Source organism: Myodes glareolus, chromosome 11 (genome assembly GCF_982192425.1).
Source record: "Myodes glareolus chromosome 11, mMyoGla1.1, whole genome shotgun sequence".
Classification (NCBI taxonomy): Eukaryota; Metazoa; Chordata; class Mammalia; order Rodentia; family Cricetidae; genus Myodes; species Myodes glareolus.
Genome location: NC_142036.1, coordinates 19,500,308 through 19,788,665, shown reverse-complemented (window position 1 = coordinate 19,788,665; position 288,358 = coordinate 19,500,308).

The following is a 288,358-nucleotide window of genomic DNA, read 5'->3' as shown; positions in this document are numbered from 1 at the left end:
GCTGGAAACTTGCCGCTGTTTCCAGAAGACACACAGCTCTTTCATTTGGGAAAGGGTTTGTCACAGACTCATAAGCCCCATGTCTAGGACCAGCTTATTCAAACCACATACTAATATGTGTATGAGATTTGTGATCATTATGTCTCAAGTGAGGTTGGGTCCTTTGTTGGGAGGTACATGTGTGTGTGTGTGTGTGTGTGTGTGTGTGTGTGTGAGTGTGTGTGTGTGTGTGCATGCATACATATACTCGCGCAAGCATGTTGCATATGTATATGTGCAGGGGGTATTCATGTGTGGACATGTGTATGTGGACACGCTTGCCTATGTGCATGTGTGCACAGACCAGGAAAGGACAACAGGACCTGCTCTATTACTTTACACTTTATTCCCTTGAGACAGAGTCTCTCACGGAACCTGGAGCTGGATGGACTGTTTGATTGATTAGTTGGTTGGTTGTTTTGTTGGCTGTTTGGATTTTTTCCCAGATAGACCTAACTGGCTAGCACACCCGCAATGACCCTCCTGTATCTGTGCCCATCTCCCAGGATTGAAGTTACAGGAACCCAGTTCTTTTTTTCATGAGTATTGAAAGTTTGCGCTCAGGTTCTCATGAGCCAGTGAGTCATCTCTGAAGCCCTATGTATTTTTAAACTTAGATTTCATTTTGCTGTCGTGCCAAGCCCATTATTCCCATAGATGGGGACAGTGTCTACCGAGCACGACACCCACCTGACCTGTCACTCATCCACCAGAGTTGTCAGAATGTCACACCATGAGTGTTTTTTCTGCCCGCCCCACGAACTACCCCATGCTAAATCCAAGCTCTGCTGTTACAAATTAATACATTAATCTGGGTGACTTTAACTGAATTCTACTCTGACTAGAAAAAAATTAATGTACCTTCACCCCAGCCTGGCAGCTGTGACTCAGTTTCCTGTGGGATGGCTGAGGATGATGCTGGAGAGGTCTTAGCCTGTCCGTGTGTGCGCACGCGTGGTTCGTTGACCATCCACTTGACTTTGTAGGTAGGTGGTACAGCTCTAATGAGTTTGCTCGGGAGTGAGCCGTCCCCCGTGCCACACCAGGAAGATGGACACTGGGGACAGACGGAAGTGCTCATCATCACTGACAATGGCTCTGCCATTACTGGGCAACCACATAATTAGCAAGCAACTCAGAGAAAACTCGCCACCTCCTGGTGACGCCTTCTCTGTCCCTTTCCAGAGGAACAATGCATTTGAGTAACCTCTTAATGCATCTCTCATTCTCTCCGATACACTGGATAATTATTTATTTTGTTGTCTAATTAGTTAATTAGGCTGGTGTTGCGTTTTAAGTTGAAAGTCCTGTTGTTTGGGTACTAGAAAATGGCTTTTTGTTTGTTTTGGGTTTTTGTGTGCTTTTTTTTTTTATTTTATCAGGGTAATGGGGTCTTATTAATTGAATGGCTGGCTCTGGGTGAATCTGCCCCAGGGACGCAGTATGGATTTTCCAGGAATAAATTGAAGCATTAGCAGAGGAAGGTGGCATTCAAAGTGAAAGCGCCCGGGCTCAGGCAGTCGTAGTGGGCAGTTTTCATTTTCGTTTCATTTCTGTGTTTAGGTGGCAATTTACAGTTCGCACGGCTGCATGCCTAGCAAAGCTCATTCAGCCCCAACTGAAGAGGATTTCCAGGGAGTTCCTCTCTTGCTCATTTACAGATGGGGCTGCTGAGGGTCTGGGGAGTCCTAGGCTGCTCTTGTTCCTCTGTCCTGTGTATAGCAGAAGCCAGCAGTTAGGAAGGGACGGAGGGATGAAGCAGGGAGGATGTAATGGGTGCTCTAGAGAAGTTTCAGGTGTGAACTCCAGTTCCTTCATTTTTTATTCAGTTCAACAATTAACAGATACCAGTCCAGCATCTGCCTGGTCCCAGGAACCAAGCAAGGTTCTGTGCAGACCCAAATTGAGTACATGGGCTCTGTGCCCTGGGGTTATTTGGGGCTCTGTGCCCTGGGGTTATTTGGGGCTCTGTGCCCTGGGGTTATTTGGGTGCCTGGAATACCTCTAGATGCCAACAAACTCCTCTGTCACAGCCTGTTCATCTGGAAAGACCATGGTCATGGTGAGAGGCACCATATGTGAAGCCTCAAACTGAGTGTGCGACCTAGTGGGGCCCGAAGAAGGGAGCTCTTGTGTGTGAACCCTGACACTCTCCACACAGGGCCACATTGTGAGAAAATAGAGTCTAAAGGGATAGGGCAGGGGGTCAAGAAATGAGGCTGCAGAGTAAGGAAGACCAGACATGTGTCTTCTCTTATGAATGCATAGGTATGTGCGTGTGTGCACATGTGTGTGGGTATATGTGTGTGTGTGTGTGTGTGTGTGTGTGTGTGAGAGAGAGAGAGAGAGAGAGAGAGAGAGAGAGAGAGAGAGAGAGAGAGAGATGAAAGCAAAACCAAAACTATTTGGGGATAGAAAATTGACCAACAGGAAAAGAAAAAGGAAAAGGAGGTTATTGAGGGGCAAAATGTGTAAAGTATAATGATAATTATGTATGAAAATGTCAGAATGAAGCCAATCATTTTGTGTTTTAACTTAAAACAAGTGTGTGTGTATGTGTGTGTGTGTGTGTGTGTGTGTATGTGTGTACCTGTTTGCCTCGTTGATGCCCTATGCCCACAGATCTATACCAACTTTTCTATCTCCCTTCCAGAACCCTCTGCCACCCTGTGTTGGTGACTTGGCCCCATGTGGCAGGTCCTGTGGTACAGGCCGAACCCTGGGTGTCCATTTTCCCTCACCTTATTTTTACACGCTCCATAAAGTCGAACACACTCACTGTTCAGGGGCATAGCGTAGCGTGTGAAGACAGTACAAGCCTGTTCTCCACAGTGCTGAAGCTGAAGCCGGCCATCAAGATGCTAGTGAGCAACGCTGCCTCTGAGGGATGTGAGGTGAGCCTGCCCCGGGGCTCTCTCCCAGGGAGACTATAGTCTTCAGTGTCCCCTGGCACTTGTCAGACATCACCTTTGCTCCTCTTGCGTTGTATTCTTCGCCAGCCTGCTCTGAGGCTATACCCGAGGCTGCTACCGCCCTCTCCACTGCCCACTACCAGCCTCATGCCTCTGCCCCCCAACAGGACGTAGGAGTGACGCCTCCTGAGCCTCCCACTCGGTCTGTTCTGCTCCTGTTTCTTTTATTGCCTTGTCTTGTACCCACCTTTCTCCTACTTACACATCACATCATGTTGAGTCTTGAGTCTTCATTTCACTTGTTTTCACTTCTATCACTAGACAGAATAAATGTCACTAGAGGAATATGCGCATTACTGGACACCGGTTCCCCCAAAGAGATCTGATTTGAACAGGCGTTATCAAAAGCATGTGAGAACGAATTTAAATTCATCTCACAGCAAAGACAGTGGGAAAATACCGGAAGTTTGGTTTGAAGGAGAGACGATTCCAAGGTCTGACTACAAGTGTCAAATAGAAAGGGCTGTGCTGGGGCAGCATTGCTGCCTCGAGCTGAGGCAAGATTCCTGCAAGGAACCAGCTACTGAACCATGAAATATAAAAAGCAAACAAAAACCTGGACTATAGAGTCTAGGGTGGCTCAGTCAGTAAGTTGCTGCCTTGCATGTGTGAGGACTTGATTTCCACCCTCAGAACACACAGGAAAGGAACTGGGCATGCTGGAGTGGCCTTGGTACCCCAGCTCAGAAAAGGCAGAAATGTCCCTGGTGCTGACCAGCCAGCCAACCTACTTGCTGAGTTCCAGGCCACTAAGAGACCCTGTCTCAAAATAGTAATTAATAATAAAAATAATAATGATTGCTGCGTTACAATAACGGTGAACGAGGCCCAAGGTTGACCTCTTGACCTCTTGCCATTCCCCACAAACAGGGGTATGCTTTTTAAAAGGCGATGATAAAATAAAATAATGAGAAATAAATCAAAACAAGAAGACAAAATGAACTCCAAATTTGGAGACGAGGTCCTGCAGTGGCCTTGCCCCCACTGGGAACTTTCGTCTGTCTCTGGAGACCTTCCTTGGCTGTCACACTGAGGGGTGGTACCAGCATATACTACTAAGTAAGCCACAGGATGAAGTTCCCTGGCAGGCACGGTCTACCCCAGGAACCACAATAAGACTGAGGCTGAGAACCCAGCCCCAGGAGTGTTCAGCCTGAGCTGGTGCTGACTAGGAGTCTGACGTGAGAGATGGAGTTCACTTGACCCTCTCGCCAGAATCTGGTGGAAGTGGATGCTCTCGACTCTCAAGACCCCAGTTATTTCTGTGGTCCTGGGGCGTGTGTAGGAGCAAGGTTCATCTTAACAAGCATTGGTGGAAACCCTAGCTAACAACTGAGGTCCACCCTAGGAACATGCTGAGTGACCTCTGAGTTCCCTCCACCGTGTAAATCCTCTGATAGAGGGAGAAGCCACCAGCAGGTGAAAGGCTGGCCCCTTGCTACACACCTTCAGAAAACGCTGGGAAAAGGGCCTGATTAATTAATGTTTTTAAAGAAGTTAGAGATCTAGTGTTTTTTTAATAAGAAAATGAACATAAGTGCAAAGCATCATGACTACTCATTATTTAATTTAATGATTTGTGAAGATTCTGTTGCCATAGCGACCAAGCACTATTTATAAAAATTAAGAACATAAATTATAAATAATAATATTATTACAAGCAGAAGGGACTCGAACCTCTCAATCAGGAAGGAATAATTTCCAGATGGGGACAAAAATTAAAATACTGTTTGCATCGCACATGGGGAAGGGTGATGACACACTTGCATTTGCTCTGCATGCTGGGGGGAAAATCAGGTCACTATGACACTCTGGGATCATCTGCGTGACAGTCTGCAGCTTTGTGTTCCATGGGGTGCATGAGATCTGTGCGGATTCAAGAGAGGGTGGGCAGCACTGCCAACGGTGTCAGAGAAACCCTGAGCACGTGACATGATGTACAAAAGACTAGAACCATCGCATCCAGCTGGACCATCACCCACCAGATGACTGTCCAGTTACCATCTGCACGGTCCCTAGAATCCAGGAAAGTTGGCCAGAAAGCCCTCACTGATCTGACGGCTGGGCCTGATAAAAGTCTCACCTAAAGAACTTCAAGAAATAAATTTCTGCTCTTTTCAGTCTCAGGTGTTCTGTGACCGCTCCATCAACAGACTCCACAATACCCAAGGCTGAAGGAGGCAGGGAAGTCAAGGAAAAAGAGAGACAGAGTTAGTGAAGCAGAATCACTGTGCTCAGGGCCCTCAGGCAGCCCCAGTACCATGTGACTAAGCGTCTCACTGGCTAGGCTATCAAGGACAGAATCCCCACGTCTGGAGCAGTCAGCTCTACCATGGGGTTCCAGAAAGGAGACTGAAGCTGAAAGCTCCACCATGGCCACACATGCAAGAAACAGTGCCTGAGCCAGGAGAAGCCAGGTACATATCCCTTAGTAGATAAGACCCTGCTACCAGGCCAGGTCCCTTCCTAGGATGCTGTGAAACAGTTACTACCAGCAACTGCTAAATGATACTCCATCTTCATCCTGGTTCTACCTACCAATCACCTGCATGTTCCGGCTGCAACCAGCTGAATGCCCTAAAAGATCGTCCCAGTGGAGACCCACAATGCCAAAGGTAGTTCAGCCATGTTCAGGACCTAGGTTAATCAAAGCATTCCCTAAGCACTGAGAGCAAACGTAAAGGTTTCCAGAATCTACTTACCTTGCTTGCCATGACAATGGGAACTACCAGCCTAGGAAAAGGCATTCCCTGAGTAGGGCCTGTGTAAGCAACTAGACTTGAGCTCCTCAACTTCACTTCTAAAATATTTCGTAGTCTTAAAGATAAGGTTGTTAAGTGATAAAATCCTGATGTAGACCATTAAATTAAAGAGGCAACCTTTAATTTAACTTCTTGCTAGAGTTCCCATCAGGCAGAAACCCAATGGAAAGAAGAGGGAGGAGGTTTTAGGCAGGGAGGATGGGGTGTTTATACTGAGGGTCATCTGGTCATCAGATGGGATGTATGTGCTGACTTTCCTGGTGTGGGTACCAGAGATGGAAGTCTGCTGAGAAGAGCATCCAAGAGCACACATCTGCCCAGCTTTTCCCTTAGCTTGCTTAGATCATTAATCAAACGGGGATCCAGAGAACTGCCTTATGACTTTTATGACTGTTCTCTCTCATGTCTCATTCTGAGACTGTACTTTGAAGAGGAGAGAGGCAAGGTTTACTTGGTTCATGCTGTTCTTGGTGTCCATTCTCAGCTATGACTGCACAGGACACTGTGGTCTTGAGGTGTCTGGTATAAGTGTGAACCTCAGACTAAAAATTCTTTCCTCACCATCAGACCTCCCTCCGCTCCTAAAGTGGGAAATCCATCATCAAAGCCACATGGGGAACCTTTCACCCCCTTCTGGTTTCCATCTGCTTCTCAATCTGCTGTTCCCCTACCTCCTAGCCTAACCGTTCCCAGACAATGTCGGCTCTCCTTGCTGGAGAGAGTGGGGAACACTATACCCCTTGCCTCCACAGACCTTGAGCTCCCAGAAGCCGCCATGGCTTTACCTCTGAAGAATACTTTCCTGTGTTCTCTCTTACTGAACTGCAGCCATACCCTGCCCCAGTGATGCTCTCTGTATCCTACCCAGATCTGAACTTTAGGTCAAAACATCCAAACTGCCTGCTCTAGGTCTGCCCAGAGTTGAGTGAGGGATAGGGTTTTTTGGACATCACCACATCACTGTGTGCCCTGGACACTCAATGTCTAACAGCAAAACTCAAGCACAACCATTATGCACCCATTTCTCCCGAACCTTCCCTGCTCTTAGTCAGATGAGGGTCTGTGCTTCGTGGCCAGACACATTTCATCATAACAAAATAAAACTGGAGAAAGAACTGGAAATCAAGACATTCTAAATTTTGACAGTCGCTGGGATAAATTTTATGGCAGGCAGTGTCATCTTCCTTTGAGGTCAAACCACAGCCCCCAGTATCCAGGGGACCCTCACATTACAGACTCCAAGGAGAAGAGGCATGCCCCCTGTTGTGGCCTGGGTGCATTTCATCCACAGGGTTTTGCTGGTATCCCCCAGATGCCTCAGTCTGCACACCAGCTTGTCAGGATCCACCTTGGGTGGAGAGTAGGAAATTCATCTTTATTTTTGCTCAAGGAAGAAGGAGGGGCAGAGAAAGGGAGGTATAGGGTGGGCTTGTTGGCTTGTCTGCATCCTATAAATAAAAATTCATCAAAGGTTAAAAAATGATTCGTTTTCCATGGAGAAACTGAAGGCTCCTTGCCTTGTGTTCAGATAAACATTTATTTAGGCAGATAGTTTATGAATTATACAGTGCTTTTAAAAGTGGGAAGGCAGGGAAAATGGAATATACCGTAGAACTTCTCTTGGTTCCAGCAGAAACAAACGAAGGCTTCTGACTAGAGAAGACAGCACCCCTATACTTGTGACACCCCCCACCTCAAAGGCCACTCCTGGCCACCTCTTTTGGGCAACTCCATGTTTAATACCCTGCTTGCTGCTATTTCATCTGTGCATTAGGGGTTGACCTAACCCAAGCAATCAGCTAATTTATACTCTAAGCTAGTGATGGGGATAAAATGATGTGCAAGGCATGGACTGCAGAAGGAGTCAGGAGAAAGAAAAAGAGAGAAGGAAGGAGATGGGGCGGGGCAATCTAGTTAGGGTACTGGAAACTCTGCAGGGCTATAACAGGATGCCGAGTCCACCATCCCAAATAACCAAGGTGGTGGTGGTGTTAGAGCCAAGGCAACTCAGTGGGACACGGACACCCAGTAATGCTTCCAGATGGAGGTCAGAGTCACACAGGGACACGGTATAAGTGCGGCTGAAAACGACGCTGAAGAGATGGTGGAAGCATGCTGGTCTCATCGTGGCCCCACGGTCTTCTGGCTGTGAACCCCACACTTGGATTTAGAAGCTGGGAGACAACTAGGCGAAGGAAACCTGGGGTCTGGATGGATATGTTCCTTTCAAGGACTCAGAGGGGCAGTTTGTGGTCCTTTCCCACTCTATAGGTCAAGATTCTCTTGGAGCCCTGAGCCCGTTGTCAAGCGGGAAGCAGTCAGTGAGGCATGGGGTCAGCCACACACAGGCCACAGAGACTTGTTTCTTTGTGTGTACAGAGTCTCATCTCACACATCCCAGGCTGGTCCTAAGTTCACTCTACAGCTAAAACTGACCATGGACCTCTGATCCTCCTGCCTCCACCCCCCAAGCGCTGGGATTATCTATATGTGTCATTGTGCCGTGTTGATGTGGGCCATGGATTGAACACAGAGTAGAGCCAGCACTCTTCCAACTAAACAACTTCCTCCCCTAAGCCGTAGCTGCAGACAACGTGGCAAAGATGCCACATTTGACCTTCACTGACATCTCTGCGCATCTCATTTCCAAACTTCTTTCCTATGCTTGCTGTTTCTCACAATGGATTTGTTTCTTAAACAAAACTTACCCAATCTGTTTTCTTCTAATCCCTGATCCTATCAAAAGTATGACAAAAAATATAATCTTTTATGAAAAATTCAAAAACAGCGATTATTTGTGATACCTTTGTCAGATAATTGAGTGAGGATGGTTTTATTGTAACTGTTCTTTTTTAATCTTATTGAAAGAATTCTATCCCTGACACTAAAAGCAAAGATCTTATTAAGTCTTGAAATTCGTAATCTTTGGGAAGTGTTTCAGGAGAGTGAGCCTAGCCTGTAAACGTGGAGCCTCGTGGTAATCTATGGAAGTTTCTATTGACAAGAGTTTAGCCACTGCCAACACCCCAAATCCAGATTGTTCCAGGCCCCTTTGGCTAAATAGGCGCCTGTGTTACAGACAATTTGTGCTCCGAGGTTTTATCTTGGTCATTACTGCTGCTGCAGCTGATTTGAATATTTTAATGAATGATGTTATTGTCTCAGTGCCTGGGGGTCTTTTCAGCAGAGATTGCATTTAAAGGAGGAAAAGAAACACAGAAAAGCAGCTCTAAATACATCAGTGGCGATGGATGAGTCACGGTGACTGTGTCATAAAGCCAAAGCCGCCAGGTCCCTGCCACCAGCCGAATGTGCTAATGAAGGAACCGGGCCAGGAAGAAGAGGAGCACAGAGTTGCTGGATTGCTGGAGGAACCAGGAAAATCTTCTCAAAGCCATTAAGTTAGGTCAAAACCAAGGGAAGATGCGAAGATAGAGTGTTAGGAGCATGAACTGTGATACTGGAGCGGGCAGAAAATCTCTACTAGCATGGGGGGTGGGTCAGGAGAACAGTTGTATAAGCAGTATAAGGGTTCTGATATTTCACTCAAGGGGAGTGTGTTCTGGTGTGACCCTGGTTTACCATTTCAGTGGGTGTGAGCATCTCCATGGAGGGTGTGAATCCAGCGTTTAAAGATGGGCGTGTGTCAGACAACAAGGATTTGAAACCTAGGCCCTTTTGTGCCCTGGTGCTTGTCAAAGAACCAGAGTCTTGGTTGACCACCGGAGAAGAATTTAGAGGTGGCTGCTATTGAGAGATGACCCAGTAGGTAGCCTCAGCATGGTGGCTTCTACAGGTATTTCAAGACTGTGGCCTCTTACCACCTCCACCTTCCCTCCTGGGACTCCTGTGAGTGGCCCATACTACACCAATGCTTACAAGAGATCCCATACTCACTACACTCGTTCGTTTATTTAACTATGCATTAAAGGCAGTTTGTTAAAGCTTAAGATTCGGGGAAACAGTGGTGGGCAGTCAGTAGCACCGCTTAGTTTCTTTAATGTGTTAAAATACGCTCACAAAAGCAGGCAAGAAAGGTTTATTTGGCTTGCAATTCAAAGCTGCATTCCAATAAACAGTACCTGGAATTAGCGGGTCACATCACAGCCACAATCAGGAGGCAGAGAGGGGTGACCGCTAGTGCTCAGCTGGCTTTCTCCCACCTGTTCAGTCCAGGACCCAAGGCCAGGGGATGACACTACCTCCTTCTAGGATGGATCGCTTCCCCTCCATTAACTATATCAACACAATCCCTCAGAGGTATGCCCAGAGGCCAATAATTCCTCTCGGGTGGGCCTGGAGGCTTGTCTCCTTGGTGATCCCAGATCATGTCAGGAACTGTCACAGACTCTGCCAGTTTAATGCTTGCATTTTTAAGGGGGAGGAGGGCAAGTAACAGCACAAGTCGGAATGGGTTGCAGGTTTTCAAAGTGCTCTGATTATGGCGAATAATGAAGCATATTATGGAGCCTGGGTCATGGTTAAAATTCTGATGTGTGGCCATAATCAATAAGGATGAGCAAGCGCCTGAGTGGCAGGAAGGGAGACATCATTTACAGACCCCAGGAAGACGAGTCTGGTGGGATGGGCTTGGCAACCCGTACTCTAGCAAGGCGACAGAGTTGTGGGGAGACGTGAAACACCCCGTTTTCCAGAACCTGGCAAGTGTAGTCCCTGCCATGGGGTGTGGTCAAGCCCAGTAGAAGAGACACTTGGGAAAGGCATATCTGGAAAGGTCCCAGGGATAGAGCTCGGAAAATAGAAGGGGATGGGAGCAAGGCAGAGACCTGGAACCTGCGGATGGATCATAGGCGCAGGTACAGCCAGACAAGCCTCGATTCAGTGAGTTCCAGGGCATCGCTGTGGCGGCAGAGATCTTGGAAGCAACAAACATTGAAGGCACCGGGAGCAGAATCATCTGGGAGCTGACTTCTGAGATTTTACAGTGCCTACTTCTAAACCCACATTAGCTGCTTATAGTATTCACTGTACATGGACTGGCTCTGCTCGTAAACGCTGCACAGAGAGCCATCAGGGGTCAACAGGAAAAGGAGAGTTACAGGCATTAGGGACCTTGGAGAAATGGTTGTTTTTGTTGAATCTTGGGACAGGATTCACAGACAGTGGTCATATTGAGGACTCGCTGGATGACAGAGTATATAAGAACCTTCCTTGCGGAGAACCTTCCAGTTCAGAGTTAACTGGATCCTCACGTAAGGGTTCTCGCACTAAAGTGGATAAGCACTCAGTGCCCAGGAATGAGGACATGAGATCAGATCTCCAGAAACCACCAAAATTCTGGACACAGTATTGTGTTGGCCTGTAAGTCCTGAACTCCTATTTGAAGATGGAAGAAGCTTTAGAAAGGAGAATCCAGAAGGTCATGGGCCAGGGAACCTGGCATATACAACAATAAATAATGAGGGACCCCTGCAGCTAGTGATGAGGGCAGACAGCGAACTTGTCCTCTAACCTGCACAAGTAGTGTGTATGCATACGCGCGTGAGTGCGCACGCGCGCGCACACACACACACACACACACACACACACGGGTGTGTACACACACTGCTTTTAAGAGATGACTTTCTTGATAGCATGTTCATGGCTCTATCCTGTATCTGGTTATCATCTGCCTGTCTAGATGGCCGGAGGGTGTGGGAAGGATGCTGGTCAGTACAAAAACCCCACCTACATAGTCTTTGGTCTTCAGTTGTCCCCAGAACGGATCCAGATTCAGACAGGGCGGCATCCTTCTGCTGTTGTGGAGTCCTTGGGCTTGCTGCGGCCAGTGCAGACTTGGAGAAGACAAAAGAGGCACCTTCGGTGGCCTCCACCCACCCTCAGAATTGCCACGGAGATTCCCTGCCTTCAGGATTTGTTCATGAACAAAGGAAACAGTACAAGCCCATCGTAATTAAGGTTTTTAAAATTTCTGCTTCAGTTCTTTTACTCAAAAAGCATAATCTCTAGGAAGCTGCAATGATGAAACTTGTTTTTACAGAGACTAAGTGGCCTCAGCCTTCCAGGTTAGCTTGGGAGCCTGGAAGGACAGGGACGAGGGATAGACAAGGCATGCTTTCTGCTCTGAGACACTCCTGGCAGACAGCCTTGCCTGGCTCCGGTGAGTTTGGGGAGATTGATCCCACCACCCTCCACCCCAGCCACCGTGCCGCCATGCCGCCATGCTCCCCTCAGAGCTAATCCGGATCGTGCTCTGGTGAATAGGCGCGGGAGGCTAGAGGCCTCTCAAGGAACCCTCCTCTTGCCAGGCCTCTCGCCAGGAACGCGTGTGTTTACATTCAGATCCCCACCTCATGTCTAGGGACAGCCTGTACCATTGGCCCCCCCAAGAGAAGTATGTTCTCACCAGAACAGGACAAGCAGAGACTGTGCTCGGGGCAATGGATGCCTAAGGTCCTGTGAAGCTGATGGAGTTGAGGCCCAGATCCTCCCATTTAACTTAATAAACATGGATTGGAGTGGCGTTTTTATGCCATTAACTCTTGACTGGGGAAGTAAGGTCCAATAATGCAATCTATAACTTCTGGAAGGTCACACTTTAATAATTTAATGAGCTTTTTCCACCACGTTTTCAGTGTGTGTAAGTGTGTGTGTGTGTGTGTGTGTGTGTGTGTGTGTGTGTGTGCGTGCGTGCATTGGAGGTTTGTGGGGTGTGGGGTGGAGAAGACACCAGGTGTCCTGTTCTTCACTCTCCCCTTACAGCCTTAAGGCAGCGCCTCTCGCTGAACCTAGAACCCACTCTTAACTAACCTGGTGCCCATCAGGCCCCAGTGATTCTTCACCCTCCATCCCCACAGCTCTGTGGTTACGAGCACACGTGGCTACGCCAGGCTTCCATCATGTAGGTTAGGTTGGTTGGCCAGCACACCCCAGGGAATCCTCCTGTCTCTGTCTCCCCAGTGCTGGCATTTCAAGTCTGTGCCACCACAGCCAGCTTTTCCGCTTGAGTGCTGAGTGATTAAACCAAGATCCTCGCCTTTGCTCGGCACTTTGCTGATTGAGCCATTACTCCAACCAGCGACCAATTTAGAACATAAATCTTTCAGGTTCTCGTTACCATACAGAAACAAATGAGGTCCAGAGACACCTAGAAACTTTCTCTATGTGGAAGACACTGGGCTGGAATTCCTCCTCTATACTAGGTTGCTGGTATAGATATGGATATACGTCAGAGCGCTGAGAGATGAATGTCTTATTTAAGCAGGACAGGAGTCAATTTTATTGAGACTAGCCTATCTTGACCTCCTATGGTGAATCTGCCATAAGTACTTAACATGCAACCAAAATACGATTGTGTGCCCACGTGATCCCGTGGCATATGTGCATACTTGATGATCTACCGGGCCTGGACACCATGCAGCATCCTCTCAATTTTCACCCAATCATATGGCATAGCATCTTAATTCTTTCCTCACAGGAAATCAAATCAGGCCAGTGAGATGGCTCAGTAAAGGCAACTGACCGAGACTGACAGCATGGGTTCAGTCCTTAGGGCAGACATGATAGAAAGAAGGAACTGACTGCCACATGCTATGCTCTGCCTTCACAAGCAGGCTGTGGTACACACAGCCACTGATGCGCACGCATGCACACACGCACATGCACACACATACACCCACACCCACCCACACACACACACACACACACAGTAAATTTAAAAGAAACTATGTCATAACTCAGTAGAGCCAAAGAACTTGAACCCTGATCCTCTACCTCCAGAGGTCAACTGCCAGGCTGCTCACATTCCTGTTAGTTTCTAAGGCTTCTGCCGCCAAGTGCCCAATGCTGCAGAGATTCATGTTCAGAGTTCGGGAGACAGAGAGCAAGGTGACTGTGGGCTGTGTGCCTGTAGCATCGCGGAGGGCACTGGAAGCTCCTCCTGGTATCTCAAGTCTCCAGTGGTCCTGGATTCTGGCCCTCCTTGGCTGTGTTCACCATCTCCATCTCTGCAGACCTGCCTTCTCTCTGTGTGTCTGTCACTCCCTCTTACTCTCTAAGGATTCCTGTCCTATTAGACTTAGGACCTGCCCTAATCCAGTGTGACCCCCAGCTTCAAACACTCTAATTCCAAATTAGGTCACATTCTCCTGTGTTAGGGCTCGACTTTGCATATCTGGAGACACAGCTCAGCCCGCACTGAACAACACACATGACTTTCCCTCTGTTCCACACCTGAGTCAGACTCTTTATCATCCATGTCAAAGAGAAGCCATTATCCAGCTGGGAACATACGGGAAACTGATCCTGGAAGGTCCCATGACGTCAGGACTGAAGTCCAGGGCAAAGTGCTCGCCCCTCCGGCACAGCTGTCTTCACATCCCCCTTCTATTATCACCGTCATCATGGCTGTTATTGTTAGCCCAGCAGTTGCTGAGCTTCTCCTTCCATATTTAAAAGGATTAGCTAGAAACGGAATTGTTCATGAGGACACTTTTGCAAAACCTGACTGCGGAAAACTTCCATCTTCACAACAAAACAGAGGCGTTAATTATTTATGAGCTAGTAGCAATACATAATGTATGTTTCTGTGTCTACAACTTCCATGTTCCTAAAAACAAGGAAGCCTCAACCCACTGTCTTCTGTGGAGTGTCTTCCATTTGGTATTGTTTTGTTTCCTTTGCCTGGATTGTTTCCTTTGGACCGTATTTGTTGAAGGCATAATATGGAAAGTCAATACCCAGGTGTAAGAGTGAAGGGAAGCCTTCACGTTGCCTCCTTCATGGCTGCTTGTATATCTAGCCCTGATCGGATTATAAAATATCTCTAAGTGTCCACAGTCCAAATAACATTAATATTCAGAAATAATTGTGAGCATCAAGTTACTCAAAATCTACACGACTCAGGTGGAAGTCTGCGTTTCCAAAATAAATGACTTGTAAAATGCAATGTCTCCATAAAATAGTCAAGACAAGCCCATTTTGTATCTCCAATTTTAAATATGGACACAAACTCACCTCGCAGCTTTTCCCGCCATATCTGAAAGTGAGCAGGCGCATTGAATCAATCAGCTCACATTGGCAGAGAGAAAAATAATCCCTCCGTCAAGGAAAATTTCAGAAATCCATAAATAAAACCCAGAGTCATGGGAAATCTCAGCCATATGGGGATGTTTACAGATGGGCATTTCAAGACTCAACCTTGCACCCAGCTTAGAGATGAAAGGGTCTTGTTTTAATAGGCAAGTATGTGTGAACTTGACTTGTACCAAACCCGATCCACATTTGTACCGAAGCATCTGTAGTTTTTAAATAGAGTTACACTTGGGATCATCAAACTGAGCGCAGAGCTCTGAGAGAGGAATGGATTTGTTGTCGTAACCAGGAATCACTAAGTGTTCGAAGGAGAGGAAAATAATGAGAATGAGGTGGAATGGGAAGAGAGGAGGAAGAAGAGGAGAAAGCATTATCTTTATGGCTTTGCCTCCTCTGCCAGGCACTTCCTGTCTCCCTGGGCCTTGGGCTATGTACAAACCCAGCAGAAATCTAAGAAGACCCCTTACAAGAGAAGTGACTTGGAGTTTGGGGTCCAAAGTCATTGGTCCTATTTTGCAATCAGGGAAATGAGAGGCAAGAGAAACTTGTCCAAGATGTTAGGTGCCAGTCATGTTAGGTACAAGTCATGTTGGGTACCACCAAATTATGCTTAGACATTTTCCTTCTGGAATGTTCCATGCCTTTGAATCCCAGTGCTCATTCCTTGAGAAGCTGTGTTTTCTAACATGTATGACATACTGCAGCTACGGGCAGCTGCAGCCTGCATCCCGGGATGACTCAGTCAGTTCTGGCCAAACGAACCCTTCTCAGCATGCTCAGCTGTCTGAGCCACAATCTCCTCATCTTAACATGGGCTGTGCAAACCACTCCCTCTGCCACAGCCACCAAGGCAGTCATGTGTAAATATAAACAGATTTTGACAAACTTGTGTAATAGGATGGCATTCATGCAAGTCACCGTCATGGCTGAGCTGTGCCCAGGATGCCAGTCTGGCTGACATTTACCTGTTGATCCCAAACGTCAGCCTAGTGCTGCATCATTCTTGCCTCAATCATGTCTCGAGCTCAGTTTCTGAGACGCTTTTCACTAAAGCTCCAGCTGACCCATTTGGTGAAGCCCACCGGCCAACGAGCGACGAGGCCCTTCCTGTCTCTGCCTCCCCAGCAATGAGATTACAGTAGTTTGTCGCTGTGCTCAGTCTTTTACACCAGTGTTTGAGATCAAACTTCAGGCTTGCAAGACAAATGTTCTACTGACTGTGCCTTGTCCCCAATTCTTCAGCAAATGATTCCATCATGAAGCCTGATGAAATATGGTGATAAACACCCATGTGATATGATACTAACTGCCCATGAGGAGAGGCTCAGCATCTCTTCTCCCCGCAGATCCTGGCCGGCCTGGCTGCTGGGAAGGCAGAGAAACAGGTAGAAACTTCTCAAGCAAAACACATTTTTAAAGCTAAGTGTTTTTTTTTAAAAAAAAATCATGATACTTCTGGAAGATGCTAGAATTTTCTCAAAATAGCCACCAGCAGCTGCTTAATTGTCTTCAGGTACATTAAAAAGAAAAAAAGAGAAGATTAAAAACAGAAGGGACAGGGTGGGGAGTCTCCGGGTCCTAAGAATTTCCCGCTTTCACGTCTCTCTGGGTTGTCACTGCCCTACTTTGCCTACCTCTTTAGGAGAGAGTTTTCTAAGTTTTTATTCATCTTTTCTCTTGGAATCCCCTCAAATATATTTTAGGTCAAGAATATCAGATAGCAGATCATAACGATCTTCTAAAGCACGGCTCGTCCCTCACGGGGGAATGGGACGAATCTAATTCTGGAAGGCCAGAGAAGCAAATGCACGTTCACCATGCTAGCAGGTGGTGTCATTTAGTTAACCACAAGGCAGCTTCCTCCTCAAATGCTTTCTAACCAACGGGAACTTAAGTGTCTTTGGACAAGTCTCATCCTAAACAGACCCGCCTCTCTGAGTCTCCCAGCGGCTACACCCACTAATGAGAGGAAAAGCAGAATCCAGTGTTTCAAGACAGTTCAAAATTAAATCATTGGCCACCGTGGCAGTCTCTGCCCCTGTCAGGGTTCCTTTGAGAAGGGCACTTTCCCATTTTTCTAAAATAGCAATTGATACCATAAGTATCTCAGATATAGGGTGCACAGAGCGTTCTCCGCCCCAATTTATTGGGGCGGTCAGCTTTGAGGCTGACATAACTCTCAGACTGTGTGAGGAACATCCCAAGCCTCCACCTCCCTCCTTTGAGAAAACACAGCATGAAGCTTACCCCAGGAGATACACCCCTTCTCTGTCAATCAGAACACTAGAATTGCAGCGGCCACTGTCACTTTGGCTTCAGCTATGTCTACCAAAGCATCTCGAAGACATGTCATATGCTACAGCACAGTGACGGGTCCTTTTCACTTTTAAGATGTATTTATTTAGACTACTTGTTCTCAAACTACCCAGTTGCTGCCACCCTTTCGTACAGTTCCTCGTGTTGTTTGAGGAACATATGGTGACCCCAACCATAAAACTGTTTTCACTATCCTTCATAACTGTAATATTGCTACTGCTATGAATTGTGATACAAATATTTTTGGAGACAGAGGTTTGCCAAAGGGGTCCCAGCCCACTGGTTGAAAGCCACTGATTCAGACACAAGGTCTCCCTATGTTACTCTGGCGGGCCTGAAACTCATGGAGATCGACCCTAGTTCTACATCTAAGTACTAGAACTAAAGATATGAACCACTACAGCCATCCACATTTTTTTACTTATGTGCGTGCTGTGTGTGTGTGTGTGTGTGTGTGTGTGCGCATACACACTCCATGTGTGCAGGTGTCCTCAGAGCCCTACATGTTTATTTCTCTCTGCTCTTTGTTATGAATACAATATTACTAGATGTGCAAGCTGCTTCAGATACCTTAGGTCTGGGACTGCAGGTGCTTATGGGACTCCCGACCTGGGTGTTTGAAATTGAAATCTAGTTCTCTCAGAAGTAACGAGCACCCTTAGCCCTCTCTCCGGCCCCCAAACATGTTATTTAAGAGGAAAAGTCCATTCTTGTAGTTCCAGCACTTGGGAGACTAAATTGAGACGATCATAAGCTAAAAACTTGCCTTGACTGCCTTCTAGGCAAGCCAGCTACCAACTGAGGTGCATCCTCAGCCTTGCCTTGTTTTCCAACAGAGTCTCACTAAAGAGGGCTAGCCTGAAACTCATGGAAATCCTCCTCCCTTTGCCTCCTGAGGGCTGAGTTGAGAAGCCCACACCACTGTTCAGGTTTATGCTGTTGATCTTCAACATCAGATTCCCTATAAGATGGACCAAAGCCTTGTACTGGCTCCTTCTTGCCGTGTGATCAGGCGTCTGTGTCTGTGGCATGAGCCCCGCTTCATCTCTTTGGCTAGCGTCCGTGTTCTCGCTCCATGCCCTGTATACTTTCTGTGCCCTCGTGTGGAGGGCCGGACCACATTCTCCATTGCTTCTAGGAACAAAGGTAGAGATTGACCTCAGTGACCCCTTAGGACCCTTAGTCCTGTTGCCTGGGCGGCAGAGGCAGATTGACCTCTGTGACCTCAAGGCGTGGTAGTATACGCCTTTGGTCCCAATGCCTGGGAGGCAGAGACATGCAGATCTCTGTGAGTTCAAGGTGATATAGCACACGCCTTTTATCCCAGTGCACGTGCTTGGTAACTCTCTACCGCTGCGTCCCTGCCTACTCCCGAGGCATCATCTGGGATAATGGGCAGTGAACCAATCAAAGAGTGACACGTCCAAAGCAGGGTCTGTTTCCTATATAAGGGATGGGTTCCATCTTATCTGGGTCTCCGCCATGTTGGCTGATGCCCGCTCTCCCAAGGGGCATTAAAGCTTTACTGCAGAAGTATCCTATGTGTACCGCGTGGTTCTTGCTGGCGAGACGGTAGCGCGGGACATCTGGTGCCGAAACCCGGGAAGAGGAAGAAAAAGAAGAACTTTGCACCGCCGGAGACCCCTTGGACACAAGGAGGATTCAGAACTGCAGGAATGCGTGCTCAGCGAGGTACGTTCTAAAGTCCAGAGAACATATCAGAAACTGAGCAGCAATGGGAGGTTGTGCGCGCACCCAGATAAGTTAAAAAGGACCCCCCGGTAAAGAATGGGGGAGATAGAAAAAAAGATAAGTTAAAAAGGACCCTCCGGTAAAGAATGGGGGAGACAGAAAAAAAAAATAAGTTAAAAAGGACCTCCCGGTGATTTTGAGAGAATGGAGATGGGGGAGAAGGCTGATTTGCAGGGTCAAAAGCTTTATGTTATGTTATATGTGTTATCTTTTGTGTACTGGATAGGAGAAAGATATTTAAACTTAGAAACTGCTAAGGATATGATGTTTTGGGAAAGAGGTTCTGTTTTTGTCTCCACAGAAAAACAGAGCCTAAGGATGTACTTGGGATTTACATGGTTTGAATCACCGAGACCTCCTGAAATGTTGTAGTGTATACCCCTAAGAATGCAACGGCCCAATAACAGCAGGAAGCAGCCAAAGAGACTAAACGACGCCCAAATTCCCTAAAAGATTAAATGAGGTCCTTTCAATGATCGCAGATCTGCAAGCCTGCTTCTCTGAGTTCAGCTTTGCTCCGTACACCGGTTTGGGCACGGAATGGGTGCAGCTGGGGCTGGAGGGCGGCTGGAGCGGAGCTTTGCTCTATGGCTATGGTGGGAGGCATATTGCGCAGGCTCAGTTGGTGCCTGGCCTGGAGGGTATCACAGCAGTACCGAGAATGAGAACGGTGCCACAAGCTGCCAGGTCAGAAGGCTTGCAATGTGCCTGAAACTGTGAGGGGCTCTGAGGCTGGAGTGGCTTCTGTTCCGCTTGGCTGAGCTGAGCTGTGCTGATCCTAGGTAACAAAGGCATAGCCTGGGGCAACGGGCGGGGCGAACAATGCTGGCTACTAGCCCGAGAGATTTTCCATCTGAATAAGAAACTGAAGAGATAGCATAGGGGTTAAGAATGCTGCCTGCTCTTCCAAGGGTCATGAGTTCAATTCCCCAGTGACCACATGGCAGCTTACAACTATTTGGTCTTAAATCTAATGTTTCAGGATCCACAGGGAGGTAGATGCAAAAAGCCCTTAGATTTTTAAAATGATTGGGTCGTTGGCTGGGTCTGTGAGAGTTTGTTTACAGCTGCTTTTGCTGTGACACAGGTGTTGAGAGTTTGCTAATAGGGAAGCGGCCCTGTTCGCCGCCTCTCCCATTGGCCCCTTGAGCCACAGGCTCTGGCGCGGACCTTGAGTTATTGCCGGCCTGTGCAGCCTTGGTCTGGGTGTCGGCTCCCGCCACACTCCGCCACCAGCACAGCCTCAGACCTCAGAGAACGAGGCTAGCCCCGCGGGGAAGGCAGGGGCGCCTGGGGATGGAGCTGCCACTTCTTGGCTTGGGACACAGGGAGCTGCGCAGCGAGCAGGCCCAGGGCCGCACACAGCCCTTGGATGACGGGCGGGCTCTGGAGCCCGAGGCCACCGTACCAGCAAGGAATACAGGAGCCAATAAATCTTAAATCTAATATCAACAAACAGGTCCTGGGTTTTTCCTAGGCGCCACTGGGGCAACACGGCCCATACCGTAAAAAACAGAGATCCCCATATGGGTTCCCCAATGGCCACGTCATCTTAGAACTCCAGGCTAAAAACAGAAAAACGGTTTTCTCATATTTTTGAAACAATAATCTCATCTGTGCCAGATTTAAAATGGTTTAATTCTAAGGCCTACTATAATGACACAGACAAACAAGATTGCTCTTTAGAACAGAGACCTATAGGTCTCTAAGTTCAAGACCAGCCTACTTCCAGTACTGACTGTGCTAAATTTTTACACTGAGTTTTTTAATACTCTTAAATGTTATTTTGGGAAAAGAGTTTGTTTATGTTTTTTTCTAAAAATGCTACTATTCATGCTATGGATTCATCTGTCCAGAGGCCTGAGGACAAAGCCTCTGCTATGGAGCTGTCTGGCCTAATTGCTGCGGAGCTGACAGGTTCCTAAGGGATAATCCAGCTCCTGCCCTTGGTCTGTCAGTTATTGCTATGTTGTTGTTGTACATTACAATGTTGTTGTTGCTGTGCCATTGCTATGCTGCTGGATTTCCCCTTGTTTTGTCAGTTATTGCTTGCTATCAGTTTCCCTTATCCTGTCAGTTATTTCTGCTAAACACTATGGGTATCTTCAAGATAGGTTACAAAATGCCATGGTTATTTAAATTAAAAATTGGATAAATATCTATTTAAACAAAAAGGGGGGGAATAATAAAGGAACTGCCCCCGATGCCAAGAATGGCCATCGCCATGGCTCTGTTCACCATAAATTTTTTAAATCTGGATGATAATGGCCAAAATGCTACAACACGACATTGTTCGGATCCGCAGCGGCCCAAAGATTTGGTTAAATGGAAAGATGTGCTTTCTAATGAATGGAAAGGCCCGGATCCCATCTTATTGAGATCCAGGGGAGCTGTTTGTGTCTTCCCACAGGATCAAGAAAGCCCATTCTGGCTGCCAGAGCGATTGACCCGAACAGTGAAGAGTGATCCACAACACACGGATTCGCCTGAGGACCTGGCTGCTGTTCCTCCTGCCATTTTGCGGATGGATGACAGAGCACCGATGGAGGACACTCTCAGCCTTCCTAAAGCTGTTACCAGTCAACCATAGGATGGCGGTGTCTCCCCGATTTTTTACAACCAATAAGACTCTGGGCCCCCTCCCTACCGTCCTAGAGATGATTTATAAGCTTGGCCGTAGGACTCCAGTCCTGGGCCGTATCCCTCATTCCCCTACTTCAAAGAATGGGTGGGGGTGGAAATGTTTTGGAACAGTCCTATGCTATGGATTAATGTTTCTCCTCTGGATGGTCTGCTGACTCAAATCCCAAAATCGTAGGGACAAAATGGTTATTGCACAAGCGCTGGCTGCCCTGGAACAGGGGGCCTCTACTGATGTGTGGTTATTTATGTTAAAGCAGTAAGGTTTAAGCCAACCAGCTCCTGCACCCCTAGGACTGTGGTCCATTGCACAGGGTGGAGTGCTTGGCTTAGCTAGCCCTGAAGGTTGTCGAGCTTAAGAGCATCGCACAGAGAATGGCCCTCTCTGAGAGATAAGTCGCTTTGCTTAAGGGTTTCCTGCCGTATATTCCCTTTCCCAGAAAATTGGCAGAGGGCAGGCTGGATAGGTTCCAGGTGTCATGAGCCTAGGGACAGATTCCGTGCAAGCCCATCGTAATGTTTTCATTTTGGGAAGTGCGACCTCTATCTTTACCTTCCTAGGGAGTTGCCTTTCTGCTAAGAAGTAAAAAAAGGGGGATATGTGGAGGGCCGGACCACATTCTCCATTGCTTCTAGGAACAAAGGTAGAGATTGACCTCAGTGACCCCTTAGGACCCTTAGTCCTGTTGCCTGGGCGGCAGAGGCAGATTGACCTCTGTGACCTCAAGGCGTGGTAGTATACGCCTTTGGTCCCAATGCCTGGGAGGCAGAGACATGCAGATCTCTGTGAGTTCAAGGTGATATAGCACACGCCTTTTATCCCAGCGCACGTGCTTGGTAACTCTCTACCGCTGCGTCCCTGCCTACTCCCGAGGCATCATCTGGGATAATGGGCAGTGAACCAATCAAAGAGTGACACGTCCAAAGCAGGGTCTGTTTCCTATATAAGGGATGGGTTCCATCTTATCTGGGTCTCCGCCATGTTGGCTGATGCCCGCTCTCCCAAGGGGCATTAAAGCTTTACTGCAGAAGTATCCTATGTGTACCGCGTGGTTCTTGCTGGCGAGACGGTAGCGCGGGACACCCTCGGGCTCCTCTCCTTGCCCCAGGACTCTTCTCCTCCTGTTCTATGAAGAGTATTGGCCTCCACTACGTTGAGAGGGCCTTTGGCGCTCTGTCTTTAGCCTTTCATCTTTCCAAAAGAGTCCCTGCCCATTATGGTCTCCAAGTCTACAAAAGGGGCTCCATTTGCCTCAGCAATATCTTGGTCTAATTGGACTTCCGTTGCTGTGAGGAAACACTCTGACCAAAAGCAACATGGAAGAGAAAAGGAACTAATTGGCTCACGTGTCTAGTCACGCCATACCCATAGTCAGGAACATAGAGAAATGAACGCACAGATACGGAGGGCTGGCTGACTCAGACTTAACTAGCTTTCTTACACAGTCTGGAGCCAGCCACCTGCCTAAGGAATGATGTCGCCCACAGTGGACTAGGCCATCATCCATCAATGAACAATCAAGATAATCCCCCACAGACATGTCCACAGGACAACCTGAGGTGGATAATCCCTCAACTGAGACTCCCATCTTAGATGACGCTGGGCTGTGCCAACCTGACAGTTAAAGCTGCCTAGAACATGGTCTCTCTGCCCCTAGCTTCTCACCTCGGCTCTCTGCTTGAAGGAGAGAAATGCCTTCATTGTTTCCTGTGAGTAAATATGGCTGTTCCATCCTGAGAATTCTGGGAGGGCATTCTCTCTCATATACCTATTCATAATCTATGCAGAGCATGATGGAAGTTGGCCCTCGCTGATGGCAAACATGTTTTCAACTTGATGACTCAATCCAGGTCTGTTTAACCTCATGGTCCATAGAAGAGGCAGGATATGAAGGGGTGGGGTTCTGGTTTGCCCAGAATTAGCACAGTAATAGAGAATGCCAAAGATGCACAAGAACCAGAGATCTGGAGAAGCCGAATCCATTCACGCTCTTGCTCCCCCATCCCCTCCCCGCAGTTAGGGGGAAGTGAATCCTCTGACTTGTCATCTTTCTCTATATTTCCTTCACTCTTCTCCTTCCCCTTTATATGAAAGCAGCCTCCCTACGCTCCTATGCCATAGCAGGCCTATGGGAGGTTTGGGGTGGAGTCATGAGGAGGAAACACTTGCTTTCATAGAGCCAGTGCTTTAGCAGAGAAAGGAAGAAGGGTATGGTGAAAGGCATTTGAGACAGAGACTAGAAATTAGTAACTAAGTGTGAGCCATTTCTCAGTTCACAAGGACCAGTTGTGAAACATGCTTCATTCCTGAAAAGCTAAAACTGTCACATCAACTCTAGAGGGTAGACACAAGAAGCAAACTGATAGATGCAAATGTTTTTATTATTGAGTCCATTTTCTTAAACCACAGTCTAAATATTTTGTTTGGAAACAGTAAGAATGTTCTTCCGATTCTATGTATGCCTTCAGAGTTATAAAATACACAGACACATACATATAAATGCCTATATATATATATATTGCATATTTCACATATGCAAATGTTCATATTAAGGTATTAAGCTTTAATGGGCTTCATTTGTGTTTTAAAATAAATACAAATATGCTCGAAGCTCTCCTGTGTTTTCCCACACCACATATACCAACTTGGGTACTCTCGTCAGCACATTCCTCATTGAAGATTGCACATACAAGACATAGATTTTAAGGTAATCCATTAGAGCAATTTCATGGGCAAAAATACCTCCTGTCTCTGTTTACCAAAAGCAACTTGGTGGAGAAAAGAATTTGTGTGTTTTACAGGTCACAGTCCACCATGAAGGGGAGTTGAGGCAGGGACCTGGAGGCAGGAACTGAAGCAGAGCGCTGCCTTGTTTCCCCTGACTTCTTCAGCTACCTTTCTTATACAGTCCAGGCTTAATTACTGGGAGAAGTATTGCTCACAGTGAACTGGATTCTCCCATATCCATCAGCAATTAAGAAAATACTCCACAGACTCTAGCCCACAACTCAACATGATGGAGGAAAATCTTCAACTTCCTCCAAGGAGTGTAGCTGACAAGAAAATGAACCATGATCCCCTCCCTCCACTGCCCCCCATCCATCCTACATATCTATGCTGCTCTTAGGAAAATCCCGCATTGTGAACACGCTGCCCAAGTCACAGAAGAGAAACTGAAGCGTGGAAGAGCAAGCTCAGTCTCATTAGGAACTAAACAAACAGGACTTCAGTAACGGGTTAGTGTCCTCAACGATCGGGGCATGGGGGGGGGGTCAGTTTGCAGATGCCTCTGGGGGTCGGTCTGTCGCCACCTTCTCACCGTTCACAGAACAACTGTCTGTCTCTGCTGAAGCTGGCAGTGGGAACTCCACAGGCATCGGCAGTGCACCTGAGAGAAGGATTGAGCCCCATTTTTTGTTATGACAGTCTGTGATGTTGATAAATATGTGTATGTGCTATATGTATGGATGTGTCTATATGAACACAAACACAAATAATAAAACATACAGTATTTGCAAAGGGAGTCAATTACACTGGAAACAGCTATAAATGTTTAGGAAACAATCTTTGATATTGCAATATATGTGTTCTCTCCTAACCCATTAAAATAGAATCTGGTAACATTCTCATAATTACTGTAATTTGGAAGTGCTGATGCTTGTAAGCGATATTTTGAGATACCTTCAACAACTGTAATGTGATTTGAAACTGTATTCCCATAGCTTTTGGAGGCACAGCACTGCGCACGCTCCCAGACGCCATGGCTGCCTTCGTAGGCAGAGCAGATGCTAAGTTTCAGGCCAAGGTTAATAAAAATAAACTTTAAGGTTTTTCTCTTTCAAGTTCTGATTCACTGATGTTCTGTAAGTCTTTCCTGAAGAGATGCCCCATGTTCACAAGAAGACACACCCAAGGATGCCCATGCAATACTGTTGTGGTAACTAGTGAATAGAAACATCAAATGATACTGAAGGTGAGATTTATTGGCAACATGGGAAATTACAAAGCAGATAAGATGGATGAATCTGGGCATGTCAAGCTCCCACAGGCATGTGAAGCAGTTCCTGAGACACGTGTACCACACTCCTCTTCTACCTGTGTGCATTTTAAAATGTCGCACACAAAATGGCCATTTGCTTTTTATTGCGAAAGTTTTCTCTGTCTTTGGATTTACACGTACTAAGACACTAGAGCATTGGGCTAGAGGGATTCACAGGAAATTCCCTATGATTGCTATTTTGGGGAAAGAAAGGAAGATAATCATAACCACAAGGAAGAAAATAATGAGCTCAGCTTAGATATTTCTATGTATCCAAGACACACAATAGATTTATGACAAAAAATAGATAGGTGGATGGTAGATGTATGGATAGATGACTCAACATATAGAGAGCAATAGAGAGACAGATGATAGAGAGATAGATGATAGAGAGATAGATGTAGATAAATGATAAATGATAGGCAGATAGATGAAAAATAGAAATATAATGATAGATGGAAAGAATGAATGCAGATATACATCAGATGATAAAAGGATAGATACATAGATACATAAAGAGATATATAGATTATAAATATAGATAACAGAAGAATAAAAAGGCAGGCAGCAAGATATAAATAGATAGATGTCAAACAGACAGACAGATGACAAATTGAAGGGTAGATAGAGACATTACAGATAATGGATATAGAGGTGATAAATGAATAGAAAATGTATATCTGGACATATATATGGAAAGGTGATGAATGATGTAGATAAATGGATAGATTATAGATGGATAAATATATGGTAAATGGGTGAATAGATAGTCACATGGAGATGGATAGACAATGGGTGATGATAGCAAATTGATAAATGGATAGTTATAGGATGGATGGATGGATGCGTGGGTGGGTGGGTGGATGGATGGATGGATGGATGGATGGATGGATGGATGGATGGGTGGATGGATGGGTGGATGGAAGGAAGCAAGCAAGGATGGTTGGGTGGGTTGAATACTAGTTATAAGTACATTTTGGCATTTCATAAACTCAATATCTAGGTATATTTTTCAGCTGAACAAGGTTTCAGTTTTCAGGATAGTTTTTAACAACTACCTAAAGACTTTTAAACAGCAAAAATAGGCAGGGAGAAAAGAAACTAAACTAAATGAGGAGCAGACATTACTGTGTTGTCCGGTCTCTCAACAACCTGACAGTGTTAGAAAAAGCATCAAAAGCCCAAAGGGTTGGCCAGAGCACTTGACAGGACCATCTTCATAACTCCACAGTTAGTTTATCATGCCTTTAGCAACCACAGCTGCTTCCTGCTCCGGTGTAAAATACAAGTAGAGAAGAGAACAGAACAGAAGATCTCAGCGTGCAACAGCGCACCCAAAAAGGGGCCAGTTGAGGTTTGCTTCAGGATGTACTTGTAATTCTGTAGGCAGCATGGATAATGGGAAATGGTCCCAGTCTCCAAAGCAGAATTTGGCACCTTCTGTTGCAAAAATAAATGGCAAATAACCAGGGAGCCCATGACCAGCAAGACGGCTCATAGGGTAAAGGTGCTTGCAGCCAAGACTGATGAGCTGAGTTCTATCCCCATGAAAGAAAACCAGTTTCCCCTTGAGTTGTCTTCTGACTTTCATACATGTCCAATGCACGTCTGTGCCTACACACACACACACACACACACACACACAGAGAGAGAGAGAGAGAGAGAGAGAGAGAGAGAGAGAGAGAATAAAGGCTTTTGCCATCATGTTCGACATTCTAAACTCCATTCCTGTACCTTGGACTCAAATGCTGAAAAGACCAACTCCCACAGATAGTCCTCTGACATCCACATGTGCACCATAGGTTGTGGAAAACACACACACACACACACACACACATACACACACACGGGGGGGACACAAAATAAATAAAATTTAACTTAAAAAGCCAACTATCTTAGAAAACATGTGTAGCATTCAACAAAACTGAGGAGAGCTGGAGATCTGAAGCATGTTTTGACATTGGACATGAAGTTGCAGAGTTTGGTGTTTGCCCAGTTGGTTTTCAGTCTTGCTTGGAACCCCTATCTCCTCACTCTTCTCCGTTCTCTACATTTTGGAATTTAATGTATATCCTTCATGATTGTATGTTGAAGTATGTGATTTGTTTGTTTGGGGGGTTTATTTTACAGGGAATTACAGTTAAGAGATTGCATGAATCTCAGAAGAGACTTTGAAAATTGGACTTTTAAACATTGTTGAAACTGTTATAGACTATGGGAACTTTTGAAGTTGGATAAAATACATTGTGTATTATGATATTGTTACAAACTAATGGGGGACAGGGAGTGGAATGTGGTAATTTAAATGTGACTGGCCTACGTAATGTCACAGGGAGTAACAGTATTAGAAAATATCTCTTTGTTGGCATAGGTATGGTCTTGGAGAAAGTACACCACTATGAGGTCAGGCTTTGAGGACTCTGATGCTCAAGATACTACCAAGTGTGTCAGCTGACTTCTTGTTGCCTGCAAGATGCAGGACTGTTTGCTATTCCTCTAGCACCATGTCTGCCTGCACACTATCATGCTCCCCACCATGGTGATAATGGACGGAACCTCTGAACTGTAAGCAAGTCAACCGCAGTGAAACGTTTTCCTTATAAGAGTTGCTGCCATGGTCATGTTGTCTCCTCACAGTACTAGAAATCCTAACTAAGATGCCATGTAAGAGGATGGAGGTGAGGAAGAAATCTCCAGAGAAAAGCAACATGGGAGATGAGACAGAAAATAGTCAACCCAGTAAAATACTGCAGCCTTTAGAGACCCACACACTGCATGGAAGACATTCAAAGGTCCGAGCAAGTACTCTATCAACTGCTGAGCTACAGGTCAACCCCTTTCAATGGGCCTTAAGTTATGACTGTATCAGCTCCCAAACGTCCAGTGTCAGAAAGGTGTCTTCAATGACACATGGTCACAGGTCGTTTTCTCTAACCCTTGAATTATGTCCACAACAAGAACATTGATGGGTAAATTCTCCTATGTTTAAGCACCTTCCATTCCTTCAGTGGTCTGGGTCAAAGGTCATGCATCCCATCTTGCACAGCCCCTGGTGATAGGGGCCTCATTAACTTCTGCTGATGTCCCTTTCACTTTGGTTAGCTCTACCCAGACAGTGTACGCTTACACTTAAAACAGTGTGCATATGAAGCAAAAATGGACTTCTGAAGAGAAAGGATGTGTCTGGTTAACTGGTCTGGAGGCTCTAGTTTGGTGGTCTCAACCTGTTGATGTGGAATTTCCCTCTGTGTGCTGTGATTACCATTAATGAAAAAAGAAACTGCTTTGGACCTATAGCAGAGCAGAACTTAGCTAGGCAGGAAAAACTAAGTTGAATGCTGGGAGGAAGAAGGGCGGAGTCAGGAGATGCCATTTAACCCTGCTGGAGACAAAGACCGAAACTTTAGCCAGTAAGCCACAGCCACGTGGCCATACACAGATTAATATAAATGGGTTAAATTAATTAATATTTAGGAGTTAGACAATAAGAAGCTAGAGCTAATGGGCCAAGCAGTGATTTAATTGGTACAGTTTCTGTGTGATTATTTCTGGACTAAGTGGCTGGGAACCAACAAATGGCTCTCTCCTCCTACAACCTGTGGCTCATAACCCCCTTGGGGATCAAACATGATACCCTGCATATTGGATATTATTCATAATAGTACCAACGTTACAGTTATGAAGTAGCACCAGAAATAATTTTATGGTTGGGCCTCACAGCATGAGGAACTGTATTACAGGTTTGTAGCATCATGGAGACTGAGAAGCACTGGGCTAGTCAGATACTGGGTGGTTGCCCTATACTTGAGCTTCTGATGGGAAAAAGATCATCCTTGGGTAGAGCACATGACAGTGGCCTGCTCTCCTCATAAGCCAGAAAGCAGACAAACAAGACCAGTGGAGGTTCTATGTCCCCTTAAGGGCCACGTTATAAGTCACCTAGGGACATCCCAGTAGGTTCCATCTCTTAAATAATTCATATTACTTTCCAATACTGCCTCTGTAAAGACCAAATGTTTACCACAGACCTTTGAGGGAACACATTCAAACCTTAACACAGTGGCCCTTGGTTGTCTCCCTAAGCATGGAAGTCATCTTGCCTTTGCACTTTATGGGTGTGAAGGGAACTCTCTTGTCTTCTTGTCTTCTCCACACTCTGCAGAAATGGCACAGCCTTCCCACGAGGTCTGTCTCTGTCTCCGCAGTTCTCCGAGGAACCACAAGCCCTTGGTCACCTCTCAGTTAGAATGTCCCTGCTGAAAAAGTCCTCAGAATAACATGATCCCTGTTCTGGACATGCTGCCCACATCCACGTGAGCTGACCTATAACCTCACCCTTTGAAATAACATGTGCCATTTGCATGCAAAGAGGGTACTGCACATCGGGTGCAAGTGACCCCTGACGCTACTGCCTATACCCCAGAGCTGGGGAGCTCTCACGTCCCTCTCTCAAGCCTGCTCCCATACCTACCTCATCTGGCCGTGTCACGTGTCTTTTTAGTGAGAGGCTGCACTGCATCCAGAATCCTCAGCTTGGTTCCAGTCTCTACAGACTCTTAGATGAGTCACCTCACTCAGCATCCCAACTTTACATCCTCCTGTAATGCTCCTCTCAGTGACAGGCCCCCGGGACGCACAGGTGAGAGCATCAAAGTGAAGCATCTTGCATGACCAAGAAGGAGTTTGTCGATGAAGGCAGGACACCTGAGCCCTGGAGAAAGGAAGAAGTGCTTGCCAATAGGGACTGAGCATCCCCATCGGAAAGGTTGGACACCAGTTTTTTTATTTTTTTTTTGTTTTGTTTTGTTTTTTGAGATTTTGGAACCTTTGCATACTCATAATGAAATATTTTGGAGAGGAAACCAGTATCTTAATACAAGATTCATCAGCATTACATGCTCACCTTACAGACAGCAGAAACCAATGTGACCTATTATTTTATTCTACCTACAATCCGTCTCATGAGGGCCCTGTGAAACTTTCTACTTGTGGCTTTGTGGTTGGCACTGGGAAAGCGGAGGGATTCAGAGAATTTCAAATTTCACATTTTCCGATTGTGGATGCTTAACCTGTCCAAAGACCACAGGGACGCAGGAGAAGTGGCTGGACCGGAGGAAAAGAGAATTGCTTTTCTTTTGCATGCTGTGCTTGCGTGGTTGGTGGGACTTCTAGGTAGAAATATCCAGCAGAGGCCAATCAGCCTGCACCCCACTTGGCGAGATCAATCTGGGGGTGAATTTCTTCAAAATCTGTATACTCCAGACTATTTTTCCTATTGTTTAAATAAAAAGAAACTAATGTCTTTGAACTACTTAAATCCAAATTCTGTTTGGATGGAGAGAAATTTTTAAGTAAAAGAAAATTCTGTTCAAGTAAAAAGGGCTAATCTAAACTCAGTTTTGATTTTCAACTTTGAAATTATTTCCTATTTAAAAAAAATACATTGCCTTCAAGAGCACATGTGCTTATACACAACAGGCAGCTGGTGATAGTGGGTATTGACTGATCACTGTGTTTCCCACAGGTGCTGGGAAGTAAGTGCAAGCCACGGAAAAAGTAATGAAGCAACTTGGATACGCAGTGGGACGTTCACCTCCCATTGTAATAACAACACTCTCACTCCCTGTCGGGGCAGGCTGTGCGCGTGGCAGAGGTATTTGCACCCAACTTCGTTCCGGTGAAAAACCTTGAGGTGCTCATGATAAGTACTGCCGGCGGGATCCTGATAATCTTCAAAAATATCTGTTCTCTGGGAGTGTTTGTTATGCCAGAGTCAGCTCTTCCACAGACAGCTCCCCAAGCACTGGACAAGAGCTGTTTGCAGGAAAATCCTGGAGCATTCTAGAGGGATGTGGCCTCACAGAGAGCCCTTGATGCAGGTGAGGGGACCTCTGTGCCTGTGAACCACAGGGGCCAGTGCTGATTTTTGTGACTCAGACCCCAGAATGTTTCGGGCTTCTCCTCATTTTGCTTTGGTGAACGGGGAAAGCCGCTTGGTGGCACAGATGGTAGTGTGTCATCTACTGTGGAAGCCATCACAAAGGTTTCATCCCTTTTCTGAGGTCATAACCTCAATGCCTCCATCAGTGTGAATCAGCCATGAAGCTTGGCACATTTGAAAGTCATCCCCTTGTGGCTGGAGAGAAGGTATAGCAACTAAGAGCACTGGCTGCTCTTGCAAAGGACCTGGGTTCATTTACCAGCACTCATATGGTGGCTCACAGCTGACTGTAACTCTAGTTCCAGGGGATCCAGTGCCCTCTTCTGGCCTCTGTGGGCACTGCACACACATGGTGCACATACATATATGCAGGCAAAGAGCTATAACATAGAACAAAAATAAGTAATCTTTAAAGATTCAGCCTGTATTATTTCAACTTTAAAGAGGTATTTAGCTATTTAGAGACTGGCTGCCATTCAAGCTCTCGCTATTGGCAGTCTGAACCCAAAGGTTCTGGACATTTCTAAGCCAGTCAATAGGATAAGGGCTCAGCACATTTTTTTGTCATAAGCTCACAGCGATTCGACAAGAATTGTACTGTTATAATTGTTAGCATATTGGTGCCAGAAAGATAGCATGGTTGGTAAAGTGTATGCCTTGCAGGCACAAGCACTTGAGTTCAGTCTCCAGAACCCATACAAAAGAAGTCAGGCATGGAAGCACATACTTGCAATCCTAGCACTAGATAAGCAAAGATGGCAGACCCCTGGAGCTCACTGACTAGCCAGCCTGTTAGTGCCTCAGGTTTTCTTATGGACTCCACACACATACTCAATCTCATACATAAGTATGTATACCTCCACATGCACACATGCACACACACACACACACAAATGCACACATGCACAATTAGTTCACAATGAGAGAGAAATCAGAAGCTAAGAAATTCTTACCACATCACAGTCTCCAGAGAGGGTTAATATTCAACCTCATGACCAAAGAAGGAAACCTGGGTGTGTGACCCAAGGAACAGCACTGAAGATGGTCATATATGGATCACCCCATTTGACCATGGTTAATAGATGGAATCCATTAACCCACAGTTGGGGGAAATCAAGAGCCCATCTTCCATGGTCATGTGGTACAGAAATAATGAAAAATATGGTCAGACAGCAATGAAGCAGCTGCCACGCTTTTCTTCCATGAGAGGTTTACCGGCACTAATGTGTACCATGTGCCATTAGGAATGATATTAGGAGATAGAAAGCACTCAGTGTTTTGGGCTGTTAAATGGGAACATCTCAGGGATTGTGGGAGAATTCCTATAGAGCATGGCACACTCAGTATGTCAGCTCTTCTTTGCTGTTCTATGCTTTGTAAAAAAATAGAACTCTTAAAAAGTTGGAAGACAAGGCACTCAATGGTCAGTCACATGACAAGTCAGAGAAACCACAACCACCTTGGTTTAGGCATGCCAAGTGTATTAAACAGGGACAGAGGCTGGCTCACTCTGGGCCCCACTACTAGTTGGAAGTGTGAGTTGCTCAGATAAGTGGGAACCAGTTCAAGACTGTGCAGAAAGACACCAGAGTGTACAGTGCCTTCTTCGATAGCCCTTCTGGACCATCCAATGTTACATGGTAGCTTCCAAGGTGAGATTTTGAGGTCTTAGCTAACTGGTCAGGCTTGGTCACTCTGTGCACTTAGCTGATTCTTGATCATCAAAACTTAGGAATATCCCATCCTGGCCTGGCAGGAGGTCTGGAGAATAAAACAAGCTCAGATACGTAAAATACTTAGCTTGATTGACTACCAGGTGTCAATCCTGGATCAGCGGCTGATACATTTCTATGGGGTTTGCTCACTCATATCAGCACAGTGAAGGCATTTGGGTTGAGAAGCCAGATCACACATGTTCCTTAAATTTACAAGCGTAGAGAAAAATGCATCTAGGAATAGTACACACATCTTGTCTTTTGTTCACATGGGGTCTGAAAGATGAGTCAACAGGAAGGGAGATGATGGAAAAATCCAGCAGTGATGCTGAGGAGGGCAGAGAAGAGTAGCCCAATAGCCAGTAGAAACACAACATTCTGAGACTGGTCTGATGCTATAATTTTTTACCTAAGTGAAAATAGGCATATTTGGGTATCTTCTGCAAGAGGAAGTCAAAAATGAAGAGTACTAATAAACTCAAATCAAACAACAAAAAGGGGAGGAGTGTAATCATGGATCACAGGAGCCTTGAGATGCCCAGTCACAGAGAAGCCATCTAGGAACAGAATGGAAGATGCAAAAATAGCTTTGGTTACAATTAGGCAATCTTGCCTGGGTTTTTCAGAATTCAGCCAAAAATAATCTGAGATAAGAGAAAAGAGGATCATAAAATGGATCATTACTCATCTAGAGCTGAAGACAAATGTGTATATGAAGTTAGGACGCTTGAGGTAGAAGGGACTGCTGGGCTTGGAAGAAGCCAGTATATTCCACTCAGAAAATCTGATCCCACTGGAAAAGAAAACATTCAAAAAAAAAAAAGAACAGCAAGTACTAGGAAAGTAGATGAGTTAAAAGGACAGTGAGAAAAATGAAAAGAAGTCATGCATGTATGTAAGCACACACCCTAGACTGTCCGGGAAAGGGTGAAGTCCAAGGTAGCTGGTACCAATTTTGAGATGAAATGGCAAAGGACCAGGAGACCCACAGAGGACTAGGAAATAGAAGATGTGGCCCAGGAGCACTATTATACCCAGCAAAACTGTCCTTCATATGTGACTAAACTAGGAAGCTTTCTTAGTTTCTCATCTAGACAAGAGGTTAGAGCACAGACTGATATAATGCCAACAGACACTGTAGTTGAATATATATGAAAGCCATGGAATCCATCAAAGTGAGGAATTGCACAATGGCAGTTAAAAATTGTTAATGTGAATTTTAGCTGGGGAAACCTAATATCAGGTCCAAACTGCTTCTGAATTTTTCATCCTAGACCTACCAAGCCTGATTGAGGCAAGCACTCTTGTCAAAAAATTACAGTAATAGAGACATCCTTCCATAAATCAATTGGTGACTTTGAGCTTAAAGTTTAAAATGTCTTTACACATTGGTGGAATTAGTCCACCCTAAAACTTTACACTAAAGAAAGAGATAGCCAAAATGATTCAGGTGACAGTTATGTATGTTTGTGCATATATACACATATCCTCTCTGGAAAAAAATATTTTAAAAGGGTAAATATACTTTAGAGTGTCAAATTACATAATCATTTGATAAAGTGTGTAGCTTTGCCTTAAGCTTCTTCTTTAATAACTGCTTATGCTCACACACTTTCTTAGTAGAACTGCAGGTAGAGGGAGCCCTGGGGAGATGGCTTAGCAGGTAGAGCACTTCCTGGAAACCATGAGGGGTAATGAACTTGAGCTCCCAGCCTGGCAACCTTGCTGTAATCCCATTGCTCAGGAGACACAGATAGGGTAGTCTGAGAGCAAGCAGGCTAGCCAGACTAGACGAAGCAGCAAGTTCTGGTAAGAGTGGGAGAACATCCCCAGTATGTAAGATGGAGAGTGACTAAAAGGGGTGCTCAGCATCACCTCTGACTTCCACACTCTGTGCATGTGTATTCACACACACACATACACACAGACACATTCGAAGGTGCATACATACATACATACATACATGGTACATATGAACATGTGCAAGAACACTTAGTTTGCATGTATTTTTGTTTTCTGGGGATTTTTGGTTTTTTTTTTTTTTTTTGATTTTTCAATACAGGATTTCTCTGTTGCTTTGGATTCTGTCCTGGAACTAGCTCTTGTAGTTCAGGCTGGCCTCGAACTCACAGAGATCCTCCTGGCTCTGCCTCCCGAGTGCTGGGATTAAAAGTGTACACCACCACCACCCAGCAAGCACCCATCTTGTGTATTCTTAACTGGGAAATAAACTGGTTCGCCTTGATTGTCATCTTGATTGGATTAGGAAATACTTATTAGGTTAGTGAAGCACACCTCAGGATGGCCTGTAAGGTCTCCGAACTAACCAAGGAATTGATCCCTTGATGGGTCCATAATATGATGATATAATTAGTGTTGGCCAAATGTCAGGGGTCAGGCCTGATGGCAGGAAGTAGGTCCCAGGGGCTGTGTCCGTGCACCTGTACTTCACCCTGTTCCCACTTATATTCTTCCCCTGTTTTCTGCCTCTGTCTCTCTATCTTTGTCTCTCCTTCTCTCTCCTCTTCCCTCTCTGCTAGCCTGGACTGATTCCTCTGAACCTGTGAGTCTAAATAAATCTTTTCCTGAAAGTTGTCGCTGTCCAGCGTTTGGTCTCTGATTAGAAAAGTACATAACACAGTAGATAACTATTTGGTTAGGTGCGAAGAAAAATAGTTTCAATTATTAAAGCATTAACTGTTTTACTTTGCTAGCTCATGTTAATTGGATAAGGATTCCTGTGGTGCTGGACAGCGGTAGCACACATTTTTAATCCCAGCACTCAGGAGACAGAGACAGGCAGATTTCTGAGTTCGAGGCCAGCCTGGTTTATAGAGTGAGTTCCAAGATCACCAGGGTTACACAGAGAAAAGCTATCTTGAAAATCACAAACAAGCAAAAAGAATCTCTACTGTGAATTAAGATGGGAAGACAGTTTTTTTTTTTTACAATGAGCAAAGAAATTAAATTGTATACAATTGACATTCGGAAGCACAGAAAGTAACAGGAAAAAAAGGAGAAAAAAGAAATTAAGTCAAAAGAACACAGACATCTTATCTTCAAAATTGGTTGAGGAAAAAAGAATTGTGGTCTATGGTGATTTGACTGAGATGTGACCAACAGGACTCACACAGGTCACACTCACCCAGAGCAGATGGCTGGAGAGACAGTGGATCTCAGTAGCCCTGCTTAGCACACTGGGACCCATCAGGAATCGGTTCTTGACCTCTTACCTGCCTGGGTGCTGTCTGCTCACAGCAGTACATAGTGGTCCTTAGTGCATGCCCCTTGTCAGCAGCCTTCCATTCTTCTCTGCTACTTGAACACTCACCATAGGCCTCTAAGGCGACTCAGCTATGCCTGCAATATGGCAGGAGGGCCACAAGAATGTCCCATGTCCTCTGGTCTCTTTGTGGTATCTGTCCATCCATCTCCAAAATTCTGTCTCTGGGGCCTGTCACTGCTCCAAAGGCTCTGTTCACTATGGATGAGGGAGAGGATGGTGAGGAGAAAGGGAGAGAAGAGGAGAGGAGAGGCAAGGTTGGGGGGAAGAACTTTCAGACCACACTGCTCCCTCCTTCCCTAGGGCCTGTCACCGACCACAGACAGGGAGCAGCATAGGAGAGGTTTGATCCCTCTTTGTGCAAGAGACAAACCACACAGTGCTCCTTGCTTTTTCATTTCTTCTGAATTCCTCATGCTTAGGCCTCCCCAAGAGTGTGGTGGACAGGAATGCTAAGCCAGGCAAGGCCTAGAGCCACCAGAACCACCTGGGGGGTTTCCCTCCTTCCACACACCTGTAACTCTGCAGCTACATCAAGCGCAGACTTGGAAACACGAGTCAACAAACCCAAGCATTCCTTCTCCTTCTTGACATCATCTGAGAAGGCCCTTCGTCCTTCTGTTGCAAAAGCCTAGCAAGCTCCCTCGGGCAAGGCTGCTCCATGCTTCAGACTGACAAGAGACCTCCTTCTGCACGTTTTCTAGGGCTGAGGCTTCCAGTCACTGAGTGGAGTTTATTCCCCTAAGAGAAAACAGAAGATGCATCAGGGGAAACCCCCACTGTCTGGCTTCCAAAGACTGGCCCCAGTGTTTCTCCTGGGCTCCAGATACACACCTCACACCAGAATCCCGTGGGAACTTCATTTTTGTTTAATTTAGTGTGTGCATGTGTGTGAGAGCCACAGTATACATATGAACAGCAGAGGACAATCTGTGGAGGTCAGTCCTCTCCTTGTACTATGTTGGCCTAAGAATGAGGACCCAACTCATGTTCTCAGACTTGGCAGCAGACACCTTTACCTTCTGAGCCATCCCATGGGTCCACCTGTAGGCACCTTGAACTCAAATTCTCTAAGCCAAACTCATAGTTGGCATGCGGAGTCCTCTTCCCTTAAAAGCCCCATAAAATAAATCATCTATTTTGAAATAAAGGGGTTCTAGTAGAGGTTCCTCCTGCCTCATCCTTCATGTACAAATTCACACAGATAATGTCTATATCAGAACCTACATGTGGGTACCACTCTGCTCTGTCTACGTGTCTGCCATTTGTTCCCAAGAATTTTTTTTTTATGGGACTGGATTGAAATGGAACCGTTTATTTATTTATGCATTTATTCTACTTTTTCACTTAATTACATTTTTATTGATGTATGAAAACAAAAGTTACAAAGTACATGTATACTTTGTTCTATTCACGTTAAACATATATGCATCCCTTCAAAACGTTCATTATAGTAAGAAAAATCCCAAAGCCCCTCTTCTGTCCTTTTGAAATACGTGGCACGTACTTGACATCTTAGTCCCCTTACAATGCGGTGGCACACCAGAACTCTTGGTTCCCCCACCCACACATCTGTCTTCCTCCTCCTGCCCTTCTACTCTTCCAGAACTCTGGCAACTGCCATTCTATTTTCACCTTCAGTGAGGACAACTTTCCATTCTCCATATGAATGAGATCATGCAGTATTGTCTTTCTGTGATTGGCTTATTTCATTTAACATAATGATTTCCTATATTGCCACAAATGACAGAATTTCATTCTTTTCTGTATTTGAATAGGGTTCTGTTTGCATACTTCCTTTTTTTCTCATGCATCCCACTAACACTTGCTTCCCATTCCTCCTGGGTCCATCCTCCCACCCCCCCCCCCGCCAGAACCCACCAACTGTGAAGAGCTACACTTCAACATCCTTATCACAGTTTTTAAGGACTCTTTTCAGTGAGTGTGTCTGGACTGTTTCTTTTGGAAGGGACGGGAGGTTGTCGCAGAATCCTTCCATGTCTCACATTCCCTGTTAGAGTCTGTAGTCATCGACATCCCTTCAAAAGAGGCTTCCTTGATTCTAGTAGTGCCTCCCCACTTTCCTCTGCCTTGGCCTCGTCTCCTGCCAATCAATCCATCTCTGCCCAGGAATCTGAGTAACCTTCTCAAAACATAATCCAAATGACATGACCAGCCAGCTTAAAACCCACAACCATCTTCCCCTTGCCCGAGGACAGTATCTAAATTCTTGAACAGAGCCTGTGAGGCCACTCTGGTCCCAGCCCTGCCTTCCTCTCCTCTCTGCTCATCCTGCGGTTAATGAAGCTTGTCTTGCTCTCCGTGGCCTCCAGTCTGTTATAGAAATGGCTTTCTCCTGGAGATCCTTCCCTCTCCGCATTGCCTGGCTGACTGTACAGCCCACCTCATTATCACACACCAGGCGAACTCGTCCAAGGGTGCAGTGATGGGGACACCTCAACGTATCCAGGGCCATCAAAAGCCTTGAATGCAGTGCAATGCCCCCCCACCCGGGGCCACCACAACCCAGATGTTCCCAGGATGCTCAGCGGGCTCTGCCTGTGCTTTGGTATCACCACCACAGCAAATCACAGTAGCTGTGATACCCACCTGCAAAGCCAAAACACTTACCTTTCATCTGTAGAAACAGGGCATATGATACAATGCCACCTTTCTAAACCCCCAAATAGCTCGGGAATTCAAATGAGAGTCTGCATAACCCTTGGACTATAGACTAATGAGGTTATCATAAATATTTGGTTAAACCCGAGTCAAATTCTCAAACTTTCAAAAGTTGCCTCACAACCTTTCAAAACCAACTGTTGAAAGATACCCTGAGCATCCTCTCGGTAACGTGGGGGAAAGGGTGATTTCATTGTCAGCGCTCTTCCAGGTACTGCTGCTGCCGCCTGGGGAGCAGTTGCTGTGTCTCTTGGCCATTGAGGGACTTCGGGATCATGTTTATTTAAAATCACCTCCCGCTTTGGGCTCTTGATTAAGAAACTGGTGTTCACTCTGAAGGGACAGTGAGAAAGAGGATATTGGGTTACCACCCATTGGAAAACCTGGATCCCTGCTGGGCTTGTCCGCTCTATGTCTCTGTTGACTTTAGGAAGATATGTTGAGCAGCCTTCAGCTTCTGTGTTTTCCTTGATGGATATGGAGAAAGCAAATGGTCAGTGTCCTAGTTTCCTTTCCGTTGCCATGGTAAAATAAAGCCCTGACAAGAGCAACTTTGGGGAGATAGGGTTCATTTCAGATCACTACTCCAGGTTACAGTCCATTATTGCTAGGGAGTCAGAGGCTTGAGACAGCTGCTCACACCCACAACTGAGAGCAGAGAAAGAATGAACACATGCATGCTGGTTTGCTGGCTTGTGGTCAGCTTCATTTCTCCACTCTTACACACTTTGAGATCCCCTTGCCTAGGGAGTGTTGCCACCCATAGTGGGCTAGGTCTTCCAACACCAGTTAACTTATCAAAGACAATCCCTACAGACAGATCAACCCAATGCAGACAATTCTTCATTGAGACTCTCTTCCCAAGTGATTCTAGGTTGTACCAAGATGGCAATCAAAGCCAACCATCACTAGTACCCAAATGGGGACATCTTGGGCATTGTGAAAGGCAATATAAGTGATTGAGGTGACCAGGGAGCAATCCAGCCAGCTTCATGGTGACCTCAGGGGGTTCTCCTGCTTGAGTTTCCTGTAAGAGCAGCCCTGATCAGATGACAAAGCAATAAAACTCACTGAGAAAGTCATATGTATTTAAAGATTCAATTCATTTGATAACTTGAACCCTATATATCATATACACTAATAAGAATGCAATTTATTCCATTATCCAAAGAATATAGACAGATAAATCAGAAACAAGAGACAAGAACATATATATTTAAAATCAACAAGCCCAAAAGTGAATAAATAAAGTAAAAATATTTGATACCAGTGAAAAGATCAGGAGTTATGATTGGAATTTTAAAGCTTGTGGAGAAGAGATCATTATTATACTAATATAATTTTTTGAAAAAAAATGTAAAGGTATCCACTTAAATAAATTTAAATAAATAAATATTTTTTGCATATTTAACTTTTTTATATTTTATATTTTTATATTATATACATGCATATAATGTATTTTAATCAAACCCATCTCTCCCCTCCAAAGCCGCCTATACTCTCCAACTTCATATATTATTTTGAACCCACTGAATGTTCTGCCAGTATGTGCATGTCACCCACTGGAGCATGGGTCTATTGGGGGCCCCAGCTCTGAAGATCTCACAAGGGGCTCTTCCAAAACTCCAGAAGGAAGTGGAAGAAACAGGTTGAATTTTAAGTAGACAATGAGCAAACCTCTACAGAGTATCAAGGATCCATAACACAACCACAGACTTCCACATTGTCTCATTTTACAGACAGCTTCTCTATAATCAAATATCAAAGCAGACATGTGAAGACTCACATATAGAGGAATGAAGAAAACAAAGTAAAATTGTAAGAACTGGCAAAACTCAAAACAAATCAGAAGAAGAAAATAAAATTTTAAGACATGTAAAGTCCATACTCTCAACATAAGGATGAAGAGCATGAAAGATAAATGGGGGAAACCAGGGGATGTGGGATGGGAAACAGAAGGAAGGGTTTCAGAGCACAGAAAAAAATAATATCCACAAAGAAAAGTAAGGGTGGAAGCCCACAATATGTAAAACTGATGACAGAAGTGAATTTAATAAGTCTATCATCAAAATTATTCAGAGATAAAAGATGAAAACACTTTCAAGGTAAGAACTTGAATACACAGGCTGAAAGGACCAACTCTTCCAAGATAAAATGGGGTGAATTCCTGAGAAAAGAGTAGAGTAGCTAAGCCATAGAAGTAAAGAAAAAAAGAATATTGTAGGGGAGAAAAGCAAACTCAAGTACCAGGAAATAACCGACCTGTCCTTAACTTTCCCCTGGAACATCCAGAGCTAGAAAGCAGAACTCTTTCCCAGACTCCTCCAGTAGAGTGTGAGGGACCAATTTTATTTATACCCAGTCACAATGTCCTGCTAAAGAACACCAACAAACAATCCATAAACACCAACAATTCAGGAAATCAATTTTCTTCCTCTTTTAAAACCTTTGAACTTTTTTATTTTATTTGTTTATTTTGGTGTTGAGGGTAGACTCTCGGAATTCGCCCATGCCAGGTCAATGGTACCACCGAGCCATATGGCAGTCCATCACCATCTATCCTATAAAAAACAAAATATTTCTGACAATTTCATATGGGTGTCGTCCTAATGCAGTCTCTATTGCCGCGATGCACAGCATAACCAAAAGCAGCTTACAGAGAAAGGGGCTTATTCGGCTTGCATATCCTAATCACAGTTGGTTGAAGGAACACAGCTCAGGAGCTCAAACCAGAGCAGAGGCAGAAAGCACGGAGGCATGCCGCTTAAATGTCTTGCTCCTCAGGGCTTTTCAGCCTGCTCTCTTACATAGCCTAGGACCACCTGTCCAAGGAAGAAACTATTGGGTGTGGGTTGGGCCCTCCCGCATCAGTCCTTAATCAAGAAAATGCCCTACAGACATACCCACAGGACAATCTAATTGTAGTACTTGCTCGATTGAGTTCCTCTTCACAGACAAGTTTAGTTTTTGTCAAGTTGCACAGTGCTTTCTGTTTCCTCTCATCTCTCACCAGGTCAGACACCCACCAGCCCCTCCCACCTCCCCTCCAATCCCCATCCCCTTTCATGTCTTGTTAGTTATTGATTTTGCCTTGTGAACCTCTGGGTTTAGCCAGGGCCACTTGAGTGGGCATGAATGTGACTGATGGGACCCACTCTACCCAATGGATTCCATGTTCCTACCACAGAGATACTTCCACAGCCACGTCCATGGCTTCTCTGTTCCCAGTGGAATCAACCTAAATGACCATCAGCTGATAAACAGGCAATGAGAATGTGGCACATAGGCACAGAGAAATTTTATATTAAACTGCAAAGAAAACTGACCTGATAAGGTTTCCAGGGAAACTGATGCACAGGAAAACACTATACCAAGTAGCATTTCTCAGGCCCAGATGAGGTCCTTGTGAAAGCCACACTGCACAATTCAGGAATCAGAGAAGATGCCATAAAGAAACTGATAACTATTATGCAAATTAAGATGAATTTAATAAATACTATACAAATATGGAGAAATGAAATGTGTGTTTTCTTTACTGGGACACTGCCAAAGATTGAGAGAGAAAGATGTGAAAAACTGCAACTCATCATCTCGACTTGTAAAGCTGGAAGTGTGTGTGTGTGCATGCACACACGTGTGTCTGCGTGTGTCTGTGTGTGTGTGCATGGGGGTATGTGCATGTGTATGCACGTGTGAGTGTGCATGTGTGCATGCATATGTGTGCGTGCGCATGTATGTGTGTGCATGTGTGTATGTGCAGCTATGTGCCTGTATGTACATGCATGTGTGTGCATGCGTGCATGTGTGTATGTGTGCAGTTATGTGTCTGTATGTATGTTTTCTGCTAACTGTTTGCAAAGGATACTGGTGTATTCATTGTGAGGAGCTACTGTGTAAGTGCGCACAGCATATGTGGCCTTTATGAGAATGACAAATTCAAGGCACAGAGTTCTAAAGGAGGTAATGTAAGGTCATTAATAAATCAAGAAGCAAAGAAAGATGAGTCATTCTTGAACATATACACATCAATTAAAATAGCAGCAGAATTCATAAGCAAATGTTGGAAGGAACAAAAGTTCAAAGAAAATCAAGAGTTACGGATTCAAAGGCATCTTTAAGCCTCCATGAGTGAAAAACTACATGATATGAAACCAAATAAGATCAAAATATGTATCTAAAATCAGCCCCAAATTAGAAGAACTCAAAATTAAAACTAAAACAAAACAAATACTGCAGAAGATGATAATTTGAATATGTCTCGTGCACTTTACATAAAGTGACATGTAAAATCTATTTTCATGCCAACAGAACAGTCAGCATTCGGGGTCACAGCCACAGAGCCATCTTTAGTTGGCTGAGGGAGAACAGGGGGAGTTTGTCGTTGTCAGTCACAGAAGTGACAGCAAGTGTGGGGTCCAGGAAAACTCTTCAAAGCCCAGACTGTAACGTGGCCTTGTGAGGGAGCTCTTTCCTGTTTCCTCAGTTAAACAGTGGAGAAGCCCACTCAAGGTCTCCTCCAATGGAGGTTGTGTGGGCTTCTGCGGCTAACCCTCTTCCAGTATCTTGGACTAAGAAAGCACTCGGTTTGGAATGGGGTGCAACCCTGGGGAGAGTCTGATTAGTGGAGTCTGAACGAGAAGCTGGAGCTCCCTCTGCAAAGAGTGACCTGTCTTTATAATGTCAGATTTCAATGTGACAGCCACTACGTGACACCCAGAATAGAAGGTGCCAAAGCAGTTTAACTGTCCCCATCGCCAGATAAACGAATAAAAACAGGAGGTGGGGGAAAGCAATACAAGAAACAGGAGAGTAAAGGAACCGTAGATCTTGAAAATGATTGGAATTGGAAAACAGAAAATGGTAAAAACTAAATATGCCGAATAAGAACAAAGACTAAAAACTAAAAGAGAAAGCACTTAAACTACCTAACCAACTGCACAGGTCTTTGAAAGACTAGGGACCTAAGTAGAAATGTCAGCATCAAAACGAACCAAAGAAAGGAAAAGTAGAAGAACAACAAGGAAATGGTATGGGAAGTCCTTCTGTATATGTGCTGCTTTTATTGGTTAATGGATAAAGAAGGTGCTTTCGGCCAATGGCTTAACAAAAGATAGCCAGACTGGAAAAGATATACAGGGAGAGTAGGCAGAGTCACAGAGAAGCCACATAGCCTCTGCCAGAGTGCCGTAGTGCCAGAACCTTGCCGGTAAGCCACAGACACGTGGTAATACACAGATGAATAGAAATGGATTAATTTAAGATAAAGAGCTAGCCAGAAATACGCTTAAGCTATTGGACAAGCAGTGTTTTAAATAATACAGTTTCTGTGTGATTATTTGGGTTCTGGGCAGTTGGGAATGAACAAGCAGCCCCCACCAACAGGGAAAATTTTAAATAATAAATAAATGACAAACAAGCAAAGAAATATAAAGGACTATGGTTTGCCTATTGCTGCGCAATAAACCTGAGATCTCGGGTGAAGTGGGTGATCTTCTGAGAGGTCGTAAATGTGCAAACTGGCCTCACGTGACCACACTGTGAGTGGAATTAGACACAGACGACATTTTCAAAGGAGATCTTCCACGAGGCCTTGCGGAGGTGGCTTTGAGGGAATGGCCCTCCCAGTCTCCAGGGAACCCGTTCTCACTCAATGTTCTTTGCCTCTTTGGGACTGTGGAGAAGGAAGAGGGTCTCCTAAGTTTCTTTTGCAACGCCAGGCCAGCATAGTTGTGAGACCTGCCAGACAGGATATAATAAAACTACAACCCAATCTCACATATGAATATTGATGCAAAACCCTAAATAAAATATTAGCAAATAGAACTGTGCTTCACGTTAAACCGGTTTGAAGATGACTGGCCCAGCGCAAATGCAGCCCCCTGGGCGTCCCTGACTCCCAATTCCTGGAAACAATAGTAAAGCTATTTTAAAAACAAGCAAATACAGTCATGTGCTCAAAACGGGAACTAACAGAATGTCAGAGCTGTGTGTGTGTGTGTGTGTGTGTGTGTGTGTGTGTGTGTGTGTGTGTGAGAGAGAGAGAGAGAGAGAGAGAGAGAGAGAGAGAGAGAGAGAAAGAGAGAGAGCAAACAAGAAAAATGCTACTTAAACTGAATGGCTTGGACATGTTCCTTCCTGAAGCAGCCGCCACACCGGTGACAGTGAGGTCATAATTTTGAGGGCGAAGCCCACAAGGACAAAGAGAAAGGTCTTTAGCTCTACTGCTGTGCAGCTAAGCCTCCAAGTCACGGTGACTCAACACACAAGAAGGTGTTTGCTCAGTTATATAGCAGGTATAACACTGTTCACACTCTGCTGATAAATTTTCCCACATGGGGGGACGTAGTCCCCGTTGGGTGTGGGGACAGAAAATGTCAGAGCACCCAGCAGTTCTCAGCATACTCCATCTTTCTGGTTAGCAAACCCTTTTCACCCACATCCTTGGGAAACAGCCCGGGATCTAAAACACTTCTTTTAGCCAGGCCATCCATCAAACTGTTCAGAAACTATGGCTCAGCCTCAGTTGTCTCCCTCAGTAGCTTCGGGTTGCAAGAGGCTTTGAAAATTGGAGATGCGTGCTCGTTCAGGTCAGGGAGGCCCCCAAAAGATAAGGCAGACAGGGAGAAACAGTGAGTCAGAGGATTTAAATGGGAGAGTGGAGATTAAACTTTGGAGGCAGACTATGGGAACAACATCCTAAAAGTTGAGTATGACTAAGGAAGAGGGCTTGTCTCTAAGTGAATGGAAATGATTGTGCAGTCGGGGAAAACTGTAGCTTCAAGAATTAACTCTCGAAAAGACTGACAACTGAACCTGAAACTGGAAGGGGCTACTTTTTAAAGCTGAGGCAGATGCCAATTACAAATATGTGAATATCGAACAATTAGAAATTCTGTTACGGCAAAATACAGCATTTAATTTTTAAAAAAATCTGGTGTATAAAACATACATGCAATATAATCAAAGATTGCATTTTTAATATAAGAGAGAAAGTTTCCAGAGTACAGAAGGTAGAGATGAAAGGTTGGGAGTGTAAGATACTCAAGAGGCACTCCAGAAGATGGGGGATTTGGAGCAGAGGGGTGGAGGGAGGGCTGTGTCAAGAGATGCCCGGTGATAGGTGGATCCTGGAGAAGCTGAACTTGAGTCTACTGCTGTGTGAGCAGAAGTTCACATGAGCCCATTGCAGAGAGACAGCAAATGTCATAGAGGAACAGAAAATCTAGCAGGCAGGCAGAAAAATGCTCACGGTAAGTCTTGGCCTGATGAAGTCACAAGGGAAAAAACTTGGATGAAGTATTGGATAGAATAGGGGTGGGGGCTGGGAGAGTTGAGGGTTCAAAAGGAACAAAGAGGGGTTATTTAAGAGGAGAACACACCCACTTTCAACGTTGTTTAGTAAAAAAAGTCAACCCTCTGTGCAATCAAGATAAACGGTACTATGGGACTGGAGATACAGTTCACCGTACTGGGAAGTTGCTTGTTCACTTCCTAGCCGCCCAGACCTGAAACAATCACACAGAAACTATATTCTTACAACACTGTTTAGCCTATTAGCTCACACTTATTATTGGCTAGTTCTTATACTTTAAATTAACCCATTTCTATTCATCTGTGTATCACCACGTGGTTGTGGGCTACCGGTCAGGTTCCATCTGGCATCCGGCATCCGTCTCTTGTGATGGCTAGATGATATGACTTCTATTCGATTTCACCTACTTTCTTTTTACACCTCTGTTCAGATTTTCTGCCTGGCTTTACTCTGTTACACCATTGGCTAAAAACAACTTCTTTATTAACCAATGCATACAGAGGGGAATCCCACATCAGCTCAGGGCCCAGAGTACTTGCTGTTCTTGCAGAGGACATGAATTCAGTTCCCAGCATCTATGTTGGGTGGCTCACAACCACCTGTAACTGTAGCTTCAGGGGATGGGGTCCTTCTTCTGGCCTCCATGGCCATCAGCATTCATGTGCATGTGTGTATGTGTGCACACACACAGAACCACACATACACACCCAGAAAAGTAAAACAAATGAAAAGATATCCTCCATGTTGGAAAGTAGAGGTCATTGGTTTATGTAGGCATTTCTTGAAAGAGGGCTGAGCACACAGGAGTATCTCTGTACTGTAAAATAGGTCATGAATATCCTGGGAAAGGAGAAATGGTATAATTGAGCTACCTTCTCAAAAATAAATCAAAGAGAAAGAAAAAGAATGATCTGAAGTTTTAAAGGGGAAGAAATCAAGATAGGAAATAAGCACCATGTTAACGTACAAATGTTTGGTCGGGCAGTGGTGGCACATGCCCTTTAATCCCAGCACTTGGGGGGCAGAGGCAGGCAGATCTCAGAGAGTACAATGCCAACCTGGTTTACAAAGAGTGTCCCAAGAGAGCCAATACTGGTACACAGAAAAACCCAGTGTCAAAAAAACAACAAAAAAAGTATGTAAATAAACAAAATGGTGTTCATGAACAAGGCAGGCTGTGGACTTCTGTGCACTCCTGGAAGCCCGGGAGGGTTTGACTGGGAGAGAAGTTGCTTTTGGTGCTTGGCCATCTAAAAGCAAATAGACCCGTTTTCTGCCACAACTCCCATGGACATAAAAAACACATTTGTATAGTAACTTTTCAAAACTGATATTTTTTTTCAAACAAGACACAAATTGCACGACGGACCAGAAATAAACAAACAAAAAAATGAAAGAAAGGAAACCGTCGGTGAACTTAATGACATAAATGGGGGGATTACGGGTGGTATTTGCTTCTCTTTATGCTTCCCTTTCTAAATTTCCTATGAAGATTAGATAATGATTCCATAATCAGTGAGAATAAACTGAAATAGAAACAACTTTATGGTAGTGGAAGTATAATTTTCGGATAAGTATGCTTTTGTGTAAATATAGAAAAGAGAGAGCCTCAGCCTGGGGAACCTCGCAGCCTTGAGGGACCTGGATCAGACGGGACCACAAAGAAGATGCTTGGGATAGAAGGTTGAGTGGGAGGGAGGCACATGTTAAATGAAGAACACATTCTTCCTTTTTAGCATGGTTTGGTCACAGCCATTCCTTGGGCAAGAAGTGGATGTGGACAAAACAGAAGTAACAGGTCAGTTACAGGTACAGAGAATCCATGTTTGACGTTAGGAGAGGAAAGACGCTGTTGATTTCCTATCCCGTGTCATTCTGACAACGAGAGATGCACAGGGGCCCTGGGAGGAAAGCTCACGTCTTGTCTGCTTTGTTTCGGTTTTGTTTTTCTCTTTTATACAATGAGTAGCTGAGGAAATCACTTTGTCCTGGAAACCAGAGCAGCCTGTGCGTGGAAAGTTCCCTGGTATTCGCACAGTGGAAGCTTAGTCTGATCCGTGGCATTGTTGAGAAGTGCTGGAATCCTTCAGAAGTGGGTTGCAGTGGGAGATGGCCATGTCGTCCAGGGTGCGGGCCTCAGAAGAGGTTTGTATCTTTCTGTGTGCCTCTGGTTAGTTGCAGGGAATTGTTACATTAAGAGCAAGAATTATCCCCCCTCCCCACCATCCCCCTGCCATGATTCCCCACCATGCTGTAATACAGACCGGGAGTCCCTCTAGAGCTGGGTACATGCCAGCATCGTGCTCTTGGATCTTCAATACTAGGAACTAAATAAACCTCTTTTAAAAACACTTTATTGGTTTAAAAAAAATGGTCTTCGTAATTTCATACATGCCCACTATCTACGTTTTAGTTACTTCTCTATTGCTATGAGAAAATACCATGACCAACGAAGTTGATAGAAGGAAGAGGTTTATGGTTCCAGAGGGACCAGCCAGTCATGGTGAGGAGGGATGGTAGCAGGCGTGGCTGAGAGTTCCCATCTTCCACCAGAAACACAAAACAGAGAGAGCAAACTAGAAAGAAAACTAAGTCTTTAAAATCTCAGTGCCCACCCCCCCCCCAGTGACATGCTTCCTTCAGCAAAGTCTCCACATTCTAACCTTCCCTGCCAACCAATACCACCATATGCAGACCAAGGACTCAAATGTCTGAGCCTATGGGAGACATTTTCATTTAAATCAGCACAATGCATTTTGGCCCCTCTTCTCCCCCATACTCTCTCCCCTTTCCCTCTTATCCTATGCACACTTCCCCTTGTAAATCCCTTTCCTTGATTTACTAGCTTGGGTTTAGTGTAGTGTCCCACAAAGGCTGTGTGGTCCTGAGTTTGGATCAAACCATCAGAACCTTGTAGAGCTACCAGTAAGTACACGAGAGGATGCCATGCTTCTGTCCCATAATCTGCTGCTTGCTACCAGATCTAAAACATCACTGCTCTGTCTCCGTGTAGACTGAGTTCACGCAGAGTCTAAGTAGAGAGCCCTTGCTATTCCATATATTACTCTTTTTCTGATACACCCATTGTCGACAGACAGCACCTTCCTCCACACCCCAGTCATGGGTCCCATCAGAACTATGTGTCCCTTGGACTTAATACTTCCAGATGACCAAGAAGTGGCTTCTCTTGACCCCAAATGTATCTGGAAATGGTTTGCTCAATCAAAACCTCCATGAAAACCATCCCAGCCCACACTGCCTGTTCAGCTGCCTTCATTCTGGTCTATCTGGACCAGGGTTTGAACATCCTGGGTCTGGACCTCTGCCTTGCTCTTCTTCATCACTGTACTGGTTTATCATAGCCTCGTGTTCTGAAATAGTTTCTCCCCGGCCACACAGTTTCCATGGCACCCCTCCCACTCTTTAGTAAATGCTCAGCTCTTCTTGATTCCCAGTCTCCCAATGACATTAGATTGACTGATTAATTGATTGATTGATTGATTGATGTTAGAATTTAAGTTCAATAAAGGTGAGATCCTTGGCTTGTCTTATTCACAGATAAATTTTCAAAGGCAAAACCAGGCTGGTTTGTGGTTTGTTTTCAGTAAACTCTTGGTGAATTAATAAGCAAAATATAGTGTTCTGTTCATAGTCTGTCATCCTTGCTGGTCTGGGAGCACTGTCCAGACACAAGCATCACTGTGTGTGTGATATGCTTGTCACATAGAACACCCCTAGGGCATCAACAGAGTACACTGAATTAATGAGAGCTAGGATATTTACTTCCAGATTCCATAAGCAAGATGATCCTGGTAATACCGTCCTATAATCTCAGCTACTTGGGAGACTGAGGGAGGAGGATTGAACATTCCAGGCCAATCTGGGCAACTTAGTGAGACCCTGTCACAAAATCAAAAGTAAAAAGAGACCTGGGGAAGTAACTCAGTAGTAGAGCACTGGCTGAACCTTCATAAACTCATGAGTCCCTCAGATCAATACTAGGGTTTGCCAAGAAATCAGAAAGATTTACTGCGTGGACAGGTAGAGCAGATAACAAAGAGCCCATCTTTCCCACCCCACCCCTACTGCCTCAGCCCTGTAATCGCTTGCAAAGGACTCACTTGGCCCCAGACTCAGACCACATGCCTTACACATATATCTCTCCTTCTTGTCCAGTTGCCTAGGACAGGAGCTATGATTCCCTTCCTTTCGGGATGTGAACACCAAACGTAGAGAAATAGCTCCTTTTGTAGAGGAGGGAGACTGAGGTGCTTACTCCTTTCGCCATTGTCTTATTTTGTCTTTCCAGAGTTTCAATGCTTTGTTTTATTTTTAGATAATGTCATCCAGTGCCACCAGTCACATGTGGTGTTTAAGTATAAATCAATGACAATTAACTGCACATTACATCCCCTTCCTTGTGTTTCTAGCCACATGTCTTCTCACTAACGTCATGAAGCCCACAGCTGTCATGCCAAAGACCAGAGGCCGAACATCTCTTTTGCACATGGCCCTCATGGAATCACTGACCAAATATACAGATTTTTCATAAGGGCAGAGATGCTGTCTTCTTCTCCTTCTCCTTCTTCATTTCTTTTTTGAATGAGCTGAAAAGATGAACTCAAACAATAAGCATACAGAAAACTTTAATAAATATTAACCACCTACTCCTCAAACATGTCTTTTTGCTTTCTGATGGCAAGCAGGGCTATCATGCTGCAAATAGTCAACTTTCATATAAATCAAAATCTCCCCAGTGGTGAAGGACAGCTCCAGGGCCGGCATCCCCAGCGCGGCTGGAGCACACACAGGAGCCCTTTATCTGCCTGGTTTACTCCTAATTAGAGATGTTTATTGTGTTCTTTGTCCATATGGATTTTTTTCTTCACAAATATATTCGACTACTTAGCAGCTCTGAACTTGGATACCCTAGAGAGAAAGCTTGAAGTCAGAATCTATTAAGGATGTGTGTAGCACTCAAAGTTTTCTGAGGCTGATTTGATTTTCTTTAGTTTCATTTTCTTCCAGTAGCTGTGTTCTAGGAGCTGACTAATCAAGACCTTTTGGTTCATTGCCAACAGCCAGCCGTGTGCTCAATCGTTTGCCGTGGCGGCGGATGCTCAGGTCCTTCCAGGTGTCTGCCGTGAGATGGCCACAGGGACTTGGAAAGGATCTGGTGTCTTCCGTCCTGATGGAAATGGGGGCTTGGAAGTTGGACCCTGGAGTCCCAAGGCCTCTCCATCTCCTGAAAGGAGGGAACACAGGCATGGTCTCATCCTTCAAATCATCTGGACTGGGATTCGTGAAGCACTCTGCTGGGCATTAGGAACAGAAGTGGACCAAAGAGTAGCTTGAATTCCCACCTCTGAGAAAGTGCACAGGAAAACATTCTGTAAACTAGTAAGACAGGAACACAGAACATGCCAGATGCCAGCAAGTAATGCCAAGAACTAAAGGTGAAGTAGATGGACAGAGTGGCAGGAATAGGACTCTGTCAAGCTATGTGTTGTGACGGTAGGATTTGAGGACACAGGGGGCATAGGAAATGCGAAAGCCATGTAACATAGGATAGGCCTGGTGTCTAGACAAGGAGCCAAGGAAGAAGGGAAATGCAGTGGGATGGTATTGGAGGTGTGAGGCACAAGGAGAGAGGGGAGATTTGTTGGTATTAGAAAGATTTTGATTCAATATGGAGCACTCTTCATTGAGTGGTGATTTCACATGACTTTCATTTTAGAAAAAAAAAGAATTCTATAAGAAAAATGGATAGAAGAGGGGTATGAAGGGAAGAACAGCCATGAAAAGATAGCAGCTGCAGTCTAAGGAAAGAGAGCACCTTGTGTGGAGCCTGGTCTGAGAAAAGACCAGCACGCTACACATGCGCAGTGTAGGTATATGGTGTGCTGGTAATGGTGTATGTGAAAGCTTGGAAAGTATGCAGGAAAGATAGCTGGCTGGGGTCCAGATTCCACAAGCATGAGGGGTGGGTTGATAAGATGGCTCAATTGGTAAAGTGTTTACCTCACAAGCCAAGCAAACCTGAGTCCCCAGAGCCTAAATCCAATGTGGTGGCATCCATCTGTAACCCAGTGCTGGGGAGGCAAGTTTGAAGGTTCCTTTAGACTGTATCTGCAATCCAACTAACTATACATGTGACACCTACTGGTCAGGCCTAAGTGGCGTGTTGATGAGCAAGCAGGACATAGCCATACAAGGAAGTAATAGGTTCCAAAGAGTGGTGCGGGAAAATTGTCTGTATTCTGTCAATCATGTTTTAAATAAGTGCTGATTGGCCAGGCAGAAAGTACAGGTGGGTCAACCAGACAGGAAGTAGAGGCAGGGTGATGAGAACAGGAGTATTCTGGGAAGCAGGAAGCTCCCTCTGCAGTTCTACCCAGATCACCAAAGAAGCAAGATGTGAGCTGCCCCGCTGAGAAAAGTACCAAGCCATGTGGCTAACATAGATAAGAATAATGGGTTAATGTAAGCTACAAGAGCTAATAAGTAGCCTGAGCTAATGGACCAATCAGTTTTATAACTTATGGAGATCTCTGTGTGATTTTCTTTGGGGCTTGACAGCTATGGGGAACTGTGCAGGACATAAACCCCAACAAGCAGGCCCCTTCATTTTACAAAGAGAATGGATTTCTGAAGGACTTCAGGCAGGCAGAGCACCGGTCCCTTGGTAAAGGGACAGTGACATGCAGCACACCTGTTTCAACATCCCCAGAGTGCAGAAGTCAGACCAGTGGCCAACATTCTAGCCTAGTGCTGGGAAGAGATTTCTCTAAAATCCCGCAGTGTGTAAGGTCCACACGCATCTCCTGAGGATGACAGGTGAAATTGATCGACATCACTTCTCTCTGTCCACCTCCCAGAAGTCAACTGGATCCTCAAGCTGGGCAGGAATCAGAGGTCCATTGATGTCACCACTGTTCCTGCTCAGACTCTTAGGGAGGACCTGTCAGTGTCATGGATAGCACCGAACTTCTTGCTTAAGACCATGTGGGAGAGAAGAGTTCACAACCAGGCCTATTAAACCCAGACCACTGCCTTTTCTCCATTGCTTGACCTTCCCCAAGTGCCCCCCCAAAATGGTGTGAACAAAGTGAGAAGAAGGAGGGGCCCTTGAACAGTGGTGTAGACACAAAAAAAGTGTCCTCTAGTCTGGGGTTAACAGAGAAAGTTGAAAGTCTGAAGAGTGTAGATGCAAATTGGGGCCCCGTGTCATGCAGAGTTGGGCTCACACACATTCACCAGGATGCAAAGTTTAGAGTTCTTAGCTCCTCTACTCATCTCTGTGATGGAAGAAGCTACTTAAGGTAGCAAGCGTGTACTCTGGCTCATAGTTTGGGAAGGAAAACTCCACCACTGGGAAAGCACTGTGGCAGATGGGGGCAGAGGCCACCTCTCATCAGGACAGGACAGGGAGCAGAGAAGAGAGTCAGCCAGCAAGACCAGGCTCTAAGTAATCAAGGCACACCCTTAATGATCCACTTCCTCCATCTAATGGTCCCACCAACTCCCCAAACAGCATCACCTGCTGGGGTGTACATGTTCCAACACAGGAGCCTATGGGGGGACATTTTACAACCAAACTGTACCAACCAAGGTGGAAAGAGATGGGGGCCAGCAGGAAGGAGAGGCGGAGAAGGAGACTGCCTTCCAGAACTTCTTCACAGGAGGAGCCGAGGGTGCGAATGAGAAAACACCTGCCTTCCTGGAATTGTTATTAAGAAGCAGAATAAGACATTAAATAACGGCTTATTGGAGTGTACATGCTCGGCAGGGAAACAACCAATGATTTCAGAGAACTCTATTATTACTGTGCGTTTGCTTATCTTTTTCTCCCCTTACCTGATAATCATCGGTAGCTCCATCTGTCTTTTTAAGGACACGTGAGAAAATGGAAAAGGTTACAGAGGACAAAGAACTGCAGACGATACTTGCGTTCCCCGAGCGGACGGCGCAATTGTTTGTTTTTGATGAGATGACAGAGAAGATAGACTTGTTCAAAGGAAATGCTGCTCGCAGCTCATCAAGTTGCCCCCCCCACTCCATCTTGCTCATGCACACACACCCCCACCCACCACGGAGGCGTCTCAGGAACACACAAGTCAACGCCAGACTAGGAGGAGTGCATACCTCCCTGTCGATGGGGACCCACGGAATGTCTGTGTGGTTTTGTCTACTGGCAAAACCAGGTGCACGCAGTGTTTTCCAGATAAACCCAATTGTTGTCTGCCTTCATACACCCATTAGCCCTTCCCTCTAGGACATCCCCTGCCTTTTCCAAGTGCTGCCTTCAAGACCCTTTGTGTTTGCTGTTCTCCACCATCACCCACAACCCTCCGTTCCAGAGTCTAGCGTGGAGAAAGCCTTCTTCCTTCCCCTTAGGTCGCCCTTCCCCACTGTCCCCCATGCTCCTCGGGTTGGACCAGAGTCTGTATTTTTATAGCTTCATGCTTACCACATAGTCGCTGCTCCTTCAGTTTTGTCCAGCACATTGATGCATTTCCGAAAAGTGAGTTACTTTGCCAACTCTCCGCATGCTCTTTAAGACTCTTCGTCCCTAGCCAGTAGCTGAAGGTTGAGTTTGTGTTTCAACGCCCATCCTGTTGGTTCTTTAGGAGAACGTAGAAGGGAGGCCTTTACTACACACAGCACTGAGACCATGAGGCGGGGGGCCCTGCCAAAAACCCTCTTCTGCCTTGTTTCTTGATCTCGTCAAGAAAATAGAGTCCATAGAGTGCCCCAGACTTTGCCATGGAGCCCCAGGGCCATGGGTTCTGACAGCTGTGTACAGACTCCACCATGGAGCCCCAGGGCCGTGGGTTCTGACAGCTGTGTACAGACTCCACCATGGAGCCCCAGGGCCGTGGGTTCTGACAGCCGTGTCCAGGAAATACTCTGCATTCTTGAGCGAATGACTTCCCAGCTCCTGAACAGCTCAGTTTCTAGCTCTGTCCCTAAGGAAAGAGGACAGTGTCGACCTCACAAAGATGCTGGGAAAGTCGGATGTTGAATGTGGGCGGGTCCTAGAACAGTGCCTGTCACACAATGCAAAACAGAAGGCTTTCCTTCCGTCTTCTCTTTGTATCTGTCCATTTATTTGCTTGTCTATTAGTGCATCTCACCAGTAAACCAGCACTGTTCTACCCATGCTCTTCACAAACCTAGAGAAATTTCCTGAGCTCATCCAGACCTCACCCTTCCTTCCCACTTCCCCCAGGTCGTTGCCCACCTCAGAATATCCCTTTCATGATCAGCGCTACTTGCCCGTTTCCATCTTGGTCACAGGGTTGGCTCCGCCGCGTTCTCTTGCTGCCTTAGCACTGCAATCTGGAGCAGTCTATCTCCTCAGACTTCACACCAAGGGCTGAGCTGTCTCGCAGGCACCCATGGCTGAACTCTCACAGCCAGAGAGGAGACACCTCTTTCCAATAAATGAAGAGGCTCGAAGATGAAGAATCTCATCGCTTCTGAGTTCCAAGTAAGTTCTAGATAGGTTGCTGGGTGTGACTTCTCAGCTGATTGACAGTTGAGGGAGTTGGGGGAGGTGACAAGGCACCAACTCCAATGGGCACACCGTCCCAGTTACTTACTGTTAGATAGCAAGCAATTTCAAAACTTAGCAACTTTAAGCAACTTGTTGTTACTGGCACTTAATGCTTCTATAGTTCACAAATGTATTTATCAAAGGTCTACAGAAAACATATGATACTATCACACAAAACTTACAATATTGTAATATCGAAAACCCACCCACGTTTTACCTTCAAAGGTGGTAATTAAAATCGGGGGAGAATCTCAAGTTGGATTGTATTCATCAACACATAGAAATGGCTTCCTCGACTTAGTAAAGTCAGATCACCAGTTGGTGTGTCTGTTGGTGACCAGATCTATACCTTAGAGTATGGAATTGCTCCACAAAGTAGCCTCCGTTATTCAAAGGATCCAGAAAGAATAGGCAGTGGAATTATGCTGATTTTTAAATATAATTTTCCAGTAGTTTAAAAAGAATAAGTTTTTCATTTAAAAAGCCAGCAGGATCAGCATGTGACTAAGTCCTGTTTTAGTCAGAAATCAGTGGGTGGGAATATAAAGTCACATTCTTTTTCTCCTAAATGGAACGGGAGAAGCAGAAGATCTAACGCGTTGTAATCAGCCAGATTTCCTTTTAAAAAAATAAATAAATATAAGAAAGAAGAGTTTGAGTTTTCATCTTAACATTACATTTTTTAATCCAACATAGCAGTGGGCAAATCACCTAGACTGAGGGCCTTTTTCGGTATAAAACCTTTTTGAGGGAGGAAAAAGAGACCCCTCTGGGACCCCCCACAGTCTATGGAAAATCAGAGATTTAAGAGGCCAAGCTTCCACAGGGCCATTTTGCATGTGAAATCTGGGGAATATGGATGGCTGGTGGTGCCTCTGCAAGCCCCACACCAAGTGACTGCTCAGTGTCCCCAGCCCTGTGTGGAAGCCAGGAAAACTGCTGTCACATGACCAATTAGAAGACATTGGTCCAGGGGTCAAGTGCAAGCAGAGATCTGTGATAGCAAGCTGGAGGTCAGGGCCAGAGGAGCTATCCCCGAAGGCTGGTAGACCAGGCTGCTTGGGCCAATGCCCTTCAGGTTCTTCCTCTCCACAGCACAGCATACGGTTCTGTTCACTGACTGCTCAGAGGTCATGTGATGAGAAGGAATAGAAAGGACACCTCGGGGTTCTTGGCATAGCTGAGTCTCCAAGGCAATGGAGAGTACAGAACTGTGGAAGGTGAGTTGGGGCCATCTCAGTGTGGCCCCTCAATACGCGCTGGTGAGCGGTGTCGCTTCCTCCCTCTAGGGACACAGATTCGAGAAGAACTGACTCGGTCGCTCCTGATGACCCAGTGGGATGGATCACTTATGGATATTCACGTTTGCCTCAGATCGCTTCCACAGTGGCTCGTGTGTGAGCACTTTTTGCGTGTCCATGTATGAGTATGCGGAGACGTCGAGGGGATCTCAGGCATGGTGCCATCATCGAGATGACCTGCCACAGAAAACGGGACTAGGGCCCTCCTGTGTGGAGAGAAGAAGCTTACAGAGTGTCTGTAAAGCTGGCATGTTTTCATTCATGCGTCTTATGGCCAGGCAGGGTGAAGTGTGTGGATGCCTGCTTCAGGGCAGCAGGGTGTTCACCTGCACCGCTGCAGCTACGATGCCCTTGCGTTCTGATAGAGGTTATGCCATCCCCTGCCCGGCCCCACCATCATTTTCCCTTGGTATTAAATGAGCTTCTGCACATGGTGCATCCACCACGACCCTTGGCACATAACCTAGGTACACAGTGAAAGCACGCCATTGTGTTCTACCCTTATGACTCTCATGGTCACAGTCTAAACCCTTGTGACCTGCACTGCCCTGGAACTCTTGGGGTCGGCCCTTGACCACCTTTCTTGATTAACCTTTTCTGAAATCTGTTACCCAGACCTTTGGGTTTTACAGCCATGCTATGAGATAGTGCCCCTCCTCACTCCTCTCGTGTAGGCAGTCAGTCACTAATTCAAGTTCTGTCTTCATGGGCAGCCCTGTGTGGTCTTTGATACCCCAGCGTTCATCCCCAGCTGTAGGGAGCCTTCAAAGTCACTCAACTAATGTGTAGTCCCTTTGATACTCCTCAGGATCAACCTAACCAAGCCATGCATTGCCTGCTGCTTCATCTCAGACATCACCCCCTCCCAGAGCCCCAAAAGTCATCCATGCAAGTCTCCCTGCTGCCCACAGGGCCAACATCCTTCCTGGTCTAGGCTTCAACTCCCCCTGCATTTTAGGATGCGTCTCTACAGCCATTTCACCACTCAGCACTGTGAAGGTTCAGAGGCCTGGTCTCTTCTGGCTCTGCGTTCTCATGTCTCTAGCTGAGTTTTGTGTCTAGTGGGTATTTAAGCAATGCACACATTGCATGAAAAAGCAGGGGATCCAGATTCCTGTAAAGGAAAGTGGTATGAATTCCTTCATGTCCCGAGCCAAAAGTTCCAACGACTATCCTGGGAGACGCCAGCTAGCATCAGTCCTGCCCTGTTGTGTCCTGGAGGATGGGACCCAGGCAGAGCAGGTCACCAAGAGACATCTCCTCCAGAACCAACTTCCCTGTCCCTGAGGAGCTTTCCACGTGACTCTATTCTTATATTCTCAAGTCACAGATCCACGTCTGACAATCCTAGGTAACTCCTCGTTCCCTGGGATATGAGTGGACACCAGAGATTTGAGCAATCAGGACAGCCCTCGGCGAGATACGGGAGATAGTTGTGTTATATTCAGGACAATCCATACTGAGGCCCTGATATTATAAGGCACAATGTTACAGATGAAGAAGGGTGAAGAGATACTGAGGTGTCTATGTGCTATTTGTCCAGGCAGTCAGGAGCTCAATGGGTATGTAAATTAAGGCAGATGATACCAGACTGACCTGCAGGGTTACAACTGGGAGGAGCTTGGGATCAGTTTTAGCTCTAGAACCACATGACTTCCATGGTCACCTAGTTAGTGTAGTGTCAAGCCCCGGGTGTGTTTGAAAGATAACCTCTCTGTGTAGCCTCTATCCCCTTCGCCTTGCAGAATGAACCAGATCAAGGAAGGGCTGTTACCAAGGGATGCGGAGTTTTGAATGACGTCACAGGACTCGTATCTGGGGAAATACTTCACAATCTATAGAGGCCTAAGGATGATGAGCCGCCGTTCATGATGATCATAGATGCCGTTGCTATTTACAGGAGTTGGGTCTCACTCTCAACATTTCCCTTATACGTTCACATATTTGCCTGCAGGCCATACACTGTACGGGGATGAAGGGTAGTTTGCAGAAAATGCCGTGGTGGAATGTTAGGAGAGTAACATGGAACTGAAAATAGGAGCGCAGAGGGAGAGAGTATTGTTTTATTTGGCATGGTGCAGCAGAGAGCTTCTGGGCCTCACACTGCTAGCACCAGCAGGAAAGAGGCAGCTTCAGCAGTCCGTTGCTTAGCTAACAAAACAGGGAACTAACAGGTGGGCCTAAGGGTTACACCACCGTAGCTGAGAGTTTCAGGGACCCAGAGAAGCAGCTGACCCCAGCTAGGCAAAGGCCCAGAAAGAGAAAAAGCATGGGACATTTGCTAATATATCCGCAGGATCCAGCTGAAGCCTTCTTTGTCTCCCCCTGCCACGCAAGCTTTGTCAAAGCTGTGCCAGGCAATATGGCTTTTTCTAGAACACACTAACACCTCCATGCTTCCCCAGCAGTCAAGGATATCAGTCAACTTGGTGAAGCAAGGACTCCCTCCCAGGTGATAATTACAGACTGGATTTTTGAATAAAAGAAAATTGAAAAGCCCCCCCAAACACTTTGGGGATTAGCTGACCCTGATTCTCAGGGATGGAATTTAGTCAGAGAACTTTCTTCTGCTCAGTGATGTGACAGATCCACCCTGGGATAGCAAAGTTAACTAGTAACAACATCTAACAATGAAGAGTTGCATTACTATTTATTTGGCAAAAGAGAACCCTTTTGTCTGCATAGGGATAGGCAGTGGAGACAAAAGGGTCTGGAGACCAATAAGCATTGATCCCTTCCTACTAGCAAGGCTGGTAGCGCCTCCCATTCCCTGTCCCCTCTCCTCACTCCTTCGGTTCTCCATGTGCCTTCTTCACTGTCTCTCCTCAAGCCTCCTTCCTCTTCTTCCCATTCATCTCTCTTTCTCTCTCTTCTCTTTCTGCTTGATTCTGAGTCCCTGTCTCTATCTAGGATGTATGCTTTTCCTCTTAGTGTTTTGAATGTTGCATTAGCACTTCTAGGATACGGCCAATCTGTGTGTGCACCTGTATGTGGCATACTTGCATGTGTGTGTGTGTTGAGTGGACACTCCCATGTACATGCATAAAGGCCGGAAGACAACATTGGGGCCTGCTCTATCACCCTTTGTCTTATTCCTTGAAACAAAATCTCTCAGTCAACCTAGATCCAGGCTTGTGTCCAGCAAGTATCAGGCATCTTCTTGCTTCCTCACCCACCATTGTGGTTGCAAGCACGCACGTAGCCATGAACAACTCTTTACAAGGGTGCTGGAGATTTGAATTCATGTCCCCGTCCTTACGCAGCAAACACTTTACCCACAGAGCTGTCTCCACAGGTGCTGGGATTAAGATTTCTGATCAGCTGTCCTAAAGATAAGAAGAATGTCTTGACAAATCAGGCATAATTATAAGTATCCTTAAGAATGGCGGGGAAGGGGCACTGAAGAACGTGGAAGGATTTGGCACACTGCTGGCTCTGGGCATGGAAAGGGGCACCACGGGCCAAGGCACATGGGTGGCTTCTTCAAAATAAAAAAGCAGAGGAATGATTCTACCCATGGGTTCCAGAAGACAATGGTTGCCACCAGTACCACATTTTAGCAAAAGGACACACATGCCCATGACAGGCCACTCACCTACAAACCTGTAAGACATTATACCATAGCTGTCTTCAGCCATTAAATTGTCCCAAGAGGAAAAGGGCAGATATGTGCTGGCCACCCCAGCTCTTTCCTTCCCTCTTACTCTGCAGAGTTTCCCTTTGACGTTATTGTTGTACATAGTCAGCTATTTCTCTTGGTCAATTTAACATTTGCTTTCCAAAAAAAAAAAAAATGTGGTTTCCTTTTTCCTCACAGTGGCATTCTTTTCTTGTTTTTCAGTACCATACCATTGCTAAGAATGCTGAGACTGGGGCTGACCATCCTGAGTTTTCTCTCTGTTTCCATGTTCTCTGTGCCACTCTTGGTCTCTCTTGTGTTGGATGACATCAGATGTTTAGGGAGCTCAGTCATGTCTCTATGTTAATGCACAGGGAACACGGTTTATTCTCCCACTATGCAGCCTGGATATCTAGGCTATCATCCAGTCTCCTATGGTCTTCTGCTAGGGCCTAAGGATTGGTCCTTCCCTTTCCTGGAACTCTACATATTCAAATGATGGAGCCTAATCTCTAGTACAATAGCATTGAGAAGTGGGGCCTTTGCCAGGTAATTAGCTCACATGTGGTGTGGGAGAATTGTCTGTATTCTGTCAATCATGTTTTAAATAAACGCTGATTGGCCAGTCAGGAGGTGTAGACGGGAAAACCATATAGGAAGTGGAAATGATGCAAGGAGAGCAGGAGAATTCTGGGGAGGAGGAAGTTGATTTCTCCCACTCCTGTCCAAATCACCGAAGCAGCAGGATGTGAGCTGCCCCACTGAAAAAGGTACTGAGCCACATGACTAAAATAGATCAGAAAAATGGGTTAACCAAGATGTGAGAGTTAGCCAGTAAGAGGCTAGACCTAATGGGCCAATCAGCATTATAACTTATAGAGATCTCCTGTGTGATTGATTTTTCTCTGGGACTAAACAGCTGGGGGGGACTGGCAGGACAGAAACACACAAACAAGCCAGCCCACCTCATGTTACACACATGATCCTCACTCTCATGGAGGAGGTTAGAGCCTTCTACAGTTTGCCTAAGGGAATTCCTTCCCCTCAACCCTTTCACCACATGAGAATTCAGCCCAAAAGTGCTATCAGTGAAGCAGAGAGCCATCAAGCCATGCTTCCTTGATCTTGGACTGCCCAGCCTCAAGAACCATTGCCAGGAGGCCCACTTCAGTTCTTTATACCACCCAGTTAGAGGTGTTCCGTTACAACATCTCAAAGGGTCCATGATATCTACCCCATTGGAGACTGTAGACGCCTTCTGAGAGAGACCAAATCGATGGTGGTGAAACCTTAAGACCAAGAGAAGCTGAGGCCTCTGTACAGGCCTCACTTCCTCCAGGGAAAGCCAGGAACTGGCATTTTAGAGAGCTTCTTAGAGGAAATGGAATCGTGGAATTGATCGATCTTAGAAGCTTACCTATAAACGAGAATACCGACAAAACCTCAAAACAGATTCCTCCATTATAGCTAAGGCAGTTAGGGTGATAAGAGCCCTCCTCATCGCAGAAGACACTCGAGTGGGACCCAGAAGTTGGCACTTATGAGGAAAAAGAAGACCTGAGAGGGGAACACTCATATATTAGACGTCACAACCACAATCGTGCCAGCTCTTGTGCGTGACTCCGTGGTCCTCTTGTTCCTACACAATTCCTACAGCAAGTGTGGCTGTTCTTTTCTGTACCTTAAATAGACATGCAATCCATTCCTCACTCTAGCTGAGTCCTCCTTAGGAAATTACTTACTTTCTCTGAGATTTACGGTTACCTGGGCAGCAATACCTTTCTTGCAGAGACTATTGAATGAAAATCATCGAGATGAGTATTTGGCAAAGACAGGCACTCAGCAACAGTGGGCTGGTGCTCAGAACCACAAACTGGTTCCAAGAACATGAATCCCAGACACAGGAGACGGACTGGTCCGGGATCCAGAGAGTGAGGTCATTGATCTGTTACACTAGACAGGCTTCTGTCGTCTCCATCCAAACGTACTTAAACGTTTGGTGCATAAAACAGCAACCTAAGAACCCGCCTCTCCCATGGCCATTTGAGTGGGCTCATGCCGAAGAGCTCCTCGGCATCTTATCCTGACAAATACTGACAAATACTTTGGGCCCACAGCCAGCAGAGCAAAAGGGAGTGCAGACAGCACCCCTGAGTTCTTCAGGAAACTTCTCTGAAAAGGGGAACTGTAAGGAAACCAGGTTTTCTGAGCCGTTACTAGCCGCTTGGCAGACCTCTCAGGCTGTATTCTGTGGCTCTGCCCCCCACTCCTCCCACCCCCACCGCCACGGAGACAGATCGTTGACGCCGTAGGAGCCTGGGCTCTGAATTTCATTTAGCATTTAATTAACTAGAGTCGACCAGGCACTCCATGGCACCGCCGTGATTGCAATCTGTGAATGGATGGGCATTTTTATCTGAAAATGATGACCAGCTTATCTTCTGTCGCACAGCTATCACACATGATGGGTATCTCTCGTTATCCCAGCCAATCAAACACAGAAAGTTTATTAAGATTCTATCATGCGAAGTTATCCCCAACGACAAGATTTCTCATCTGAATGTGCGAGGATGCAATACCGTATTTTGTCGAAGAGACCCTCTGGGAGAATGCAGGCAGGAAGGTTGTCATTTGGGACAGTCTGCCCGTGAGTCCACGGCAGAGCAGTTGGTGGAGATGACCCACCCACGTCACCCATAAAAGAAGCTCATGGCTCCCTTTCTCTTGGAAAAAAAAATATGAATCAACAAAGTTGCAGAAAGACACAAGCAACAAAAACGGCAGTGAGATCTTACAGGAAAAAGGAAAATGGCTTGCAACTGGAACGCAGGCCAGATGGCTCGGCCTAGCAGAGTGAGCTCTGAGCATCCTAGAGACCACAGCGAAAGATAAACGAGATCGATTCTCTGATTTGTGGGGCTCTTGAAGTAACTTGTCTATTATTTCAGAGATATCAATTTTCAGCAAGACTGATTTTTAGATGGGGAATGTGAAGAAAATCCACTCGCTCAACTACTCAGATGTTCACTGATACAGTCAGCTAATGCTTTCGATTCACTTTATATTGGCTGCCATATTATTGCTGGGTCTCCATTGGTAATCAAGCTTGTCTTTCCTTTGGAGTGGATGGGTCATGAAATGTGACGAGCGGGCAGTGTGACCACCACAGTGAGGTGATGTGGGGGGGGGGCTTCCAGCTTCAGGTGACCAAGGGTATAGCTAACGTTCCCCTCTCCATTCAACATAGGACGTTCCCAAAGACAAGCTAGGACTCTGAAAGACATGCTTGTAGAGGAGTGGGCGACATGTTTTATAGGCTCTGAGATGAGAAACGATTATGGACCGTGACTGACAAGTTCCTTGAGGGGTGACTGGCAAGTGTCAGCTTCCCTCCCATACGGAAAGCCCTCTGAATCATTTCTGGCTTCTCTTGAATGTCACCCTTCTGCTTTCTAAACAAGGGAGTGGTGCAAGCAACAGAGGCACTGAGAGGAGCCACAATCAGAGATGCAGCAGACATGGCTGGTTTACGGATCATCATAATCACCTGGATGCCTTCGGCACTCACCCAAGTACGATGGGGAACTCTGTTGTTCCAAGGCCTCAGAGAACTCTGTGGAGGGATTCTGTAAGTTTTCCCGAGACTTCCGGAGTTCGCAGAAACTCTTCCGCGTTCTTAGTCTCCCTTGATGCCCACAACTCTGGTGCCAAAGTAGCAGCCAGGCTGAAGAGAAGGCTGGAAAGCCCAGTTGCTGCCCCAACACATTGTATTGTGTTTGGATTCAGGTACTGGCCTCCCCTGCCCCATGCTGTGAGCTCTCTGAGCCAAGACGGCGTCCGCATTTCCACAGAAAATTTCAGAGCCCTTGAGTAAAATCGGAGTCGCACCACCTGGGAGTTGCACAAACCTAGTTTTTACTCCTTCTGTGGTCAAAGATAGGAATAATGATAGATTAATTCAAAATATAGTTACAAGTCACCAATCTCCCTGCCCCGAAGCCAACAGGTGAGGCTCCGCTTCCCTCCGTTGTCCTACTATGTCTCTGTCTCAGATACAGCGCCTACCAACTCAAGATGGGACTGGCACCACCACCCGCCCATTTCTGCAACTCCGCTCTGTTTCTCCAGAAGCTTCTCTAGTGCTATGTGCTTAGGAGCTTCCAGGGAGGTGGGGGGACGAGGGGGGAGGTGGGGAGACGAGGGGGGAGGTGGGGAGATGGGGCTCCAGCTTCATCTTTGCATCAGTCCAGGCTCCCACTTTCCTTTGATTTCTGTCTCCCTGAGTCTTCATCAAATTTGGGAATGTATCACCCTGGGTTTTTTTTTTTTGTACCTTTCTTTCCTACAGTTATGGGAGCCACATGGAATGCCCAGACTCTGTCTTCCCTGCTCCATAACTCCATGCTATTACCTCAAAACCTCTGACAAGAATGCCTCTTTCGACTCATTAGCTTGGCTTCCTCATTAATTCATTAGCACTTGGGAGCCCCAGAGATGATCTTTCTCTTCCAACCAGAGTCTCTGCCCCTTACAAATTTCATTTCTGAGTGCTCTCTCACATTGCGTTTATTGTGACATCATTTATAAAATTCTCCCTCGACAGGAGAGGAGTCAAAAAAATAACTATATATCATTTTAAATTGCTCTGGTTGGTACCTCTACATTTTAAGAATATCAAGAGGGAGACAAGCCTAATGACAGGGCTACAAGTGGATAAAGGGCTGGCAGAGTGAACGCCGTACCAGATGCTTCCATCTACCAGTTAGCTGCTTCCTTCCCGGGCCTGTTTGAAGCAATGGGTGTCAGGTCAGTAATTAGACTCCTGCACACAAACTGGAAGTGCCAGCTGATCTCCTCTAACACGGCCGTCACTCCTGTGGATGCCAAGTTCAATCTGAAGTACACCATCACCAGTCACTATCCTTCTCCTGCAAGGCTGCCAGAAGTTCCCAGGGACAGCTCCCCCCTCGTGCCCACACAAGTTAATGAAGTTGGTGCTTCCCCCGGATGTCAAAGAACTCACTCCCAGGGCGGCAGTACCTTGGTACCCGTGGTGGGTAACACCTAAGAGCAGCCTCCACTTGGCTTTTGATTCTTCCCTTCTGATTGTAGGCTGGCTGGCATATTCGTGTTCAAGGTTTCTTTGTGTTAATGTCTTTGCTTGATTTTTTTTTTAACGCACTCAGTTTCTTGGAATAAAACAAAGGGCACAAGAACCTAGAGACAACCCCAAGCTCTAGACAGGCACTGGTTTGCCTGGAGCACTGACTGAGGTCTGTTGTAGCTGGGTTCCTCTGGTTCCTTGATACAGACTAAGGGCAGGAAAGAAAGATGGGTTCAAGATAGGATAAAGCTCATCAGTGCACACACAGAGGAGGATTTCCACTTGTTTGTCATCTGGAGCTGCGGTCCCAGATACAGCAATGACAGGTGCTAGCCCAGGTGAGCCACCTATGAGGGAGGACAGAGCCACCCATGAGGGAGGACAGAGCCACCTATGAGGGAGGACAGAAAAGCCAAGACGGAAGAAACAGCACTGAGCAGCCGGTCTTTGCAAAAACTGCAGGATGGTCCTCTTTGGAAAGGGCCACCAGCAAGTTTCACAGCTGGCCTTCGCCACCTATGGCTCGCAGTAGTAGGATTCCAAACTAGGATGGGCCAGGGTAGAGAGGGTTGCCTGGGTACCTGTTGCTGAGTTCGCTTAGACTCCATCTCCCTCTGTGCTGGTGGCAAGCATCCTCTCCCAGGGTCAGTCTCTGTGACTCCGGCGTATTTGACTCTCCCCACAGCAGCAAACCAAGGGACACATGTGGTCCTCACTTTGAACTGACATGGGAAATACTAGAATCAGAGAGAAGAAAGGGCTCTTGCCTTTCTGGCTATGCTATCGAACTAGTTTTGGTGTCTACTGAGATTAGTGGGTAGCTGAGGGCTGGCTCACCATGATGAGAAAGGTCCCATCAAGATAAAACCAACAAATGTTTGGAGAAGGATGAAGCCAGGTTGGGTTCACGCAGCCTCATGCAGTGTAACACAGTTGGATAGAACTGTGTCCTAGCCAGGAAAAATTATAAGGCTTCCGGGGACCTCTGTCATCAAAGTTAAAGGAGAGAGAGTGGGTCCCACAGCAAAGATGAAACACCGTCATGCAAATTCTGGCGCAAAACAATCTTAGGAACTCAGGGTCTCAAGAGAACAGGCTCCATACTCACACTAAGGCAGCCTGGTCAGGAATGTGGAGTTACCGCTTCCCTCCTCTGTGCCAAGCTCCAGACACAACAAACCAAGAGGTTAGATCATTTATTCCCTGGATTCCCTTCTAACGCTGAGGATCACAACTACTTCTTCCCACCCACACATCTAGAGCCTCCGTGTGAAGGTCAAATGACCAAAACAGAGACTCTGTCCAAGAAGGAAGGTGCATGGGGGTGCCATGAGGGGTCATGGAAAGCAAGGGATCTGACTTTATCCTCATCTTAGGGTTCTTCTGGCTTCTGTAACCACTCAGCTTACCATCCACACACCATCAGAGAACCCAAGAGAGCTGATTTATTTGTCCATAATGCTCAGTGCTAGAGTACAGATGAAGGCTTGTGGAAGACTATGGCTAACCCAAGATAAACATAACAAAACAAAACCAAACCTGTAGTGGGGTCAGATTAAAACACCCCTGTCAGTGGAATTTTATGGAACACCCATTATAATTGTGTATGTGTGTGTGTGTGTGTGTGTGTGTGTGTGTGTGTGTGTGTGTGTTGGTGAATTTTTTATTTGACACAAAATCCACCCTATCTGGGAAGAGGGAATCTTAACTGAGAAAATGCCTTCCTAAGAGTGAGCTGTAGGCAAGTCTTTAAGGCATTTTCTTCATTTATGATTGATGTGGGAGGGCCCAGCTCACTATGGGCTCAGGCATCTCTGGGATGGTGTCCTCAGATTCAATAACCAAGCAGGCTGAGTGAGTCATAGGGAGCAAGCTAGTAAGCAGTATTCCTCCATGGCCTCTACCTCAATTCCTGCCTTCGAGTTTCTGCCCAGACTTCCCTCAGTGGTGGCGTGTGGCTTGAGAGTTACAAGCAGAAATAAACCCTTTACTCCCCAACTTACTTTTGGTCATGGTGTTTCATCCCAGCAATAGAACCTCCTCCATGCTACACACATGTGTATTCATACTGGGTATTGAACCTAGGACTCACCAGTTTTTATTCGGAGGCAAGGTCTTGAATTCACTTTATTTCTTTTAAATTTTATTTATTTATGTATTTATTTGGTTTTTGAGACAGGGTTTCTCTGTAGCTTTGGAGCCTGTCCTGGAACTAACTCTGTAGACCTGGTTGGTCTCAAACTCACAGAGATCTGCCTGCCTCAGCCTCCCGAGTGCTGGGATTAAAGGCATGCGCCACCGCCACCCAGCTTGAATTTATTTTGTAACTTTATCAACAAATATGTGATCCTCATACCTCAGCCTCCAAGACTCATGTAGATGGGAGGCCTGGGCCACTGGGCCCAAATTTTTAGTCTTCAAAATGAAGACCGAAGTAGCATGTATAAGTCACAGGCAATAGGATTTTATAAGACATCACTTTGTTGTTCTACTTTAATCTAGCATTTCTACAAAAGCAGTAGAGAAGTAACAAACATGGAAATGCAGGCTGCGTGTGTCTGGATGTGACTGTCGGTGTGTGGTAACCCCCACACCATAAAATGCTAACCTTTTCTGTACCAAATTCCATGTTAACTTCGCTATGTTAGGTGAAGGTTTTACCCGTCATGGGAGAGAGAAACTCTTGGCTTCGTGATCATCGCAAAGCTGAGGTTTAGATGTGAAAAACAGCCCCCTGATGTCTGCAACTGCTGGCCATGAACTTGGCCTCCCAAAGAATCGCTTCCTGGGTAGAACCCAGCAAGCTCCAGTGAAGCCCTGTGTGGGGCTGTGTCCGCCCAGGCTCAGGGGTCACCCAGAATACAGGTTCCCTCGCTTACCACTCTTTAATCACAAGGATGTCTTTCAAAGGGTTTTCTATAAACATCAGTGCCTTCGTGATTTGGTGGTCTGTAAACACCAGCTTTCTCGTGTTTACTGCCAGAAACAATTTCTAGGCAATTCGGTTTTCACCATTCTCTGAACTGCAGACCGAGAGGAGAAGTCTTTCAGAGAAGATGAAAACCTAAGAAAAACCTTAGAGAGGCAGAACCGCATGGATGATTTCAGTGGAATGTGGCAAATACAGGGACCAGGGCATCCACAAAGTAGTGGCGGGGAGGGGAACCAAGTTGAAAACACAATTTCAGAATGAGGAGATGAAGCTTTTGGAAATGGTCTCAGGCCACTTCCTCTGTGGTTGAAGCCACTTTTATCAATGGTGTGTCCTCATGGAAACTGTGAACCACCCAGGACAATGATGGTGATGGTCACGGAGAGCCATTCTACTTCCATTTGAAAAATAGAAAGGCATCCGAGAATCCATGCCACAAACAGACAATTCGAGGGCTATGGGACAACCGTCCTCCTCACAGCACCAGGCCTGAGACAAGCAGAGATAGCCATTGAGGATCAGGGAAGCCGACAGCCTTGCCTCTGGTGGCCAAATTGACACGCTGACAGATTGTCCCCTCGTCTGAGACAAGCACAGCTGGAAGAGCAGCTGGGTCAGAAGGCACACTGTGAGGAAGGAGGAGGACTGGAAGAACAAGGGAAGGTCTGGGTTCTCAGCATGCCACCTCATTCTGCAGTGTTCGTTGCTGTCATATGAGCTGAAAGGCTTTGGAAAAAAATTCGCAGAACAGAACAGTGGAATTTGGTTCTCTCCAGCCTGTTCTAGGACGTGTTTTATAGGGACCATCATGGCTAATGCGGACTGCCAACTTTACCTAATCCAGAGTCACCTAGGAGGCTGGTCTCAAGCCACACCTGTGAAGGACTATCTAGATTAGGCTGAAATGTAAAGACCCAACCTAAACATGGCAGTGCCATTTATGGAGTTTGGTCCTGGACTGGATAAAAAGGAGAAAGCAGCCTGAGTACCAGTGTTCATCATCACTGGAGAACTGGGCTTCACGGAGAACAGCTGGCTATTGCTCCTGTCACCCTGCTCCCTGCCGTGATGGACTGTTCTCACCAGCTTTGAGTTAAAATAAATCTTTAAGTGCTTGAGCCTGGCATTTTGCATTTTATCATAGCAATGGGAAAAGTAACCACTAAAGGGAAAGACTAAATTCTAAGATGTCTTAGTCAGGGCTTCTATTGCTGTGAAGAGACACCACAACCACAGCAATTCTTATAAAGGAAAATATTAAATTGGGGCTAGCTTACAGTTTCGGAGGGTAAGTCCATTATCATCACGGTAGCATGCAGGCAGACATGGTGCCAGCTACATTTCGATCAGAAGGCAACAGGAAATGGACTGAAAATCACACCTAGGAAACTTGAGCAAAAGAGACTTCAAAGCCCACTCCCACAGTGACACCTTTCCTCTAACAAGACCATATCCACTCCGACAAAGCTACACCTCCTAAAAGTACTGTTTTCTATGAGATTGTGGGGGCCAATTACATTTAAACTATCACATTCACTTCCTGGCCCCATAAACTTGCAACAATATCATAATGCAAAATACATTTAGCCCAACTTCAAAAGTCCCCATAGTCTATCACAGTCTCAACAATGTTTAAAAGTCCAAAGTTCGAAGGCTCTTTTGAGAGTCATGCAATCTCTTCATTGTAATCGCCTATAAAATCAAAATCAAAAAGCAGATCACATACTTTCAACATAAAATTACACAGAATATACATCACCATTCCATAATGTAGGGAAGTGAACATAGTGAGGAAATACTGGACCAAAACAGAACTGAAATCAGCTGGGCAAACTCTAAACTCTGCATCTCCATGTCTGATGTCAAGACACTCTCCAGATCTCCCACTCCACTCAGCTTTGTTGACTGCAACATGCTTCTTTCTCTTGGGCTGATTCCACTCCTGGTTAGCAGCTCTCCTCAGGAGGTATCCCATGAATCTGGCATCTCTAACATTCTGTGTTCTCCAAAGCAACTCAGGCTTCAACTTCACAGCTTTACCAAAGGTCTCTCGGTGCTTCCTTTCAAGGACACCCCGATATGTGACTGGCCTCGGCAGCTTTCCTTAGGTATGGAGGCAAATTCCAAAACTGTTTCTTCTATACCTAACTGGTACGGGATAATTGTCTGTATTCTGTCAATCATGTTTTAAATAAATGCTGATTGGCCAGGCAGGAAGTATAGACGGGTCAACCAGACAGGAAGTAAAGGTGGAGCAAAGAGAACAGGAGTATTCTGGGAAGCAGGAAGCTCCCCCCACATTCCTGCCCAGACCACCAAGAAGCAACAAGTGACCTGCCCTGCTGAGAAAGGTACCAAGCCATGTGGCTAACATAGATAAGAATAATGGGTTAATATAAGTTACTAGAAATAATAAGTAGTCTGAGCTAATGGGCCAATTAGTTTTATAACTTATGGAGATCTCTGTGTGATTTTCTTTGGGGCTTGCCAGCTGTGGGGAACTGGGCAAGACAGATACCCCAACAAGCTGGCACACATGTTACACCTAACTATAGATCCAGAACCACATGGCCAAAGCTGTCAAGTTCTACTGCTTATTAGGGATGGAACATGGCCCCATTGATAATTACATCTTCCCAAACTTTCTGTCCTACAATACCTGAGCTTGCCTTGATCCTGGAACTGGATTTCTAGACTAGACAGGCCTCAAACTCAGAGATTTGCCAGACTCTGCCTTCCAAGTACTAGAATTAAAGGTGTGCACCACCACACCCTACTCTAAACTTTCCTAACAAGTTGGAAGCTTCACTGGGTGGAGTCTTGTCCTGAGGTCACCACTCCTTGTGTTCCAATTCTTGATCTGTTTATCTCTTTGAACACAAAATTTGGCTCCTTTGACTTCTGGTGCTCTTTTTCTTCTCAGATATTTTTTGTTGCTCAGCTTGCTCCTTTTTTGCTATATATCTTCAGTAGTATTACCACTAACAACCACATGGCAGAGTCTGTATAAGGCGGTTTTGAGATTTCCTCTGCCAAAGAAATTAATCCAAAAGTCTTCACTTTAGTCTCAGGTAGATTCTTCAGACAAGGGTAAAAGGCAGCAACTTTTGTCACCAAAATATAACAAGAAAGATCTCTAGGTCATATATTAATATTCTGCTCCTCTGTAACCAGCTCCCACAGTTTGTCAGATCAAACTCAGCACCGCTGTCTTCCATGCTCCTACTACTATGACCCACTAAGCAACACTTAAAGCATTCTACTACCTTCCTAACCCCAAGTACCAAAGTCCAAATTCCTTCAAACAAAAGCACAGGCCTATTACAGCATTCTCCAGTCCTGGTACCAACTTCTGTCTTAGTTAGAGTTTCTATCACTGTGAAGAGACACCATGATCAAGGCAACTCCTATAAGGAAAGCATTTGATTGAGGTAGCTCACTTACAATTTCAGAGGTTCAGCCCATTATCATCATGGTGACATTCAGGTAGACATAGTGCTGGCACATCTTGATCAGAAGGTATCTTAGTTGGGGTTTTTATTGCTATGAAGAGACGTAATGACTATAGCAACTCTTCTAAGGAAAGTATTTCATTATGGTGGCTCATTTACAATTCAGTAAATGATTCAGTCCATTATCATCATGGTGGGACATGGTACTGGAGCTGAGAGTGCTACAACTTGCAGGTAATAGGAAGTTAACTGAGACACTGTTATATCTTGAGCATAGTATCTTGAGCATAGGAGAACTTAAAGCCTGCCCCTATAGTGACACACTTCCTCTGACAAGGCCATACCCATTTCATCAAAGTCACACCTCCTAATAATACCACTCTTTATGAGCTTATAGGAGCCAATTACATTCAAACTCTCTCTCTCTCTCTCTCTCTCTCTCTCTCTCTCACACACACACACACACACACACACACAGAGAGAGAGAGAGAGAGAGAGAGAGAGAGAGAGATACATTCAAAATATTCCTTTCTAATCTAAGCATCTATTAACTTTTTAATTAATTTAGAAATTAACTAAAGGACAGATGTTGATTTATAAGCAACCCAAGGACACAGAAGCCAGCAGAAAGGAGCTGACATTTTTTTAAGTCACCTGTTGGCATGGAAACAGAAACTGAGAGCTGGCTATGGTGGTGTGCACCTGAGAACTCAGTACTCAGACGAGGCAAGACAACCTCTAGACCAATGGCAGTCTGGGCTATGAAGGAAGACCCCTGTCTCAGGACCCAATCTGAGAGAAGGAAGCAATGCAAAGCAGAGGGTGTGGGTCAGGGAGAGTTACAGGTTCGCTGCAATGTTTATTAATTTGCTGATTTTCAGACCCAACACACAGAATACAGAGATGAGGGAATGGAGCCAGACTCACCCACCTGAGTGTCCAGGTTCCAGATTTCTCTTTCTTCTTCGTTAGCATGGGAGGTGCTGCTGGATTGAAGCTGGGATGCACAGAACACTAGCCCAGGCCCTGGACCACGGTGAGCAATCATTCAGCCACCCAGCATTGTTCTCCATGGCATGCAGAAGTGCCTCTTGGCAAATTTATATGGACCACAAATCAATATTGACCCTGTAATCCCTTGGATTTTAGTTCCAGGCCCAATTGTCAACACGTTATCAATTAAAATGGAAGCATGGGGGACTCTTTATCCCTCGGTGTGACAGCCTCAGGAGCTGAGAACTCAGACAGGAGAAAACCTGCTTTTTGTTTTTACTGTCAATTCTTCTACCCCATCACAGTAAAAAGGAGAGACAGAAAAAGGGAGATGTCTCATACCTCCTCTTCAAATATAAACTGTGGCCCATACTTACCAAGCACCACCTGGTTTAAACTTAGGTGCTGCCCAAGTGTATGATACCCAAGAAAATGCTGCCAAGACAACCACATCAGATCTCAAGAAGTGGGTGTTGTTCATGAAATGTCAAATGTCTACTTGGTTCCCTGATGAAGATTCCAGGGTGGTAGGGGATACCCAGGCCTAGTTAATAATTATGTAATACTACCCCTCCATCTAAGGCTCAGGGAAAATTACAGAAGAAGGGGGTAGAAAGACTGTAAGAGCCAGGGCATCAGGATGTCTACTGCGGAGACAATGTCTTCTAGATATGACAGGGGAAAAAATGAAACCATCCCGTGACATCTCAGTCACACAGCTGCTTAAACAGAGTGGACAATGACAACACCAGTTGACATGCCAACATGGATGGGAGGAATCTTGGAAATCTCACAGGAACTCACCCATAGGTGAGGAACTACAAGTAATTCTTCTGACTTCTGAGAGAATTTGGATTCAGTCTTCTCTGGGGAAGAGCCCCTTAATTGGTAATCTGATACCAAGTGGTCAGCTCTAACACACAAACACACAAAATAGTAACACTAAATAAACTTGGCAGGCTGACACGTTGTATTCGTGTATATGTATAAGTGTATATAAAAATAATAATTAGAGAAAAAGAAGCCATACATTTGATAGGGAGTTGGGGAGGCATGTGGAGGGTGGAGGGAGGAGAGGGGATGGGAATAACGTAAATACAGTTTATAATTTTAAAAATAATGTTTAAAAAATCTTTAAAAATATATCCCAGGGTGTTATATAACACAGGAATGGTGAGTTAATGTCCCTTTAGAAATGCATGAAAGCATTGTGGAGGTGGCTCAGTGGATAAGAGCACTGACTGCTCTTCCAGAGGACCTGGGTTCAACACCCAGCACCCACATGGCAACTCACATCTATCTGTAACTCTAGTTCCGGGGCATCTGCTACCCTCACACAGACATGCATGCAGACAAAAAAACCCCAATGCACAAAAGAGAAAAATAAATACTTTTTCAAAAGAAAGAAGAAATTTGTGAGAGAAAGAGTGTGGTCCTAAAGAAATTCCGACTGTGGGACTGACCACATCATTGTCTCCGATGTAACAAATGCTGGAGAGGTTGGGTGAATTTCCAAACGGAGAGAAGGCAAGACCCCTCATTTGCCAGTAGCACAGTGACCCCCTACTAGGTCTTTTAGAGCAGGGTAAAGGGTTAATTTGGCTTCTGTCTGTCTCAGCTCATTCTCCTCTGTCCACACCATTTGTTTGTGGGCAGACGGAAACGATTATAGCAACGAAACACAGTAATACCGAGAGCGGAGAATAGAAAAGAGATATAAGCAAGGGACACGTAAGGACACATACACTGCGGGGGAAATTACTCATGCTGATGCAAAGAGCTACTGGAAACATTTGTAGACGGCTTTGAGGAGACTGTTTCCCTGCGTTAGTAGATTCAAGTCAAAGCCATCAAAGAAAAAAAAATCATCAGCCATGAAAACGTGCTGGTGAACTTGAGAAGAAACGAAAGAGAAAGTGTCAGCAGAGGTGAAAGCCACTTTCGGGGCCAGGAAACAATTAAGAACAAAACCGCTTGAAGAGTAAACAGGAACAAATCAAATAAAACTAAATGGAAAGGAAAGGGGATGAAAACGTTCAGACCGAAGATAGCAAATATTTTCAGAAACTAAACTGGAACTGACGCGTGCGTCGCCGGAGCTCCTCAGGGGATGGATGCTCAACGGCGGCTTCAGAGGAGAATTTCCAAGATGAAGAGGAAAAAAAAAATCTGCAGAGCCGATAGGCACGTTTTATCTCGGAGGGAAAAGATAAAATTTCAGCATAGAGATGACTGGTCATGAAAGAGGGAGGGAGAAAGAATTGCATCAGGATGGTTAAAGAAAAGGAGCAATGGCCACCACGTGGGCTCAGTAAAGACACTTGCCCATGAGCCTGAGGTGTGAGCTCCAGTCCCTGAGGGTAGAAGAAAACGGACTTCCGCTTGTTGTCCCCTGACACCCATGTGTACACTGTGGCGTGCAGACCTTGGCATACACATCCTCACACTAACTAACTAAATAAAAGGTGTAAAAATAATGTTTCAAAGAGAAACAACCAGAATGAATCAAAGATATTCCCTTTTCCCTTGGTGATTTGTTTCTTTTATCATTTCTGTCCTTCCCACACAGTGCCAGAAGAGAGCTGACGACCGTGGACTCATGTCTGAAGGCACAGTATGTCCCTTCAGATGTGCAGAGCCAAGTTTAGACTTCAGCCTTTGATGCAGCCGACACTCTAAATGAGGCGATTACGGATGATAGGAACAGTCATAGGTAAGTCCTGACGACCTTCCGTACCACAAACCCTGTCAACAGCACTAAGCATCTCGGAAACAGAAAGGCTGTGTCCAGAAGACTAGTGAAAACCAGGAGTCTGTTCCAATAGAGAAACGAGGCTACAGGACTGTAAAAAGTACAGCTTAAGAAAACATGGAGAGGGCAAGAGAGGACACTCAAAGACCTGAGTTCAATTCCCAGAACCCACATAAAATCCTGGGTGTGACGGCATGTACTTGCAGCATTAGCGCTGAGGATATGGCACAGGTGGGTCCCTCGGGCTCACTGGCTAGATTCCCCTACTCAGTGAGTTCTCAGTCAGTAAGAGAAATCCTGTCTCAAAAAGAACAGAAGGTGGCCAGAACCCGAGGATGACACCTGAGATGGCTCTCTGGCTTCCATGTACACATGCATACACGCACAGACACACACACACACACACACACACACACACACACACATGCTTATTGGAGAATGGAAGCGGCTTATTGGTTCCCAGCCACCCGGGTATCTTAGACCCAAAAGAATCACACAGAGACCACATTAATTAAATCACTGCTTGACCCATTAGCTCTAACTTCTTATTGGCTAACTCTTACATATTATTTTAACCCATTTCTATTAATCTGTGTATCACCACGTGGCTGTGACTTACTGACTAAAGTTCTGGCATCTGTCTTTGGCCGGGCTACAAGGCTTCTCTCTGACTCTGCCTCCTTCACCCAGCATTCAGTCCAGTTTTCCCCGTCTACCTAAGTTCTGCCAATCAACAGGCCATGGCAGTGCCTTTATTCATTAACCAATAAAAGCAACACGTAGACAGAAGGACCTCCCACAATACACACTGACACATACATGCATACACCAAGAATATAACTCATAAATGCGCAAAGGATAAACTGTAAAATTTACATAAGATAAAATTCAAAACCACATAATTATCAAAACCCAGGTACTGGAGAAAGGGAATAAGAGAAACAGAAACATATTGATTGTTTTCCCTTTCCTTGTAAAAATCTAACAGAGGCTGGAGAGATGGCTCAGAGATTAAGAGCACTCACTGCTATCCCAGAGGATCCAGGTTCAATTCCCAGCATCCACACAGTGGCTCACAGCCATCTGTAACTGAAATTTCAGGGAATCAAATGCCCGCTTCTGGCACTAGGCACACATGTGGTACACAAACACCCATGAGGCAAAACACTCACATATATAAAAAATAAAAATAAGTGAATCCATTTTAAATTCAAATAGATAACCCTTAGGCTTGAAGAGATTTTTTTTCTTCCTAAAATGTTTCAGTTTCTTGTAACTTTGTTTCACCTGTTAAAGAAACACTTACCTAAAGTTTACATCGCTCTTTGGTTTCTTTGTGCTCTCAGTTTGGTGAGGGCAAAATACAAACAAAACAACAAAAAGCACTTGGTGCTCATGGAAATCCCTGTGCTTTTACTCTTCTGGCTGTTGTTGTGAACACCAAGAGTCGGTAGCAGAAGTGGATCTAGAGTGGAGAGCAGCAATTTGTAATAAACTCTTCTGTAGCCTATAAAGCTTCGACTCGCACAAATCTGCATCCGACATAGGGCTGGCCTTTCCCCCTACGTTCCAAGTTCCTTCTTCACCCATCTAAAGCTGGCCTCGGGTGCTCTAGTGGGTGACAGGCTGAGGGAATCTCCAAGCAACCCAGGCTCTTGCCAGCCACCCCCTCCGACAGTTATTACTACAGCAATAAATTCTTCCAGAAAACAAACAGGCATGCTATAAATTTATTAGCCTGGGCACTGTGTTACTTAACATAACGGCAAGTCTTAAACAGGTAACAAGGGCAGTAAATAAACTGGTTTATTTAGGCCCTGTCAGCCCTAAGTGTTTTCGGGGGCCTGGAGAAATGGTGTTGGCCTTTATAAGCATGAAGTATGCCTACATAAATCACATTTGCCTCCCCTGCTCTTTGATGGCAGCGTGTCTCCTGAGAAGGGCACGGTACCTTGCACATCTCTGTGAGCTTCGGGAGTCTATTCACAGGAGAGGTGGCGCTACATAAAGAACGCAAGGATTGCTGTAAGTGGGACCAGTGTGTGCTGTGTAAAATAAACAAGTGCCTGGCTTTACAGGTTGCAGGAATGCGTGCAAGGGAGGTGCAGATATGTTTGCCTACCTGTTTGTCTAGCAGTAAAGAGACAGGAGGAGAAAGAAAGTTCTTCTCACCTGCCTGGGCCTCTTGAGGTCGAGTGTCCCCTTTCACCATCATTCTGCCCTGATGGTTACTACTGACTGTCAGACTGACAGCGGCTGGACCTTCCTGCCGTGTGACTCTGCGTTCCCTTCCTGTGATTAAATACCATTATCAAAAAGCAACCTGGGAAGAACAGGGGGGTTTATTTTCCATCCACATCCCAGATCAGCATCTAGGGAAGCCAAGACGGAAACCCGAAGGCAGGAGCTGATGCATCTGGAGGAATGCTTCTTAATGGTTTGCTCTCCATGGCTTGCTCAGCCTGCTTTCATTTACACAGGCAAGGGCCACCTGCCCAGGGGTGGCACCGTCCACACTGGGCTGGGCCTTTTCATACCATTCATTAATCAAACAAATACCCTTCAGACCGAAGGAAGCATTTGCTCAGTTGACGTTTCTGCTTCCCAGATGACTCTGTGTCAAGTTGACAAAACAACATCGCTGTGCTTTCTGTACGCAGAAGCAATCTGACCAGCTGCCTCGAGGTCCTAGAGTCATCCTCTCCCTGACACGGCAGACCATACCCTGGAACAGGGAGACATGCAAAACCTTCTTCCCTTATGCTGCTCTTGTCAGGACATTCCACCACCCCTAGGTGTGCTCGGAAGCCACTTGGTAAACAGGACCCTTTGTCAAAGTTCGTGCTGTGGCTATGACAGTCACTGCACACTGAGTTCTGGGCTTGGCATATCATATCTGAAATCGAGGTACTGGCAGGGCTGGGCTCCCTCCAAGACAGGGAGAATCTCCGTTTCATCTTCCAAGTTTCTGGTTTGGATTCCGCTGTGTGCTGCCATGCAGTAGGCTTGTGTCTTCCATCTCTGCTGCCTTCCCAAGGCTGTCATCTGTCTGCACCATTTCAGCAGACTCCTCTTTCAAGGATCCAAATCACGTGGGGTGAAAGGTTTACTCCCATCCAGTGGAACTGATAACTTAGTGTGCCTGCTACCTAGTTACTCCTATAAAGATCCCATTTCCAAATAGGTCCTGAAGTCCTACAAAAGGCATAAACCTGAGGATCACCACCCAACCTAGTCCAGATGTTTATAAGCATTGAGGTACTAGCAAGCATAGATTCAGCCTCCCTAGGGGGAATCAATCCTTACATTCATCGTGTAGATGATTATACTGAGTCATGGCGAGACAGAGAAAGCTCTTGAACAATATCCCAAACTTAGAAACTGATGAAACCATCCCAACTCAGCTTTGACTCCAGAGTCCCCAGGATACTCACAGATGATGCTCTGTCGAGTATTCCGTCCATTCCAGTGTTCCTTTGGAACACCAAAGAAAGCAATAGGCACACAAGCACGCACGTGCATCCACATGTCTGGTGCAGCTCACCCATTGGAACGCGGCTCCACTTATTTAAAGGCCAATCAATTGCAACAGCTATAAGAATCGGGGCCAGAAGAAGACAGTATATAATGGAACCAAAGTTCTCTCCAGACCATATTTGGACTCAGTTGCCTGTTACCCAGAGTCCTGAAAATAAATGTACCAATAAATAATTATTTCCTGCCCCATACATGACCAAATATGACTGTGCCCAGTCTGGTGGCCAAGGAGACAATCCATTGTTCAAATGCCTTTCCCCAACCCCCCTTGGCTGAAAAAAAAATGTGGCTTTGCTTTCCTGGGAATCTCAACTCAAAAAATAGAATGGAATACAGTCAGCAAATGTCTTGCTTTGGCTCAGCACTGCCCAGCCCTGGGATCAATTAGATAAATAGAGCAAGGAGGTTTCCACCAAATATGGTCAGGAAAATAACCTCCTTGGAGCAGGGTGATTCTGGCACCTTCTGTTTCAGACCAGATGCAGTGGCCTATGACCGAACAGCCTCCCACTCACTCGCCTTTATCCGTGGAGTGGTGATCTGTAGCCATTCTATCAGTACTTACTATTCTTCTTAGGTGAGAGTTGGACCTTGGCTATTTATATATCCCCCGTGGTGTGGTACCGCAAAATGCAGCAATGACAGTAACCACAACAGAATCTATAGGAATTTGGAGGCAAACGGGTCTCGGTTTGGAACCTACTCCCTGAGATATTGACTGTGCAATCTAGAACGATTCTCTAGATCTTTCTATGAAACGCGTCTTGTCTACCTACCGAGATTCCATGAGCTCATGCAGCTGGGGTACACCTCACAGCGACTCATACTGAACAGAGGAGCAATTGTTAGCAGTGATGCTATTGGGGCTTTGCAATTAGAACCGGAGTGACAGTCAGAGCCAATGCCATGGTGTCCAGGGTGGAGGCATGGGGGTTCCCTTTAGGGCACTGACTGACGAAAGTTCCATTTCTGCCTCAATGTCTATACTGTACTGGGACTACCTATTCATGTGTCCATGAACCCCTTGAACACACAATGCACACCTCAGTCACATCAATACACCAAGTACTGGGAGAGACACTCTGGCACACTGGAGGCTTCTTATGAATATTCACTGAACAATTAAGAGTAATTGAACCCTTTTCATGCCCTCTGTACATACTTTCCCTGCCGTGGCCTGGGCCATCTGGGGGCATCCGTTTGTCTGTTTGGATTCTGTCTCAGGAGACTGCCAAAGGGACAGATCTCTGCACATTCAGTCACGTTCCTATGACTCCATGTGGCATTCAACACACAGTAGGTGCTCTATGGTCACCTTCAGAAAAGTATTTGAGAGGCAACTTTTTTAGGAACACCTACTATGAACCAGGGTGAATCCTTCCTCACTGCCACATGCACAAGTGTGGGCACACATGCACATTCACACACAGAGCTCATGCCACTCCACGGCTGCAAAGGAGAAACTAAGGTTGGAGGGGCGAGTCAGCATCCTCTACGGTCAGAGTCCCCGTGAAGCAGCTCTTCCTCATGCTGTGCCTGAAGCCAGTGGGAGAGCCCTGCTGGCACACCGCCAGCCCTGATTTGAGGCGGGTGGTTCTTGAGAGTCTCCTGACTGGATGGTAGATCATGCTGTCTGTGGGCAGAAGCCAACAGCTGGGCGATCTGAACAACACTCACCAGGGTTCCATTTTGCCCACGCCTGGGATCTTTGTAGTTAGGGAACAAGCAGTTTAAGACAAGGGATGTCTCTCTTCCAGAACCCAGCAGGGAGTTCAAGCCACATGCCAACACATGTCTAGTCCGGCTCATGTCCCTGTGGCCAGCTGCCATAGGCCAGGGAATGGAATGCTGTTTGTGGTGACCGTGCCTTTCCAGGCATGTGGGAGGGTACCTAACAACAGGAAATTGTTCCTTCCACGTCTGCCGTTTTTCCCCTTGTGCTCTGTGGCAGGGGCAAGGGGCAGACCACAGGAAGGATCCTTAGAAAGACAGATGTGACTGCAGGAGGGCACAGGTCCACAGGTCACATCCAAGCCTCAGGCAATGCCTTGCTGGCCATTCTGAGTGTTAAGAGCTGAAGGTTCTAGGCTTCAGGGGAGCTGGATAGGGCTGAAGGGAAAGGTTTCTTTCCCAGTAAGCATCAAATGTGGCAGCTGACTGTCATTCATGCCTGGAGATTTCTTGACCAAATCAGAACACTTTGAGTGTAACGGACGACAATCAGTACTACCCCTCAGTCTCTGGGACGAGAACGTTCACACAGAAGCATACTGGTGGGGTTGTTTTCCTTGTCCACTCTGCAGGGAAATGGGCTTCATCCTGTGTGCCTATGTTTGTCCGGGTGATGAAGAGGATGTTCTGAAACAAACACTCAGGGGGTATCTCACTTGCCTATTTGTACCCTAGGCCCTCGGGGTGACAGCTACAAAGCCACTGACCATTACAAGCTCATATGCTGGTGAAGCAGAGCTGTGCCCCTCTGAACGAAAGATGCTCTGCAGGCTGGGGAAGCTGCCCTGCCAGCAGAAGTCAGAGAGCAGACCACACCCTCCTCCGGCCTCTTCACGTGGAGTGTTGTGGGCTGTGTGCTTCACAGAAGCCCCTGAAGAGTCACCTGGCAGCTCCCTACTCTGGAGCATCCCCGATCAGGCTGGACTTCCTCCCTCCTCCTCTTCTTTGTCCTTACCCCCTCCCTTCTCCCACTCCTTCCCTTTCACTTCCTCCTCTTTATCCGCCCCCTCTCCTCCCCTCCTCCTCCTTTTCTTCTCCAGCATGCTGGACACATCAGTCTGGCATGTCTTTCCAATTAGGCCAGTCCTGAGATACAGGGAAACAGGAAACCACTTGCAACCTCAGACCCATCCAGACGCAGGAAACTGGGCAGAGACAGTGGCGGCCCAGCCATGGCGTCAGCCCCAAGACACAGTGCAGCACAGGCAGCCTCCGCAAGCTTCCTTCCACCAGACATTGCCCACCCTCCCGGAATGGGCTGGGACCTGTGCCGGGAGAGAGATGGGCTGGACATGCCTTAGATCTCTCAGAAGCGACCTCCCAGCAGCAGGGGTCTGGCAGCTGGTCCATGAGAATCCAAGAAAGCAAACACTTCAGAGTGAGAGCCCGGCGGACATGGAAATTTCACCATGAAACTTTGTGCAGCTCTCTGAGACTCCTGATGGCTCCTAGAAGGTAATGTGGTCCCCCTATAGCACACCATGGCTGGAGACAGACACTTGGCTAACGTTCTCACAGCCCTAGCCTGTGCATGGCATCTAGCCAAGGTGCATTCATGCCAAACACCAGGCAAACACCGCAAAAGCCATCCTGCTGGTCCTCGTGGCCGCCCTGGGAGGAGGGTGTTTGAAGTTCCACATGAAACAACTGCGTCCAGGTCTTCAAAACTGCATCAGAAGATGGAGTCCTCCTCAGTCCCGGAGTGCAGATCCAAGCCTCGGTCTCATCATTGGCTAGTTAGCTTTAGATCCACCTCAGAACATGAGCACAGCATCTTCGTGCCCTAACTGCCGGATCCTTCTGCTTGAAGCCCAAATGGCTTGTCTTTCATATCCATGGCTCATCTTGAAAGAACAGAAGCTGATATGGGACTGGGACACCTGAGGAATATCTGCTGCTTTGCAGCCCTTGTCTTCTCTCCATAGCTTGCCGAGCGATCTCTGTGAGAACTGTCTCAGGAGACTCTCCTGGAATCTTATGTCCCAGAAAACTTGAATGAAACAAAAATGAGTCGTGCTGGAGCTGTGTATGCACAAGTGTGGATCTGGATAAGAATTCCCGGGACAGAGAGCAAAGTCCGAAAAACCTCTGGAGGCCCCGATAGTCGCTAAAGAGGCAGCTACCACTGTGCAAAGATGCCCTCAAAATGATCCTTGTCTCTGATTCCAAGACTCAAAAGTCAACTTTTGTTGTTACAGGTCTGCATAAAGCTTAACAATAAATAAATAGATAAATAAGCAAATAAATAAATAAATAAATAAATAAATAAATAAATAAATAAATAAAGCTTAGCCTCTGAGCTGGCAATGCCCCTCTGGCTATGAGGCCGGAAGCACCAGTAGCATCAGGTGAAATCCATGTTCATGTACTCACACCCGTAACAGCATTGCGTGCAACACCCAAAAGTCATGTTCAGACCTGATAAATACACGTGGTATGGCCATGTAATGGAATAGTATCCACTCTTAAAAAGAAAGGATGTGTGTCATAGCATGGTCTATCTTGAGGACATTAGGTTAAGTGTAAGAACAAAACCCAGCCGCATAAAGACCAGTGATGTAGAATCCCACTGTCCACTGTGTTAGCTACCTAGAGTTGCCTCACTCATAGACCCAATAATTTGAAGGCAGCGACAGGGAAAGGGAGAATGGCTTCTAATGGTAACAGGGCGCCTGTTTCAGATGGATGGCAATGATGACTGTACAATATTTTGAACTGTACATTTTAAAAAGTTAAAATGATAAGTGTAAATATATTAAAATGATATATGTATATTTTACTGGGTTTTTTTTGTTGCTGTTGTTGTTTTTTGTTGGTTTTTTTTTTTGGTTTTTTTTTTTTTTTTTTTTTTTGAAAAGAAAAGCCGAAAGTTAGAGAAATGCATTTACCAATGCTCCTTATCCTAAAAGTTCAGTTCAGGGCCCACATGGTGGGGCTCCATCTGGGACAAGACACGTCTGGGTACAGCTAGAGGTCTGGAGACTGCCACAAGACAGTGAACTTTCTAGAGACAGGAGGCTTTGCAGTGGAGGACCCTTCAGATACCTTCCCCCAGTCTGCTACTCCGAGTCTGCCTGGATAAGTGCCGGGATACCCTTCAGAGTTAGAGTCCAGAGGCCTAGAACCCTATTTGGTGGGAGAAGTGAACGTCAGTACAGGGCAGGACCGCATGGGGGTGGTTCAGTCTCCACACATGGGGGAAGGGTTAACACGTGAAGAGAAGATCAATGTTTCTCTCTGAAATTTTACAGTCACAGATTTTAATGCAAAGAAGCTGTTGTGTGAGAGCGGTGGATCTTTGATGAAAACTAATACAGCAAGTTAAATGCCTTCCACATTTCGCTCCCACCGGCACCCAGCGCCCAACAGCGGCAGGCTCTAGCTATCCTTGATTTTAAAGAACATGTTTTTCTGTTATTTAAGAGGATTTTAAAAAAAAAAAAACCTCTTCTAAAATAAAATACTGTGAAAAGCCAGCCAAAGCTGAAGGCCCCAAGCTGATGTGTTTAACTCCAGAGGAAGAACAAACTCCTCCAAGCCTAGGAGCCGTGCTCAGAGCAGGTGCCTGACACAAACCTGTCTGTGTGCAGCCTGCTCACAGGCAGGATCTGAGATCTGTGTCTGTGTGTGCACTTAACAGCCATGAACTCACCCTTCCTTCCAGCAGCCAGCTGGACTCTGACTTCACATCAAGAAATTGCAAAATGTGTTCAGTGGAATTTAGGTCCTCAGCATTTAGTTTAGTAGGTGTGTGTGTGTGTGTGTGTGTGTCTGTGTGTGTGTGTGTGTGTGTCTGTGTGTCCCTGCTTATCTATTTGTCTCTGTGTATCTGTGTCTGTCTGTGGATCTATGGGTAACTGTGTATCTATTTATGTCTTTGTGTGTCTGTGTCTGTCTCTCTGTATGTTTGTGTATCTCTCTGTCTCTGTATATGTTTCTGTGTGTCTGTATTGTGTCTGTTTCTGTATATGTGTCTGCCTCTAACTGTGTGTACATGTCTGTGTCGTCTCACCATGTGTGTATCTGTGTCTGTGTTCTATCTGTGTATATGTGTGCCCCTGTGTTTCTGTCTTTGTGTGTGTGTGTGTCTGCATGTATATGTATCTGTGTATGTGCACACGCATGCGTGTGTTCTTCGCATGGGCAAATACTTTGTATTTATAGATATGAGTGTTCTTCAGAGCTGACAGAACTCTCAGGGCTTCCTAGTTCAGGTTTATATTTCTGGAGAGAAATAGGGTCCCAGAGAACTCCGCTCTTTTTCAAGGTCATTGCCAGGGCTTTCTTTTCTCCTTCCCTATTAGCCAACAGCACACATCGGCCCTGGTTCAGAAAGTGATTTGAGGATTAGATAACCCCCCCATGCCCGTGAACTACCCCCAAACTCATGCAGGTCTTTCTGTACTGCTTTGTTTAACATTTGGCTAAGACACCACACTGCTTTAGCGAATATAATTTCCGACTCACTGTGCACCTCAGACCCAGACTTCTAGAAGCAAGGTAGCGCCCTGTGTGGCAAGGATGACAGTGCAGACCACTGTTCTGTGCGATATCCCACTCGTACGTGTGTACAGACAGCATTAACGTTTTTAATCAGGCGGAGTCCTGCTCTAGGACTGCCAGGCTCTGTCAATGTTGGGCCTTGTGTGCTGTTCTTTTCTTTAAGGAAGAAACAATCAATACACTGTTTGGGGCCCTCTTCTCATTGAGTCCACGTGCCCATACTGGAGGATGCAATACACTCACCTTGACCAGTGACCTCCTCCAGACACGTGAACCTGGATCATTAGGAAAAGAGTACAATTTAATCCAGGCATGAGCACGCACACACACACACACACACACACACACACACACACACACACACATGCACACACACACACAAGCAGCATCAGAACTAAAGTTCTCTGAGCTCTTTCTGTCATCCCATAAGACACCACGTACCCAACACTGCACTTACCCTGTGGGTACCCGCTGACACCTCTTCTATACATCTGATCCCAGGCCAGGATGTGGCAGATATCTCTGACCATTTCTACACTTCTGTACCCCGCTTTTCCCTCCCCACCCTCGCTGTCCTTCTTTGTCTCGAGCTTCTGTTTAATCCAATATATGGTGGCTTGCGTCTCTTCCATAGCAACTCCCAGCAGTCCTTGACCCCTCTGGCTTCCCTCCCCTCAGTCCCAATTCTCAGTACCTGCAGGCTGTTACATCATTCTGATGTTAGTCTTTCTCCTTCAGTCAAAGCCTCACCTCAAGTATGACCATCCAAGAATCCTCCTCTAGTTTTTGGAATGAGTCAGAAAACCATCAAGTCAGATCCTTCAGGGAGCAGACAACACAATCTTGGCTTCCAATGGCTGATCTTTAGCCTGCCAAAGGGCTCTTTTTGCTGTTCCCTCCCCATCCCTATGGCTCTGTTGTCTCTGCCCTTTGGAAATCTAGACTGCTCGTGCACAGAGTCAAGTGCAACCCCAGCAGGCACGTGATGTACACCAGGCACACTCATCCATTTCTTCCCTCATTCACAGAGTCACGCCACACTTTAGTTTAAGGAAGCATGCTCACGTGATCCTTCCTGATGTCTGCACTGCCTATCTGGGGTTTTATAAAGCCAATGAGCTATAGATCTGAAACTTTCATGATCCCAAGGAAACTTGAGCTCTGTAGTTTCTCACCCTTGCTCAAATGTGAACAGTGTTCCTTTCCTAGAATGCAGGCCCATCTTCCAGGAAAAAAAAAAGACAGTCTCCCCCTGAAATGTGTGCAGACTAGGGGTCACAGACCCAGGCTCATGTTATGGTCTCAATCCTCCCCACCATATCCAGAGGTGAGATCACCTGCTTGTTCACACCACCCTACCCCGCCCTGAATCCTCATCTGGAGAATAAAGAGAAGTCATGAGGCTTTCCTCTCCAGGTACATGTTTAGTTCCCAGGATCCAGCCTAGGGTCCTCTGAACAAGATGGGAGTCATTGTTATTGGTAACTAGCAGTAGTCCTGCAATTAAAAACAATCCAACTGTAGTGTACTGCATAGCAGCGCTGATCGAAAGGGAACCTTTGCCTCCTCCTCATGATGTCATCAGTACATCTGAAGCATGCAAGTCTTTTGTCTCCACAAACTTGGAACTGTGCAGTCAACACATCAACTGACTTATTAGGAGAAACATGGAACCGGACAGGGACAACAGTAAGCGGTAGGGACTCTACTGCACCCACGAGCTAGCATCTGTCCAGGGCAGTTTCTGAACTGGGTTTCTCCACGTCTCTTATTTCACCAGCACAGTTGCCCATATTTCTCAGAGCACAACTAAAACTCAAAGTAGAGCACGCAGCTCTGCCATCCCTTCAAGGCTGTCATCTTGTTTTCTTTTCCCCTCCCCGGAGCCTCAGTCACCTTCCTACTCAGCTCCCCCACGAGCAGCTTCAGAGGAACACAGTCTTCCCGGCTCCCCACCTCTCTGCATCGCCATCCGACTCCCCCACTGCTCAGCCTGCCCTCATGGTTGGACTCTGTTCAATTTCTATTGTCTAGAAGATAGGGAATTTTTAAAAGTTGCTCTGTTAATCAAATGGCTTCTTTTAAAAAGTTTGCTCAGCATCGTGTGTCTCTTAATATGTGTCAACTCCTGTTTGGATCAATGAGTGTGGGATGCGGTATTAATTATTCATTTTTTAACAGAATAGAAATTAATTATTGTGCATGGGATTCTAAACACATATGGCAACAGTGCCGGCTGGACCGGCCCCCCTGCCAGGATTTCGGAGACTCAGATTCCGAGGTAATATGTTGTTTTGCAAAGCCAAGACCTCCTAAGGGTTCCAAGATAGAAGAATTGAAAAACTGACATGTTTCTGTACGTGGTCCAACCCCTGAGCCTACTCCAGTGAGCCCTGACTTCTTGCTCTCTCCCCTCCAATCCATGCTGGAGACAGGAAGCTTCCCTGTCCATCACAGGCCTTCCAAAGTCTTCCCATTGTCATTCCTGCTTCCTAGCCTGCCCTCCTGCAGCAAAGGATGCCAGTGGTCCCTTCTCCCTCAATCTATTCAAGTGCGTCTACTGGGAAGGTGACTGGGTCCCAGGCATTGCTCTTGCAGTAAGTTCTGCCTCTGACACTTTGTTTCGTATAAAATTTCCTGAGATGTCATGATTACAGCCACCTTCAGGGAACCTCATTGCTTCTCACCTGTCCTTGTGTTCACTAAAGACAAAGAGCTTAAGATGCTGAGATGACACTATTCATATCAGGGAGGAGGAATTCACCGAGGTACCTGTCCTCTTTAAGGATGCTGAAGGACAGTAATTCCTGGGATGGAGAGGTCCAAGAAGGATGATTTGGAATTCATTTGGGACAAGCGCATGGAGATCTTGGGCACAAAGGAGAAGAAATGTTTCCACAGCAATCAAGACGGCCATTGTGTGTGCTACTTTGTTATTACTATTGCTGTAGTTGAGGCAACATACCTGACAGGAGCAACTAAGGAAACACTTTTACTCACAGTTTGGGGTATAGTTTATGGTGGTGGGAAGGCACAATGGCAGGGTGGCAGGAGGCCACATCACACCTGCATTTAGAAAACAGAGAAGGAAACAGAGTTGGACTCACTTCTTTCTACTCAGTCTGGACCCAGAACATGGGGTGATGATGCCCACCTTCAGGGCAGGTCTCCTCTTCTTGGTAAACCCCTCTCTAGAAACACTCTCACAGCCAAGTCAAAAGGTGTGTCTCCTAGGCAATTCTAAATCCAGTCAGCTAACAACGGAGACCAATTATCCCACGGCTTGGTTTCCCAGCTCCTTGACCTCCATCCTGCTGTTTCTCTCCTTGTTTCCTAGCACAGTCCTCGGCAGAGAAGGAAACTCAGTAAGTATATTCTGAATAAGACAAGACCTTGAAAGATATACCCAAGAGGGTACGGAGTCTTCTGGCTTGCCGCTAGCCAGAAAATGCTGAACAGCCTAGGTTTGAGTATCTTTACCCTTGTGAAGCATTCAGATGAGTTTGGTGTAGAGTGTCCCAGGGTGTCACCAGGGCCTCAGTTCCATTTTGCTAGCATGGGGTTATTCTCAGGCACTCTTGCATTTTAGTAGGAGAGTGGCCTCCGCAGCACCAAATGTTCCATCAGCTCAGGTTCAAGTTTGTGTAGGAGTGGAGAGCGTCCATCCTCAGAGGCTGAAGTAAGTCACTGAGTTGAGGCTCCATAGCCCACACAGTTGGACAACTGAGCCTTCCTGAAAGAGCTCCAGTGATCCTGACTGGAGATGAAGGGTTTAGATCAGAACCAAGTAAGATGCACAGCCCTGGGGTCAGCTGTGGGTGAGCACCCTGCTCAAGGGCATGCACCAAATAAGCAATGTGACAATGTAGACCCACAGGAGGCCCGAGGCTGTTGCCCAGCCCCGAATGCCCTGTGTTTCCCATTCCTGGTGGCTGCCTTTCTCCCACACCAGCTCACGTTTGAGTCCCAGTCACATGCCCTCCCTATGCCAGTCCCCAGCCTTGCACGTTTGTAAATGGCTTGATCTCAGCCCAGGAAGGAACTTTGTTTTTTCGAAGGTCATTTTTTTCTCTTTTTAAAATTCTTACTTGTGTATATATGTGTGTGTGTGTGTGTGTGTGTTGTATGCATGTGTACTGTATGTGTGTGTATACACATGCACACACCTATGCTGACACAAGCAAAAGTCAGAGATCAACACTTTGTATCTTCCACTATTGCTTTCCACCTTGTCTTTTTGGCAAGGCTCTTGATGAACTAACTGAGAGCTTGCCATTTCAGCTAGATTAGCTGGCCAACAAGTTCCAGAAAGGTTTCTGTCTCCACCTTCCAGCATGGGGTGTTAGGTGCACGGTACCATGGCTAGCTTTGAAGTAGGTTCTGGAGGTATGGACTTAGGTCCCCCAGCTTCCACAGAAAATTATGTCCTGAGAACCAAGTGGCCAACACAAGTCCTGAGAGCTGGGTGGCGCTGGTGCATGTCTTGAGGGGGCAGGAAGAATGAGATGAGTTTGGAATCTGAGTGCAGGCCTGGGGCAGGTGCTAAAGGGTCCTAGACTCTACCACCCGAGGACAAAGGCAGAGGGATACCCTCCACATTCCTGCAAGCAGCAGTGGCAGGGTGCATGCTGAGCCTGTTACAAGCCGTAGACAGATACTCTGCTTTGTCCTCCATATGCTACTTCCCCTACGACCTCCACTCTCAACTGTTGACTCTAACTCTGTGATTGAACAAACAGACCCTATTGCTCTATTGTCACCACAGTGTCATCATGAAATGATATTATCCATGCTATGCCCTTGAAGATGGGCATCTCCATGGTAACCCAGATGTGGCCTTCATCACAAACGTGTGTTTCTCTGTGTGCCATTCATTCATTCCATGTCTTTCCTCTCCCTTCTACCATCCCCCAACACCCCACTTCTATCTGTCTTTCTTACTTTGTCTCTTCCTCAAGAATATGCGATTGAGAAGCTATGCAAGAAGAAAGAAAACAGAAAGATAGACACCAGAAAGAGAGAAGACGCCAGAAGGAGAGCCTATCTGGTTGGTTGGTTGGTTGATTTAAGGTTAAAGCCAGACCCATAGGTTCCAGGTATTTGGCAAAAGGGGAAGTGTTATTTTTAATATCTCAAGTTAGCAGGTTCCTAGGAGTCCAGCAACTTTAAGGCTGAAGCAGGCAATGAAGCTCCAGTAATGAACCACGGAAGGTGCTGTGACTGTAGGGCATCGAGTTGGGAGTCTAATGGTGTACATTGGATACAGTTCTTTCTCACTTTCGTCACTACTATTTATTATTATTATTATTATTATTATTATTATTATTATTATTATTATTATTTGTGTGTGATGTGTGGAAATGGGAGGACTCACAGGTCGCAGAGTGTGCAGGATAGTGGTCAGATCTGTGACATGGATTCTCTCTCATCTTTATGTGGGTCCCAGGGTTGGAACTCGGGTCATCAGGCTTGCACAGTAAGTGGGCCTGCTGAGTCATCTCCACAGTCTTGATATAGTTTTTAAATGAATTTCCTATTTGGGGCTAGTCTTGATTCCCTTTTGTAATCTTTTTTTCAAAAAGCATTGTGAAGAGAATACCACAGATCTCTACCTAGATTCCCTTACAGTGAACACAGTGTGCTGCCAAGGACTAGGCTACGCTGAGTTGCTTGTCTCTCCAGGGTCCTCTGGTCCATCTTGCCCTACTTTCGATGGCCTTGGCATTCTTGAGACCTCCTACCCAGGCACCTTGTAGCAGGTCCACCATCTGGGTTCATCTGATCATGTTTTCTTTGCTGGACCACAGACCTAGCAGTTGAAAAAGTTACACTAAGGGGAGAAACTGCCTCTCTCCTTCCATCAGATCACAGGTTTGTGATACTCACAGAACTTTATTGCAAAAACAGCAAGTTACTCAATTTCTTCCTCATTAAATGCACATTTCCTCCTAAAACAACCAAAATTCACATCTTATTTCATTTCTGTTTTATCAGGCACATCCCAATATTGAATAGGTCCAATCCCACAGTCAACTAATAATCTCTAAGACTTTTTCATATTAAACCCATTAAGCTGCAGCACCCCATCCAATTTTCCTGTCCTTGTTTGGGGGTTTGATCTGTTTATTTTTAATAAGTATAGAAATGTATCTTTCCCCTGTTTAATGAGTTCTGTCTTGGTTAGACCCACCACCCTTATACCCCAGCCTACTGTATCCTCATAGACATGGCCAACCTTTTAACCATGTCCCAGAAATCCTTGCTATTCATGTCGGCAATAACATTACTGAACAAGGCGGAGTTGAGGAGCAAGCCCCAGTTATAGATCTTAAGAGATGACCCTTGCTCTGGACCAGGTCTAGGCCAGAGGGCAACCCACTCCCATCCCTCGGGAGTATTTTTTGCTTTGTTTGACTGCCAAAAGAATGGCCTAATCTAGTCCCAGCCACTAGTGAGGAGGGCCAAAGACAGGACTCACTGATTACCAACACCTGCTAGATCAGCATTTCTCAGATCAGTGTTAGAGTCGATCTCATCTGGGTCTCCAGTCTGAAAGAATTCCATTCATCCCACAGACATTTTATGAATAACCACTTTGGGCCAAATGTGCTTTCTTTGTTGGTTTTTTTTTTTTATCTTTTTCTTTCTTTCTCTCCCCCTCCCCTTGAATTTATTGTTCCATTCGGAATCAGAAACATTTTAAACTGGAAAAAAATAAAAAGGAAGGACCCTTCAGCCCTCATGTAGGCGGGTGAAGATGGGCCAGTGAGAGTGCTGGAATGCGGCTCCCATGCCGCCTGCCCCTCACCGGGGAGTCTCCTCAAGCACCTCTGACTGACTTGGCCTGAGGGTCTCCATCTATAAATCTGACAGGTGGCATCCAGAGTTTTCTTTATGTCTGCTAATCTAACAGGAAGGGGTTTTACAGGAGAGCAAATGAGAGCAAGCTGTACCAGCAAAACCTGAGTCCTTCGGATGCCATCTGCTTCCGCTGGCCCAGGGAGCTCAAAAATGCCCACCACCGCCCACTAGGGAGGAAACTGAGGCCTAAGGGTTATGAGCTGTGCTCTCCCACTTTGGACAGGATGGCACCTGTGCTTAAATATCCAGGTACAGCTTCAGGGTTGCCCAGCTCCATTCTCCTACTGAAGCATCTCTGTCGCTAATCTCAGTGAGTTCCTGATGCTAGATTTCCTTGAAGAAAGAAAAAGTAGGCAGGCGGTGCTGAGCTCAGAGCTTGTTTGGAAAGCCAGTTCCGCGAAGAGCTTCCTGGTGGGATGTCATAGAGACTGCGCTCTGCCTTGTCATAAAACACCCAGCAAAGGCAACTTCAGAAGGGAGGCCTCATTCTGGCTCACAGTCCAAGGCTTCAGTCCTTCACTGCAGAGAAACCACAACAGCAGGGGCTTAGGAGCTAGCTGGTCACACTGCATCAGCACTAATGGTTGGTGGTGCAGGTTGGGGGAGTTCAGCTTGCTTTCTCCTTTCTATGTAGTCCAGGACAGTCATGAAACAATGCCATCATCCTCAGTTACGTGGAGTCTTCCTGTCTTCTTTACCCCAGTCTAGAAACTTCCTCACAGACAGGCCCATCGGGGGTTTGTCTCCTAGGTGACCTAGGTCCCGTCAGGTTGCTACCATCTGAATACACAAGGCCACCTGAGCACATTCCTCCTCTAGGGAAAATGAAAGGAATCTGGGAAACAGATGTGCTTTGCTGAGTCTACGACCCCAGGGGTCATCAGGGCATAAAGACATGGCCATACAGCTGACCTTAGAGGTCCTACCTGTGGGCACCAAGCAAACAACAGGACAGTGGTTACTGAAGAAAGAAGGGGTGGGGCGCTGAGTCTAGCTCTGATTTCAGGGATCCTGGGCTGGCAGTGCCGCTGCTCTGGATGCTAAAGGATGCCCCAGACATATTCCCAAACATGAGCGATTTGGAGTGAAAGAGCTGGGAAAGCTAGGGGAGAGGTAGGAAAGAGCCAGTGGAGGAAGAAGCCAGTGGAGGAAGAAGCTGGGGATGGGACCCAGAAGGCATTGATAGTACTGTCTTGGTGATTTTTTTTCCTAACATGTTCCTGGAGAAGACACTATTCCAAAGGCTGATACCGGTGCACATAGATTAGAAATAGCTGTGATTGTTTTGTCAAGGGCTGTAACACCCAGGAATGGGGTCCGTGTGTGCAGGCGTCCTCTCTGCTCCGTGAGACCATGTTTCCCCAGTTTGACCATGCAGAGAGAGGAGCTTGGATGGGTCCCACAGTTTTCCCAGGACTGGAAACCTGATAAATGGTGTCAGAATGACACTCTTCTGATATCAAGCTTGTGGAGTCTGCACTGGCCACTGCGAGAGCTCAGTTACCCTGATGACTTAGGGAAAATGTTCTGGTCCGTAGTGCATAGACATATCCAAACAGATGGCATGCACTTGTTCATAACACATCCATGTACAGAGACACATATTCACAAACATACATATGTACGTGGCCATACAATACACACTCATTGCGTAAACTTCCAAAAATTATGATAAAAATTTGTTGATGCTGTCAGGTTATTTCTCATAATGAAGCGTGAAAACGCAAGGAAGGCAGTGCAAGCTTGCAATCCCAGGGCTGGAAAGGTGGAGAGACAGGTGAACCCCGGGACTCTCTGGCCAAGCCTAGTCCAAGAGTTCCAGGCCAGTGAGAGATCCTGCCTCAAGATCAAATGTGAACTGCTCCTGCGGAGTGACACCCCCGGCCTCCACATACAAGTGCTAGCGTGTGTGTGTGTGTGTGTGTGTGTGTGCGCACATGTGTGCGCGTGTTGCACACATGCACACACACGTAGTTGTTGTTTTTACTCTTTGACTCTTTACTCTTTTGGAGGGCCTGCTACCCAGCTCCCAAATAAACACATGGAGACTTAACTCCTACTAATAAGTGCCTGCCCTTAACTTGGCTTGTTTCTTGCCAGCTTTTCTTAAATTATTTCACCTATCTTTTGCCTCTGGGTTTTTACCTTTCTCTATTTCTGTTTATCTTTTCTTCCCTTCATATTCTGCATCTGGCTGTGTGCTGAGTGGCTGGCCCCTTCTTTTCTCATTTACTCACTCCTTGATCCTCTCTTGTTTCCCGATCCCTCTTTTTCTCCTTCTATTTATTCTTTCTGCCTGCCAGCCCAGCCTACCCTTTCTGCTGCCTTGCTATTGGCCATTCAGCTCTTTATTAGACCAACCAGGGGTTTTAGACAAGCAAAGTAACACAGTTTCAGAGAGTTATAAAAAAAATGCAACCTAAAAGAATGCAACACATCTTTGCATCATTAAGCAAATAAATATTCCACAACATAAACAAATGTAACATACCTTAAAATAATATTCCACAGCACGCACACACACATAAGAATGAGTGAGATATATATAAGGTATAGTTAGCAGAAAGGGAAGAGACTTCACTCTGAGGTCCCAGAAGGAATGTTGGTAAGACTGGATAACACATAAGGACCCAAAGCCCAGACTGCATTCAGCAGTAATACCAAAACTAACCAATATTGTTATAAAACCAACTTTATAAAAACAGACCAACATAATAGCTCCTCCCCCTCCGAGGATGCATTCTTTCTGAACATCTTTCCAGTAGAGAACTCAAAACTACCAGATGCCAGATAATATATAGAGAAAGCAGCAGTGGGCATGCTCAGAAGGGCCAGGGTAACTGCTGGGAAGCCCCTATGCAGGTTTTTGTTTGCTGAAGCAAAATGCATCAGCAATTTTGAATGTGACGATAATCAAATACAGAAAATGGTGACATTTTTTGATTCCTTCAACTGTTCATAATTGGTACTTTGACAGTCATTTTTGGTAAAATGGAGGTGCTTGAGGACAGCAGGAACCTGGCATGCTCACATGTCCAAGGACCTGGGAGGAAACTGTCAGTGTCAATGCGAAGACAGTGAATTGATACACGGATAATTACTCGTTCCCTTCAAGTTGTCCTCCCAGGAAGATGTGTATGTTTTGTAGAGCCCCCTCGGTTGTCCTTCACACCAGTCCAAAGTGTCAGCCCCACCACTGGTGTACTGACAAATAAATTAGTGCCTGCATTTCAACCCATTCATCCTGCACAGAAAAGCACTCAGGCACCTGCCCGCCAGCTGACTCATGCAGCAACCCCACAGCCCAGAGGGGAAATGCTGGTGCCTTCTAGCCAGCATGCACGGATGGGTCATCATGCCTCCGCGTTAATGTCTGCTGGCAGTTAGGATGGAACCTGTACAAAGGAAGAGAGGCAGAATGCTGGCAACATTGAGATTTAAATACCAGAAATGGCCAGCACAGTCTACCCGATGCCTTCACCAAAGCACCACAGACTCCATGTTTGACACTGAATGAATTGGGGTGGTCCCATGGGGTTTCCACTCATGTTCAGACAGCACTCCATGGTTGGGAGGTTCTGGGACTTGATTCAATGTGAACATCCTCTCTCTCTCTTTCTCTCTCTCTCTCTCTCTCTCTCTCTCTCTCTCTCTCTCTCTCTCTCAAAAAGTTATTTTTGTAATTCCTAATCATGTGTATTAATGTACATTTATGGTGGGCATATGCATGTGGGTGCCTATGTCCTTGAGGTCAGGGGTGTCAGATCCCCCTGACACTTGAACTACAGGCAGCTATGAACCCCCTGCTGTGGATGCCGAGAAATGAACTCTGGTCCTTTGCAAGAGTGGATTGTGCTTAGATGCTGAGTCATCTCTGGCCCTGATATCACTATCACTTTTTATTTCTTCTTCTTCTTCTTCTTCTTCTTCTTCTTCTTCTTCTTCTTCTTCTTCTTCTTCTTCTTCTTCTTCTTCTTCTTCTTCTTCTCCGTCTCCTTCTCCTTTTCCTTCTTGTCCTCCTCCTCCTCCTCTTTCTTCTTCTTCTTCTTCTTCTCCTTCCTATCCCTCTTCTCCTTTTTCTTGAGACAGGATCGCTATGTAGTCCTCGCTGTCCTGGAACTCACTCTGTAGACCAGGCTGACCTCAAACTCAGAGATCTGCATGCCTCTACTTCCCAAGTGCTAGGATTAAAGGCATGAGCAGCCACTGCCCAAATTTAGTTCTTAATTTTGAAGGACCCAGGTATGCCACATGGCATTGTGTCTCACAGATCCCATGTCTGTGACACTATCCTTAGTGTCCATTCCCAAGGACTGTACAAGCCCAGAGGCTTACTCCAGCATCTCATTACAACCCACCCATGTGAAAGAAGTTCAGGCCCTGCAGTAAAGCACCCCTCGCCATCCATCTTGACTGCAGCATCCTTGGTGTCCCCAGTTGCCCCCTGCTTTGTGACCACTAGCTGAGGTCAGATGGTCTTTATGCCTTGCTCACCTCTCTAAGCTGGTGACTTTATCTGTCCCATATCATGTACACACATTTGACATTGGTTTTCAGTTACCCCAAACAAGTGTGATTTCCTACCCTGTCCCCATTGCTAGAATCTGTGCCCCCCACACAAACTCTGTGTGTATGTGTCCGTGTGTCTCTTGCTGTCTCACTCTGTCTTTCTCTCTGTGTGTCTCTCTGTTTCTCTCCATGTGTATCTGCCCCTCATCTTCCCTCCATCTCATCTTCTCCTGTCTCTCTTCACCTACAATCCTTGTGGACCCTCCCCCCAGGCCCTCTATGTCCCGCAGCACCCACTAACCGCTGCTTCCAGTTCTAACCCTTCTGCACTGACCTTTCTTCCCCACCAGACTTGACTTTGGGCCAAAGGGGCTGTATCTTTTATGATTCAACCCCTGATGCATGGCAGAGGGACTGGCCCGTGGATGGCGTCAAGGTAGGTGAGACAGAAGTCTTGGGTGTGCAAGCCCAGACTGGAGAAAGAGCTACCACGTGGTACCTGTTCCTGGGCCATGTTTTGCTTCTGGGTCCAGGTTGAACTCAGGACATGAGTTGATCTGTTAGGCCTTCCTGTCCAAATGGATGACATCTTGGCTGACATCTTGCATGTATTGGTAAGGGTGCGTGTCTCGCTGGCAATCCCTCTTTGGGAACCACCTCTTCATACATACCCCCTGATGAACCCAGTGCTATGCTCCCCGTGCCCTCCTGGACACATACAGTCTCCTTTGCCGTTTCCTTAACAGTTAGCCAGCTCCTAAGCAGGGATCTTGCCTGCTTCTGTCTAACCCAAGCCCCAGACATGCCATTAATTACAGTAATAGTGACGCTTTGTACTTTTATAGCCTCTTTCACCAGAAGATCTCCAAGTGCTTAAAAAATATTATCTCATTAATCCTCACAACACCCTCATGAGACAGCTGCCAGGCAAACCTGTCCCCCTCTCGTCAGAAAAGGGAAACAATGACACAGGAAGATGCTGTGTGGAGAAGCGGGCCAGAACCAACAAAGAGGCTCAAGTTCCCTGGCCGGCATCAAACTGGCTTGTCTCCCTACTGGCGGATGGAACTGTCCAGGGCGCATTTCCTATGAATGTGTCTGGATTGCATGGATGTTGATGGACGAGCCTGACACTCAGCTGGCATTCAGCGAAGGACAACAAATCACTGACATGTTTGAACAGACACCTGTTAATCTCCAAAGACCTGTTTCCACTGGGGACCTAGTGGTCATATATGTATGTGGGTGGGTAGCATGAGGACATGGGTTCAATTCCCAGAACCCATGTAAAAAGCAGTATATGGTAATATGTGCTTATAATCCCGGTTCTGGGGAGGTGGAGATAGGAGGGCCCTGGAGCTCATTAGCTAAACAGCCTACTCCAGTTAACAAGTCCTAAGCCAGAGAAAGACTGTAGCAAAAGAACAAGATGGAATGACAGTAGAAGATGTCTTCTGGCCTTCACATACATACGCACACATGTGTACCTGCACACACATGAACATGTATATACTACATACAAACATAATAAGAATGATGGTTGGGAATCTCTATTCTCAAGTAGCTCTGAGAGCTAGGGAAGCTTCCAGCAAAGAGGAAAAAGTGGATCATCAAATCCAAGGATCATCCTGAGGCAGCTGGAGGGATGGCTCGGTGGTTAAAAGCACTGGTTGCTCTTCTGGGGGACTCAAGTTTTATTCCCAGCACCTACATGGTGATCCCCAACCGTGTGTAACTCCAGTTCCTTCTTCTGGCTTTCTCCGGAACCAGGCACACAGGGGTGCAAAGACACACACCTAAAGAAAGAAAGGGGGAGGGGAAGGATGGAGGGAGGAAGAAAAGAAGGGAGGGAGGGAGGGAGGGAGGGAGGGAGGGAGGGAGGGAGGGAGGGAGGGAGGGAGGGAGGGAACAAAGGAGGGAGGAGAAAAAGCCTGAGAGGAAAATACAAAGAAGGACTTTCAGCAAGAGCCTGGGACTCCTTTTCCTCGGAGCCTTTGTTTACATTCCTAACAGCAGAGCAGAGTAGGATGCTGAAAGACCAACCTCAGTACTCTGGGTTTGTGGCTGTGCAAAGGGAACCTTACCAGGGTTACAGGTGAGCTGAGGACAGAGACAGTGGGAATGGCCTTTGTCTGCAGCGTCCAGACACTGCCCTTGTGCAACTCAGACACCTCAATGATGTTCAAGGGCATCAGAGAAAGTTCTGGCAGGTACCATTCCTTTCACTTTTGCTTCCAAACAGAAGTGGGGGGGGGGAGGAAGCCTGCTGCAGGGACAAGCCTGGCCCTGGGACCCAGCAGGTGGGGACAAGGGGCCTCTCAGAGTGAACCAGCCCAGAGCCTCTGATACATGCATGGTTTATAATAGATACCTGTCTGGTATAATTAATTGTATTTTTCCTAAATTTAACATTGCCCGAAGGGAAAAATCGTTTCGCTTGGTAAAACCCCTCCTGCCACACAGCTTCTACGAGCCAGCCAGATTTAATTGCTCCGATAAAAACCACAAGAAAGACCAGGTTCCCACTCAATCTATACCACATCTACTGAAGAATAGCTTTAATCACCTTTGAAAGGGCGACCACAAGATAATTAAAGGGGGAGGGCGCTCAGTGGGAATTATCCAGAAATATCAAATCTCCGTTTATCCCGGAGTCCGACTTAGAATGTTCCGGCATGGCTCTGCTCCTCCTGCCCCCACCCTGTCCTAAGCTTAAGCACTTTGAATCTTTCTGTTATTGAGAGGTGAAGAGAAGCAGCCTGCTGCACGAGTCTGTGCGCATTAAGGGCGTGAGCGGCCAAACGAGTCTACCATCTACCGTGGCTGAGAGCTGAAGCCTCTTCCTTCTGCTCTCCTCCTGCATGAACTTGGCTGGCAGCTTAACTTGTCTCTGCCTCCTCCCCAAAGTGAAGACCTTCACAGCTATACCACAGGATACCGCAACAGGACCCTGACCATTGCGTGATTCCCGTTCCCTCCGCAGAACGCTCCATCCTTCTAGAAAAGCAGAGATGAGCAGAGGCCTGATGCTGCCGAGCACACATCTGAGTGGCCATAAGGAGAGTTCTTTGCTCTCTGACTTGGTTGGTTTTGCTCCTTCCATTGATGCTGCTCCACATTGCCTGGGGCAGGGATCTGAGAGGCAGGCTGAGAACCAGTGGAGTGACATTCTTGGCTGCCTGTTGGTGCTCAGTGCTGGGTGGCCTGGTTCCAAGGCCAGATTCCCAGGCCTGGCTGTCTGGGGAGTTTGCCCAGGAAGTAGGAGTAGTCTAGCCTCACCAACCTGCTCTTCCAGCAAGCTTGCCTCAATCCTGGTGAACAGTGGGAGCCCACCTGGTCCCCCAGCTCGCCTCTTCTCACCCTGAGGTGAGATGGGGACCGGATACAACTTGCTGTCCTTCACTAAGAAGGAGGGGCCGACTTGTATCCATCCTTGGTAAACAGGTGTCAGCAGGGTCTCTCCCCGATCAGCACCTGAAGCTCAACTCAGCTTAGTCCACCTTGACCCAAGCTGGCACCCCAGGCTTTTGACGGTCATAGCCTTGTACTGTGGCCTCCTGTTTCTGTAGTTCACGGCACACTTCCCTCTGCCTTCAGCACCAGAGCATTGTACCTCAGCTTCCCCACCTGTAATGAGTCTTTCTCTGTCCTGCCAAATAACCATATAGAGACTTAGTATTAATTATGAAAGCTCAGCTTAGCTTAGGCTTGTTTCTACCTAGCTCTTATAACTTACATTGACTCGTTTCTGTTAATTTACATACTGCCACGTGACTCACAGCTTGCCTCTCATCTTCTATGGGTCATGCTTCCTCCATGTCCCCTCATGACTCCACCCTTCTTCTTCCCAGCATCCTCCATGCCTGGAAAGCCTGCCTAGCTGTTGGCCCTTCAGCTCTTTATTAAACCCACCAGGGTGACACATATTCACAGTACACAAAAAGATTATTCCACAACACCCAACCGTAGGCCCAGTACACACTGGTGAGGTTCCACGGCATCCTATTCTTAAAATGGCCGCTCACGTCTCCTGTGTTAGACGGAGGTATTTTGTGTGGCTGCTTCCTAGATAAGTCCATTAGCAGTCACAGTCCACTAAATCTCAAGACTAGCCCCAACTGCATGGATTTAGGCCATTTCTACATCACCGCTCCAGCTGCCATTCTTCGGGCCTCCCCTGATCCCCAAAACCAGTCACTCTCTCGTCTGTACTCCCAGAAAATTGATAATACCTCTTCTCATCTGAGTTTCAAAGGAGACGTTTGTGGATTTTTGTTTTGTTGTTGCTGTTTAGTTTTTTGTTAATTAATTACACACAGTAATGGCTTTCATTATGACACTGTCATGCATATATAAAATGTATCTTCATTCTATGTATCCCCTATTATCCTCTAAACCCCCAACCCACTGAACCCCTTCCTCTTCCCAAGTAGTAATTTTTCAGCTTTAATGTCTTTTGGGGAGGTGACCAGATGGATTTAATTGGGGTTGATCCCAGAAGGAAGGGGGAGGGGTTATTTATAGGAATGTGGGCATCTTACCAGTGGAGACACCACTGAAGAAAATGTCTCTCCTTTCCACAGCAGCCATTAGCTACCTATAGATCTTTGGAGGCAGTGGCAGGGAGAGGGACACACTACCTGTGAGTTTCTCCCACGTCCATAATGAAATGTTGAGGGTCTCAGTCTTGTATATGTAATCGTAAGTAGATGCATTAAAAACTGCACCCAAGAAGCAGCCCTGCTCTGGGCAATGAAGACATTGTCGAATGCTTTCATTATACAACAGTCGGCCAAGAGTCCGCAGTGTGGTTACTCCAGCACACACTGCTCCTCTGTTTCTCAGTAAGGAGGTAAGTTTCAAAGTGACAAAGTGTCACACCGAGCTGATGTGCCACATCCAAGAGCGGGGCAGAAGCCCCATCCACCACCGCACATCAAAGGCTGCAGCCCCTGCCAAGTGACTGCCGTGTGTAGACGTGCTGCCATCTTGGTTAGTCTACCTGAGATTGACACCTGTGGTGGCTTTATCTGTGACTTAACTCATGAGGGCTGGCCCAAGCCTCCCGTCTGTCTCCACATAAGGCCACATCTTCACCCTTTCAAAATACACAGCAGTGGAGGAAGCAAGAGCTTTACTTCAAAGGCTGGACCCCATGAACCTACTGATTTGATGGTGGATGCAAAGACAACAGCGTAGATGAAGGGCCAACAAATACTGACCCAGAAGCCAAAGCCACCCTGTTCTGCCGCCATGTTTCTACATAGATAGCACTTGAGCTCTGTATGACCTTCTCACATAATTTACACTTAGGAACTCAATTAATTAACAGCAAAGGCATGTAGCCTGCAAGATCTTAAATATTTATCACCTGGCCCATTGTAAGAAAATATCCCCGGTCCTGGAGCTTGTCATGGTATTTGTTCTTTCAATACTAGCAGGATTTGTAGGACTCACGTTGCATTTTAGGACCTTCCTCTCATGTGTTGTTCACATTGCTGCAAGGACCATGTCAACACCAGCCTCTCCAAGGATTCTCCATCTTGGATTCACCACTGGCTTCCAGGAAAGCATTCAACACACTGTGAGGCCTGGGAGTAAGCTGTGCAATAGGCACTCCATGTTTGTTTGCTTGTCCATGTCAGACTTAGGGAGGAACCCGGGTTCAAGGCTTGTTCTACTTACTTGCGAGCCCTGGGGTAAATGTGGCCACCACCTTGGGCAATGCGGAACTTTATCTGTAGCCTCCTGTCTTCGGACTTGGGCAGCTGTATGAGTGCTCTCACCACCACTGTCCTTGCCTCATTTGAGTCTCTAGATTTTAACTTGGGGCACCATTTCTTTTCCAACTCTCCCAGGGCTTGAATAACTAACCCACTGCCTATTTCAGAGTATCTGTGTGTTGCCCTGAAATACAGCCTGCCTGGGTTCAATTCAACCATTCATCCCTCTGGCCACATAGAGCCCCCACAATCCTGCTTCCTAGTTTGGGAAGTCCACAATTTGATTCTTCTTCCTGCTGGGATGTATGAAGAAATCTATTGAATTTCAGGGTTCAATACAGTAAAAGAACATGTCTCAGGACTCAATGTCCTTGATCAACTTTTGGAAGACCATATGATCTGATAGGAATGACTTTCTTCTATCTTTCCAGGGGAAGCTTTCTTTAGTGGTGTTTGAGCATTCATGTGGGCACAGATCCACCACACAGAGGATCATAGTGTATGAGTTGGTCCATCCCTGGTGACTATTACCTTCCTCCTGTCTCTCCGTTTCTGTGCCTCTTCCAGCTACACAGATGTAGACTGTTTTAAGAACGTCCTCAATGTCACTAACTCAGTATTTTAACCATGTTATCTGCTGTTGTTAGCATTTTATTGATCGTGGCATGTGCTGATTCATTCCTCAGGCTACTTTCTTAGCCCTGCCTTGGTCTTTTCTTCTCTTTTTGTGATGTCATTGGCCCGCGCTTAGGCTGCTGCTATCCTACACCTCTGAGCATGTGAGAGTCTCCTAAGCACAAACAGAAACTGGGAGATTGCCCCAGTCCCTGGGGGCATGGCTTCTTCAGGGCAGCATCTCTCGCCGACAAGTCATATATAATATATGTCATACGTAATGTCCTGGCTTTTTAGTGCCCAGGTTTTGACACAGTGTTGTACAGTGCTCATGCCATTTTTTGTTGTCCACCACATCTCCATGCAGACCTTCTGTCCCCTCTGATAAAGAACTTGGCACGGAAACAAAGATGGAATTCTTCCTCTGAGATGCTGGTGGATGCCCACATGTGGTCCCTCTACCTGTAGGGTTCGTAGAGTGCTCTGATAGCAAAGCCGGATGCTATTAGTTGAAGAAAATCTGCTTCCAGAGCCTCGATTCAACAATCTGAGGATGCATCTCCTTATTTTGAGGGGTGCTGAAGAGTGGAGACTACTTCATTCATTCATTCATTCATTCACTGCACAAACACTTCCATTGTCTCTTAGTTTTCAGTCCTGCACTGAGTACCATGACCTCAGGCCCAGACATAATCCCAGGTGCATGGAGCTTGCATTCTGGTGAGATAGGCAGACCCGTAATAAGAATCTCTGTATAAAGTGTGGCGCATCAGCTGTTGCAGATGGAGAAGGGTGGGGTATTCAGCCGAGATGTAGGACCAGCCTGGTAGGTCTAAGGAGCCCACCACCGCATGAGTATGGGTCCCTGGTCTTTCGCTGGTATTTTGTCTCAGTATCAGCAACTCAAAGTCTACCACAGGAAAGGAATAAAGATGGCTCGTGTCGAGCAACAGGCTGATCCTTCCGGTGGCAGCAGCTTCAACACACGTGACAAGTGTCAGGCTCGTGTCAGGGTCTCCTTACAGTATTGCATGGAACGGGCTCATCCATAACAGATGGCGACCCTCAACAGGCCACATGAACAGAAGTCCTATGAAGCCACAGGACACTTGCTGTGAACCTGACAAGGGCTGCAGACAGAAACCCAAGGTCATGAGACAGGACCAGGCACTATCATGATACACCTCTGGCCTGTCACCGTGAGAGCCTCCTTAGTGACTGTGACATTGGAAGCAGCTGAGGGCAGGAAGTCATGAAGAATGAGGTCATGGACAGTGATGGGCAATGTGATTTAACCCTTGCTTTGAACAGGTGAGCAGGTATGTAAGCTATATCTCAGACCAGTTTTCTCTGAGCTGTTTTGGTTGTTGTGCTACTAATAAGTGGATATAGAGAGGGACCAGGAGCATGGCGGAGGCAGTCAGAAGCCCTCTGGAAAGTTCAAGCATTCAGCCTGATTCAGCCATCACCTGCATGTGACCAGGAACAGCACTTGCCTCTGTGACGGTGACTGTTAAATGACTAAAGGAGCCCATAGCTGGTGTAGCTCCAGGTCTGGTGGGGACTGTCACCGGTTACCAACTGAGATATCATGACATGGGCACTATAGAGACTTTTAGCAAGCCTACGCAGGCAACTTTAGAGACCAACGAGAGGGTAGCACCAGCTGCTCGGGGATGGGCACTTTGACAAGTACAGAGTTTTCCACGCAGATAGAGAGAACAAAGACACACAAAAGTGGCCCTAACAAATGCTACTGAAGTCATGAAGTTTCTCTCCCGCTGAAACACATGCCAGGATCCACATGTGGCACAAATTAGTGACATCCATGGAGGTCAGTTGGATATGAGGCTGAGAGGACAATCCAGGACACAGGAGCCTTCTCCTAGATGTGCTGGAAGCCTTAAGGTGGAAATGATTATGGATGCTGTATTCTCTTAAACAAACCGTGAGGTAGAAGTGGATATGGATGCTGTATTCTCTTAAACAAACTTCCAATGGACAAAAGCATGATATTTTTTGCTTCTGTCTCCAAAGCACAGAGCTAGAACCTGAGACCATGCTAAGGTCATCTGTGATGGTGGCATCTTTGTGTCCTTTCCAGCTGCTCCCCACGCCCAAGCTATGCCCTCATCCACCTTCCCCTCCACTTAGTCTAACATGCAGAGGCAAAGCTCTTGACCAGCCACCCAGGCACCCTCCTCCCTGCAGCATCCTGTTTGCCTTCCCTTCCCTCACTTCCAGTTAGGCCGGGGATGGCAGGTCAGGCTACTGAGAGCAGAAGCCACACTTTTCTCTCCATACAAATGACTGGAGAGGCCACTAGCTTCAGAAAGCATAATTCTGAGGTTGTTTTGCCTCGGTCCCTGCACTGCGTGGGAACCATGAGCAAAACATAAACCGTTGCTTTATTGCTATGGCCTTGAGAAGAGAGGGCTTGCATGTTATTGAAGTGCAAACTGTCTCATACTGCAAATACAACCTGTCCCTCCAATCTCATTTATGGGTACTACTAAGTCACTCAAGCCAACACACGTGAGTGATTCTCCTTGTCGCTCACCCTGACATGCAGCCAGCCCATGATTAAGGTCTGTCAGATGTTGTCTTAGTTAGGGTTTCTATTGCTGTGAAGAAATACACGACCATGGCAACCCCTATAGAAGAAAATATTTAGTTGGGGCTGGCATACAGTTTCAGAAGTTTAGTTCATTATGGTCATGCCTGGAGACACGGTGGCATGCAGGCAGACACGGTGGTATGCAAGCAGACATGGTGTAGGAGGAGCTGATCTCTATATCTTGATCCACAGGCGGCAGGGATCTGCTTGAACTGGCTTGAGCACATGAACCCTCAAAGCCCGCCTCCACAGTGACATCCTTTCTCCAACATGGTCACACATACTCAAGCAAAGTCATGCCTCCTAATAGTGCCACTTCCTATGGGCCACATCTTCAAACCCATGAGTCTATGGGGTCATGCCTATTTAAAATACCACAGATAGGTATCCCTGGTGTTTCTGGACCTAACTGATCTTCTTTGTTACCATTCAATCCACCCTGATCCCAATAAGAGCAGCCCTCCCACAGAGAATGTCCCAGTTCCCTAACTAATCCGTCTGCATCTCTCTGGCCTTCTCCACATGGAAACAGGAGAGATACTTTAAAGATACTATTTCTGGTACCTCCTTGTCCATCATGGGTGACCCACGGACCAATCCAAATTACACTTTGCAACCTCCAGGGTCCTGTGTGCCTGGCTTCACACCACTTCTCTAGCCCTTTCCTGTTGGTGCCTGTCACTCCCAACTCTATGCCGTCTCCTACACCCCAGGGCCTTGCTGACCACAGCATTCTGTTCTGTTATCTCCATAAAGCCTGTCTCCCCATAGCTACCCATTTGTCTAACTCCTTTGCATGGTATGAGTGCACATGTTTGTGTCTATGGGGGTGCACGGTGGGGTGCACCCATATAGCATGAGTGTGACATGAGCTTGCCTGTGCAAGCCAGATGTCAATGGTCCACCTTGATCATTGAAACAGAGCCCCTAACTGGCCTGGAACTAGTAGGCTAGACAGGCCAGTCAGTGAGCCCCAGGGGTCCTCCTGTCCCTGCTTCCCCAGCACTGGGACAACAAGCATGCATCACCACCCCTGCCTCTTTGTTGTTTGTTTGTTTTAATTAATGTAGGTGGTGGTGACTGAACTCAGACCATGATTGTAGTGCAAGCTCGTCACTGACTGACCAAGCCATTTCCCCAGCACACCCTTGGGATTTGACTCTCCTTCTCCACCCAAATTCTGTGCCCAGAACTTGGCTACCTGACACCTGGGCCAGGCCTAGGCACACAGGAACTTTCCAACACACAGCGAGGAGTGAACGAAAGAATGAACGAGCCTGCTGGCTTAAGTTCAGCCATGTTCAGACTGCAGGGAGTCCTAGACATGTCGGCAGCTTCTTGACCCGGGCTCCAGCTCCACTCTCTCCTCCAAAGGGAAAGAGAGTGAAAGGGGAGAGGAACAGAGGAGAATGAAAGGCATTGTTCAAGATCCTTCTCTGGGTGCCCCTCATGCCTGACAAATAATGAATTAGAGGAGATCAGGACAACCAAAGACCAAAACAGTCATTAGCCACTACCTCCCCCACCCCAGCAGCCTGCTGCCAGCAGCCAGCCCAGACAGTCCAGGGAGGAGCCTGGGAGATGGAGAGAGATAGAAAGGCCCTTTGAGCAGCCCGCTCATTAAGAGCTCTAGATGGGGAGAGGGAGAGCGCGCGCAGCTTAACTCAAACATTGGTGCTGAAATGTAAAAACAATTATGACATTCAATTATTCCATTAAGTGAAATTAACCATTCTTCCAGTTCTTTGAAAAAGACCCGAAGAAAAGCCCAGATCTGAACAATTAGGTCAGCGAGGAATGGTGAAGAAGGGAAGCCTAGACTCCAGACACTTACTTTCACGTGGAAGGAAGAGGAGGGCTTTGCTCTGGGCTGTGTGTGTGTGTGTGTGTGTGTGTGTGTGTGTGTGTCCATCCTGTTCCAAGCGTCTTTGAATCGCAGGGTGGTCACATCCACGGCTCTGCCCAGGCAGGTATGGCCACGTCCGGATCAAGGAGTGGCATTCCCTCTTTGATGCTGACTGTCATGCTCCGCTGCTCGATGATCTTGTTGGCTGCCTGAGCGTCTGTTGTCCTTAGAGATCAGGTGAGCCACCCAGGATGGCAGACTCAGACTCCCCGACAAACCCTGCCCGCCAAGGACAGGTCTGTTAGTAGAAGCTCTGCCTTGTATTTCAAATCCAGCCCTTCCCAGTTATCAGCTGAGGTCAAGCAGAAACTGTATCTGTGCGTGCATGCACGCACACACACACACATACACCTGACTGAGTGGTCACACATGTATGTAGACACACACTCACGCAGGGTCCACCAGGAAGAGAGGAAGGTCAAATGGAAATGCAAGCGACACCTCCAAGCCCTAGTGAGTCAGCTTGCCATGAGCCTGGGGTTAGTAGCCACAAAGACAGCTAGTCTCCAAACTCCCCAGCCAGTGCTTGTGGATAGTAAAACTCCCAAACCACCTGACTGTCCATGCGAGACAGCTCTGAAGAGCTTGAATTTCTCTTCTCGAGGTGACTCCAAGGGCTGTTGTTACTAGGGCTCAACACCTCCCTGAAGTGAGTGAGTGAATGAGTGAGTGTGTGTGTGTGTGTGTGTGTGTGTGTGTGTGTGTACTCATAACCAGAGTTCCACATTGGATGTCTTCCTCCGAAAAGCTTGGATTTCCCTTCTCGAGGTAACTTCAAAGGCTGTGGTTACTAGAGATCAATACCTCCCTGGAACTTGTGTAGGTGTGTGTGTGTGTGTGCGTGTGTGTGTGTGTGTGTGCGCGCGCGCACGTGCATGCACATGCATGGGAACACTCATATCCAGAGCTCCACATCAGATACCTTCCTCTATGGCTTCTTACTTTTTTTAGACAGGGTCTTTCGCTGAGCCTGGAGCCCACTGCCTGACTACAGAGGGTACCCAGTGAGGCCCTGAGGTCCTCCTGCTCCTGCTCCACACTTAGGGCTATAACTAGAACCGCTGTGTTCTGGTTTTGCTCTTACACAGGTGCTGGGGATTAGAACCCAGGCCCTCATTCTTGCATAGCAAGTGCTTTGCCCATGGTGTCATCTTCCAGCCCCACCTGGGTGTCTTTGCTTGTCTGTTTGGAGTCTTTCCACTACCTAGTGAAGAGGTCTGTTCCTCCAAAGATGGCTGGGATGTTCATAACCAGAAACTTGGCAGCTGACCCTACAACACTGCCCTGGTACATAACCATAGCCCCAGGAACATACCATTTTAGCCTTTCCTGAATGGAGAACTCAGAGGAAGAAAGTGAATTGGCTTTGCTGTGCAGCCATCGGCATCATCATCTCCAGAACTTTCTTTATCTTCTCAATCTGTTCTCCAGACCCTGTAAACATTGACTCTGTTGTTCCTTCCTCCAGCCCCTGGGAGCCACCATCCTGCTCTCTGTCTCCAGGACACTAAGGGCGTGTACAATAGAATCATAGAGAAGTCAGTGAGCTTTCACTTAACATGTTCTCAAGGCGCATCTATGACTAAGCACACATGAGGATTTCCTTCCTTTTTAGAGCTGATAGTGTTCCATGTTCTGGATATGCCACTTACCCCTTCATGGACGGGCACTTGCATTGCTCCTATTTCCGACCACTGTCAACAGTGCTGCCACAAACACAGGTGTGCAGAGACCCCGGCCGTTGCCAGGCTGCTGAGTGTTAGCTCCGTCCTCTTGGAAACATCACTTGCTGTCTGGAACATCTTGCTCCAGCCAACTGCTGCCATGCCTCCCCTGCCATGATGAACTCTTCCCGCTTTGGTGACGGTGTTCACGGCAACAGCAAAAGGCAGCTAAGATGGGGGCTCTGTCGAGATCAGAGGGCTGGGAGAAATCCCCACTCCGACAAACTACCTCACTGCTCCGAGAGTTCTCGTGCAAACAGAAATGGAAAACATGCCTCTTGCAAGCTGGGAAGTGAGTCAAGAGACCAAGTGAATGGAGATCTATTCCCAGAGGCAGGGAAGGTGCCTTCCTCAAATCCTCCCTGGCGAGGAAGTCCTTAATAAAAGCCCCCACACAACAAGGAGTCACCACAGTCAACTGAGTGTGGCCGCTTGACTGTCATTTGCCTAAGACTGAGAGCAAGTGGCACTGGGGAAAGAGGTTAGCGCCCCATACTCCTGGTGCAGAGAAGCTATTGATAGTGTGAGATGAATGAATGAGTGAGTATATGAATGAATGAGTGAATGGATGAATGAATGAATGAACTGTAGCAGCAATGTTTGTCGTTGAATGGGTCTTCTGGGTGGGTCAAGCCATGTATGCTTCACATGTCTGCCCACCTCATGTTCATGGTAACTCAATGAAAACCCTGCTACCATCCTCAGTTTACAGGTAGAGAGATGACCCTCAGGTCAGAAAGATCATTTAACTCATCCCCGTCATCAGCCAGATCTAGAAGCAATGATTGGGTTAGAGGGCTCCCCAAGAGAGGCTTCTGTTTTTCTTTACTAGCCTGTCTGGACGTTGTTGTTGGCAAGCCGTTGCCACGTCACCCACCAGGTCCTGGGTACCAGCGCTAGGCCTGCACCGAAACATCCTTAATTCAAAGTATCATGACCAAGAGCATCAGCGTGGTGGTACTTTGTACTTTAGCAAATAAAGCTTGCCGGAAGATTAGAGTGTGGAGCTAGCTACACTAGCCATAGAGACCAGGCAGTGGTGGCACACACCTTTAATCCAAGCACTCAGGAGACAGAGGCAGATGGATCCCTGTGATTCAATGCCACCCTGGGCTACACAATATTGAATCAGTCTAAACAGAATCGAGTAGTGGTGGCTCACACTTTTAATCCCAGCACTAGGGAGGTAGAGATGGGAAATGATATTGTTGGACAGAGAGAGGAATATAAGGCGGGAGCAGACAGGAGCTCAGGATTCAGTCTGAGGACTTGGATAAACAGGACACCTCATTCAGTCTGATGATTTCGTAGAGGTATGAACTAGTGGCTGGCGGCTCTGCTTCTCTGATCTCTCAGCTCCCACCCTCTAATATCTGACTCCGGTATTTTATTATTAAGACCAATTAGAATTTGAGCTCAGATTCGGGGTCACAGGAGTCTGAATGAGCTCTGTTTTTCCACTTTCTGGGGGAAAACGAGCCTCCCAGAATCTCAGCTTCCCCACCTATATGATGAGGATCAGGAAGCCCTAGGCCAATAGACAGCTCACAGTGGATGACCAGGCTCACAGAGGTAGGGCTGGCTCCAGGTCCTGGGGAACTGGGACAAGCAGATGAAAATCAGATTCCCAGGTTTGGAGCCAGGGAGAGAGGAGAGAAAGCAGAAGAGAGCGTCTCGGCAGAGCCCTGCAGATCCCAACCACAGGAGACACAGTCCAGGATGGAGCGTCAACCCACAACTGCATGGGTGCCCTGGTCTAGCCTAGAGGCCTGTGTCATAGGACAATTTTCCCAGTTGGAGACTCGTGGCATGCTGGAATTCCGTGCTAGGGAAGTGCTCTCCTGCCCCTCTGCTGAAGGTCTTGAGGCTGTGATAGCCTTTTCAGCTAGCTCTGCCATCCAGTCACTCCAGAACTTTCCTCCCCTGGGTAAATTAGCAGGACAGAGAAAGAACTAGAGATAAGATCACAGCGCACACTGCACTAATTATCTCCCTGGAAATTAAGATTAATATTGAAATTGTTAGCTACAGTGAGGAGAGTAAACACACACGCAAGCACAAGCCTCTCAGAGAAAATGCAGAGTTCTGACCTTGCCATTGCTTCAGACAGACAAACCTTGCAGGAAGCAGCTTTCCACCCTGGCTGTGAGGGATAGGCTAAAAAATCAGAAGGGTTCAAAGCTACTCCTGGGATAGAGACACAGCAAAAGGATCGGGTAATCCTAGGGCTCTGTGCTGTCCTGGGGGACAAAGAATGTTGAGGTACTCCTGCAGCTGTGACCTCGGCAGCAGCCTTAGATGGGAAGTGGGGGCAGATGGATAGATGAATGAGTGAGTGAGCACATGCGGGCCAAGGAACTGAATCAGGAGCTCTCCCCAGGACCATGGAAACAGGAGAAGCAGCACCGATCACCTCATGCCCAGCCCAAGCCTCTGGCCACACCTCCATGACTCCTTCCATGAGCAGCAGGCAAACCAGGCAGGTGCCACTAAAGAGGCAGCCGTGGAAAGCAGCTATCATGGAAGGAGAGAAGAGCAGTCTTGCAGAAAAGAAGGAAGAGTCTAGGCCTGGAGATTGGAAATTCAGGCAAGTGTGTGAGGGAGGATGTATGGGAGTGAGCATGTGTGGGAATTTACGTACAAGCGTGCATGTGTCTGTTTCTGAGGGTACATTGCATGTGTTCATATGTGAATGGGTGAGTATATATGTGTGTGTGTGTTTTCTCCCTCTGGGAAAAGAATGGGATATGGATAATACTATGTTGTCACCATAAGTTGTGAGAGGTTTTGGCCCTTCTGCACAGCAATAAAGTTGGTTTGTGGGTACCTTTTGCAAGCAGGCATATAATCTCCAGCCTCTTGAAGCCATAACTGGTCCTCTTTCCACCCAGACACAGAAATGAGAGGAAGGGGAGGATGCTTCCAGCCCTGTTCATTGAGTAAGTGTGGGCGGCAACATCTCCATCACCTCAATCAAATGGTTCTCCTGAAACATCAGTGCTAGCCTCGGGCCCTAGTCCTTAACTTCTAGGACCCCTCAGTTGTTGACCGCAGCATCAGCCATGCAGCAGCCAACACTGAGAAGATGGGGCCGGCCGGGCTTAGCCTCTTACGCTACCAACTGTGCCCACTGCATCAGGCCCACATCCTCCAAACCTGGGCATTTATGCCCCAGAGCTCTTCTCAAAGCTGTCAGATCATGAATTTGCTGGGGAGAGCTGTGATCCAGAGCCAAGAACAGTGTAAAGAAGCCATTACCGCTCTCTCTCCCTGACCAGCAAAGCAACTCTAGACCAGCATACACTTCCCAGCATGCACGTCCTGTCCTGTCACTTCCTGTTGACTCAGGAAGATGCTGCTCTAGGAGGGTGACTGATCTACCCCTAGGGGCAAGATGAAAGTCTTGTCCTTTATCCTGCATCCTACCATGAGCTCAGTGACTGAAGGTGGGGGTTTTGTGGCCTTAGAGATTGGAGCAAATAATCCCAGCACAGCTCCCACTCACCTAGAGATGCTGTGGTAGAGTTGAAGGAGACCGGACTCTGAAGCTACATGGTTGAACTGCCAAACCTCAGCCCCTCCAGGGTCCACCCTCCAACTCTGACCTCATCCCTTGACCACTCAAGCTCGGACATTTCACATCTTCACCTCCTTCGCCTCACAAAGGTGCCAAGGGTTCAAACAAAGAGGGCCAAAACTGTCTGAGATATTCCATACATATACTTAAAGACAGCAGTCCTCCCAGCCTGGGGGAGGGGAGATGGTTTGATCCATCTCAGCTGCCCCATGTGTCAAGCAGGACTTCACTTTAGGAGGAATGAAAAGTTGAATGTTTGGAGGCCGGAACTCAGCACGCAGCACTCTGAAGAGGCCCTGTGATGTTAACACTTGACTGTCCGTACCTGCAGGAGGCCATCAGTCCTCTAGTCGCCTTTGGTAAATGAAGGTGGAGCCTTACTTATGATAGGAAACACTCAGGGCACCATGAGGGTACCCATTGTAGAACGCTGTCCTCCAAACATGACGCAGCCCTTAACCTCCTTGGACTGTCAACAGCTGAGATTGATTACCCGAAGGAGATCTACGTAAGACTGGACCCAGTGATGTTCCCTGGGGGGGGGGGGAGGTGCTCAGAAGACCCTATCCATACAGGAGGATACATAGGCAGTTACTGCTTCCTGGGATCCTGGAAGGATGTTTTCTTTAGTTGTGTAGCAGTCTGCACACTGTTCATCCTCTGTAAGTAGCATCAGTTAAAGACATTGCTTCTCCAGGCTCTGCTTAGTCCATCACTTGTGGCTTTTCTGAGGTGAACAAGAGGTCTTTTGTGTCCCCGGGAAAGGTCTACACAACAATGATGTGGTTTTCTAAAAGAGAGGATGGTGGATACCAGGAGGCGTCACCGTCATCAGGGTGGGTACCAATCTTGTCACACCCTCCTCTTGCTGCTCAATGCCCCTCCACGTCCTCACCCGAATGGCTGTGCCCTCTACACACTGAGCAGATGGGGCCTCACCATCTCTCGGGGAGCCCACCCTGTCCTCGGTGGGCATTAGAATCCCGCTGTTTCCTTATGATGGATTGGAGCAGATGACTGAGTCAGAACAGCAAGCGGTCAAAAGTGGCACCCTATGACCGCTCTTCATTGATGGGAGCTTGGAGCGGACTCCCACACATGGCTTGTTAACCAGCGTCTGCAGGATGAAGGGGTACATGTGAGCTTTTTCACCTTGACCATACCTTCTAGAGTGTCTGCTGTAATTGTCTGTTTGTCTTAGGACTGAGGAAAGCACAGTTCCTTACAGGAAGTGGATAGATGTCTCCCAAAGACCCAGGTGTCTTGACCACTGGCACCCACTATATTATTAATAAAGAAAATAAAGCATATAAGGGCAGCTGGGCTCCCTGTTCCATGAGGCTGGTGCACATGATAATGTCCATGTGAAGTCCAGTAGACTTAATTGAAGGGGGGATCATTTGTGATAGAGGGAGTCCTTCATTTGCATTTGTGACAGAGCAGCATCAACAGAATAATCACATGAGTCCTAGGTCTAATGAAGGACTCATGGAGCATTAAGATACGTGGCTTTGGGTGCCCTTCATTTTCCCTTTGGTACCTCAGTTTACCTATCTAAAAAAGGAAGAACTTAGACTGGATGATTCCTAAAGGATCCTGCAGTCAAGAACCACAGAAGGAAGTTCTTAAATTTGAAACTTCCCACCCTATCAGCCTCTAGTACCGAGATCCCCAAAGAACCCAGAGACCGAGCAGATATGGAAACTCAAAACTTAAACCCAAGCAGCATGTGCAATCAGTGAGACCTACAACATGGATCCTGAAAGATCAGGAACAAGGATGAAACAACTCTAAAATGTTCAGAAGAGCAACCGGGAAGCCTTCTGGATGTGAAAGACTCTAACTTCTCCCTCCTCCCTCCCTCCCTTCCTTTCTCCCTCCCTCCTTCACTCCCTCTCTCTCTTCTCCTCTCCACCCCTCAGTATTGTACAAGGGGTAAGCATCAGTTTGGCTGACACCACAAAGGCAGAAGCTTCCATTCCACATCTGCTGTTACCAGTTTTACAATCCATGAAAGGCCTCTCTTGGAGGAAATCTTACTTGGTCAATAGCTGAGCTGTACTGGTTATGGAAGGACGCAGAGACAGGTGGCTGTCTTGTCCTGTGGCACCTGCACAGATTCTTACCAAGGTCACCACAGCATCTCTGGGTCTTTGATGACTCAGCTAAGGTCCTGCAGGAAGCTGATGGGAGGGAAAAAATAGGTCCAGCTCTGAAACTGATGGGAGAGACAGAACAGGTCCAGCTCTCCATGGGCTGTGGAGCACAGCAGGGGACAGGAACTCAGGACTCAGGAACTTGCTCCGCCCTTCTGCCCCAGCCCCCTGAGCTGGCCATCTGTTCCTTTTCAGTCACCCTCCTTTAGCAATATTACCTGCAGGGTGAAGTTCAGTCTGAAGTTCCATGCTCAGAATGGTGCCTCTTCCTTATGTTACCTCCAACCAACAATGACCCAAGACTTCATTGGGTACCACAAACTTATGTGGCCTTGGGGACCCTTAGCTTCGGTGACCACTCAGGTCCAGATGAGCACAGAACCTGCTCTGTCCCCCTAAGAAGGGCTTAGAATAGTCACAAGTGCCTTGGGAAGAATGCCACTTTTTTTTTAATCCTTTTTAAAAAATTTGTCATGGTGTTTTGTTTTTTCATTACAGGATGAAGGATAGCTCCTGGTAAAACCAGTGACCCCTGGATTTGTCTCCATATCTTAGCAATCTGCTCCGTAGTCCATCAAAGAAATGGCAAGGCACTAATGACACTTTTATTATCAACCTTTACACTTTGTCAAAATTAAAATGAAAACCCAACATTCATATGTAAATCCAGCCACCTTCTGGGTTCCCCTTATCCTTTATCCCTTCCACAAAATTACAGATTATTAAGAAATCTTTGAAGAGAGGGAGACAGGCTTCAGGGGAGTGTGAAGGAGGCAGGGCGAGACAAGGGGGTAGAGGAGGCAGGGTTCTTTGACCTTGGCCTTGTCTTCCACACTCAGAGGCATCTCCGTATGTGATTCCTCGGCTCTTCCATTGTCTAAGATGTCCTGGTGCTGGCAGATTCTGACTTAAGCTGACTCACGCAGGCAGGCTCACAGAGGAACCAGGGCCTTGGAAAGGAAATGGGAATGATGGGGTGGGGGATGGTGGTCTTGGTTGCACACGCTTCTCTTTGATGATGAAGTGTGCATAGCAGAATATGACTGTGGACACCTACGGGCCTACGTCCTGGCTTTAAATTTTGTTGCCAAGTCTCAGATGTGAGAATTGGGGGAAGAAAAAGCAACTGTCTAGAAGGTGGAAGTCTCTGGGCAGAGTCCTTTTGAATGTGAGCTCAGAAGAGTGGCCCGCTGACACAGGGACTGCATTGCCGTGGAAGTTCGGGAGGGCAAGGAGCCAAGGCTCCTTGAAATGGTCTGGGAAATGAGAGGCTGTGGGTGGTCTTTATGGGACAGCAGATAGACTCTCTGAGTGACTGTGAGGATTCCACATCTGTCATCCACACCTTTGTGTGACAGCCTCTCTCCCACTCTCACCAAGACCCACTCGACCCACTACTTCCATGAAGCACGGCTGCACTGTGTGAGGCCCCTTTGGTGTGTCTTGACGGTTTGGTTACACAGGATGAGAGTACCCACCTCATAAGACTCCTCAGCCTCACCAGAAGGAAGGAGACGCAAGTCACACTGGGGAGACCCATGTGCAAAGAACTATGGGAACCATCTAGAAGGAAAAGACAGCAAACCAAACCAGCAGCCAACTTAGTTCCCTGCCTTCAAGGACTACGCATTCAGAAACCACACATGAAGGGAAGCAGATCCTCCCTAACCAACCTTAAACCCCTTGACTGAAGCCCAGAGGGGCCCTCAACAGAGGGTCCAGTCAGGTAATGCAGTCTCTTGACTCATAGCAGATGTGAGATACCAGCAACTTGGGTGGTGGTTTTACTACAGTTGTAGAAAATGATGACAGAGGCAAGGTGGGAGAGTGTGTGTAAGCCAGAGAAGTAATGGAAATCCTACCCATGTCAACGTATCTCACTGGCTAGTCCTAGGCTGGGGAATTCTTTGAAGTCAGGCATGCCGGGGCAAGAAGGAAGATGGTGAGTGGGGGATGAGAACGGTTCAAAGAGAATGGTTCTAAGATGCGAAGGCCAGCACTGTCTTAAGACTGGCTCACAGCCAACCCGCCTGGGAAATATGGGGTCACTGGGCACCACTAAAACCTCTCTCGGCCATGCTATCTCAGGGAATACAGGATGCAAAAGTGGACACTGATGCCTGCAGGCATGTCTGCTGCAGCCCATCCATAGCCTGAAAGTTGAGGACCATTTAGACACCAGTCAGCACCCACCAGAGGGCTTGCAGTAGAAAAGGGACACAAAACCTTGCTTCTTCACCATTAACTCAGAAACCATCTAGCACATAGCCTTGGATAGGAAGAAGAGCTGGAGACGAAGTACTGAGCTAGCATCCCCGGGGAGATGGCTGCCATCAGGACAAGCTGAGGTAGGAGATGACTGTGGGGTGGAGAGAGATGCGCGTGGTAGCCATGGGCAGGGTCTGGTTAGCAGTGGATGTGAGCAGGGAAGAGACGAGAGAAGGGAGGGGGAACTGTGGGGATTCAGGGTTAGGGAGGGCAGAGTTCTGTTTCCAGGGCTAAGCTTGGCAAGATCTGACTTCCCTGACATGACATTCAGTTCACAGGGCCGTCTGGGACTGTCACGTGGACCTAAGCTGATTTCAGTTGAGTTCTGGTCTAGGCCAGCTAAATCCAGACTCTCAACTTGGATCTCTCTCTCTCTCTCTCTCTCTCTCTCTCTCTCTCTCTCTCTCTCTCTCTCTCTTTCTCTCTCTCTCTCTCTCCCTCTCTCTCCCCTCTCTTCCTCCCTCCCTCTCTCTCTCTTCCTCTCTCCCACTCTTTCCCTCTCTGTCTCCCTCCCTCCCTCCTTCCTTCCCCCATCCTCTCTCTCTCACACACATACACATTGCTTCCAAAAACTCTAATAATTGAATTAATTCTTCCAGAATTTCATACATGCATACACTGTATTTTGGTTATAGTCACCACCTTACTCTTCCTGTTCATAGACCCACCACCTCCCTATCACATCCCTACCAATTCCCTACCACCTCCCAAATGTGGTTTTGTTTTGCTTTTTATAACTCACCAAGTCTTGGATGTAGAGTCGTCCACAGCATGGCTAACCCATCAAAGGCCACACCCTCAAGGAAAACTGTCTCTCCCTACCCCAGAATCTATCAACTGTCAATAATTTTCCACCTAGAGCTAGAGACTTCTCTCTGTCTCTCTGTCTCTGTCTCTGTCTCTCTCTCTCTCACACACACACACACATACATACATACACACGTGCACAGGCACAGACATGCACACACACACACACACACACACACACACACACACTGGAATGCTGATGGGCTTGGTCTTGTCTAGGTCTTGTGCAGGTCCCACAGCTGCCGTGAGTTCATGAGTATAAGGGCCCTGTCATGTTCAGAAGACACTGTTTCAGCCCAGTCCTCCCAACATCTGGCTCTTACAGTCTTTCTGCCACCTCTTCTGCAATGGTCCCTGAGCCCAGGAGAAACAGAGGTCATACTTGAGGCCCCATTTGTGGCTAAGCTCTTCGTAGACATTTATTCTCTACATATTGACCCGTCATGAGTTCCCGTGTTCTCCACCATCTCCTGCATGAAGAAACTTCTCTAAGCAGCCTGAGAGCTGTACGTGTGCTCGCCTCCACATGTCACGGAGAAATGGCTGGCCCAGGCAGGCCTGGAACCACCATGACGCTTAACTCTGAGGTAGTGGAGTCAGTAACCCTTGTTTTCCTTTGGGAGGTGTCTGTTCAGATGTTTTTTGTATTTTCGTATTTTTATTAGGTTGTCTGCCTTTTAACCCTTGCTTTGTAGGAGATTTTTATGACTCCTGGAAGCCAGCTCTTTGCTGAGACCATATGTGTTGTGAATATTTCCTCGCAGTGTGTGACTTCCCCTCTTCTTTCCTCAGTGAGAAATATTTTAATAAATTCCAGTTGCTTCTGTTAAAATATATGCATATACCACTGTTCCAAGTTCACAAAAATGTCTGCTGATATGTGTATGTGTGTGCGTGCACATATCACTGTCCCAAGTCCATAAAAATAGCCTCCTGACACGTGTGAGGTCTTTTATGCCTAGAGCTATGCTTCATCTTGACTTATTTTTTATAAACCAAATGAAGTGTTATCTTCCATATGGCCAGCCAGTGGTTCCAACACTCATTTTAGTGGATCTTCTCTCCTGAACTGCTCCGTGACTTCTGTGGAAGATCAAGCGACCATGTACTGGTGCATCTATTTCTGGATTCAGCTTCATCGGGATCTAGCTCTCAGCCAACACCACACTGTTTTGATTACTGTGGCTTTTATTGTCCATCAAAGAAAATAAAATTAAAACTCTAGAGAGAAATAAGAGCAAGTGGCTGAAAGACCTGTAACTCCAAATACAGCAAGGACCTCGTGGTGAGACTCTAAAAACAGCAAGACTACCATGGAGAAGGCTCAGCTTCATGTAAAGCAAAAGCTACACCCTTCCCATGACCCGGTAATTCTACACCGAGGTTAAAGACACAAACACATGTTCACATATTAACACTTGCACCGTAATTACAGTAGCTGCTTCCCTGGCAGTATTCCTGCCTGGAAACCATTGGCTGTTCCTCACCAGGTGACAGAAGATGCACCAGGTGGAAAATTTGTTCTGGAGAATTCTATCCAACAATAAAAAGAAACAAGCTGTGGCTAAGCACAACAGCATGGGTGAGTCTCCAAAACATGACACCGAGTAAAAGGAAACAGATGCAAAGGGCACCTGCGGCATAGCCCCGTGTGTAGAATGTTCTAGAAAGAGCAGTGTTAATCCACGATCAAAGGACTCTCATTAACAGCGGTTGTTTCCTGGGTGGACTGTTTAAGAGAAGGTGAGAGAACTCTCTAAGATGGGGAAATTTTCATACTGTGAGTTACAGGTGTATGCTTCTGTTCAACATGGGCCAAACGCTGCACTGTGTCCCAGTTAAATGATTCCCTAGAAGTGGATGTCAAAGCCAGCTGCAAGAGGAGGAGGAGGGAGGGATGCAGTGGGTGGTGGACACGGGAAACAACTGGGGAAAAGTATATGTGTAGAACGACTAGAACGAGGAGTGGGGAGAAGGTTCAATCGGTAAGTGATTGCTTCACAGGCACAGAGGACCAGAATTCAGTCCTCAGCACTCATGGAAAAATCCAGAGGTTGTTGTGTGCACCTGTGAGTCCAGTGCTGTCCTGCTGGCTAGACAGAGGGAGGAGGACCCTGGGGCTTGCTGGCTGGGCACCTACTCTAACTGAATTCCTGTTTCTGTAAGAGAAACTCTCTAGAAAGACAAAATGAAGAGCAATTGAAGATTCCACTTGACATTGACCTTCGACCTCCCATGCACACACACACACACACACACACACACACACATACATGCATGCACATACACATACATTCATAAGTTCATACTCACACCAAGAGAAGAAAACTAAGACCATAGTCAGAAGGTCACAATTTTATATGTCAACCTAAAAAAGATGAAAATTTAAAATATAGTTTTCAAAAATAAGCCAAAGGCATTTTAATGTTTTATTGTATTTATTTATTCATGTGGGATGGTGCAGGTGTGGAGGTCAGAGGACAACTTGCAGAAACCTGTTCTTTCCTCCCACCCTGTGGGGATCGAACTCAGGCCTGCAGGCTCAACAGCAGGTGCCTTTAACTGCTGAGCCATCTCTCTGGCCCAAAAATATCTTCTCTACTTTGGGCTATTGTATGGTCCTTGGATAAGTTAAGATTCTATGACTCTCTGAGAAGAGGCCGAAGCCTGCTGATCTCTTTAAGGCTACTTTGGTCATTGCTATGGTTAATGATATCCCTCCTTCCAAGTCACTGGTAAAGACCCAAACTAGCATGTGGCCTCATATGGAAACAGGTCTATGGAGCTGTCACTATTAAAGAGATGGTTACATTGCAGCCAAGCAGGTCCCAGAGTCCGATGCAATGAGTGTCTTTAAGAAGGAGGGGACATCTGAATACAGTGACCCACCAGGAAAAGGCCACATGGATACTGAAGCTCTGTTGTCCCAAGGACAACCCTGGCTTGACCCTTCTCTTGCCACCAGTGAGCCAGAAGCTCAGTTGTGTGCCGTCCGCCACTCAATGTTGGGTTTTTTTTTTTTTTTTTTTTGGCTAGCCTGGCAAACCAAACATGCTGATATGGTAGCGATGGGGGTCCTGGAGGGTCACCATCAACGGCCTCCAGGTTCAGTGAGAGACTCTGTCAGAAAAAATAAAGTGGCAAGTACACCCTCGTATGAACATTTATCACACCCTGACATATGCATGCAAAAATCATAGGGTTGATTGAGTGCCCTGACTTGAGTGACGTGCAGTGTCCCACAGAACTTTGCCACCCGAAGTCCATAAGGCAAATATGATTCCCATTCTGTAGAAGTAAGCAAAACTGCCATCAGACAGTGTGACTCTGGGCAAGCCCAGCTCTTGATTAAACCGACCATATGAGCTCTACTCCAGGGCTCCTGGGGGCCGCTCCCTGCTGCAGATATGGGTGTGTTCCAAGTGGGAGGGAGGACAATTGGACAGTTGGAGTTCTGGGCACCTGACTCATCTGGCTCACAACGGACGCCAAGCACTAAGAATTCAGCGGTCACAGACCAATTGTCACTGCCACCCTGGGGACTGACCACCACAGGGCCTCCCACAAGGACCCTGGTTCCCTGAAGGTCATGGAACCCCGAGGCACAGGGATCCTGAGAGGACCTGGTGTGAAAGCTTCCTGATGCCCAGCCCAGACCCTGCTTGAAGTCGCCTGAGCATCCTGCTCACCCTGTCCCAAGCCCCTGGAGATGCGAAGCCACCTGTCTGCCCTGAGGTGGCCCAGAGCAGGACTTGCAAAATAAAAAGACCATTTCATAATCTTCTCCAAAACAGGCTGAGCACTGTGACCCTTTATTACCTATCGGCGGAAATGGGAAACTCGGAATCACTGCAATAACTAGTGAGAGCCCATTCTGATTAGAGATATACACCCTTTTTAACCGAGGTAATAACAGGGGAGCCGCCCGCGCCAGGGTTGGTAAAGAATGTGCAGATTAACGCTGCAGCTAGATGACTTTTGAAGCCAAGCTTGTATTAAAGTCGCTGCCAAAAAGTCACTTTATCTTCCCTCCGACGCATTTCAGATTTTATCTACCCTTTTATTCTTTTTGTCCTTAATTTTAAATCCTTTTTACTATTATTTTTTCCCTTGTAAGCACCAAGGGGGTTGTTGGGTACTCATTCTTTTAGAAGTGATTAGCCACAAGAGAGGTGTTCGCTTCGTTTGGGTTGCATTTTATATCCAAACCACAATAAAAAAAATGTATTCACAAAACTGACTTTGCCTGTGTCGTTCAGACACGGCAGTGGCCTTCCCCGTGTGTTTCAGCTCAGTTGTCCAGTGGGTGAGCCCTCACTGGGACACGGACTGCAGGGTGGTCATTTAGGTCACATCTCCTCATGTAACCCTAAGATCATCTTTTATCTGTCTGCGAAGGAAAACACACAAATTACATTTAATTGTGCATTAATCCAGCCTTTCCAGACCTCAAACTGACTGCAAATAGGAAAGGAAAGGGATGCTTGCTTGGTCCAAGGAAGAACTCAAGACTGCAAAGTTTTCTGACCTCGGTGTCTCTCTGTGTCTTCCTAGATGAGCCCCTGGCCCCTTCCCCAGGGCTAGAGGGACGTGATATATGACCCAGAGGGAGCAGCAAAAGAAGACTGTCGTGGGTACATGTGAAGCTGCAGCTCTTCTCCTGTGTTAGAGAGTGATTACCTCCGCTGGTATGACATGTCTGTCTCATTTTAATGTACATGCGATGTTTTAAATTAATTTCCATCAGTAACAAGGCACAAAAGAGCATCCTACATGCCTTGTTGTTATTCAGTGAGAGACAGTGCATTGATTTCAATCTCTTTTGCAAAGTGTGGCTGGGCGAAGGAGAATTCGCATCAGATAGCGTGACAGGATCTGCAGCCAGGCAACCCACGCTTCTCTGCCCGTTCCTGCCGTGCCGAAAAGCTCCAATCCAGAGACAAATACGGGCAGAAACTTACCGCCACCATTCCAGCGGCAAGGCATCTGACCCTTGATTTAAGTCTTGACATCTTTCCCTGAACAGTGGGAAGGAAAACAAGAGGCACACGGTGAAGACCCTTTTTGCCATTGGTGGTCCTCCCCCATCAGCTTGGTACTGAGTAAGGTGACATCTAGCAAGTGCAGGCTAGGGGTTTGTGACCGTTCACGATGTGCACCCCCTTACCACTTCACCACGTTGACTCATCCCCTTTTGTGAAGGAACAAATGGAGGTTGGAAGAAACACTATCTGCTGCCCACACAATGCCAGACAACAGGATCCACCCCATGATACCCAGGGTGGGCCCTGGAGGACCAGAGGTATGGCCAGCCGCAGAAGCACAGCTGATGGAGCCCAGGCACTTATGTCTGCTCTCCCTACACACGGCCAAACTGTTATCCCGCTCCTCCTCGACCCTTCTCAAAGGGCTGCAAACTGCTGAGTCCGAGAGAGTTAGAGAAAATCCCCAAGGGGCAATAACACTTGTGCTTGATATTCAGAAGCCCAACTCATTGAGCCCTCAGACAACCTACCCCTCACTCACAAGGGCCTTCAGAGACTGTTCATGGCCATGTGGGCAGCTGAGTCTACGCACTTCCTAAAAAAATCAAGCAGATGTACAGGCAACTTCGGCCTGCCTGCCAGGCACTGGGTTGCCTCAGGGATGAGATTTGAGCTTTCAGTCCTGGAAAATGAAAGCCATGGGAAGAAGAGATGAGGGTTTGCTGGGGCAGGGGAAGAAAAAAAAATTCAATATCGTATCTCACTCCTTATTCAGGCCAAATGAAAAGTCCTCATTATTAAATCACAAAGCAATTAAAAAATTAAAAATTTCATAAGACCCCACATAAAAGGAATACAAGTGTTTAATGATGGATTAGGATGTGGAAGCAGGAGGAGACGAAGAAGTGAAGGCAAGCCTGTCTCAGGGGGTTCCCTCTCCAGCGGCGATGGCAGTTTCTGCCTTCACCTCATGCCAGCCACGAGAACTAATAAATTCCGGGCTCCCCTGCCTAGAAGCCAAGGCCGATTAATATCTGCCCACCTTGTTACCTAATTCATTATGGAATAGCAGTTAATTTGATTTGATATTATTTTAATAAAATTCTGTAATATATTAGATTGTTTCAGGCTATCAAAATAATTTTCCAATTATTACAGTTACTCAAGCAGGTCCCTTTTTTCCCCCTTCATGAGCGGCAGTTGGTCTCATTCAGAATACATTAGTTCCTACAGCTTCATCGTGGCCAGAGGAGTGGGGATCCACGCATGGCTACCCAAGAGCTACTGCCAAGAATGTGGGCCCACAGTTCACAGCCAAAGGTGCAAGCTTGTTTGAACCCATGGTTCTCTGACCCTGTAGCGATGCCCCTTCAACCCCTGGGTTACATTTTAAGAGAATGTCATAATCCATGTTTGTTTTTAAATAGCTGACTATTGCTCAGTAGCAATTGAATTCAGTACATTCAACATTGGTAATGATTTGGGGGCCCAGCGATCTAGTTTGTGTTTTTAAAATCTGAGTTTAAGCTCACTGCAATGGTATCTGACCAACCCACAGCTCACAGAGTCTGAAAGTAGGGCCTTCCATCTTTCCAGACTTGTGTGCAAAGCCAGATCCAACACTCTCTGTAACAGTGGAAAGTGCCGGTGTGGAGTTGGTACTAAAACATGTGTTCTCTTTTCCCTATCAATCCCCCGTGGAGGTGAGGGCAGAGCAAGTGAACACCTTGGAGCAGGAAGCCAGAGTTTGGGTTCTTGGTAAAGTGCTGGTTTTGGTGTGGTCGCAGTGGAGAAAAAGGAACTTCATTTTGGCACTAGGCTGGAGACTTGTGCCCCCATTATCTTTACCGTTTTATTATTGGTTCTCTGATCAGATCTCTTTAGCAGGCTCACATACTTGGTGTGCCCCTTTATTCACCCAGCAAACAGTCCCCAGACTCTTTAGATTTGCAAAGACATCAGGCTGTAGGGGGTGAGCAGGGAATAGACCTCATCCCTCTTACACAATTTGCTTAACACTGCGCACTATCTCTAGCCAGCTGCACTGTTACACGTACTAGATGCTTAGTGCATGCATGTGGTTGATTTGACTAGCTGATTGATCACGGGGTAGCATGTATTAACCAGATGATGACATAGACAAAACTGAAATAGCCAAATGGCTGTATTAGGATCTATAAAGAAAAAAAAAAACACATGAGAGCTGATAGCAAGGGGACCTGCTCCGGGCAGTCTACAGAGAACCAGAGAATGAACCTGGAGCTACCCTGCAAGGAACCAGAGGGCCTCTGCAGAGCCCAGCACTAACTGAAGCTCTGTGGTAGGACTGGCAGGGCATGACAAGAGATAGCTGAAAGGGAGTTACAAAAGAGCAGACGGGGAGAGGTGGGTAGAGGCCAGGTCCCTGTGGGCCTTCTAGGTCCATGACCTTTTCCCTGGGAACCACATGTAGCCAAGAGGGGTAGGAAGTCAGTGTTTTGCCTACACTATCTTTCTCACAGTGTGGTCACAGTCGAGCAGTGGTTGGGTGACTATGAAGAAGTCATGTTGAGTGCTTAGTAAGGGACTCCTGCCGGGAATTTAATGATGCTGGGAGACTCTGAAGCCTGGGGGATCACCCGTTTCCACGAAGCAGGCGGTATCAAGGACTATGTCCTGCCAGGCAAGGCACGGAAAGACCCCACCCTCTCCCGAGGATGAGGTGCGGAACCTGCTGAGCAGGCCCTTGGCCCTCCCTAACTTCCCTGTTAGTGCCTCTCTGACCTTGGAAGAGAGGGTGAATGTGGCTCCCAGTGGCAGTTAAATGACTGTTGCCCACTCCCAGTTGCCTGCCACAAGAGGCTTTTGGATCAGAGGGGGGGGGGGGCTCGGGAGTGACTAGCCCATGATCGAAAAGCAACAGGGGTCTCGGAGATCCAGGCTCAAAGGAATCGGCTTGGAATTCTCTGACACTCGCTGGCATTCGTCCCTCAATCTCTGGGTCCATCCCTGAAGGGAAGAGAGCTGAGGATAACGGCATCTGAGAGTTCTGTATATAGGTCACAGGAGACAGAACCATATAGACCTGCAGGTGTCAGGACGAGAGCCTGAAGGTGTCAGGGATCAGAGCCTGAAGGTGTCAGGGATCAGAGCCTGCAGGTGTCAGGGACGAGAGCCTGCAGGTGTCAGGGATGAGAGCCTGCAGGTGTCAGGGATGAGAGCCTGCAGGTGTCAGGAATGAGAGCCTGCAGGTGTCAGGGATGAGAGCCTGCAGGTGTCAGGGACTAGAGCCTTCATGTGTCAGGGACTAGAGCCTGCAGGTGTCAGAGATTAGAGCCTGCAGGTGTCAGGGATCAGAGCCTGAAGGTGTCAGGGATCAGAGCCTGAAGGTGTCAGGGATCAGAGCCTGCAGGTGTCAGGGACTAGAGCCTGCAGGTGTCAGGGACTAGAGCCTTCATGTGTCAGGGACTAGAGCCTGCAGTTGTCAGGGACGAGAGCCTGCAGGTGTCAGGGATGAGAGCCTGCAGGTGTCAGGGACTAGAGCCTGCGTGTGTCAGGGACTAGAGCCTGCAGGTGTCAGGGACTAGAACCTGCAGGTGTCAGGGACTAGAACCTGCAGGTGTCAGGGATGAGAGCCTGCAGGTGTCAGGGATGAGCGCCTGCAGGTGTCAGGGACTAGAACCTGCAGGTGTCAGGGACTGCTGGGTCCCTGAGACTAGCTGAATTGGTATCAGATGGGAGTCACTGTTCTATGCCCAGCCTGGGTGAAGACAAGACTGTCAGGAGTGAGTACTGAAACTCAGTCTCCAGTAGCCAAACTGGGTTGGAGACATTCGGGTCAGGAAAAGTGCATCTTTTCCTCTCTGAGAAACATCTTTAGCTAAGTATCTGCTACATGCCAGCTCCCGTCTATTGCCAGAGACTTAACAATGTGGATGTACAGTGAATTTGGGACTATGGGATCTTTGCAAGACTGTCTGGGAGAGGCAAGGTGTCAAGGAAATAGAGCGGTGCTTGTCCAGGAACACCTCCAAGGTGACGGCGAAGACACTCACAGGTGACAAACTCACAGGACAGCACATCAGAGAACCAGCAGCAGAGACGACAAGCAGTTATATAGTATCTTCTGAAAGAAAGACTTGCCTGGGTATAACCGGGCAGTTAGAGCAGAAGGCAGACTAGTGGCTGAGGCGAAGGTCTGAGGCAGCACCCTTACATACAGTCCCTCAGAAGTTTTTCAGAGGGTGACTAGCTAGCAGAAGAGGCTTGCCTTGGGAGACGGCTGGACATGACCTGAGTAAGGGATGGGGTCTAAGGTATGAGTCACAACACTGCCGTCCCATAAAACTACAGGGGCACAAAGTGGGGGCGGGTTGAGAAACCTAGAAGCAACTGTAGCAGGGTGAGTGAGTTGCCATGGAAATAAGGGTGTGCCTCAGAGAGACAGTACTGGGTTGGGTCTGCTTTAATGGTGTGTTTGGACAGCTTCCCATGACCTGTGCTGTATCTAACAAGTCGAGGCCCCTGAAGACACTTCCAGAAAGTTGGGCAATGGTAAAGTCCTAAGGGCTCTTCTAGACTCTCTTTTCCACTCCCAACCTGTATCCCAGAAGCTTCCCTACCACTAACTTCAGATCTTGTTACTCATCTTCTTTAAGAGACCCTAGGAGGCCAGACAGTGGTGGCTCAGCCTTTAATCCCAGCACGCAGGAGGCAGAGGCAAGTGAATCTCTGTGAGTTCGAGGCCAGCCTGGTCTACAAGAGCTAGTTCCAGGACAGGCTTCAAAGCTACAGCAAAACCCTGTCTCAATAAATCAAAGGGAAAAAATTAGAGAGAGAGAGAGAGAGAGAGAGAGAGAGAGAGAGAGAGAGAGAGAGAGAAGGAGAGAGGGAGCCTAAGAATGGTAGGAATGAGCCTCACAGCTAGTTGTCTGTTTGTAAGGACAAACGGACCGTGGGTTCCCATGTGGATGGCGGCTTCATCTAGCCTCTATTTGTCCGCCTCGAGGTGGAAGATAGAACATCCATGGGAATATGCACCTGTTCCCATGGTTAGCTTGAGAGGCCATGTGAAACACAGGAGGGGTTTGTTTACCACGTGATACTGCATTTGTTAAACCCCCTCTGGGGTACATTCATGGTGGGGAGAGGGCTCAGTGTGAAAAGAAAGAACCCTGAGTGCTTGGTGCTCATTCTCCCATGCCCATAGACCACAGCCTGTGATCACCCAGAGTAGGCCCTCAGAGTGAAGCTATAGATCACAACCTGTGGTCACTGAGGACAACCTTCAGAGCAAAGCTGCCTTTACCCAAAGCAAGTTCCCATTTTCCATGGGGACTCAATGTGACTGAGTGTCCCTTCCAAAGATACATGTCCATCCTGGATTTGTGACTGTATAGGAAAGGGGTTCACAAGTAAAACTGACCTAACTAACCTCAAGAAGAAGTCGTCTTGAATTATCTGGGTAGGCCCTCAGGCAACGACAAGTGTAGCTTTAAAAGCAGGGAAGAGGATTCTTTGAGATGTGTGAGCCGGCAGAAGCAGCCACTAAGAGATACTGCCACAAGCCACAGGGCACTTGCAGCCACCAACACTGGATGGGGTGCACAGCTCCTCCGTGCCACATTCCCATGGAGCACACCCTTCACCTTGGTCTCGGGCTCCTGGCAGCCAAGACTGTGGAAGAATAGGTTTGAGTTGTTCTCCGCCATCTGTCTGTGATACTTTGTTCCAGTGGCCCTAGGAATAAACCCACCTACATGTGTGAATAGACAATTTTTAGATCAGATAGCAAAAAAAACCATAAAAAATAAAAGTAATGTTTTTAAATAAACATTGACTCATTTAAATATACACCTGTCTGGGAGAAAGTCTTAGGGGATGTATACAGACATAACTCAAGAATTTTATTTAAACAATATTAGCACAAGTTAATGTTAACAGAAATCTGAGTTGGTCCATAACACGACAAAGTGGTGTAATGTGCTTGAGGCCTGACCTCCTACTCAGAAGGATCCTGTGAAGGTTGCCAGCTGTCATATGAGAAAACTGAGACTCAGACAAATGCGGTTTTCAGAAACTTTGGATGAGGAGCAACCCGCTCAGTATGGTGGCCACACTCCACTTGCCCACTCTCAGGCTTAGTGGCCACAAATGTCTCATTTCTGGCTGACAGAAGGTCTGAGTGGGGCAGGCAGTAACACCGAGGAGACGGGCAGCCAGCCAAAGTGAGAAAGCCCAGGCCGCACACGGAAGCTGGGTGGTAGCCTTTCCATCTTGTCCTTATGAGACTGAAGGTCGCTGCTCCAAAGATCCTTTACTACTGAATCTGCTAACCTCATACAGAGCCCTGAAATTGCTGCAAGATGGTTATAAAGTCTTTGTGTGGATGGCTTTTCCACTCAGTGGTAAAACTGGAAGGCCTTATCGCTCTTTTATAACTTTCCATATAAGTTTTATGAATCCAAACAGCCAGCATCAAAGAATCCAGGCTGCTATTGCCCCTGTGATCCAAACCAAGTGACAGAACCAAGCGGCTGAACACATGTGATCTACTCAGACAACTTGGCCAGAACAGAGTCGGCAGTAGACGGACACAGGAGGAGGCTCAAATGTAATCATCACTCTTGGTTTCTAAAGACAGCCATAAAGAAAGAGGCAATAAAAGATGGGTTCACCACCCCCACACACACCCCGTGTTCCTGCCGGTTGCATACAGAAAGGTTGACCAGGAGAGCTAGAATCAGAGTTCAGAGGCACAGTGGGCTCGACTGAGGCCATCCCTGGTAGGCACCACCCTGCTGAGGCTATGGTTCTAATGTTCCAGTCAGCTCCAGCACTCTTGAGACACGCTGCAGGAGGTAGAAAGAGAGCATTCTGTTTGACAAATGTGTCAGTATTGCTCCAGAGAAACCTGTGGGTCCACAAGCTGTATGACAATGACAGGCTCACCGTCTGCCATCTCAGTTCCAGGAGACAGCCGGAGCACTGTGCCAAGGAGCCAGAGGATTAGAAAATCTGTGGGAAGGAAGCAGCATTCCAAACCTTGTCTGTTGGGATCTGGGAAGGAGGAGACCATCGACTCCATAGCTAAAAGCAGTTATGATGTCAGTCAGATCTGCCCAGGTGAGTAAGCAACAAGTATGCCCAGAAGAATTTCTTTCACCTTTTTCAGCCTCGGGTGAGATGACATTCACCCAGAGTGTCAGTGGCCTTAAAGTCACTTGATGCACAAACCTTTGCATCTCACCCCAGATCCTCACAGGGGATGGGAGAGGAACACCTCAGATCCAGGGAACATGGCATGCTGAAGAAGGTCAGGGCCGGTGAAGAACCCACAAATCAGGTCACACGGCTGCCAGTAGCCACTAGAAGCTGGGAAGAGCCATGGTCTAGAGTTTCCTTCAGAACTTCCAGAGAAAAGCAATCTGATGGACCCCCTGACTTCAAATTTCTCACGATGTGTGTCAGTTTGTTGCTTCTGTCCTAGAACATTGGCTGACCACCTGAGCACAGCTTGTAGAGCTCAAGTGTCCCTCTGAATAACAGTCACAGGGGAAGATGTGACGGCAGGGTGCCGATCTTTATGAGAGGATGGGGGAGGTGACCACATTGTCACCTCAATCCCACAGCCCCTCCCAAACACATGTGAGTCCATTCACACTAGACATATCTTCCTGTAGCCTCTGATGTCAGATGAGTTCTCTATAAGAAGCCAAGGCAGTATGACAAAGGCATTAGGGCAAGAATCAAGACATAATGAAGGTTACACAGTGAGGGTAGAGTTGTGATACAACCTGATTGCTTCTAATCAGAAACTAGGTGTTTCTGTCTTCTTTTTCTTTGTTATTTTGTCTTGAGTTGAAGGGAGGTTGTGTCAACTCTGTCTTTCTTGGTACTGTGATCAAGTACTTGGGAGAACAACTTATGGGAGAAAAAATTAATTTGGCAAGAGGCCAGAACTTGGTCCTGTGGTCTCCATAGAAACTTCTGGAGCCAACCAGTTAAATACAGAGATCATTGCTTACTGGATGGAGAGGGAGAGATTGGGAGAACCCAGTGGTGGTCCCAGAAGGGCTTCTTTGTTGGGTGGCACTTGGTGAGCACCTGTGTGTCCTAGGTGTTCTGATCACATCTGACTCCAAGGCAGCAGAGCCACCGTTCAATGTATTCTGGTAAGCTAAATATTTCTCTGCTTCCCAATGCCCCCAGGTCTTCCTCAATGATCTGAAACCTACTTGTCCTCCAGAGCAGCAAGGGTGTCCATTGCCAAGGGAAAGGGACAGCTTTATTCAGAAGCCTAGAGTTACTGAATGGTGAGCCAGCATCCCTGAGGCACATTCTGCCTGGTCTTCCAGAAGAAGTTCTAAGAAATGTGCACCAGTTGCCCGTAGTAGTAGTGAGTATCTCAATCACACACCATCATAGGCCCCTCCCATCCCATGTCCACTCTGCGTCTACTGTGTAGCAATCACTACAGTTTGTTTCAGAGAAGACTCTGAGAAGGAGATGAGGTCATGAAAGAGATTATTGACATTTCCTTGAGGACATCTCCAGATGTGCTGAGGACAGTCCCATTTTTCCAACCTAACATTGGTGTAGGAGGTCCTTCTGTATTTGTGTTGCTTTCATTGGTTGAATAAAGAAACTGCCCTGGCCTTTTGATAGGGCAGAATTTAGATAGTTGAAACAAACCAAACAGGATGCTGGGAGAAAGAAGGCAGTGTGGCAGATGCCATGAATCTCTGGTCTGAGATGGACATAGGTTAGAATCTTGCCAGTAAGTCATAGTCAAGTGGTGATACACAAATTTAATAGAAATGGGTTAATCAAGATGTGAGAGTTAGCCAATAAGAGGCTAGAGCTAATGGGCCGGGAAGTAATTTAATTAATACAATTTCTGTGTGGTCATTTCAGGGGTTAAGCTAGCCAGGCGGCCAGGACAAACAAAAGGCCCCACGCCTCACTACAACAGATTGGTGTCCAATGTGATGGGCTAAATTCACTTAAAAACCTGAGAGGGTTTAAAAAGGAGAGAGAGTTCAATACAGCTTTTTGCTGTTTGCTGGTGACATGCTGCAGAGAAATTTTCCCGACTCAGCAATAGCAGCAGGATAAAAGCTGCACAGTTTTAAAATGCGGCTTCCTAGGCTGTGCTGCCAGTGCAAACTCCGGCTATAAAGTATTTCAATAACATTTGTGGGCCTGGGTGTTTGTGCACCTGCTTGGGATCAGGAGGAAAGTAGCTGAGACCATGCCCGTCACTCAGCTCTTCCTGTCTAGGCAGACGGCAAAATCAGGCTTTGGCAGGGTAGAGAGCATGGCTAATTCCTGCCACCATACAGAGAGATGTTTCCAGGCTGCACAGCGCTCTGCGTGGCAGATTTGGCTGTAACTCAGATAAAAAACATTTATGCGTTGCACGCTCATGCTCTGAATTGGAGTGCTGAGCACGGCTCCTGCCTGGTGGCCCCAGAGCTAGCAAAAATGATACATCCACCATTTTGAAATTGGAAAGAGGTGGAGCCAACATCCAGGGCAGCTGCAACCTAGCTGCTTAGTATTTCAAACGCTCTTCAAGACAGTAGAGAATTAAGGACAATGCAATAAGACAGACTCACAGATTCAGACATAAAAGACCTCTAAATAGGTCACAGTGTTAGATAAAGAACACAGGCCTAGGAGCGAGAAGAAAAGGAGTATAGAAAATCATAAAATAAAGTTAATGCTTTAAAAAAAGGGGGGAGGGTAAAGTCTTTAAAGAGACAGAGTACAGATAGTCATAGATTAAAAAAATAAAGAAAAATAAGCCATGTAAAAATGGAAAATTCACAGAGAGTCTGGATTATGTGTATTATTGTGTTTTCTTTGAATTTTTTTGACTGTGAAAGAACTAAGTACAGAGGCACATCTCATTGTGTGGGCTGCTAAGATAAACCAGAGTGTATATTATAAAGGTATCTTGACTTCAGAATTTGGGTCTAAGGATATGATGCTTTGGAAAAGAGGTTCTTCTTTTGCTTTCACAGAAGATGAGACCATGTAGATTGCTTCTAGATCAATATGGTATGATAGACTACGCCCTCCTGAAAGGTTGCCATAAATAACATCAGAAAATTACTTTGCTCAACTGTTGACTGAGAGGAACCTAGCAAACGGGATACACTATGAAAGACCTGATTAACAGTGCTCTTACACAGCACAAAGCAGTTTGGAGAGAGAAAACTATGCCCATATTCCCAAATAATGTTTATAAATATTCTTTTACAGTTAAAGGGGGATATGATATAGATATGAATAATTTGCGTTGGTATGGATTTTGCTTTATTGTTATAAATTTAAGGTCAATCATGTTATATTACATTTCTGCTCTTGATTAAGGTATTTTGATTGTGTGATTCATTTAAAAATGTAATGTATAATTAGGAAATATAGGTTGTTAATGAATAATCATCAATATAGTCAAGATTGTTGTCATGTTAGTTAGATTTTCTAGATATATTGAGATATTTCAGTTAGATAGGCATTCTTCATATCTTTCAAAGACTACAGAATGCGGCATTTAAAATGATTTAATAACTTAGGACTTTTAACGACAATGAGACACATCTGCTCCTGGAAGCACCAATCTATTTCAAGAGGAAAATGGGCATCAAAGAGGCTCCTTATGGAGTCCGTTAGCCATTTGGGCAAGAAACTGCTCTTGCCTGGATTGTTGCATAAACTGGACATGAAGAACCTGCAGAGAGAAGACTGTTGAACTTGCCTAAAGGTGAGATGGTCCTTCGGGGTTCTTTAGGATACAAAAGAAAGTGACTGAACTGTCTTTAAAATTTCCTGCTTCATGGAAATATCGTCTGGATACTATGGGCCTGTATGCTGAAGATGGATGCCCCAACAGTACAGAAGAACTTTGGGTGACTGTCCTGGCAGCGAGATGTCTCTGTCATTTCTAGAGTTTTTGAAGTTGCTTACTTCATGTTTACTTAGGTAATATTATATCCTTCTGGAGTCTTTGATAGAGTTGAAGAATAGATAGATAGTATACTTATAGTTTTCCTTTGTTATGATAAAATATAAAATAGATATACATATTGTAACTGTAACTCTTGCTTGATAACTGTTTTGTTATATGTAATTTTACTATGTTAAAGTTAAAGCCATCCTTTTTTTTTAAAACAGAAAAAGGGAAATGGTGTGGGAGGTCCTTCTGTATTTGGATTGCTTTCATTGGTTGAATAAAGAAACTGCCTTGGCCTTTTGATAGGGCAGAATTTAGATAGTTGGAATAAACCGAACAGGATGCTGGGAGGAAGAAGGCAGTGTGGCAGATTCCATGAATCTCCAGCCTAAGACGGATGCAGGTTAGAAACTTGCCAGTAGGCCACAGTCATATGGTGATACACAGATTTAATAGAAATGGGTTAATCAAGATGTGAGAGTTAGCCAATTAGAGGCTAGAGCTAATGGGCCGGGAAGCAATTTAATTAATACAATTTCTGTATAGTTATTTCAGGGGTTAAGCTAGCCTGGTGGCCGGGACAAACAAGGAGTCCTGTTCCTCACTACTACACAACATAGAAGATGAGCACATGAATCTGAAAGACTTGGTATTTAACTTTCAAAGCTCGATCAACATTTCCTACCTGTGGACAGCTCCAAGTCAGTTAACATTTGACTCTGGCTTGGATTCCTTATCTGTAAACTAGAGGTTGAAAGAGCCATCTTGCAAACTTGCTGTGGGATCCAGTCAAGACATTATTTTTCTTGTTGAGCCATGATCTCGGGCTCAACAAGATGGTCTACTATAGGTTGGCCTGGCACTTGCTATGTAACCCAAGCTGGCCTTGAAATCATAGTGATCCACTTGCCTCAGCCTCCAAAGTTCTGGGAGTACAGGAATGTACCAACCATACCCAGTTAAGAAAGTACTTTTGAAAGACGTATGATAAGGCCTTAATGCTAACACAAAGCTGGAGAAATAGAAGAAACGGGAGAAAGCCACTATGACCTTGGTGAGAGTCTCTTAGCTAAGACATAAAACTTCACAAACCATAAAAGAAAAGGTTTTGGTAAATTAGATGCAACAACAAGAAATTTGTCCGTTTCTAAAGATATTGTGTAGTGAATGAAAAGATAAGCTACCACTGCTCTGTGTGTGTGTGTGTGTGTGTGTGTGTGTGTGTGTGTGTGTGTGTGTGTTGTGTGATTTACATGGCAAAGGGCTCCTGGTCAGAGTTCTAACAGCAATTGTAACCAGAGAAGATGTCTCGATGGAAGACATTGCATGAACATGTGTCCAGCACCACCAGTCATTACAGAAATATAGGTTTAACAATAAAGCGAGAGACTACTCCACACCTGCTAAAATAGCTCTTCCAGAACATGCAGGTGAAGAGCTGTCAGAGACTGTGGACTAACCAGAATCCTGCACATTGCTAACGACTGTTCTTATACAGCTTGACAGTTTCTTACAAAGTTGACATATGTTTACACTTGAAAAAGCATTTCTTTCCTAGAAATGTACCTAAACAATGACAAAAAACATGATCTCAAAAAAAATAAATAAATAAAACCAAAAAGAAGAAAAAAAGGAAGGAAGGACTGTGTATAAAAGCTTAGAGCAGATCTTGTCATAATCACTGACAGATGGAAAACTTGTGGTATGTCCATACAATAGAATACTACTTGGCCACCAAAGGGAATGAAGCATTGATCTGTACTGGATGGATCGCAACAGCATTCTAGTAGGAGAAAAAAATGTGGCAGTCAAAGCTACCTATTGTGTGACTCCAGTACAAAGGGCATGTACACAGAGAGCATTTAACAACTGAGATCCACAAGTTCTAAATTTGAAGCCCTTCTGGACCTCACTTACCTGTGTGACCTGAGGCAGTTCACTCAACTTTCCCGTGACTCAGTTTCCTTGTCTGTAAAGCAGGAGCAGTAGTACCTGCCTCTACTGCCTCTGTTGATGACCCACGCGGCATTCTCCTGTCAGCCTCCCAGACAAAGAATGACTCAGTGTTAGCTGTAACTGTGATCACTGTTATCATTGTGACTGCATTCACTTCCGAGAGCCCTGGACATTGGAAACACCGGCTCGTCTTTCACCATTTCATGCATAGATTTAACATATTTTACTATATTCACCAGCTTCCTTCTCTCTTCTCCCTCCAGTCCAGCCAGACCCTTCTTCCTCCAAACAAGTCCCTACTTCCATGTCTTTCATGTACATGGACGTGTGACCACTCAGCTTAACTAGTGTCACCTGCATGAGCATGGGTGAGGGGATATTACCTCAACAAGGTCAACGTACCTGTATCTACACCACTGGGAAGTATGTCTCCCTCTTCCCCAGCCATCGCAATAACTCCTGGGGAAGGGGGAGCTTTGCAGGCCCCTCCCCTACCTGTGTTGAAATGTTGATGGATCCGATCTCTGCAGATCTGATGTGCAGGTGGACCATAGCTCCAGGGACATCTTGAGTGTAACAGCCATGTCCTGTCCATAAGACAACACTTCAAGCACTCATCCACAACTCCTGGCTTTCACATTCTTCCCCCCCTCTCTTCTCTGATGTTCCTGAGCCTTGAGGGGAGGAAGTTGCTAAAAATGTGCTATGTAGGGCTGAGCACTCAACACTTTGACCCATTAAGAGACTGAACTCACTGCTACTGCCCAATGCAAGAAGATGCTTCTCTTCCCAAAGCTCAGGTTAGCTCTGATCTATGGTATAAACAGAAATCTTCCATGTCTAGCTAGCTAAGCATCAGTGATGGGTGTCCCGCCTGGGCCTGTAACCTACCAGTCCATGAGATCCAGATGGCATGCGGTGTGTTCACAGTGACCAGGACATGATTTGGGGTCAGGGTTAGGCCCACTCTTGTCCCTGAGTATTTGACAACCTTAGATCCCTGATCAATTAGCCCCTCCTTTACCTTATCTTAAGCTTAAGATCCCTTAGATCGAGTAAAGTCCACTAGCACATGCATGAACCACTTATAAGGGGTGGGACTATGGGCACTGAAGGGTTATGACCCTAGCAACTGCTGCCACTGCCGTTGTCTTCACTTCACAATGACCAAGAACTGGTCAGAGTTGGAGCCTCACATGTACGGTCCTGTGTGTGACTCCTGACCTCTCTGTCTAGCTAGGCCTCAGATGCCATACTCCTTCGGTCCAGCTGTGGGCCAACAAGGCAAGTAGTTACAAAGTCCTGGCAGTGTGAGGCTCCAGACCCAGGCAGCTTCACAGTAACAGCCTACCTGCTCCCTCAACCTATACCCAGATCCTAAATCCTCTTCCTCCCAGGAAATCCAGGGCATCTGTACTGCTGACCACATCCAAAAGCATCAAGAAGAAGCATCTGGAGAGCTATCCATGGTTTGATAAGTAAGGTCATAATACATGTGCCAAGAACACACAAAGTCATATCCCTCACTGAAAGGTAGAAATGCCATGTCATCTGTCACCTTACCCAGTGACAGCCACCAGAGTTCAGAGCCAAGAACATGAATCTGTTAGCATACTGATGGATGCTCAGGCATGAGGACCTGAGTTCAAATCCCAGGACCGACCTAGGCAGAGGCCAGGGGCTATGTTGCCTATCTGTAGAGCCAAGGATGGGGAGGTAGAGACAGAAGGATCCCTGAGGCTCTATGACCGACCCATCCATGATACTCTGGGACTGGCTGACCAGCCCACCTGGGCTATTCGGAGAGTTTCAGGCCAGGGAGAGATCATATAACAAGGGACACAGTAGACAGCACCTGAGGAGCAACACCAGAGCTTGACTTCTGACTTCCACATACAGGTGCATGCACACCTACACACGGGTGTACTTATACACACAAATTCTTACAAAGGTAAGGTCTGGCAGCCTGGGACCTATGTGACCCCAGTCAGCCAGAACTAAATAAATCACTGCACTTCAGACAGGACAGGACACTTTCATGTGTCAAGGCCCCCTTCGTTCCACTTGCCTGGTGCCCGTAGACACGCGAGTTTGCACCCTTGAAGACCATAGTGAGCAAGCTGTCTGCCGCACTTTCCTGATCTCAGGAAGGTTGTTTCCCTAAACATGTCGTCACCTGAATATCCAGCTGGAAAACAGCCCAGAAGTTCCCGAGTCCCATTTCCCACTCTCCAGAAGGCAACAGAGGGACTCACCCTCTTCACACGTATGTTGTAGTCGATGATTGGTACAGCCTCTCCACTGAGAAGGTGTTGGGCTCTGCTTCTCACAGCAGCCAGAGTAAGTTCAGAGGAGTGGGAGACTCGCCCAGGGTCACCCAGCTTGCAAGAGTCAGACATTGGAAGAGACCCAGGCCCTGTGACTCCACATCCAGTGCTTTGCCATATCACAGCAGGGCCTCCCACGTAGAAAGGGCTGTGGAGGCAAGAGGGAGGCCTGAAACCACCGAGGGTCCGATGTCACCTCACTGCCAACAGTGGTCAGCTGGGGCTCACATGTCCTCCATCTGCTCCCCAGCAGTTCACCAGAATCCCCGGCGCTCACAGAGGGTAGGGAGATGTTCTCAAGGCACACGCATGCTCGTACACACTAACAGAGGCCAGATCTGAGCCCAGCGCCACAAGCCACAGCTGCCTGGGGACGGCCCAGTAAGCATCAGCTCTGGGCCACCAAGGGGCTTTTGTTTCATATTAAGCCAATCTGGTCTAGATCAGAGATAAGTGGGAATACTTTCTTCAGATGGAAAAGCAAAATCTTTGAACAGAATCTCCCTGTCAGCAGATAGGAGGGGCCCGGGGGCCCTGGGGATCTGAGTACACCATGAGTAGACTACTCTGCCCACAGCAGGAAGAAGGGAAATATCAGAGAGGAAAATCAAGAGTCTCTGTGGTGACCACCGTCCTCAAGAATACCCTCTTCCCAGGGACAATCTGGGACATCCTTCGTCTTCAGGGTGTGCAAAAGGATAAGGATACAGTCCTATCTGAAGAAATCCCAGTCTGGTCGAACAGAAGGGCAGAGAGATGAGGGATCACACCACACTTGTGTCTTCCCAAATGTGCTGTCCTATTAAAAGGCTTTATCGCCTACCCAGGTAACCAAGTGGACAAGGACACAAGGACGCCTTCTGTCTGTATCTTCACTTTCAAGCCAGAAGAAATCACCCAGGCCAAATCCAAGAATATATTTTTGTTTGTTTGGGTTTTTTTGTTTTGTTTTCTTTTGGTTTTCTCTCATATACTACATCTTGACTGCAGTTTCCCTTCTCTCCATTCCTCCCAGTCTCCCGCACCCTCCCCTCTCCCCCAGATCCACTCCTCCTCTGTTTCTCTTAAAAAAAGAGAGCAGCCCCTGCTCCAGGGATCTCAACCAAGCATTCTGTAACAAGTTAAACAAGACTGGGCACATCCCTCCCTCATATCAAGACTGGACAAGGCGACCCAGTAGGAGGAAAGGGGTCCCAAGAGCAGGCAAAAGAGTCAGAGACACCCTGCCCTCCCACTACTGGGAGTCCCATCAGAACACCAAGCTACACAGCCATAACATATAAACAGAGGACCATGAGCTATCAGGTCTATACAGGGTCTTGATTGTCGCTTCAGTCTCTGTGCCCCTATAAGTCCTGTAATCTGTGGGCCTTGTACTGCTGGTGTCCTCGATCCCTCTGGCTCCTACAATTCTCCCTTTCCTTCTTCTGCAGGGTTGCCCTGATTCTGCCTAGTATTTGGCTATGGGTGTTTTGCATCTGCTCCCATGAGTTGCTGGATGACACTCTCTCATGACATGTGGTCTAGGCACCAATCTATGAGTATAGCTGAATATCTTTGGGAATTATTTATTGATTGATTGATTGGTTGGTTGGTTGGTTGGTTGGTTGGTTGGTTGGCCAGTTGCGCTTGTTTCTTCCTAGGTCTCTGGACTGTCCAGCCTCTGATTCCTGGACAAACAGGCAGTGTCAAACATGGGCTCCCTCTTGTGGCATGGGCCTAATTGGACCACTCACAGGTTGGCCGCTCCCACAAGATCTGCACCACCATTACCCTAGTTTTTCAGGAAGGACAAGCTGTTGGTCAAAGGTTTGGTGGCTGAGTTGACTTCCCAGTCCCACCACAGGAAGTCTTGTCTGGCTACAGAAGATGGCTGGCTCAGGTCCCATATGTCCCATGATAGGAGTCTTCATAATGGGCAACTGAGGACATTCCAGGGAGTTTCCACTGCATTAGCACACCTTCTCCCAAATGCCTTTCAAATTCAGTTGTCTATCTAGTACTTTCTCCCTCCACCATCACCCGCGTATCCTGTTTCCATCCCCCACTCCCAGTCCATATGCAAAAACCTATTCTAGTTCCCCTTCCCAGGGAGATCCATGGGTTCTTCCTTGAACCCTCCTTGTTGTTATTGCTGCGACCCCTAGACTGAGCTTTTTCTCACCCAAGTCGAGCCATGGTTCCCTCTCTGGCCACCCTGCTCTCCTGTACACCCTGCCCTCTGCCAGTGTCCCCGAGACTCAAGCTGCATCCTCAGTGGCTCTTCACTGCCCTTTGAATGCAATCCACATTGCCTGGCATGCGTGACCCGGCCCCTGCCAACTCCTGGCTCTGTGAGGAAGAGACTTATTTACTCATACACCTCACCTCTGCTCACCAATCACCTGCAGCTCTGCTTGAAACGTGGAGCTTCTAGATGTGAACCACACCCATGAAGCTTTGCCCTGCGCCACAGCAGGTCTATGGTCAGGTCTCCAAGAAGAATGGAAGCCAGGACCAGAACAGAGTACAAAGTGATCGTGAGGAGTCATTCCAGGATCAACTGGTCTATGTCACTGGTAAGACAAGGATGTGATTATTATGGCATTTTTCCGGGAAATGTGACTTATTAAGCTTAATAAGCCCCTGTCTCACAGTAAAACATATAAAATGAGCCAGAGATGTGGCACAATGGCAGAGTGCCTGCAGGGCATGCCCAAGGCCCTAGGTTTAACCCACAGTATTCAGTGTGAGTGGTTGTGTGTGCATGTGCATGCGCACATGCATGCAAGCACATGTGTGTGCTAACCAATTCGGGACCTCTGAAGTTGACCGTTAGCTAGGCAGCATAGAGGCTGTATACAGCTGGAATCCATGGGACTGTGCTTAAGAGGAAAGCTTCTAGAACATGGTATTTTGAGCGAACACATCTGCTGAGGCCTGTTCTATGTCTCCCTGGTCTTTGATTGATGCTTGCACCTCTGCCGGTGCTGGAGCAGTTTCCATCACCCTGTCAAGAGAAGAAGAGGGGCACAGGCCTGTTCGTGCCATAACTCAGGAAGCAGACACACCGCTCGCTGCTTGTCTTGGTCATGCAGACCGCTGGAGAAGTGGTTTTGCCCGGTGCTGCTGTGAGATGGAGAGAGCTGGCTGACCAAACCACACTCAGCTGGGCACAAGTAGCTATGCGCCAGCCCTGTGGGCAGATAGACCAGTCCTCTGTGGGATGGCCAAAGCTGACTGCCTAGCATGCATGCACACCCCTGGGTGGCCTGGGCAGCCACAGGCTGCAGGGCAACCACAGGCTGCAGGGCAAGCTGGCTGTAGGCACGCAGTTGCCAAGGACAATGGCCGCAAAGGAAAGAGACTGAGGTTTTGGCCTCTCAAGTCAGTAACACCACAACACACATCCCTGGAAAGACTGAGCCACAGAGTGGCCCTGTTCTGTTCACCCCTGCAAGGGACAGAGAGCCCAGTACTCAGTCTCTTTCTTCCTCTCTTAGAAGACAGAAGATTCTAGAAGGGAGAAAGGCTAAGTCAATGAACAGGGTGAACAAGTAGCTCTGTGGGAGCCACAGAAAGGCAGAGGCTCCCACAGGTTGGTTCAATGCCTCTGCCTCAGAGACTCCCTCCTGATGTGTGGAGAGCTACACAGTGAAGGTGGTCAGGAGCCCTGATAGGGAGGTGGATTGGCCAGACTGCAGCAGAGATGGGCATGGTGAAGGGAGGTATCCTAGTTAAGGTTTCTATTGCTGCGACAGAATACTGTGACCAAAGAGCAAGTCGGTTTATTTGACTTACACTTCCACACTGTAGTCCATCACTGAAGGCAGTCAGGACAGGGACTCAAACTAGTCAGGAACCTGGAGGCAGGAGCTGATGCAAAAGCCATGGAGGAGTGCTGCTTACTGGCTTGCTCCCCATGGCTTGCTCAACCTGCTTTTTTATAGCACCCAGGACCACTAGCCCAGAGGTGGCCTCCCCCACAATGGGTTGGGCCCTCCCACATTGTTGACTGAGTTTTCTGTCCCACCCAGTCCCACAGCCGTTCAGTCCCAAAGAAACACACAGAGGTCTACATTAGTTATAAACTGATTGGCCTATTAGCTCAGAATCCTACATTAACCCATAAATCTTGTCTGTGTCAACCACATAGCTTGATAATTTTTATCAGCAAGGCATTCTCATCTTGCTTCCTCTGAATCTGAGTGACGACTGCAGACTGACCCTTTTCTCTTCCCAAAATTCTCCTGTTCTTGTTGCCCTGTCTCTACTTCCTGCCTGGTCGCCCCGCCTATACTTCCTGCCTAGCTACTGGCCAATCAGCATTTTATTAAAACAATACAAGTGACAAGATAGAAGACCATTGTCCCACAGCACCCCATCAATCACTAATTAACCCTATAGGCTTCCCTTCAGCTTGATCTTAAAGGGTCAATTTCTTAATTGATTTCCTTCTTCTCAGATGACTTTAACTGTGTCAAGCTTGTGACATAAGACTACCCAACACAGTAGAGGGAGATGAGAGCCACTCGGGGAAGGGGGCGGGGCAGAAGGTGAATGGTGTCATGGGAGTGAGGACTCACACCCTGAGTGGCAGGGAGTCTGGGCCTGAGTGGGTCACTGAGGCACACAAACCGACAATGTTTCCTCCTCTGTCCACAGGTCAGTAAGCCAGTCTCCACTTTAAGCAGAGGTCTGAGATTCTCAGGCCAATGTCATTCACCATTCCACAGATGTTGGCTCACCCAGGAGGCTGAGTAGGCTGGAAGATGCACAGGTGACCAGGATTGAGGTTGCTAGGTGCCCTGATTTCAAGTGGCCTCTTTATGCCTGACCACTTGTATAGGCCTCTCTGTGTCTCCTCTATTAAATCGTCCTGAAACCATAAGTCACAGCAAATCATGTCTCTTTCAAAGTGTGTGTCTCAGATACTTGTAAAACAGTGACTGTCACAAGTAGGGGTCTAGGCTGTGGCGGGAACTTGGAAGAGCTTGAGTGGACATCTTACTGACCACTCTCTGCATCTCAGATGAACATCTGATGAACATCTGGATGAATAAACACGCCTGTGTCTACTGTCTGAGCAGACAAGGTCCCTCCCACTGACATCATAAAACAAGTGTTTTTGAGGCAGGGTTACTAAGATCAGTGAAATAAGAGAAACACCCAATTCTGTCTTTTTCAGATCAGTACAGAGCATTCTGCCACAGTCCCAGTGATAGAAGGGATCAGGGACCCTCACTAAACACTGTCCCAAAGTGAACGGTTTCTAATGCACAATGACTTCATATGCTTGTTGTTCTAAAATCCCTAGGCCCTAAGTAGCCCTTATTGAATTTTCATTTTTAATAAAGAGCATCAGTTGAAATGCATCATGCCACTGAATGTACGGCATCTACTACTAGACTAAAAGCTTGTCTGGCATGCACAGAGCCTTCCCCAGGACTATACATGTGGTGGCACACACCTGTAATCCCAGCATCTGGGATTAGAGGGAGGAGGACCAGAAGTTCAAGGTCATCCATAGTTACATAGAGAATTTGAGGCTGTCCTGGGCTAAATGAGACCCATCTTGAAAGAAATTTACATAAAACACATTTCCAGAGGAAGCTAAAGACAACACAGAGAAGAAAGCGCCTGCTCTCTTAAGACCATTTGGAAACAGATCACTGGTCTACACAATGCTGCTTTCAAGCATCAAGGTTTTTCCCAGAAAGGACATACTGGTGAAGGGAATCAGGACCCTGTATCCCATGAAGCAGACAGGCCAGTGAGCAGGGAGGGCCACCCTCTGCCACCTCCGTGCAGGTAAGGAAGAGAGAAGAGGTCGGAATCTGCCTTGAACTGAGTAAATAATCCTGCGACACGCAGCACCTGTGTGTTTAGAGGAGCCCCGCCCTTTCTGAACTGATGGCACAGAATTATGGAGTGTGTTTCCTGGGGAGGAACATCCAGAAGTCTCTGCTGGGTGCAATGGTTTAAACCAAAGCCATAAGTCATCTAGGCCAGTGGGGAGCGGGCAGACCATGCTTTTCATGGTGGCTCTGGGAAGCCATGCTGAGGAGCCTAAAGAGAGCTAAGCTCACAGCCTGTGGCTGCCATCCAGCAGGTGTGTTCCACACTCTCCACTGAGGTCCCAATGGGTATTGGTATTTGAAGTGCTGGATGTGACGGTGTCTTGCTCTTTTATTTGACATGGGCTGAGGAAACTTCCAGATCACAGGAGAACTGGCCTCCCTGCCCGTTTCTCCCCGTCTCCCCGTGTGCATCTCAGAGACAGGCTAACGGCCCTGCTGGCTTCTCCAACCCTGTGATTGCTGCCTGTTGGCTTCGATGTGTGTATTCTGTGGTGATTAATACTGTCAACCTGACAAGATCAAGAATTGCCTGGAGACGAATCTCTGAAGAAACTCAGAGGCTCACCATCGTAGTGGAGGAGAGCGGAAATCACCTTCTGTCACTCTAGCCCAGTGAGCAGCGGGCTCTGCTTGGCTCTGTCACTTCAGGAGTCCACCTGCCAGGACTTATGGTCCTACTTGTACCACTCCATGCCATGAAACCTTGGGAGGACAGCACATTCGTGTACAGGTACCACAGTGTAATCCCCTAGGACTCCACGGTGACAAGGGTGAGGGGCAGGTGATGCTCATCCGGAGAGTTAAATAATACGTGCCAGGGTGACGGCAAATATTGGTTGTCAACTTGACACCTAAGAAGAGGAAGCCTCAGCTGAGGAGCCGCCCCCACCAGGTTAGCTTGTGGCATGCTTATGGGGAATTTTCTTGAGTGTTGATTGATGTAAGAGGGCCAAGCCCACTATGCATGGTGCCATCCCTGGGCAGGTGGTCCTGGGTTGTTTAAGAAAGCAAACTGAGCAAGCCAGGGAAAGCAGGCCTGTAAACAGAGGTCCTCTATGGCCTTTGATTCAGTTAGTCCCTGCCTCCTGGTTGGGCTTGGCTTCCCCACCCAGTGATGAACTATAAAATAAAAGCTGAAACAAACCCTTTCCTCTCCAAGTTACTTCTGGTCATAGTGTTGATCACAACAGAAACTAAACGAGACTAGCCAGAGAGGTACTTGCTAGTTCTCAACTAATGCAAGGACCCAGTGAATGTGAACATGGCTTACTCCATTTCCTCTTTCAGATCAAGAACTCTGTAGGTAAGAAAGTGAGCCTCGGGAAGGTATAATAACGTGGTTGAGACCACCCAACACAAGGCAAAGGTAGAGTTATGACCACAGATGCTCCGAGGGACAAAAGGCTTCAAACACAGTTTTGTGGCTTCTCTGGTGCAGAGACTGATGTGTGCAGCCCGAGGCAGGCAGCTAGCCAAGGGCAGGTGAGCTTGGAATGAGACCCTCTACCCCTCTTACCTTGTCATGCAAACCCTCCTTTTAACCTAAAGGAGTGGAGAAAAGGCCCCCCTGAGTCACCGGGGATGATGGATCAAGGCAGTGGGGTCTATGCTTCAAAGTGGGTATACAGCCTGGCTAGAGACCCATGGGGCTTTCTAGGCAGTGTGCCTGCTCACTTCCTTCAGTGGAGCTTCCCGGCAGTACAGATGGACCGTTATGAGCCTGCTTTCCAGGTGGGTGTATTTTGATGATGGGAGAGACCCACTCTGTCCTCGGAATGGCAACACTCTAAACGAGCAGGGCGAAGATACCATAGGATGGACCGTCAGTTCTCAGTTATGCATCCTTTGACATTGACAGGGAGCCCAGCAAGGACAATTTCAAGTTCAAACTGCTAAACACTTGGAGTCATGATCATTCCCAAAGGATGGGAATTCTCTCGACAGTCCACGTTAGGAGGCTTTACTCTGAGATCATGTAAAACATGGCTGCCCAGAGCTGGAGAGAGCACTGGGCTTTCACTTCTGTTCGTTCTGGGCTGAAGACCGAGACCCAAAGCAAACCTTTGGGAGTCCAAACCTTTGGGAATCCAAAACTCTTGGGAGCCCAAAACTCTTGGGAACCCCAGGAACATCATCTGCCCTACACTCTACACAGGTTCCTAGAGTATGCTCCACCCCAGACTCTGGTAGGCATGTGTCCTGACGGGCTTCTCCATTAAGGACAGTACAGGATGAGTCTTGGAGGATTGAGAGGATTCAGGAGCTCTGCAGCATCAGCTCCGGAGAGGACCAATCTTACCGTTTCCCATTACTTCACAGCAATGAGAAAGTAATGAGCACACTCTCTGTTCTCCAAACACTGCAGTGACTTACCTCCATTCTTCCTTTCCTTGAGCATTATTTCCACATTTTTCGTGTATCTTCCATACATAATAGTTAGCTTTTGGCCCAGCATGGGATTGTTGCAAGGATAGAGACCACAATCTAATGGGGGCAGGTGTTTCTTTTTCTGTCTTACTGGATATGGTGGGTTACAGGCTGGAATACTTTTTTCAAGGAAGAGCCTTTACCCAGTCAAATCTCCAGACTGCATTAGCAGTTACCCACCTTATTGTATGTGTACATAAGCATGTGTGTGAAGTTTGTGTGTGTTTGTAGATGCATGAGTGTGAGTGTTTAAGGGCCTGCATGATCAACCTTGAGTGTTGAGCATTGTTTCTCAGGTGCCACCCATCTATTTTTTAAATTGCATTTACTTACCAATTATGTGTGTATATGCCCATGTGGAGGTCAGAGGGCAACTTTCAGAAGGCGGCTCTCTCCTTCCATCACGTGCAATTATGTCCTGTCAGGCTTGACAGCAAACACTTTGCTATTGAGCCATCTTGCCAACCCCCACCTGTATATGAATGAGGCAGGAACCCTCATTGACCTGAAGCTCACCACGTGGGCTTGGATAATTAGACAGAGAGCTAACCTCAGGTATCTGCTTATCTCTGGCTCTCCTACATGGGGATTTGAAATGTGAAACATAGCTGACCTTTTTTATACAGAGTACGGGGATGGAATTTAGGAGTCTATGGTATAAAGCAAGCAGTTTACCAATTGAGAATCCAACTTGAAATGGTGGTAGTGATGATAATGATGATGATGATGGTGATGTTGATGATGGTGGAGATGATGGTGATGATGATGATGATGATGGTGATAATGATGATGATGGTGGTGGTGGTGATGGTGAGGATGATGATGATGGTGATGATGATGGTGGTGGTGAAGATGATTATGGTGGTGGTGATGATGATGATGATGGTGGTGGGGATGGAGATGATGATGATAAAAGACATAAAAATGAACAGAGAAGAGAAGTAGGTGAAGTTCCAGGAACTGCAGGATGTGGCCTGAGGTCACCCCTCAAAGGACAGGAGCAGAAATGACAAGTGGTCCTGAGACTCTGCACCTAGTGTACAGTCTCCTCCCCAGAATGGCCCACGAAAAGTAGCCACCAGCCATCCCAGGCCCTTTCACTGCATCTCTGCTCTGCTCTGTGATCTCAGGGCTTGGCTAGCCTTTGGGTGATCTCTCAACTGGCAGACAGACGACAAAATCGTTATCTCTGTGCAGACATCCTGACAGCTCTGTCACCAGGACAGAGAAGGGCCACCTCAGCACCATGCAGATGGCAAAGGCACAGAGTCAGCTTCTCAAATTGTGTTCCCAGAGGCTGTCACAGGGGCCTGTGGGTCCGGAGACCTGGTCACCCTGAAGACACAGAGGGTGAGTCTCACAGCAGGCCAGCAGCAAAGCTTTGATGGAGGAGGGTTATCTGTCTATTGTGTTATTTTTATTGGTCAATAAAGAGACTGCCTTGGCCCTTTGATAGGACAGAAAATTAGGTAGGCAGAGTAAACAGAACAGAATGCTGGGAAGAGGGCAATGAGGCAGACGCCATGGAGCCAGCCACCAGGTCAGACATGCTAAATCTTTTTGGGTAAGGTGCTACACAGATTATTAAAAATGGGTTAATATCAAGATATGAGAGTTAGTCAGTAACTAACTCTCTAGAGATAATGGGCCAGGCAGTGCTTAAATGAATACAATTTGTGTGTTGTTATTTCTGGGACTAAGCTAGCGGTGCAGGAGTCGGGTGAGGCGAAAAGCAGGCCTGCCCGCAGCCCCTCGCTACAAAGCTTGTTTGGGAGTCCATCTCTGGTCATCAGCAGCTAACAAAACACTCTAAAGGCATACACCTCAGAATTCAGTCACCAGCCAAAGATTGCTATTGCTGGAAGAAACAAAATATAAACCCCTGGCCGCAGCATTCCTGAGTTCATTTGGCAAGCATCCCATGCACTTTATAGCTTTTTCCTTAATATTTTTATTTTCATTAAAATATAACTGCATCATTTCCCCCTTTTCCTTTCCTTTGCCAGCTCTTCCCATTTCCAATCCCTGTAATCTTCTTATCTCTCCATTATTCATGATCAAATTCATGGCCTCTTTGTCTTTGATTATTATGGTTACATATATATGTATACATACATAGCTATGTAAATACCTGCTGCTGAGTCCATTTGGTATTGCTTGTGTATGTATGATTTCAGAGTTGGCCACTTGGCATTAGATAACCAATTAGGGGCTCATCTCTGGAGAAGACAAATTCTCTCTCTCTCTCTCTCACTCTCTCTCTCTCTCTCTCTCTCTCTGTCTTGCCAGTCATTAGTTGCTAGAGAACAATTGGCTATTCAGTGTCCATTGGATATACCTACAATAGAACTAAAGGAACTGGGGCTCAGGGAGCATTGGAGAAGAGGGGTTGGAAAGCTAGTACGATCCAGAAGCTAGGGAAGTCTGCTGCGAGACTAGATCTCCTAGAAAAGACAGAGAAGCTACAAAGTCTCATCAACATGGCTCCCCAGATAAGACCTTGTTAACAAGGACACCACAAATAGATATGTTAGTGTGGAAAGGAAAAATCCCCACTCCTACACAAAGAATCACTTTATGACTTTCTATCCAGTTGTTCCCCTGCTGGACACGGTGTCACATGCTGGGTGTCCACACAACACATGCTGGATTCTCACAGCTCCGAAGACTGAAGTCCGCAATCACAGTGGTGGTAAGGCTGGTTCTTGGTAAGAGGTGGCTTCCCGCTTAACAGATGTCACACCCCCATACAGGGCACCAAACCTCGGTAGTGCTCCAGCCCCCAAATATCATCCAAAAACCCTTCACCTCCCTAAGGTTCTGCTTCAAATTCCGTCACGTTGAAGACTGGGGCTTCAATATATGAACCCGGTGGAGAGGGGCACAGCCAACCACTGGAAATCCATAAATGAATTGTGAACATCTAGAAACTAACTCCATGTGTTCACAAATTTCTCAGATACAGCTCCAGGTTACACAGGCGCCATCAATGGTATGCCCAGATGTGGATACTCAGATACAGGACATTCTTGAACTTCCAGATCCAGGCCACACTTAATGTTTCCTGATGATGTCACCCAGCCAGAGAGAAAATAGACAGCACCACTGATGGTTTTGGAGTCTGTTATGCACCCTGGAGTCGGCTCTTTCTTTAGCAGTTTCATTCACATAGCAAATAGCTAATTCAGCGGTGTTTAGGAAAACTATCAGTTATGTGACCATCATCCCAGTCTAGTTTCAGGGCCTCCCTATCCCCTCTCAATGCCCCAAGGACCATTTGTAGCAACTTCCAGCCCCCTTCCCCCAGTGAATCCATTTTTGTCTCTGTATGGTCTACCTGTTCTGTATACTTTATGTCCATTTGTGCCGGCCTCTCTCGGTTTGTGCCGGCTTCTCTCGGTTTGTGCCGGCTTCTCTCGGTTTGTGCCCAGCCTCTCTCTGTGCCCATCCACTCTCCGTTTGTGCCTGGCCTCTCTTCATTGGTGCTGGCCTCTCTCCATCACTAGGCTGACTGCTTTTGAACACCACCTGTGTGTGTCCCTTTTCTCTTGCTATTGATAAAACACGGTGACCCAAAGCAACTTCGAAAGAGTTTTTGTGATTTGACGTTCCTGGGAGTTAGCATCCATAATGATGGGGAAGGGATGGCAAACAGGAGCAGGAAGCTGGCTGGTCACATTCCATCGACACACACGAAACAGAGACAGAATGTGAGATAAGGCTTTAACCTCTCAGAGCCCTTCAGATTCACTTCCTCCAGCAGGACTCCTCCATAACCTTCCCAACTGGTGAGCAACTGTTAAATATATGAGCCTATGGGGGGACATTTATCATTCAAACAATCACACCACCCTTTGGAGCCTGATCAGGGCTCCACACCTCAGAGTTCACTGGTAGATGCAGCAATCCTTGTGCTTCTCAGAAAGCAAGCATTGTCCTTGTTCATTTTTTACCTATGAAGAAACTCGAGTTTGTCAGTTTTCATTGCAGTCACAAATGCCCGAGACTGTCAGCTTATAAACAGAAAAAGTTTACCATGGCAGGGAGCATGTGGTATACTGGCGTGGGAGGTCCTTCTGTCTATGTGTTGCTTTTATTGGTTAATGAATAAAAGACTGCTTTGAGCCTATGGCAGGGAAGAACAGAACTAGGAGGGGAAAACTAAACTGAATGCTGGGAAAAAGAAGGGCAGAGTCAGAGAGAAACCATGTAGCCCCGCTGGAGACAGACGTCAGAACTTTAGCTGGTAAGACACAGCCACGTGGTGATACACAGATTAATAGAAATGGGTTAAATTGAGATGTAAGAGGTAACTAATAAGAAGCTAGAGCTAATGGGTCAAGCAGTGATTTAATTAATACAGTTTCTGTGTGATTATTTCAGGAGGCTGAGCAGTCGGGAACCAACAAGCAGCCTTCATGCAACAGAATATGAAGCCACGCATGGCATGACAACACACATAAAAGAGAGGAAGGAGGCCCCATCTCAGAGGCCCCATGGAGGGCACCCACTTAAAGATTCCCATCATCTCCAATAACACCATGGACTGGGGATTAAATATTTAAGAACCTGGCCTTTGAGGAACATGGGAGAGCCAAGTGATAACAGAAGTTTCAGGAATAGTATTTCTATAGGCATTCAACATGGATCTTTATATAAGTGTCAAGACTGCATTTCTGCTGGGTAGGTACACGGAAAGGGAATACAAATTTATAAAGGTTTATAAATTGGCATTAAACATCAGAAGGAACTGGCAAAATAGTCTTCAAAATGGCTACAGTGTTTCATGTTTCCACCAATCAGAGATGAGGGTGACAGTTGCTTTGTGCCTTTGTCAACACTTACTATTGTCTGTAAATTCTCACTACCGCTAAGTGATTTTTTTTAATGAATTAATGTATGGAATCTTGGCAGATGCCCCAAATATATTATTACAAACAGCAAAAATGGAAGTTGAAATAGCTTGGTTAAGGTCAGAAAACCGCTGGAGGCAGAATTTGGTGTCTTGCCTCCTCAACCTACTTTTCTAAAGTTGGCATGCCCAAACCACTCTCCTCTTCTATCTCCAGCTATAGGCAGACTTTTCTGTCCCATCAGTTGCTCCCCAAATAACCATACAGAGACTAAATATTAATTATAAATGCTCGGCCAATAACATAGGCTTGTTTTTAGCTAGTTCTTATCACTTAAATTAATCCATTTATATTCATCCATGGGCTGCCCCTAGGCTTGTTTACCTCATCTGCATACTTCCCATCCTGGTCACTCTGCATCTCATGGCATCACGTCTGACTCCACCTTTCTTCTTCCCAGCATTCCTCTGCCCTGAAAATCCTGCCTAACAATCGGCAAGTCAGTTCTTTATTAACCAAGGAGAGTAATACGGATTCATATTGTACAGAAAGATTATTCCACCACATCCTGAAATGTGAGGAGGTCTTTTCCCACCACCTTCCCATGTCCTCCACTTGGGGATACCCACTACCAACCCGCATTAGTAGAAGGTTGGAAAACTCCGGGACCTTGTACGTCACCTTCCCTCACTAGCAGGCTTTACAGAGAATCTGTAGTGATGCACACAGGGGACATCTTCCCTGGTAGGTACGAGTCTTCTCTAAGCAGCCGAACCACCCCTGTTCTGAATAAGTAGTGAAAACACAGTCCTGGGCAGAGCATAAATGAATGGGTGAGACCCTTCTGCAAAGAAACCTTATTTAGCAAAGCATATAGCAGGTCATGACTGCCCAACCCTCACACACACACACACACACACAGAGAGAGAGAGAGAGAGAGAGAGAGAGAGAGAGAGAGAGAGAGAGAGAGAAGAGAGAGCCTACTCATTGTTGACTAGCTAGAAAGAGAAGAGACTGGGTATGAATTTGAAGTTGGGTCAGTCTGACATTTTGAGAGAAGGGGACACCCGCCACTCATGTTGATCTCTTGCTCCTTGCATTGGGGTGCGCCAGCTCTGCTCCCCTCTGAACGGATGAACATGACCGTCTGTATTAACTCAATCAAGTTCAAATCCCTCCTGCCTCTGGCTCACGAAGCTGATTCCTGCAACAGCTCCACCCTGCCTAGCTCTGGACCTGTCTGAGCCACACCGTCTCCACGCGTGAAGTGAGGGGTGGTCAGCATGTCTGCACTTCGGCGTGCTTGTGAAAGTGGCACCTCTGCCAAGGGCACCTGGCAGAATGGAAGTTCTGAACGGAGGCTATGCAACGCCCGCTTTCAAGGGTAGGATTAGCTTCGGATCTGCCCTGGGTCTGGTATTTCACTGGGAAGACCGAAGAATGCACTGTGGTTACAAGCCTCTAGATAATTACTGCTGGCTGCAGCGGGTGATGCCATATAGTTTTGAAAAAAAAAAAAGGTAGAACAGCCCCAGGGATGAAATTGTAACATGGGAGCAGTAATAATAATGATAGTAATAATAATAATAGTCCACAATCATTAGGCACTTAGTAGATTTACAAACACCTCTCATAATAGCGAGGATTTGGACAGACTTCGGAGCGAACACAGCCTCTCATGGATCATGTCTCACTTGGACCTCCCAGCTGCTGTGAGGGGGGCTTACACAGGAGGGAACTGGTCCAGGTTCAGAGCAGGGAGTCACTTATCTACATTGATGTTTGCCAAGTGGACAGGGCATCCAGGGCTCTCTCCCAAGACCTTGGATTTCAAACCTGACTCTGAAACCCATAAATGGTCCGCCCTGGTCCTTTTCTTTTTGCCCTCTGCCCTCAGCTGTAGTGGAAGTAGTGACCAGGATTTCTCAGGCTGAGTCACTAGTATGAATCCCTCCAGAGAGGAAGTCCGTGGTAGAGGACCATGAGAGCGGCTGAGGGATGTGGCTCAGTGGTAAATGCTCACCCAAAGCCCTGGAGTTCATCCTGCTTTCTGGGAGGCAGTGGGCTGTTCTTCGGGTGTTTGAGAAGTTGCTTCACAATAGTCTTCCCTGAGCTCACTCGCTCACTCTCTATCTATTAATCAGTCTATCTATCTATCTATCTATCTATCTATCTATCTATCTATCTATCTACCATCTATCTATCTATCTATAGATAGATAGATATCTATCTATCTATGCCCTTTATAGATAGATAGATAGATAGATAGATAGATAGATAGATAGATAGAGATAGATAGATAGATAGATTGATAGATTGATAGATATAGATGGATGATAGATAGATAGATAGATAGATAGATAGATAGATAGATGATTCTAGAAGGTTCCAGCTTAATGTTCTATAACAGCTGCAATCTTATCTCTTGACGCCATGCCTTGTTTTCCGAGGCAGTGAGGAGGTGGCTGTACTCTGACACCACCATCCCCCGTTATTCCTTCCTCGTGGAGCTTCCTGGATGGTGCTAGGCCAGGACGAGGCTAGGCATCTGGCCTTCTGCTGGACGCGAGCACATCAGACATTGCTAGGGAATGCATCCTCCCTAGCTGCCCTAAGTGCTCCAAAGACCACCCAATGGTTCCACTGAGGAAGACTAGATGCATACAGGGCAGAGGGGCAGTCTTCACGGATCTGGAGGGTGATGTAACTGTGGAGACCAGTCCCCAGTGGAACATCATGTCACTACTCCAAGAATTCAGGCCTAGACCACCTCAACCTGCTGAGACTAACACTTCTGGTCCTAGAACTAACTGTTCTTTACTTCACTGTGGCAGCATTTCCATATTGTCACCCTCACGAAACTTCCAACTCCCATCATGCATCATGCATGCAGGTGCTATGACACATCTGGAAAACCCAAAGACAAAAATGAGAAGGAACCAGTGTTTGAGAAATCCTGACCCATTCGTGGAATCCCTCACCTTAACCTGTGAACAATCTTCCCCTTCATTAAAGTCTGCCCATAAAGCAATCTGGCAGAGATCATGACAGCGCAGGGCAAGAAGCCCACGCTGCCAGTTGAGTGTGACCCCACCCTGTGATAAACTTCCTCTCAGTACCCTGTTTGACTCATCCCTGAATTCGTTCTTCGATGGAAGCAGGAAGCTGGGAAGACTGGGTAGCAATCTCGACCCCTCCCTCTCTACCTTCAAAGCCTTCCCACCCTACAAGACCGGCTGAGCCATTTGCTGAGAATGAAACAGGTCAGAGGTTTCCCCCAGTGTTGCAACCTTTATTCAGAGCAAGGCTGGACGTCTCTGGATAGTCCCAGCTGTGCCTACAGCCTCAACTTCCTACCCATGCCGGCAGGGGCATAGTACCCGGCCCTGTACCTGTGTAAGCTTGGGTGGGGTTGGCTGCTATGCCAGTGAATAAAGGAAAAAAACGGAATTAAAAAGGAAGGGAGGAAAAGAGAAAGCAAGGGAGAGAAGGGGGAGGGGAGAAGGGAGAAAGGGAGGGAGGGAGGGAGAGAGGGAGAGAGGGAGGGAGGGAAGGAGAAAGAAAGGAAGCTGTCAAACCTAGGTCTTTCCCTGGTCTGTGGAACCTGCAGAACAAGGGCAGAGGTGTGTGCCTCCCACCCGCCCGAGGATGGCAGTCCTCTCAGGAGAACAAAGGTGATCAGTTGTCATCCTGCAATAACAGGGCCTCCCAGATCCCTTGATTATTAGCAAAGCAGATGGCAGCCGGGCCAGTGGCTCCTATTTCACGGGCACCTGACAAAGTGCCCTCCATTGCCTCAGGGACACAGCATTGCCTCCAGTTGCATCATCTCCCTTTCCACTGGGGGAATGGCCACCTGATGACCTCGGGGGCAGAGGCTGAAGCCAAGCACAGGCCCTGGCCCTGGCCCTCCCTCTCTGTTCCCTGTAGGCACTGAGCTGGAAACAGATATGTGTCCGTGTGGCACAGGCATGGAGGAGGGAGAGTGGGTCCCAGGAGTGGCAGCCGGCTTTCCCAGTAGGTACCTTCATGGCCAGGAAATTAAACAGAAGAAGGAGGCAAACCCCATGGGCCCTTCTCTAAGGTCCTTGTCGTCCTTGCCAAATCAGGCCTTTGTTGGTGCCACCAGTAACCTCCTTGGTTTCCTGACTCGGATCCAGGGGTAGCATCAGTACCATTATCCCAGGTGCCAGTGAGCCCTCGATAGCCCATACTATTCTCACAGCAGGCACCGCAGCCAGACCGTATCAGTTCCCTGCCCAGTCACCACCATGGTCTCTAAACTATCTGTCTCCGAAGCCCTCCCAGATGATACACCCTTCACAACATGAGATGTGAGAATTGTCTCCTGGATGTGTCAGGGCCGCAAAGCCCTAACAATAACAACAAATGTGTTTGGTCTCCTCTCATGCCCCACTAAGGATCTTCTACAACTTTGGTCCACACTTCTTCCTCAGGGGTGGGCTCTAGGACCCTTAAGCACGCCTGGCACTGTGGGATCAGTGGCCAGCAAAGCACTAAGAGCAGCTGAACACAGCATACCCACCAGGTACAGTGGGAGCATGTGATGAACTTAGTGACCAGAACCCCCACCACACCCTGTCACAGGGAGACCCTGCCTGACCCATTACCCTCAGACCTTGGTTCTGTTCTAACACAGTGGACTCTTGGCGGGCACCTTTTGGGGATCCACAGTTCTCAATGGGCATTATCTATTTCCTCCATTGGCCACATCTCTCTTCTTCCTCTCTTTTCTCTCTCTCCTTCTCACTCTGTCTCTTGCTCGTCCCTCCACCTTTCTCCCAAGTCTCCCAAGCTCAAAAGCATTCTATCTGTTGACTTGAAATTTGGCACCAGAGTCCTGAGCCTCGAGGCAAACATTTGTCATAGAATTTTCAGGAAGTCACTTGGGTCCTTTTGGCGGGGTGATAGTGAATGCTATCCAGCAACAATCCTCCATGCCTGTCCACACCAGGCAGGTGGCCCCGCTGCAAGAGTAGCATCTCTTAGTGACCAGGAAACTGCTTCAAGCCCACATCTCAATGCCTCCTGGAAAGCCTCAGCCATGAGTCTCTGGCCTCTTATAGCAGCCAGTCCAAACCTGAAGACAGCGAAGGCCCCCATGGGTTTCCTCCACCCATTGGCCACGGCTTGTTTGCAACAGTCCCTCAGAGTTGGAGGAAAGGAGGCTTCTTCTGCATGCAGTCATAAAAAGGGCTACCATTGCAAGCTTGCTGCAACCTGGCTTGCTTGCCAGCCCAGAACAACTGAGAGGCAGCAGCGACTCAGACACTCCCGGTTATCCATCCATCCTTCCACTTACTTCTCTCTCTGCCACCTCACTCTCCCTGTCAATCATTCGCTTTCTCTGAGAAGCATCGGTTCATCCAAAGACCCACAGACAGATACAAATCTGTGTGCTCTCATTTGCATACTCACATTAACCCATCCATCATCAGTTTACCCAGTCCTCAAGCCCTGTCACTGGTGCATCGACTCATGTTACACATCACACCCCACCCCCTTATCCACTGGAGAGTCTTCCCTCACAGGCTCCTGGATGCCAGAAACCACAGGCAGTACCAAACCCTATTATAAGTATTATGTTTTTTCTTATACAGCACACAGTACCTATGATAAAGTTTAGTTCATAAATTAGACACAGTAAGAAATTAACAATGATCATGAATCACAAGATAGTAATTATATATAACTTAATTAGAACAATTACAATATACTCTAGTAAAAGCTATGACCACATAATATAATAGAAGTGAGATAAAATTATGAATTTTCTTATTTCTGTGGCTTTCCATTTGATATTTTTGGAACACTGCTTTCCACGGGCAGTTGGATCTGTAGGAAGAAAGACCATGGAGAAAGGGTGATCACACGAATAGGTTTGGTCACGCCTTCGTCATTGTTTCTCAGTGGCTTTCTTCACTCCCTCACCCACACAGACATTCATGAGAAAATAGCTCGCTCCCTGGTGTGTGTACATGTATTCTACCAGAAAGAAATCAGAGCTGCTGGAGGGGGCCCTACCATAAATCGGCTGGGGTGAGCCTCTCAGCAGGAAGAAGGTGGGGGAAAGGAGGGGAGTCCAAGACTCTGTGGTGTACCGAGTACAGAAGTTGTCTGTGGAGGGCATGACCCAGAGAGAGTTTTTCTGAGAATGTGCAACTCTTGCAGGGGTAGGACAGGCAGCTTGCTGGAGGGTTGAGCAAGCACCTGGACAGAGTGGCACTTGCCATTTGTGCAGCAAGTGGGTGAAGATGGCCCTGAATTCTTAGCAGCTATGAAATCCAGACTCTGCTCGAGAGATACTTTGAGGAAGCATGCAACCCTGTGGGGCTTTCCAAGCCTGGGTGTACCCCACATGTGAGGGACCTATGATGCCCCATTCCAGGGTTATGCTGAGGCCTTCATAGTGTGCATGAAGGCTGAAGAGAGGACGGGCCTTTTGGCCATGCCCCACAAGATGGTAAGGTCCTCTGAGGCTCTAGACCAAGGATTGGGCCAGTCTTGTTTCCAGCTGTCTGTCCAGAAACAGCTCGTTCTGGCCACTGTGGATGCTCAGTAAATATTGAATAAGTAGATGAGTTGGAAGGGGGCTTAAAAATGACTTTCCCACATGTAATTACTACCATGTTAAAATGGTATGTGAGTTATGTGCATGTGTGCATTCCATGTGGAGGTCAGAGGACAACTTAAGGAAGTTAGTTTTCTCCTTTCATATGTGTGTCATAGGGATGGAACTCTGGTTCCATCCTTGAAAGCAAGCACCTCTACCCATAGAGCCATCTTGTTGGAGTTACCTAAAAATTGCCCCAAGGAGGTTTAGGGCCATGTCCGACTTGGTCTGAGCACCTGTCTTTAAGTCTATACAATGAGCTTTTCTGTCAGAATTTCACCTGCAGAGGAGGTTGACATCAAGGTCAAAAGCATCGACACAGAGGGAAACCATCTGCAGAGTGACGAGAAGCCTGCAGGATGGAGAATAGACGCACACAATAGCTACCTGGCAAGAAGCTAACATCCCCGTGGAAGGAGCCCTAAAAACCTAAAAGGTGAGCAACCAAGCTGGAGAGGTGGCTTGTTCGGTAAGTGTCTCGCCTTGCAAACACCGGGACTCTTGTACGAACTATACACTTCAAAAATCTAGACAATGCCCACTGGGCAGTGGTGGTGCACATCTTTCATCCAAACAGTGAGAAGGCAGAGGCAGAAAGATCTCTGTGAGCTCAAGACCAGCCTGATCTACAGAATGAGTTCCAGGACAGCCAGGGATACACAGAGAAACCCTGTCTCAAAAAAACCGAAAACGAAGAAATGATATGTGTGAGGTGTGTGTTTTGAACCCAACTTGAACATCGCATGGTACATGTATGTACTGAGACATCATATGTTGGCCCATAACCATCAACAACCTGGGTTCTACATATCAGTTAAATAAGGAAAAATGTTGCAGAAATTAAAAAATAAAAATGGATTCCCCTCCAAAACATTTTTAGGGAATTCTAATTCCTGGTTTTATAAATGAGCACCTGGGATCTGGAAAGGTGTTCAGTAGGTGTATAAATGGCTCATTACATAAGCGTGAGGGCCAGAGTTTCAGTCCCACAGGAAAACTGTGTGGTTGCCCTTTTAATCACAACACTCAAGAAGGTGGCAGAGCCAAGAGACCTTTGGGGTAAACCAGCTAGTTCGGTGATCAGGAGTTGGCAAGCACCATGTCCAACGAGAGACCTTGCCTTGATAAATACAGTGGATAGCAAATAAGGAAGACACTCAACACCAGTTTTGATCTTCTGCGTGCATATGCGCACACACACACATGTACACCACATGCCAAAAGGAAAAAAAAATAACCCACATGAGTAAAGTACCGAGAAGAAATCGCCCTACCCTCCAGCTGTCCCTGCCTCAGGTCCCTCCTACGGGCAAGTTCACAACTGCCTAGAGGATTCTGGGAGTCCAAGTAGACGTGGAAAGACCGGCTGTCTGGGCCAAGGTGTGTGGAGGATGGGAGGGGGGCTCCACAGGTATGCCACGTACCCTCAGGTGGAGGCTGCAGCTGGAAATCCCAAGGGGGAGGAGAGCTAACTCCACAAGCCATGGTGCTGGATTTTGAAACTCTATACATTTTTTTTAATCTGTAATTATGTGGTACACACCTCATTAAAATGGGCTATAATTGTTGAAATATTTTATTGAAGTCATTTTTTGTTTCCAAACGACAGGTTTAACAGATGATAAAACTTGTCTTGTGGTTGGCTTGGGCTGCCAAGTACCCCAGGCAGAGAACAGTGGGTGGGGCCGACGGACAGTCACCCTGTCTGCGTGCCAGCATTCTTTGCTGCTTCTGAAGGCTCCTCGGCCCTGGGCCAAGCACTCCCTTGCCTGCTCCTGACGGACACAAACAGCCTGGTGGGTGTTCTGAGCCCAGGATGGCTGAACTTTACTCTAGTGCTATGTACAACTCCTTTCAAACTATTTCCTGGAGCCAGGGCCATGAACACAGGAGTGGAGCACACAGAAGCCCTGTGCACAAGCCCCATACTCAGAAGACCACAGTCCCGGAAGCCACCACAGAGACGGGAGTGTACCCACCACCTTCAGAAGTAGAGGGGTGTTTGTCCAGCAGTGCCCTGAAAGGAGCTGCCCTTCCTAGCTGGCCCCTACTGGCTGGCTGCTTCCTATGTCTCTCTCTAACGTGACCCAGCTTACAGGTGGGAAACTGAGGCACAGAGGAAGCAAAGAACGTAAGGTCTCACATAACAAACACAGCCTGGGTACAAACATCCACACGAGCACCTAACAAAGCTTCATTTCCAGGTTCCGAAAACAGTGTCCTGATTCAAAGGTAGCGCAAATGAGGCATCATTACAGAGAACACTGCCTGGGGCTGGAGCCAGAGAGGCAGGAAGATGGTGAAGGAGCCAGCTTCTCCATCCACTTGATGCCTTCCCCGTCCTGCCCAGCAATGCAGGGAAACCTCCCCAACATGAACTGAACAAGGATGAAAGGAGCTAGGGGCTACATGCATCTGATCCAGCAGAACAACTAAAAGAAATTCCAGGAAAAGAATGTTCTGTCTCTCCACCTTGGGGGGGTTGTCATCATAGGGAGTCCCCCTGTTACCATTCAGCCTGTGTCTTTCATCTGTTGGATTCCTCTCAACTTCTCTCTCTCTCTCTCTCTCTCTCTCTCTCTCTCTCTCTCTCTCTCTCTGTGTGTGTGTGTGTGTGTGTGTGTGGGTGTGTGTGGGTGTGTTTGCACGCGTGCATGCACGCACATGTACATGCTCATTCATGGGTTCATGATACAATGTATATGTGTGTGCCTACGCTCAAGAGTGTGTGTGCTCATGCATGTGGAGACCGGACAATCTCAAATGTCCACATGCTCCAAGGCACCTTGCATTTTTAGTTTGAGAGAGGGTCTCTTGCTGACCTGGAAGCTCACCAAGTAGAATAGGTTGCTGACCGCTGAGCTCCAGGACCACCTGTCTCCGTCTGACCATTGCTGCGTTACAAACACATCAGTATCCCTATCTGTTTACATGGATTCTGAAATTTTCACTCAGGCCCTCACACTTGCAAGGCAAATACTTTCCCACCTGAGACATCTACCCAGAGTCGCCACCATTTTAGTTGAACACCTACTGTGTTCAAGACTATGAGCTGAATGTGTGTCCCTTCACTCAGCCAAGGCCACCATGGGCAGAGGGAACAAGAGACAGGATGCAAACCTGGCCCAGCCCCCGGCTGGGGTATTCTATGTTGTATCTTCTTCTGTCTTGGTTTGCTTCTGTCTCTGCAGGAACCGCCACGAGTTGGTCTTCATGGTGGCTACAGGGAAAGAGGGCCCCTGTGTGCACAGCCTGGCTTGGTGCCCAGCCCTCACCCTGCATCCTCAGCAGGGGAGGGACCCAGGAGTCTTCTCCAGGACTCTCCCTGACAGCTGTCCAGGAAGGCAAGTTATTTGTACAGAGTAAGCTGACAAATCCCCCCTGAGGCATTGGTTCCGAATTCAAATGTGGCAACTCTGATCCCACTACCCCACCCAGCAGGCGGGAGGCCCTATGCTGTGCTCTGAGCAGGGAGGTAGAGGCATCCATCGGCCCCACCCCCAGCCTCCTAATCCCACCCAGCTCTCCTCTGACCTGCTGGGTCTTTCTGCATGCATGCATGCATGGGAAAGAGGATAAGAAAGAGGTGCCAGGCCTCCAGCCTCAACCCAGGGCAGAGGCAAGCAGATAGTCATACCAGGAACTAATTAATTAACAGAATTCCCCATGCCACTTGTCTCCTGTCCCTGCTTTCAAGTCTGGAGCAAGCTGTCTCATATAGCCATTTATGAGAAGAAGAAATTGCAGGATGAGCAGGTCACAGCCCAGGGTGACATGGGCCCTAACAGGGTCTCTCATCCTATGTATAGCAAGACCTTTCGAAGTCTACAGCAGTCTTCCAAGTCTGGGGATTCCTGCCCCTGGTAGCAGGAACAAGGGTAGGGAGGAAAGGCTAGCTGGGACCACTCAAGGGGAACAGAGAAATTGGAGGATGGAAAATTAGTTGGAGACAACAGTCTTCAGTGTTAAAAGAGAATCTTAAAGGCACACCCTTTGGAGATCCAGGTAGGGAAGAAAACCAGGCAGCCTGAAGCATCTGAGTCTCAACACTAGGACCCTTTAGAGAGAGTAATGTTGTAGCCACAGCCCTGGTCTCTTACCCATTGGATGATGGTACCAGCTCCCCTCCCCCAACGATCTGTGCCAACCAAAATGTTTCTCACTACTATGAACTATCCATAGATGGTAATTCTCCTATCCCAGGTGTTAGTACTCTCAAGGGCATTTAGATCTGACACTGTACAGGCAGAAGTCCCATAAAGCTCGGAGTGACCATGGGTTAAACTTGGTGGTACTAGTTCCAGTCACCTGGACTGAGTCTCTAGGAGCTTGGAATCAACAGAACCCTGGGGGTTGCCAGTGGGATACTGGACAAACCTCCTTGCCTCAAAGAATGTATTCTCATTCTCTATTGGGCTGGCTTAAGGCCATGACAATGGAATCATCCTGAATCAGTGTCTACATGTCTCCTAGGCTCCATCATCCTGGGATCAGACAGCATACAAACGCTGGGCCCTGGTCTATAGGTGCAACAGAATCTCTTGACAGTTTTTAAGACCATGTGACCCTCTGTGCCCACCAGGTATCCACTTGAACCCTTTCCCCAATGGTAGGGACTGTACATGTATCTTTTAAAATTCCCCCATCTGTTTCTGAAGTAATGTGTCCTTGACTTGGAATGGAGAAATTGTTATATGTTATATGAACTTCTCTGATGTTGGGAATATTCCAGTTCTTCAGGACTTCTTAAGTGGTATCTGAATGGTGCAAAGTAACACTCTTGTCCACGGGTCTGGGGCACCATCTAACTGGTAAGAGCTAGTACAGAGTGAATGTGCAGGCCAAGTGGACATCCTTGATGAAGGCCACAAAGAAGTTGGGGCATGTGCTTAGGGATAACAGAGGAGGGGGGACATGAAGGGCCATCAAGTAGTATTGTATATGCTGTTTTCCAGGAAGATGTGACTTTTGATAGTCTACACGAAAGCATCACAAAGCCAATGGCAGGCCTGTGGACCATCGCTCACCTAGACCACCCTGCAAGGATTGCCACATCCAGCAATGTCAGCTCAGCTGCCTCTTATCTGGAGAGCCTTTCCCAAGACCCCACCAATGGGGTTATTTGCCTGCTCTTCTGTCCCACACCATATTAGAACCCTACCTTACCCAGATTCTAAATGCTTATTTGGGTCAATGTTTCTACAATCAAGCCATGGCCCATAGGAGGGCAGGGCTGAATAGGATGAGCATGATGATGTTCTCAGCACCATATAGAAAGCATAGAACAGAATATGTGCTGAACAATGCCCATTGGATGGATGAATGGATGAATATGGTGGATGGATGGATGGATATGGTAGGTGGATGGATGGATGGATGGATGGATGGATGGATGGATGGATGGATGGATATGTGGATGGATGGATGGATGGATGGATGGATGGATGGATGGATGGATGGATATTGATGGATAGATGGACAGTCAGTACATAAAAAATGGGTAGATAAGTGGGCAGGAGGATTGGTGAGCAGAGGCATTCATGGGTGTGTGTATGGATAGATGTATACTTAGATAAATAATCAAATGAATCTTAATGATCTAAAGGGCTTTACTGAAGATTGGGAGAAAGGACACTACAAATCAATCAAGGGAACTGGGCTCTAGGTAAGGTGACATATTAAAGAAGAGGACATGAGCCTTGAAGGGCTGTTGTTTTTCATGCACAGATGGGGTGAAGAGGGGATGGAAGGGACAGTCTCTAGCAGTTCTCACATGCAGAAAATTAGATCAAAAGTCATTAACGAGGTGTTTGTGGTTGGTGGTTACCATGGTGATGTACACTTCATTCGGTAAAGGATTACAAAGTAAATATTTTCATAGAATCAACAGGAAATTATGAAGATGCAAGCCAGGTGTCTGAGGTAGCCATTCTTCTGCACTCTGGCACATGTGTCTTCAGTGAGCCGCTATTTTGCCTACAGATTCTCCAGACTTGAAGCTTTGGGAAACAGAATAATTTCCAATCTTCACACCCTAAAGTCCTTCCCCATCTTTGGATCAGGTATAATCCATTTCAGGGTCTGACAAATGTGGATGCTGGACCTGTCTTGCTGTGTGACCCTGAACAAGCTGGAGTCACCACTGAGATTGTTTCTGAAGCCATAGCGGGGCAGGCCAGCCCAGCTCTCAGGATACAGACACAGCGTAGCTTTGGTGGAGTGGGGATGTCAACCACACCGCTTTCCTCTCCCCACAGTTGTCCATAGTCCCCCACTTGCTGAGCTCCACCTCAGACCTCGGTATTGACAATGGGGTTTACAAAGGGAACGCTCTTGAAGTAGGACTCCCAGCAAGAGGATCTGCCTTCCCATTATCCCAAATCCTACACTACAGTTGGGGCTGACAAAATGGCTCGTTGGGTAAAGGCACTTGCTACCAACGGCACAACCTGGGTTCAAGCCTCAGGATCCCCATAGTGGGAGGAGAAGACTGACTCAAGTTTCCCTCTGACTTCCACATACTAATAACAAATAAATGTTTTTGAAAAAGTTGCCCTCAGTAGGTCTCCTTTCAGTATGGTCAAATATGAGTTTCGTCAGCACTAACTGTGTTCGCCAGCCCCAGAAGGACATTGAGAGGGCATAGGATGTGCAGAATGAATGAGGGGAAGTCCAAGAGCTTTTAAAATGGAAATCTATTTTAGCTAATTTACAAAAACATAAAATTCTATGTATTTATGGGATAGCATATTATATTTTTGCCACGTTGCATAATGTTTAAGTCAAACACTAAACGTGCCTGCCTTCTCACCTTGATCGTTTCTTCATGGTGAAAATTGTCAAGACCCTTTGCTCCAGCTTTTGGAAAAACGATGACTGACGGCAACTCTAGTCGCTCTACTGTGTGACCACAGGCTGGTGACTCATCCATATGACCATGGTATCATTGACTCCCTTCTACCTGGTTTCTGATGATCACCATTCATTCTCAGCTTCGGTGCAAGGAACACTTAGAGATCATATGTGAGGTAAGGTTGCGGGCAGCACCTGTCTCTCTGTGCCTGTCTTAGTTTCGGTAACATGATGACCTCTATCCATGTTGTGGCCAGCAGCAGGGGTTCACTGTTTGTCCTAGTTGAATGGCGCAAAAATCTATTTGTTTATTGACCTATTTGCTTGGTTTTGAGCCGGGGTCTCACGTGTCCCAAGTAGACTTCCAACTTTGTGTAGCTCCGAGGATGAACTTGAACTTCTGACTCTCCTGCCTCTGGGAGAATCCTTGCAGAATTCAGGGATTATGGGCTTGCACCATCATGCCCGGTTTATACAGTGCTGGAGATCAAACGTGGGGCCTCACGCATGCTAAGCAAGCACTCTACCAATCCCACCTCCCAAAGGAAGGAAGTGTGCTATGTGTTTGGCTGTAAAGTTCATAATCAAATCTAGCCTTTTGTTTAGATAACACCAAAAGAAGACAGTTTGAAGTTTCCCCCAGGCCCACTCAGCAGCCTAGCTTTACATGTCCACAGTCAAATGAATCACGGAGTGTATACTCCTGAGTCAACCTTCCCATGATGCCCTGTACTTCCCCTAATGTGGTGGGAGTGGCTCATAGAGACCAGGAGAGTATCACCCTCTGAGTACAGCCCAATAACTTCCACTTGCCTTCCACATCTGTGGAAGTAATTCCTACTATGCTAGGGACTGGAAGGAAATCAGGAGGACAGGTGTCACCAGGCCAGGAGGGACAGCAGTAAGAGAAAGGGATAATACGCCAAAACCACCTGTTGCAGTTGGACTTCCTCCTTGCCCTGCACCTGGCTGGCTCTAGTTCTAACAAACTAGAGGAGCTATCTGGGTTATGAGCACAGAGTCTACCTAGGGAGTCTCTGAGAACACAGCCAACTCTGCTAGGAGCAGTTATGTGAGCTCTCGGTGCCTTGGTCTCCCCTTCTGTAAGAAACCGGCAATAGCACACTCATTGGTGGTGAAGGGTCCGTGGTCCACAGGCTCCTGGAGCAGAGCGCACACTTAGCATGTGAGGCATAAAGAATTTCTGTCGAGGAAGGTCAGACACAGCTGGGTTAAGGCAAATGACAAATCACACTGCCCAACACCATGTCATGTGTCCCCAAATAGCCCTCAAATAGTAAACCTTTCAGAAGGGCGGGCTGACACAGGTCATTGACATAATATCAAGGCCCTGGACGAGGGTGAGGGTAGCATCATTGGGGTTATTGGAATTCGGCTATCTCGGGTTTGTTCAAATTGATCAAGAATAGGGACGCTCTCTGCCAAAGCCTTTGCACCTGAGTCTCCTGGCCTTGGGATAGGTCTCACTTCCACCCACTCAGGAACGGCTTCCAAGCAGGAGCCATGCATCATAAGGAGCCGTGGGAAAGTCAAGTCACAGGTTATACATGAACCTCCTGGACACGCCCAGCTGGGTGCATCTTATGGGCAACCATAGCCAACTGGGAGGAAGAAGCTTAGACTGCTCTCTGGAAAAGCCAAAGTTGGGAAGACCAGAAGGGAAAGCGGGATCTGGGGAGTCAGAGGCAACTCAACCAAGGACTCCCCATGTCTTTGGGCCCCCAAGTGGCCACATCTCTAACAAGATACACAGTTTGTGTCTGCAGCGTAACAAATGACAGGAGATGTAAAGGGAGGGAGAGGAAAAATGTGGAAATTATTAGCATACGGGCTTGCAGCAAAGCCGCCACAGCGGCCAGTATGACACCACCACCTCGCCTTTGCCTGAACCACATAGCAGGTCCCTGTCCTCAGCCAGCTTCCTACAATCTTAGGGGAACATGGACACCAGCCCTGAAGCTCCAAGTTCACCTCTCAGAGGACCCTGTTCTCAGCAAGCATCTGCATTCTCTCCCCTGGGCAGCAGGACACACAAAGAGGCCTTCCCTCGTCCAGAAGGGAGAAGGGAGGCCTGAGATTTCAATTTCTGTTCTCGTGACCTCCACGATATCTTCATTTCTTTCCAGCGCTGTGTGATCCGTGTTTAGCGGTAGCGTACACTTGCATTCTATAAATGAGAGAAAAGAAAGGCTACTAGGGAGGTCCCAGAGATCAGCTGCATGCAGTCTAAGGACAGAAAAAGTATGTCTGAAGGAGAGAGGAGCTACCTGGGCCAGAGTGAGCTGTAGCTGGTCTATTGCAGCCCTCCAGAGTGCTGTGTGACTCTGGGCAAGGAACTTACCTCCCTGACCACCTTTATTTAAGACAGGGCTCTCCATACTCACCAAACAGCATCTCTGTTTGCCATTGCCATCCTGTGAGTCAGAAGTCATTGTAGCCATAATTAATAAGGGAAGCTTCTTTCATGGCCAAGATGCAGACCCGGACCCACTTCTTGGGGTTCCAGCTGGGACGAGAACAAGGCTAAGCAGCCCCCACTCTCACATCATCACCAGCGTCAGTCACCAGAGACCAGATGGGCAAAGATACAAAGAAATGCAACGCAACTGAGCAGGCCAAGGCTCCAGCCCCATACAGCCCCTGGCTAAAACTGCTGGCCACAGCTGCCCCTGCCTAAATGCTGTAGCTTATTGGCACAATGCCCTAGCCCCAGGACCCAGGTTTTCTGGAGCAGGAAGAGCCGAATGCATCCCTGGCCCTCATCGGCCTCGGTTTCCCCAACCATGAAATATGCATGATCATCTCCCCTCAAGTCACATGAAGATGGAGAAGAGACAGGGTGACAGAGACAAGGTGGCCCAGGGCAAGGCCTGACGAGAATGCGTCCTTGGCTAGGTCTTCTCAGAAGTTCCGGTCATGTCCACTCCCAAGCCCCACCCCAGATTTTGTCCTGTGACCTGCCCCGCCACCCCAGTCCTCAGGTCTGAGAAATGGGCACACCCCTCTCTCCTCCCTAAACATCAAGTGGAAGTCCTGGGTTTGTAGGCTGGCTGGGTGCTGGCAGCTGGAAATGCCCAGGGAATAACCATCCTAGTAGGGCTAGATGCCCTGCCCTGCCCTGCCACAGATTAATCTCAGGGTTTTACCTACTCTGAAATGCCCAAATGGGGGTGCAGCAGAAGATCCACAGGCGAGTGCTGCAAGCCTGTGTGTGCCCGTGAACCATGCTCTGCCGACAAGACCGTACAGACAGCATTTAGGCCTTCTTCCCACTGTGAAGAGATCTGCCCACTCCGAGAACTCCCAGCCTTCTCTTCCAGGGGCAATTTCCTTCTAGGAAATTCCCTGTGCCTCCTGGTTTCCAGTCTCCTGTTCCATATGGAAGGCACAGGGCAAACAGAGCATCCTAGTTTTGGAAGAGATTGAACACTCTCCACCGTAGTCCCCAGTATCCAATCAGGTTTCTGAGAACCACAGCTCCTTCCTCCGTGTGGAGCTTCATCCACAAGCTCCATCATACTGGGGGAGTACCTCTCTCCCAGCACCCCGATAGCTCAGGCTGAGTCAGGGTCTCCTGGAGGCTGTGGAGTGCAAGGCCCAGAGCTCCCTCAGAGGGCTGGTTCTGCCATTGTGGCAACTAGGGCCCCAACTTCCCACTCAGACCCCATGCAGGGACACAATAGCCAGGTCCCTGCTGCTGGGCCTTCCAGTAACTGGGTTTGCTGCTCCCCAATCTTCCCTCCAGCCCATCAGAGAAGGGGGGGGGGGCAGGTCCTGGGTACACGCAGCTGGCTCCCATCAGAACTCATGCTAATGCTATACAGGGATCTAAAACAAGACCACGTGGGCCTACCTCGGTGGCTGGCTCCAGGAGGCATTTTCTATGTCCTTCATAATCTAAAAGGTGTAATGAGACCCTGCCAGGGGGAAACATTTGTCTGATCTTACACAGTCACAAAGTGGAGGACAAGGTCCTCTCAAGCCCCCTGCCTGGATCACCCTGATTTACACACCCATCAGGGAGCCTGTCTGCCGCCCCAACAGCAATGACAAATGCCCCAAGCCCCCCTGTGCTCCAGGCAGTTTCCCTCCCCCACTCACACAGGGGGTCTGTGCAAGCACCCTACACCCCACACCAGTGGAAAGAGACCCAAATGGAACCACGGACAGCCTAGAGGCAGAAAATGAGACGTAAGATCATATCGGCCCCTCTGACAGTTGAAGTAAAATTTTATGTGAGCAATATACTCTGGCTCTGATTACCATGCAGTATAATTTTATTCTGGTTTTGCCGGGTCTGCTGCACCCCTGCTCTTTCAAGTGTTCAGATCCTCCGCTTGCCAAGATAAATGATTGTAATTGACAGGGCATTGTCAACCTATAGCCAAGCTGATTTCATTAGGCATGCCAAGGGCCAGCTCTGGGGGCAGGTAGCGGAGCAGAGAGGGCGTTTGATCTCATCCTCTCCCTGGGTACCGTCCACACTGGCACCAAAGGCTGGAGGGCAAGAGAACAAAGGGTGTGCGATGCCTCTGAATTCAAATCTTTCTCTTTGAAACGAGACGTCCGAGATGGCCAATAGAGCCGAGGAAATGGATTTCTCCCTCATTTGATGTTAAGCCTTCAGTGTCGAGCGCCAGGTCTGCGGGCTGCAGAGCCCCCTTCCTGTCTTTCTTCCACTCACTTCGCTCTACTTGCTGGGAAGGCCCAGAAAAAGTCTGCCCTGTGTAACTTAGTTCTCAGAGTTGGGGTTCTGATTTGACACAAGAAGGGGAAAAAAGTGGAGTTCCTGGATGGGGAACCCACTTTTGTGTTTACCATGGGGTGAATCGTGCACAGATGGCCTGAGAGCCAAGTATTGCTGACTTCAGCTCTCACATTCCCTTTAACTGACATATCCCTGTCCTAACCAGCCATCCTAAGCACTGTATTCCACTCCTTTTACTTGAAAAGGGTAAAAAAGGAAAGTCGAGGTGTGGAACCCTGACCAAAGTCATGCACCTGCACTTCTTAAACAAGAACCAGGATCATCAGTGTCCCCAGGATCACTCTTCCCCAAAGTTGAGCTGTGGGGTGGCACCCAGAACACTGTACCACAATGCGGAGCTGTGGAGTCGATCCCAGAACACTGTTCCCCAAAACTGGACTGTAGAGTCGATCCCAGAGAAGCTGAGCTGTGGAAAGGATCCCAGAGCACTGTTCCCCAAAGCTGAGCTGTGGTCCCAAGTGACCAAGGAGAGAGGGATGTGTGAAGAAAAAGTAATATAGATACACAGGGAAATTACTCCAGCCATAAAGAAAGATGCAATTATTTCTTCCACAGGAAAATGGATGTGACTGGAGATAATCATATTAAGTGAATTAACTCGGTCTCAGAAAGATAAATAGACAATGTTTTCTGTCATGTGTGGTCCCTAGACTTTATATAAAGTTGTGCATGTATGTATAACATGAAAGCAGAAGCCAAGTTGCCAAAGGAGACAAAGGAGACTCACGGGAAAGAGACAGGGGTACAGGAGGAAATATCTATGAGAACACTCCTTTGTAGCACAGTGCCATGAACAATGAACAAACACAATGAAAAATTTAAAGAAAAAATAAAAAGAAGTTAGAACCGCTCCATCAGCATACCTGTACCTGAGAACCAAAATACCTAAACCTAAGAATCAAGACCCTGTGGGCTGCAGACAGGCATCTTTACATCAGCATCCAGTCCCCAGTCTTCTCACAGCAGGGAGGCTTGCTGACAGGCATCCCCTGACTGCACACTGATGCATTCTTCCAGCGTTTCACTTATCAGTTGTGTGATTGCCTGGGAATGCCAGACATTTGGGGAAGGTGTGTACTTAACAGAGTAACCAAAATATCCAGAATGGAAAAGTTGAGTTATAGAGAAAACAAACATAACCAACTTATTTTCTAAGAGATGACAGACATAGAAAAATATAATGCTGCATTTTACAATGTTAAGGGGACAGTCAAGCAACTTGGAAAGTCCTGGAAAGTTTGTTTAAAGAAGGAAGGAAGGAAGGAAGGAAGGAAGGAAGGAAGGAAGGAAGGAAGGAAGGGATGAAGGAAGGAAGGAAAAAGGGAAGGAAGGAAGGAAGGAAATCCAATAAAAGATTTGGAAGGTAATATTAGTGAACTCTCCCAAAAAGATGAGCCCCAGAGGCCATGAGATGGAAGTGAGAGAAACTAGGAAGATCCTCCAGCCAGCTAATAGGGTCTGGGGACATCGGTCACTGCTTAAAGCGCTTACCACTCAAGCATGAGGACCAGAGTTCAGATCCCCAGTATCCACATAAATGCCTTGAGCACCTGGTAGCCCACCTAGAGTTCCAACCCACAATAGTCAGAGAAGAGTCATCTAGGGCCAACTGGATAGATATACTAGCCATATTGGCAAGTTCTGAGTTTTATTGAGAGACTCTGCCTCCACAAATAAAGTATAGTACCAACAAAAAAGATTCCTGATGCCAACAAATACACACATGTACCAACACACACACATGAACATGCATATATCCAGGCATGCACACCACTCATACATAGACATGGTGAAAAAAAATTTTTAAGACGTGCTAGAGAGAAAACTGACAACATGGAATAAAGAAAGAATATTGTCTCCTGGTCAATATTATCTCCCAGGTTTTTTTGTGTGTTTCTTTATTTTGTTTTGTTTTAATTTATATTTGAGGGGCTGGGGAGCTGTCTCTGCAGTTAAGAACACTTGTTTTTCTTGGAAAAACTCTCAAGTCCAGTTCCTAGCATCCACATTAGGTAGCTCACAACCACCTATACTTCCAACTCCAGAGGATTCCACACCCTCTTCTGGCCTGTGAGGGTACCTTCATGTAAGTGCACATACCTACACACACACACACACACACACACACATACATATATACATAAACAAAAACAGCACTTTTTAAAAATCCATAATAGTATATGATTATGAAATTTTAGAGCATGAAATTAAAAAATTAGTTTTGTAGTCACTTACCAGTCATTGCCAAAAGAGAGGAAATAAATCCAAATTCACACCTGTCATTAGCACAAGTGGCTCTAAGAACAATGTGAACTCCCACCAAGGTTCTAAAGGTGTCAACATAGACTTCTACGCCCTGCTAAGCTATCGACGAAGGATGGGGCAGATTGGTATCTGAGGGAAGAAGAAAATCACTAAAATCACTACCAAAAATATCAACATTTACATGGAAGTGTATGATTGAGAAACACAGGAGTAAATAAACATGAGGCCCTCTTAAAGAAACATTCCAGAATGCTAGCCCAGTAGAAGCCAGAGTCGTCAGACTAGGTAAGAACAGAACAGAAGATTAGGATGGAAGAGGTGTAAAAAGAGCAGGATTCTAGGTGTTTGACTCTATTCATGAAGCAGCCTGAAGCCTCTTCTAGCCAACGTGTAGTACTTGCTTGCCCATGAACTGTAACACTTAGAGACTCATAGTAAAGTATCAGCATGGTTTGTTTCATGACCACTTGACTTCTAGACTCTATGGGCAAGTCATATTGTAGTCAAGTTTACAGAGTAAGGAGGAAGTCCTACCACCCTTAGTAATAGGCAGTCAGATGCACAGTTGCTAGGAATGGGGAGTAGATCCTGGAGGGGAAGAAAGGTGAGATGGGGCTAGTAATGTCATCTCAGAACTGTGGGGTCCTCTCAGAACCGTGGGGTCATCTCAGAACCATGGGGTCATCTCAGAATCGTGGGGTCATCTCAGAACTGTGGGGTCATCTCAGAACCATGGGATCATCTCAGAACCGTGGGGTCATCTCAGAATTGTGGGGTCATCTCAGAACCGTGGGGTCATCTCAGAATTGTGGGGTCATCTCAGAACTGTGGGGTCATCTCAGAACTGTGGGGTCATCTCAGAACCGTGGGGTCATCTCAGAATTGTGGGGTCATCTCAGAACCGTGAGGTCATCTCAGAACCGTGGGGTCATCTCAGAACCATGGGGTCATCTCAGAACTGTGGAGTCATCTCAGAACTTCAAGGTCTTCTCAGAACTGTAGGGTCATCTCAGAACTTCAAGGTCATCTCAGAACTATAGGGTCATCTCAGAACTGTGGGGTCATCTCAGAACTGTAGAATCATCTCAGAACTGTGGGGTCATCTCAGAACTGTAGAATCATCTCAGAACCCTGGGTCAAACACATCATAAATAAAAGAGAGGATAAAAACTATATAGGGGATTACAATGTGCAGACACTGTTAATGTGTGTGTGTGTGTGTGTGTGTGTGTATGTGTGTGTGTGTGTGTGTTGTAGGCAGGAAAGGAAGAGATGAGAGTATCCATGCAAATGAACAGCTCAGTTTGTTATATGTCAGTGTATGATGCCCAAACTCAATCAGCAAGGACATCATTAACATGTAGAATAAAACCTACTCATGGAATTAAAAGCAATCTACACAAGAGAGAGAATGGGACCAGAGAGCCAGGGTGCTGTGACAAGAGCCTACTGGTTTTCATTATAAATGTGCCTAGAGTCTGACAGGAAGCCTCAGCTAGGAAAATGCCTGCTGTCAATGCCTGATTCTATCCCTGGGACCTGTGTAATGGAAGGAGGGAAGAGATTCATGTAAGTTGTCCTCTGATTTCCATATGTGCACAGCAGCACACATGCATGTATGTACACACACTCTCACAGACACACACACACAAATAACATGCAAAAGTCGTATCTACTACATGACACTTTAGACACATGTGGGTCTTTGATAACAAACGTTTTTAAGCATTGTTTGAGCTAAATTTGATTTCGTACTGTAGACACAGGCAATTAAGATCGGAACACACAAGGGGCAGGAGAGATGGCTCAGCAATTAAAACTGTCTGACTGTTCTTCCAGAGGACCCATGTTTGGGCCTCAGCGCCCACATGGCAGCTCACAACCATCTGTACTCCAGTCCCAGGAAATTCAATATTCTCTTCTGATGTCCACAGGCAGTGCACAAATGAGGTACACATACATACATACATACATACATATATACATATACACACACATACATACATACATACATATACACACACACATACATACAGTCATACACATAAAACAAAAATAAATTTAAAAAAAGATTGGGACATGCCAATCACTCTTGGGCTCCCTAGGGTGACAAGCCTGTTCCTGCTGGTGATATGGTGGTTGCTTATCATCTAGAAGTTATTTTAAACTACAATCTAGACTGTTCTATTTCATTCAATTCACAGATCAAACCCAGGAGGCAAATTATTCAGAGAAGCATGAGTCACCAGTCACTGGAGAGAACCTTCTGGGCCATGACTTTCCACCCACAGACAGTCCTTAAGGATTCACCCACACTCCTAGCCGCTGATATCACAGGCCTGCTAGGAGCAAGGACATCTTCAGTATCACCCAGGCTTGCTGGACTCCGCTTTCATCCTGGAGGTGACATGGGGGACTCTTGCTAGCAGCCGGGGCTTAGGGCAGAGGCTGTATTTCAGCGCATCCTCACCCACGCCAAGCCTTCGATCCGTGGGCTATGAAACCTCCACTGCTTTTAGACCCAGGTCTTTCGTTTTCTTGAGATGGATCACCTAAGCAAGCCCCCTCCCTTAGCTGAGCCTCACTTTTTCCAAAAATGAAAAAGCAGGTTTTGACTATTCGGGGTGACAAGTTCCAGCCCTGAATACCTAGGGGTAACTGATCAACCCCAACAGTAGGTGAGAGGGAGGGGCTGCCTGACGCCGCAGGCAGAAGAGATAAGTGAGCGACATCGGAGCAGACTGTTCAGGCAGGGCGCTACTGGCAGGCAGTGAAGTAATCCTTTGCGGTGGAAAGATCCGGAGCCCTGGGGTCTGAGACCCAGGGTGTAGTTCTCCCTCTCCCCGAGCTGTGTTGGGTGATTCCAAACAAGTCGCTGCAGCTCCCCGGCCCTCAGTGTCCTCACCTGGAAGATTAAAGGGTTCAGCCAGACAATGCCCACAGTCCCTTCCAGCTCTGACTTGCTCTCATTCCATGATTGCGTGACCACCAAATTAAATTAAAATCAGAGCTTTTACACCACCCTGGGTGCTGGCGAAGACACAGCACACACCCAAGGGTACATGAATAAGCCTCCAGCCGTGGGTCGCTGGGCTTTTTCTTCTTGTTATTGGGTGTCTTTTTTTTCTCTCCTTTCCTGAGCTTATCAGCCTTTGATCAAGGGCTCCCTCTCCAACGCAGGTGCTTATCTGCCCGCTGAGGCCAAGGGCACATCTTAGAAACTCAACTCGCAGCTTGTGAGGCAATGAAGGCGTTCCTGCAGCTCTTAAGCCGCAACCTCTGGCTATAGCAAGGCGTTGTCTGTAAACAGTCTTGCTCCACACAAGCCTCCCTGGGAAGCAGAAGCTGCAGACCCACTCCTGCCTGCCCTGTGAGGCCTCTACCTGGCCACCTGCAGGTGGGATCAGTCCATGGGGAGATGACAGGAGCTGCCAATACGCTGCCAGACTGGATTACACATGGATCCCGGATAACATTTCCACAGCTAGAATTCCTGAGGTCCTGGCCCTGGGCCTGGAAGGGTCCCAAAGATTAGGATTAGAGTCCTACTTACTGGCTGATAGATTTGGGGATCCCCCCGGAAAAGCAATTCATTGGATGTACAAAGGGGACGTGGCTCACAGATTTTGTTGATTTCTAAAGCCAGGGTGACTCATTCCATCAAGGAAATCGTCCTGAGAATGGACATCCCCTGGGCAACTGGGAACCAGGTGTGATCATGGATGCAAAGCAGGCAGGGTTTTCCTATCCAAGAGGCCTTTGTTTTGAACGAGCAGAGAAAGGGTATACAAGACAAGCAATGGCCATAGCGTGTGCTTGACTGATGAACAGAAAACAAGACTAGCTCTCCTAGGCACTGCTTTTGGAAAAGCAAATGTGCTGCTCCTGACTGATGTGTCAAAATGCCCAAGGAAACCAACTTGAAGGAAGTTTTGTTTTGGTTGAGGTTTGAGATGTCTCAGTCCATAGTTATCGGCTCCTTTGTCCCTGAGGCTGATGTAAGGGAGTGATGGAACAAAACTGATTATACCTTGGTGGCCAGGAAGCAGGGAGAATCAAGCCCCCTGGCTAGAGGGAGGGGCAAGCCGAGGGAGCCTACCACTTCTTAGTCTCACCTCTTCGTAGCTCATTCACCCATGAATTCATCAAGGGATTATCCCATTGATATGTTAGCATCCTCAGGACCCAATCACCTTTCATTAGCAGGTGAGCAACCTAGAAGCTGTATCCATGACACCAGCTCTGTCTCTTGAACATCTTGCCTGGGCAGCAGCCATCACTCACAGATAGGACTAAATGGCTCAGGGGACTCCCGTTTTGAGGCTTGCCCTGTATGTCAGCCCAACACATCCTAATGGACCAACAGAGTAGTGATCCCAGCTCTCCCCGTTTCTCATGGGAGGAACCTGAGGAGACTCTTCGATCATGATTTCCTTTCATGATGATGCCCTACCTCAACCTAGTCCTCCCACATCTAGACAGTGTTTCCTTCCTCCCATCTACCTACTCCTCGTCCTTCATGCTCCCGCTCATAGAATCCCATCAACCACATCAGCCAGTATGCGGTGGTGTGTTGCAGGTGCAAGCAAGTCTAGGTTTTGGAAACCTAGCACAGAACTGTTCACCATCATACTCCACGGCCTCACAGGTGGGCAGGTGCCTTCTGATCCCCAAAGTCCCTGAAGTGCCTGAGCTGGTGGGGTCTCAACAAACACTTGCCTGGTCCCCAGAACCTGATAAGCAGGTCTCTCACCAACTGTTAAATACTCCAGCCCAGAGTTGACCTAGGTCAGTTTGTCTCATAACTCAATGATCAGAGAGAGTCACATGACCACTCTCAACCACAAGACAGGAGGCTGGGTCTCTGCAGCAGGAAGTATGTCTGCTGTGTGACTCTCTACCCAAATCCCCAAAGGTAAAAACCTTCATCCTCAGAGTTACAGAGGGGCTGTCTTTCTTCTCCAAGAAGTAGTAGAAACGACTGGTTCTCAATTTTACAGGTGTATTGGACTTGAGGAGCTTTTTTTTTAACCCCAATGTCCCCCTTGTTTTATTTATAAAATATGATAATGCAACAATTACTCAATCACAGAGTTACAGAGAAAAAGGATGTGTTATTTGATGCATGTACCTTGGTCTCAGCTGAAGATTCTGCATCTTTGTCTTCCCCCTGCTCCCTCCAAGTCTCCCAACCTCCCCCACATCAGCTCCCACTGGCATCTCTGCTGGTACTTCTGCTCCACCCCCACCTTGAGCTGTGTTCCTTCCAGCTCATCCTGTCCGTCTTCCTAGGACACAAATCTCTTTTTGTTAATAGATATTCAATAATCACCTATCTTCTTCCCACCCCCCACCCCACATGGTGAAACAATTCCCCATTCCTCAGTTCTACAAGGATTTGCTTTATGACCACACACCCTTAATCTGTTCTTTTTCTTGGAATGGCCTGAGAAACTCATATTCATCCTTAAAAACTTTGTGTCACATGCAAACCTATGGAGGCTTCCACAGCTACCCAGCAAACTTCATTTTTGCTCACCCATTACTGCAGTCTTTTTGCTGACCAAAACTCTGCCATTAGTTGAGACCAAGGCTAGAGACAGCTGTCCAAGCCTCGGCTTTGACGCTGGGCTTATTCTCAAACTCATTTTTTAGACCGAAGAGAGGTTCCCTTTCTATATTCAGTACGCTTGGTGGTGGGAGACCCACCCTCTTTCAAGCTTCCAGAGAGTTACCCCCACTTCTTTATAATCACATCTTCCCAGGGTTTTCCTATCTTTGTAGATAGATCTTTATCTACCTGTTCCCAAGGGTGGTGGCATATAAATGACCTCCTCTTTCCCCACTCTTTGATGTGACTTCCCTGTACACACCCGTCACATCTTGCTAGATTATAGCACACACAGTCAAATAGCACACATGGTAGAGAAACACCGCAGGGTGAGGGGAAGTTACCCCGCACCCAGCACATCACATGAGGGGAACAGAGCTTTGATTCCTACTCTGCAGGTGAGTTACGGGTGCATGCTGGGCTCTGGTGGGAGCTCACATTCTTCCATGCAGATCTAAACAAGACTCTTCAGCTGGTGAGGAAACTGAGGCAGAGTGGGGAAGTGACCTGGCTCCAGGTCCCACTGTGGTTTGAGGTCATGGGCAGAAGTCTTTTCGGTTTCCAGATTCCTCATTGTGAAGTTTGTGGGAAAGCAAGCACCTGAGCCTGGTGGTAATCGGCAAGCATGTGGGTGTGTGAAATGGGACAGGACAGCCCCGCCACCCAGAGAAATGAACCCAAACCTCTCAACAGCACCAGAGGGAAGAAAGTGGGTGCTGAGAACTTTGTTCCACAGAGTACGTGGTATTTACTGTTTATGCAGATGTTCTAAAACAAAACGATATGTTGTTGAAGTGCATAAATGTGTCTAGAACTCAAGCTTCCTATAAAGAAAGACATTAAATGCATACAACTCACTACTGTAGGATGAAGAGGGTGAGAATAGTGGCCTGGGGACACCGGTGGCTCCATGGCTCATCTCTAAATGCAGCATGTTTAAAGTGTCTAGCACTTTGAGGGCACTTCTGACAACTATGGAAACGTCTAAGCGGAGCACGGGTTTTAGGGTAAGAGGCTAATCTAGAGGGGCAGAAGTTGGTTCCTAAAAATTCCACAAACACTACAAAAATTCTAAGTTCATATCCCATAGTAGCTGCCAGCAAATAGCGATGCCCTCGCCAACAACTCTCTTGCTTTCTATACTCATCGGCTTCTTCCTAAGTGACCAGAGGGTTTGGGGTAGGTGAGCTCAGGTGGGCTCACAGTTCTCAGCCCCATGAGGTCTCACTCAGGAGAGCAAGTCCCTGTCTAACCAGGCAATTTCCCTCTCCTACGAGACAGAAATAGGTGAGAAAGCCCACATGGGAAAAGCATGTCTCTCCAAAGGCAAAGAAAGATGGAAAGCTGAGGGGGAGGGGATGGAAGGAAAAGAGGAAGGGAGGAAGAGGTTAGAAATGAAGGGATAGGGAGGAAGGAAATGAGGGAGGGGGGAACAGAGAAAATAAAGAGAGAAAGATGAAGGAAGGAAGGGAAATAAGGAAGGAGGGAAAGAGATTGAAAGGGGAAGTGATAGAGAGAAGAGAGAGGGAAAGACGAGAGGAGGGAGGGAAGTACAAAAGAAGGAGCGAGAGAGGGAGGGAGGGAGCGAAGGAGGAAGAGAGGAAGAGAGGGAGGGAGGAACTATCAACCTAGAGTCTGTATTGAGAAGTTAACAGCAGGGTCTTGCCAACACAAATGGAGTTTTCTCTGTGTAGCTCTTGGCTTCTCATCTGTGCATACATGTACATATGCACACACATAAACTTATGCACACAGCACACACCACTACCAAGCAGCTCCTGGGGAGTTCTGTGTTAGTGTCTCAGTCAGGAAGGTCAGAGCAGTTCATCTCAAGGGTTCAGTTCAAGGTCTTTCCTTAGGTTTGCACATTCCACGTCTCCCTTCTTCCCAGGGACCAAGTGCAGAGACCATAGCGCTCTCTGCAAACCTCATAGAGGGGCCCAGGCTTGTTCTCAGGCAGCTTCTCCATGCAGATGAGCTGAAAGCCTCTGGTCAGAAACACCCAGGGTCACAGTAGATCCCAAGGGTCCCTAACCAGGGGTCTGTCCCATTAGCAATGGACACCAGTACCCCTCATGACATTGCAGGCACATGCTAAGCATGCCCCTGGCCTGTTTCACAACAACCATACTTTGGTGAGCTCAAAGTGGTCTTCCCAAGCTCAAGTTCAAAGCCTTTTTTCCCTGAATGAAATTACTTTGTGTCTGTAGCATAGTGAACTTGGAAGCAATGTGAGGACAGGAAACCCTCGGTTACATTATCCCATTATTCTTTTGAAACAGTTCAATGCTCTTATGCAAGGCAGTATTGTCTGATTGTTTGGACATTTGCAGGAGAAAGGAAGGGACCTTGGAGTCTCCAGGTATCCTTGTGCATCTTGCCTCTTCTGTCTGTTAAAAGGCACATTGGATGCTCACAACTAGGTACTCCCAGGAGCACTAAGGAGTGCTAGCAAAGTCCTCCCCTACAGTCGCTCCCGATCTGGCCTCCCCTGGTCTCTGAGACAGACCAATAGATGCGTCCCATGGAGAAGCGAACTTGGTCCTCTACTGCCTTGGGTTGAGCTGTGAGCGAAGCCCATCGCAGGATGTGGTTGGACAGAGTAGTGAGGCACCTAAAAAAGGGTTTCCCAGAGATCTTTGCAGCAAAGCCACAGGCTGAGGAGATGATGAGTGGCCTCTGCTTTCTTTTCATCATGCAGATCCTTATGGCAAGGAGAAGATAAGAAAGACTGTTCCTCCGCCCTGGACACTCCTCCTTCTCACGAAAGGTCAAGCATGGAGATTACGAGACTGGTAAAGGATCCCCTGAGCCAGCCCTGAGCTCTCAACCAGCCTGACCTTCTGTAAGGGCACACAAGGCGGTCCTGTCACTATTAGTAGAGCCTAGGTGATCTGGTCAAGGAAAAGGCTCCAAGCAGTTCAGACAGTCATCCATCTTGCTAAAGAACACTTGAACAAGATGCGCGACAGTCTGAAACATGATGAATAAAGATCCTTCAAAGCGTGGAGGCTTGGAAATGAGCAGAGGAAGCGCTAAGAAAGAGAACACACACATACACACACGCACACATGCATGCACACTGGGATCTTTGCCCAATCTCAGCACTTAAAATGATGCCTAGCTATGCCCTGGCCTCCCAGCAACCTACTGTGGAGTTCAAAGTAGATTCCAGGTGCCTATAGTACATGTTACCAGGGTCAGTTGTCAGTGTACTGAGTGACCCACCCACCTACCCATATGTCTTTAGAAAGGGAAGAGAGAGACAGCAATTCTCATAGTGGGACCCCATTTCCAGTGAGACTTTGGAAGGCCATCATTCACTAATAGCAGGGAAGGCAGGCTTCACGCTTTTGAACTTCACTGAGCCTCTTTGCACATTTTCCATCAGCAGGTGGCTGCCTCCATGCCTGTTCTCCCAGAAAGACCAGGGCTCACTCTGTAGTTGGGTGGGGCCAGGTGAGAAGGTTGGAGGAGACTCATTGAAACTAGCAAAGGCTGCAGAAAACAGATCCAGGGGACAGAGTGCCAGGCACAAGACCACAGTGGCATCCTTAGAGAGGCTGGGGCAGTGGGCAGGGATTTCATATTTGAAGATTAATCCAGAAGAGAAGTAGAGAGTACAAGAGACCCAGATCTCACTATGTGCAAATTCAGGCTCCCTGAGAAACAAACAATGGCCTCCTGGAGTCAAGTAAAACTTCTGAGGAGTGTTTTGGGGGAAGGAGAGCTGGAGAGGAAGCTGTGGGGGAAAAAAGATTCGAGAAAAAGAAAATCTGAAATATAATCTAACTGCCAGGAGATATCCTGGGAATTCCTGCTATGGACAGCACCCTGCAGGGATGCCCCAAGTCAAGTCTAAAGGACCTGGGCATTCACGCTCTAGCACTGTTTACATTGATGCAAGTGGCTGAGACCCCAGGAAATAAGCTTCATTTGATGATGGAGGGTGGCGATGCAGTCAATCCCACAGGTGCCATCATAACGGGGTCTTAGAAGCTCAGCAGCATCTACTACTGCCCATGCCATCTACACCTGAACCAGTTTCTGTCTCTAAATTTAGTGCACCTTGGTGCAGAAGACCCAAGACCTTAGCTATGGCTCTCGTCTGTAAGGGAACTGAGAGGCAGGTGGTCTGTGTGAACAATAGCAGAGCCACTGATGCTGCAGCCAGTGCTGCAGCCACAGCAGATGCTACCCATCCACCCCCTCTGTGTTGAGATCAACATCTGCCCTCGTGTGGTTACCAGCAGGGTGACCCACCCACTTCACCACCGGAAATCTTTAACTCAAAGGAGTAAGGAAGCAACTATTCAGAGGGACTCGCTGAACCGTTATCCTGACACTGACACTCTTCCGTTTGAGAAGCAGCCTTGGCTGCAGGGGCTGAGACTCCAGCCTCCTCTAATCAGTCTGCTCCCCTGTTAATCTGGGCCTGATCCTCAAGTCTTCTGCCCAGAGTTGGGCTGTTAGTCTATGTTACCCACTGGTGCTCACAGGTAGGCCTTAGTTGATGGTTAATCACTCTTGGCCTTGCTCTACGTCTGTCATGCATCAGTTGCCCCCAGAATCAGTTCCACAATGTCTACTTGCTGTCTCCTCCCTCCTCACCTGAGAACTTGTACTTCTAGTGTACTCCTCTCTCCAGCCTCTCATTACACTTCATCACCAGTCAAAGGTTGAGTTGCTGCGTTGCTGTAGGGCCTGCTCATCTAGTGTCTGTTCCCAGGGGTAGGATCGTCCTTGCCACTGGGCCAGGAGCATCTCCAATTCCAGAATTCATTCTAGAGTCTGCATCTTTCAACCTCTGTGGTGCCATCAGGTATTTGCTGGTGTCTTCGTTAGGGCGACACCATGATCACAGCAACTCTTGCAAAAGAAAACATTTAATAGGATGGCTTACAGTTCAGAGGTTCAGTCCATTATCATCAATGGTGGGGCATGGTGGTGTACAGGCAGACATGGTGCTGGAAAAGATGCTAAGAATTCTATATCTGATCCTAAGGCAGCAGGGAGTAGTCTGTCACACTGGGTGTAGCTTGAGCATAGGAGACCTTAAAGTCCTCACTCACAATGACACACTTCCTCCAGCAAGGCCACACCTACTCCAACAAGACCACACCTCCTAATAATGCCACTTTCTTTCTGGGCCATTCTCTTTCAAACCACCACATGTGAGTTCCTGAAGATGAACTGAAGAGTAAAATTTATTTGCAGAAGGTTTCCAGGGACAAAAAAACTTCAATGGGCTGGAGAAGAAATGTTGAGCGGAGGGAGAAGCTGAACCGGGATGAGGTTATAGTAAGGTCCTCAGTCAGCGTTCCAGGGAATACAGGGGAATGGAGACCATAATCAGCACTGTTCTAAATGAACATCAATGGGCCACTGGATCACCACATGGTCCAGTCACTGGACACTCCTATTTGATGACCTGTGGTCAACTATCATGGTAGAAGGAGCTATGGGGCTGGTGTCAGAGAACATTCATATCATGCTTCAAAACTGTGTCTCTGTTGCCTATCTCCTGAGCCACTCATTCAAGCCCTGCAGAGATCTCTCCTGGTCCTTCAGTCAGCCTAGACCTTGACCACCAACCAGAAGCACCTACTTCCCTAGGGAGACAATGCCCATGTCCCGGCACGCACCATCACTCCCTTTAGCACAGTGCTAACACACCAACACACCCAGGATCCTCTCCTTTACTGCTGCCCCTAGTGTGCTGTGTGTTTTTGTTTTTGTTCTTTTCTGATACCTCCTCCGAATCTACTCTGATGGGAACTCAAGTTTGACTTAGAGGGGAAATCCAAGAAAAGTGAGAGTCTACCTCCCAGTGTTACTCTGAAGCCTTAGGATGGCCCAGACCCAACTGGCTTTAAACAATCAGTCCGTCACCCAGTTGAATCCTACTGAATGTGTTCTGCAAGTCACTTCCTTCACGTATTTCTATAAAACTTAATCCCTCTTACTTTTTACCTTTGCTCTTGGGTTATGTTAGCCAACACGCAGGACCTGGCAGGAACACTACTATTTAATAAGCAATTTGACAACAAGTCCAATTAATAAGACAAAAATAGTAGGCTCACCCTTGTGCCCAGGATCCCTGAAGCCATGGGTCTTTGATTCCATTCTATGGATTGAGCAACAAATTCAATCAGAAATCAGTTGGTTGCCTTCTTATTATCTGTGCCACTATTGCACCAGTAAGCTCCTCTTACCTGGAAGGTTGATAATGTAGCAGGCAAGATCTAAATCTGGCAAAGGCCACTGCTTACTTTTTTTCCTGTACTGTCTGTGTAGCAATTTCAAACAGTATGAAGGTGAGCCATCATGGAAGAATCTTTTAGTTCAGGTCTGACGTGTTTTCTCTGAATTCTGCAACTAAGATATGCGGTGTCTTCAGCAAGTCTTACAGTTGGTTCTGGTGGGCTCCCCACGAAAGAGCTCTGTGCCATGGGTCATTGTTTCATTGAACTCTCCACTAGGCTTGGGCTCTTTTGGGCAGAGCTCCCGTCTTTTGCCTGCTATAATTCCAGTACCTTCTGTGGGAAATGAGAGACTTGTTTAGAGGTGAGAGTCAGGGGGAGAGCAAAAAGGGTAGAAAAGCAGTAAAGTGGGAAAGAGAGAGGTATGGAAAAAACAGTGGAGAGACCAAGGCATGTGTCTCACTTGGGTATTATCTGGTGAGCTTGAGACACACAAGACAGAAGCCACAGTGACAGGAGACTGTGTGGCAGAGATTGACTAAAAGCTCAGCACTCTATGAAGTCCAAGGCTATCCCAGGCAGAGGTTGTTCCTGCGGGGTTCTAGAAAGTAGAGCCCAGAGAAAGGGCCAGGGAACAGAGACTTAGTCTTGTGGGCAGAGAGCACAGCATAGCACTGAGACTTAAGACAATGCTATTTGCCTTATCCAATCCCATGGCATACAGAAAGGTAAAGGTGTGGGGCTGTGACAAATGAGGCTAGAGTGTGAGTCTGGGCAAAGAGGGGAAGAAGGAAAACTAAAGGACATAGAACAGCAGGCAATGACAATTAATCCAGTCACAGACAGCCTAATGATGTTCCAGAAGTCAACAAACCGTCACGTCCATCATGGAGTTCCAGAAGGCTACATGGCCTTACGACATGTTGATCCCCCCAAGAGGGTGACACAGTCTGATCTCCATCCACACACTCACCCCATCACATCTCTCTTAGAAGTTCTCCCTGACGTGAGCACTGCACAGCTATGTTTGTGACGCCGTGGCCATGATGAGGGGGCAGCTAGAATGCAGGAAATCAAGGTGAGAGTCAAGGAAAAGAGAGCAGGAAGTGACACATGGGACCTCACCAACCACAAAAGCCTCTGTGCAGCAAAGGAAACCATCACTCCAGTGGGGAGGCAGCAGGAAGTACTTGCCAGCTGGACATCTGACAGTCAATTAACATCTAGAGCACGCAAAGAACTCACGAAACTAAGCAGTAAGAAAACTTTCGTGTTAAAAACAGCACTGAATGGAGAGTTCTCAAAAGAAATACAAACGGCTAACAAACACCTTTAAGGTTGTGTTTGTCCTTAGCTATCAGGGAAATGCATATTACAAACCACTTTAGGATTCTCCTTGACCCAGAATGGGCCACCTTGACTCAGAATGGCCACTATTAAGGATACAAATGACAATTAATGCTGGTGAGAGTATGGACCGTTGGTGGAAATGTTAACTAGTCTAACCACCTTGGCAGTCAGTCTGGGGGAGTTCTCAGAAACACTAAAACTCAAACTGCCATATGACCCAGCTATAGCACTCCTGAGTGGGTACACAAAGGGCTCTATATTTGACTCTATTTGTGGCTGCTCTATTCACAATATCCAGGAAACAGAATCAGCCTAGACGTCCATCAATAGATGAATGGATAAGGAAAGCGCCGTACACACACACAATGGGATTTTACTCTTCTGTAAAGGAAAATGAAATCTGCAGGTGAATTGATGGAACTAGAGAAATTATAGTGAGTGAGATGACCCAGCCCCCGAAAAGTCAATGCTGCATGGCCTGCCATGTAGATCAGAGCTTCAAAAGTTTAGGTATGTTTAGATGTCTGTAAAAATGCTGCTGCAAGAATGGCATCATGGCAGGGGAAGCAGAGGATTTAATGAGGTGGAAATGGCAGAACACACGTGCTGTGAAGAGAAGAAGAGATGACACCTGAAGGGGGGGGTTAACAGAGATAAGTGGGGAACGGAGCCAGAAAGTGGATCACAGGGAGAAGGCTCACCACAACTAAGGATGCACAAAGAAGTATGGAAATCTATTGCTTTGTAAGTTTATCAAAGTATGTTTAAAAATAAGTCTTTGAACAGAGATGCCAAGTATGGCTAGATACTGATGATTTAGAAACCATAGGATACTAAACGAAAATCTTAGTGTCAGGTACAGGGCTCCTCCCTAGAAGTTGTTGATCTGGAAAGCTGAGACCTCTGAAACCATTAGACATTGGTTATAGACACTGCCGTTGACATTTCACCAAAATGAGATGGTAAGATTATGGCTGAACACATTACACCCTTCGGTTGTAAAATTCAGAGAAATCATACCAAAACTGAGCTAGAATCTCCCTGCTTCTGGCTAGCCTTCATAGTGTTGGAAGTTACTAGAAGGAACTGGGAGAAAAGTCAGAAATTGTCTTCCCTGACTTGCCACATTAACAATTTGCTAGATCAGAGGTACCTATTGCTATAATAGTGGCGTGACTTTTACGGGGTAGCCAATTGTTCCTGAGGCCTGACCTAGAGGAGAGAGTTCCTGCCCAGCACTGCGGCCCTTCGTCAGGCCTGTAGCTGAAGAGCTCATCCATGCTAGTGGTAAACCTACCACATGTGTCCTGCTGATTGAACATGCCATCAAGCTGCTTCGTAAATATTTGCTTAAAGCCATAGAGTAGTGCTGTCCGCAACCTTGATCAAACAAACCTCTTTGTAGCAAACAGGGGTCAATACAAAGACTCATGGGTAGCTAAGGCATCAGCAAGTGACTGCTGAGTGCTCAACATTGGACAGGAAATTCATAGCTCCCCTTGCAGAAGAGGGGCTAGGAAGAGCATCGGAGCCGAACGATAGCCATGGCACCTGTGAACTCACAACTACTCAGGTTTCTCACAAAGAACCTGACAAGACTAAGCCATATGAAGTCATAGATGAGAGAGGGGCTCATAGGGCCCATGGTGGCCTAAATGAGACTATCCCCATAGACTCATATATTTGAAATCTTGGCCCCCAGTTGGTGGAACGGTTTGGGAAGGTTTAAGGGTTGTGGCCTTGCTGGAGATGTGCCTGTTGAGATAGGCTTCAAGGTTTTGAAAGGCTGACACCGTTCCCAGTGTCTTTCTTTTCTCTGCCTTGTGGTTGCTCTGTCATCATGGACCCCAATGACTTAATGGAACCATATTAAGTCAAATTCAAGGTTTTCTTTTATAAGTTGTCCTGGGTCGTGGTCTTTCATGATAGCAATAGAAAAGTAACTAAGAGTCTCATCCTGCCCAAGAGAGCCAATGGCAGGAGAGGGCTCCTGAAGAAGGGGAGTCATTCTCTTGAGTGATGCAGTCACTGATGAGGAGCCCATACTGCATGCATAGGGTCACACCTGTGCTCGTGGGAATATCCCTGGATGTGACCCAATAGATCACAAAGCAAAAGTAACAAAACAAAAAGACTTCAAAAATGGGATGGCAACTCAGAGCAAAGAGGTGGGGCAGGGATAAGAAAGTGTAGAGGGATAAAAGTGATGTAGTGTGTGTGTGTGTGTGTGTGTGTGTGTGTATAAAAACATAGAAGAATAAATTAATTTTTAAAGACATAAAGACCCCCAAGCTTCCCTGTACCAGCAAAGTGTCCATCATATGCCCCTGTCACCTGCCAATTGCCTTTCCCTCTTGGGGCTTTCATTAACCTTGAACGGCAATGTTGGGAGGTGAATAGACTCAGCTTTGTGCTCCAGGTGGGAAACCCTAGCCCCAAGGCTGATGCTCCCTGTTTGGATGGCAGGACAGGATTCTATCCTAGACCTGCGTGATTCTGAAGCTCCCAGACCCTTGGAGAAAAGAGAGACACAGAGAAGAAGGCAGAATCAGTGCCCTCTGTGCATGGGGAGCCTACAAGGAGCCAATCCTGAGCTTGGCAAGCAAAACACAGACATGAGTTCTGCCCAGAGGAAAGTCATGGTTGTGTGGAAGCAAACTGTACCATGGTAGAAAACCAGGGCAGGCAGACGCTTCTCTGAGATGGCATCAGAAGCTAGCATCATCTTAATGAAAGACACCACTGCTTCACAGCACTGTTTAAACATGGGGACTCACTGGGGCTGCAGAGAGAGGTCGGTGAATAACATAACTCTCACACACACTGCATGAGGACCAGAGTTCAGATCCCCAGCATCTACGGAAAAAGCATGGCAGAGTGTGCCTGCGATCCCAACACTGGGGAGGTGGAGGCAGGAGGCTCTCTGAAGCCTATTGGCCAGCCAGTCTAACTAAATGGTTAAGCTCTAGGTTCAGTGAGAGACCCTGTCTCAAAAAATAAGGTAGAGAGTTGTTAAGGTCAACCTCTGGTAGCCACAAAAACACAAACATATACATAAACTGCACACACGGCTTCACACACGCATGAAAAGAGAGAGTTGGATGGAGAAATCCATCCAACATCAACTTTCAGTCTCCACATGCATGACCAGGCATGCGTGTGCACGCACGCCTACACACACACACACACACACACACACACACACATACACACTGGAGAGCCCTTTGTCCTGTCCTATGTCCTCTCAGAGCCACCTACCTTCACACAACATAGCCCAGCCAAGGGCAGGCCTCACAAGGGCACCTTCCTCCATCTTGGTTTTACTTCTTCACACAGCTTTCTGGTTTCGTCTTCATCAGTGTAGGGCACCCAGTGTCTGAGTTGGAAAAATAGCTGCTTTCGCTGAGCTGGCTGCAGGCCAAGGGGCTCGCCTCCAGCCAACTGGAAGCTGCTGGGCTTAGGGCAGAGAAGAAAGAAGGGAGCATAGAATGGTATCTTTCCCAAATCGGGTGTGCTGAGGCAAAAAGACAGCTCTTGACTGGGAAGAGCATTTATCTGTTATGAACATTTTCCATTCTTAGTGATAATTGAGGTTTTTTTCATAGGCAGCTCTCACTAAAAGCCCAGCGCCTCGTGAGCTCCCACCCCACCCCTCCAAATGCAATTAGAGAGGTTAATCAAACTCTACTGCAAGAGGAACACCAGCCAGGCTGGCTTTTGCATTTTTCAATCTAGAATCATTTGGGGACATTTTAATTGTTAGTTGGGTTTATTTATTGAACTTGGGCTTAAAAGAAAAATAAACAGCAAAGAGGCAAGAGGTAGCTAGGCGCGCAAGAAGTCGATGTGTGCGATTTAATAGACTCTGTCCTTGTTAGCTCCCTCGGTTGCTAGATTCCAATGAATTCAAATTTCAGCTGTGTCTCTAAACATCACATATTTACATCTTCCATCTATTATGGTATTTCAAATAAGATTGTTATGAAATTGCCCCAACTTTGGGCAACTGTAGATCATAAAGTAGGAAGATTATTGCATTACAGGAGAGAGGCCGTATCTCATTTAAAACACATAAGCACATAATTTCATAGATGTATATCTGTAGCTGGATATATATCTATGAACAATGAAATTGCCCCAAAATTAAAAGCCTCTGGCTATATATTTGTAAACACAATCAGATCACAATCCAATAAAGGGCCTCTTTTGAATTAATGTGAACCACACGCTCTTCCCATCACTACATTTATAACTCCTCTCCTAAAGCACCCCACTACTTCTTCTTTGTCTCCACAGAACAGAGTTGAGTGTGCTGTGGATTCTCTGGGCTTCCTTTGGCCGGTGGTCAGCCATTCTTGTTCATAAAATATGACAATGGTGTCAAAAATGTGAAAAGATCCAACAAAAGAAAGGCAGGATTCCACACCTCCTGAAGAGAGAGTCCTGTTTAATTTCTCATAATCTGTGGTAGGAAACATTCGAATTAAAAAAAAAAAACACTTTACTTGTTTTTGTGCTTCCGCTAATGTGAATAGAAGCTGGTTTGTAAAGCATAAAGGGGCAGCGACTTTATATGCACGCTGAAGACAGAGACCGTTCCTCTAATTCAGATCATTTAAAGCAAAATTCCCAGGTGACCACCTTTCAGGTATGGTTCATCCATCCACTGCAGTCATTTCCGTGAGGACAGTCATTCCTTCCACAAACCCAGCCCCATCTCCAGAGGATGGAAGCATTCAGGGTGTGCTGAGGAACACCCGGTGTGGCGGGGGGGGGGGGGGCTGTTGGGAAGTGTCTACATGGGGAAAGAGGCTCAGTACTCTTCTCTGCTTAGGAAGGCTGCTGTTTCCAAATGCCTCGGGGTCATACAGTCTCATGGGACAAAGCCAAGTAGGACTCAAAAGAGGACTGATTGTCTTATTGTGCTCCCAAGGTCCATGGTGGTTGGAGTTAGCTGTGGCTGAGTCCAGGAGCTCCAACAACTCAATGGTAAGTCACACAGAGATCGCCTCACCCTTAGGCCTTGTCTCAGGATCTCTGTGGTAGCCCTTAACAAGGGTTTGCTGAGGCCATCTCTGCCAAAGCAGGGTCACTGAAAACTCATGTCATGGCAATATATTGTGTGTATGAAATTGTTGAAAAGCATAAAATTTTGCAAAAGGAAACTGAGTTCGTGCTTATTAATTACAGCAGAAAGGGCCCCTGGGTTTGTTCTGATAAAGTCATTATGCAACCTGAACGAGCCAAGGTGACCAGGTCATCTGGAGATAGCTGAGTTCGTGTAAACCCCATCTAAAAGGAACAGATGACAACAGCACTTATCAGGGTCCCTGGCTGAGGCTGGTGACATACCTCCAAGGGTAAAGGTGCTTACTGTAAAAGCCTGGTGACCTAAGTTTGCTCCCTTGAGTCCACACATAGGTGGAAAGAGAGAACAGGTTTCATCAGACTGTTTTCTGGCCTACACGTGCACACTGTGTCTCCTGTATGCATACACACAAACACACACACACTACAATAATTTTTAAGGTTTTATTGATACATCGGGTGACCTGAGGCTAGAGTTAGAGGCAGTTCTGAGGTTCCAGTCGTGGGTGATAGGAACTGAACTCAGGTCCTCTGCAAGAGTACATTTTACGCTTAATCAGTGAGCTATGTCTCCAGATCCAAAATTAAGTAATTTTTCTCTAGAATAAAAAAGATTAGAGGGTAAAGAGATGACCCCGTGGTTAAAAGTACTGACTGCTCCTGCAGGAAGCCTGAGTTCAGCTCCCAGCAATCACATGAGGCAGCTGAGACCATGATTTAAAAATAAATAATAAAAAAATTGAAAAGACCATAGTGTTGTTGGGGTTTCACAAAGTAACAAACCACTTCCTTAAGAAAACAGTCTGTTCCTGGCACCCCCCGCCCTACACATTCTGATCTTGCTGGAAAACTCTAGCTCAGAACTGCACTCCTCCTGAAAGCCCTTTGAATTTCCATGAACTTCTGGTTCCTAATTAGTACAATGGGTGCAGTATTGCCTTTCTGGTAGAGCGACATACAATGAGACTCGATTTACTGAGTTTGGGTAAAGACCATTACACACTCCTAGATTTAGGGGTGTCTCGCTGTTATGAGAGAACATGAACAGTCAAGTGTTCCTGGTTATGGGACGGGCACCAAACAGACAGCATCTCATCAGCATCCATGTGTACCACACGTGAATTCGCTATAGACTCCTGCCTCTGTGTCTAACAACTCCCAGAAACAGAGACACTAGGATCTATCACATCACCCCACTACAGTTAATGACTATGCATATCACATAGGCCTAATACGACATGACTCCCCCATCGTTCATTTTGCACCCATTCCTATGCTCCCCAGATTTAAAAGACAAAAATAAATGGAGCAAGGGGCAGAGTTTTCCCCGAAAATTCATGGGTATTGCAATATCTGTATTTTTGCATGTTGTTCAGTATTTCTAGAATATTCATCTCCAATATACAATCTACAGTATAGTTTGTCTTAAAACTCTCAAAACATCCCTTACATCCCTATCATTGCCAAGCATTTGTCCTCTGGCCTTGACTCTGGCTTCAGAAGGTCATAAGGTCATTTTGGCAACTTTCTCTCTTCTATACCTTAAATAATGTGTCTCTCTTGCACACTTGTTGGCTTAAACAGAATTTATTTCTTCCTCTTGGAATTCAGCTTCTTCAAAGAAGTACATGTGAATGTCACTTTCTGGATCACATTTCTTTTGAGGCAGCCTTCGTTTCAGTCAGGGGGTCTTCCCTTAACTCGTGCAACATTTTTCTGTATCACTTATCCCAGTCTCTTTATAAAGAACACCAGCCATCTTGCCTATCTCTGTTGTCTATCCATTATAAATATGTCAGCTTCATAATAATTTTATAGCAGCATATGTTGAAAGTGGAGGAATATTTCCAGTTGACATAAAGCTTTCAAGATGCTAATTGATCTCTCTGGGGTAGAATTAAGGATCCCAAATGTCCTCTACTATGTAAGAATCTGGCTTTTCACTAACTTTGTGGTTCTGAGGACAGCAAGACCTTCTAGACTCAGTCTAGCCAATAGGTCCTTAACCACATTCCCTAACACATTGATTCTGGTTCTAAGGTGGGAGTGGCTGGCTTGGTTTAACCTTTATACCTTCACTATTCCCACACTAAGTCATATCAAACTGGGTTTCCATAGAAACATGGCCCACTCAAGTCCTATTGGCTTCATTGCAACCCATGACTTCTTGAAGTTGCCTTTCCTCCAGAATGCTTTTAGTCAAGACTTTTAGCAAAGAGGAGTTGTGCTTTGGTTGTGAGTGTCTGAAATTGACTTGTACAGGGTAGAGAGTAAGATGGTTTTCCTTAACCCTCTTAAGGGCCATGGCAGACATAAATTGATTGAATCCAAGTCTTGTTTGACAAAGAAAATCTTAGAAGTAAAGTTCCAAGGCCTTGAAGAAGTGTTGGCTTTAGTCAAATTTTCTTCTTTTCTGTCATGTAATTATTTTTCTTGATTTTTTTTGTTCTGATCTCTTTGTAAAGAACACTAATAATCGCTCTTATTTCTCTTTTCTGTCTGCCGAGTGCAAAAAAAGTAATCACTTTCATAGTTATTTTATATCAGCATATATTAAAAATGGGGTGTGGTGTCTTCGGTTGGGTTCCAGTTCTGTAAGCCCACTCCTTTTATCTTCGCATTCAAAGGAGAAGGGAAGACGTGTGGAAACAAAATTGACACACAGAGTGTGACCAGATGGTGATGGGTGTAGGGGAGTCGATGAGGCTGCGTGTGTGGATTCTCCTGGACCTCTCTCTGTGGCCATCTTCCTGCACAGGTGTGTAGGTGATGTCTCTGGAGTAAACGAATGAGAGGCCTCTATGGAGGTTTCATCGCTGACTTTGGAGAGAGCAGGGTGTTTGCATCTGTGATTCGTGTGAGAGAACACGAGACCTGGAGGTAGCAGGGGGAATCAGGTATGACTTCCCTCTATTAGTGGAGGTGTACCATTTCCCCCTTCAAGACTCAGATCTCCAGAGAAAATGAAATGGCAACAGCCTCCTTAACAGTCTGCCACTGAAGCACTCTATGGAGGAAAATCTACTCTCTAAAATTAAAATGCTTATTCCTGGTGGGAGATGGTTCAATGCAGAACGTGCTTATGGTGCAAGTGTGAGGACTTGGGTGTAGATTCTTAGCACCCATGTATAGCAAGGTTTGAAGAAACTGTGACCCCAGAGCTTGGGGAGACAGGTACATCCCAGGACATCACAGGCTAGTAAGACTAGCTGAGATGATGCCGGGTTTGGGGAGAGACCCTATCTCAAAAACAAGATGGACAGCAATAGAAGAAGATACTCAAAGTTGATGTCAAACCTACACTCATACACACACACACACACGCACACACACACACAGATACACACAGACACAGACACAGACACATAGACAAACATACACACACACACAGATACACACAGATACACATATACACAGATACATACACATAGACACACAGAGGGATACATACATACACAGACATACAGACACACACAGAGGGATACACATATACACAGACACACAGAGAGATGACACACAGAGAGACACATACACAGATGACACACATACACAGAGATGCACACAGATACACACATACATAGACACAGACACACACACATAGACACACACAGACACACACAGAGGGATACACACATACATAGACACACAGAGTGATGACACACAGAGACAGACACACACGCACAGAGACATGCACATACACCAACATACACACACACACACACACACACACACACACACACACACACTGCTTACCCATTTTCTTGAGTGTCTATCAGACCTTCTCCTATCTGTCCATCTATGTCCCTCAACACAGGAAGACTGTAAACAAAACATACTCGGGGTGGCTGGATAGCAAGGACATGGGTGATTCTAATTTACTTTATGTGGTTTTAAATTCCCCCGCTTTCCTGAAAGAAAAAGAACATGTGTTATTTATATTAACCAGGGAAAGCACAAGTCTTACAGAAACCCTGATCTTGCAGGGTGATTGTGTGATGACTGAGCCGGGCAAGGGAGTAAAGGGCCAGCAACGCACAGCCCAGCCTCCCTCCAACTCAGGGGCCATGACCTCCACCCCAGGCCTCTGCCCACTTTGAGCCTTCACACTTCACCCGTGGAGGGGACAATGCTGATGGGGAGGGGCTGTGCCTGGATATTTAATGAGGTGATCTATTTCAATATCTGCTTCAAGGCTATGCACACAGTAGTCTCCTCCAACATCAGATCCTTAGCGTCAATGGAAAATTCTAGCTGGATCGTCTACAAACTTTTAAGAGGTTCAGACCAAAACTGTAGCCAAGAACTTCTGGACAGCGCTGTACACTCGGAGTGGGAAAATTGGAATCACTTGTCTCTGACCTCCAGGAGATATTATAGGCCTTGTGCCCAGCCCCGGGTGCAACCAGGGCTCTCCTTACAAATTTACCAACTCTTCAGCTTGGCTGTAAAACTCTGAAGATATTTGAGAGGGCCCAGCCTCCAGCCTTCATACCACATGAAAGCGACTCCAATCCCTGTCCTACTTAGCTGCAATCAGTCCTGCAGGAAACAGGCAGGAGAGGGAGGAGACAGGAGAGGACGGAGAAAGCCCATTGCACAGATCTCTGTGCTGGGGTGAAGCAGTCTGTGTGTCTGCGGCTGTACGAGGTTTTCTAGGGAGCCCACCAAGGACAGCACATAGCAAACGCTCAGTAAATAGTCTTAGGATCTTCAGGTAAAATCAGGGTGAGGTGTTGGGTAGGATGGCAGGGATGGGGGCTCTGGAAGTTGAATCTTACTATTTGAAAAATTTAGTCTTCTCCCCATGCCCAAGGTTGTATAAAGTTGGCTTGGGTCCAACTCAGCAGTGGAGGGAAGCAGGCCCCCACCTCTGTCCAACCCCAGGCACAAATCCTTCTACCTCCCAGCCAAGAGAAGACATTTCCGGAGGCTTGAGAGAGCCTGTTTGGAGGTGTACTCTTAAGTTCCTTAAGCCAAGTTTCCCAAATCAGGGCACTGAGTGAATAACGCCCGACCTGCTTCTCTGAACCCTTTTTTTTTTTTTTTAAACTTTCCTTTAAGTTCAACGTGTGTTTGAATTCGGGGGAAACACGAACCACATGTTTTTAATCCATCGACACTTAAATCATCAAAATGTTGGAGGCCAACAGTTTGGAGGCCAGCGGGAATGCTGGAGCCTTTTAAAGACTTTCTTCTAGTTCTCTATCAATCAGGAAGTAGCCTTTTTCCAGAAGAAAACTGAATTTCACCTCCAAAAAGGCTACTGCACTCTGTTCCCACCTCAGCACCCTCGGAGGCCACCAGGACTTAGAGCTTGACAAGAGACAAGGTTGGGACAGTTGCGCAGAAGATATTTGTTGCTCAAGAAGGCCCCTGTTTTCCGCCCACCCTGGGCTGCTGCAAGGACCCCAGTGACACAAAGAAAGGGGGGCTGGCAGATGAAGGGTGAGTAAGTGAAAGTCTCAACACCACGGACCCCAGAGAGGCATGGAGAAGAAGAAGAATCCTGGCTTCAACCACATGCCTGAGAACCGCTGCTCACCTGACCCCTGCACCCCAGGCCACTGCAGTCAGGGTTCTCGCCCTTGACAGTCACTGTCCCTATCTATATTCCAAGGTCATGGGTGGGGGTAACACTGTCAGCCGCTCTGCCACTCAGACAAGCAAATGTAAGTAAATAAAAGTCAAAGACTCCCTGGGAGGATCACAGAGGGCTCCCCGGAGGAAGCGTGGGAGGAAGGAGGAAATATTCAGGAAGATGGGCAGGTGGTTAGACAGTAAGTGTGTCGCAGGGGGTACCCTGAACTCGAGGTACTCCCAAGCCAAACAGAATTCTAAACATAGTTTGTTCTTGCCCCTGATAGGTAGCATCTTTATATTCCAAGGTCATGGGCAGAGGTAACAGTGGCAGCCACCCTGCACAGAGGAGCAAATGTTAACTAATAAGAGTCACACACTCCCCGCGGAGCCTGGGAGATACAGAGTTTCACGCTGAGCGTATCCTAGGCTCAACTATTTAACAGGCTCTGACTCTGACGTCAACCACCATAGCCTCTTTGCTATGAGTTAGCAACCAGAGAAAGCAGGTACAGCTGACGGTGGGATGTCCCACTGTCACGTCCGGTGGCCTCTTCCTGCGTGTCTCAAAGCTGGGTGAGAATGGAGACACATCCACCCCATCACCTTTAATCCAAGAGCAGGGGATCTCAGCTCTATAGCGAGGAGGCACAAGAGAGGAGAGCGCGGTTGCTATGGGTGCTGAGTTAGGGAGAAAGCCTAGAGGTAGAAAGCATTGCCTAGCTTATGTGATGTCCTGGGTGCGGTCCTCAGTTCCGGAAAAAAACATGTTTTTGGTACAGGCATGGAGGTCTATAGGACAGGCGCTTTCACATCCACCCACCCCACTTTCTTGTCTTCTCTCCCCAGCAGCCATGGCAGTGTGGTGCAGGAATAGGTGCGTACTCATAAATGTCCTGGAGCCAGAGAGGGTAGGTCTCAGTTCTGGTTCCATTGTGTGCAGATGGTGAGGTTCCTCAACAGCTCTGTCTTTTCCAGTCCTCTGTTGTGAAATTAGGGTATGAGGAGCTCACACAGGCTGCTGTGTCCAGTCTGCGGAGTCCCCCCCACCATGTGTTGGCTATTGTCCCAGCCCCTTACGTTGACCCAGAGAGTAACAGCAACTTTGACCACACACAAAACAGCCACATGGCCCATAAAGATTGACTGTGTCTTCCCCTCTTCACTGCCCTCTTTCCCACCATGGTCTTCATCAGAAAGGAACAAAAATGATCAAGGGGCGACCAGGTCTTCCCACTCTGTGAGCTTAGAGGAAAGGACGGTTGAAGTCCAACCGTCAGTGAGTTCAGGTGGCTCATGAAAAGCAGGAGGTACACAGTGCATGATGGGACAGAGAGACCTGTGACTGAGCCCCACCTTCAAAGGAAGGGTCCCCAAGCCCCTGCTCCTGGAACCAGGAGAGCAATGACCTCGGTGCCAAGTTACCCTCCGGGGTGAGGGGCTTCAAGCTTTTGATCATTCAGATCAGATCTATACAGGTGAGGGAACAAAGAGGTGCGGAGACCGATCCACTGGCCACTCCTCCTCAGTGACTAAGGGTTTTCCCAAGAGCTACACCTCCAGTGAATCGGTGAAGAGATGGAGGGAGAGGGGAGACAGGGAGATGACAAGGACAGCCTAAGAAAGGGAGGAGACGAACAGATAGGGGAGGGGGGGGCAGCAGGAATGCCATTTGGGGAGCTTGGAAGTTGGGAAAAAAACTGAATCCACTCTTTCCCAAAACCAATCAGCCCTTTATCCCGCAAACATCAACTACCTTGCTCACCGGATTCCTGACCAAGAAACCCTTCTCTGCACTCCTTAAGGGTCACTGTCACTCAGCTCTCTGGAGCCGAAGTAGCGCTCCTGACATGTGGCAGGTGACACAAACTGTCTTGGGACTAGAAAAGGGGACACTTGCAGAGTCGGGGAAGCATGGGTCACAGTCCTGTCCAGACGACTCTGAATTAGATTGTCCTGAACATCAATAGTAAACAAGATGTCTTATTTTCGTTGTGCCTCCATCTATCCATCAGAAGATAGGGAATGATAAAAGCCCAGGCTCTGGGACTACCTAAAATACAAACACTGAGCTCACAAGTGTGGATCAATACAGTAAAACAAGGAAGCGTGGTGCTCACAGTCTGAAGGGTGGCCCTTCAACGCCCACCCCCACCGTCACCGGGAAAATAGTAGAGGACTGTATTCGGTACTATTCTGTATACCATCAGAGCCAACTTAATGTAACTCTCACCCTATTCTTTGCAGACCAGGAAAGACCAGTTCCAGACCAGTTCCAGGAAAGGTAGTTCCAGACCAGGAAGACCAAATATGTTACCTCATCCACACTGGGAAAAGTTCCTTGTTTCTTAAGCCTGCGTTTTCTCGCCGATCTGTTAAGTGTGTTGTCCAGAAGAGTCACACTGGAGACTCCGAAAGCGAGAGGAGCAGGACAATGGCTGTTTGAAGGGGATTGGAAAGCCTCAAAGGCATCCCTCATCCCAAGCTTATCCAGGATGCCCCAGCCTCTGAAGGGTCACTCAAGGTCAGGAAACAGCTAAAGACCTGGGACATTTGTGAGTGAGGAGATGAGAACATGCTTGTCAAACAGGGCTGGGTGATCGATCAATCAGTCCCAACAAAAGGCTGGGATTGATCAGAAAAGCTTTCCTCCCTACCCAGCCTGGAAAATCACCCTTGTTTTATAACTTGGCCTGCCTTCCCAGGGAAGGAACTAGGAACAAGTTCAGTCCTGAGCAGTGTGGACATGCTATTTACCATCTGAGCTTCTGGGACAGTCCCCTTGCTCCCTTCGAGTAAGGAGGGTGAAACATCCAAGAGCAAAGACATTAGAAAACATATAATGCAAATTTCAAAGTCAAGAAGCACTGAGTGCAAATCCATCTTCCCCGGCTCCGAGGTGGAGGCTCAGTTATTCCTCCCACACTTCATGAGAAGCAGACACTGGCCTCCCTGTGGGGCAGCTGCAGGGCGTGGGGTGGGGAAGCTAAAGGTAAGCTAGACACAGTCCCCACCCATCCCCCACGCACAGCTTGGAAGCAAGAGCCTAACTAGGGGTACAGGGCCTCCCAGAAAAGGTTGATGCTCTTGTCCAGGGGGTTGGCAGCCAGCTTAGGCGTTTCCAGGAAAAAAAAATGGGAGCCCAGCTCCAGGCCATGGAAAGCTCCTGCCCCAGTGTTGAGTCAGCTCTGAGTCATGAGCTGAAAGCCCGCCTTTGCCGTAATTAATACGGGACTGATGACAACTGATTCTCACCCGGTGGAGGAGGCTATCTCAGGTAATTAGGCATAACCTCGTGTATTGGTAATGTGCCCTTTGTGCGGCATCTCTGGCTGCCATATCCAGGCCCTGCCTCCAAAAACAACACCAACACAAACCAACAAGATTTGCTTGATTTCAGAGGCTCTTCCTTCCCCTGCAAGCATTTTCAGCATGAAAAGCTAAATACACAAAGGCCTTTAATTGTTTTGCTCTGATCCTTTGACTTGTTCCTCTCTGGAAAAGTATGCATTCAAAGGCCGGTGAGCGCCTGTGTGTCATGGTGGCTCTGCCCCATGGTTCTGCTTCATGCAGCCCTCTGAGTCTGCGGCCCGTGGTCGCAGGGAGGCTGAGTCATCTGATAACATATGTGTTTCTTCTTCCCCCTTGTTGTAGCTACTCGGCCTGGCTACTCAGCCCCGCTGGTCTTGGCTTGGACAGGCCGTAAGCTGAGATGGGTGGTGGTTAGTTCCTCTGATCACCTTTCCCAGAGCTGGCTAATCAGCCCCAGTTTATCCAGAAAGCTGAGAGAGAAACAGAGTGAGAGTGGTTCCATATCTCCCAGCCTGCTGTTCCAGGCCCCCCCAATTCCTCCTGTGCCTGGTGCCCCTCCACCGGCCAAGCAACACTTCCTGCTTCCCTGAGACACAGGAGCGAGCCCTGTCTCCACAGAGGCCAGGGACACTCCTGTTAGTGTGCTGCTTGCACAACGCGTGTTTCCTTTGCCAGGCCCTGACTAACTGTGGCCCCACCATCCAGGCCCTGCCCCAACTGCTGGACGCTCCCGAGAGATATTCTGGGGTTCCCACGACTCAGGCTGCTCTCCCAGGACAGCGCTGTGTTCCTTGCCACTCCAGATGTTGCAATGCCCTGGTGGATGAAGCAAGAGGGACAATAGGTGCCAGGCCAGCATTTCTACAGGAGCTCCAGGGAGACTCCTAAAAGCCAGAATTCCTGGGGGCTCCCCAGTTCTCTGTCCTCCTCTTCCTTCTGCATCCACAGCCCCCGTGTTTTAACTCTAACCATCTCTATGGAGATTAGGAAGACAATCTCGACTTACTAAAGAGCTCCGGGGGCCAGTCAGGATGACAGAGTTTTGCTGCAGCATCTGAGGGTATGGGTCAGTGACTGACAGTCTAGGTTCAAAGTCAAAGCTTCCTGGGCCAGTAGTGATAGCAACATGGGCTAACTGCCAGCTAGCTTGTGCCGCACAGGATCTGCACACTGGAAGGGCACAGCGCACATAGTCTTCCTTACCAGCTCATGAAGCAGGTGCCTCTTTATCCTTGATGTATAGTCAGGCAGATTAAGATGCAGAGAAGAAAAAGGTACTGCTCCAGGCCTTGCAGGGGCCTATTGCCTGAGGGGAGGGAGGGGACACCTGGTGTCCCCTCTCTACCCTCTCTGGTTTTGCTGTCAGTCCGGCCTTTTGCCTTTATAATAAACTTCAGCTTTCCATCTGGGACATGAGCCCACCATGCCCTCCTTTTGGTGAATGAGAACACAAGGCCCTTCCAGGTACCCAGGGGCTCTCCCTGTTCCTCAACTATTCACACGTGTGCTCAGACTAGGCCTGTCACACCCATGTGGCAGCTAGAACAGAGAGTGACTGTTGGAAGAACAAGGTGATTCTGTAAGTCTGCTTCCAGGGGCAAGGCTAAATTTCATCCACAGCGACTAGAGGCACCCTTCAGGAGGAGTCTCCCCTCAGTTATGTCCCTGGCCTCCATACCCATGGCACACTGCCGAAGAGTCACTGTCAGCTTTACCAGCTCTTTCGTTATTCAGTTCCTAGTTTAATGAACCGGAAATGTTATCATCATACTCCGCTACCTCCAAAACGACAACAGTCAGGCCTGACAGTCCAACCGCTCCAGAGGCTGAGGCAGGAGGATAACAAGTTCAAAGCTAGCCTGGGCAACATTGTAAGAGTCTGTCTCAAAATAAAAAGTCAGCGTCAGACTAGGGATACAGCTCAGTGGTGGAGCTCTTGCCTAGCACACGCAGGGTCCTGGGCTTAGTCTCCAAGAGTGAAAGAGAAAGCAACAAATAAACAAGAGAAACTCATGTCAAAATCTTTGTGAAGTGTCTGCTGTGAAAATCCCTAAGCGCTGCTACTTAAATGAACTCTTTCATTCATTTCATTAATTCACCAGTTTCCTCACAGATGAGCAAATTCCTGTGTGAATGAGCAAACGTCCTACGACCAAGAGCTTATGAGTCAGCAGGTGCAGACAGCGTCCATCCACCCTGTGGACATAACTGTGGAGATCTTCTGGCTGCAGGGTGGATATTCGGAGCCACTGAGACCCCAGCCAATGACGGCCAGAGCCTGTTGGCTCAACAAGAGGTCACCACGCTTGGACTCTCCCAGCTTAGCAAAGGGAACCAGATGGGACACGGAGCAGCCTCAGCACTCAAGAGAGTCAGGCCTGCAGGCAAAGATGGAACCTTCTCAGACCAGAGGGATCCTAACAGGGTGGAGGAAAACTAGCTGGAGTCTGGGGGTTGGGGACGGAAGAAACTTGGAAGCCGGGGCGGCAGACGGGAGAGGGCTGCCTTAGTCTGCCTTCTGTCGCTGTGCTAAGCGCTAGGACCAGAAGTAAGCTGGAGAAGAAAGGGTTTCTTTCCTCCTACAACTCATAGCCTGTCGCAAAGGGAAGCTGGGAAGAAATTCAAGCAAGACAGGAGCCTGGAAGTAGGAACAGAAAAGAAGCAGAGACCAAGGAGGAAGGCTGCTTACTGGCTTGCTCCCCAGGACTTGTTCAACCTGCTTTTTTATAACACCCAGGACCACCTGCCGAGGGGTGGTACCACCCACAGAGGGCTGGACTCTCCCATGCCAATCATTCGTGAACGAAATACCACATAGACTTGCCTACAGGCAATCTGATGGACACATTTTCTTGACTGTCGGTCCTCTTCTCAGATGATTCTAGCTTGTGTCAAGTTGACACAAACAAATAAACAAACAAATACATACATACATACCCGGAACAGGAACCGAAAGAAGGGACACACACACACACACACACACACACACACACACACACACACACAAAAAATGTGGCAGAAGCATGAACCAAGTAGGGCAGGAGGGCAGGGTGTGGAGAGACAGGGAGGAGGCAGGAGGCGGGGCTGGGGCCTGGGCACAGGGCTGCAGAAGAGGATGAGGTGGGAAGGTGGAGGCCGAGCTCAGGTCGGGGCACGTTGACTTTGAGCAGATGTCACTTCTTGCCAAGAGTGGAAACGAAATGTGGGACAATAGCCCCAGATAGACATCAGAGCTGAAGACCAAGAATGTGGCTCCACCCTGGGCCAGAGCCCGGACTGGTGGCATCACGTCCCTTGGGGCAGGAATCAGGACAGAAGATCAGAGAGTGACAGAAAGAGAGCTTTGGGGAGCCATCAGGAGACTCCATTGTTGCATAGGGCTGCGCTATGGACTAGAGACAATAAGCTACCACTCCCCCATCCCAGATGTGCGTAGTGCCCCACCCCCACTGCCATAACCTAAAGTGTGTTCAGATATGACCCCACATACCCAAGGGGTGGAGTAACAATGTCCCAGATGGACCACTGTTCTGTAGAAGAAGCCCCCAAGTTGCTCACTAACACAGAGATAAGTGTGTCAGGCATCAAGAGCCAACGCTGGCCCCAGTCACTTCCTGGCTTCCTAGCCAGGAAGCCCTTCCAGACTTCCGCTGTAGAATGGAAGACACTCAGAACACCAGCAGGGGAAAGGGGTTCCCACCCACATGGTGGGTGGAGAGGCGGCCAGGCCTGTCCTCAGCAGGGTCAGAGCCATGCAACCCCGCTGTTAGCAGGCTGGAGTCCTGGCCCCGGGTGACTCAGCCAGTCGGGATGCTGGGGCTTGCTTGCACAAGAGGGTGGAGAAGGGCGACGCAGGAGTAGGACTCCATCCGGGCAGCGGGCTGCGAGCTGATGGGAGCTCTGACTAACTGAGGAGTTTTCCCTTCCTAGAAGTCTTCCTCTCCAGGGACAATTGCACAGTGGGAGTTAAGAGGAGATCCCCAGCGTCTGTGGTCCTTGCCCTGTTTCTCTGCTGGCAGCCCAGAGCTGGGAAGTACCCACCCTAGAGAGGTGGGCAGCAGCCACAGTCATCAGAGCCACTCTTGGGAAATTCCTAAGCCAAGCCCATACCATCCCAGGGCAGCTGTTTCTCAAGAAACGATAGCTGATGTGGACAGGAAGTACTGACCAATGACAGAGTCAGGCCCAGTTGTGCAATCTTCTCCAGGTGTAGCTCAAGCCCCAGGAAGTAAAGACCAGAGAGGCCAAGCCCGTTTGCCGAGAGTCCGACAGGTCATGGCACGCCTCCAGGGCAGGACTCACGTTCTCCGGGCAGCTTTCTCCACCCTACTTTACAGAGGGCCCTGAGTGAAAGCCGCTCTACCCCCAGCTAAAGCCCACCACAGTGCCACTGAGGCAGCCCCATCTGACATCTGGGCCAGCTTCCTTGCCAGGCAGAGCAGGTGGGAAAGAGGCCATTGGGTAGCCTGGCCAATGGATCCAGTCAAGAGGTGCATTCCGGTCATTAAAAGCCATTAAGCTGGCTGGGCTCCGGGGTCAGAAAAGCAAGATAAACAAACGGTGTAGGGAACTAGTTCTACTTTCTTCTGCAACTGTTTCCGACTTGTCTAAGCCAAGCACCCAGACAGCCAGACTCCCAGAAGCCCGCCACTAGCCTGGGGGGCTCTACCAAGACCCAAGAGCCGGTGCCCAGCAGCCAGCTCCTTCGAGACGCTTCGCAGCATCTTTCCAAGAGCGGTTGGAGAGTCGGCTTGTTTGGAGAGTACCAGAAGGTCACGATAAAAAATTAAAAGGCCCACCCAAAGAAAAGTCATGAGGTCACTCAGCTCTGAGAAGGAAACTGAGACCTCTTGAGCCGACAGTCAGGTGGGGATGAGTGCCCTTCTGCGGGACGCAGCTCTCTGGGTCATATGTGCCATCCTCCTGACACCACCTAGAGACACTGGCCACCAAGGCGCAGAAATCCGGCCTTAGCAATAGTGGCTTTTCTCCATGCTCCACGGCCAAGCATCTTAGCGCGCCATCTTTAGCCCTCACGAGCAGCCCTGCAAAGGAAATACGATGGTCCTGATTATAAACGAGAAGCAGAGCCCGAAGAGCTGGAAGGACTTGCTTGGGGTCACAGCGAGTCAACTGCAGGAGCCCCCTGGGCCAGCATCTGCCCTTCCCACAGCTCCAAGCATCCTCCTCTTCTGCCAGGGCCCCTGGGAGCAGCCGCAGACCTCACAGGGAGCCATTGACTGCTTCTCCACAGAACATGTCAACGAGTGAGTGGAGGGAAAATGAGCCGGAAAGTTTAGATTTCGGATTTTGAATTTTCGAAGATGAATCTCTGGTAAGGCTCAGGGGTCGCGATGAAACCATCTCTCAGGCTTTGTAACTCAGTGAAAATGATCTTTAAATCATGTTTTGACTTTTGACCCGGTCTTAGTATGACAAAAATATTTTAATTGAAGACTTATCCCTAAGTCTACTTTCCTTCCTTAAAGGGAGAGGGCCTCCCAGGCACCAAGCAGCTACTGGTGTGAGCACAGTGCTATCAGCAAGCTCACCTTCTGAACCAAACAAATGAGCACAGTGACTTAGTACTGCAGAAGAGCCTGAGGCTCAGAGCAGTTATGTGACTTGCCTGAAGATGCACAGCACCATGACAAGAGAGTCAAGAGCCAGGACTATGATTCTGCACTGTCCTCTTGACCCACCACCAGGCTTTCTCCCTTGAACTTGACAATCTCCAAGTAGGGACACCCTCCACAGTTTAGAGAGGCTCTTCTCCAATGTGTCAGGGAAGGAGAGATTCAGAATCAATTAGCGGAGATCAAGAACCCCAAGCCTCCAGCCCACTTGTATTTGTTATTTCAAAACACTAAATAAAATTATCTCCCGTGTTTTTTGATGTTAGCTTCATTTTCTGCAGCAGGTAGAAATGGGGGTTGGGGGTAGGGAATGAGGTTTTTTAATATTTAAAACCACAAGACCCAGCTTAGCTAGTGTCTTCACCCAGCTCAACCTCCAGCCCAGGCAGTTGGCCTCTGACAGGGAGAGGAAAAGGGGAGGGGCATCAGGCTGCCTCCAGTGCAAAGATCTGGCTCTCCTCAATCTGGGGGGTGGGGGTCCACTGTTCATGCCATCCCTGTCCCTGCCCCTTTCTCCCCAGGACCTTCAAAGGCAAGCATCAGAGCCTAGGAGTCCCAGCCCTGAGGCCAGCCTGCAGCCTTCAGGGGAGTCCTTGGCCAGCAGCCATTCAGCCCCACGCCAGGGCTACCCCCCAGCTCCCTCCCTCATGTGCAGTGGGCCTTGCTTAGCCAATTCTCGGCCCCAGTCCTGGGCAGACAATCCTCTTGTGTTTTCCCACCTTCCCACTCTGACTGCCAGAGGCCGGCCCAGTCTTGGAGATGTTGAATAGGCTATTTGTTGGGAGATCAAAGGGCCACCTGCGGGAAGCGCCTCACTGCCTGGAGCAGGCCCAGGCCGCATCCTCCCTGCCTGCCAGTCCGGGGCTTTTCCAAACAGCCCACCTTGGCTGGGGAGTCTCGCCACCCCACCTACTCCTCACCCTCCCTTCCGAGCACCACCTAACCATCGGCCTCAGGTACTACTGTTCTTTTCTGCAGTGTTTGCTGTTCCCTCTGCAGCCTGCACGCCCCTGCCTCAAGGCTTCACCACCCGGCACTGTCCAGCAGCTTCACCGAGGATCTGGGGCTGGTTCAAGTCTGTGTTTACTGGTTGGTCCTGGTCCTAGCATGGTCCTGGACAATGGACTCCAGTTTCTGACAGGTTGAAGCCGGAGCAGAGAGGCTCCCATCTGTGTCATGGAGGAGTGAACGAGGAATGCTCTGTCCCAAAGGACATCCAGGATTAAGGAAACTCAAAACCCCTGAGGTTTACAGAACCCTGTTGGCGCTTGCTCAGAGCCACAGTCCTGGGCCCTAGACCCACCTCCTATTTCTTTGGTGGGCTGATCACTTCCGTGCTAGCCCCTCCAATCAGTGTAAGCAAAGAGCAATCTTTGCAGAATCCCATCCAATCCTGTCGCTTCCTCCAGCTGAACGCGCAGGGGAGATACAGAGCCCCTCCCATGCCTCACACACCTCCAATCCTGAGACTAGACTCCTGTCTCCGACTTCTCGTGCCTCTCTGTCATCTGGCCTCCTCACTTCATCCCTGTGTCCACCCATGGTATCCTACACCGTCTGCACAGTTGTGCCATGAGCCTGGCCTGGACCTTTCAGAGCCATCAAGGGTAAAGTGTGAGCCAGTGATGGGTGACTTCCTCTGTTGTTCCTCGGTCCCACCGGGTGCCACTCTGCCCTCCCTCGCTCGACAGCGATCCTCTTTCAAAAGTCTCTCCTGTCCTAGGCCTCTGGTACACATAGTTCCTTCTTCTTGGGAGCCTTGAGAGCCCAATATCATCCTTGGGTCTGCCTGCCTCATTAGCTTTCACCACTGGCTCCCCAGGGAGCAACAATAATTTGCTCACACTTCTCCAGACCAGAGGACAAAGCAAGCCCAGGTCCCAGAGGTGTCTCTGAGTGTGAACTTTGAGAAATGGAAGGCATGGTATCTCCCAGGCTGGAGGAATCACACACCCTGATGCTGCGGTGTGGTCCCCTGTTCTGCACCTCTAGGGCAAGGCAGAGTTTCAGTCCCCTTTGGAAGTGATGGCTTTTTGCATCTAGGTACCTGTGCTGTAAGAGACCTGAATGATGAGACCCTTGCTCCTGGCCTAAGGTACCCAGACTCTGGGTGAGCAGGGCAGCCTGGAGATGAGCCTTCTCCTCTATCTGCGCTCCATCCTGAGGACGGAGAAAGGCGGATGAAGGAACAAATCTTCCCTTCCAAAACCCACCCCCAAAGGCCATGGCCCCAATGTCCTGGGCCCCCAGAGGCTAAGTTCTCGCTACCCTGGACTCAGTCACATGCATCACTGGTTCCTGTCATGGCCTCTGGGGATGCTGAGCCTCTAAGACCTCTTGTTCCACCTACACAGTTCCCTTGGTGGAAGTTGGATCACCCTTCCTTTGCACCACTGCAACTGTCCTGGACACTGGGGACACAGAGGTGCCCTGTCCACCACTCCTCCCTATTGGATAATCAGCTCGGATTACGAAGTTCCAGAGAGGCTTCTACTTCTCCATGCAGGCAGTCACACCTAGCAGACACTTGCTCAGCACTTGCCTTAACCAATAAACAGCCCTCTCTTTAGGTCCGATGCACACTTGAGATCACAGTAGTTTCCCGTGCTCTGTGTCCGGCACACGCTGCACTGGCCTGCAGGTGTGGGCCCTTTGGCATTGATTTCTACCCCAAGCCAGGTAGGAGTTGCTACCTGAATTACGCAAGGTAAGGAAATTAGTGGTCAGAGCTGAAGAGGTGGCTCAGTTGGTAAAGTACTTGCTTTGCAAGCATGAGGACGCGAGTTCGATTCTCAGAGCCCACATTAAAGATAAAAAGTCAAACATAGTTTGACGTTCTCTAGCAATCCCAGCACCCAGAAGTCAGAGAAAAGAGAAAAACAGATCCCTGGGGCTCATTGGCCACTAAGCCAACCTAATCCCAGAGTCCAGGACTTGTGACCAAAACTGTCACAAGGAAAATCTGAATGGTGCTTAAGAATGATACTAGTGGTGGACCTGTGACTTCCACATGTATGGGTGTACACACACGAGCATCCACACACATGTGAACACATACAACACAGCCACACACATGACTAAAAGAGGAGAGAGAGGGGGAAAGGAAGAAAAAGAGGGAAGGAGAGAATCCAGAGGGAAGAAGGAATGAAGAAAGAAAGGGAGAGAGGGAAGAAAGAAGGAAGGGAGAGAGGTAAGGAGGGAGGGAGGAAGGAATTGTCAGAAGTCACCCTCCGCAGGCACAGACTGGGACATGAAACAGATGTCTGACTGTATGACACTAACCTTCCGTGTCAGTCCTTAAGTCCCACGTCACCGGCAGTTGGCTATGGCCCCGCATTTCCCAGTGGAGAGCTGAGAATACAGAGAAAAGCTAGGCATAGAGAGTGGGTTTTCCTTGGCACTGCGGACCATGAGAAGAGACAGGCCCATGCTCATTTCATCTTCCCTGATCCCTTTAAAATGAATCTCTGGGACCTGGGGCCAAGAGGCTCCCCCAACCCCACCAGCCCCAGCCTAGCTCGCTCTGCAAGGGCCTGCCGAGGCCAACCATGCTCCTCCCAGCTCTGTCTGCTGAGGTTCTGGCCACCAGGAAGGGTCTGGCACCAAGGCATCCACTAGCTGTGGGGCCTGCCCCACCCTGCAGGACCCAACCTCCCAGTGAGCTGTCTGCAGGAGAGGAGAGAATGAAAGAGGCAGCCTGCCCCCTCCTGCTCTCAGGCTCCATGGGTCCAGATGTAGATGCAATCCTCAGATCCAACCACAAGAGGATAGGCAGCCCAGCCATCCCCGGGCCTTGATTTCCCAAACCAGGATCCCTACAGACAGGGGAATGGAGGGAGATGCCAGTCATCCTCATTCGAGTACCCCTGGCTCTCTAATCCTTAACAGGGTCAACTTGACAGAACAAGCCACTAGAGGTGTCTGAAAGGGACTCTCTAGGCTGGGTGAACTGGGGAGAGATGACACACACTACCCCACTGGCTGGGTTCACACTCTAAATGTGAGCGGCGCTATTCCAAAGGGCTGGATTCAAACAGAATGAGGGGAAAACCAACTGATCCCCAGCCTCTGTCCCTCTCTGCTCCCTAACTGCAGATGCCATGTGACCAGCCACCTCAAGCTCCTATCACCACCATCCCTTCCCCTCTATGACAGACTGTACCCTAAAACCGTGACCCAAATTAAACTCTCCCTAAAGTTGCTTTTTGTCAGGAATTTTCATTATAGCAACCAGACAGTTAATACAGGTACCTAAAACACAGTTCACTTCATCTGAGTGTAGAGTTCAGAAGCTGCATATTAAACTGATTGGGGGGGGGCGGGATTGGGAGTGGGGTATTTCTGACAGGAAGCCAAGCTAGGGGTGACTGAGACCACTGATACGAAAGACTTAGAAAGTAGTGTGATGGTCTGGGGCTCCCCAGCATATACGCAGCCTCGGGAGTGGGATGTGAGCCGGGCTATGCGGTAGAAAGATCCTGCAGCACCTAGTCAAATGGCATCTGTCTTGGTTAGGGTTTTTATTGCTGTGAAGAAACACCCTGACAATGGCAGCTCTTACAAAGAACAGATTTAATTGGGGTGGCTGGCTTACAGTTTCAGAGGTTCATTACCATCAGGATGGGGAGCGTGGTGATGTGAAGGCAGCTGTGATGCTGGCTACATCTTGACCAGAAGGCAGCAGGCAGTCTTAATAAATAAAGCTTGCCTGAGGGTAAAACTAAGCCACTAGAGGCCAGGCAGGGGTGTCACACACCTTTAATTCCAGGATTTGGGAGACAGAGGCAGATGAATTCCTGTGAGTTCAAGGCCACTCTGGGCTACAAAAGATCAATGCAGAAACAGATCCAGGTGGTGGTGGCTCACACCTTTAACCCCAGGCCTAGGGAGTCACACACTTTTAATCCCAGCGCTAAGGAGGAATATAAACAGGAGACAGAGGCTCAGGGATCAGTCTGCAGTCACCCAGCCTTGGTAGAGGTAAGACTTCTCTAGCAGCATGGTTGTTTTGCTTTTCTGATCCTCAATTTGAACGCCAATATCTGTCTCTGGATTTTTATTATTCGTGCTACAGTCAACTGACTTGTCATGCTGAGGGAAGTTTGAGCATTGAGCAAAAGAGACCTCAAAAAAGAGACCTCAAAAGACCCCACAGTGACACACTTCTCCAACAAGGTCACACTTCCTAATAGAGCTACTCCCTTTGGGGACCATTTTCTTTCCAATCACCACAGCATCCAAAATCATGAAGCACAGAGTGGTGAGTGCCTGCTGCTGCCAACCTCCCTCTCTCCACCCACATAGTCCAATACTGAGAAGAGAGAACAGTGCTGCCCACAATGGAAGGTTCTCCCCACCTCCACACACTTCAGATAACCCCCTTAGCCATGACCAAAGGCCTGTCTCCCAAGTGAACCTAGATTCTGTTAAGCTGACAACTAACACTAGCCATCAAGGGCCCTAGCAAGCTCCCCCTCCAGCCTTTGCCCAGGCCACCCCAACTATCAAGGTCTTCTTCCCAGTACACAACCCTACTCATGCCCACACCCTTGCCTGAGCACCATCTCTCCTCCCTGGCCCTGGGTCTGATACCTCCAAGTCCTCAGGATCCCCAAGACTATACCCTCAGCAAGGAATATGGGTCACTTGTTACTTGTTACCCAACTGACCAAGAGCCCTGGCCTGCTGCTTGTCTTCCTTCTGCCTCCCAGCAGCCTCCTTGAAGGCTCCTTTTGGGCCCAAATAACAGTTCTGTGTGACCTTAGGCCCTGGAGCTTCCCTTGCAGCTGACCAGGAAAAGGCCAGAAGGAAGGGAAGCCCAGTGGTCAAGGCGTCGTCTTCTCAGAACCATCCAGGTTCCATCAAGCTGCTGCGTCCTCCTTTTTCCAGCTAGCCCTGCCTCCAGTTCCGTCTGGAGCTCTCCTCCTTGTTGCTCCAGGGACCTATGGAGTCCCAGACCATCCTCTCCCTCCCCTTCCTTCCCCTCTGCAAGTGGCCTCCCTCCTCCGCTGGCTTCTAACAGTAGCATCTGAAAGTGCCTTTGTCTATTAGGGTGTGAGTAGGATTTTTCCCACACTAAACAATTCCTGGGAGCACACACTTGACTAAAAACAACTGTTGACAGAAGTTTCTGTCCCACCCAGTCCTGCTGCGGTCATTCAGTCCCAAAGAAAACACACAGAGGTCTACATTAATCATAAACTGATTCGCCTATTAGCTCAGGCTTCTTAGTAACTCTTATAACTTATATTAGCCCATAATTCTTGTCTGTGTTAGCCACGTGGCTTGGTACTTTTTTCGGTGAGGCAGTCACATCTTGGTATCTTGCTTCCTCTGTGGCTGAATCACAACTGCAGACTGAATCTTTCCTTTTCCCAGAATTCTCATTGCCCCACCTACACTTCCTGCCTGGCTACTGGCCAATCAGCGTTTATTTAAAATACAAGTGACAGGGTACAGACCATTGTCCCACAGCACTAACCCTTGGCTGGTGAGGTCATAGGCCCTAGGGGAGAATCTATAGTATTATTCTACTAAACGGACATAACAATCCACTGACCCTGAAGCTCTGATGTTTACACCAGGGATTGCTCCGTCTCTCAACCCTCATCAGGGAAGTTCTTTTATTGTAATAGGTGGTGATTAATACAGAGACCCGTGACTGATCGGCATACAGGATAAGAGACTGTGGAGTGCTGGGCTCTGAATGAGATATTTGTGTCACACCCCACCCCCAAGGCTCAGGAGTCCTTACAGAAGAGGGGGAGGGGAAACTGTAAAAGTCAAACATGGCGGATGTTTTCTCTAAAAGAGTATTTGCTAGACAGGGCCATTGCACCTGTGACTGCAATCACAAGACCTTCGCAAGATCAAGCCATCCAAAATCCCAGCACTGGTGAGAGAGAGCTCATGAAGCTCCACCCCTAGCTGACCAGCTTCTGGAAACTGATGACCACTGGTCAGAGAGAGTCAGTTTTTTTCCAGGGCTCAAGCCTTGAAAGTCTACCCAAGATCCTGTGGTTGAACTTACACCCACACATGTACATGAAGGAGATTCAGCGAGTGTTCAGACTTCAAGCACACAAGGTTGGGAATGAGAAAGGGTAAAGGAGGAAATGGTAGGGAAGAAGGAAGAGTGAAGCAGATGAAGATACACGGCAGGTTTGCATGAAATTCTCACTGGGGACAAAATTAGGCAGCCAACAACCCTTGGCACTGGGCCCTGCAAAATGCCTTGCTTTGCTCAGCTGAGTGATGCTGTCTCTCCTTTCAGTTTCCAGGATACCACACTAGCCTTGGAAAAATCACCTCTGAGCGCTTGAGAAGTTTCAGATGACCCAAGTTCCAGAAGCAGGAAGTCAGGACCTGCTGGACGTCACATGGGGTGGGGATGAGGGGCAAGCTGGCCCACCCACAGAGCGCAGATCTATGCAACTGCTCCCAAGCTGAGCAATGCCAGTGTCTAGATACCACCTCCCCGGTCTCGGGAGTAAGAGAAGATAAAGACAGCCCAGGGGGTCAAACCATCCTTACCATCTTCAGATGAATGGAAACTCTGTAGGAACAGATCACCTGAGGGCAAGGACCGGCCCAGACAAACCCAGTCAGACTCGGAGCAACACGAAGCCAGGATGTTCTCGGGTAAGTCCCATAGGAAGGAATAAACGACCTGGAATCCCTACCTGCCCGAGTGTAGGTTCTCCAAGCCAATGCTAATCAGATTCTGAGAGGATGCCCAGTGCCAGCTTTATTCTTGTCTTTGCAAAAGCCCAGAAGGTATTGGACAGGAGCCTGTCTGAGTCACTCAATTCACTCCCCTCAGCTTTCCCCACCACATGGCACCCCCAGGAAGTTTGCCTCAAGCTCAGACTTCATATAGATCAAAAAGATCTCTGCATTCAGTTTCCAAAGAAGCGTGGACCGATTGCAACATCCACGCCTATTTCAGGTAGAAAGCCCATTTTAGTTTTATGAATCAATGACTACATGTTTGAATTAATACCAATATTTATTGGGGTTTAACAAGAGCCCACACCGATGCCTATCTCTGAGCTTTATCTGCATGTCCCTTATAGAGTTATTAAAACCCCAAAATATAATTTTAATAATCAGTGGGATTTTAATTAACACACAATAATGATCCCCATTCAATGGAACGCCTCTGATTCAGAAAGTAATTATTCATTCACGACACTTAATTTGAAGCATTACCACAGATTTGTATCTCCTGAAGCCACAAGAAGTGAGCGCATAATAGTTCTTGTTAGAACTTATAGAGCGAGTTCACTTCAGAGAGAGGTTGGAAACCAGGCTCCAATGGGGAAGGGAAGAAATTGGGAGAGGCTGAAACAGGCTGGGTGGTCCTTGGGGAAGGAGTGGAGTGTGCACTCTGGAAGGAGGAAGAGCATCATCATCGGCCTGTCACTCGGGACATGGCCCAGCACTCTCTCCTGCATGGGTCTCTGGTCCTGCATTTTAGAACCATCTTGGACAGAGAGCTCATTGCTACCAAAGAAGGGTGCCCAGGGTCGCTTGGAAAGGCACGGGCTGTCTGAACCACCATGTTCTCATCTACCAATCTAGATATCCAGGACTGGCCTTGATAATATCTTGAGCCCAGTTCTCTGAGAATATCAGGTGATGGAACTGGGGACCAGAAGTAGAGGCAAAGCCCAACTTAGGACATCACATTTGAGCATAGGTGAGATCAGGTTCAGAGACTCAGGGCTGCCCTTTTTCCGGCAACCCAGGGAGGAATCGTCTCCTCTTAACCTTCCCTCAGTCACACTCTCTCTTCAATCCGTTATGCCTCAGCAAGGGGCCTAAAGCTTAGTGGCATTCAGTGTCACATTAGCTGCAGACTGACCTATGCTGCGCTAGGGCAGGGTCATTCTGAGTCGAGAGAGAGAGAAAGACCACGGCTAACTCTGAATGTGTCATTTGGGAATGTGTGGCTAACGGGCTATCACCGCAGGGCACACATTAACAAACACCCAAGTGAACCTACACACCCAACCAGCAGGAAAAAGCCCATTCAGCTGCACACACTATATCCACTATCCTGTTCCACTGTGGACTCAGAAACCATGTCCCTAAACTTCCGTGGCACAGTGGTTTTCCCACCGAACCATGTGTCTAGTCACATAATAACCCATTCTTAAGAGAACTAGCCCAAGTCCCTGGGACCTGAATCAATCCTTTCCTTCCAATGGTGGGTGGTTCTTTGTGACTTCACTCCCAAGCTGGCAACCCTCTATTAAGTTAGAGAACAGCATGCTACTTGCTCAGAGCTGTTTTCACCTGGGACAGGTTTTAGCTCTAGAGGATGCAGGACTAAGTCTGGGTGATACTAGACACAAGTCTCTCATGGGTAGCGGGTGGCAATGCTGATAGATATCCCAAGATATCTTGCAAAACAGCAAGAAAACGCCTCCTACAGGTATAGATTTTCCCCAATTTTATGAATGAGCCAATCAGGCCTGGCAGACATTGGCTCTTCTTTGATCAAGCTTAATTGAAACCCTGTGTGAGGGACATCTGGGAGTTTCCTGTCCTCTAAGTGAGGAAATCAAGGCTTTCCCTGGGTAAATAACCCATCCGTGGTTACACAGAGAGTGGAAGCACTCACCAAACCTCTGATTCGCCAGCCGTTCTTCTAACCCATCTTCATGCCTTTGTGACTGTCCATAGATCCAAAGAACCTCTCTCGACCAGGGACCCCAAAGCCACCACACTTGGCTACGACCCAGAATGGGACAACACCCACCTAACAAAAGTAATGCCAAATATCTCTACCAAACATCGCAAATCCAGATGCCGAGATCCCAGCATAAAGACACTAATGTGATCAAGACAACATTCCTCCTCCGGAATTCAACAACCCGCTGTAATAGGCCCTGCGTACAGAAATTTAGCTGACACATAAGGCAAGGGCTTCCGAATATCAATAATTAATATGTTCAGGGATGTTAAAGGGGATATGAATAAATGCCGTAATGAAGACCACGAAAACACAAACAGTTGAACAAATAATAAAAACAATTCAAGACATGAAAATAGAATTTAACAAAGAAATAAAGTTGCTCAAGGAATACCAAACTGAAATAAAGCTCAAAACAAACAACTCAGGAAGTTAGACAGAAAGCTCAGAGATAAGACCCACTTACAGATTACAAGGCAGGGAGGAGACTTTTAGGTCTGGAAGACAAGGCAGAAGATATAGATAGTTCAGTCAAAGAAATTGTTGAATAAAACCAAAACCAAAAAACCCAAGCAAAACACATCCATAAATCTGAGATATTATGAAAAAAAACAAACGTATGAATAATAGGTATGAAGGGAGGAGAATGAACCAAGTGCAGATATAGAAAATACTCTAATGAAGTCATAAAGAAAAATGTCCCTAACCTAAAGAAGGAGGCGCATACCAATGTGTACTAAGTATACAGAATATCAGGTAGACTAGACTAGAAAGGAAAGGACCCATACACTTCATAATTAAAACACCAAATGTACAGAACAAAGAGAGGATACTAAAAGTTGCAAGGGTAAAAAAAAATCAAGTCACAAATAACAACAGACCCATTAGAACAACACCTGAGTTTTCAGTGGAGAACCGAAGCCAGAGGGGCACAGACAGATGTTCCGTGTGCTGTGAGGGACTGCAAATGGAAGCCCGGACTACGATAGCAAGCCAGCTATTAATCACAGCCTCAGGAGAAAGGAAAAACATTGTGTCTAGAAGAAATTGAAACAATCTCTGTTCACCAATGCAGCTCTACAGAAGGTCCTAGAAGAAAATTTTAAGGACACAAGGGATAATTTCAGAATAGTTCCTCAAAAGAGGGGAAAACCAATGCCACAGTCCAACAAAATAACAAGAGTTAACAAAGGCTGGTTAATAATAACTCGATATTAATGACCTCAATACTCCAATAAACCAACTAATAGATTTGATTAGAAAACAGGATCCAACTTTCTGTTGGTTTCAACAAACACACTTTAACATCAAGGTCTGACATCACTTTGGGGTAAAAAGGTGGGAAAGTGTATTCTAAGAAAACAGAACCACCCCAACCCTCACCCCGACCCTGACCAGCAACACCTGGGGTGGGGTTGGTGAGAGAGCTGTCGCTAAGAGCAGAAGGACAGGAGAATTGCCCCTGCCCGCCACCAGCAGCAACACTAGGGAGAGTGACCACTATGCCACGCCTGCGCAACACAGTAGACCTGGCCCTGACAGTACAGGCGTGGGAGATTGGACCCTGTGGACTTAAAAGCAGGAGAGCTGCCCCCTCCCGCAAGAGGAGTTCCAATGAGGGCCTAGCATTGGTGGTGCAGAAGAAACCAGAGACCTCGAACCAGACCAGTGACTCTCTGCAATGAGCAATTGCAAGTAAAGATACGTGGATGAAAGGGTGTACTGCATGACTCACCACGTCACACTGCAGACCCCAAGACTGGTTTTTTTTTTTGTTTCTCTTTTTTCTTTTTCTTTTTTCTTTTAAATTTTATTTTAGCTTATTTTGGGGGAGGCTGCAAGGGGAGAGGGTGGATACAAAGAGATGGGGAAATGAATGGGATGGAGATGCGTGACATGAAAGACACAACGAATAAATAAAAGGAAGAAAAAAGAAAGCAGAATCAAGAAGCAAGTAGATGTTGCCATTTTAATATCTGACAACATAAACTTTAAATTAAAACTAATCAGAAGAGATAGGGATGGACACTACATACTCACTAAAGAAAATAAAATCCATCAAGAGAACATCACAAGTCTAAACATTTATGCACCAATTACATGGGCACCCAATTTCATAAAACACCACTATATCTAAAATTGACCCTCACATAGGGTGGTGAGTGACTTCAAGACACAACTCTTACCAATAAATAGGTAATCCACACATTAAAAAAACAAACAGAGAAACATTGGAGTTAAACAATATTATAAATTAAATGGACCTACCAAAAATAGACATCTATAGACCATTTCACCTAAACACTGAAGATTATACTTTCTTCTCAACAACCCACGAAACTTTCTCCAAAATTGATCACATATTAGAATACAAAGAAAGTCTAAACAGATATAGGAAAATTGAAATAGCACCCTGAATCCACACCCATCTACCATGTATTAAAGCTGGATAGCAAAAAAGAAATGTCAGAAAGTACACAAACACATGGAAGCTGAGCAGTTTCCTACTAAATGAAAACTGTGTTGAGACATAAACCAAGAAGGAAATTTAAAACTTTTTTAAATTGAACGAAAATCAAAATACTGTATACCCCAATGAAGGCAGCTCTAAGAGACAAGTTCATGGCATTTATAACCTACATAAAAAATAAATCTATAAAAAATTTTAAACTAAAGAGATCTCACATTAGTCCCTTAACAACACACTTGAAAGTTTCAGAAAACCAAGAAGAAATAACACCCCGAAAGAGTAGATGGCAAGAAATACGCAAACTGAAGGATGAAATCAATAAAATAGAATCAAACAAAAAAATATGACAAATCAATGAGACAAAGAGTTGATCTTTTGAGAAAATCAGTAAGATTGACAAGCCTTTAGCCAAATTAGCCAAAGGAAAGAGAAAATCCAAATTAATGAATTAGAAATGGAAGGGAGACATTACAACAGACATCAAGGAAATTTGGAGAATCATAAGGACAATCTTCAAGATTCTGTATTTCATCATACTGGAAAATCTAAAAGAAATGGATAGATTTCTTCATACATATAGCCTACTAGAGTTAAATCAAAAGAAAATTAAAAAATTAATTAGATCAATTTGATGAGTGAAATAGAATGAATAATTTAAACTCTCACAACCAGAGTCAGATGTATTCAGCACAAAATTCTGCTGGACCTTCAAAGAAGAGCTGACACCAATTCTGTTCACATTGCTCCACAAAACAGGAACTGGGGAAATAGTCCCAACCCCTTTGCATGAAGCCACAGTTACCTTGAAACTAAAAACCATGAGGATACTCAAAACGGAAAGAAAATCACAGAGCAGTTTTCCTTAAAGGCATAGATAAAAAGCATTCAGTAATATCCTGCAAACCAAAATCAAAAACACATAAAAAAGATTGCCTATCCGCCATGATCAAACAAGCTTCATCCCAGACATGCAAAGATGGCTCAACGTTCAAAAATCCATAAATGCAATTCATCATATCAGCAGAGTGAAAGACCAAAACACTCACGTGGGGACTCCCAACCTGTAATCCGAGTTCCAGGAGATCTAAAGTCCTCTTCTGACCTCCATGGGCTCAGGCACACACATGGTGTACATACATACATACAGGCATAAAGTGCAATAAATAAATCTTTCCAAAAATTAGGGGAAAAAAGAATATCAAGACCAAATGGAATTTCTCCTTGGAATTTATGATTGGATTAATTTTTGATGATCAGCATAAGTCATCATATTCACAGACCACACATCAGACCAAATCAAACATCCGTTTCTGAGATGCAGGGGAGAGTGCAGAAACTAAAATTCAACTGCTCTTCCAAACTCTGATAAAATAAAATAGACCGAAGCCTGCAGCAGCTAGGCATGGTGGCGCAAGGTCATAAATCCAGCACTGAGAAGACTGCTACAGGAGGGTCAGGGGTCCCAGGCCTTTGGGAAGTACATAGTGAAACTCTGCTTCAAAAAACAAAGACAAATCCAACTAAACACACACACACACACACACACACACACAGAGAGAGAGAGAGAGAGAGAGAGAGAGAGAGAGAGAGAGAGAGAGAGAGAGGTAAAAAGAAATCAAAGAAGACAGCTCTTGAGAAATGACACCCAAGGTTGTTCTCTGGCCTCCATATGTACGCTCACACACATGTGCATGCATCTGCACACATGGAGACACACAAGTGATCTATAACAATAGCAACCCAGTGTGACTTAGCTGCACTAAGAGTCTGTGTGTACAAACCATGGTGAGCACCCTCTGCAGTGATGGCAAAACAACAAGGTTGCCTGACAACTCTTTTTCCCAGAACACTCCTGTCCGTAAGGGAGGCCTGTCTGGCTGTCCTGATTTATAATTAGACACTGGTGTGGTTACATGCATATTACTATATAGGTAGATACGAATTACCATTAGTGCTCCAAGAGAGTGTTTCCTGTTCTCAGGGAACTCTATCCTTCTGAAAACCACCAATTAAAGTGTCCAGTGGTGCGGAATGGGATCGAGAGGCCAATACCCATGACAGAGATGTCCCCCAGTGCTATATCCTATATCCAATTCCTATATCTGGGCATGCAGAAACGCAGGATAACTGGCCCAAAGTTCCTGTTCATAACCAGATGGTAAAACAAAGTAGAGATGTACCCCAGAGTCATGTTTACCCACGGGAAGGTTTGTCAACACCCAAAAGCACCATTAGATTTAGAGGTAGAGTAACTGCCCTATCTTAGAGGGCCAGAGCCGAGGCTGGTAGGCAGACAGGCTGGACCGAACCCTTAGCACTTGTGGCAAGCGTTTCCGAGGTGAAGCACAAGAGGAAGACCCTCGGAAAGGAAAATCCAGGGACCTGGAGATGGCCTCTTGCTCTGACCCAGGACTCCACAATTCTGGGGGAGGAGCTTGGTCTTCCACCCCCTCCATTCTTTAATGGGGTTGAAATTTCTGACTTAGCCCAAACGAAGATGCCAGCTTCTCTCCCTGTCTGTAAAGAGGCTAACAGCCAATTTATGTTGGTGGGAAATCTGTCACGAAAGGATCCAGTTTGCCGCCACTGTGCGCGTGTTTAATGTTTTCTGTGTGGAGTCATCTGTAATCACTGTTATGTCATTTCAAGCTCTCAGCCCCACCCCCTCGCGCTATGAACATGGCACTGTTGATTAAGAAGCCCAGTATTCCCAGCCCGTGTGGAGCCCCCACCCTCCACTTAGCACACGCATGTTCACCTCCACAGGGTTCCCAGCGTATGTGGGAATATACCTTCTAACAGGGCCCAGGGCCAGGCCTGGAGCTACCGCTTGGTGAAGGGGTGAAATCTCCTCCTTCATTCCCGAAGAAAACATCACTTCCTCAGGTGGAGGCTCCTCCCACAGAACTCAGGAAAGAAAGAGACACACGGAGGGGAATGACTCCACACTTGAGGAATCCACATCCCTGAGCAGGTGTGGGTCACCACATCACACAGCTCTGCCTTCCAACCCCCACCATGAGCCCTGTGGACAGAAACTAACTTACCTATTGCAAAAAGTATTCAAAAGCTGGAGGAGTAGGAAGGAGGAGTAACTGGACAGACAGGACACCTTCCAGAACCCAAGACAGGGCCTTGCCAAATTGCCCAAGCTGACCTCAAGCTTGATATCCTCCTGCCTCAGCCTCCTGAGTGCTGGAGTAATACAGGTTTTGTACTATCGTCCCCAACTCGTGGGTGGCCTTTGCCATTGTCCACCTTGAGACCCGACCGCTTGAGCAGTGACAACACAGATAAAGACTCTAATGGCTTCCAGGGGCCTGGTGACCCTACTGAACAGGTACCAAAGACCCCAGAAGGCTCCGTGAGGAAGATGGATGACAAATCCAGCTCCCTTATAGGGCTGTTTGTAACTGGATCTCAGGAGCCCGGTACAGAGTTACAAGGCTATAGGAAGCTGAGGGCACGGACTAGCCATTAAGTAGAGGCTGCTATGATCAGGCCAGATCAGGCCACGATGAAGACGACTGAGACAACGAAAGTGGAGCCATCTCTGATTGAGCTGTACCTTCATCATGGACATGATGTACATGGGTACCTTCAATCAGTCAGCTTGTGTCTGGCTGTTCCCCAGCCACCGGCCTTAACAGAATCTCGCCTTGGGAGGACAAATGATTGTCACACAGCTAAGTGACAACCCCAGAGCCCAATAGCTAAGTAATAACAGTAACCAGGTTCTAATTCATCTCTGGGGATCCCTGACTGTCTCCAGAAGACAGGGGGTGGAGCCAAGGGTGCAGGCTCAGCACTCCACTGACCAGGGCAGCCACAGATGCAGAGACCCAGGCCAGCCAATCAGCAGATGGCAGGAAGCCCTTCAGCAGCAAATCTGCCCTTATCTCTGTAGCTCTGCAAGGTCAGGACTACCACATTTTATCAGACCATCTCTGAGTTCTACGGACAGAGCCAGCAGTCTCAGAAAAACTGCTTTCTTTAGAGTTCCCTACCAGAAGCCCCCCTTAGAAACAAAATAAAAGACTTGGCCTGAAACTCAACAGATGTCTTCCCATTGGGTCAAAGTATGGGAGTGAGGGCAGCCATGGGGAGCTATAAGCCTCCTCTACCTGGTGAGCTCTTATCTGCTCTACAGAGTCCCAACTCAAATGTCCTTCGGCCTTGAAATTTTCCCAATGTCTCTACCTCTCATAAGTGGTCAATGTTCTGACAATACTATCCCCCCTTACCATGCTTCATCTTATTTCTTTGACTTTGTGCCTATCTCCCAGGAAACTGGAAATTACAAGCCTCTCCTGTTGTAGTTAAGTAAGTTAGAATGATTATGGGTCTTACTGATGGTTGATCATCAGCTCTGTAGCCTTGGGCAGGCTGAACTAGTTTTCTCATTCGTTGGGGGGAAGGAAGGGATTCGGTTCCTATCAATGAGAGAAGTATTAATAGATAATTGTTTTAAAAACTTTAAGTAGAGCAATCATTTAATGCCTTGTCCCTGTTTCCTCTCTTCTTGAACCCCACAGAAAGACTACATTTCCCAGCAGCCCGAGCAGTTGTGTTAGCATTTGCCCTGGTTAGGTTTTATCTATCTATCTATCTATCTATCTATCTATCTATCTATCTATCTATCTATCTAATCTAATCTATTTATCTTCTTATTTTGTGTGTAAGTGTAGTGTGTGTGTATGTGTCTGTCTCTCTGCCTCTTTCTTTCTTTCTTTCTTTCTGTCTATCTGGCTGTATGTATGTCAACTTGACACAAGCCGGATCATTTAGGAAAATAAAGCCTCAGTTGAAAAAGTATCCCTACCAGATTGGCAGGTAGACAAGTCTCTGGGGCATTCTCTTGACTAATGATTAATGTGGGAGGTCCCAGATCGCTGTAGGTAGAGCTACCCCTGGACAGGTAGTACTTGGTTTATAAGACAGCAAGCTAATCAAGTTACAGACAGCAAGCCAGTAAGCAGTGTTCTTCCATGGTCTCTGCTTTGATTCCTGCCTCCAGATTCCTGCCCTGACTTTCCTCAGTGCTGGAGTGTGAGCTGGGAGTGTAAGATGAAATAAACCCTTCCCTCCTCACACTGCTTTTGGTCCAGGAATTTATTGCGGCAGCAGAAATCTGACTACAGCCACCTCATTTTTAGTAGGCATTCTTGCTTTCTGCCTTCTTTGAGCATGGACACAATTCAGTTAGATTCTATACTGCTTTGAAGATGCTCATTTTGGTGGTGGCCCATGCCTTTAAACCCAGAACTCGGGAGACAGAGGCAAGTGGGTCTCTGAATTTGAGGCCAGCCTGGTCTACAAAGTGAGTTTTGAGACAGCCAGGGCTGCTACACAGAGACCCTGTCTTGAAACCCAAATTTAAAAAGTGTTCAAGGCTGAAGAGATGGCTCAATGGTTAAGAGTATTGGTTGCTCTTGCAGAGGACCTGAGTTCAGCTCCCAGTTCCCACATTGGATGCCTCACAACTACCTTAACTCTAACCCCAGGGTATCTGATGCCCTCTTCTGGATTCTGTGGGCATCTGCATGCATAAGGCAAACACACACATACACACACACACACCGTTTTTTTAATGCTGATTACATTAGAAAGTGGAGTCCGGTTCTCTTCTTTCTCTCTAAGGCCTCATGAGAATGGCCTCTTCATCTTTCTTCCAGCATTCTGCTGCCAGCCATTGAGACCTTCTCCAAGGCATTTCCAGTTTGCTTTCCAGCTCATATAACCTGTCACCATTCTGGCCCTTCAAGTATCATTAGCAGTGATGTAGTCTGTCTCCAGGATACCCTACAAAGCAGCTCCTGCCCTGCCCATCTCCAGTTCCTAAACAAGCTCGATGTTCTCAGATATCTGTTATAAAAAAAAATAGCTGCATGTTTTAGAACCAGTTGTCTCAGAGGGTCTTGTTCTGTAACGCAATACCACAAACAGAGAAATTTATAATGAACAGGAATATGTTGTCTCCTGACCCTGGGGTCGGGGAAGCAAGAGGCTCGGAGACTGGGTTTGGCGAAGGCTTCAGACAGCAGCCAATCAAGAAATCTGTGGACAGATGTGGTCTCACTCTCACCAAGGAAGCTTCTTCTGCAGCAGACAGCGCATTACAGGAAGCTGCAGCTAGTCTAAATACAGCGGTGGTGTGATCTCTGCATTAGGGAGTGCCTGCTCATCCACAGTGAAACCATACACCTGAGACTCGGGGAAGAAGAAAGACTCGGGGGAGAAGGATGACCAAGAACCAGAAGATCAGGATGTCTGCTGCAAGATGTGTCTTCTAGCTGAACCCCCAAATCTCCAACAATGTGGCTACCTGAACCAGACCAGCACAGTGACAACACCAGTTGACATGCCCATGGGGATAGGTGACATCTCACAGGCCCCACTCCCGGAAGGAGAGCTGGAGATATGGTGTAAATATGGTGCTCGTGTATTAAATTATAAAGCCATTCATTAACTTTAACATACATTAAAGAAGGAGTTGGGGAGGAATCTCAGACAGCAAAGCACTTCCTTCAGATCTCTATGACCCGTGAAAAAGCCCAGCGCAACCGTGCACACTTGTACCCTCAGCACTGGGTCAGTGCATACCTGTAACCTCATCACTGGGTCGGTGCACATCTGTAACCTCAGCACTGGGTCGGTGCATACTTGTAACCTCAGCACTGTATCGGTGCACACCTGTGCCCTCAGCACTGGGTTGGTGCACACCTGTGCCCTCAGCACTGTATCGGTGCACACCTGTGCCCTCAGCACTGTATCGGTGCACACCTGTGCCCTCAGTACTGGGTCGGTGCACACCTGTGCCCTCTGCACTGGGTCAGTGCACACCTGTGCCCTCAGCTGGCCCTCCTGAGCTGATTCTTCAGAGGAACTTACCAAACTCTCTCTGTTGAGTCAGAGTAGTGCCAGTCTGTTTGTTACAGCAGCTTCTGCTCCTCACCCTGACTGGTATGGAAATAGGACTTCAGACTGGTTAGAATTCCAAGTGAGAGAAGCCGACTCCTCAACCAAGTGGCAAGACATGGGCAAACAGGTGTAGTCAAAGGCTGCCTGAACATGTAAGTCCTGCAGAGACCATCCTTCCTAAGACTGTTTGAAGCAGTCTTCAAATATAATAAAAATCCAAAGACAGATATTGGGGTTCAAAGCAAAAACCAGAAAAAAAAAAAAACAAAGCAGCCAAGCCACTAGAGAAGTCTTACCTCTACCAAGTCTGGGTAGCTGCAGACTAAACAGACTAAGCAGGCCGAGCCCCTCTCTCCTTCCATTTTATATTCCCCCTAGTGCTGGGATTAAAGATGTGAGCCACCATCATCAAGCCAACACTTGAATCTGTTTCTGCTTGATCTTGGGTAGCACAGGATAGACTTGAACTCACAGAGATCCATCTGCCTCTGTCTCCCAAATCCTGGAATTAAAGGTGTGTGTCACCACTGCCTGACCTCCAGTGGCTTAGCTTTGCTCTTCTGATCTTTAGGCAAGCTTTATTTATTAAAACATAAATAAAATATCACTACACTGTTGCAGGCAGAACTGGGGTTTCCTCCTGTCTGTTCCCTTCCTGGAATACATACTTACTGTAAGTAGCTAGCCGCTGCCCCACCCCTACATTTTGGAGAGATGGAGACATATCTTGTCTTTTAATGGGTCACCAGGTCATGTGGAGTCACATATAAACTTATAGCTCTAGGAAAGGGCTTGGGAGATGCAGTCATCACAATCTGTGTACTTCATCTACAACGGGGCCATCAGAAGAAATCATTATAAAAGAGATAAGTGAAGAGAAGAGATGGCCAGTTTGCAAGCAAAATAGAAAAGGGGTAGAAAAATCCAGAAATCAGTGGGGCTTCTGATCTGGACATTCTACTGTGTCTAGTGCCAAGTGGTTAGAAAATGAGAATTCAAATGGCTTGATGAGCAGTTACGAGTCACTACATTAACTACTGTCTACTAACAGAAAAAAAAAAAACTTTATCGGGAGAGGGGTTGTATTCACCAGTTGAATGGTCACTAGTGTACTCAGTGGGTCACCAAAAAAGCCATTAAAATAGGAAAGGGGACTTGTTAGAAATAGGAAGCATTTCCTGTGGGAGGAGGAAGACGAGGGGACAGTAATAGGCAAGAGAATGGCCAAAATTCATTGCTCATTTGCATAAAGTTCCCAAAGGATAAGAAAGGAATGATGGACAGTCTAATCTGCTCTCCTGGTGCTGGGATTAAACACCACATCTCAGCACAGCTTGGGGAGGAAAGGGTTTATTTCATCCTACAGCTTACAGTCCATCATCAGTGGACGCCAGAACAGGAACTCAAGCAGACACCTGGAAGCAGAAACTGAAGCAGAGGCCATGGAAGAAAGCTGCTTATTAGCTTGCTCCCCGAGGCTTGCTCAGTCTGCTTTCCTATACAGCCCAGGACCACCAGCCTAGGGATGGTACCACCCACAGTGGGCCCTGCTGTATCAGCTAGCAATGAAGAAAATGCCTCCGCAGACTTGCCCACAGGTCTAATTGATAGAGACAGTTTCTCAACCGAGGCTCTCTCTTCCCAGGTGTGACAAGTTGACAAAAAAAAAAAAAACAAAAAAAAACAAACCTGACCAGGACATTAAGCAAGGCCCCAAGAACTGATCAAGAATGTGAGCTTTTTTTGTTCAATCCTTTACCTTTAACTCCAGGCAAACACCAGCACACTGTAGAGTGCCACCCAGAAGATCAAGGAGAAAATGCAAAGGCAGGAAACACGTTGAGAAGAATGCCAGGGAGGGGCTTGGGGCACAGCTGCTGATTCGGGATTAGCTCAGCTAACTGACCAGGAGATCACCAAATCCTTAACTCATCACAGAGACCAAAGGGCTGAGCCGGAAAAGCCTTCCACTGCTCAAGACTTCAGCACATTTTGTTCTAGAAGGAAATATAGGAGAAAACCCTGCATGGCTTTGGCTAAAGATTTCTTAAACACAGTGCCCAAAGTAACAATCTGAGAAGAAAAAAGAAAAGAAAAATTAGAGTCAGCAATTTCTGCTCTTCAAAAGCCTTTGCCAAGAAAATTTAAAAGATCAGATAGGCCAGAGAATATCTCTGTGGATCTCAAATCTGACAAAGGACTTCCACTCAACACATGTGAGGGATTCTCACAAATCCAACAAGAAAACCAGAAAGCAGTCCGTAACCAAATGGGCAGAGACTCTGGTATCGCCCAAGGTGGATTCACAGTAAATAATCACAAGGGAAGGGGTGATGAGCACCTGGGTTAGACTCTGGGTCTAGAGGCTGGATGGCACTCTGGGCCTCTCCCTGGGGACAGGTGAAGACTTTCTGTGTGTCGAAGGAAAAGTTGAAACAGCTATTTGACAGCCATAAAAATGAAGAGTAACCAAGGGCATCTGGAGAGCCCTCGTTCCTGGGCTTATGGGAAGATTATACTTCCTGGTTCAGGTGCTGTCAGCCTACGGCTGAATTCATGTCAACTGGATATGTGCAGAAGACAGGTATGTCTGTTCCTGCCTGGTCCCCAAAGGGTCTGACATGACCTCAGTTGTCTTCCCAATTTCTCCAGTGATGCTCACCTTGAGAGGCTTCCCCATTCAGTGGATAGCCAATCCATGAAGCCAACCCTAAAGTCAATAGCCGGTGCCATGAAAAACCCAAGGACTTGGGAAACACAAAGAAAAAATGGGGATGAATGGGGTGACTACGTAGGCAGAATGCTCTCATAGCAAGCATGGAGCCCTGGATTTGATCCTTAGCACCATATAAAACTGCCCTGCTGGCACATGCCTGTAATCCCAGTATTTGAGAGATGGAGGCAGAGAGGTCAGGAATCTGAGGTCATCATCTACCTCTTAGCAAGTGTAAAGATCTTGTCTCAAAGCTGCAGGTGAGCCTAGCCAGGTGGAAGAGGTTCCCATGGGTCGAAAGGTCCATCTGAGGTACCACTCAGCTTCCATCCTCTCTTGACACACCCGCTCTGTCCTGATAGCAAGACCCTGTTCCAAAGCAGAATCGGCAGGGTCAGTTCTGTTGACTCAAATATTTGTCCCCCAAAACTGAGCTGTGAAATCCACAAACCTCCCTAGCTCTGGGGACACACATTTGCCTGCAGCACACGAAGCGAGTCTTTTGCCTTTGCGACAGGGACCAATTGGAGCACAAGACAATCCACGGGGTGCAGGCGCCCATGGTACCCGGCCATCTGGGGGCCCTGCTTCCCTCGGCCTGCTGTGGAGGCAGGGGAGGGTTTTTTTTTCCAGAGCTTGGTGGAGCTCCATATGGTGGAGATCAAAGGTGTTGCTGGGTGCATGGTTCTGCTTTATTTCCAAGCACTGCTGTTAATTAGAAAACAAGATCAGAGGCAGTATTAAAATCCAATTAAATTGATATGAACAGATTGCCAAGTGATGTTCACTAATGTATAATTGAGCACCATGCAAATTTCAGTGGCTGGCTTTTGTTTTTCTGGGTTTTTTTTTTCCCTTCTCCCCCAACACTCTGGAATGAGTGATGAGGCTATGAAGTTCCCCTTCATTGTGAAAAACAAACAAGTCAGAGCATTGATCTAGGGGGTATAGCCATAGTGATGGATGGAAAGGGGGGAGGAACCACCAAGCGTGGCTTTAGGGAGGGGGTGGCCTGGATCCCTTCCTTTGCCTTCCCTTCTCTCTCTTGCGGTTCCAAATCCATTTCTTGGGCCCTGTGGCAGGCCTCATATTCTGTTGACATTCCATCAGTCATGATCCAGAGGAAGCGACTTGGAGTCACAATGCCTTGGAAACAAATTTTGGAAGTTGTGAGAATGAACCTCGCAGATAGTAAAAGGTCTCTTACAGGTTTTGCTTACATGCTAATGCATTTCTTTGTGCCCTGCGTATTAAAACGGAATTTTAGGTCTGGGAAGATGACTCGGTTGGTAATATGCGTGAAGGCCCTAAGTTCAATGCCCAGGACCCATGATTTAAGAAAGAAAAAAAAATCTGGGCATGATAGCAGCTGCTTAAGCCTGGTACTGGAGCAATAAGAAAGATAAATCCTCAGGGCTTGCCACCTATTCAGCCTAGCTTATTCGACAAGTTCCAGGCCAAGGGGACACCCTGCTTCAAAAAGGGTAATGGTATCTGAGAAATGACACCTGAGTTTGTCCTCTGGCCTCAGGAAACACATCCATGTCCTACACACCCCACAAACACACACAGGAAGAACCCCACCACCCTCCCCAAGATAGTGAATCTGGGAGTTGACATCAGCAAGAAGAGATGAACCCAGTGAGATCACTGCATCCCCCAAAGAAGCCGTGAGCCCCAACATGCACCAGGAGTTGTCTGTTACTGTTGCAACATCGAATTGTTTGCTCACTGAAGGTACAGCAGGTTGGAGAACATGCTGTCAGTGGTAAGGTTAAAAAAAAAAGTGTCACCAAGGAATAAAAAAAAGACAACTGTGGGTGGCAGGATGGCAGCGTCTCCATATGCATGATGTGCCTGGAGAGTTCAGTTCCCTTCAGAAGAAGGAAATGTAACCGCCTCACTCCCAGAACCACAGCCAGGTATACAGGGCAGTGAGGAAGAGCCAGAAACCAGAGTCTGGCCTTGACATTACAGCATCCTGGAAGGGGTCAGCCTCCTGGTTCCTTCTCCCATGGGTTTTCCTTCCTGCCAGGAGCTTGATTTGATCACAAAGGTGTCTCCTCACCGGTAACCCCCAGTCTAAGGGAGATACTGACTGTTGCAAGCCAGCTGGGCAGCGCAGTCAGTGCTCAGTGGACAGGAGACTCAATTCTGGCCAATGACATGTGAAGGCAGGCCTCTCTCTGGAGCTTCTGGGAACTCAGGAGGGGAAATCCCACAGCGGGCAGGAGACTTAGCACCAGGCCTGCCCCTCATTTCTGATCCTCAGATCCAGGAGCCCACGCACTTCAAGGATCAGTTTCACGCATGATGTCATCAACCGTCTATGTCCCCTGACCTTCAATAAGCACACTACAGCATGAACGTGCCCACGCATATATGCGAACACAATAAATATTTAAAGAAATAAATGAGTGTAATGAAACATAGTTCTCAGCACTACTTTCAAATGTCACCTGCAGGTATGAAATTACATCTGGTCCCAGGAAGCAGTGGGCATATTCCTGTAGAACCTTTTTAAGTGGTTGTTTAGACATTGTTGTATTTCCACATCTGAGGTGTGAATTTTGCTGTGATTTTGACTGCTTTGTTTTGCTTTGTTTCAGAGACAGGTCTCACATAGCCCAGGCTAGCCTCGAATTCACTATGTAGCCAAAGGAGACCTTGGACTGCTGAGCCCCCTGCCTCTCCTTCCTGTGAGAGGGATTATACACAGGACACTGGGCTCAGTTTTATTGGGGTTCTGGATGGAACCCTGCGCTTCCTGCATGCTGGGCAGGCGCTCTACCTGCTGAAGTACTCTGCAGTCCTGTTGCTGACTTTATTGCCTTCGTCATGACTCAGTTTCCCTTATTGTTTTCCCAGCTTCTAACCCCCAAGACACTAAGGAAAGCTCCTGGTGAGAACAAATTCTTGATTATTTACTTTTAAAAGAAAAACCTTACCTGAAATGTCAAACGAAACCTTTGTAGGAACCCCGCAAGCTTGAGTGTTTCATGCCAGCTTATTTATTGTAGATGACTATATTTTCCGTGGTCATCAAATTATGTATCTAGTAGATGCCATGTATCAAGCCTTGAACATGATCAAACAGAGGCGACATTGTTACTGAGCCTGTCATATAGGTATCTAGATGACAACATTAAGTCAAGATAATGTCTAATTAGTGAATGAGCCAAGTACGTGCCACGATAGACAGCGAGAAATGGATGAAGCTTTTCTTGGAGTTTTCCCAAATTCTGTTAAAATAGAAATCTGCCTATAATAAACACAGGTAGACAGAACTGGCCACGCTCGTGGGAACTGTGCCCACTAGGAATAATGCCAGTGACTTTCCCTGTCATAGACAACATGCAGACATGGTGACCTTCCACAGAGGAGCAGGGTGACACCCGTTCAGTAAGTCATCCTGGTCTTTCACAAATAACAGCTCACCGCAGTGCTGGTGTGATACAAGATGTGTCTGTCACTCCTCCCTCCAGCCGCTCAGGTAGGTTTTATTGTATCCATTGTACAGATGGGAAAACTAAGGCCTAGACACTCCAGGAACATTATCTGCTGGGTCCCCCTAACTCTGCACATTTCCTTTACAGCATTTGTCATTTGGGCATGTGAACACAGTCGTAGTTGTTTACCAACTCCCCACTCTAGAGGCTTGAACCTGAACTGGAGCAGTGGGTACCACTCAACCTTACGCTGGGGTTTCATGCATACAGGCCCTCTATCATTATTATTTGGTGAACTGCACCCAATCAGTCTGCTTCCAGAAGTTTCTGGAAGCTTCCAGAAGCTTCAGAGACTGAGCTTGCATGCTGCCTCAGCCCAGCTAGCTTTGCATATGAGACCCCCGCAGGAGGCTGGCCTCTTTGATCATTCAAATACCAACTCTAGAGTGTAGAATACATCAGTGAGGTGAGAATTCCAGTCACCAAGATATAGGGCACCTGGGCTGGGGTTCCAATTCCTCTGCTGCTGAACTGTGTGACCTCATTCAGGCCAGTGCACTTCTCTGGGCCTGAGTCCGCTAGGAGAAGTGTCCCAGAGTTAGATGAACTCAGGATGACTCAGCTTCCAGGGGAAGAGATGCCTTCCTTTTCCCAGTGCCATCTCACCACAACTGTAGCAAAACGAGCACAACTCTGGTTTCAAGCACAGTGCTGAGTGAGATTTCACAGACCCTTGTCCTGCTTGAACATGGTTTAAAGTCTCCAGGTCCTGACAAGAGGCTTGGTCAGAGTGGCTGCAGTCTATGGGGCCCAGGATAAAATGTAAAAGCAGACGTACTTGTTCAAACAGCAGGAAAAACATGCTTTGCAAGATAGTAAAGTACAGCTTGCTGATTCTCCCCCACCCCGTGTGTGTGTGTGTGTGTGTGTGGTGTATGGCGTGTGCGTGTGATGTGTATGTGTGTGTTGTTTGCATTTCCATGTGCGTGTGTTTTTTGTGTGTGTAGAATGTGTGTGTGGTATGTGTGACTTGTATATTGTGTGCTATGTGTGTTTGCATGTGTGTGCTGTGTGTGTGTTTGTATATGATATGTGTGTATGTGGTATGTGTGTGTAGTGTACATGTATGTGTTTGTGTGTATAGTATGTGTGTGTGATGTGTGTGTGTTGAATGTGTGGTGTGGGTGTATGTGCTGTGTGTGTGCTGTGTGTGTTTGTGTATGATATGTATGTATGTGGTATGTGTGTGTAGTGTACATGTATGTGTTTGTGTGTATAGTATGCATGTGTGTGATGTGTGTGTGTGGTGCCTGTGTGGTATGCATGCATGTGGTGTGTTTGCATATATGTGTGTGATATGTGTGTTTGAATGTGTGTAGTGTGTGTGCTTGTGTGTGTGTTCTCTATCTTTTCTGTCTCTGCTAAGCATTGTCGTTCTAAGAAGAAATTAAAACTGAACTATCAGCTGAAGTTTTCCCACTCGAGTCTCTATTCCAGATTACAGGTGAGTATCTGAGCAGCAAAGTCTACAGTTTGCACCTGTGGCTTGAGCATACACGGACAGCCTTGCTCTGCTGAACTATACAGGGCACCTGGGAAAAGTGCAACATCAAGCAATTTTGTGTTGTGTTTATGCAAACATGAAGCAGTACCACTGTGTTTACACAAACCCAGAAGAATGGTCTGCCACTCACTTCAGACTGTGTGTGTACATGTACACATTCACATACACATGCACTCATACACACATGCACATGTACACATACACTGACATACACACAGTTAACACACATGTACACAGTCAACACACATGTACACATACATCGTGACACAGAGATACATACATGCATGACATGCACATGGCATACACACACACACACACAGAGCCATGACAAGGAAACAACGGGAGTCACAGTGGACCAGGCATGTGGTCATTGCTGACATACTGTCACACAATGTGTGTGCCGTAGGTATATTCACAGAAGCATCACCCACAAACTTCTGGGACACTTGACAGCTCGAGGTGGTGGGACCGCTTCAGTCCATTGCAGTCTTATAGGATCACTGTTACCCACGGCCCATCCTAGACCACAGCATGGGTCTGTAGCATGTGACTGAGTATTTCCTTCTTGCCAGACAGTGGGAAAGACACGGCAAACAAAACTGCTTTACCCCACTTCCTGACTATGCAGCTGCCAGCTGGGCCGGGATTCCCCAGGACAGCCACCTTGGACCTGTTCTGACTCTCACGACCTCCTGCACACTGTGGCCGGCTGATGCCCTGCTCCTGGTGTGGAGGGCTGGACATGCCCGTGGCAGCGTTTCAGCTGCTCACACACACGTCCACCTGGGCACCACTTACAAAACGGGTCCAGAGATAAACGAGGAGGAACTGCTAGCCTTCTAGAGCAAACAGAAGGCCAGGAGTGGCTCTCTCGGGCACAAGACCTTGGGCGATGGCCCAGATTGTGAGGTGTGAAGCCAGCCCTGGACTCGGGGCCGCTGTCTCAGCCATTTTTCACAGCCAAGCCACCCAACCTGAGAGATGCCTCTCTCTCTGGGTACCAGAAACCTAATGCTCCACAGCTGAGAAAGCTGTTGGCTCCTAGCCGCCGCTGCATGCCAAGTAACTTGCTGTTTGATAGTCATATTTCTTCCAGATGTTTGAGCCCTTCAAACACTCGAGCTGAATTCTTTTTTTTAATCCAATTCTACTAATACAGAACTTTAACTGATTAATCAAAACCCAATCAGTAAGGAAAATGTAGAGAAATGGTTCCCTACGAGAGACTGCCCATCAGTGCTGCTGGCATCATGCTCTCCCCTGCCTCAGAAGCATGGCATCTTAAGTCACTATTTTCAGCTGAGAACAGACAGGACCTAATCATGACAAACAGACAGTCTTCAGGTAAAACTCCACCCACCATAGACTGCTCGAGCTTTGCTTTGCTTCCTTTGTTTGACTGTTTTATATTTATTTATTTGTTGAGGGGTAGCATATGCGTGCCACAGAGCGCATATGGAGGTCAGAGGACTACTGCAGGATTCTGGTCTCTTTTGTCACCATGTAAATCGCAGGGACCCAGCGACCTTGGTCATCAAGCTTGGCAGCAAATGCCTTTAGCCACGGAGCCATCTTGCTGCCCCGCCTACTCAGCAGTAGTTGAGAACACCGATAGCATGGTTCATTTCTAAAATAGTCAAAGTCTCTTTGGGGCTTTATCTGAGTTTGTAGTGTAAGCTTCCTTAGCCCCTCTTAGGCTAGGGAACCCTGAACTTGTCCATGGTGACATATAGGACATAGGACAAATTTCTAGGAATGCTTGTTCTGTCCCCATGGATTTGAGTGACAGGAGTGTGGCCCTGCTACCAGGAGCCACAAGTCCCTGGATAAGCCAAGCTGGTGCTCTACTTTGTGATGACAAAACTGAGGTTAAAGAATAGCCATAAAATAGGTAGCTGGGTCTGTGGGCCATTCCTAAGGACCCTCTACTGTCCCTCACCTGAGTCGCTGTCTCCTGCTGCCGTACTCCAGAGGTAAGCATTGACAGCTCTCAGTGTAATTAGGAATGGCCCAAACAGTCACCTGGCCATGTGTCAGAGTGTCCCGAGTCACGGCTTCTACAGAGGCAGAGCAGGGACACTGGCTCAGTTGCCCAGAGCCTGACAGCTACCAGGAGCAAAGCCCCTTCTCTATTCATTCAAACACGCAGGCCAAGGGCTGAGGGGATGAGCAGCAACGGAGATGCCATAGAGCAAGCACATCTGGGGAGCACATCTGGAGATCTGGGAACAGCCAGAAACCAGCAGAGCTAGAAAACTTGCAGCCTGAAATTGGAGGGGACAATACGTGTCTCCCCCACGTGACACACACCCATACTTCCTTCCCTCTCCTCTGTGCCCCTTGCCTTCCGTGTCTCCCCCCCTCCTTCTCCAAAAGTTGGCTTCAACAGTTTGCTGATGCCAGACCACCACCGGCATCTTAGTGGCTCCCCATACACACACATGAACATGCAAGCACACACCACATAAGCATACATAAGAAAAGAAGAAAAACTACACAGAGCGAAGACTCCAGCTTTCCCGCTATTTTAGCCCACTCTGTTGCTGTAACAAAAACCTTGGCAGTTACAGAGAACAGTGATGACTTTGGCTTATGGTTCTGGAAGCTGGAAAGTCCAAGAACAGGGTGCTGGCAAGTGGCGAGGGCCTTGGACTGCGTCAATGACAAGGTGGAGAACACCACATGGTCAGATACTAAGTGCCAGCTCAGGATCCGCGTCACCCTCTTGTGGACCCGGGGACACCTTCATAGAGTGCCACCATAATCTCCTCCTAAGACCACCTCCCAAACATCAAAAAATTGGAAAATAGAAACAGCAAAAGCACATCATATATCTGTACACAAAGCTTGCCCAAACAACTGTGAAAGACCATGATGCAGAAGTGGGTTTGTGATGGACCGTTCGGCAGAAGGAGCAAGAAATAAACAGTGGTTGGAGAAAGATCCCCTTGTCAAGCCAGAAACACAAGACTTTTGAAATGTTTTGCTTTAGTTAAAAATCTGGGCAATAGTGGCACATACCTTTAATTCCAGCGTTCCGAAGAGGCAGAGGCAGGTGAATCTCTGAGTTTGAGGCCAGTCTGGTCTACAGAGTAAGTTCCAGGACAGCTAGGACTACACAAAGAAACTCTATCTTGGAAAAAACAAACAAACAAAAAAGTTGTATTTCCTGTGGTCCAACTTGGGAACTGTGCCCTGTTTCAAGGAACTAAATGTGATTGGAATGTGTCCCCTAGACAGCCTGGAACGGAACCAGAACCTCCCAGGCAGCAGTATTGGGAGGCAGTGTCTAGGGGAGGTATGGCCTGGGAAGACAGTGGCTGTGAGGTGGAACCCGGAGAGGCAAGACCCAGGGGAGGAGAGCATGTGGATCATCCACCCTTGTAAATTTACACAAGACTATGGGTTCAATTTCCTGCCCTCTTGCTCTCTCTTTGTTCTTCACCTTGGGACAGCACAGCAACAAGACTTTTCCAGGTGCCAGCATCTGTATGATGGACCTCCCAGATGTCAGACCATGAACCGATTGATTAGTTCTTGGTCATTGTGACTACATAGCAGTTAGAGCATAAAAGTTAACCCAAACTGGAACCGGCCTTGATTTCCTCACAGGGTTCAGGGGGGTTCAAGTTCTCAACCTGTAACTGAAATCTGAGGTGTGCCTGGATAGCTAGCATCCAGCCCCTGACCTTGCCACACTTGCCCCATAGCTGACCCTCCTTGGCACAGCATCAGGGTGTGCATTCTGTCTCTCACCTGCCCCATGGACACACCTGTACTGCACGCTCCCAGCAAGCCACACCTTCTTTTCACCAACAGTATCCTGCTCAAGTGACCCCCTTCTTCTGGAAGCTTCCCTAAGTACTCCGGCCCTGAAGTTTTTCATCTGGGATTTGAGGATATTGTATAACACCACTGTATGCAGTGTTCAGCTCCTGTTTCTTCTCATATGTGATCTCGCATGTTGAGACCAAGGTGGGGGTGTTCTCCATCCCATGAGAACCATGACCACGCATTTCCTGTAGCATGGACAACAGTCATCATGAAAAGTACCAGTTTCTTGTATTTGTTCGTGAGCCATGCTCATGTTTTGAGGGCAAAGGTCAAACCAAACCACTCAGAACAAAACCAATAACCCAGATGATCTGTGGACATCTGTCCATGTGTCATGTTCACAGATGGAGCAGAGTTTGGATATGGGCCATCCTTCTCAGACAGATTGTCCACCAACCAAAGCTCCACCACCATGCACATGACCAAAAGGTATACTCTCATGCTTACAGGGGCAAAATGTCTGTGTAAATGCATATATGTGAAAAAATCATTACTTATCCATATAATTGCTACACTAGAATATCATGAAATCATAAAAGGGACAGGGCATTGGTATCTACCACACGAATGCACCTCTGGGCACTGTGCTGGTGCCAAACAGACACATGCAGAAGTGCATAGAATGGGACTCTGTGTGAGCAAGGCCAAGGGCAGATTCAGGATGCAACAACAGCAGTGACCACACCTTGCCTCTTACACAAAGAAGAGCAGGCCAGGAATGAATACAAAGGAGCACCGTGAGGTGTGCCATGGCTCTTCATTAGCACACCACTGGAGAGAGTGGAGACACCTGCCAAGACTCAACAGAGTGTGCACCTCGGACCTTGAGGATCTTCCACAAGCAACTCCCCTTCTACATAAAATAACAGTGGCCCAAGTATACAGCAAGCACTCCAAGAGGGCACCAGCGCCACCAAGATCGGTTCTCCGGCTCCGTGGCTTAGCAAGACCTCAGAGTTCCAGAGACCTATTAAAGTTCCCAGCCCGGGCGCTCTCAGCCATCTTCCTGCCATGGGCCCTTCTGACAGGTGAGCGAAGCTGAGGACCAAGTCGGAATAAAAGATTTGCCTGCATAAAATATAAAATGCATTTGATGACAAAGAAACCCCATTATTCTGACAGTAATCCAATATTAAAAACAGATTTGTGACCTAGAAATGTGTGTGTTTCTTTATTAACACATTAAATAACAAGGCTTGCCAGAGGGTCTAATAACCGCCATCATTTCAAAGACGGTAGTAATGAGGGGGGCCTGTTGAGATTGCCGCTGCCGCTGTGGCGGGAGAGGAAAAGATGGGAGTGGACTGCAGAGATCAAGTCATGAGGATGTGGGCCCCTTGCCCGTAGGGTGCTGCACCCTACAGCCTGGGCCCCATGCCAGCTGGACTTACATTCCCACCAACAGGTCAGTAAGCTTGCTAACACCCTCAGGTGGAGAGCTCCTGCCCTGGGCAAAGCTGCTGATTCTGCAGAAGAGAAAATGGGGACCAAGATGGGGATGCTATTCCACACTGTGCACGTCTTGAATTCCGAGAAAGGAACTTGTTCCCTGGACCAGCCTGTGCCCACCGTAGGAAAGATACATTAGGTGCACAGCACAGAGTTGGGCATACATGTGTTTCTTTATGAACATGGATAGGGCTAATGAGATTGGCCCAGTCGGTAATGTGCTTGCTGAGTGTGCACGCATAAGGACCTGAGTTCAAATCCCCGTACCCATGTAAAACCAGGTACAGTGGCCTGTATCGAATCCCAGCACTGAAGGGGTGGAGGTGTCAGACAGGTAGACCCTGAGGACTCCCTGTCAGTCTGACCAAAACTCCAGGTTCAGGGAGAAAAATCTTTCTCATTAAAAATAAGGGGAACTCAGTTAGAGGAAGACACCAAAAGTGGACCTCTGATCTACACACATACACACACACACACATGCATGCACACATGCACGCATACACACACATACACACACAAGCACACATTCCAATGACATGCCTGTGAGCCCAGTGCTGTGGAGGCAGAGAGAAAAATAAGAGGATCTGTGATCTTCCTGACCAGCCAATGTAGCCAAATGGGAGAGATCCAGGTTCAAATGTCTCTAAAGGCAAAGTGGAGAGCAACTGAGGCAGGCAGGTGTCTGCCCACATGTCCACTTTGACCTCCACATGGACTGCAAGTGTGTGAAAGCGCGCGCGTGCGCACACACACACACACACACACACACACACACACACACACATCCAGCATGAATTTTTATAATTTTGTATGCTAGAACAGACAGGAGCAAGCTGCTATATATTATTTCTATCTCTTCCTCTCTCTCTTTCTTCCTCCCTCCCTCTCTCTCTGTCTGTCTCTCTCTCTCTCTTCTCTCTCCCTCTCTCCCCCTCTCTTCACTCCTTTTTTCTCCCTCATTCTCTCCCTCCCTCTCTGCCCCCCTCCCTTCCCACCTGACTCAGTAGTTAAGCAGTAGGCTGGATCAGCTCTGCTGGATCCTACCACCCCTGCTGGCCCCTAGCCCAGAACGTGGGAGCCCCCCTAGCAGCGGTCAGCAGGCCCTGTCCACCCCGGCTGGCAGGCTGGCAGGTTGGCAGGCAGCGACGCCCACAGAGCGCCAGGTCTCTGCCCACATTAGCTCCCTGCTGGGATAATTCTTCTCCAGCCTTTTTTTTTTCAGGCCACCAAGTGGGCCTGCCACCACACTGCTGTTTTTCATCTTGTTAATTGAGTCATTTATTTCGTTAAAAGGTGAAACTTTATCAGGGCTCGCATGCCAAGTGTGAGAAGGTATATTTAATGATACATCAAATGGCCACGGCTTTGGGGGCCTCTCTGTTTAGAGTCACTTGCAGCTGGGGTTGAGGGGAGGGGCAGAACAGGCCACAACCTGCACAATTAGGCGACACTGATTGGAAGTCAGAATCCAAGAATTCTGTTCCCTGTACACTAACCACAAGGAGGGCACCAATTATGGCCCTTGTGGTGGTTTGAAAGAAAATGTCCCCCAAAGGGAGTGGTACTATTAGTAAGTGTGGCTTTGTCGGTGTTTGTGTGACCTTGTTGGAGGAAGGGTGTCACTGTAGGGGTGGGCTTTGGAGTCTCTCTTGCTCAAGCTTCCCTCAGTGAGACATAGAGACGGTTTCCTGTTTCCTGCAAGATGTGGGCCTCTGACCACCACGTCTGCCTGCACACGGGGCACACGACCATGCTCCCTCCCTGCCATGTTGATAATGGACTAAACCTCTGAAACTGTAAGTGAGCCTGTCCCCATAAAATGTCTCCCTTTATAAGAGTTTCTGTGGCCATGGTGTCTCTTCATGACAAGAGAAACCCTAGCTAAAATAGCCCTTAATGTAGAAAACAAAATCCCCTGGGGGTCAGGGGGTTGAAGGTCAGGAACCTATCTATTCATTTCTATCCCTGGGATGTGGACAGGCTCCTGGTTCTGAGCCCTGGATCTCTCTCTTACCTGGAGAACACCCGGATTCAGCTGGTTCCGCCCACTCCGGATCCCCTCACCCCTTTGCCTCTTTGGGCCACATTGTTTGTTGTTCTCTTTTTGTGAGAGAATACCTTATAGACCCAGATGAGTTCTGAACTGCCGTCTAGCCGAGGATGACCCTGAACTTTTCTAGCCTTCTTGCCTCCATCTCCTCAGTGATTGACTTATGAGCGTGTACCCCTATGACCAGTCTTATTTGGAACTGGGACTCAAACCAAGGGCTTTATGCATCTGAGCAAACAATCTGCCTCTGAGCCACACCCCCTCATCCCTTTCACTCCACATTCTTGATTACCCCGGTCTACCCTGCACCCTAAGATCAACAGAGTACCTCCAAGTCTGGTGATCTATGGGTCCTTCCCACACCAAAAGTTCCAGGGTCCCTGTCTCCCCATATCCCTTCTCATAAAGCATAACTCCTTCTTAGGCAAAGACACAGGGCTTCCTTATCTGCCCTGTGGTCCTCCAGCCACACCTTCACCCAGTGTCCTGCTCCAGAGGGATGGAGAGTTTTGTGCCCACAAGGATGTGACCGGAGTCGTCTGTGTTTGCACCAGAACCCTGACTGAGGCACCAGTAGGGATGGACCAAGGCTCATGATGCATTACTGAGTTCGTGGAATCAAACATGCACCATGGTGCCTGCTTTCTGACTTTAGGAGACAACTGAGAGATCCTGCAAATCTCCCTTTTCCAATGATTAGCCAAGCCTCTTGGCTGGGGAGACTCAGGGAGTGTTCAGTACCAGCCTCAGGGTTAACCAGGGGCCTGGAAGAGCGGCCTCTTCCCACCTCTCCTCCGGGTGTCTGACTGGCTACATGTCTTGGTGATTTCTGAGACCTCCTTGCTCGACAAAGGCTTTATGAGCAAAGGACATCTGGAAGGAAAGTGGCCCCAGTGAGAGTTTAAAATAGGCTTCACCACAAGTACCCAGCCCCATGTGACTAAGCCCTAGAACCTGGTGTCCCTCATGGCCTGATGGGAAGGATGTTTTCGCTTTTAAGCACTATGCCCCTGCTGGAGGTCTCATTGTCCCTCTGGTCTCCTCCCCATGTCCTCCTCTAAGGAGCAGGGCTCCAAAGCTCCTTGACTCTGACTGCGTCCTCAGAAAGAAGCAGCAGGGGTGGGAGAAGGGCTCCATCTTTGATGCAGTAGCACCTCCACCCCAGCAAGGCCAGGGCACCTCTGCGGACCCCTCCTTCTACTTTCAGATTAGCAGAGGAACACTGCTTCCTGACAATGCTGTCCCAGGGCCTGAAAGCCCTTGTAAAAGCCTCCCTCTGTCACCAGCTCCAATAAACCACCAGTTTCTACCAACTTCACTTTCCAAACCAAAGGATTCTGCGATCCAACTCTTGCCTCTCATCCCCACCCCTTGCTAAAACAGGGCTGTTGTGACCCCACACATTGTTCCTGGTCATGGACAGGTCACTGTTCTCCTACCCTCTACTGACCACATAACCCCAAAGCAAGGACTTCACCTTCCCTAGCCTCTGTTTCCCCACCTAAAGATGTGGTATTCACCACACTGAATTACGGTGGGATAATGGTAGTAAGAGACTAGCCCTTAAAATGGGGCCTTCATTAAGCAAGATCAGTCACAAAACTTAACACACTTTCTTCTTCTTCTTCTTCTTCTTCTTCTTCTTCTTCTTCTTCTTCTTCTTCTTCTTCTTCTTCTTCTTCTTCTCCTTCTCCTTCTCCTTCTCCTTCTCCTTCTCCTTCTTCTTCTTCTTCCTCTTCTTCTTCTTCTCTCCCTCTCTCCTCTTCCTCTTCCTCTTCTTCCTGTCTCTTCCTCTCTCTCTTCCTCTTCCTCTCCTCCTTCTTCTTCTTCTTTCATACTTTACATCCCAATTGTAGTTCTTCCCTCCATTCCTCCCACCTCCCCTCTCCTCCACATCCTCTCCTCCTCTGTTTCCCTTCAAAAGAAAAGAGCAGGCCTCCCAGAGATATCAACAGAACATGATATAACAAGATGATATAAGAAGACTAGACCCAAACCCTCATATCAAGGCTGGATGAGGCAACTCAGTAGGAGGAAAAGGGTCCCTAGAACAAGCAAAAGAGTCAGAGACACCCTGTTCTCCCACTATTAGGAGTCCTACAGGAAGGCCAGGCTATACAGCCATAACATAATGCAGAGGACCTAGGTCAGACCCATACGGGGTCCATGATTGCTGCTTCAGTTTTTGTGAGCCCCCATGAGCCCTGCTTAGCTGATTCTGTGGGTCATGTTCTCCTGGTGTCTTTGATCCCTCTGGCTCTTACAGTCCTTCCTCCCCCATCTTCTGTGGGGTTCCCCTTTGCCACACTTTCTTGTAGCTCACCCCCAAGCTCACCGTGCCCCTGACTGCTTGAAGAGCCTAAACTGCATTCCATCACGACCCACAGTTGACTTCTGATTCCAGTTCCTTCCCCCATCTTCTCTCCTCCTTGCTCCAACCCTGACTAAGAGGCCTTTGTAATAGACACTTGCTAAACAAGTCAGGGAGGCTGGGCACAGAGGCCAAGCCTGCAATCTGAGCATTCTGGGAAATGTAGGCAGGAGGATTGAGAGTTCCACATTGTACAATGAAAGTGTAGCTCAGTAGGTGGAGTGTTTGTCTGGCATGCACAAGGCCCTGGGTTCCACCCAGCAGCCTGTGGACTGAGCGTAGTGACATAAATAAATAAATAAATAAATAAATAAATAAATAAATAAAATAAACAGCATATTTATTCTCAGTGCTCATCGGATGGAGGCAGGAGGATCATAAGTTCAAGGTCAGCTTTGGAGACATAGTGAGTTCTAGGCCAATCTGAAATACATGACCCGATGTCTCAAAAACTAAAACTAATTGCTTAAATAAGGGGAAAAAACCAAACAGAGAATTCTGCCTGCACTTGTGAGCTCGCCACCATTGTCGTCAGCATGGTGAGAATTTGCCCCTCTAATATTAGGGACCTGTCCGGTACTTGGCAGCTGAAGCTCACAGCAGCTCACACCATCCACCTCTAAGCATCCCACACTAAATCTCTCCTGCTGTTTCAAATTTGGGGAGGAAGAAGGTGCTTACACTTTATTAAGGATCCGTCCATCCATTGGTTTCAGTAAGTCACAAAATCCGCCCAAACCAAGCAGAGTGCCACCCCAGAGAGCGTTCTACCCTTGTTTTAGAGGGGGAATGCATAGACTAAATTAATTTAAAATCAAGGAAAGGCTGGGTGGTTTAACATTCCAGAGATGTCTGCCCATACTTGCCGGGCCCCTCTCTCTGGGTCTGTGGCAGAACACAGGTCACGATGTTATCACTTCACAGCGTCTCAGTGTCAGGGCGTCATGGCGGGACCCTGTGATGGGAGAGCTGGATTCACTTCTCAGCAACTGGAAAACGAAAAGATAAAGAAGGGGGCAGATGCTGACCTTCCTTTTAAAGGTACACCTCCATCCACTAGGCCCATCCCTTAAAGGCTCCCCCATCTTCCACCGGTACCATGGGATAAGGAACCTCCCTTTTAAAGGTACACCTCCATCCACTAGACCCATCTCTTAAAGGCTCCCCCATCTCCCATCAGTACCATGGGCTAAGGAACTTGCCTTAACACAGGGCCTTTGGTGCACATTTTGGACCCAAGTCATCGTAGCAGCTTGGGCTCTGGGGTAATGAAGATAGGACATCTGGGTTCCTAGGGCTTCCACTACTCATAAAGGCGTAGCTGAGACTCAAAGCCAAACATAAAAGGTCCCAGAACATACTATCTTCCCAGGTTTGGGGCATGATTAGGTGGTGGTATCAGAAGTGTTTGGAGCATGGAGGACAAACACTTTACAGCCACCCTGTTCTCCCTTGAAGTATCAGAACACCTGTCATTGGCTTTAGGGTCCACCCTAAATCAGGATGATGGTTTTTCAAGACCTGTGTTAGTAACATCTTAAAGACTTTTATTTCAATATTACAGTCAGAGGTCCTGGGCTGGCATATCTTTCTAAAGGGATCCCCTCCCATCCTATTATCAAATATTTACTCCATTCTCCCAACCCCAAGGAGATGACAATCAGCATGGGACCATACCTCCAATAACGGGGTCTCAAAAGGTCTGTCTACACACCGTGTTCCCTCTGCCCCAGCTGAAGGTCTGCAGCATCCCCTGTCTCTCCTGGCTTAGAATCTCGACTCTGCTTCTTTAGTAGTGGAAGTCCAAGGAGCCAAATGTCCTATCTTCATTTCCCCAGAGTCCAAGCCTTCTATCCATCCCCTTGGATCAGTGCCTAATCCATCCCATGTCTCTCTACTGACACTTCACAGGGCCCAGGTACATCCCATGGGTGTAGACATAGATGCAGACTAACATTCACACATACACAAGTCTGAAATAACGCTTTTAGAGAGGGAAGAAGAAGAAGAAGAAGAAGAAGAAGAAGAAGAAGAAGAAGAAGAAGAAGAAGAAGAAGAAGAAGAAGAAGAAGAAGAAAAGAAGAAGAAGAAGAAGAAGAAGAAGAAGAAGAAGAAGAAGAAGAAGAAGAAGAAGAAGAAGAAGAAGAAGAAGAAGAAGAAGAAGAAGAGAAGAAGCTCTCTTCTTTGGGCTTGCAGGCTCTCACTTCAGTGCTCCATCATGGCTGCCTGTGGCCTGCAAGCCTGTATAACATACCAGGAGAGAGGGTACATTAAAGAGAATCATGATATTGGAGTAAATATTAAGAGCCCATGAGGCCACGCTTGCCACGGGCACCAAATATCATACTGGAAAATCCTTTGTCCCTGACTGAAAACTGTCACATTCATGGTGACAGCTTGTTACAGCTGAAGGACACATTAAAAATAAACCAAAGCAAGATTCAAGGAATGGTCAGAATCTAAGAAATTCCCAGAGGGAAAATCTCCCATTTTCCCTCTCTTAGGGAGTTGGGTACAGACAGCAAATCTTTCATGCCGCCATTGTGTGGCAATATGTCTGTCGATAGAGTCATTCAACAAAGCTGCTCCTTGCCTTGGTTTCCAGAGTCTCTGCTGGGGCTAGAATCTCTCATCAGCTTAGATAACCATATTCAGGGCTAGCCTGAGTCCCAGCTCCCCTAGAGGTCAAATCAGGTCAAGTTGATACTGTGCAATTCAAAGACCTCGTCTTAAAACACATTGCTGATATGGCCCCTTGAGCTTGAACTTCTCAGGCTCCAAAATCTTGAAAAATAAATTTCTGTGGTTTATAAGCCACCCCATCCGTGGTATTTTTATAGCACCTGGAACAGACTAAGATGCCTCCCCCATTTGCTCTTCAAAACTGTAGTAAGGAACAAATTAAATCAACACATTCGTAACGTCCCTTACTATAACATACAATAAAAAAAACATGTGGTATAGAAATATAGAAACACACACATGCATGCACAGACACACACACACATGCACACAGAGAGAGAGAGATTGAACAAAAATTTTACATAACTATTATTGCTCTCAGTCTGACACATTAAGCTCTCTTTGACTTAACTTTCTGCAACCCACTAAAATGATCTTATGATCCAATAATGTGTCATGGCCTTCCATTAGAAAAAGATTAAATTTTAGAATAAGTGGGAGAGAGTCGGTTAAGAGCTTACAACAGTCAGGCATGAGTTTTGTATTCACATTATGAGTAATGTTCCAGCTAAATGTTACTGCCTAATGAGCAACCCTAAAACTTAGAGGCTCAAACAAAACATCAGCTCTCACAGGAGTGGAGCAAACTGAGTTCCCAACAGGGCCACAGCCATCTGAAAGCTGAGCCAGCCAGACATACATGATGGCGTGCTAAGATGGCTGGGAGTCAACACAGGCTGTCAGCTGGCCTGTGAACTCTGTATGTGTTGCTCCTCCGTGCAGCTTAGGTCTTCCACATATATTAGGTACAGAGCTAACGGGAAGAGTCAGTGTTCCAAGGGGCCATAAGCAAAAGTGTCATGGTCTTGACAGGCCATACCTGGAAGCGATGTGATGTTATTTCTGCCGTAGCCCACTGGTCAGAGCCGTCATGATGCCATCCCAAGGGGTTGTGGAATTAGCTTTCCCTCTGAATGGAAGGGTGCAAGTCAAACGGATAAAAGCTAACACAGTGGGGTCACTTTCACTTCCGTCGTTGGCACAGTCACGTTCTGGGGAAAGCACAGGCTTTCTGAGGCTTAGCCCACCCAGGGGTGGTAGTTAGGGCACCTGATCTGCCACCCGATCTGCCACAGCCATTTTCTCATCATGACAACAAAGGAATTGGTTAAGTTGAATCACAAAAAAAATTCCAAGTTCTGAAGTTATAGACTCAAAGTGAAGCTCAGAGATGCAGGCAACTTCACACACAGTCTGCACATTTGGCACAGGCTAAAATCACCTCAGTGCTAACTTACAGTCTTGCTTTCAATTCTTGCTGAATCCTAGAAGTTTTCTATGCATTTTAGAAGCAGAAAACATGTTTTATTTTTCCTCCTACCAGCCTGGCAAAGCCATCCTAATAAAACCTCCACTTCTCGGAGGTCGCATTCATCAAATCTCCTGAGACAGGGACAGAACTCTCCTTGGCCATCTCTGTTTGGCCAAATGCAGGTATCACGAAACATTTGCAGTGGGCAGGACAACTCACTCTGCCACCAGCCTTGCACTAGCCATGTGGGAAGAAATCAAAACTTATCAGGGTTCTGGGAAGCCATCTATTGTCAGGAACTGGGAAGGCAGAAATGGAAGCAGTGACAACAGCCATGAAAGCGATGTGTACCAGACTTCAAGACCAATTCTAAGCAGAAGCCAGAATGACTGCATTCAGAGAGAATTGTCCTTTTCGGCCACTGTATCCGGAAGCAATGGGCACTTAAAGTATTTGAATCTATTCTCTTTCTCCTTGGATACAACCACTAATCTTCCTTCTTTTCTTCCTTTCTTCCCTTTCCTAGGGATGCAACCTACTTCCCCGGCACATGAAATGCTTCATGATGACATTCGGGCTTTAGAGATTTACATGAGAATCAGCCAACTTTATGCTCGCCCCATACAGAGAGTGTGCAAAGTGTAGAAGAACTCCGAGCTATTCCCCAGGTAAGTCATTTATTTCTTTCCTCAAAGAAAAATCCAATATCCTGAGATCCGATGAATATTGAAGCTTTGGTGAAAAAGAACCAGACCAGGGTTGAAACATGTTCAAATCAGCCTCCCCTCCCGCCCTTGCAGGGTGATGTGTGAGACTAAAGGAAGCCTCCACAGATAAATGGTCCATGTCAGACAGGAGCAGTGCCTCTGACTGAGTCATTCCCATGAAAGACATAAAACATCCTAGAAGGGGTCAGTAGCTCTCTTGTCTTTTCACCTAGCACCGCAAGCAATACAGCTGTGCAACAGAGAACTGGGTCCCCCATCACTTTAAATCCTTCAGGCCCAGGCTCACTCCCTAAACTGTAAGGACCTGCAAACAGGAAAAAGATAGCAGACTCCATCGCTGCCTGAGACGGCAGTGGGGGTGATGGTGCAGACATGCTACTGAACATCTGAGCTGATGTTCTGCACTATCCAAATGTTTGTAGTTAGGGAATTCTTTTCCCATATTTCTGGGAAGATCTTGAGTGCACTCGAAAAACTTCTTCATCTCTTCTTATGAAATTAATGTTTAAATTCAGTAACTCCATCAGTCATGGTGGTGCATTGATGTAGGAGGTCCTCCTGTATTTCTGTTGCTTTCATTGGTTAAATAAAGAAACTGCCTTGGCTTTTTGCTAGGACAGGGTTTAGATAGGCGGAGTAGACCAAACAGAATGCTGGGAGAAAGAAAGCAGAGTCATGCAGATGCCATGAAGCTCCGGCCCAAGATGGACATAGGTTAGAATCTTCCCAGTAAGCCACAACCCTGTGGTGACACACAGATTACTAGATATGGGTTAAAGCAAGATGTGAGAGTTAGCCAAGAAGAGGCTAGAAATAATGGGCCAGGCAGTGTTTAAATGAATACAATTTGTATGTTGTTATTTCAGGGTATAAGCTAGCCGGATGGCGGTATGTAGCCCGCTTCTCATTTACAACAGTGCATGCTTACAATATCAAGAGTGTGGAAGCAGAGACAGGAGGATTACTACAAATTCAAGGACAGTTTGATCTACACAGCAAGCTCCAGCCAAACCAGAGACACATTACAAGACCCTATCTCAAAAAAATTAATAATAATAAATTAATTAATCAAACATAACTTCCCTGGCAAGGCAAGGGCCCCACAAAGTTCTTCCATCTAATGACAGTTCCACAAGAATATGGTATGTGAAACAATCCTTCTGTACACTATGAAGACATGTTCTCATGGTCAACGAAAAGCTGATTGACTGATGGCTAGGCAGGATTTTCAGTACAGAGACAATGCTGGGGAGAAGAGAGTGAAGTCAAAGGAGTCACCAACCAGATGCAGAGAAAACAGAACATGTACAAAATGAAGCAATAAGTCATGAGCCACATGGCATCAAGTACAGGAATAGAAATGGATTAATTTAAAATGTAAGAGCCAGTCAGTAACAAGCCTAAGCCATGGGGCAATCATTTATAATTAATAAGTCTCTGTGTTATTATTTGGGAACTGGCTGGTGGGACAAAAAGTCTGTCTATATTGGTACCCACCATTGGGCAACACAGATCCATACAAAACCTAAGAAAGTGGAGGTTTGAAACACACAAAAGCAGAGCCAAACACGACTTCCTAGTCTTGTGTCTCTTATGCCAGCCACCGTGCAGAGATGTGTTCCCCAACCACTGCATGGAAGCTTGAGCCACTAGCATGAGCACAACCAGAGTGAGCCCTGCCAACATGCCACGGACTAAGCTGCAAGGTGGGTTTAAGATTTTCTCATGTAGACAAGAAAGATTACAGATATGCAGAAAGCACAGGAAAAAACGCTCTAAATGAGTTACAGTGTGTTTAAAAATGTACATAGCCCTGGGAGAGAAAAGAAAAATAATATATACAGTCATAAAATTAAAAAATAGTTTGTCTAAAAATAAAAAGTCCTTAAAACGGAATATATATATATATATATATATATATATATATATATATATATATGCCATGTAGAGATGGGAAATGCACTGGGAATCTGGATCCTGCATGTTATTATGTTACCATTTAATTTTTGACTGCTAATGAATGAGAGACAAGAAAGATTTGATTATGAAAACTAATAAATTAAGTAGCCTGTGTATTGTAAAAATGTCTTGACTTCAAAATGGAAGTCAAAAGGTATGTTACTTTGGGGAAGAGGTTATGCTTTTATTTCCACAGGAAATAAGAGGTTGTTAATTCATTCCAGATTGATATGGATTAGGATTGATTAGTGAAGACTCTCTGGAAATTCTGGCTATAACCATAAAGAAATAAACCTAGAAAAATGACAAATTCAAAATGTATATTTTACCTGCTCAAATATAAAACAAAAAAATCATTGGTTAACTTGTGTACAACACACAGTCTATACTTATATTAATACAGACATGTCTCTTACCTTTAAAAAGTTATGCATTTACAGGACAAGGGGACCAGACACCAATGAAAACAGATGATCTAGGTAATCCAGCAGCTCAAAATGGCTCTGTTAAAGTCTCCTCAAAATTCTGCATCTAGAACAGCTTCAAAGTGCTGGCTAAGATGGTCCAGCCTCACAAACTACTCCAGCCAAAACTTTGCCATTATGATTTTCTCAAGTTTGCTCCAAAGATATCAACACCCACAGACAATAGGAAGTAGTCTAGAGAACAACACCCACATTCTCAACAGATGGAGCATGGGAGGGTTTTAATTATTCAATGAATTAAAGATGTTTGTCATTGTTTAGGGTGATTAGTTACAACTTGTTACTGATCATAGTCAGGAAAAAAGGCTAAACAAAAGAGTTAAATGCAAAGATATCTTTCTATAAGAAAAAAGGGAATATGATATAGGAATGCTAGGGAAAGGGGTAGATTATTGAATTCATTTTAATCAAAAAATAACATTGATCTCATAATATTTTATATTGGTATAGAATTTGGTTTATTGATGTGAATTTAAAGTTATTTTTGCTATTGTATTTGTATGTTTTTACTCTTGTTTGGGGTATTGTGCTTGTACAACTCATTTAAAATGTAATGTACAGTTTAAAAATAGAGGTTAGTAGTTAGTCATCTATAATAATCAGATTATAGTCTTATTAGGTATGTTTTCAAGGTTAAACAGATATATTAGGAAAGATAGATAGATAGATAGATAGATAGATAGATAGATAGATAGATAGATGACAGACAGACACACTTAATAACCTAAAGTTTTCATGACAGTGAGACATATTTACTCCTAAAAGCACCAATCTACTTCAAAGAATGATGATGATCATCAAAGAACCTCCATATAGAGTTTGCTTTCTTCATGGCAAAGCTAGCCAAACTGGACCATCAGGATGGAAATGAAAGTGACTGCAATCAGAGGCTGTGCTTTTATTTCCCGCTCACCCAGTCCCGAGTTATCACACAGAAACTTAGATTAACTACAAAATGTTTGACCTATTAGCTCAGGATATTATTAACTATCCCTTACAACTTAAATTAACCTATTTTTATAATCATGTATCACCACATGGCTGTGGCTTACCAGTAATATTTTGGCATCTTTCTCCTTCCACAGCTACGTGGTGTCTCCCTGACTCTGCCTTCTTTCTGTCTCTATCTCTGCTTGGATATCCCACCTGGCTCTATTCTGCCTAAGTATTGGCCAAATCAGTTTCTTTATTAATCAATGGTAATAAAACATATTCACAGCATACAGAGGGCATCACACATCAAGTGACTGACAAACTTTGCCAAAACAAGATAGGACAGTTGTTCAAAATTTCCTGTTTCTCAAAAATGTTTGCCAGATATACTAGGCCTGTAGACCAAAGGTGGACACTGTCCAGGTAGCCAGATGTCCCTGTCGTTAGGTAACATTACACCCTTTGGTGTAATGATACAATATTTTCTCTAATTTGTCAAATACAAATATACAAGATATTGTAACTACAATTCTTACTTGATAACTGTTTCTGTTGTGTATAATTTTACTATGTTAAAGTTAAAACCTTCCTTTTTAATTAGACAAAGATGAGAAAATGCTGTGGAATAATCCTCTATATACTCCAAAGACATATTGTTCTCATTGTTAATAAAAAGCTGACTGGTCAATGGCTAGGCAGGATTTTCTGGGCAGAGAAAATGCTGGGGAAAAGAAGGACAGAGTTGGAGAAAACACCATGAGATGCAGAGTGAGCAGGATGAGAAATATATAAATGAGGTGAACAAAATGAACCTCGGGGTAGCACATAGACTAATAGAAATGGGTCAATTTAAGTTATAAGAGCTAACTAAAAACAAACCTAAGCTGTGAGTTGAGCATTTCTAATGAATAGTAAGTCTCTGTGTGGTTATTTGGGAACTGGCTGGTGGATCAGCAAAGTTCACCTACAGTCTCACAAAGTTCTTCTATCTAATGACAGGTCCCCAAGAACCCCTGATCTTGCTCAGACGAGAGGCAGTTTCTTTGTTCCTCCCAAGACTGGGCCCCATGGCAAAAAAATCAGCTGTTCTTGATGGGGCCAGGCCCCAAAGAAAACACAGTTCCAGGTGATCTCTCCGCTGAGGTACTTTCCCTTTCCCCTGTGATGTACTGCATCCTCTACAATGAGCTGAGTCTAATGAGAAAAATAGAGGAACTGTCAGCACTGGCCTAATCCAGTCATGGGCTTTGATCTTCTTTCTCTCCTTAAATTGATCATCAGTCATTCCCTGCAAATCTCACAGGATTGCAGAGTGTTGGATCCTGACCACACAGGTCAATCCATAGCCACCCAGAACTAGGCACACTGACTGAGATCTTTGTGTGTAACAGCCGGATATTTGTGTATTAGAGATTTTATCTAGATGATTCTAGCAGTTTGTGCTGATTAAGAAACATGTTTTAGACCAACTGTCAAAAAAAAATAAGGCAAATTGCTTAGAAAACTAAAAAAGTCCCAACTGCCACCCCATGATCCCCTGAATTCATTGACGGGTTCCAAATATCTATGTTCTCTTATACCCCATGAGAACTGAGGCTACTGTAGGCCGCCCCACTGTCCTCAAATGCTGTTTGCTTCAAAAACACGTGGCCCTTGAGTGTAGCTTGTCCCCTCTCAACCTCTGGATACTGCAGTGACGTTGGTCTCAATTGCCTACAAAGAGACAGCACCCCTCTGTGGTTTGCAGCAGGAGCCCGATGTTGAGAAGCTGGCCACAGCTGTGTGGGTCTTTTAAATAACAAATTACATCGTATCAAACACTAACCAGAATATGACTGCTTGGCTAAATTATGCCTGGGATTGACAACACAGAGGCATGAAAAGTTTAAGCAAGAGCGTCCAGCATCCTCGTTTCTGGGGACCTCTGATGCAGTTGCATCAGAAACACCCCAGCATCAGGAAACACCCCAGCAATTCACAGGCTGTTACTGGGAGCAAAAGAAGGATCTCTGTAACCAAATGGAATGGAACGCTCTCGCGACCTTTACCCTGGGCAAACAGCACTGATCCTGTAAAGCGCAGACTAAAACACTGTGTCGAAGACCCAGAACCACCATAGGAGTTCCAAAGAGAGTCTTATGATCACATGGCCATCTCCAGCTTGGAGTGAGGTTAGTTAGCATGGGCAAAGACTCCCCTTGAGTGAGAACCGAGGCATCGGGCCATACCCAGAAACAGACAGGCCAGGGCTACTCCACCGAAGGCGTAAGTGAAGGTTGCCTCGGTCAGCAGCAAGGAAATGAGAAGCTGGGGTTAGAGGCTTATAACCTTGCCAGTGATCCTGGGATAGCAACCCACTGGTGAGAGAGTAACTTTGCTCAAGTTCTGTCGTGTTCCTTCGAACCCTGAGCCGGGGAGCTTCCTAGAGAGACACCATTAGCTAGCCACTCGCACCAGACTCTGGCTTCGGAGGGGATCAATACAAATGAGCTGTCCTCTTAAGAACGTGGTTTCAATTAAACTGAGATCTCCCCAGGTTCCCAACACGTTCCACAGGTTGTTCTGGCTAACCTTTTGGAAATCTCCACATGGTTATCATTAGTTTTTCACTCCTGGTTTGCTTTGGAACGAATATCACATTGATCTAATGTTGCAAGGCGGATGGATAAGGGAGCCAAGTGGGTTGCTAGTCAGTATATCTATGGGCCACAGGAATGAGTTGGAAGCAGCTTTCTTTCCCTCGGGCATATACCTGCAGCCCTCGCCATGCCTATTCAGCTATCTCCTGGTAAGATAGGTGCTACTGTTGCAACTGACGTTTTGTAGCCAGCGTTCTGGAGTTCAGAGAGACTGCTGGTCTGCTCTTCGGCATCGCAGAGCTGAGAATGGTAAAGGGGACTTCTTTGCAGTCCTGTGCACCTAACAAGGATGGTTGTCACATGCGGGGAATTTACTCTAGTTGGACACTAAGGCAAGTGTCCTAGACACATGGGATTCTGCTCGTGGACAAAGAGCTATTCCGAATGCCACGGTACCAATGACGAAACAAAACACAAAGGGCACACTGTCTTCCCAAGGCTAGCAATCTGACCGTGGCAAAGCTGGGCTCTAAAAGCATTCTTACCTGATACCTGGAGCCTGTGGTCTCCTTCAGCCTCCATTCCAAGAACTTTCCAAACTGGAGTCTACCAAGGACCCTCGGCTGAACCTCAAGAGGTCCACGTGGTTAGACTGTGAAGTTGGAGTTCACAGAGACACAGACCAAGGGTACTGATTACTTTTGATGTTGCTGCTACTGGCAGAAACAAGATAGGAAAGAAAGTATTTATTCGCACTCATAGTTTGAAGGTGCAGCAGCCCATCACAGCAGGGAGCATACAGCTGCGGAAGTTCAGGCAATTGGTCACACGGCATCTCCAGTCAGGAAGGAGAAAGAGACGAGTGTCCATGCTCAGCCCAGATCGCTTTCTCTTTTTTTTCAGGATCCCAGCCCATAGAATGGTGTCACCCACATACAGGGTGGGTCTTCCCTCTCTTAGTTAATCCAGACAGTCCCTCACACACATGCCAGGAGGTTTGTCTCCAGGGTGAATCTAGAGCCAATGCTAGCCATTCCAGCAAGGGAAGATATGTTGAATCTCTTAGTTTCTCTAGTGCATCATCCCCCTGGCCAGCCTCCAGCCAGTGGCAGCATGAAGGCCTAGCTACTGTTGACCAACATGGAACCGCTAAGACGAACCACACACATGAACCACGGGGTTACTTAACAAAGGATTGGCTGCACAGAGGTCAGCCTACTTTGACAGTGGTTTGTCCTTCAATCCAGTTCTGCCTCCAGACCATTCCACACCCAGGTGTGGATTCCTTCTGGACCCTCTATATCCTGAACTCCAACCTGCATCTGTCCTAGAAAGTGAGTAGGTCACAGCCGGCTCCTGTTTCCGCCTATAACAGCAGGTAGTGATAAAGGTTGAGCGAACAGGCTGCATCCCCTGTTGGCAGTTAAGGGTCTACCACAGCAGCAAGTGGGGTCCAGACAGCTTCTAGAACATGGTTGGATTACTAAAACCTTCCTTGGTGATGCATTGGCTTGAGGTCAACCTGGACTATGAAGGGACTGCCCTGGCTATTGCTGTGTTTCATAGCAAGAACCACCAGTAAGTGGCTGAGCAACTCTGCTTGGCATTGGTCAAGCAAGCCACGATTAAAAATCTGTGAATCATTAACTTGCTATTGAGAACCAAAGGTGAAACTGGGGTATAGTCAGAAACTGATCTTTTCATTTCCTGGCTGCTCAGACCCGAATAATCACATAGAAACTATATTACTTAGAATACTGTTTGACCAATGGCTCAAGTATGTTCCTGGCTAACTCTTATTTTGTAAATTACTCTATTTCTGTTAATCTGTGTATCATCAGGAGGCTGTGGCCCATGGGTAAGGTTCTGGCTGGGGTCTTTCTCCTTCAGTAACTACATGACATCTCACTGACTCTGCCTACTCTCTCTCTATCTCTGTTTGGAGTTCCTGCCGGGATTCTCTGCTAAGCCATTGGCCAGAACAACTTCATTTAGTAGCCAATAAGAGCAACACATATACAGAAGGACTCCCACGTCACTGGGGTCCTCCCTGGTAGCTCCCAGATTCTTGTCTCCTGATGTAACCGTATAAGGCCATCTCCGAAGCAAACAAACATCAGAGCAAGCAATCTGCCACTTGGGCCATGTAGCCTAGAAGGATTGTGGGCAGTGGAAATACATGCAGAGCTTGTAACAAGCCCAGTGAGAGAATCCTGATGCCAGAGACCTCATGTCATCTGCAACAGAGACTCAGTGCCTTGAAAAATAATGGCTGTCTTCTCACAGGACCCTGATGGGGGTGAACTCCCTCAGGCACAGACTAGTGAGTGTTCACAGACTCCATTCTGTCTACTCCAAGCTAGGTTCTATTGGGCCCACCAAGATGACTGGTTAGGCAGGCACAGTAGCACCCACTGTAATATAAAAGAGGTGCCTCCAGGTAGGTCATGAGCAAGAGGGTACAAGCAACAACAGTAATAGGAAGCCCAGGCTGTCCTGTCAGTATGGCTTTGCTAGCACATCCCTGTGGCCACCATGAGACTACCTGGGGAGTCCATGGCAAATCTGCCTCAGGGAAGACTTCAGGTAGGACAGCTGGTTGTCCACATTGTGTGTGGAAGACATGGAAAAGTGTGTGGGAGATTAGGTGAGAATATACATGGACTCATGGGCAGCAGAGAAAAGCCCACCTGGATACACAGGGCTTGCAAAGAAAACCCAGGAGAAAGCGTTGGGGTAGAGTCGTGCAGTTGAGACTGTATGAGAGGAGCAAGCTGGGAAGTGACATGTTGAGGTGTGGTGCTCTCCAAAGACTGTGGCATTCACATGGGAAGCTGGAGCATTGCAGTGAGAACACGTGTACCCCAGGAAGTTCAGTGCATGTTCGTGAAGGATGAGACATGTGGAAGGTTGCAATGGCAGAAACGAAGATGACATCACACATTTTGGAACAACCCTCCTTGGCTTCTGTGATTTAATGACAGGAGTGGCATGAGTCCAATTTGAACAGACAGTTGCTAGGCAGATGTCCCAGCAAAAGTACTTTTTTTGGTAAGGTTGTGGTGGCCTCCGTGCAAGCTGGTGGCTCAGGATGACTCTAGTGACAGTTGTGGTCAGACAGACGTGTGGAACAACCCTTTCTTTTAGAATCTCACAACTGTCTCTACTTTCTTTGTTGGGATTGACACAAGTGACTCCAAGTGTTTTTGGAAATTTTCTTCTTCTACAAATGTTGGTACACACCATAACGTACCACTCGCCCACAGCCAGAGGAGAGACAGAGGCTGCCCGTGGGGTTGGTTGGGATCCTCCTTGGAGTTATGTAGTTGCTATGGTCAACAAGGAAGTCCAACAAACTCAACCTGAGAAAGCCACATGGCCTAAGGCTCTCAATCTTCACCTGTCACCAGGAGGCCAGCAGAGGGTCCAGCTGAGGGTGTGATGGCCACTCACCCTTGCAATCATGACCTTCTAGTTCCACAAGAAGACACTGACTGAACCCCTAAAAGAACTGCTCCCCAAGTGTCCATAGAGAGGTGGGCGGAGCAGCAGAGGAGACTGGAGATTAGATGGGGAGCTCTAATCCTCCCTAGGTTGTACCTCCTAAGTTCCTGTTACATAGAGGATGTGCTCCAGCTTCTTGCAGATAGCCTCCGGCCATCAGCTCCTCTGTGCTAAGACCTGCTTCACCCACGAGCACACGGTCTTCACTGAGCAGTCCCAGCCAGTGGCTGACAGAAATAAAGATGTGAGACCCAGCCATTCTGTCCCCAGTGGGACAGTGCTGATGGAGCCAATTCACACGGACTAAGCTGGATGTCTTTGTCTTCCTGTCCTGCTTTCTGCCCTGACTCCCACGGGTGCCTCCAGAATGCACTCCCACTGAGCTCTGGATGTGCTGCCAGAGTACTTAGCTGCGCTTGGTAATGGAGTGGGGGAGAAAGAACTCCATCTGACTCAGCCAGCTCTCTGTGGCTGTCACAGATCCCTGCAGCCAACAACTAGAAAAAGGAAAGGTCGGTGTAGGTTCACAGATTCGGAGGTGTCACTCCGCGATCAGTTGGTCCTGTTGGTTAAGAACTGTGGTGAACCACACACCAGGGCAAGAGTGGGTGAGAAGAACCTCTCGACTCATGGTAACCAGAAAAGGGTCCCCAGCTCAGACCTCCCTCAAGGCCCCAACTCTGAAAGTCACCACCAGTTTCCGATAATACCACTCTGGGGATCACACCTTTAACATTCAGGCCTTTGTAAATGTGCCGCTCAGGCTACAGTACTTTACTGGTCCTAGACATTGAAGGACCAAGGCCCTTATTGGGACATTATTCAAGAAAATTCCACACAGGCAATCTAACGGAGGCATTTTCTCAATTGGGGTTCCTCTTCCCAGATGACCCTAGCTAATGTCAAGTCAACAAACAACTAACCAGCTAAATCCCTTTATCTACACGGGGAGAACATAGATCTTTATTTCTTTTTAATGTATCTTATTATTTGTTATTTTACGTATGTCTTGTGTGTGGTTATGTGCACATGAGTGTAGGTGTCCAAGAAAACCAGAAGAGGGCACAAGATTCCCCTGGAGCTGGAGGTACAGGCAGTTGTGAGTGGTCAAAAGTTGATGCTAGGAACCAAACTCTGCTCATTCACAAGAGTAGTATATGCTCCTAACTTCTAAGCCTTCTCTCCAGCCCTGAGGTTTTGTATCTTTACAGGACCCCAATACATGGCCACAGCTTGTCTCCCCCCTTTATTTAGACACTCTTTGATTTCTTTTATCCATGCCATAGTCTTGCAAACATAGCTTCTGAACAAGTTTTATTAGATTTATATCTTAGTATTTCTATATTGCATTTTTTACTAATGAAAGAATGAATAGTACTGAAATTTCCACTTCCAATAAATAATAGGCTATTTCCATTTTAAACAAATATATGTGGGAAAGCATAAATTAAATGGAAATGTTTGAGGAAAGTGAGTAGAGTCAGAGTACAGGGACAAAGAGAAGCATTGTGACAGTTCATGACGTTTTGGGCTAGCAAGATAGCTCAGTGAGTAAAGGGCCTGCATCAAGCTTTACTGCCTGGCACGGGAGAATTGTCTATATTCTGTCAATCATGTTTTAAATAAAGCGCTGATTGGCCAGGCAGGAGGTGTAGGCAGGAAAACCAGACAGGAAATGGAAATGATGCAAGGAGGCCAGGAGAATTCTGGGAAGGAGGAAGTTGATTCCTCCCATTCCTGTCCAGACCACTGAAGCTGCAGGATGTGATCTACCCCAGCTGAAAAAGTACTGAGCCACATGGCTAAAATAGATCAGAAAAATGGGTTAATCAAGATGTGAGAGTTAGCTAATAAGTAGCCTGACCTAATGGGTCAATCAGCTTTATAACTTACAGAGATCTTTGTGTGATTTTATTTGGGGCTTGCTGGTTGTGGGGTACTGGGTGGGACAGAAAACACAAACAAGCAGGCCTCTCATGTTACAACTGCCTAAGTTCAATTCCCAGGATCCACATACTGGAAGAAAACTCCTGCAAACATCCTCTGGTCTCCACATGTGGGCTGTGGAACAAGCACTCATGACCCCTACAACACATACAACAATACCAACAAAACACAAACAAACATAATCAATAAATGGGCCCGTTATGGTTAAACTAACCCAGCTGGTGGTGTTTCCAGGCTTGGTTTCATACCTAAGGAAAGCAAGGTTAGAAGGAAGAGTCAGAGCCGAGATGTAAACATGAGCCCACCTACCGGGCCCTTGCAGCTCCAGCTCTCCCTAAGACCACAGACAAAAAGTCCTGGCTACCTCCATGAGTGAACATCAGGAAATCAGGAGAGTTCGGAGGGAATGAGTTACTGCTGGGTGCTCGCATAGGATCTTGAGGCCTGGAAACTCAGCAATCAGCCAGGTTGGTAAACTAAAGACCCAGCCTGGGATGGAAGGCTTCAACAAAAATCCCCCCAGCCCAGGGTCTCTGCAGGTACACCAGGATCCCCCAGCTCTCCCCCCACCTACCCCCATGCTTGGTCATCCTAATTAGCTTTCAAGCAAACAGTCTCATCATACTGAATAAAAATCGCTCTCCCCCCAACAAACTGCCTATGACATCGCCTCTCTCTGGGGAAGCTGGGATGATGCCCTCTGATCTGATGAGAGAGGAAGATTAATTTTATGAGCTACCTGGTCTAATGTATGTCGTTAATGATCAGCCGCTAACGGAGGATACTGATCTTGCTTGCCAGAGTTTCTAAGTCACTTTAAAGGCCTTATCACCCTCTTCTGGACACCAAAGAGCACCAGCAAACCCCCTCCACTCTCTGATGTCCTTACTACCTGCAGAACCATGAGTTTGTTAACTGTCATGGTTGACAGTCTCCTCCCAGAGTCCTAAGCCCAGCTGTCCCAAATCCACAAAGAATGCCTCCAGGGCATCTTGGGAACAAGGGAGTAATGCACCCCCCACATGAATATGCAAACACACACAAGCAGTTGCACACACAAGCACATGCACACATGGACATGTGGGCACACATGCAGACGTACGTAAGACATATCCTAAGATTAAACATGAACATAGTGCAGAGTTCGTAGCTAAAAGCAGGTGTGCAAACCATACCATACTTCAAAGACAGAGGGCAGCCAGTGTTTCCAACATGTGTGTCTCTTCCATCTCTTGTTTCTCCTGTGTCCCATTTCTTCCATCCCTGCAAGGTAGATATGTAAAACTTTAGATCATAGTGAACCCTGCAAATTCACCAACTCTACAAATCAAAAACTATTTGAGGAGAGAAAGCCATATCTGTACTAAATGTCTTTCGGCTTCTTTCTCATCATTGTTCCCTGAACAGTGCAGAACGACCCTGTTTACACAGGCAGCTACTTCCTCTTTCTGTTGCTCTGACAAAACACCATGACCAAAAGTAACTTAAGGAAGAAAAAGTTTGATTTGACTGATGGTTCCAGAGGGATCAGAGTCCACTGTGCTGGAGAGGCACAGCAGCAAGCATGGGGACAGGGACAGGAAGCTAAGAGCTCACATCTTCAAACGCAAACACAAAGCGGAGGAAGCCAACTGGAAGTGGGGTGAGACTCAACCTCACTCCTGCTGAAGCATTTCCTTCAGCAAGACTGCACCTCCTAAATCTCCCCAAACAGCTCCACTTGCTGGTCACATTTGTCACAGCCTGTGGGGGACATTTTTCATTCGAACTATGCGTTAAAGTGTAATGGTTAGTGTTAATTCCTAATCGAATCTAGACTCAAATATGAGATGGGCCTTTGCAGTAGGAGGGCCCATCCACTGTGGGCGGCACCATTCCCTGGCTGGGATACTGGCCTGCCTGTTTGTGGATCCCATGGGATCAGTTGTTTCAAGCTTGGCTGTCTTGCCTGCCCCACCACAACCCACTCGACCTTGAACCATGAGACAGAATAAACCCTTTCTCTCCTAATTTGCTTTTTCAACAATATTTTGTTACAGAAACAAACAAAATAGCTGGGGAACTGTGATTTTCTTATGTGCATATATGTGTGTGTATGCATGTGCATGCATCTATACAGATGAACATGGAAGTTAATTCATACACGAGACACAGTAAGAAATTAACAGCAATAACTATTAATAAACTTAATAATTATGAGGTTGGGAAGGTATCCTGGTAGATAAAGTGTTTGCCACATAAGCATGAGGCCCAGGGTTCAGGTCCCCACAGTGTGACATGCTCCTGTCCCAGCTCTCCCTGGGACGCAGCATCATTAGGGCTGTTTGGCCTTGGAGCATATGTAGATTTGGGGTTCACAGAAGACTATGGAAGGAGTTGGCCCCCATGGTCCCCAGACATAGGAGAGTCATCAGTCATATGGGGACTGTGCCATAGTGAGGGTCTCTTAAGAGACATGCCCACTGACCGCGATGATCTTGATCTTGGGTGACCTCTGGTGTAGCCCTGAATCCAGTAAACACCGGTCTAGCCCCCACCCCTAGAGGACAAGAACAGGAAATGAGGAGGATTTGGTGTGCCTCCCACAGGTGTCTGTGTTGTCACCACCCCAGGTCCTCCCTCCTCTGGGCTAAACCCAGGTGTGTAATTAGCCATGATCTCATGACTCCTTCTTAACGGAGACAGGAGGAAAAAGACCACAGGAAGGGAAGGATGAAGCTCACCTTGCAGGAGGCCCCTCCATTCTGCTCTTTCTCCCATCTTGGCACTGGCTGACTTCTCCCCTGAACCACGCGCCTCCTACAGCTATGTTCCCTCAAGAGCGCCAACATGCATAGGGTCCCCATGTCGTGCCTCCCAAATCCCCAGTCATGTGTCCATGCCCTGTATCGTTTGCAGGTGGAGAAACTGAGGTGAAAGACATGGAGTTCCTTTACTCGCAGGACCTAATCCCAATTCCTCACATGGAAGAACCAGTAAAGGGCCAGGTGGTATCGTCACCACCTTTTGCAGTGCTAAGGGTACAGGAGGGCCTGGTTGGAATCCCAGCTCCTCAACTCCCTGGGTTCTTTGGTAGGTCACCGGGCGTACAGCCCGGAGGGACTAGAAGAATGACCGTGAGGAAGACATGCAGTATTTCCCATGACCTGTAGCGAGGACCTATGTGGAGTCATGGCGGGAACCAGGACACTCTAGCTCTTGAGAGGTTCTGGCAAGCCCTGCTGGAGCTGGGAAGAAGACAAAGAAAGTGGACCAGACTAAAGAGAACTGGAAAACGCTTTGTCTACTGGAGTCTTACACAAAGCAAATGATTTCTGAGATCATTTTCTTGCAGAAAAATCTGCTCTGAGAGCTTGGATGTGGGCCCGGACTCTGGACCTAAGTTCCTTTGGGTATAAAATCAAGATATTGGGTCAGCCTCTGATATCTCTGCAAGCAGAATGGGGGAGAGTTGATGACATGCTTGGTACACAAGCATGAGGACCTGAGTTCAGATCCCCAGCAGCCAAGTGAGAAGCCAGTCATGTCAGTCCTGAGAGCCTGTAACCCCACCACAGAGGAGAGATGATTCCTGGGGCTCACTGGCCAGCCACTGCAGCCAATCAGAGAGCTTCAGTCCTGTGAGACACCCTGTTGATAGACAGACGATAGATAGATGATAGATAGAGAGAGAGAGAGAGAGAGAGACGATAGATAGATAGATAATAGATGGATAGATAGATAGATAGATAGATAGACGATAGATAGATAGATAGATAGATAGATAGATAGATAGATAGATGATAGATGGATAGATAGATGGATAGATAGATGGATAGATAGATAGATAGATAGATAGATAGATAGATAGATAAGATGGAGAAGGGCCAGCAAGATGGCTATGGTGATTTGAAAAAAAATGGCCCCCAGAGGGAATGACACTATTAGGAGGTGTGACTTTGTTGGAGTAGGTGTGGTCTTGTTGGAGGAAGTGTGTCACTGTGTCACTGTGTCACTGTGAAGGTGAGCTTTGAGGTCTCATATGTGCTTAATATACTGCCCAGTGTCACTTCCTGTTGCCTGCAAGCCAAAATGTAGGTCACTCAGCTACTTCTCAGCACATGTCTTCTCAGCACTATGTCCCACCATGCTGATAATGGACTGATCTTTGAACTGCAAGTGAGCCAGCCCAATTAAATGTTTTCCTTTGGAAGAGTTGCCATGGTCATGGTGTCCCTTCACAGCAATAGAAACCCTAAGACAATGAATGGCTCAGTGGGTAGAGGCTCTATCTGTCAAATCTGAATAACTGAGATCAGTTCCCAGAAAGGGAGTAAACAACTTCCTTGAGGTGTCCTCTGACCTCCACATGCATGTGTCCCACCCCCACATATGCGCACACACATACTCAAAACAAATAAAATGTGATTCTAAAAAAATTAAAAATAGGAAGGTAGAAAACTCTGAAGAAGACACAGAACAACCTCTACGGGCACATGCACACATATGCGTGCACATATGCTCACACACAAACACACAAATCTCTGCAGGTGTTGAAAGTTTGGACATGTGACTGGTGACATGTCCTCAGTGCAGTGGGATGTGACCCTGAGAGGTGGCATGTCTCCATTCTCAGCACAAGCAAGCAGAAGATTCGTGATTCCATTCCTGGGAATAGGCCAGCTCATCTGCCTCCAGGGCGGTGCTCACACTACCCTCCTCTCTACAGGCACTGGCCTGACCAGGTTGGCAAGGCACCCAAGCCTCCCATGCTAGTAGGAGGGCTGCCTGCACAGCCAGTGTGCCCTCCCGGCCCTGCTGTGCCAAATGGCCCTGCCCAGACCGCACGAGGAGCTGGCCACAGCCTGCCAGGCCCCCTAAGCCCTTCCCGCCTGTTTCTCATTTAGAGCAAGCCCCGGCTGCAGCCCAGACATTCCAGAGGGGACCGTCAGACGCCAACCCGCCCAGGGCTTGGGAAGTCAGGCTGCCGACAGCCTTGGTCAGAGGCCTCCACACTGTGTCCCTCCCTAGGTTGCTCTCAAAGTCACTTAACCCCTCTGAGAGCTCAAGTGGTTCTTTACGGACCCGCTAAACTGGACAATCCCTCATCCTGACAGTGGATGCCTGTGTGACCAAAAATCAAAGTAACCCTGCAGTCTAGGAATTCCCATCTTCCTGGGTACCCCCAGGCAACCTTCCTTGTTCTTGCCCAAGCTGGTCACCTCTGTTACAGCATCCACCAGTCCCAGGCTTCCTGGTGGAAAAGGCATAGAAAACATACAATGGCCACTAATTAGGTGTCAGCTGCTGACTGACGAGAGGTCCTCGTCCTGTTCCCTCCAGGAAAGTGCTGTTGGGACCCTTCTCACCCTGGAAGACTCCTGCCCTTCACCCAGCCTTGAGTGAGTTAATTATAGATTGCTGCCTAATGACATAAGTGGTGTTCCTGAATTCCGCCAAAGTGACAATTTGCCATCCTCAAGCAGTCAGCCAGAGCTGCTAGCCAGCCTGGAATCCAGGCGGGTGTAAGGTCCTTGTTCCCCAGGCCCCTCCCTCTGCCTCCTACCCAGCATCTGGATTGTGCTTGCTTGGCTTGCTAGTCAAAATACATCCTTCCTCCTGTCAGGACTGCCACTCCAGCTCAAAGACAGAGTCCTTTCTTTTTCCTTTATCTCTGTCCCTAGATGTGTAAGTCCTTGTTGATAGCTGGAAAAAAAAAATTGTTCTGAAGGGCACTGGGTCCTTATTTTTTAAAAACTTCCTTCTGATGAAGCAATTTGACTCCTAAAGGATTGGAAATACGGTCCCCATTAGGTGTCTGTGCATCCATGTGCCTGCCAGTGTGAATCTCAACAGCCCTGGGCTGGAAGAAACCCAATGTTCACCAGTAGACAAACAGGCAAACAAAACACGGCCTATTATACAATGGAATACGATTCAGCCATCCCCAGAAAGGGAATTGTGGTATATGCTATCACACGAAATCATGCGACATGATAAGCCAGTCACAAAAGGTAAGGGAGGCCCTCCACCCCTCAGTCAGGCCCCGTGGGAGAGGCACCTAGGAAGGAGGTAATTGTGTCTCGCCCCTCCTCAAGCCACACACACATTTACATCGCTTTTGCACATGCACACACATGCACAAGTGCACATACACACACACACACACGCACACACACACATACGCTCACCCAGGGGACAGGTCCATAGAAGGCTGACCATGGATCGCCACTCCTGACTAGATTCCTTAGTCACCTGACCCCCACGCAGAGCATGCTGGGATACTCAAAACCAGGGTAGGGTAGAAATGGTGTCACCTCATCAGTCGCTCTTCCACTTTTCTCCTCGCCCCTCCTGTTCCCTAAGGCAGACATGACCCCCCTCATCTCCACTCCAAGTGACAATCGATCAACAGTTGGGTTGCTGTCATTTAGACTTTGGAGGAGGTCTGTGGCGCATCTCCAGGAACCAGAGCTGGATTTGCACAAGGCACAGCTCTCCGAGTGCATGTATCAAAACTACCCCATGAGTTCCCCTTTTGGGAGACTGACAGCAATGGGAGAAAGATTCCCAACAGCCGAGGAGAAAGCCAAGATGAGCTTTCAAACCAACCGGCCAGGCTGACTGGAAACAGCAGGGGAATTCACTGTGCGAGTTTACTCCCCAGCCCGCCCCATCCGTAATTACTCACTTTGAGAGTGTCACGATTCTCCTGCCAAAACGATGGCTTCCTTCCACTCGCTAAAGCCCCCTCACACCGCTCCTTCTCCACTTTGCAAAAAAATGGGTTTCGCTCAGAAGAGAAATTAGAAAAATAATTGCTGTAATGACCATAACCTTGAAACTACTCCTGCCAGGATTTCAGAGCAGAGAGGAACACAGGCCCCACATAAAGGCTTTCTCTCTCGAAATCAGACATCAAAGCTGGTACTAAGCCCTATGGCTGCCCCCACCTCTGCCCATGCCATGGAGGGGGGTCAAGAAGGAGGACCCTGCTCTCACACAGGGGAGGCAGGGCAGGTACTGCCTCAGTTGCACACAGCCTTGTGTATTCCACCAGAGGATCTGAGTGGGAGACCTTCACCCCATTCTTGTAGAGAGGAAACTGAGGCTCCTTTGTCCGTCCACTGTCATTTAGGACAGTGCTAATCTTCACCTTATTTTTTGAGGCCAGGGATTTGTCTCTCTTACGGAGCCTGGTGCTCATGAATTTGGCTGGAGGAACGGGCCAGTCAATCTCAGGGAATCCACGTGTCTCCACCTCCCCTCCCTCAGCACTGCTATTACAGATACATGCCGCCAAGTACGGCTTGCACAAGCCTGAGGGGACTTGAACTCAGGTCCTCACGCTTGCACAGAAGGCATTTACCAGCTTCTAAGCGATCAACCATCACCACATAACGTATAACTTTCTCGGTCCAAAAGAACGTGTGGAGAAGACCTCTATGTGTAGAGGAAGCGCTAAGGGACAGGCCTGGCTCACCACACTCCCTTTCCATGGCTGCAGTGACCACGAAGGGCCACACTGAGGCCGCACTGAGTCGGCTTGAGTTTCTGAGAGCCTGTAACACCGAGACACCCTGCTGCCCAGCACTAGACATGGAGCGAACCAAGCCTTGCGGTTCAGCTGGACGTCAGCCACCAAACGGGGTTGCTTGTTCCTGCAGCCTAGCCCTTGTCACCAGCACAGATGCATGTTTTTTCCAGAGGTGGCAGTGGTGGTCCGTTACTCTGCTTTTAATTAGGAAGGTCTAGGATGTCAAGATCCACATGTTGTTTTGGCTCCTATGTGTGTGGCAAGCACCTAGCACACAGTGGGGCTCGAATGTTTGTTGGATGAATAAATGACTGAAAGATCGAGCCAAGTGGAAGGATAGGAGAACAAGGACAGATTTTATCGATCTGTGTGGAAGACGGGTGGACATAGCCTGCACCTTCTAATTCTACCACGAAACCCCACCCAGTGATTACTGCCTTTGAAAGGTGAGGCAGGAAGACCCCCAACCCCATGTTAAGTTGCATTGCCTAAGGTCTCACAGCCAACAGATAAGCGCCCAGTCCCACTCTAGAGCCCACACTCCCTGTCTGCCTTGACCCTGACTTCTCCAGGGAAAAGATCCCCCAACACATATATACCTTTCATAGGTCACCTGCCCCCTACCCCGTCAAACTGAGGCAGGAGAATGCTCCATCGGGGTTGAGCGGGAGTTGCCTTCAGTCTTGTCTGTCTGCAGCTGACTTGCAGACAGCAGGGCTCTCAGCAGTGGAGCAGGATGGGCTGACTCCCAGGGGTCCTACCCTACAGCCCTGCCTATCTGTCACAACCACTGCAGTGTGTCTCCCACTTGTGCCTCAGTTTCCCTCATTGGCATAGCAGGTAGGTGGAACAGAGCCATCCCCCAGAATCTGTGCTAACCCTGGAGGCTCATAGTTCCTGTGAACACCCCTCCACTGAGGCAGGAGAGAAAATCCACACCTTTTAAGAAAAGCACTAAAGCCCTAAAATAACGCGAAAGGCTTTGAGATCTCCAAGCGAGAGGCATTTGCCAAATCCCCTCTATTATTTCCAAAGGATATTTCCTATTATTATTATTTACCAAAGGAATTTCTGGACAGAGTTGAAGTGCTCTTCAGCCTTGAAAAGCAATCGTCTCTTCCACGCACAACACAGGGGCCTGAAGATCTCTGGTCCAGAACTGTGCCTTTGAAACTTGTTCCCACAACAAAGGATTATTCTCTCCGCCTTCTCTGCTTCTCTAGGTTTCACTGGAGCACTGCACTGCGCGCGCGCACGCGCACACACACACACACACACACACACACACCTCATTGTGATTACCAACTAGAAAACTTTTCAAGTTAGCCAGATGGCCTAAGAACACATTCACGAAATTGATGCTTCTCATTTAGGACATGCTTAGGATGGCGAGCTATCCTGGGGATTGGTTATTAGGAGCAATACAAAAATGATGTGAATTTATTGAGAACCATGCTCCCGGCTCTGTGCCAAGACCTTGATCCTCAGTGTCTCATCTAAACTTCTACATCACTCAGTGTGGCTGGTCCTGGAGTCAGACCACCAGAGTCAGAAATGAAAGGTGTGTTTCAGCAACTAATGGATCCACAAATTCCATCATCCTGAGATTCTCTCCTCATGCCCCAAAGTAGGACTCAAAACCCTGCTATATAGATGAGAAAATAAGGCTAGTCCAAAGTCATGCTGAGCAAGAACTAGTGGCCAAAACCAAGATTCAAAGTCCAGACCGACCTGAAGAATCCCCTGACCTGATGCTGAGCTCTGGGCCCATTAGGCCAGCTCTACCGACTCGTGGCCCCAGCTCTCAGCTCCAATAAGATCTTAGGATGAGAAAATTCTTTAAGGGGCATTGAGCATGCTCTACCAGAGGACAGATTGGGTCCCCAGAGTTGGGCGGAAATCTGTTGAGTTCGACAGGCATCAAGGCAAAGCCTGTCTTGCCCAGGCTCTGAGCCCTGTCAGTAATTCCACTGCAGGCAGCTGTTTGCAAAAGGTTAATGGCTGGGCCTGTGAAAATGTGTGGTGAGTTACCACTTGGCACCAGCTGCTGCAGCCAGCAAGAGGAGCTGGCGTTTGCAAAACACACAGCTCAAATAATCTAGCCCTTCCCCTTCCACATTTTTTTTTCTAATTCTTCTTCGTTAGTTTTAAGAGAACAAGAAACATAGAAGTTCTGTGGTTTCACACTGGCTTTTTTATGGTTCGAAAGAGTCCAAAACAGAGTCGATTTTTAAAAATGCCTCTGAGTAATGCCAACCATTGTGTGGGCATTTGCAAGGAAGCTTGCCATCCGGTGCTGCAGCTTCGCGAGTCTGGGGGGCTTTCGCTGGCTTGAAGCAAAGGTTTCGTTGACTTCGTGACTCAACAACTGTTCCTGCCTTGACCTCTGCACCCCGCCGCTAAATCTGTGCACAGAAAGTAACCTGATATGAGAAGATGAGCACAGAATAGACGGTGACTGGAACAGAGAGAAACTCCCCCTGAGCTCTGCCTCTCCCTGCCCTAGCGTCCTGTGGCAGTCTTGCTTTGGGGGATTTCACATGCCTCGTCTCTGTGATGGGCACAGGGAGTTCTCCTTGCTGGGGTGGTTGACAATGAGAGAAGGCACACGCAGACAGTGCGAGGGTTTATGTGACTGTGAGCTTGGCAAAATCGAGAATCACAATGGCAATCCTCTAGGCACACCTGTGAGGGAGTGATTAGATTTGGTAAATCGAGAAGGGGAGATATGCCCTAACTGTGGGCAACACCATTCCCGGTGTGGGCTGAGGTCCTTGGCTGAATAAAAAGAAGAAAGTGTGCTGATCACCAGCATTCATCTCCCCTCTTTCTAACTGTGTTGCCACATGACCAGCAGCCTCACTCTCCTCCTGCTGTGACGTCCCCACCATGGTGGACTGTGTGCCTTCCAACCGGGAGTCAAAATAAATCGTCTTCCTTTAAGTTGCTTTGGTTGGATGTTTTCTTACAGCAACAAGAAAAGCAACTAATGCATAAAGCATAGGCTGCCCCTTGGAGAAACAATGTAGAAAAACCCATAGTAGTGGTTACTCCTACACTCAGCCCTGGGAAATTCACAGTGAGCAAGGAAGACCCAGTTCCTACCGTGAAAGAGGTCACATTTATGCTGGGAAAGCATACCACAAGCAGAGCAAGAAATGAATCAAGTCGTATTTGATGACAGGGTCTTGAAGAGCAAAACAGAAGGGAAAGAGTGGGGACTGTACCAATTTAGCAGGGATAATCCTTCCCTGAGATGGTGATGTTTGAACTGAGATTTAATAGTATGAAAGAGATGGCCCTGTTTCAACCAGAAGCCACAGAAGGATTCTAAGCTGTGGAATTAATTCTAGGTTCTGATTTGGGTACTGACTCCCTCTTTCTCAGTGGGGGAAGAATAATAACAAGCTCTCCAGGAACACAAGGAAACCACCTAGAATTGTCTCTTCATCTAGACAAAAAAAATGATTTAATATGGTGTCACCAGAGTCAGGGAGAGGGACATTAATTTGGGAACATGGCTTGGAGGTGGACCAATGAACTAGATAGAGAGAACCAAGGACACCTGCCTTTAAAGGCTGGACACAGGCACATTTCAACAGGGTCACTAAGGTAGGAAGAGGTCAGGGGTTTGGTGCCTGTCCTGGAAGCATAGGTCAGCTGAACCAATTGAGTGGGGGAAGAGAAGGTCTTGCTCTATGGCTATGTAGAAGTCACATCGAGGACACAGACACATGACATATGACATGTCTATGCTAGGGATGAGAAAGAAGAAATCGCGGGTGTAGGAAGCTCTCCCACTAATTTCAATACATTGAAGGTACTTTGAAAATTCTTCTGTTAGAAATGAAGGCTCATGCCTTCAGTTAAAAGAGAAAGTCTAAGTATACACCCATGGTCTTCTTTCTGTGACTTGGGTATCTTCCACCATGCCAATAATAACACTATTCAGAATGATAACTAAGATTCTCAGACATCTGATCAATATGAGAGGTGACTGATCTGACCCCCCAAAAATTGGCCACCTTCTGTACCTGAATCCCAACATGTACAAATATTATTATTTTGATGGTGATGATTATTATTGTGATGGTTCATTTTGTCAGTATGACACAATGTGATATTTCCTGAGACCAGAACCTCAAAAGGGTCTTTTCTAGATTTGATTGGACTGTGGTCATTCCTTGGAGTGATTCTGTTAATTGAGTTCATTGATGTGGGAAGATGCACCTTGAACACGGGCAGCACCCTTCCCTAGGCAGGGGATACTGGACTGCATAAGAATGGGGAAATCAAGGTGGGCATGCATTCACTCATTGTTCTTCACTCTTGACTGTGGGCACGACACTGCTGCACATTGCCGCCATCTTGACTGTGGGCACGACACTGCTGCACGTTGTCGCCATCTTGAATTTCTACAATGACCTGGAACTGTGAGCTGAGTAAAAAACCCTTCCTCCCTTAGGTTGCTTTTGTCAGGGTATTTTATCACAATAACAGGAAATGAAGGGTAGCAACCAATGGCTAAAGATTAAAACTGCACTCAAAACAAAGAGAACATCGTCCAAAGTCAAAATGGAGATGAAACTCAATCAAAATAAAAAATAAAAGCTGCGAGAATGTTGTGGTAGATTCTAGAAGCTGGAGAACAGGACAGGAATGAGAGTCAGGCTTACCTTAGGCCAAGACATGCCTCTGAGCTCCAACAATGAACCAGAGTCACCAGCCTGTTCACCAACTTGCAAGAAAACACAATGAGTCTGGTGCAGACTGTGGTGGTAAGATGGCTAAGCCAGTAAATAGCACTTGCCACACAACCCTGACCATCTGCATTCAACCCCCAGGACTCACGTAAAGCCACATACAAGGTCCAAGTCTGCAATCCCAGATGCCTAAGATGAGATGGGATATGGAGACAGGACATTTACCCAAATTCTCACTTGCTAGCCAGCCTTGAGTAAGGCAGTTTGGAGAAACAAAAAATCTGCATCAAGAAGGTGAAAGGAAAGATTCCACTCTAAAAGTTGTCCCCTGAACGCCATCTGTGCACACATCATATGCGCATGTGTGGGCACACACACAAAACAGCAACAACAGCAGCAGCAGCAACAACAACAACAATAATAATAATAGTAATAAAGGTTATTAAAAGAAAAGAAACTGATGCCGATCTGACAGAATCATGTGGCATCCTAACAGAGGCAAAATATGAACCCTCTTAGACTGGCCACCCGCCTGAGTCAGGAAAACCAGCCTCTAGGGCAGATAATGAGAGTGAAAAATGACAGTCCACATGAGTGGGGAAAAAAAACCATGGCAGAGGTAGCTCGTAAGTCAAAAACCAATGATCCAGAAAAACGTGATACAATCACCTTAAGTACAGGAAATGAAGTTAAAGGAAGATATGAGAGAAACTTTTGGATTCACGTACTTCAAATCTTTGAAGAGAGACAGGAAATGTACGGGGGCAGGGAGGATTCAAAGAAAAGCACATCTAAAACGTGCTAGAGAGACTCCAGAGAGACACCATGATAATCAGAGCAGAGGGTTTTGCTGGCTGATTGGGACAGAAGGGCACACACTGGAGCACAGCAATCAAACACTGGAAGAGGCAGGGAGAATGGCAAGGAATGCTGGAAACAAGGGGGAAATGAGGGAGTAATTTGAGATCTGCGGGATGAAAAAGCCACCCCAGTGTGCTAGGTGGCATTATTGTAGACCAAACACAGCCCGCGCTCGGCCATTCCCTCCTATTTGACTCATGGTATCTAAGTGACGACAAGAAAACAAGAAAGAGTGAATGAGAGATATTTGGAGAGGTAAGCGTTGACAACTTTTCCAAATGGAAAACAAAATGTCCTAGCAACTCAAAGTAACATATAGTGAGATGATCAAATCTTCACAGTGAAGAGAGAAGCTTAAGATTCACCAGGGAGACAAGGCAGGAAGCACTGGGAATGATAAACTCCGACTGACATGCTTCAAGTCTAAGAGAAAGACAGTCTTCTGGAGGCTCCCTGAAGGTCCCACCAACTCACCGTTGCCAGGAAAGAAGAAAATCTGAAGAAGCAGATATTTTCAGACATAGAATCTATTTCATCAACAGGGATTCTTACTAGATAAAGACATGATATCAGGAAGGTACGAAATGCCAGAAAGAAGTGCTTGGTGCTGCTGGGCATCACATACCTGCAACATCAGCTACTCAGAAGTCTCAGGAAGTCCATAAAGCCAACAAGATTCACACCCTATGTAAATGGTAAGGGCTGCTAAGCAGAGGACGTTCTTTGACCAGCCCAGCTGCCTACAAGTCTTGCAAGGAATATCAGGGCTCGGGTTTTCCTGTAGTATCATCTAGGAAATCGTTGGTAGGCAGAGCGGAGCTGTGAAGCCCTAGAGACAATTCAGGGTAAAGAGAATGCAGAAAGAATAAGGGGGGAAGAAGAGGGATTCCCATAAGCACTACATATTCCTCCCTGCATCATGGCCACCATTAGGTGAGCAGCCACCTGTGTCATGGGGTCATATACTCCCACAATGCTCTTTTTTACCACAACCAATGAACAAGTGAGATGGTTACCGTGAGCTGAGACCTCTGGAACCATCAGTTTCTGGTGTTACCGCTGCTTTGAGTCACCCCTGCTGTTGTGATATCCTGAGGAGCCCCTCACTCATACACCTATAACCAACTGCAGAGAACTCACTGGTCCACTACATTGGACTTTGGTATGATCATTACTTTTGTCTTTTATTGGTTCCCTATCTGAGGTGTGTGTGTCTGTGTGTAAGTGGGGAGGGGATGTATGATGTCTCCCTAGGATAAGTAACTCTGCTAACACGGATTCTGTAAAAAGTGTAGGAGAAGAAGTAGAACGCAAAGAACTTTTGGTTGAAACAGAAGTGGGTAGAGCCACTATGGAAAACAACATGGGGATTCTTAAAACAGATTTAAAATAGAACTGACACCATCAATACCTCTACTGGCTAAATACGTAAAGAGAATGAAGCAGGTATCTCAAAGTGATATAAGCACCCCCATGTCTTACAAAATTGTTCACAATCATCAAGAACCAATCAAGCACTCGCTGACAGATAAATAGGCAAGAAAAGTGTGAAATGCAAGGGAATGCTACTCAGCCATGAAAAGGGGAGATCCTGCCACTTATAATGTGATGGATGCAAAGTAGAGAGATGACAGATCTATGTGACTTCACTGTGAAACAGCCACACTCAGTGGAGCAGAGCGCCATGGCTCAGGTCTGGAAGTCAGCAGGGAGGTGCCAGTCAAGGGGACAAGCACTAAGCCATGCTATTAACAAGTTCTGACGAGCTAATGTTTGGGGTGTGTGGAGAGGGCTATCATAATTTGTATGAGCATGGCGATCGTTAGACTGTGCATATGTGTATCAAATCATCCCATCCTGTGCCTGTAAGACATGTGATCTCCATTAATCAATTTGAGACTTAATTTAAAGAAGAAAGGGTCAGACAAGAGGTGAAACTGAAGATGCAATGTGAGTCTAAAAATGGGCAAAGTATTGATACAAAAATAAAAATGGTCAATGCCAAGGTTAGCTGAGGTACATCTTAAGATATTTAACGATATTCTTTAAAGAGAATAATTTATAAATAAATAATTCTGGGATCAATTGATCAGGAAAGTACTAGAAATTATTTTAGGTTTTCATAGTCAGTCAACAACTTGAAGGCAATTGTTTTCAAAAATACAGAATATATTAACACCAAACCAGTTGTTATCAGATATAAAATAAATCCTATAAATAAAGATTGACAAATGTTTTCCATGTGAGACAAAGAGCCAGTATTTTCAGTTTGGGAAGCCATCGTCTCTTTCAAAACTACTTGCTGTGACCTCCATGGTGTGGATGTCACCAGAGGAATGTGTAAATAACTCAGTGACCCATTCTTGTGACACAAGGCTCCCAAGATCAGGTAGCTGTCTGGATTTGGCACCAAGGTCACAGTCTGACACCCTTCACAACAGGACACAAGTAAAAGTATAAAAAGAAGGGTGGATTCTTTTTCTTCTTTTCCTAATGCAATGTTTAATTAGAATCGCTTGCATTTAAAAAGTAGCTGAACAATTTTTTAAGTCCTGCAAACTGTAGGCAGCCTTGACTTGCTGGCAGGATGAAGGGGTCAGCAGGAGAGGGAGACGACATGAGTAGTAAGGTGTAGAAATGACCAAATTCAGTAGAAACATTTCCACAAAACACATACGGAAAGGCTCTGTGTCCACAGAGTTAAGCAAGCATGAACAAAGGACATTTGAGAAAAGAAGTCATCTCCACCAAACATGGTGTCAATTTGTATAAGGTACATGCACATCCTTGAATTTTGACATCTAGGGGTTCACATAATCAGTCTCCTATAGCTACCAAATGATGACTTCATATCAAAAACAAAATGAAAGGGACTACAAGGTAGCTTGTTATTAAAACTGATGACCCAAGCCAGAAGGTGGAAGGGGAGAACTGACTCCCTAAAGTTGTCTTTTGACCACCACACACACATCGTAGCATATAAGTGCCCAAAACACATACACACACACACAAATAAAATAAGTTAAATGTAATTTTCAAAAAAATTAAATCCTATGAATGACAATAAACGTAAATGAATTAAGCTCATTAGGATATCTATGTTGCTAAATAATATGCGTCAAGGTATTATAACTATGTTTGAGTTTAAAATATGTTCATAGACATTGTTCATACTTAGTAAAAGTGTCGAAGGGAACAATACAATTCCAGGCACAGTGCTTCAGGCAGGGAATGAGAGGAACGAGTCAGAGAGGGGTCCAGTGGAACACTGATATAATTGTCAAGACTTTGTTTTCAAAGTAAACTACCAAAGTCACTTTGATCAACCGTTATTTATTCCAGGTTATGGGTCCATGAATGCTACTATAGTCTCCCATACTTTTCTTACTTTTCCAGCTAATTTCCCTTAAGCACTTATCTCTTGTTTGAATTTTATTTCTCATTAGAGGAACGAATATTAAGAACTCTGTTACCCAAGATAAGGACCTTGAGGTCCTAAGTGAGAGACCTGTAAAAATTATGCCATGTACCATTGGACTGAGCTCAGAACACTATGGTAGAGGGTCTTCTGACCTATACACACACTTATGCACACACATGAACATATATGAATGAATGAACGAACTTTTAAGGGACCCCCAGTTTCCAATTCAATGAAATGCACCTTCTGTGTGCCATGGCACCCCTGCAAACTTGAAGACCTGTGTTCAGCTAGCATCTTTTCACTCTTTAAGCTGTGAGGCTCCTTTTTCCTTCTAAGCACTTGCCCTATTCTTCCCCCCTCCGGCCTCTGTCTTGGGATGCTAAGGGAGTGGGAAGGCATTCTGAATCGCACCAGAGCAGATGGATGGCAGAGGACAGAGACACAAGTAAGAGGAAGTTCTGACATCATCTAGTTCTCACTTAGCCGTCCTAACAGGGGCTACTGTGATACTGCCCATCACTGTTTCCTCGCCCATAAAATGGGAACTGCCATGCCTACCCTCGGTGTTTCCCAGAATAAAATAAAATCACCAGGTTCCTGACAGGTTCCTGCTCTTCCAGAAAAAAAAAAAAAAAAAAACTAAAACTAAACTCCTAAGCTGCCTTAAAGTCAGCTGTCTCAAACTTCCTGCCTTCTATCTCTACCCTTGTCCCTTCTGCCCCACCCTATATACCCACCCTGATTGTCCCACTCACTCCAGTCTGCAAGGCATCACCCCTCTTCCTGGGTGGTCTCTTGCCCCAACCCTCTATTACTAATACTAATTGAATTTTACCTAAAAATCCCCAATGGAGAGTGAGGGGTGCCTGCTTTCATGGGGGGAGTGGGGTCACAGCCATTGTGTATTACCGGCTGGTGTCTAAATCAGACTTTCCACCAAATGGTGCAATTTAATAACTAGCTGTGAATTCCTAAAGGAAGCCAACTACAGAGACCCTACCCTAGGGGCTCAGCAAATGCCTCTGTAACTGTGGAACTATAACTGAGCTGTGCTGAACTGAGCCAATTTGGGCAGAACTGAGGTATGCTGAGCTGACCTGGGGTGGAGTTGAGCTGGACTCATTTGAGCTGAGTTGAGCTAGGCAGAGTCTAACAACAGAGGGTCAGCTTCGTCGGATGGAATTACGTTGCTGTCAAGTCTCAACTGTGCGCTCGTGTGTGTGTGTGTGTGTGTGTGTGTGTGTGTGTGTGTGTGTGTCTGTGTGTGTATGATAAATAAAGCCTCAGAAGGGAAAACGCGGGGGGCAGTCTGTTCATAATGGCAAGCTCCCGCAAAGAGAAGGTGGAAATTGCTCAGCAATGATAATGAAGGTCTGTGGTGTTTCACCTCTTGCCATCAGCAAAACCTCAGACAGTTCCACCAGAAGGATCAGGTTTGGAGATGCACCATGGTGGGGTGGAACCAGCTTGAACTTTGAAGCTATTTGCAGCCTCGGAACTTGTCATTTGCACTGACTTAGGCTGCCCGGCTCTCTGAATTCATTTCCTTGTGTACCATATGAATACAATAAACAAAATAAAAACCATTCCCTTGACAGAGTTGCTGAGACAATTAAGGAGACAGATGAGTGCCAAGCCCCTCCCACAGCCTCCAGCACACCTGGGTGTCTAAATGGTTTCATCCCTCCATCTATGCCAGTACTGTCTGTGACTGTGGGGGGCTACATCTTTGAAACTGCTCGTCTACTCGAAGAGGCCTCAGGAATTCTCTAGATCCTTCCAGGGAGCGCGTCAGAAGAAAGCATCACGAGGCACTGCTCATACACAGCCCTCCTTGAGCCCCCTGGTCAGCCACAGCTCCTCTCCAGTCCTCTCTTTCCAGTCGTGAAGGGACAGACTGAGTCAGACAACCTCCAACAGCTCTTCCCGTTCTTCCCTGGGTCACCCACTTATTTCCCCATGGGACCTCCATAAAAGCAGGGTTCCTTGAGGCCCTTCTAATACAAACGTGTTACAGAACATGGCATCACTTCTATGCCTTATGTGAAGAGCAGACACCAGGAGCCATCTTTACAATCGATGGACCAAACTCTCCTTCGATGTGCGTATCCCAATCATCACCTCTCTGTGTTTCGTGTGACTGGCATCTCACCCACTATACGGTAACTCTTGAGAAGATTTGTCTGTAGCACCAAGAAGAAACCCTACAGCTCCTGCCTCTGTCCCCCGCTGTTCCTAAAGGACTGTGTTCCTACCACTACGGCTCACTTGTACACACACTGTCCCTCTTCTGGCACCCTTTCAACCAGTGATTCACTGCTCCACTCCTCTACTGGGTCACAGTTCATTCTTTATTTTCTCAGAAACCTGTCTGACTGCCACATCAGTTTCTCTATTTCTAACTTGTCCTGAGAGTACACATCTCCTGTATCAGTCACAGAGCCGTGATAATGCTACATAACAAACAACCCCCATGGTAGTTTGAAAGAGAAGCCCCCATTGTCTCAGGCATTTGAATACTTGGTTTCTAGTTGGTGGTGCTGTTTGGGGAAGCTTAGAAGATGTGGCCTTGTTGGAAGAGGCATGTCACTGTAGCTGGGCTTCAGATTTAAAAGGCTCTTGCCATTTTGAGTTCATTCTCTCTGCCTCCTGCTTGCAGTTCAAGGTGTGAGCTCTCAGCTTCTGTTACTGCTGCCATTCCTGCTAATACCCTTCCATGCTGAACCTATCTTTCTGGATCTGTAACCCCAGAAAAAAAAGTCCTTCTATAAATTGCTTTGGCCATGATGTTTCATCAAGCAAAAGTACATAGTACATCCCCAAAGGTAACATGAGGCCATATATGATCATTTGCTCTGCCAGTTGGAACCAGACTCAGTTCAGTCACACCAGCTTCTGTGTCCAGTGTCGTCACCCAGAGAGGCTGCCTGGGATTGACTGGTGTTTGGTAGGTCAGTCAGTGTGGCTCTGCTGTGCTCAGTATGACACAGTAGGCACGGGAGACTGTTCACATTCTTATGATAGTACCACCAGCAGCCTCGACTTCGGACTCTGCACACTGCCAGCCAAAGCATGAGGCATCCTCCATCCAGAAAGAGGAGGAACACTGTCAGCTCTGCATGGGAGGAATACAGAGGCACATCATGAAATACTCGGGGACAGGAAAGAGCAGACACCAGGAACCATCTTTACAATTGATGGACCAAACTCTCCTTCGATGTGCGTATCCCAATCATCACCTCTCTGTGTTTCGTGTGACTGGCATCTCACCCACTATACGGTAACCCTAGGCAGACCCAAACCAGATTCTGATTCATTTTTATCACCCTCTTCCCAGAATTAATCCATTCATGAATCTAAAAAGGACCTACAAAGAAGCAAGCAGTGGCTAGGTATTTTAAATCTGTTGTCCCATTTAGTATTCCCATTTAGTCATTACATTAGCCTGCTGAATAGATAGCATTATGCTCCCTCATTGGCTCTTGGGAATACTAAGACTTAGAGGGTAAAAGCGACTCCCCCTGGGGTTGCAAAATAGATGTCCAAAAGATGGTGTAGCTATCATTTAGGAATGTGCCCATAGTCTAAGTTCTCCTGACAACAGAGTAGGATTTACCTTGGGGGTCTGTGCAGTTGGGTGTTGCCAGGTAACAACCTTGACCAGTGAAGTAGGAAAAACAACATGGGTCACTTCATGGTAGAAACTTGAAGAGTCAGTGTGGCATTTGTCCCGCGAACCTATGTAGCATTTCAGCTGGTGGCTGCTCTGTCGGTCTGAGCCACAACAGAGAGCTGAGCTACCTTTTGAATATGTTGTTTGAGTAGGAGACAAAGCTGTGTCGTGTCCAGACAGGGGAAGTTGGAATTGTTTGTACTCTGTTACTGCCCTGCCCTAACCGATTCACATGCCTGCACCTATCCACACACTCTGGCTTTGCCTGCAGCCTCGAACAGCAGCGGGAAGGCATATCTCTGTGTTTGTTTGATCAGCCATATGCCAATATGTATTGGGATGTGTATCATATCAAATGCTTTGGATACCAAACATCTATGGCATCGTTCCTTCACACAAGGATCCTATGGACATTAAACCCAGGGCCTTCTGAACTGGGTAACAGGAATTGAAATGAGAATGGCAGAATCTACACCAGTCACTCCTTTCAATGAATGTGAACACACGCCTGCTATTCTAGACCTTGTGTCAAGCAGCAAGTGTGGAAAACCAGGACACTGCCATGTAGAATCTTGTTATACGGAGTCTAAGTAAGTCCAAACCCTTGATAAAGCAGGTGCTTAGCACAGGAAGGTATATCAGTCACCAGGACACAGACAATGGGTAGTGTTTCCCTAAAAATACATCCCAACTGGGGTTAAATCTTCCAAGCATTAATAGACCCATATCTACCTGTGCACTTACCCATCCATCCCCCATCAATCCACTTACCCACCCATCTACCCATCTATCCATTCATGTATCCATCTACTCACACATCAATCAACCCATCCACCCATCATCCCTCTGTCCATCTACCTATCTACCTGAGCTGGCTAGGATTGTGTCAACTTGACACCAGCTGGGTCATCTGAGAGGAAGGAGCCTCACTTACGGAAATTCCTCCCTAAGAGCAGACTGTAGGCAAGACTACAGGGCATTTTCTTAATTTTTGATATACGGGAGCAGGCCCAGCCCATTGTGAGGGGTACCATCCCTGGGCTAGCAGTCCTTGGTTCATTAGATATCAGTCTTAGCAAGCCATAGAGAGGAAGCCAATGAGTAGCATTCCTCCATGACCTCTGCATCAGCTCCTGCCTCCAGGTTCCTGCCATGTTTGAGTTCCTGTCCTAACTTCCTTCAGTAGTTAGTGGAACACGTGGAGGCATAAGCCAGATGAAACCTTCTCTCCGCAAGTTGCTTTTGGTCATGGTGTTTCATCACAGCAAATAGCAACCCCTAACTAAGACACTGCCCTTTCATGCATCCATCAACCACCCACCCATCACACCATCTATCCATTCGTTCACATACACTGACCCACCCATCCACCCATTTTGTCTGTTCACTAGACACAGGTGTGCCTTCTGTGGTCCTGTTCAGAGCATCAATTCTAGAGATGGACTGACGCATTCTTGGAGACAGCCAGTGAGACTCGGGGAGGAGCTCTGCTCCCACCACCATATGCACAGATAACTATCACTGCAGAAAGTAGGTGGGCTTATGTTTTCAAGACAGTGCTTAGAAACACTTTCGCTAGTACTAGCTGGAAAAGGAGGAGACCTGGCCACCCTCCCTAAGGAGGAGATGAATCTCTCGGTAAGTGTCCAGTGTGATCTGCTGTGGAAGCCTTGGATGGGTTTCCAGGGAACCTGCGTGGTTCTCCACGGTTCACTGAGTGAGAGAGTTGCATCCCCAAACTTCTGAGACGGTCTCTGCCCGGTCCTGTGCTGAAGAGGTGGGGGCAGCATCCAAAGGAATGCAAGAGCTCAGAGCTGAAAGAAAACAGAGCGCAGGATGCCAGCATCCACTGAACCCCGCCTCCAGAGCCTCCTCACAGACCACAGCTCCCAATAGCAGAAGTGGCTAATGGCAGGTTGTACTTGGTATACTCAATCCGCCACTCGCCTAGGAAAAAAATTAATACTTGTCCCTGCCAGAGAAGCCACAGCTGACAAGCCCAGCTGGCGGTTTCAGCTCCGCGTGTGCTTGATGTGTCCGGTCACTGAGAACCAAGATGCTTGCACCTCCAGAGGGAGGGAGGTGCCTCGAGCAAACCCACGACACCGATGACTGACACACAGGCTCAGACTCCCCAGCTGAACTGTCATAGGTCCAGCCTCCCAGGGAGAGCCCTTTCTTCCTCCCACCCAAGTTTAACATCTACCGGCCCTGGGATGCTCCCAGAAGCCTTGAACCTGATTCAAGTAGGTGAATTAAGCAGTCTTCCTCAGCTTCACCTGGCTGTTCATCATCTCCCAAAGCCTTGGTTTCTATACGCAAAACATAAGATAATAATACCCCGGCCAGAAGTTACCATGATCTTCTTAGACGGTACAGCACAAGAAAGCGAGCCTCTGACCGTAGGAGGGCTCAACATGTGTCTGCTGGCACCTTGGCATCACCAGCCAGCTTCTCGCCATGAGCAGGCTTTGGGCACAGCTGTTTGCCTGCACAGAACCGTTCGATCATATAACTGCATGGGTGAGTGTTTTTATTATTTCTCCTTTCTATAAAACGAGGCTCAGAGATATTAACCATAAGCACATGGTTGCAATCATGACAAGCCTGAGCTCTCACCTATGCAAGAGCCCCAGGGGTCCCATAGGCTGCAGGAAAAATAGTGGGTACAGCATGGGCAGCAGCCCCTTCCCTGCCCTTCCCTTGCGATTTGTTTATTGCAGCAAAGATCACCTCAGAGGCTCCAGCTTCCTACCTGGGCAGTCTTTAAACACTCTCCATTCTCAAGCAACCCGGAAGTATGGACTCAGAGACTGTGAGAGCCCCCTCCCCATTCCCGGATCCAGCACAGCCAGGCCTGTCAAGGAAGAGGCATGAAAATGTATTAGGCAGGGTGGGAATGGGTTTCTATGATTCCGCCAAATGCCTGGTAGTGGGAACATCGCCCACGACAAGTATGCATCGGCGTCAACAGAGGCAGAGAGCGTTTCAGGACAATGTGTGATCAGGGTCTGGTGTGGCAGCTCGGGGGTGGATTACAAAATGGTCCAGGGCCGCTCCCTGTAGGCTGAGGCGCCCACTGGAAGGTTGCCTATAACATGGTCATATGCAATGATGGCCTCCTGCCACCCCATGCTCACGCCCAGCCTCTTCACCTGCTCCTTCCAGCTGTTGTGGCTGATCTAAAAGCACCCTAAAGATGGCAACCTGAGGGCTAGTAGGTTTCCATGACTATAGCCACACCTTTCCTATGTGGTGAATCGAAAATACTAGTGAGGCCTTTCTAATTCTAAGCCCATGCTCTACCCCTTGCCCACCGTTACCTGTTCCCATGTATCCAGAGCTAGGTACCCTGCAATCCACAGGGAATGGTTTCAGTGTCGTAGGACTGGGTGGGATCCTTTCCATCCGATTCTTTGGAGTTGGGGAAGCCCTGTCACAAGTCTGCTATGTGACCTTGGGCAGACACGCCGGCAACCCACACTCGAGACTCTCACTGACTCTCTGGAGAGGCTCCAGGGGACTGCTGTGGTGGGAAACTGTGCAACCAGCAGGGACCCTGGGACTTCAGCCTCCTGTACCAAGTCTGCTCTACACAGGAGTCTGGGACGTTCCCTGCTGATTTATCATTCTTGTCTCCTCATTCACAAAGAACAAACTGGTTCGCCCCCGTGGTGGGGACTGGGGGCTCCAGGAAAGCAGGGCAGCCTCCCCGAGGACAGAATCCCTGTGTTGCTGGCACTTTTGTGTCCCTTATTCGGCGTCCAAACCGAATACAGGTGACCTGTACTCGCATGCTTGCGTGCTAGGATGTCAACAAACCTCACAATGCAGTCTTCTCGGAAGGAACAATGCTACATCTCCATCGGCTTCCTTAGCCCCAGGGTGTCACTGGGGCCTGCTATACAGTGGGCACTTGACGAAAATTCCTTGAATGAGCTAATGAATGAAAGAATAACGATAATGGGCGTTTGTATAAAACTCTCGTTTCCAGGCAGGATTCCAACATCTGTCTTGACTGATCTCGTGAAGGGTCCTTGGCACGATCCCCGCCTTGCAGATGAAGAAGTGGAAGCTAGAGGAGAGAAAATCTCAGGACTCAGGTGACCTTCACAGTCAGCCAGCCCTCTTCACATTCCCTCTTTCTCCATGGAGACCCAAATTGCAGGCTAGTCCCTTAGGGAAGCCTTCTGAGTCCTTGTCGTGGCTGAGCTTTTCCTCCCCTTGTCTCTCAGAGCCCTTCACCAGAACCATACTGCTTCTCCCACACTCCAGCTGCTCTGAGAACCGGCCACGCAGACACCCTTGGTGGCCATAGCCCCTGGCCCAGCACAAAGTAGGGCCTCAGCCAGTGTGTGTTGACTTAAAGCCAGATGTGACCTACATGTCCACCTCCCCCAGTGATTAGCCTTACCCAGAGAGTTCCCAGCCAGTTTATCTCCTGCTTCCATACTGGGGCACTCCCTCAGGACCATGCTACAATTAACCTCTGGGTTTGGTGCCTTTGACAGCTCTGGCTGATGGTGAGAGTGGCCCCTAGCTCAAGCAGAAAGAGTACTGTCTATGGCTGACTGACCATGTCTGCCACTGGCGTGGCAGGGACAGGCAACTATCAACTTGCCCTGGCCTTAGGTCATTCTACATCCACATCTGCTGGAGCTGCTGAGTTCCTAACTGCAAGATTCGACAAGGATGGGATTCAAACATGACCTCTTCCACATGCTGCTGTCAATACTTCTTCCTACTCTGCCCTTCTTGGCCATCTTGGTTTCGCCTCCAGCTAGGCGAGCTGTGCCTCTCGGAAAAGGATGACATCAGGGTTCTTCCCAGACTCCCACCAGCACACAACCTAAGGTCCTTGGGAGAGCTTGTGGGAGAAATTGATTTAACTAAACGTGGCTCGGCAACGGGTCCATAAGGTGAGTGGGCGGACGTGCAAATGGACACAAGTCTCAGAAAACATTCTCCCACCTGTCCCAGAGTGACGCAGAGAGAGCCAGTCAAGACTGAGACTCCTCCGGCACTGTGGGCGGGGCTCCCACTGATGGTTGAGGAGAGCACCATGCTCATCTTTTCCAGCTATGGATTGGCACATTAACAGAACAGCCACAAAACATAGGTTTGGGAAAACCACCCTGCAAAATAGGATTGACTGGACCCCTTTCCAAAAGAAAATTGCCCAATCACAAAAGGTGTTCTTTTTTTTTTTTTTTTGACATTCACATTTTCATGGTCCTGATCCTCAGAAGCCCTGCTCCTGCTGAGCCAGGGACAGACAAAGGGCAACGCAGATGTATTTGATGGCCCTAGTCTCGTCCGAGGCTCCCATGCCAACTGTGTATGAAGAGAGAGATTTCAACTTGGTCAGAAGGGGAAGTAGACAGGACCATCACCCTTCCGATCACAGAGCTTTCAGGGTCTTTTCTCTGTGCTGCTCAGGACTGAACAAGTAGGTCAGTCTATGGACGGAAAGGATGGACTGCCTCTCAGAAGGCTGACCCTGCCACTCAGTCCCTTAAACATTACACCCCATGTCTGCCCTTCAGAATACTGGAAGCCTTCATACTTCTTCAGAGGGAAAAGGATGGGACAGAAATAAAGTATACACATTATAGACAAACATCTAAAAACAGAGAGAAATATTGTTCAGGTCTACGTTAGAGTAACAGGAAGTTACTTTTGCAGCTCCATCTGCCCCCATGATCCAGAACCACGAGGAGCCTACACCTCCTAGGAGACAGGGGTCTTCCTGAATGCTCAGTTTGGTGCTTGTGGCATCAGATCTGAGTACCACTGCACTGGCTCAGGTCTGCTTCTCTAGGACAACACATTGTTGGTGGCGAGGGGCCTGGGAGCATGCTGATCCTCTGGAGAACTTTGCCGTTCAGGGGTCTGGGCAGCAACATGTGGACAAGGAACCTTTCTTCATTTCTTCCATTTAAAAATATTCATCTTTGGTTCTGGGTTTGTTTGTGCTGTTTAAGATGGAATCCTGTTATGTAGCTCAGGTGGGCCTTCGATTTGAGACCCTCCTGCCTCCGACTCCTGGGAACCTTGGTTATAGACAGCACCACCCTGCCTAACTAGGAATCTTTTGACTCAAAGGCCAGCAAGGATTTCTTGGACCCCTGGTTGGGACTGTTTTCTCCTGTACTCAGTGCAGGATCATTGGGAAGGTTCTTCGTCATGCGATCTTCAAAGGATAACTCGTGGAAACTTAGGCACAGATTCAGGGGACAGAGGCTCAGAGATGTGGCCATATTTCTTAAAATACTTGACTCATTCAGCCTGCCCAGGATCTACCCCAGTGCCTTGAACTTCAATCGCAGGGTTGGTCGCTAGTCTATGTCGTGTTATGCATTAGAATATGATTTAGGGGCCCCTAGCTCGCTCTCAAGCTTTGGGCAAATGGACACAGCGCCAAGCGTATCGGGAAGGTTGTACAGACTGGCTGAGCCATCGGTCACTTCACTCATTAAAGAGGAGATTGGCACCAGAGAGGGCGTGTGACTGGTTCACAGCCACACAGCAAGGAGTCAAGATTAGAGCCTCGGACCACTAGCTCTCAGGGCCCGGTGCGGAGTCCCCAGTCACACGCAAGGTCTCCCTCACTTTGCTCCCCCATCTTTCTCATGATGTGTGGGGACTAACCTGAAAGCCATCTCAGTGAAGAGGTTGCAAAGAGCTTCCCCTCGGTTTGCAGGCTAGCAAGGCTTCCTTTCTGCCGTGCAGTTTTAGACAATTTATGCTTCCATTCTCAAAACAGATTTTTATCCTAATAAAGGCTTTATTGCTGTTATAGACCTGTCATTACACAGCATTAGACAATTACAGAGCGCAGACCGGCTCTCCCTCCGAGAACCTTCCCCTCCGCTCTCGGCGGGGGGCAGAAGGGGGCGCACACAAACAGAACATTTCATTAAAAAAAAATACAGATGAATCTTTTGATTTTTTTTTCAAGTGCTGCCAAGCCTGCTACCTACGCCTTTTAAAACTTTGTTATGAAAAGTCAACGGCGTGAGGGAAGAGGGGGATAGAAAGTGTGGGCTAGAAATCGTCTCCAGCCCCGTTTTGATTGCCAGACGATTGACAAAATAATTTGTACCCGTCGATGCTCATGAAGGGAATTTTTACAATGGATTTGCCAGGCAGATTTTTAATTTTAATCAGTAATGAAAAAATGACAACACGGATCACAACAAGACATTACCACCGCGCGGGTTTCGCAGTCCCTGTCAGGCGGCCTCCGTCACAGAGCCGCACCTCCGTGAACATCAATCATCCGCTTCAAACTCCTGTACATCTTCAGGGTTTAATTAGACATTTAGGTTCTTTACCCGCAATTTGCAAAACTGTCACCAAAAAGGCAAGGCACTAAAAAAACGTTCAGCCCGAGTCTGGGGAGAGACTGTTTATCGCCTTCGAGGGAGCAAACCAGAAGTTTCAAAGTTTCCATGTCCCCCAACACCTTCTCCCCACCCTCAGAAAGAGAAAAAAGAAAAAGAAAACACTTCCTCCCTACGCTGCTGTCTCTGATTCATGGCTCCAGACGTCTTCAGACAAGAGAGAAGAGCGAGGCCGTTTGTTGTTGTTAAGACTTACTCAGACTGTTGCAGAAGGACGTGGGGACAAGAAGGGGGCTGGAGAAAGGATCGTCGTTTGCGGTGGACTTGTCCTATGACCTTCTGGGTGTGGCAGGGGACTTAGAGTCTTGTTCATCTCCTCTCTCCATCACAGAGTAACCAGTCCTGTGGCCTGGAGACAACTGTTTCACTTTGCTGACCCTTTGTTTTCTGTATATAAGCCCAGAAATAGAGACACGAATGTCCGACTGTCACTAATGAGTCCGTTAAGACGATGTCTATGACGTCCCTCAGAGTACAAGTTCCAAGGTTCATCCAGCCTTGATTAAGGGGACCGTCTCTATCAGCTCAGGGAGTCAGAAAATACCCCACCTATCTCATAAGGGGTACAGAGAGACATCTGTAAAACTGCACGTATCATGAGGTCGGGGACACGCCAGCACCGCAGCCTATAATGACCTAGCTAAGGATCCTACCAACAAAGGTGTCAGCCCACTCTGTGACCACCTGTCCCAAGATGGCCGGCCAGCAGCCATCACCAAAGCCATGTGTGCCGTAGACTGTATCTTCTCAACAGAAAGTTGCATCTTGCCTTTCCATATGACCCCAAAGCCCTGTTTCCTTTGAAGCCCTTGAGGTTTGGTCTAGATGAGGGGACACAGTCTTGGTTTAATTGTGCATGGGTGGCCAGAGGGTGGACAATGATGCTTGAAAGGCTCGCTCGGGTCCTCAATTCAGGTGTGTCCTGCCCAACGCACTGCAGGAAGTGAGGGCTTCTCCTTTAAGAGAGCTTAGTTTTCCCCAACGTATTGATGAGATGGATACAAATGTGAAATGAGAAAGTCCTATTAAAGATAAATGCTCCAAGGTTGGGCACAGACTGAGGCTCTAGCCTTGGCTACTTCCCAGTGATCTATCCTCCCCAACCCTGTGAACTTGGATGCAGGAGAGGATGTCCTCGCCTTGTAGGCAGGTGTTTGGGTCTGGCAGACAAGCTGCCCAAGTTGCTGCCATCAAACCATTTTACCAGTGAAACTGACTTTGCAGGTCCCCCAATTGAGATGACCTGTCTCCATCTAGGTGTATCCCCACAACAGGAAAGAGACAGGCAATGTCATGCTAGCCTGCCAACCTTCCTTACATCCTAAAGTCCAAGGGACTACTGAGCCCTTGGCAGGGAGGACACGGGCCAGGCTGCAAGCCCATGGAACCCCCAGTTCCACCGATTCAAGTTGTAGGCATTGAGCTTCAACAAGAGTACAGCTGGACCTCCGAGGCCCCAATAAATGCCATCCTTCTATGACTAGCAAGAAACCGTGCTACAACCTGGAAGCCACTGCTCCCTTCTGAGCCTCTGCTCACTCTTCTGTGCACGGAAGTAAAAGAGCTGGCTACAGTGGCCGCTAAAATTCCTTCCTCCCCACAGGAGTTCTGTATGGAAGAGGATTTTGACCTTGAGTGGTCAAGTGGTAATGGGGGGAGGGTGAAATGGGTTCAAATCCCAGCTTGTGGCACATCCTGAATATGAGGGCAGTAGTAGCCACTTTGGGGCCCCTCCGAATTGTGCTTCTGGGTGAACTCTTCCTTACTCAAAGCCATGAAGAACTAGGGAGAACTGGGTGGACGCTGAAGGCCTCTGGGGACCTGGTGGAGGCTGAGGGGTTCCTTTGAAACTATAATGCCCACCAGCAACCACTTTGCCTCACGGTGCCTGGTGGCACCTCCTCAACACACCAGTAGACGCCTGAGCCCTAGCCTTTAGTTCTGCTCTGGGCTGGTAACTATATTAGCAGCTCTGATGGCTGCAGACAGGAATGATTCACTGTAGGTCTTGTTTGGTGAATGGGAATGATGGGGGGGGGAGAATAAGGGGAGCGAGGAAAGGAGGAGGGGCAGAAGGGGGTGGGGGTAAATAAATAAAGGGACAGCGGGAAGGTGGGAGAAAAGAAGGGAGGGAAAGATAAGAAGAAGGTGAGCAAGAGAGACCCCGGGGCCCAGTCTGTGTTGGCGCTCAGACAGGAGGCTGAATGGTCTGTCCAGTTGGGAAGCCAGCAAGGGGCAGCAAGGTCTTGAAAAAGGCCTTGGGAGACAAGCACCACCCAAGCCTGGGATTGCCTTGCTGGAGCCCATCGTGGGCTCTCAACAAATATTTACTCAGGGCACATGAACGTTGTCCACCCCTGCTGCCTGACGAGGTGACACACCTACCACCAACTTTGAAATAAATCCTGGGACCTGGTTCCCAGCCTGCAGCTCACCACAGCCCTGGTGGCCTCCTGCCAGTCCTACCTGCTCCTCCCCTACCCCACAACCCTCAAAGAGCCCACCAGCTCTCATCAGGACCCTGGCTGGGATAAAGATCAGCCAGTCCCCACAACCAGCACTCACTCACCACCTCCACCCACGAAGGCCACCTCTGGGTAGCATCACCCTAGGTGACCTCCTTTGCACTGTGGGAACAATGGCAGGCAGAACAGTGGCTCCAGCCCTCCGTGGGCTGGGGCAGGCCGGGTCGGCAGGTTCACACAGCAGACAGGGGGTTGAGCTCCT